This window comes from Thalassophryne amazonica, chromosome 16 (genome assembly GCF_902500255.1).
Source record: "Thalassophryne amazonica chromosome 16, fThaAma1.1, whole genome shotgun sequence".
NCBI lineage: Eukaryota > Metazoa > Chordata > Actinopteri > Batrachoidiformes > Batrachoididae > Thalassophryne > Thalassophryne amazonica.
This window is the reverse complement of record NC_047118.1, coordinates 44,081,384-44,305,064: the sequence shown is the minus strand read 5'-3', so window position 1 is coordinate 44,305,064 and position 223,681 is coordinate 44,081,384. Positions and strand designations below refer to the sequence as shown.

General features: G+C 40.5%; 8 protein-coding genes across 15 annotated transcripts; 5 read left to right on the top strand and 3 right to left on the bottom strand.

Annotated features, from left to right (window-relative positions):
- Positions 1-8,842: 8,842 nt before the first annotated feature.
- On the bottom strand, positions 8,843-23,736 carry cbx7a (chromobox homolog 7a). Of its 2 annotated transcripts, XM_034189614.1 has the most exons (7): positions 23,411-23,736; positions 17,032-17,075; positions 15,493-15,558; positions 15,285-15,351; positions 10,967-11,276; positions 9,679-9,943; positions 8,843-9,438 (listed from the first exon to the last, which is right to left on the bottom strand). In XM_034189614.1, the coding sequence occupies exons 1-7, from the start codon at positions 23,477-23,479 to the stop codon at positions 9,123-9,125; spliced, it is 1,137 nt and encodes a 378-aa protein (XP_034045505.1). In that variant the 5' UTR covers positions 23,480-23,736; the 3' UTR covers positions 8,843-9,122. The 2 variants fall into 2 exon arrangements, with proteins under 2 accessions (XP_034045505.1, XP_034045504.1); XM_034189613.1 differs by having other exon boundaries at positions 8,843-9,943.
- Positions 23,737-35,524: 11,788 nt separating this feature from the next.
- On the bottom strand, positions 35,525-61,287 carry top3a (DNA topoisomerase III alpha). Of its 3 annotated transcripts, XM_034190380.1 has the most exons (19): positions 60,805-61,287; positions 59,840-59,899; positions 59,311-59,384; positions 59,030-59,105; positions 57,195-57,303; positions 56,840-56,983; positions 56,090-56,260; positions 55,901-56,001; positions 54,547-54,621; positions 54,305-54,387; positions 53,800-54,010; positions 53,368-53,553; positions 53,152-53,281; positions 51,969-52,082; positions 50,224-50,389; positions 49,913-50,059; positions 49,381-49,503; positions 45,691-46,430; positions 35,525-36,340 (listed from the first exon to the last, which is right to left on the bottom strand). In XM_034190380.1, exons 1-19 carry the CDS (start codon positions 61,009-61,011, stop codon positions 36,168-36,170), a joined length of 3,090 nt encoding a protein of 1,029 aa, XP_034046271.1. In that variant the 5' UTR covers positions 61,012-61,287; the 3' UTR covers positions 35,525-36,167. The 3 variants fall into 3 exon arrangements, with proteins under 3 accessions (XP_034046271.1, XP_034046272.1, XP_034046273.1); XM_034190381.1 differs by lacking the exon at positions 59,840-59,899 and having other exon boundaries at positions 59,311-59,359; positions 60,805-60,860; XM_034190382.1 differs by lacking the exon at positions 60,805-61,287 and having other exon boundaries at positions 59,311-59,359; positions 59,840-59,886.
- Positions 61,288-69,912: 8,625 nt separating this feature from the next.
- On the top strand, positions 69,913-83,536 carry smcr8a (Smith-Magenis syndrome chromosome region, candidate 8a). The gene is made up of 3 exons (XM_034191304.1): positions 69,913-70,969; positions 72,162-73,952; positions 80,946-83,536. The coding sequence occupies exons 1-3, from the start codon at positions 70,368-70,370 to the stop codon at positions 81,403-81,405; spliced, it is 2,853 nt and encodes a 950-aa protein (XP_034047195.1). The 5' UTR covers positions 69,913-70,367; the 3' UTR covers positions 81,406-83,536.
- A 1,188-nt stretch (positions 83,537-84,724) lies between these two features.
- bud31 (BUD31 homolog) lies at positions 84,725-102,586 on the bottom strand. The gene is made up of 5 exons (XM_034191306.1): positions 102,368-102,586; positions 94,355-94,477; positions 91,113-91,279; positions 86,530-86,600; positions 84,725-84,893 (listed from the first exon to the last, which is right to left on the bottom strand). The coding sequence occupies exons 1-4, from the start codon at positions 102,459-102,461 to the stop codon at positions 86,550-86,552; spliced, it is 435 nt and encodes a 144-aa protein (XP_034047197.1). The 5' UTR covers positions 102,462-102,586; the 3' UTR covers positions 84,725-84,893; positions 86,530-86,549.
- A 2,092-nt stretch (positions 102,587-104,678) lies between these two features.
- Positions 104,679-119,271, top strand: pdap1b (pdgfa associated protein 1b). The gene is made up of 6 exons (XM_034191305.1): positions 104,679-104,835; positions 105,034-105,125; positions 112,703-112,804; positions 114,868-114,989; positions 115,760-115,911; positions 118,681-119,271. The coding sequence occupies exons 1-6, from the start codon at positions 104,826-104,828 to the stop codon at positions 118,734-118,736; spliced, it is 534 nt and encodes a 177-aa protein (XP_034047196.1). The 5' UTR covers positions 104,679-104,825; the 3' UTR covers positions 118,737-119,271.
- A 19,948-nt stretch (positions 119,272-139,219) lies between these two features.
- LOC117527656 (serine hydroxymethyltransferase, cytosolic-like) lies at positions 139,220-186,435 on the top strand. 3 transcript variants are annotated; one of them, XM_034190095.1, is made up of 14 exons: positions 139,221-139,278; positions 139,403-139,491; positions 139,804-139,914; positions 145,358-145,476; positions 150,852-150,967; positions 152,676-152,836; positions 163,221-163,302; positions 163,473-163,685; positions 163,768-163,881; positions 182,623-182,745; positions 183,688-183,804; positions 183,989-184,099; positions 184,879-185,066; positions 185,127-186,435. In XM_034190095.1, exons 3-13 carry the CDS (start codon positions 139,822-139,824, stop codon positions 185,046-185,048), a joined length of 1,419 nt encoding a protein of 472 aa, XP_034045986.1. In that variant the 5' UTR covers positions 139,221-139,278; positions 139,403-139,491; positions 139,804-139,821; the 3' UTR covers positions 185,049-185,066; positions 185,127-186,435. The 3 variants fall into 3 exon arrangements, with proteins under 3 accessions (XP_034045987.1, XP_034045986.1, XP_034045985.1); XM_034190094.1 differs by having other exon boundaries at positions 184,879-186,435; XM_034190096.1 differs by lacking the exon at positions 182,623-182,745 and having other exon boundaries at positions 139,220-139,278; positions 184,879-186,435.
- A 4,546-nt stretch (positions 186,436-190,981) lies between these two features.
- On the top strand, positions 190,982-211,716 carry LOC117527655 (serine hydroxymethyltransferase, cytosolic-like). Of its 3 annotated transcripts, none has more exons than XM_034190093.1 (12): positions 190,982-191,143; positions 194,564-194,666; positions 197,446-197,591; positions 198,279-198,394; positions 202,757-202,917; positions 203,791-203,872; positions 207,615-207,827; positions 207,967-208,080; positions 208,239-208,361; positions 209,823-209,939; positions 210,049-210,159; positions 210,977-211,716. In XM_034190093.1, exons 2-12 carry the CDS (start codon positions 194,574-194,576, stop codon positions 211,147-211,149), a joined length of 1,449 nt encoding a protein of 482 aa, XP_034045984.1. In that variant the 5' UTR covers positions 190,982-191,143; positions 194,564-194,573; the 3' UTR covers positions 211,150-211,716. The 3 variants fall into 3 exon arrangements, with proteins under 3 accessions (XP_034045984.1, XP_034045982.1, XP_034045983.1); XM_034190091.1 differs by having other exon boundaries at positions 190,983-191,146; XM_034190092.1 differs by lacking the exon at positions 190,982-191,143 and adding an exon at positions 191,189-191,204.
- A 1,841-nt stretch (positions 211,717-213,557) lies between these two features.
- On the top strand, positions 213,558-221,829 carry cpsf4 (cleavage and polyadenylation specific factor 4). The gene is made up of 8 exons (XM_034190426.1): positions 213,558-213,905; positions 214,068-214,118; positions 217,342-217,494; positions 217,635-217,730; positions 217,868-217,961; positions 218,145-218,217; positions 218,415-218,585; positions 221,139-221,829. The coding sequence occupies exons 1-8, from the start codon at positions 213,803-213,805 to the stop codon at positions 221,205-221,207; spliced, it is 810 nt and encodes a 269-aa protein (XP_034046317.1). The 5' UTR covers positions 213,558-213,802; the 3' UTR covers positions 221,208-221,829.
- Positions 221,830-223,681: the final 1,852 nt, after the last annotated feature.

Below are 223,681 nucleotides of genomic sequence, written 5' to 3'. Positions count from 1 at the left end.
GTTGATACAGTAGCTCAAAACGGACATACTGCATCTTTTACATTTTGCAACTTGACTGGAAAACTGAAGAACCAGTGCTTGCTCCGCCCTAAACTGTCTACTGGTTGCTAGTGCACGGAGGATCATATATATTCATTATCACGAGAAGTTAAGGGAGCGCAAGTCCTTGTCAAAAAATCATGACAGTCAGTGACATAACGCAGACTGCAACCTCACAGCTAGATGACCGTAAATCCTACACACTGTAGCTTTAAACTTAAGAAATCATTCACAAATGTATGTACCAGTAGGTGAACAGTCATGATTAATCATGATTGCCAGTGAGAGCAGCTTATCATATGGATGGATCCTGCACAGTTGGGATGGCTGATTGTATATAACAAATTATTCATGAACAGATATAAATTAACAACTGAAGTCTTGCATTCAGATTTTCATCTTGGCAGGAGAATTTACTGATACATTCTTTCTGAAAGACTTCATATGTGAAGAGCACTTGATCTTTTTTGTATCACGCCCTCTAGTGTTGATGTATACCCACACATTGAATTAACAGCATGCTACAAATTAATTTCTTAAACATTAAAATTGGAAACAATTTAGTAAATACAAAATTATCAAATTATTTGAGCATTTGCTTTCATAAATACACAAATTATTTTTCAATTGATAGTCAGTGATGTATTTATTACTTTTAAATTTTTAAAATGACAAATTTAACCATTTACATATTTAATTTTGCTATAGAGTCCCAGAGTCTGTTCCTTGCACTGGTTACAGCATCGGGTGGGGAAAGCAAAAATGTACAGTAGTGTTCAGAATAATAGTAGTGCTATGTGACTAAAAAGATTAATCCAGGTTTTGAGTATATTTCTTATTGTTACGTGGGAAACAAGGTACCAGTAGATTCAGTAGATTATCAAAAATCCAACAAGACCAAACGTGATATGCACACTCTTAAGGCTATGAAAATTGGGCTTTTAGTAAAAAAAAAAAAAAAAAAAAGTAGAAAAGGGGGTGTTCACAATAATAGTAGCATCTGCTGTTGATGCTACAAACTCAAAACTATTATGTTAAAACTGCTTTTTTTTTTAGCAATCCTGTGAATCACTAAACTAGTATTTAGTTGTATAACCACAGTTTTTCATGATTTCTTCACATCTGCGAGGCATTATTTTGTTGGTTTTGAACCAAGATTTTGCTGGTTTACTAGTGTGCTTGGGGTCATTATCTTGTTGAAACACCCATTTCAATGGCATGTCCTCTTCAGCATAAGGCAACATGACCTCTTCAAGTATTTTGACATATCCAAACTGATTCATGATACCTGGTATGCGATATATAGGCCCAACACCATAGTAGGAGAAACATGCCCATATCATGATGCTTGCACCACCATGCTTCACTGTCTTCACTGTGAATTGTGGCTTGAATTCAGAGTTTGGGGGTCGTCTCACAAACTGTCTGCGGCCCTTGGACCTAAAAAGAACAATTTTACTCTCATCAGTCCACAAAATATTCCTCCATTTCTCTTTAGGCCAGTTGATGTGTTCTTTGGCAAATTGTAACCTCTTCTGCACGTCTTTTATTTAACAGAGGGACTTTGCGGGGGATTCTTGCAAATAAATTAGCTTCACACAGGCGTCTTCTAACTGTCACAGCACTTACAGGTAACTCCAGACTGTCTTTGATCATCCTGGAGCTGACCAATGGGTGAGCCTTTGCCATTCTGGTTATTCTTCTATCCATTTTGATGATGGTTTTCCGTTTTCTTCCACGCGTCTCTGGGTTTTTGTTTTTTTTTTTGTCCATTTTAAAGCATTGGAGATCATTGTAGATGAACAGCCTATAATTTTTTGCACCTGCGTATAAGTTTTCCCCTCTCCAATCAACTTTTTAATCAAATCACGCTGTTCTTCTGAACAATGTCTTGAACATCCCATTTTCCTCAGGCTTTCAAAGAGAAAAGCATGTTCAACAGGTGCTGGCTTCATCCTTAAATAGGGGACACTTGATTCACACCTGTTTGTTCCACAAAATTGACGAACTCACTGACTGAATGCCACACTACTATTATTGTGAACACCCCCTTTTGTACTTTTCTTTACTAATAGCCCAATTTCATAGCTTTAAGAGTGTGCATATCATGAATGCTTGGTCTTGTTGGATTTGTGAGAATCTACTGAATCTACTGGTACCTTGTTTCCCATGTAACAATAAGAAATATACTCAAAACCTGGATTAATCTTTTTAGTCACATAGCACTACTATTATTCTGAACACTGCTGTAGGTGAGTGGGTTAGTCCATCCTAACCAGCTTGTGTAGACAATAACACAAAAACAAATGCTATCAGTTTGTAACTCGCCAAATGAAAAGAAATTGCAAGGACAAACCACTTTGCATCTGGTGAAGTGTGACACACCACATCCATCAGAAGACCAGCTCTGCCTGATGGTGTAGACGTGGTGCTGCTTCCTGAATGGTTGGTAGAAGACATCCCCGTGTCCCAGCACTTAACATCACTTAGTATAGTGAGGCAAATAAGTATTTGATCCATTATTGATCTTGCAGGTTTTCCCACCTACAAACAATGGAGAGGTCTGTAATTCTTTTATCGTAGGTACACTTCAACTGTGGAGATAAAAAAAAAATCAGAAAATCACATTGTATGATTTTTAAATAATTAGCATTTTATTGCATGAAATAAGTATTTGACACACGAGAAAAACAGACCTTAATATTTGGTACAGAAACCTTTGTAATTACAGAGGTCAGGCATTTCCTGTAGTTCTTGACCAAGTTTGCACACTGCAGCAGGGATTTTGCACCTACAATAAAAATTACAGACCTTTGCATTCTTTGTAGGTGGGAAAACTTGCAAAATTGACAGTGGATCAAATGCTTATTTCATGCAATAAAATTCAATTTAATGATTTAAAAATAATACAATGTGATCTTATTTATTTATTTTTTAAGATTCTGTCTCAGTTGAACTGTACCTGAGATTAAAATTACAGATCTCTCCATTCTTTGTAGGTGGGAAAACCTGACAGAGGATCAAATACTTATTTGCCTCACTGCACTACCCAACCATTATTGTAGTACATACTGGAAGTAAGTGAGCAAGTAGAAGGGACAAAATTCAGGCAAACTATGCTGCCCCCATCTTACCTGTTCTTTCACCCAGATGTTTACTGATGATGATATACACATATACGGTGCCCTCCGAATGTACTGGGCCGGTTGATATTTCATTTGCTGAATCTTAAACTTGGTCAATCACTTGGATGACAGATAGTCAAGGTCACTGGAGTTAAATGTCAAATTGTCATCACACTTTGTCTTCATGGGCAAGGTAAAGTATTACCCAGTATTTCTTAATGATTGGTGCAAATGAAGTCTTAGACTATTCAGTGAAATGTTCTATCCATTACCTGATTTCTCTCAGAAACTGGCTGTATAAGTGATGACTGGTATTATCATCGGTTATTACCCTGTGCACAAGAAAATCATGGTATTGTAATCAGTCTTGTGTGTCTGTCTACGAACAAAGTAAGTAAACTGCTGGATGGCTTTTCACCAAAGTTGGTGGTAATATTACTTGGGCAGAGTTGATTTGAGTTTTGGAGAGGTTAACAAAAACATTTTCTGCTGTACCTCCATAACCAGTACAGTTAGAGAGATGATCTGACTTATTCGCCGTTTTGCCGTTGTGAATCTTGCGCCGTCTCGCGGTACGTGACTCATGGTCATGGTCAGCAGAGTTCCAGTTTAGGGCACAGTGTAAACACACCTTGTGAACAAGGCTGGGTAGGATTACTTTGAAAGAATACATGTGGATTACATGTATGTATGTACATACATTTGTATTACTTGTAATCTGATTACTTTTGGATTACATTTCAAAGTAATCCTACCCAACCCTGCTTGTGAAGTATGGACAACAAGACAACATTAGGGTACAGCAGAAGTTCATCACAGGTGCTGGACCTCTTTTACATAATCCTCTCAACTTGGGAGAACGTGTCATCATAATTGCTTGTGAACTCGGCGCCATCCACATCCTTGCTAGCCATTGATGCCAGAACTCTGGTGGTGCCACGGTGCATTCCAGGAAGCACAGGATGATGGGAAACGTTAAAGTACCGAATATCCATCCATCCATTTTCCATATCCACTTCAATTAAGGGTTGGGGCATATCACAGCAGTCATAGGGTGTGAGGCGCACCCTGGACAGGACGCAAGGCCACATATAGACAAACACATTCACACATAGCTATGGCCAATTTAAAGTTTCCAGGCCACCGAACCTATATCTTTGAGGAAGAAAGCTGGAGCACCCGAAGGAAACCCACACAAACATGGGGAGAACATGCAAACACCACACAGAAAGGCCACAGGTGGGAATCCAACCCATGACCTTCTTGCTGTGAGGCAACAGTGCTAACCACTAAGCCACTGTGATGCCCTAAAGTTTATATCGATCAGCAAAATATTTGTGATTGATTGGTATAAGGGATGTCGTAAAGGAAGCCATGTTTGTTCTGAATGCAAAGGGTTAGCATCAGCCCTCTGACGAGTTTGTCCAAATACTTGTGGTATCTGAAAAATGAGGAACTGTATATTAAAATGCCCATAAATTTTAAGTAGTTAATGTGATATTTTTGGTAAATCCCATGGTTTAAAAACAAAAGCCTACAAACGGGGTTCAAATACTTATGGACCAAACTATAATCTCATTAATTTGTCTCAAGATGTGCTTTAATCCATATTTATTGGAAACACAGTCAAAAAAAAACTTTGACAAAAGACATTTGAAAGTTCATCTTACATCAGTTAGTTTAGCTTATACGTGTGACATGCAATAAATAATAGCTGGCTACCATGTGCACGTTGGCCTACACAGCGTTACAGCAGCAGTATAAACTCTTAAAGTCCTCGTTCCAAAAATGCACAAAACGCCAGTTAAAAGCGCAGACGATCAACTGGGAATACAAAAATAGAACCAGGTAGTATTTTGTACTTGGAAAAAGTAAAAGACAAGTCAGCAAACACAGCTGTGCACTTCTCTTTTTAGCCTTAAAAAAAATGCACGACTTCATCAACTGCAAGCGTGAATTGAATTTTCCTTCATTTTGTTCCTTTTGTGACAGAAATAAACCTGTTCAATAAAAACACACACAAGATGAGGCTTTTTGTGCATGTGCAGTACAGACCGACAGGGCATGCAGTAAGATCTGTGTGAAGATGTCATTTTTACAAAATACTAGTCGTAAGAAAATGGAGCGACTGAAACCAGCCCCGAGCACAGATCAGACTGTGAAACTGATGTTTTGCTGGAAAGCACTGAGGACAACTAGAAAAAGTGTTCGAGTGGAAGTAACAGTTCTATTTCATTCCTCCTGACCACCAGAGGGCGGTGCCTAGCACCTGGGATTATTCCGTGTGAGCATGAAATAATCCCAGGTGCTAGGCACCGCCCTCCGGTGATCATCTGGAATTCACAGAACCACAGTTACATAGGTAACTTGTTATGCTGCCTGTCTCTTTCTCTCAGCAAACCCTACGACCCCCCAAAAAATAACACCTGATTCTGATAGTCCTGAGGCCCGCTGGAAATTTGCTACCACCTTTTGGAACTAAGAGTAACTGCATCCTCTATTAAAACTGTAGGCAAGACTTGTGGAAATGGTAGCCATAGCCAGAGAGGAGTCAGTTAATTCTTACGTCCACCAAGGATGTAATAAAATCTTCAGTGTTTGTCTGTCTGTTAGCAGGTTAACGTCAAAACTACTGCATGAATTTTGACAAGATTTTCACCACAGATAAATAGGCAATGGAAGTCTCCATTAAATTTTTGGAGGTGATCCGGATCCAGATTCAGTATGCAATTATTGTGTTATATTGTGGAATTTGGATCCAGGTAAAGTCCGGGTCACAATGTCAATCACATATCTGTTATTGTGAGTCATCGTCAACCCTTGGCGGATGTCAGAAATCTCCAATTACTCTTGTTACATATAAAAAAGATCCTATCATGATGAAAAGTATGTCACATTATTTGTCTGATTATAAGGATTCCAAAACCAAAATTTTTGAGTTATGCAGTAAAAACAGCAGAAATGGAGACCAGTTTTGGTTTGTACAGGGGTCAAAAATTCTAGTTGCTCTTTTCTTTGTTTGGTTGGTAAAAAGTAATGCAAATTATTGTCTGAGGTAGTACAAGAAAAAAGTATACTTCGCACATCTGTTATGATTAATTATCACATTATGTGGCAACGTATGATACATGTCATAACTAATATGACCTTTGCTTTGAAGATAGATGAGGTCTGGGAGCACCCAATGGTGTCGCATTCCACTACACGACTGAGCCACCTCCCAGGAAGACAACTGGTCCACCCTCCATCTGTGACTGGAGGACCTATTTTTGTGGCCGGGACGGTGGTGGGATTTGGAACACCGGTCGGCTCAAACTGAAGACCAAAACTGTACCAGGTCAGCCAAAGGGGAATTCCTCACTAGCCAAGATAGCAGGAACATCTTTTCAATCTGGACTTCACCTTGCTACACATCACTTATTTTTTACCAAAATTGGACCAACATAGATTCGGAACCCTGTACAAACAAATTGACCTTTGCCCACATTTTTTGCCGTTTTTACCTCATAAATCCGTATTTGTCTGTAGACAGTACAAACTATACAATTTACAAGCTGTATAATAAGACATTACATTATACTCTTCAACATGAGTGGAGTATTTTTAAATTTTGATCCCTGTAATTCTTAATTGACTACCTGGGTATAGCTACCACTTAGAAGGTCATCATACATTTTTATGTATGTTGTAGTACACTAAGGGTGGATTGCGTTCTTTTGCCTCCTTAGGTGGTGACAATTAGGTCAAAACTGGCGACAGGATCCCATGCACTATGAGTATCAGTTATGCAGTGGTGGGCACAGCTAACCAAAAAGTTAGCTTTGATAACCGCTAATCCACTAATTGAAAAATTACCTTTTAAAACGCTAAGCCGATAAACCGATAAAAAATTTAGTGGAAGTTACCGCTAACGACTAACTTTTAGTAATGACTCAGTAAGCAGTCAGCTAAGCCACTTTCGAGTTTAAGCACCACAAGTGCTGTTGGGTAAATTCAAAGGCAATCACAAACCAAACACATACAAAAAGCTAGAGCTTCTGACATAAATTCCAGATAGTTTATCAAAATTAACAGCAACGCTGTCATTTTTACAAAGTGAAAATATGATATCCCACATATTTTTTTAAGTAATGTGCTAATTCTGAAGGTTTGAGCGTTAGACACATTGGGAAATTCCAATGATCTACTCTCACCCCCCCCCCCCCCCCCCCCCCAAGTTTAAAATGCATAGAACACTGCCATCTACTGGATGCGAATAGACCAACTGTAATTTGTGTGTGGAGGTTTCAAATCCTGCAAAATGTTGCAAAAGTTTGGAGAGTTTGAATTGAAACTGTCTGATCAGGCTACAATTTAACCGCTGCACATGAACAACAGCATTAACAACATCCCAACATAAAACTTTGTATATTGTGCCTAAAACTCTCGTGAATATATGATCTGGGATTATAGACGATGTTATTGTGTTTGTTTTACGTAAACCTGTTTCCCTGTTGTTTACAATAGGGAATCATCGTGAGCCCTGATCGCTTCATGTTCATGTCGTTCTGGAGGAAACTGGAGTTTGCTCTTTAATGTCCTGCTTATTGCCCTTTACAGCACTGTTTGTTCCGGAATAATATCTCTATGATGTCTGAAATTTGGTTTGTGTTCATGAAGTTCCATGCAGGTTAAACATAGCAGACTTGGAATATTTGTTTCAGTAAGTTTTCAGGGTCTCACGCAACAGTCTGTTATGAAAGGCATAAAAATTACATTTTGGTTGTATAATGTTCATTTGCAATTGTCGTCATGTGTTTCCTCAGTGTTATTTTGACTGCAGCAACTCTCTAGTGGGCAAGGGATTATGGGATATCTCAATGGGCGAACTGTGGTACTTTAAATGATATACTGTTGTGACACCGAAATAAACAAAAAAAAAAAGCCAATTTTGACACCCCCCTGTAAAGTTACTGTAACTTGTGTGCTGGTTTTTACAATGAGTGTGATTGGTGATCCTCTTCTATTGAGACATTCTGAGCATAAAACTGTGTTTGAGATTCACAAGTATGTTGGTCTATTCACACTCCCATTCAGTAGTGTTCTTTTTCCTTTTGACAGGGGGGGAAGTGATGTGAGCAGAGCATTTGAATTTCCCATAATGCCTTTCTGCATGTCTAACACTCAAACCTTCAGAATTTGCACATTACTTAAAAAATATGAACGATATATTTTCACTTTGTAAAAATGACAGTTGCTGTTAATTTTGTTAAACTGTCCGTAATTACTTGGTTTTAAATGAAACCATGAGTGAAAAGGTGCTTTGCGCTTCATGTCTCCTGCTCACTGTCTGACTTGATGCATGTTTAAATTGAATGACATTTTTTTTTTCCTTCTTTGTAATCACAGCTGGTAGCAGGTCTGCCTCCTTATACTGGGGGAGGACTGAGTTTTTCACAGCGGTCTGAATATTGCAAAACACACAACAGGAATTAACATGTAGGATTTTAGGTTTTACAAATATTCCTGACCGTTAAACTTTAGTCACTATGTCAGCAAAAATGTTAGCAGACTGAAAATTAACAGAATTATATTTAGAGGAAGCTAACTGGTCCGCTGATGGTTTTCAAAGTTAGCTGAAAAGCTAATCTGCTAATGAAAATGTTAGCTTTGCTAATTAGCGGTTAGCGGAACTGTGCCCACCACTACAGTTATGTTCACCGGACCGCAATGGATTAAAAGTGATTTAAGCACATTTTGGGGAAAATTCGTTTGCCAACTTGCACTTTACAGTACAAAATGAACCACAATGATAAAAGTACCACTCACTGACTATACTCAAAGGCAATAATGTCTTCACTGAACTCAGTAGGAAATGAGTGTAGATCCGTAACCGTGTTTTTATCTCACATATAACTATTTACATGGACAGAATGAGTGGCAAGTGTAATTGTGGTTATTTTCCATCCCAGGTAGCGTTCAGCAGCCCTTAAAGAAGCCTTCAGCCACAGTTGCTTCTTTAAAAGTCACTGTCAGGGAGTTAATAGTCACTTCTGTCACAATCACCTTCCCAGGAGCCTCTGCTTCAGCAGGAGCCGTCTGACTGCCAGCATGTGCCAGCATGGTGGCGACACTCTGATTGTCACCTTCTTCACTTCTTGTATCCTCAGGAGAGCAGACAGCGAACGCATCAACCGTCACCTCATTTGTCCTCTGAGTGCTGGCTGGGGCTGGGGCTGCGTCGTCGCTCCTGCTCTCACTCTGACAGACATCACTCTCTAACCTGGGACACAACCTAGACGTCTCTAACTCCTTAACCTCACAGGGACTCCCCAAATCAAACCTGCCACCTCCCGGGCCGTCCGACCGCTCAGACGTTATCGTGCTCTGATTGTCACCTTCTTCATGTGTTGCTTCTGCAGGAGAGCAGACAGTGAACGCATCACCCGTCACCTCGTTGGTCCTCTGAATGCTGGCTGGGGCTGAGGCTGGGGTGTCGCTCCTGCTCTCACTCTGACAGACATCACTCTCTAACCTAGACATCTCTAACTCCTTGACCTCACAGGGGCTCCCCAAAACAAACCTGCCACCTCCCAGGCCGTCCGACTGCTCAGACGTTATTATTTGGCTCCTTTCAGTTTCAGAAGTCCCTTCATCTGATGCGACAGCCGCAGAAATCTGCCATATTTCCACACCGGATGTCCCACCCCCTCCAATTGGGCTGGCGTCCAGCTTCTCATCCACATCAATCTCCAAGTCGTGTCGCTCGAGGGCGGGATGGGAGCTGCACTCTGACTGACCTGAGGAACAGAGCGAGAATTCATATGGTGTGAGATTTGGCTGCTGATGTGTTATACGACAGAAAATCATGTTTACACCCGCGCACAGCAGCAGCACATATGACAGCATCATTTTCCATCCTCTGTCTGAGGATCAGCCAAAGACAACGCAATATGATTTTGAGAAAAACTGATTAAAAATCAAGGTCAAAAATTGGCCCTAATCTTTATAACAGGGACGCTCAGAACGACTATTCCGAGGAACTGGTTAAAAATGTAACTATGGTTACCATTAAAAACTGATGTGAAATCCTACACTGCCTTTCTGTTGTTGACATGACCTTTGACCTTGGGTGACCTTGAAAGTACAAACTTTTATAATGGCTATTTTGAGGAACTGGTTTAAAAATACACCTACGGTTACTATGAAACACAAATATAAAGTCATGTGTCACCTTTCTCTTGGTTACATGACCTTTGACCTTGGGTGACCTTGAAAGGACAAACTTTTATAATGGCTATTTTCAGGAACTGGTTTAAAAATACACCTACAGTTACTATGAAACACAAATATAAAGTCATGTGTCACCTTTCTCTTGGTTACATGACCTTTGAACTTGGGTAATCCTGAAAGGTTTAATCCTGAAGGTTTAATCCTGGTTTAAAGGTTTAATCCTGAAACAGCTCAAACAGTTTGACCCAGTATGGATTAAACATGATGGAGGATCATGTTTTCCTCAAAGATAAAGTGGCTCAATTTTAAGTCAAATTGGTCAGATGTCAAGGACTCACAGAACCATATATTATGGTAACAGTGAATCAGGGATTTGCACAAATCTGCATTAAGCTGCAGCTGCCGCAACAGATAATGATTTAATAATAAAAAAAAAAAGAAATTCCAAATATCTGCATGAATCCTCAGCTGCCCCGAAGATCACACATCAGGAAGTGCAAGAGCCTCAAGTTGTCACAGTCAAACACGGTTTCACTCCTGCTGCAAAAATTACAACATGATAAGGATTATTTTCCACTTGTTAAACCAACCATCTAAACTGTCTTCATGTCTCTCTAAGGTGTTTTCTGACTCCTGCTTCTCTTCATCGCTGGTGCGGCCCCAATCATCCTCCATAGGCTCCTCCTTCTTCCTGGCCCTCAGATGATTGTTTGAGGGTCCTTCGGGCCCCAGTTTGGACACACTCTGCTTGCTCCTCCTCCTCACTGGCCGGCGAAACATGCTGCACCTCTCGCCGTGGTCTACATCGGTGCTCATGGAACGGGTGAGGGAGAGACGCAGCCGGGACGGGGGCTTGTCCGGGATCTTGTGTGCACTGCGGAGATCCATTGCAAAGATGTTCTGGGGCAGAGAGACAAAACGAATTAGAATGTGAAACATTCAGAAAAGTTATTACTCTGTTCATCTTATTGCTTCATTTAGTAGAATCTAATCTGCAGAAATGTACGGGATTAGAATTGTGTCAAGAGTTTTGAAGACAATTTGGTAGAGGTTTTTTTTTCTCTCCATATTTTAGCATTAAATAAGGTTTGAGTTTGATGCTTAAAAATCACCAAAGTCTCTTTGTTGGTGCACTCAGAAATAGTTACATTTAGACCAGAAACAATTCATTTTATACTTAAGTACACATAAATGTGACAGAAATCAATATCTGAACTTGTGTTTGCTTTGTGAGAAACGCACAGCTCCCTTTGACCAAATGGTTGTTGGGTTTGATCCCCAGTTGTGGCCGAGTGTTCCAAGTGTCCTTGGACAACTTGTTGGACCCAACAACGCTTCAAACCTGGGGGACACTGACCTACATATTGACCCCACATAAGTGTTAGAAAAAGATACAAAGACAGAACTGCTATAGTATCCTGTACAGGCGATACCTGAGGTAGTGGTGGTGGTAGCAGTAGTAGTAGTAGTAGTAGTTAGGTAGATACACCTTTGTAGTTAATAAAGAGAAAAGAGAGGTTACAAAAAGTAGGTCTAAAAAAATACAGAAAATATTTTATCTGCACAAATACTTAATATCAACTGTGCTTCTTGTTATCATTTGTGTTTTTTTAATGGGACACTTAGAGGTCAAAGATCAGAATTTTTACCTCAAGAATTCCACATTTCAACTTTGACTGGAACACAGCAAATTTGGACTTGTACTACCATCTGGACATCTGGTGAGCGAACCCATCATGACTGAACAAAAAATCCAAAATAATCATCAGCAGTGGGAGCCAAAAAGAAACAGCCAACTGTGGAGCTGGAAATGTTCTTCGTTTTATCTTTTATTCTTTATATCTCAGTCTTAATTTGTTTAAAATAATGATATGCTCTCCATTTATTTAATTTTGTTTCAAAGCAAATAGATGAATACTTCTGACACAAATCTAATTCCATACATTTTAACTTTTAAATTCCAAATAACTCATCAACACAATTCAATTTCAATTCAATTTCAATTTATTTTCATTTATATAGCGCCAAATCACAACAGAGTTGCCTCAAAGCGCTTCACACAGGTAAGGTCTAACCTTACCAACCCCAAGAGCAACAGTGGTAAGGAAAAAACAAACACAAAAACACAACAAAAAAGCTTTCCTATAGTAAAACTAACAAAAAGTACAGAATAAATAAATGTATGCTCCACACAGTTACACTGATGAATTTAGATAAAATTATCACTTCACAGCTATTTTTCTATGTTTCAGGCACAGAAGCCTGTAACTCCTTTAGAGTTGTCATGGGTGTCTTGATGGCTTCCCTCACTCGTCTCCTTCTTGCACACTCAGTTTGTTAAGACTGCCTACTTCATAGAGATTTACCACACAGATTTACTCTAAATTAATCAAACTGTAAATAACTGTCACACATACATTTTATATTTGTATTTTTTTAAGTTCACTATATAAAGGCTTTTAAACAAAATAACTGGAAATTTGAATAGATATTCTGAGTATACAAATATGTCCATTTGCATCCATTTCTGACAATCATGCTAGAATTTGAGAAACGGTTGTCTGTTTGCTCTCCTACTGCTCCCAAGTCTTTTAATGATTTCCTCTAAACTTGACATGTGGATGAAGTTCAACCCCAGTATTGCTCTTAAAGGGTTTGTTTTGGCAAAGACTAAGATCACTGGGGTCAAAGGTCAAAATTTTCCTTTTTCACTCTGATATCCACCAAACCTGCCACACATCTAGGTGAGTTCAAATTTACCAAAGGTCAATCACTGGGGTCAAGGTCACTGGGGTCAAAGGTAAAGAGAGTGGCCCAGGATAAATCCTCCCTGATAAACATCTCGATGGGAATACCTCAGGGCTCCATACTGGAACCACTGCTTTTTGGTCTCTTTATAAAGGACCTTCCACTATCTTGCCCAGGTGTTCGCTGCCAACTTTACGTGGACGATGCAGTTTTTTATGCACCCGCAAAGACACCAGAGCAAGCTGCAGATGTTTTATCTGCATGTATGGCTGAGGTTAGTCAGTGGCTTTTCAAAAATCAATTAGTCCCTAACCTCACTAAAACAGTGTCTATGTGCTTTTCAATCAAAAAACAAAAATTAGAACACAATTTTAAAATAGTTTTCCAAAACAGCGAAATACAACAAGTAAATGAAATGAAATATCTACGATTGGTTCTTGACCCGCAACTAAAATTTGATGAACACATAAAGAAAATATCCAAAACAATACAAAGAAATATAAATTGTTTTAGACTTATCAGGCACTTCATTCCAAACCAGGCGGCCGTGCTGTACATGCATGGGATGATATTCTCTCATATTTCCTATTGCATGACAGCATGGGCCCAGGCAGCTCCCTCAGCCACAAAGCGCATTGGTTCACTTTAAAATCAAGCAATCAAAATTATGGACAGAAAACCAATCCGTCATCATCACTGTCAAATCCTCCACAAACATAACTTATTGAGTTTTGACAGTTTTAGCAATTTCTGTTTTCTAAAATTATTTTTTAAATGCTACCACAATTTGGCTCCAGAACCACTTAGGGAATTTATGGGGAGACCAAACAGCAGCAGGACAACAAGAGGTAGCTTAAATTATAACTGTACCATCCCCAAGTGCAGAACCTCGTTTGGACAGTCAGCCTTTTCTTACAAAAGCTGTAAACTCTGGAACTCACTGCCCACAGATATTAAGGCTGTCAGTGAGTTGAAAATGTTCACCTTTAAACTTAAATCTTGGCTTAAATCAAACCAAAACTGTACCCACCAATAAACATATGAGAGTGAATGAATAAGATGAGTGAGATGAGAGTTTGAATTGCACTGTTCTATTTATTATAGATGTTCAAATGTAAATTAAGATGTTTTTAGGTCGTGTTAGAGTAGAAAAGCCTAACCAGGGACGGGAGTTGTAAATTAGCACTTGTTGCTATACTCTGTATGCATCACATCAGCTGCAAGCTTTGATTTGTAGCTATGTCTGACTGTATTGTCCCTGTCAAATAAACTAATAAATTAATTAATTAATAAAAAAAAGAAAAAAAAAATCACTCCAGTTTGCACCAAACTTGGCACACATATGTCGGTGGGTCCAAACTTACCAAAGGTCAATCATTGGGTCAAAGGTCATATCTGCCTCCCTGTTGGCCTTCTCTCAGGTCATTTTACTGATTTCTACCAAATTTGGCAAGTTAACAAAAACTGACCCTGAAACTGCCCTAAATGGACTAATTCTAGCAAAGGTCAAGGTCAAGAATTGTGATTTTCAACCCGATACTGATCGAACGTGTCACTGAAGTTTCATATCTGGCAAGGTCAGTCAGAGGTCAACCATTTGGGTGAACATCAAGGTCAAAGGTCAGGTTAGCATACCCCTTACTGTCTTCTTACCCAACAGTCTTATAAATTCTGAAGGTAAAATTCATTATTTCTCACCCAGACCATAATTAAGTCAAATAAATCTAATTCAGAAAATCGCAAAAGCTTGTTTGAATCTGTAATAGTTCTGGTTTTGCTTGTGCATTGTCTGCAGTATCAAAATACTGCGTTCCATCCCAGATGTAAACGTGTAGTGCTAATAAGACTTTGCGAAAAGAAACAACACAAGCTGAAGTGAGGCAGTGTGACTCACACACCAGAGCAAATAATTACAGATTATGAGTAACATGACACAGGAAAAGTCTGTATTATTGACATCATCCAACTCTCTGAGCGGAAACGCAAAAACAACCAACGTCACCTGCACACAGGTGAAAACCGATGATCAGGGTGAAATTGATACAACCCCCCCCCCCACACACACACACACAAAAAAAAAAAAACAAGTCATGTCATGTCACAAAAAGAAGAGGAAACACCATAAAAATGGACTGTGGGGGAAGCAGGAAGTTCAGTTACCCGCAGGACCAGCCTCCTGGGTCGGAGACCTTTCCGCCGATAGGCCAGTGCTCTGATCTTCTCCTGACTGAGAGGAAGAAACAGAGAGGCAGCAGATGGACACAGAGAAAGTGACAAAGACAAACAGATGGTAAGAGATATAAAAAAAGAAATTAATAAATAAAAAAAATTGCCAGAATTGAAAATGAAGCCGTCTGTGATTACTCACTGCTCTTCATAGGCCAGGACCAGACGAGGGTCCAAAATATTGTCCTCTGGTTCCCAAGTACTGTACCTGCCAGAGCACACAAAAACTTTAAATATTTGTTTTCATTCATACTTTTGTTTTTCTTAGTGTTGACTCTGAAGTATTAAAATGTGTGAACTGTGTGTGACCATGAAAAAAGTTCTAAGTCAATGTGGCTAAAAGCAGCCAAATTATAATGTTATTAACGTTCCATTTTGGCGGTGTTCATCCTTGACCCAAAATACATAAGCAAACCAAACGGCAAATGTCAGCTCTCCGCAGTTTCTCCGTGATTGAAGTTACATGCATGCACAGAAAGTGTTTTGTCTTTTCCACATTCCGCCACAAGCAGGTGCTTCTAATTTTAGACATAAAGAAACAGAGGCAGTGGCGGAACACATCAAACATAATACACATTTCACTCATGGTAACGGCAACATGACACTTAACTGACTAAACCAATTGAACTACAAAAACACAATAAATCACTAACACTAACAACACTGTTAAACTAACATGAACCACAATAACAACATTTAAACCCCCAAAACCCCAGACTCCCATGGTGCATTGCAGCACAACGTCCATTGTTTACTGGTTGGATAAAATTGCTAATTTCTCCAAAAATATTTGTCCTATCAACTTTCAATTTTAGCGGTGTTCTTCCTTCACCCAAAATACATAAGCATACCAAATGGCAAATGTCAGCTCTCCCCGGTTTTAACGTCATTAAAGCCATACACACGCACGCACACACACACAGAGGTCACTTGGCTATTATAATATAGACTCATGAAATATGTTGATCTTTCAGTGTGTAAGTTACACTGAAGTACAAGTCACAGGACTTCCCAAACTAGTAAAAAGAAAAACCTGTGACACGTACCCTGGAGAACACAGTATATCTCTAACTGTAAGCAACATGTGAAACTTCAGTGCAATGACTCAGTGTTGTTGCATCAGATTTTACTTTGTCTGAAATGAACTCTGAATATTCAGTGACTTCAAAAAGCTCTCATATCCATCACCTGACAGACACATCTCACACCAACTGGCTGCAAAAGTGATGCTGCACTGTTTTAAAATGGGCAGTTACTTCATCTGTCCATTGTGATGTGTTTTACATTTTGTTCTTTTGGGACACTGTTTGCTTTTTTTTTTATAATGGTTTTATAATTATTTTGTATCTGTTATAATTGATCTTATTGTATGTTGTAGTTAATTTTTGTTTTTCTGCATAGTGCTTTGTAACAATGTGTGGTAAAGTGTTGTACAAATTACTGTTGTTACTATTTTACTACTCAGCTTAAATCATGATGAAGATATTTGATTTCATGTTGAGGTTAAAGATCATAATTTAAAATTTTTGGTGAAAAAAAAAAACAACAACTCGTGTGTGTGTGTGTGTGTGTGTGTGTGTGTGGATGACATCATGGTCCTCAGGTATAAACTGTGTATATTTTGAATAAGACAGTGAGTCAGTGTATGAGATCATTGGATGATGACTCAAGGCTTACTCACTTTGGGGGCCAACCCTGCCATTTTAGAAGATACTCCACATTACCCTGGAGGAGGGAGGGAGAGAGAACATTAGAGGAGAAGCAGTGGCAGAGGAGAACACATGAAACACATCCTGCACATAGGCCTTTCTAAGGAGTGGCTTGAAGGGGCTGTAGCCCCCTACCCTCTGGGATTTCTGTATCTCCAACATAACCACAGCAGAAAATATTTATTTGATTTGTGGTACATCAGCAGGCATCAAAAACTTTAGAAATAAGATATTGACATCTGATGCCTGTGAGTGAAAACAATGAAGTAGTAACACAATTAAATTAATGTAGTTTTGATATATTTTTTGGTTAATTACTCAGGCCTCCTAGACTAGCATGCCATCCCGGGGGGGGGGGGGCAAGAGACGGATTTCCATTATCCTTCAAACTGCACAATTTGAAGTGGGGAACTGAAAATGTGCTTAACAAAAAAGTGTATTTAAGAAAAAAAAAAAGCGTTTTTGCGCTCACAGGACGAGATTTTCAGGCAATCAAAAAAAAGTCTTATTTCTTAAAACTGCAATAGAAACAATTTTGGCGGCACGGTGGATTAGTGGTTAGCAGGTCGTGGGTTCAATTCCCGTAGCCTTTCTGTATGGAGTTTGCATGTTCTCCCCATGTTTGCGTGGGTTTCCTCCGGGTGCTCCGGTTTCCTCCCACATCCAAAGACGTGCGGGTTAGGTGGATTGGAATCTTTAAATTGTCTTTAGGTGTGCGTGTAGGTGTGTCTGTGTTTGTTTGTGGCCCTGCGACAGACTGGCGTCCTGTCCTGGGTGTACCCCGCCTCACGCCCTATGACTGCTGGGATAGGCTCCAGCCCCCCGCGACCCTTAATTGGACTAAGCGGTAGAAGATGGATGGATGGAAACATTTTTTTTTTTTTTTCGTGTGGGGCCAAAGTAAGAGACAGAGAGCCTGTAGAATGTTATAAGAGATGACGTTACGACAGTATAGGACTAAACAAACAAACAAACAAAAAAAATTCCAATATTTCGTGGGACTTACTGATCCATCACCATGACTTTTCAGTTCTTGTGAGAACCTCACTAGAATGACAGTTCTATCAAACCCATCGCTCAGTGGAAACGCTGTCATTCTGCAACTGTGTTTTTTGGCAACATTATGAAAATACTGTTTTTTTTTTTTGTTGTTTTTTTTTCCAGCATTTTTATTACATTTTCTTGCAAAGATATAACAATATGAATAATTGACAATATGAACATGTCAATATACAAGAAGAACAATACATTTCACACACACATACACATCCATACTTGTGCACATATAAACCTTACATTGCGCAATTTATCACAATCCACTCAAATATCACTATTCAGCAGTAACAAAAAGGAAAATGCATAATAATAATAATGTAGAGATGACTTCTGTATTTCCTATTTCATAGATATAATATTCAAATATGGTTCCCACAATTTAACAAAATCTTTTCGTTTACCCTTGACTATATATGTCAGTCTTTCAAGACCTATACATTCTGAAAGTTCCTTAATCCACTGTCTTGGGGAAGGGGCTTCAATATTCTTCCAATTCAGAGCAATAACTCTTCTAGCTTGTAAAAGTCCAAAATCCAATAGTTTCACTTGTTTTTTTTTTTCAATAGGCCATCAGGATATATTCCCAATATACATAATTTTGCACAAAGTGGAATGTTTATATTAAATATTTCCATTAAGCATTGAATTACATTTTTCCAAAAAAGTTGAATTGTCGCGCATTCCCAAAGACAGTGTACAAGAGTTCCTTTAAAGTTACCACATTTATTACAAGTGTCGGGAATATTATTAGAGATATGGTGAAGTATTTCAGGAGTTATATATGTCCTTGTTAGCCATTTGTATTGAAGTAGTTTAAGTCTCGTATTTATTGTTTGTTTCTGTGCTCTTAAACATGCTTCGTTCCATTCAGTTTCACTTATATCTTCATGCAAGTCATTCCTCCAAGCATTCAATTTATCTAGTGTTGAATCTTTAGAATGGACCATGAGCAGGTTGTAAAATTTTGATAATAGACCTTTCCCTTTCTGGTGTTTTATAGCAATTTCTTCAATTGTTGATAGACAGGGGATATTCGTACTTTCTCTATATTTTGATGATATAAAATTTCTTATTTGTAAATATTTAAAAAAGTGCTTTTTGGGGATTTGAAATTTTTCACACAATTCATTGAATGTAAGCAGTTTTCCATCTACATATAGGTCCTTGATTGTCTGAATGCCTTTGTCTTTCCATAATTTGAATCCTCCATCCATCCTACCTGGTATGAACTGGTTATTGTTCCATATAGGTGAGAAACGAGATATTGTTATAGGGTTTTTGACAAGTTTATGGGCATTGTACCATACAGTTATTGTGTTTTTTAGAAATGGAGTTTTTGTTTGTTTTTTAAGTAGTTTTATATCAGATGAATATAGATAGTTGTTTATTGGTAAATTTGGGATTGATTGTTGCTCGATGGATACCCAAGCTGGAGGAGTGCCTGTACTGAAATAGTGCAATGCTGATGTTAATTGTGCTGCCATATAATACCACTGAAGGTTTGGAAATTGAAGGCCCCCTCTTTCATAAGGTAAATAAAGTAGCTTGAACCGAAGTCTTGCTTTCCTCTTGTTCCATATGAATTCACTGAATATTTTGTTCAATTTATCAAAAAATGATCGAGGTAGTGGCAAAGGAAGTGTTTGAAAATAATATAAAAATTTTGGTAAAATTGACATCTTTATTATATTAATGCGTCCTATCATAGAAATAGGTAAACTTGACCAGCGACCAAGTGTTTCTGTGACCTCATCTACCAAGGGATCGTAATTTATAGTGACAATTTTATCTATATCTGGGGTGATTTGGACTCCCAGATACTTGAACCCATCTGTAGTGATAGTGAATTTGGTTTTTATTGGAGGGGATTTCCTGTCCTCATCATTAAGAAACAGTAGTACTGATTTACTATTATTGATTTTATATCCGGAAAATTCGCCAAATTTCTCAAGCAGGTTCATCAGGTTAGGAATAGTGTTCTTTAAGTCTGTTAAAAAGAATATTATTTCTACCACCAATGTTGACTCCCGAGAGTCCTACCTGGGCTCTCACCGCTATAGCCAGGGGTTCCATAGCTAGTATGAAAAGAATTGGTGACAGGGGGCACCCTTGTCTAGTGGAACATTGTAAATGAAATGGTCTGGAAAGGTTATTGTTAGTTAAAACTTGGGCAGTGGGGTTTGTATATAACAATTTAATCCATTTGATGAAGTTTTCCCCCATTCCATATCTTGGGAGTAGTTTCAACAGATAGCGCCATTCTATCCTATCAAACGCTTGACGTGCATCTACTGACAATATTGCTGTATCACGAGCATTATGTTTCTCATATAATACATTTAACACACATCTGATATTATGATAGCCTTGTCTCTGTTGAACGAATCCTTGTTGATCATCCAATATCAATTTGGGTACACACCTTTCTAGTCTTTTGGAGAGCACTTTGCACAATATTTTCAAATCGCATCCCATGAGACTTATTCCCCTATATGATGCACAATCTGTTTGTGGTTTGTTAGGTTTTAAAATGAGGATGATAGTTGCTAATCTTAGGGTGTCTGGGAGGGTCCCAATTTTGTATGATTCTTTAAACATGTCTAAGAGTGGCTGGGCTACTTTATCTTTGAACATCTTATAGAATTCTACCGGTAGTCCATCTGGCCCCGGTGCTCTGCCGCTGTTCAAACTTCCTATTGCTTCTTTTATATCAGTAATTGTCAATGTCCTGTCCAATATTTCATTATCTTCCTCTGACAGTTTTGGAAATTGTAATTTATCCAGGAAGTTGTTTTGGATTTCTTCGTTCACGTTACATTCTGATTTATACAAATGTTCATAAAATGTCCTAAAGCTATCGTTTATTTCTAGAGGGTCATAAGTTAGATCATCCAAGTTTGTTTTTATACTAAGAATTGCTCTGTCTGATTGCATTTTTTTTTATCCTCCAGGCTAACAGTTTACTTGCTTTTTCTCCCTGGTCGTAATATGCTATGAAAATACTGGTTAATTAATTTGTGTACAAATCTGTTGTGGAAACCCAGCGACTGACTCTGATCCGCTTCACACAAGAGAAACCAGTGTTAAAAACTGGGCCTTGTGGTCTGGAAAGGATTTAATCCAGGGGTGGGCGACAGTTAATTAATGATTACCTTTGAATGTTTTTAAAGGCAAAATTCTCTAATTTCAGCTTCTTAAATGTGAATACTTTCTGACTTCATTACTAATTTCTCTACTCCTCTCAGTCAATAAACTATCTTTGGGTTGTGGACAAAACTAAGGCATTTGAAGACATCACCCTGGGTTTTGGGAGACACTGTTTGACATTTTTCAGCTTTTTCTGACATTTTATGGACCAACCAACTAATCAATTAATCGAGAAAATAACTGACAGATTAATAAATTATTATAATAATAATCGTTAGTTGCAGCCCTCGTCAGAGGACAGGGTGCAAGAAGCCGAAAGAAGAGGTTTGCAGCCCCAGTTCTGATCATCTGTAAAATCTCCATTTAGTTTTGGCCCATACTAAAATACGAAATGGAGCGAAATGGGGTGAAATGAGGACTGATAATCACAAAATGGGGGTAAAACATAACAAAATGGAGCAGACTGACTCCAATTAACTACATTTATTTAATTGTTTGGTGTTTGTTTTTTTTGTGAGATGCACTCAGTACATGTACTGGGGCAGGTACGCCATCTGGTGTTCAAGAGATGAAACTTCAACCAATGGGGCAGTCTGCTCCATTTCATTATTAGCAGTCCCCATTTCCCCTCATTTCCCTAAATAAATTAAAGTACTCAGTTGAATCCTATTTGGAGTCACTCTGTACCATTTCATTTTACATTTTACCCCCATTTCATTATTAGCAGTCCCCATTTTGCCCCATTTCCCTAAATAAATTAAAGTACTCAATTGAATCCTATTTGGAGTCAGTCTGTACCATTTTGTTACATTTCACCCCCATTTCATTATTATCTCTATTTCACCCCATTTCACAAAAAAGAAAGAATAGAAGTACCTAATTGAATCATATTTGGAGTCAGTCTGCTCCATTTCATTACATGTTACCCCCATTTCGTGATTATTAGCTCCCATTTCACTCCATTCTGTATTTTAGTATAGCTGTTTAGTTTTGACTAACTCCGTCAGGAGATTGATGATTTTTAAACAGTCCATATTTCTTAGTATTTTTTGTGAATATCTGCACATTAGGCTCATCCAAACTCTGCCCCCCCCCCCCCCAACCCCTAAAGAAATAAACCTCTGGAGCCGCCACTGACTGTAATCCCTTGCAATACAGGATCGAGCAGCTGTGCGCGTGTGTAAAACGGATGTGACTGTCGCTTTAATTGGTGTATTGGACGGGGGGGGGGGGCAGGGACATTTTTCTCCCTTTCAGACTCTGTTTTTGTGACAATGACGTCAATGACAGCGGAGCTGGTTGGCCTCCAAACAGCAGTTCTCTCTCTCTCTCTCTCTCTCTCTCTCTCTCTCTCTCTCACAGCACCCCCCCCCCCCCCCCCCCCGTGGGTCCGCGAACCGGTTTCCACAGCGCGCGCGCGCTCTTTCCAGAACATTACACCGGTGGCTGTGATAGGTGGAGCCACGGCAGCATGTCAACAACGTGGTGTTGCGCAAACGACTGCGCACAAAACAATTTCTGACCACCAGTCCCCACGAGTGACGCACGCACGCCCGCACGTCACTGTCACAACACGGACACGCAACATCGGACTGCATGTGGCGCTACAACACCACAGCGTCGTTACGAAACGTTTATCACCACGTCCATTTTTTTTAATTTTTTTTTTTAATGACACAACTTTTATTTCTTTCACGATTACAGATACGATCAATACAATTATCGATCAGTTTCTGATTAATTACCATCATAAAGTGCCGCCTTCTTGTTGCGATCAACAGTCAAAACACAATTTTGTTAAATGACATCAAAACAGAAACAACAACAACAACAACACTGTCACACACGGGAAGCTGACGGATGATTATTGATTATAGATCGGCTCGCGCGGATCACCGAGGCTGTTTATTTGTGCACAACAAACCGACGTGGGAACAATTACGCAGCTCCCCAAAATAAACTGCGTAGCTGGCTGCACAGGGGACGCACACCCCCCTTTAATCTACCTTATTACTACAGGAGAACGTGCACGCAGCGACAGAAGCGCACCAGCCGCTTCCAGGATGTGCAAACTTCAGTGCGTAACTGTGCGTAAAGTGCGTGAATGCCGCGTGTGACGGTAAGTTATGTAAGTTGTGATGAAGTTACCTTCCTGACTCTCTTTTTGGTGATGGACTCCACCGCGAACACCTGGTCTCCGATTGAAGACAGCTCCATCTGCACGCACTCCCAAACTGGGTCTCCCCTGTTTGTGTCGAGGTGGTGGAATTAAAAAAAAAAAAAATACGGTAAAAGCCGTTAAAAGTGTCCTGTGTGCGCGCGCTCGCGCCGTGAAGTGGCGCCGTGTGCGCTCGATCCAAACTCCTGCTGGTGCTCCTCTCTCACTTTTTAAAAATCTGCGACACATCCAACACTGGACAGCGCGCCGCTTTAAGTCGGGCGCGCCCCCTTTCCATTGCGTAGAGGCCGAGCCCCCAAGGAGCGTGCACGTGCACGCGTGGCCGCGCACGCAAAGCAGAGCAGAGTGCAGCGGGAGAGGAGGAGGAGGAGGAGGAGGGTCAAAAATACAAAGTTTGTAGTTTTTCATCCCCACTATGGAAAACTACAAAATATAAAACTTAAAAAAAAAAAAAAAAAATACAACTTTGTATTTTGTACTTTTCCACCCCACTGTGGAAAACTACAGTTTGGCTGATTTTTAAAAACAGCTCTCTTTCTTTTACCATGCTTAAAACATCTGAAAAAAATAATAAAAAACTTCTAAATAATAAATATAAATATGAATCAATAAATAGCTTTCAATCCAATATATAATATAAAATCCTTTCAGGTCTGTTTTATTATTATTATTTTTTTAAAGAAAACCAGCTTGTATTTAATCACATTTTTACAGTCATCTCTGCCAAGGATGTTATGTTTCCCACCTGTGAAGTGAGGGTGGTTATTTTTTTATTGTGTGTGTGTGTGTGTGTGTGTGTGTGTGTGTGTGTGTGTGTGTGTGTGTGTGTGTGTGTGTGTGTGTGTGTGTGCGTAGTGCTGAATCCGCTGACCAAACTGGATAAAATATGGGAAAAGTCTTGCATAAATAAAGGCTGATTGAAGTTTTTATAATGACAGCCATGATTTGTATAAAATCCACCAGGGGTGTAGCCAAAGGGGGAGCTGCTGAGTAGCACGGCCCCCACCCCACCTCATTCCCCAAACGAAATAAAGTAAAAATTCAGTTGGTATTGATTACTGTATATATTTGGACAACCATTTTATCATTGTTAATATTTTTAAATTCATGAGGGATCCTGTCTGCGCTGATATGATATCTATCTAAATAAGTTTAAATAAGTGGGTTTTTTCAGTTGCACAGAGTTAATGTTTTTAAATATTGCAGACAGCTGAGCAGGTTTCATGTTGGTTTCAGTACCACAAAGCATTTCATACAGTAGAGGGCAAAACATATGCAAACAAGTTTTCCCAATATTTTCCCAATAATTGCTCTAAAGAAATACTAATTATTTAACAGATCATAGACAAATTTATTAGTCGTAATCATAATAAAGTATATATTTTTTTATCACTTCATATTTCATTAATACTATGATTAGAGAAACCTACTAAATTAATTAGCTATTGTTATTTGGGAGATTTTAGATACTTCATTAATTTAATAAAATTGCTCAAATATGTATTCTCAGTATTTTTATTTTGGGGAATTTCAGATAGATTCGAATGGATTTATCCATGGAGATGGCGGTCGTATCTAAATATTATGCAGTGAAATAGTGATCTACATCTTGAGCAATAAACTGTTAGTTTGTGTGTTTTTATGTAACATTAAGTCAGGAAAGATCAGAATCTGCAATGGAAATGAAAGCTTTGATTCACTCTCCATCCGCCCCTCCAGCCCTGTTTGATCCAAATATGGAATTAAACGGCAAAACACTCAAGGTCTTAATTTTACACCCTGAATGCAAAGAAACATATCTGCAGAGAGGAGAAGCAGGAAGGAGGCTGAGTGCGAAGCTCATTGATGCTAATGACTGCTGATATGCTGCGGCCCACGTTTATTTTTACAGAAACCTGCCTCTTAAAATTCAAACTGTCTGTCAGCGTGTGCCACGGTGTGATCACAGTCACTGATCTGTGGGGATTAAGTACGCATGCACATGACAAAAAAAAAAAAAAAAAAGACATCAGGGAAGAACAACTTTATACCTGCAAGTTTACTCTCTGAACACGAGCCCCGGGGAGGGAGCAGGTAGTTGTCACAAAGGTGACGGGCCTGGAGCCAAAGTCCTGTTCTTTTTCACTTAGGCCAGCGTGGATCAGTTTACAGTAAAATTCTGTACCCGTCCATCTACTCTGCACCTGGAACACTTGCATCACTTACGGGCAGCGGGTGTCATGGAAACTGTTTCTACAGTGACCACTGAAAAGCTGGATGATGATGATAAGACAGGAAGAGGAGTTGATAACTATTTCAGGGCTGAACACTGATCCATACTGACCCGGATGTGACCTTTGACCTCACAGTTTTGACAGGACATTAGATGCCTAATCTCTTCCTGTGGGATTCAACAGTGTGCTTTTTAACTCTTTTTGAAGTCCACTGCAGCAGTACATATGCTGTTTTCTGCAAGTTTCAGGTATTAATTTAGCTTTTCTTTCGGACTGAATTTTTTTTTATCCTTTATCCACATCTGAATTATTGTCCCTTGAGGACAACGTGATCCAAAAAAGTTAAAGGACATGTCGCATGTGTTTTAACGTCCCAGTTAGCAACATAACATCAAAGTACTAATGACTGTAAATCTCCCTGCACACATGCACTCATAACAAGTGGTTTCTGATGTTTTTTATTCCTCTCCCGAAGCAAGGAAATAGGTGCATTTCCTAAAAATGTCTTACTCAGCAATTCTCTGCATTTTTCTGCGTGTGACGTAATTAAGAGAAAAACACAAACATCTCACACAGAGACAGACAAGGGAAACGAATGAGGTTCTGTCTGATAACGAAGCTTCAGCACTTTGCTTTGAAAGCAGTGGCCCGGATTTACAGTGGAGACGACACACTTCACCCCAAAACTTTTAACTTTTTCAGAGTCTGTCGGATTTTGGAACTTAAAAGTGTTGTGACGCTGCTGTTTGTGTCACAGCTGCATGCTGCTGGGCTCATGGACATGCCTGGACATGCAGATGTACAGTAGTGTTCAGAATAATAGTAGTGCTATGTGACTAAAAAGATTAATCCAGGTTTTGAGTATATTTCTTATTGTTACATGGGAAACAAGGTACCAGTAGATTCAGTAGATTCTCACAAATCCAATAAGACCATGCATTCATGATATGCACACTCTCAAGGCTATGAAATTGGGCTATTAGTAAAAAAAAAAAGTAGAAAAGGGGGTGTTCACAATAATAGTGTGGCATTCAGTGAGTGAGTTTGTCAATTTTGTGGAACAAACAGGTGTGAATCAGGTGTCCCCTATTTAAGGATGAAGCCAGCACCTGTTGAACATGCTTTTCTCTTTGAAAGCCTGAGGAAAATGGGATGTTCAAGACATTGTTCAGAAGAACAGCGTAGTTTGATTAAAACGTTGATTGGAGAGGGGAAAACTTATACGCAGGTGCAAAAAAATTATAGGCTGTTCATCTACAATGATCTCCAGTGCTTTAAAATGGAAAAAAAAAAAAAAAAAAAAAAACCAGACGCGTGGAAGAAAACGGAAAACAACCATCAAAATGGATAGAAGAATAACCAGAATGGCAAAAGCTCACCCACTGATCAGCTCCAGGATGATCAAAGACAGTCTGGAGTTACCTGTAAGTGTTGTGACAGTTAGATGACGCCTGTGTGAAGCTAATTTATGTGCAAGAATCCCCCGCAAAGTCCCTCTGTTAAATAAAAGACATGCAGAAGAGGTTACAATTTGCCAAAGAACACATCAACTGGCCTAAAGAGAAATGGAGGAATGTTTTGTGGACTGATGAGAGTAAAACTGTTCTTTTTGGGTCCAAGGGCCGCAGACAGTTTGTGAGATGACCCCCAAACTCTGAATTCAAACCACAATTCACAGTGAAGACAGTGAAGCATGGTGGTGCAAGCATCATGATATGGGCATGTTTCTCCTACTATGGTGTTGGGCCTATATGTCGCATACCAGGTATCATGGATCAGTTTGGATATGTCAAAATACTTGAAGAGGTCATGTTGCTTTATGCTGAAGAGGACATGCCCTTGAAATGGGTGTTTCAACAAGACAATGACCCCAAGAACACTAGTAAACAAGCAAAATCTTGGTTCCAAACCAACAAAATTAATGCCTCGCAGATGTGAAGAAATCATGAAAAACTGTGGTTATACAACTAAATACTAGTTTAGTGATTCACAGGCTTGCTAAAAAAGCAATTTGAACATAATAGTTTTGAGTTTGTAGCGTCAACAGCAGATGCTACTATTATTGTGAACACCCCCTTTTCTACTTTTTTAAACTAATAGCCCAAATTCATAGCCTTAAGAGTGTGCATATCATGAATGCATGGTCTTGTTGGATTTGTGATAATCTACTGAATCTACTGGTACCTTGTTTCCCATGTAACAATAAGAAATATACTCAAAACCTGGATTAATCTTTTTAGTCACATAGCACTACTGTTATTCTGAACACTACTGTATGTCTTGTATTGGAAAAACTCAGAAGACGCTATTTTCAGGAGATATATGGACTATCTAATGCGCTACGATCCTGACAGAATTTGAGTTGAAGGCAGAGCTGTGATCGGATATGAAGCAATCAGAAGATGAGAGCGAGTGGACCTGGACATTATTCTCTGGCCGAGTGGAACTTGAAAATGATCTTTGTCTGTGGATCCGACTGTGGATGAGTGAAACACTCCATGGCTGGTGATCACAATTGCGATTGTGCGTGTGTGACGTATGCGTGGGGGCTTGTTTTTGTTGTGGACTAATTTGGAAATCTTTACACTGGGTGAGTGGAATGTTATTTTTTGTCATCTTTAGCTTTGTGCTCTTTTCAATAGAGCTATTTACTTTGAGAGAGTCTGTGGATGTGGTGTGTGTGCGTGTGCCCCCAATTTTGACAGACTTCTAGCTGAATTTGAACAATATACGAGGTCTGTTAGAAAAGTAATGGACCTTTTCATTTTTTGCAAAAACTATATGGATTTGAATCATGTGCGCTTGAAGCCAAGCTTGAACCTTTGTGCGTATGCAGGAGTTTTTTCACGCCTGTCAGTTGCGTCATTCGCCTGTGGACAGGCTTTGAGTGAGCACTGGTCCACCCCCCTCATCGGATTTTCATTGTCAGGAAAATGTCTGAACGATTGGAGCAGCGCTGCATCAAATTTTTTCAGAAACTGTGAGAGACAGCCAGGTGGAAACCATTCAGAAAATTCAGATGGCTTTCGGTGAAAATTCTATGGGCATCACAAGGATTAAGGAGCATTACAACCGGATTAAAGACGGCCCACAGCGGCGGAGGGCGCGCCGCGCTCCGAGCGGCCATCGACAGGCTGAAATGACCAGGTCATTTCCAAAGTGAAGGCTGTGTTGATCCGGGATGTCGTGTGACCCAGAGAAATTGCGGAAGAGGTGGGCATAGCCATTTTTAGACACATTCCACTGTTAAAGGAGATTTTGTAATGAAAGACGTGCTGCGGAATTCGCGCGTCGGGATGAAGCTGCAGTGGCGGAGAACAAAAGCAAGTCTGTGTTGGAAGTCTCACGGGACATGTCGTCCACCATTCAGAAGATTCAGATGGCTTTTGGTGGCTTTTTAGTCGAGTGAGTATCCGAGAAATTGTGGAGAGCTGGGCATGTCAACATGTCCCGTGAGACTTCCAACATGGATTTGCTTTTGTTCTCCGCCATTGCGGCTTCGTCCCGACGCGCGAATTCCGCCGCACGTCTTTCATTACAAAATCTCCTTTAACAGTGGAATGTGCCTAAAAATGGCTATGCCCACCTCTTCCGCAATTTCTCTGGGTCACACGACGTCCCGGATCAACACAGCCTTCAGTTTGGAAATGATCTGGTCATTTCAGCCTGTCGATGGCCGCTCGGAGTGCGGTGCACCCTCCTCCGCTGTGGGCCGTCTTTAATCTGGTTGTAATGCTCCTTAATCCTTGTGACGCCCATAGAATCTTCACTGAAAGCCATCTGAATTTTCCGAATGGTTTCCACCTGGCTGTCTCTCAGTTTCTGAAAAAAATTTGATGCAGCGCTACTCCAATCGTTCAAACATTTTCCTGACAATGAAAATCCGACGAGGGGGTGGACCAGTGCTCACTCAAAGCCTGCCCACAGGTGAATGACGCAACCAACAGGAGTGAAAAAACTCACACATGCGCACGAAGGTTCAAGCTTGGCTGATGCAAGCGCACATGATTCAAATCCATATAGTTTTTGCAAAAAATAAAAAGGTCCGTTACTTTTCTAACAGACCTCGTATAATCAGTATTAAGCTTGTAGACTCTCAAATGTTATAAAACTGTCAATCTCTATAAGGAACTTTTAAAAAGAGAATTAATGTTGAATAATCCCTTAATAAAAAAAACAACTGACATGCAGGTTAAAATGGCTGTTACACTGTTTTAACCTGCATGTCAGCTGTTTATTGCCGCTCAATGGACGTGTGTCTCTGTCATGAAACAGATATATATTTATTAGATTTTTCACAGTTATATACAACACTTATTAGCGTTTTTACAGGCTACGTTCATGACTAATTGCCGCAGGTGCACAAAACCTTCTCACAGCTGCAGCTTTGACCATGGCTGCATCAAAATGAACAGTTATCACTTAAAAACGAGTCATCACAACACAACATCACACTTGTGTTGTTGTTGTTGTCCATTCGGCTGTTCCCATTTTGTGTTCAGGGTCGCCACAGCAGATACAGCCAGATCCACATTGATAGTTGGCACAAGTTTTACACCAGATGCCCTTCCTGAGACAACTCCAGTTTTACTAGTTTACAGATTATTAATTTATAAATAATCTGTAAAGATATTGAACACCATTTTTAAATGATTATGAAACACATTAGTTAACTCTTAATTAAAAGTTAGGTAATGCTTATTACTGTACCATGATAAACACCATTAATAAATTATTAGTAATCAAATTAACTTTTATTTAGTTTAGTTAATTCTGTTAGTTAATGTTTATTACTGCATTAACTAACTATGAATTACTGAATGAATGTTAAACATATTACTTACTGAATTGACTGCTAATTAATGCAGTAATAAGCATTAACTAACATGAACATTTATAAATGAATACTTAACACATTTGTTAAAGCTTAAATAAATGTTGATGTTTATTACTGCATTAATTGATGTCAATTAATGTTCAGTTATGGTAAAGTGTTGCCATCAAATCTCTTGAATCCATGTACACACTTTGGTAAAATAATTAACATGGCCTGGAATGCTGTTACACTTTGACAAAATGTAACAGTAGAAACAATAGATGAAGTCACTTTGTGGCAGATATTCCTTAATTTCTTTGTTCTACTATGCTTGGCCCTTTGGTGAGCCAGTGTGTAAAGGTTGCACGCACAGTTTCAGTAATCATAAGTCCTTCAGAGTTGTTGATGGCTTCCCTCACTTGTCTCCTTGCACATTCACTCAGTTTTTGAGGACAGCTTGCTCTAGTCTAGATTCTCACTCTGTACTCCTATTTTCTAATAACTGATTTAAATAAAGGATATGAAACACATTTAATTCCGGTTGTACACTCGCTGCCTACTCCCAAACACTTGCACGGATATGTCCAGTGAGTACAGGGCCCAAGGCTTGTGTTGAGGCTGTATTCTAGCGTTGTGTGCAGGCTGTACGGGAACACGATGTAGCTGTGGCCTCTGGCGTCATCCATGGTCAGAACAATGTTGACTGCATATGTTTTTTGATCGCTAAATGCTGCTTAAGTCATTTAAGCCAGAGCAACAATACAAGAACCCCCCCAGTCTGAAACAGCCACAAATATTCTCTGCAGTATGCATTTACTGACTGAATCTTCAGTCTGCACGTCTTTCACTCCAACATATAGATTGACTACAGGAGAATTCTGTCCAGTAAGTTAAAACATTTTTGGATGAATTGTGACCTGGATGAGTGGGACAGATCTGGATCTTGATTTATGCTCCCTGATATGTAAATTAGAACTGCTACTCCCAAACTTTGCTTCCAGCGCGGACTAGCCAGGACGCTGCCGTGGATCGGCCTAAAAAATTGTGGCTACACCTTGAGTCTACTGTTAGCACTAACGACAAACATGTTTAGCTTCAGAACCAGATCTTTAAAGCACAAATTAACTTTAAAACATTATCAATCAACCTTCTGGTTGCTCTACTCACCTTCACCAGCTATGGTGATTTAGATAAAGGCGTTATTGTCCAAGGACGTTTTGGCCTCATACTAATACATGCTGATATATAGTAGTGTAATATTAGGGTTTACATTCGGGAAGACTAAGTAATGTAAATGGTAAATGTACTGCATTTATATAGCGCTTTTTCATCTGCAACAGACGCTCAAAGCACCTCACATTCACCCCGATGTGAGGGTGCTGCCATACAAGATGCACCAAGGGCCCTTAGGGATTTTCCAGTCAGGCTGGGATTTGAACCGCCGATCTTCTGGTCTCAAGCCCAACGCCTTAACCACTAGACCATCACCGTCCCTATCTTTGTTTTACTATATTTTGTTGAAACTAAATTTCCAATTCTATTATAACAAAGGGTTAGGGTTAGAGCTCCTTAATGGTGTGACAGATGTCATTTCTGGCCAAAAAATCCAAATTATGGTGTATGTTTTGGCAGAAACATCCTCCATTGACACATCCTGAGCCAGACTGAGTTTGAGACATAGATAAGAGAAACATCCCACACTCAATGATTACATCATATGAGAGAAATTCAACAAAAAAAAGTGCTGAAATGCATTTGCATAAATGGAGCACCAACCACACTTTTCCCAAACTTTAATATTGAAATGTGTAGTTATTAAAGTGTTCTGTCAGTTTATGGTTACTTATAACACAAAGTTGGTGTTATTGTTAAATTTCTGTGAGGACAATTTGTGCACCACAACTACCACTTTCCTTCTTTTTGACCAGTTAATTTGGGTGAATTACTCAAAAAACCAGGCACCTTCTGTGCCCACCATTGCTCTCATCTTTACCGCAAATTGTCACGTGCTGATTTTTGCTTAAAAAACAAAAAACAGAGTGGGAAAGTCACAGTGCCCATTGGATGGCTGCATCATTGATGCTCCTTCCTAAACAAATTTTTCATAATAAATAAATTAATAATAAAAATTAACAGTGTGAATATTAGTCTGTCTGTATGTGGCCCTGGTGTCCTGTCCAGGGTATCCCCTCGACAGGACGTACGCACGTGCATGTGTGTGCTTGTACATGCAGAGTGCAATGGTACCAAACGTATGGAACCAAATTTGCACTCTAAATGGAACCAAGCCATACTCTAAATGCATGCAACACAAATGGGATTAATTAATCCATGTCATGTGACATACAAAGCACCAATCAAATGACAAGGATCCACTCAGCCGTTATGTAATTTGCAATAACGAATCGAGTCATTTTCACAAGCTTAGAATGAGCCATTCAGAGATACACGGGAGTGCGCCCCCTCATGGACACCGCCATGTTGTACCACCATGGTGATACAGTAGCCCAAAAGGTGCATCATCTGCCTCTCACAGTTTTGACTGGACTTGCTGTCTACTGGTTGCTAATACGAGCTAACAAGTTTGAAAAAAGCAAATTATTGTGAAATGGAGAATCATATATATTACTTATGACTACTTGGCCAGAATTTCCCAGTCTCCCCCACCTCCCCAAGGAATGCCCCTGGAGTTGTAACTTGTCAACTCGTATGAATCCCCCATGCTCTGAGTTCCAATCCAACATGGCTGTTTCCAGGAGCAACAGCAGGAAAAGCTGTAGTTTTAATGGGGTTTTTAAGCATTCCTGTCCTTTTTGTGTCCGGTTTAATAAATCATACACACTGTACTGCCCTGCTGCTGTGTGTGGACATGGTATTGTGGTATTTTTATGTGTGAAATACCGCATAATGTGTTGTTTATCAAGTGGCCGTTCACTTTTGCTATAAAAAAAGACTGCATGCTACAAACAAACCAGTAAATTAAAACACTAATATAACTTCTGCGCCACCCATAAAGTCTCTTTGGTGGACTGAATGTGTTTTGGAGCAAAATGCTGAAAACAGCATAAATCGCCATCACCAAAGAAGTGAAAATATGAAGGGAAACAAAATGGTGACTGGCTACAATTTAATACAATCTACAACCTCACCACTAGATTGCACCAAACTCTCCACACTGTAGCTTTAATATGACTGGTTAGCGGGTGAAGTTATCTTTAAGTGGCCGTGTTGTACCACTTTGGGAACTGGTACTCTAATAACACGTCCCTGTGGTACTCTTATAACTCTGTGTATTTCTTCACGGTGTTCTCGATCCTTCCTATGATGCTGTGATTTCTAGCAGTACTGATGTGTTTACTATGAAAATACTTTTGCATTTACAATGTTGCCCGAGTCGTATAAAAGCGCTATTCCCGTAAAAAAAAAAAAAAAAAAAAGGGGGAAGGTTATCGCTGCAGTTCTGAAGAGGCTCGCGGATCACGTGACCGTGATCTGCCCGGATACTGGTCCTGTGTCGGAGTTGTGGATCAGAGCGCGCGCTGACTCCCACACATGACGTGACTCACATCTGACTCACCAAACATGCCGGTAAAAATCAGCGCTGCTTCCCTGGAATATCAGCAGAGAAAAACATTAAGGATCATTTACAGCCTCCTGCCGGGAATCCAAGGCACTTCTCGTTACTTTCCTTGTCCCCTCCCCGATCCTAAAGCGGAACTTCAAGGAACACAGCACTACTGGGAATAGAAAAGATTCCCAAAAACTGCAACACTTTCAAGCACTTTGTAGGAGAAAAACTTCTGTCGTAAACCTCCAAGTTATCAGAAACATTTTGCTTTTACTGCACAATTTTATTCTGGAGGTGGAGCATTCACTACTTTTTCGTTTTAGTGTGTTTTCACATCTGCCATGTGCCAAAATAAGGCATGAAAAGGCTCATTTTGGACTTTTGTGACATACATCACAGAGTGAGCAGGAGTGACAACCAACTGGTTAGATGTGCTTGTTTTCAGTGCGGAAGATTCCCAGTTTCCATTCTCCATGTAATATGGATTTGTGGCAGGAAGGGCATCCGGTGTAAAATGTGTGCCAAATCAACATACAGATCCACATCGGATCTACTGTGGCACAAACAAGCTGGAGGGACTTACTGTGACCTATGTTCCGGAAGTCCATGTTTGCTCTGTTGGACACGCCCACTGAGCCAACCTATATTGATAATTCAGCAGGATGTGATACACGATGTCATGATCAGAACGTGTCTGTATCGTGTGCTTGTGACCACCGAGCACACGCACTGAAAGCACACATTTTCTTTTTTAAATAACTGATTTTAAGAGATGTGTCACCTCAAAATCTGTAGTCTTTTTCCTTCTACAAATTTTAACACCTACGCTGCCCCCAGCTGAACTGGCGCCTACTGATTTCCCTTTATAGGCCCATACAGGCCATTTTAATATTTGAGCCGAATCTATGCAATTATCATGCACACAATGCTACTGCCAACCATTTTCTATCTAAACCACATCCTTCCTGTCTGTTGGCATCAGCTTATTACGGTGCAGTATTCAAATCCACCTCATAGCTGAAACCTACTGGGGAGACACCCCCCATCAAAATCTGGCACATTCAGCTGCATTGTAATCATGTTGGAAATAAAGCAAAAACTTATCCTAACTTCCCAAAATGAGAAAGGTTAGTATTTCTGATCGATGACTGAAATCTTGTAATAAGAAGGTAAAGCCTATCTGATGAGACTCTTAAATTTTCTGGGCAACATTTTAAGAATCAGAGCTATTAACAGTGTCCTGTGTAAAAAACAATATCCAGCACTTCTGCAGGAAAGCACCATAAGAAAACAATCCTCAGCACTTTTAGCTCCATTTTTCTCAAGTATGAATCACCAATAATATAATGAAGATGAGAACTTGGCTCACTCAGTAGAAATGCGGATGGGGCATGAACCCTTCTTGCAGATAATTATAAATGTTAGTTTTTTTACATGAACAAATATAATTATGTGATCACATAACTGTGCATATATCAGCAACATGGCCAGTTATTTTGATATTTATTAGCATTTAATAACAACAATATAGATATATGTGGTATTGACAATTGTTCACACCTCTAAGGAAGAACACAAGCATTATATACAGTACAAAATGTATTTTAGTTTCTTTCAACAGCAACAAAGACTTAAACAGTCCTGATAAATCACCAATTGTAAAATGCTGGACTAAAACAAACAATAAAACATATTAACCATCATTTACGGCATTAAATGTAAGTTCTCTTTAAAATGTCTCTATTAGTTCTACTAGAACTGCTTGTGTTAGAACTCTGTCTTCCTCTAAAGGCGCTCAGCTGAGCTCTCGGGATTGTGAATAGAATCAAACAACAAGCAAGGCATTGGTTTGATCCAAGGTCAGCGGAGATACTTTCCCATTAAATGTTTCACACCTGAAGAATACTGCAGACACAAATCAGCTTCATTTCTTCGCTGCATCTCGTGTGGTCGTGTGACAGTAAAGAGTTCAGCCTTTAGTCTTTTAATCTGCAGGATGTGGACGAGCAGATCGATTGAATCCCGTCTTCCTTGCAAAAGGCACAGCAGAAGAATAATTTAATGATAACTTGCTAAGATGTCAGAGTTTGAAAGCAGTCATGTTTGGCGTCTTTAAGCACAGGCGGCGGTCACCGCTGGGGACAGGTGACTCGGGTGTGACCTGGCATGTGGCAGATGCTGCAGCTACGTGGCTTCTTGGCAGTCGGGGGTTTGTTAAAAGTGGCGTCTCCCGTTAGCTTCCTTCCCTTCTTCCCTCGGTCTCCACCACCGTTAAAGTCAGCTGACCCAGCGCCAAGCCCACCTGACAAAACAATCAAACACAAACAAGGTTTGAGGTCAGTGCATTTAAAAAAACATGCCTCACTGAGGCTCAATCCAGGAGCAGCCGGATGAGAGAACAGCTTGAGGTCTCAGTGAGAGTGGTTAAGAGTCATGACAGGTTTTTTCTGTTAAATATCAAGTAGGTGAGAATGATGTATGACGTGTGAGCAGAGCATTCATCGATATGATCGTACGCACGGGGAAGTAGCAGCCGACTAGACTGGGCATTAGACAAGAAAAACACAAATGTCCACAAACCCCAAGTTGGTCCTGTGAGCAGTTGCACGGCAGCATGCTGATATCAGTGTGTGAGTGTATGTGTAGCTCCTCTCACACAGTGCGTGTCTGTCCTTAGAGGCACGCAGAGCACTCGCCACCCAACTTGCCATTATCTGCTACAAACACGCCAGGGGCTGTTGTTCAGCTTTTGGCAGTGGAAAACTTCATTTAATTGAAGGAAAGATGAATGGAAAAATGCACCAAGACATTCTTGATAAAAATCTGCTGCCATCTACCAGGATGATGCAGATGAAATGAGGGTGGACATTTCAGCAAAATAATGATTCCAAACACACAGCCAAGGAAACTCTAAATTGTTTTCAGAGAATGAAAATAAAGCTGATAGAATGATTCAGCCAATCACTTGACTTGAATCCAATAGAAAATCTATGGAAAGAACTAAAGATCAGAGTTCATAGAAGAGGTCCACAGAACCTTCAAGATATGAAGACTGTTTGTGTGGAAGAATGGGCCAAAATCACAACTGAGCAACGCATGTGACGAGCTTCTCCATACAGAAGCCTCTTGAAGCTGTCATTACCAACAACGGCTTTTGTATGAAGTATTAATTAAATTTCAGTAAGTGCGTTCAATACTTTTTCCCTGTGTCATTTCACATCATTGCACATTTTAAAATATCAGTATAGTTAAGGAGTTACAGGAGGCAATCTTTACCGGATTAAATTCATAGAGCTCATTCATGAAGTCTGTTGACATCCAAAAAAGTTGTGAATTCCCCCCATTATATTTTTTTCAAGTACAGGTCTTTCCACATGTCCATCAACAGAACTATTATAAACATGTGTTGTATTATGGGTCCCTGAAAGGCCAAATAGAAAACTGAGCTTGTGACCAGAGGATCACAGGTTCAGTTCCCAGATCAGACCGATGATGTGGAACAAGATTCTCATCTCCAACTTACTCACAGTGTGTGTCTGTGCATGGCGACACCTTGACACTGGTGTGTGAATGTGATGCATCACAATAAAGTGGTTTGATATCATAAGGAAAAGCACTACAGAAATACAGTCCTTCAAGTTAACACAATTTTTAAAAATAGAACAGCAGCGAGAGCCTGTACCTACACCAAATTCTGCTTCTGCTTTATTATTTTCAGCACCACTTCTACAAGAGCTCTTCAGGATTAAGCTTTTAAAATGTAAGACTTTTTAATGCTTCTTAAGAGTCAAACAAACATCAGACCCATTTTCCAATGACAGCAAAAATAGCCCACATTATTCTGACGACACTAATAGCTTATGTTTAGGAGCAATTGTGCATGCAAAAGTGTAATGATTTCTGAATTAGGAAGGTAGGAAAGAAAAAAAAAAAGAAAAGATACCATACTGCTCCTCATTCACTGGTATCACACTGTTTTACGTGTAGCTGTGGAGTAGATTTTGGCTCAGAGATCTGTTGATGTGGTTGCTGATGCCTGATGATGGTAAGGACAGAAGAAAACAGTGGGCAATGTGCCTCCTAATGACAAATCTGAAGTAGTCTCAACTGTACGGCAAAGTATGGTTTTCATCCACTCTTGCTGACAATAATCAACAACTTACTGAGTAAAGTAAGTATGAGATTACAATTTTAGGTAAGGTCGTTAACTAATATGGATTTATCAAACAGATGCTGATTTTTATAGAAGAGAGCAACGTATGCCCCATACATCACGCTGATAGCGTGTTTGCTTTCTTTTATTGTACACAATACAATTTAATAATAGTAAACGAGACATAAAACAGATTTGTACAGCACAATGCTACTGACTGAAATGTATCTCTTCTGAAAGTTTTACTTTTTCTGCCAGATATTACACTCAGTATGTTTCCCACCATTTTAAAGCACTCATTCCCACTGTTTTGAGGCACCCATCTGCATGCAAACTCGCATTATTCCAAAGAAGCCACACCAACAAGCCTAATGGTCAGATGTTGAAGTTCAATTTCAAGTTTCTTCTGAACTCTGCAATAAAATAAACAAAACAAAATAAAAAACTGATTTTTCAGCCAGTCAACCCATGCAACCGAAAAAGTGTAGGTAGAATCAAAGCTTATATACACCTACCCCTTTTACAACCCAAATTCCAATGAAGTTGGGTTATGTAAAATGTAAATAAAAACAGAATACAATGATTTGCAAATCATCTTCAACCTATATTCAATTGAGTACACCACAAAGACAAGATATTTATTGTTCAAACTGATAAACTTTATTGTTTTTGTGCATATATTTGCTCATTTTGAAATGGATGCCTGCAACACATTTCAAAAAAGTTGGGACGGGGCAACAAAAGACTGGGAAAGTTGATGAATGCTCAAAGAAGACCTAATTGGAAACAGGTGAGTGTCATGATTGGGTATAAAAGGAGCATCCCCAAAAGGTTCAGCCATTCACAAGCAAAGATGGGGCGAGTCCTACAGTTTAAGAACAATGTTTCTCAACATTCAGTTGCAAGGAATTTAGGGATTCCATCATCTACAGTCCATAATATAATCAGAAGATTCAGAGAATCTGGAGAATTTTCTACACGTAAGCGGCAAGGCCAAATACAAACACTGAATGCCTGTGACCTTCGATCCCTCAGGCGGCACTGCATTAAAAACCAACATCATTGTGTAAAGGATCTTACCGCGTGGGCTCAGGAACACTTCAGAAACCCATTGTCAGTTAACACAGTTCATCGCTACATCTACAAGTGCAAGTTAAAAGTCTACCAACCAAAGCGAAAGCCATACATCAACAACATCCAGAAACGCTGCAGTCTTCTCTGGGACCGAGCTCATTTGAAATGGACAGAAGCAAAGTGGAAAAATATGCTGTGGTCTGATGAGTCCACAAATTGTTTTTGGAAATCATGGATGTCGTGTCCTCGGACAAAAGAGGAAAATGACCATCCAGATTGTTACCAGCGCAAAGTTCAAAGCCAGCATCTGTGATGGTATGGGGGTGTGTTAGTGCCCATGGCATGGGCAACTTACACATTTGTGATGGCACCATCAATGCTGAAAGGTACAACCAGGTTTTGGAGCAATACATGCTGCCATCCAAGCAATGTCTTTTTCAGGGACGTCCCTGCTTATTTCAGCAAGACAATGGCAAGGCACATTCTGCACGTGTTACAACAGCGTGGCTTCGTAGTAAAAGAGTGCGGGCACTAGACTGGCCTGCCTGCAGTCCAGACGTGTCGCCCATTGAAAATGTGTGGTGATTTATGAAGCGCAAAATACGACAACAGAGACCCCGGACTGTTGAACAACTGAAGTCGTACATCAAGCAAGAATGGGAAAGAATTCCACCTACAAAGCTTCAACAATTAGTGTCCTCAGTTCCCAAACGCTTATTGAGTGTTGTTAGAAGGAAAGGTGATGTAACACAGTGGTAAACATACCACTGTCCCAGCTTTTTTGAAACATGTTGCAGACATCCATTTCAAAATGATCAAATATTTGCACAAAAACAATAAAATTTAAATCAGTTTCAACATTAAATATCTTGTCTTTGTGGTGTTTTCAATTGAATATAGGTTGAAGAGGATTTGCAAATCATTGTATTCTGTTTTTATTTACATTTTCAGGCGGCAAAATACATTTTTAACCTACTCGCACTGGTGCTAGTAACAAAAAATTACTTGCACCAAAAAAAAAGGTTACTTGCACAATCAAAAGTCAGTCTTATATCAACCTTAAAACTCCTCTTCTGATGTGTCAGACTCTTTAGTTTGAGCAGCAGCAGCAGCAGCAGCAGCGGCGGCAGCCAGTTTTTTTTTCACTTGCTCGTGCGAACGAATCGTCCGTGAAGATTATTTTATTTATTAACTAATAATGAACAGAGTTTGAGGGGAGAGAGAGCGAGGAACCGCAGCGGCAGCCAGTTTTTTTTTTTTTTTTTTTACGTGCTCGCGCGAACTAATCGTCCATGAAGATAATTTTATTAACTACACAGATGTATAAAACAAATGGTGACTGGTTTATAACACAATGATGACAGAGTTTGAGGGGAGAGAGGGGATGTGTGCACGAACGGGACAGGAGGTCCTCAAACTGGAGCTCCTGCAGCTCCAATTATTTGCTGGAGGAGCTGCAGCAAATAATGAAATTCCCCGAATTGGGAACGTCTCATGAGGATGTTGTGAACCCAGGGACAGCGCCGCTGGCGACGTTTGTCAGCTTTTCACAACAAACAGAGCACAGCAACTCGCTCCGTGTGTGAGAGTCATAAAACGCAGGGAAGACAAAGACAACACACTGGAAATAGTTTTTTCCTTATTTATTCCTTTATTGGTTCATTCTACTGGTGCTTATAGTTGATAAAACTTGGATAAAGTTATTTGCACCAGTGCTAGTGCAGTATAAAATTACGTGCACCGCTCAAATAATACGTGCATCAACTAGCACATGCACTTACTAATTCGACCCCTGCATTTTACACAACGTCCCAACTTCATTGGAATTGGGGTTGTCCCTCAGGAACTTTGACTTGTCACAACAAAACCAAAACAAAACAAAGTGAGCAGAACAGCAAACACAGACATCTTAAAATAATCAATAAACTCAAATTCCTCTTTATATCCATGCCAATAACAGCACACATCGGATAATCCCCCCAATACAAAATTAATAACTTAATTGTCCATACTTTAACGTACAGCTATATAGTCCTTCAACCATGAATTGAATTTTCAGAGAATTTAGACAATTTTTAGATATTCAGAAAACATCATTTCCTTATATTGGCATTTAAACTGATTGACATTTGGACATTGCCTGAGTTCTTTCGCCAGATTATTCCATATTTTAGGGCCACAAGTACAAACACAAAAGCCTTTCCTGGTCGCCCGAGCGCCAGCAATTTTAAAATGATACAAGCCCCTTAAATTATATTTTCCCTCTCTCCTTAAAAAAAATCTTGAATTCTGAGGGGCAGCTGCTTATTTTTCACTTTATACATTAACTGCACAGTTTAAACATAATCATATTGTGAAGGTTTAATATTTTAGATTTAATAAACAATGAATTGGTGTGATCTCAATAACCTACATTGTGAATTATTCTTAATGCTCTTTTTTGAAGAATGAATAATGATTGCAATGTAGTTTTACAATTATTGCCCCAAACCTCAGCACAGTAAGCCAAGTAGGGAGCAACCAATGAACAATACAGAGTATGAAGTGCTTTGCAATAAAGAACATGCCTTACCTTATTTAGTACTGCAATACTTTGATACTTTCTTTTGAATATGTTGAACATGAGCTTTCCAATTAATTCTTTCATCAATAATAACACCTAAGAACTTATTTTCTTTGACACGCGCTATGATTTACCCCTTGTATATTTAACTGAATTTGTATGTCTTTATTGTAATTCCCAAATAACATTATTTTAGTTTTAGACGATGATTTAGTTTTAGATGTGAATGCAGATTTAATTTTTTAATTGGCTTCATGAGCACAGACATACACCAAAGCTGATTATCTCAAAAATGCATTTAATCAGTCCAGTTAATCAGTCAACCACTAATTCATAAGATATCTAAAAGCTAGGACATTTTACAATGATGGAAAGCCTTATTTTAATGTAAATGATTTAAATCATGTTTGAGGCTCTACTGACACACTATTCAATGCAGGTTTTTTGGTTTTAGATCATTTAATTTTTTGTCGTACAGCTGGATGAACTTCCTGATGCCAACTCTCTGATATTATTGGGTCCTGCATATCGTTACACAAAAGATATGTATGATTTAAGATTTATGACCCGTCAATCAAATGTGTAAACCCCCCCCAACAAAAAAACCCTCAGGTTTTCCTGAAACAATGAAAAGCGACAATTTCCAGAAAACATGTTATCCCTGCACAGATCACAGAAAAAATGATATTCTTAACCATAAGGCATTACAGAATTCAGGCTAATAGGGCAAATAATTTCATAGCGACATTACGCGCCCAAGTCATCATTTTAGAAAAACAACTAAAATCCTGCATCATTTCGTGAAATATATCAAATGGCACTGCCATCTGATATATTCAACTGCACATCAGGGGAACATCAGTTTTTGCCACCTAATAGCTGGTTTATGGTTTTACTGGTTTGACTAAGCCTGTGGAAATAAGTAATTCTGTAATACATTAAACTATTAAAATGGTAAGTACATGGTCAGACTAGAGTAATTTGTGGTTAATCAGGATGTGAAATGTGGGTGTGTAGGGTGTAAGTGTATCCGTCAGACACCAAGCTGAAAACAGTGTTGTATGTTGCATGTTGTGTAATAAGGATCATACAATAACAATATAAATTTTTCATATCTGATAACAAAAGTTTTCTGGAACCTTCAGTATTTGCTGATGCAAACCTAATACCTTTTACATGTCATAAAACAACCAATTTGTTAACCCTTTTGGGTGCAAGGGCTTTTTCGTGAGTTTGCCATACCATGCAAGCATACGAGTAGATATTACGCATTTTCAGTGAGTCATAACTTCACACATTCTCAAGAAATATACGTTTCTCAGAATGCAAAAGATGTAGAACCACACTCTTATTTTTTTGGGGTCAGGCACAAAACTTCTCTGCCTCTCGTAATACACTGCATACTTATGGTATTTAGTGTATGAAGCGCCTAGGTTTTAGGCAAAATTACTTTATTCTTAAATATTGCAAAGCGTAAGTCAATAATAATATCTTCGAATAATCCAATACTTCGAAAAGTATTAGAATCTGGTTAATATTATTATTATCATTATTATTATTATGTGAAAAAAGTCTTTAAAATAGCTACAAAAGTAGACCTTTAAGGAGTTTGGGGGGAGGGGGTCTTTCCCATCCCTTGCCCCTGTAGGTCCGCTCCTGCACCGAAGCCTGCACAGTGTGTGTGCAGCTGCAGAGAAAGAGGGTTTGCTGGCTGTTCTTATTGACTCTAGGCTATCAAATAACAAGACAGATGATTTTAAATAGACTTATTGTGTATGTAAAGGGAAGCATTTGTGTATTAAAAACAAAACAAAGCATGGTGCTGTGGGTTGAGCAAAAGGACGCTCACATTTTTTTTAAAGTGAAGCAATAGACTAATCAAAAAATGCCTTTATCGGACAAATTCTTGTCGGATTTGATCAGAGTTTTCATCTTTTTGTAAACAGAATGCATAGCAGATTTATCAATGCAACTTTTGCAGCAAAGCTGCATTCCGCAGCCCCACACAAGGCTGTTTTTCACAGGCTGCGGTTCGAAGGGTGATATGCAGCCCTTCCACTGAATGATTCACCATGAATGCAATGAAACAAATGCAGTTATCACTTTAAAAACAAGTCCCCATTACAAAAAAATAAAAATAAATAAATAAATAAAAATCACACTTATGTAAACTTTGCAAATAATCCGCGGTTCACCTGCATGGTAGTCCGAGGGAGCCGGTCCATATGGATCATGGATCAGTCTGGAAAGCTCTGAAACACGCAACAACGTGAAAAAAATAATTTGATCACAAAGAAAGAATTGGACTTGTCCGATTCGGGCAAGGTTATACGATCTGTGTTGTCCAATCGCATTCTTTACTTGTCTTGGACAATTGGACAACCGTTAATGTTGAAGGTTGCAAGAAATTCCCCTTTTAAGGTATTTGCATACTGTATAATTCCTATGTTTTTCATATCAAACTGTTCAGACCAATACTGGCTTTCTGAATGTGAGATATATATTTGTCTACAACACTGTGTAAAAGATATAATTTGGCTCCAAAGTTGAAAATAAGAAATGTGTTTTCAGAAAATCTTTAAATCTTTATACATTATAAAATTTGTCTTGCCTCACTGTAACTATATTCAAGTGGACAAACTGTTTTGGTGTTAGAAATGGGTTCGCCAAAAGTCTTTAGATCACACAAGTAGTGTAACATATGAAAAACATTTTAAAATAATGTTTAATAAATTCAGAAAAATAAAATATGTTCCGTGCAGTGCAGCAAGCTCCACAGCACAGATCTGAAACATTCCAAAACAGCATATTTGTAAAATAGTATCACTTATCTAATAATATCACTGTTGTTCTTTTCAAAACATTCCTGTTTGGATGGATAAAGTCCAGTGAAAACTGATCCACTGTTGCCTGGGGGGTGGGGGTCTGTGAGAGTGCAGCCTCTTGCAGGGACAGAGAGGCGACACATACCCACGGGTCCTTCTCCGGTTACTAGGATCAGATCAAAGATCATCCCACGAGAGACGGATACTAGAGCTGAGAATTTGTAAATTCTCAAAATGGTCAAATGAAGACTTTATGATGTTCTGTCACTGATCTGTTAATAGTAATAAAATGAAAAACAGACTTGGATGCGCCAGTGTATTCATGAACCTCAGAGGGTTAACAAGCAGATTTGTGTGTGTGTACTTTGCTATGACAACCATAAAACAAAACATTAACTCTGACTGTGAAAGAAATATTCTCCTCCCCAAAACAAAAACCTACATATGTCACAACATAACAGATGCGCAATAGAAGACTTGGATCAGATTTTGTTTAATTTTCCATATCTGCTCCTGTGATTTTAGCCAACATTGGACCCACATCAATCCATATCAGACTGTGTACCCTATGGGTATTCTTTCTTATTATGCAATGACATCTCTCCATTATTGAGATCAGCTTGTCCTGTTGAGGGGTGTGGGGGGCTAATGCATATCCCAGCATACACCGGGTGAGAGACTTCACACACAGCCAGCTAATATAATCTTGTTGATAAATCTAAGACTGCAATGACTTTGGTCTGACACATTAAACATCTCTGAAAATATTTGAAGATGAATTCTAAAGCTTTCTGACATCAATTTTGGTCAGAATCAAAGCAAGGACAGGAACACAACAGCACTGAATGTTGCTAAAACTAAATGATCTATTTTTAACACAGTCACACTTAAGAGTTTTGTTTTTACTTCATGTAACAGGAACTGCTAACAACAACGTTCTTGCAAAACTGTCTGATCCACTGGATCATTTCAGACTGCTAAAAAGCAGAAAAGCTGAAAGAAGGTTTGTGAACTTACAGTAGGTATATGAGACTTACCAGGAGGAACATTCTCATCGGCCCACTGGAAGAAGCCACACTGCTGATCTCTTGGTTTCCCACAGGTGTGGAAAATGCGACCCTTGTTGGGTCCGTCCTTCTGCACTGTGCGAGTCACAGCTGTTTCATTACAATTACACATTATTTGTCCGCCTGAACCTCCTTCTTGGCCTCTGCCCACACCTGTGGAGGTCCTGAAGCCCAGAGGAGGTCTGGCTGTCTGATGGTTTCTCAGTGCTGGTGGTTCAGGGAATTGACACTGGAGAGCCCCCTGCTGGCTTGGCTGATCTCCCCAGAGGAAGAAGTTACAGCTCCCAGTCTGACACTTGAAAAACTGGCGCCCCTGGTTGGGACCATCTTTGCGAACAGTCAACAGGAGGGCGTCCTGACCACAGTTGCACACAATGACATCACCACTGGTGCCACCACCAACCCCACCACTTTCGACTGGAGGCCTCCAAGAGGGGGCAGCAAGAGGAACTGAAGCTCGAGGATTTGAATCGGGAGCTCTGGGAGGCGCACTGTATGGAAGTCTGGGAGTTGGTGGACGAGGGTCCTCTCCTCCTCTTCTGCCTCCACTTCCTGATCCTTCTCCTCCCCCCACACCACTCCCTCCCCCTGTTTGGAGATATTTCAGGTCTAGCACCTCTCGCAGCGTCTCATCACAACCACCAATGCAGCCAACAAACTCCAGTGGCATCATGGGAGGGACGCTGCCCCTGCGAAACTTGAAATTTAACCTGCAGAAGATGTAACATAAAAAAAGCGTTTGTATTTACATTTCTCAAGATGTTCCCACAGTCTTTTAGTTTCGATTTTTTAAACATAAGCGTAAACATATAGTACATTTAACTACTGAACATGGAAAAAGGTATTAAAAGGAAATACTGGCACTTTCTTACACAGATCAGTGCAAATGTCACTGCTCATTTCCAACTGACATAGCTATCATTTTCACTGCAACACTGTCTATGTAGCAAATGTAAGCGCATTCAGAGGCATGTTGGTTTTGAGGCGTGGTCAGACGTGAGGCAGCAGAAAGGGACTGTGCCACAGACCAACAAAAACCTGGTCTTTTTTTTTCCATTATTTATACTGCACAACATTTAGATATGCATAAAAAAAAAAAAGCAGGTTCAGGACACACACCCGATCCTGTCAGATTTCAGAAGCTAAGTAGGGTTGGTCCAAGTTAGTACTTGAATGGGAGACCTCTGAGGAAAACCAGGGGCTGTGTCTGTTTCGCTAGGTAAAACTGGAGGGCATCCGGGATAAAACTTGTGTCAAATACCACTACAGATCTGAACCAATGAAAGCAGCTGAACGACCAATAACAACAGCACTGATATAATTCATGTCATGTCCAAAGTACAGCTGTGATTAATTCACTGAGTACCTGCAACCCCTTTACACCCAGTAGCTTAGGCTATTGTCCGCTCCTATTACATTCCATTTAGGGAATTTAGGAGAGGTGATTGTCTAGTGGTTAGGTATCCTCGGTTCAAACCCCAGCTTTACCGGAAAATCACTAAGAGCCCTTGGGCAATGTCCATAATCCCCTAGTTGCTCCTGGTGTGAGTGTGTTTGTGTGAATGGGTGAATATGAGGCATAATTGTAAAGCGCTTTAAGTGTCTGATTGCAGATGGAAAAACGCTACATGAATGCAGTTCATGTAAACAGCAAAGTGGAGTCGGACATGCTCCAAATTCATAGGCTATGCGCTGTAGACTCTGTGCTATAAATCGCGAAAATACAGCACTGTACAGTATGTGGTTTGTAAAGTCAAAAAGTGCATGAAGGAAACAAATAAAAGTACAGCTGTGATTAATTCACTGAGTACCTGCAACCCCTTTACACCCAGTAGCTTAGGCTATTGTCCGCTCCTATTACATTCCATTTAGGGAATTTAGGAGAGGTGATTGTCTAGTGGTTAGGTATCCTCGGTTCAAACCCCAGCTTTACCGGAAAATCACTAAGAGCCCTTGGGCAATGTCCTTAATCCCCTAGTTGCTCCTGGTGTGAGTGTGTTTGTGTGAATGGGTGAATATGAGGCATAATTGTAAAGCGCTTTAAGTGTCTGATTGCAGATGAAAAACGCTACATGAATGCAGTTCATGTAAACAGCAAAGTGGAGTCGGACATGCTCCAAATTCATAGGCTATGCGCTGTAGACTCTGTGCTATAAATCGCGAAAATACAGCACTGTACAGTATGTGGTTTGGTATGTGGTCAAAAAGTGCACGAAGGAAACAAATAAATTAAGGTTGCATCTGTAAAGCAGAGTCTTGTATCAGCTAACAGCGTCTAAAGTCATTCAACAAGCTTAAACCTCAGTGATTTTTTTTTTTAAAGATTGACATAGTTTTGATATAGTTTCAAATTAGTCCAACTTTGCACAATGTACCAGATTGGTTGTTATGGTAACAGATGCTGGTGTGGAACACTTGGGCTCGCTGTGAGCAAGCGTGCCCTATATTTGGACTAAGCTGAGGCACGTGCTCAAAGGGTGAACGCCCACTTGTGTAAACAAGCATTTTGACAAATTCCTTTTTCACGGGTGAAGTCATGGAGAGCTTCATCTGCATTTGCTGGAGTGAGCGGTGTGGACACATCAGCGAGGACTCACACAAACAGTTCTTCATCTGTGAGATGTGTGGCAACAGAAGCACCGAACAGCATGTTTTCATAGTTTAATATGTGCAGCTACTGACGGCATGTGTCAATGCTGCACTGACAGTCATCTGGACCAAAGGATCGCAAAATATTTGTGATATATTTATAACCAAACTGCATCAGCAGTGCCAGGAAGACGATACATTCTCTACTAACTCATCTTAATATGAAAAGAACAAGTGTGCACCAAATGCTGGAATGATGCATGCAGCAATGTGGGAGGGTGAACTTTAAGAAATAACATATGAATTTAATTGCATGAACACCAATTAAATATACATATATAGAACACAAAAGAAATCCCTTTATTGTCACTGTACCAGAAACAATGAAATTGTAAATGCTATGTCAGTGCTTTTATGAGCCTTGTTGGAAATATTGACTGCAACAAGAGGAATATTTCATTTCATCTTTTATAATGAGACATTTTGTTTCTCCAGTTGGCATAAGAACTTGTCTTACACAGTCAGATAAAAACAAAGCAAAGCTGAATGAGTGTCCATGGCATGAAGTCCACACGTTAAATTTTGTTGAATGAAGTTTGAATTAAAATATCCAAATTCTCAGTCAATATGAAAAATCTTCATGGTCTATCTAAATAATAATAAATATAATATTCTTTCCTGTTACATGTCCACAGAAATTGTGCTATGTGGCCTCCAGTTTATAAAATAATTGCATGTGTGCTATACATTATATGAGCAGTAGCTGTCAGAAGTCTATACTAAGTTTGAATACGAGGCTTTACGTAATAAAGCTTTTGGTGACACAAGTGGCTGAGACTCGCTTTGTCACTTTAATAAGGCTTCATCTTTCTATCACTACTCTGTGTTCTTCATTTCACATTGTTGCTTAATATGAAATATTTGCACCAAATTCCTTCTTCCAAGAGATGCTAGGATCACACACTCCACTGGAGGTTTTTTAAGTATGTGTCTAATAGGGATGAGCGAGTACACCACTATCTGTATAACCATCTTAAAAAATGCTCCAGTGAGCATTCAGTATGTACTCACATATGAACAGGATGTGGCTGACAGGTTGGACAAACATCTTCATTTCTGCTGACGTCCAGCACAAAGTCAGGGAACCACACTGCTGTTTTACAGGCCGGGAAGCCCACACAGGACAGGAACTTACTACAACAGGGAAGGAGACAGAGAGAAGACAGCAGGGAGTACAGAGAAACAGTCAAGAGACAATGAACAAAAATTAAATAATAATAATTCTGATAAAGCTATTCACAATTTAGAATAAATCCCACATTTTCCAGTACGAGAATCTCAAAAGCATTTTCTGATTATTTATTCCCGTTCAGGCCTTTGTTTTTTGATTAAGTTCAGTATATTATAAAAATCAATTGACACTTTTCAAATCAACTGATACAATTGAACTTAAATTTGTTTGTTGAATTTGTAATTATGACAATAATTTCTCCCAGTGACTAGTTTGCTCAGTTTTTCATGTGTGCTTAGGAGCTTTACTATTCTTTGTTAGAATGTTAAAAGGTGATTTATATATTATTTCAGCATTTTTGTCTCTTCTCACCTATTTCCTTCTCTCCTCTTCTTGAGCACCATGTCCTGCCCGCACTGAGGACACTTCCTGACCGGGAGTGGGATCTCCATGTCCTGTTGCTCTGCTTCATTTAACTCCTGAGCTGCACCCAGGTATGGTGACAGAGCTTCGTCTAACCTGAGGCATAATGGAAACATACTTCCACAACTTGACACACCCAACAACCTGCAGTGTTCACAGCAGAAATGGAACTCTACTGCCCACTATGAAATATCCACTGTTACATCTTCATTTCATTCATTTAGATATAATAGGCATATCAATAATAAAGTACGACTTACTGCTTGGCCTTCCTGACAGACTCTATGAAGACAGCTTTGTATTTCTGGATGTGATGTTGCAGCACGCTATGCTTGTCCTTTCTTCCCTCAGAAACCAACTTAAGATCCGCCTCCAATTCTGCACGCAGGTTTGGCTTTGACATCTCATAGCCCATAGCATTGTAACCTACACACACACACACACACACACACACACACACACACACACACACACACACACACGATGAGACTGTGACTGTAATAACATTATACAGAATGATGTTATTCTTAAGGATACTTTTAGGTCCACAGTACCCATGAAACTCAAGTTTGGGTCCTAAAATAAACAAATACCTTTTATTATATGGATGCGACGCTACATACACTCTGATTGGCTAATTTCCGGACTGATATTTTCACATATCAGACCGGTTATCATGACAATTGGTCCGGAATGCATATCACATTCGTTACAAACCAGAAAGCTAAAAACACCATTAGAAAGACCAAGTTGGACATGAACATTCTCTGTAAATATCTAAACAGCATCAGAAAAAAAAAAAAAACACAGATTGAAAGCTTACCAGCTAACGACCGGACCATCTGTTAGCAAATTCTTCATGGAGATGAAGAAAGTGAACAGGTCTGATAAGAAGCCATCAGCAGCTTTCATATTTGGGCAATACCGTAAGTTTTTGTGTTTTTATATACAGTGGTCCCTCGTTTATCGTGGGAGTTATGTTCTAAAAATAGCCTGCAATAGGTGAAATCCACGAAGTAGACAGCGTTATTTTTTACAATTATTATAGATGTTTTAAGGCTGTAAAACCCCTCACTACACACTTTATACACTTTTCTCAAACAGGCATTAACATTTTCTCACTTTTCTCTCGTGTGTAAACACTCTCAAAGTTCAAACCTTAGTAGAAAAATAAGACGAACCTGTTTTCAGGCCCAAACATTTGTTTGAGAAATAAAAATAGAACTTTTTTCCTATAAATAATTATGATGGCTGTTAGAACTAACAAATTTAATTTTAACGATCAACCTACGCGGTTGGACACATAAAATTTATTAACAGTGACTGACCAGTATTTCACAGTTCCTCTGATCGCGCCTCTTCGTCGTGGCGCCGCTCCGCTGTCACGTCTTTTTCCACTGACTCACACCTCGCTGCAGGTGTCTTTATCCGAGTGAAGAACACAGTTATGGGTAGTTGTTGGCGCTCTTTTTTCTTCTGGGTGAGAAGATTCTTATAAACAGACACGCAAAACACAATGCGCGTACTCTCCCTTCACGGTGCCGTGACCGGCCTGCTTGATGAGGACGCAGAACACAATGCGCTGTATAAAAAAAAAAAAAAAAAAAAAAGCATGTAAAATTGGACTAAAAAAAATCCAGTTTCGCTGATTTTTTTTTTGTCCAATTTTACATGCGAGGCCGCAAAAGGTGAACCACATTATAGTGAGAGACCACTGTATACAACAGCCGTATAATAAACAAATTATTAACCTTGCTTGCTTGGTTAATAATCCTTTATCACACGATTACAAATTATTTTGGTTTCTTGATTAGGGTCTTTTTCAAGAACCACAGCAACATTTACTGCCTGGTGTTTATTCAAGGACGTCAAGCTTTCAACAAGTTGCATAAACACTACGTTATTGGTTTTTCCGTTATCCTAACGCTTTCTTAAAGTGCATACAGTATGCAAGTGCTCAGTGTTATATATATATATTTTTTTTTATGTCTGTGAGTGTACGTACCCTCCACCAGACCCATGCCAAGTTCTCCAGGGAGAAATCTCTGGTCAGCCGTTAAGCCCACATACATGCGACTCTTAATAGTCTCAATGTGTTCTGCATGGGTTGCATCTGTGCCTGTTACAGAATACAGTGTGCGTTAATCACACTACAAACTGTATCTTCCTCAAACAGGAATTTTGTGTTACTCAAGAAACTTTTTGGAAGAAAAAGTCAGCAAGCTATTGCCAGTTTTGCTGCCAACTACAACCACTGCAAGCCTGGACTGTACCAAAGGACCCCATCAACACACACACACACACACACACACACACACACACACACACACACACACACACACACACACACACACACACACACACACACACACACACACACACACACACACACACACACACACACACACACACACACACACACACAAGAATAGACAAGAAGAAGGATCCAGATAGTGTAACACCTGCACCTTCAGTGTCTGAATCAGATTCATTAAAATTAATTCTGTATGACGCAGCAATACATTATGTGGTTTGTGTGGCCTTGACATTCAACCAGTTCTGCCCAAAAGTTAACCTCTTTATCTCTGATTAACAGAAACCCTTCCACCGCTCTATGTGACTTCATATTAAAGTTTGATTGCAACAATAAATTTATCTTTAATCAGTTCCTCAAAACAGCAATTTTAATAACTTTGACCTATTAAGTCTACCCAAGGTTAAAGACCATATGACCAACATAAAGGTAACATTTGACTTCATACGAGTGTTGCATAGTAACCATAGGTGTATCTTTAGCAAACCCCTCAAAACAGACATTCTAAGGACTACACAAAATGTTTGACCTTGGCCCGTGACATTGAATTTCACCCCAAAACTAAGTCGTTTCAGCTGCTCCCTTTTTTCACTCAGGGTCACCACAACAGATCCAACTTTTCTTAAAGTCAAATTGGTCCTTGATCAACCCTCAATCATTCCACCAAGTTTGGTGTGAAACACCTCAACTTATTTTGTGTTCACCTGGATGGACAGGTGGACACAGGACTGAAAAATATACCCCAGTATGGGTTATCACTGCATGTTGAGGTACATTTTTGGGGAAAAAAAAAAAAGTTCTTCAATGCATGGAAAATGGAACGGTATCCGACAAATTTGTGAAACACATCAGCTGAGTGAACACTTTACTCTACCGATGCCGTGCTTCTCCATCAGCGATATGAGGTCAGCTTCAGTGAGAAGCTGAGGAGGACTAGTCTGTCCGTCCATCATCTCGATAGCAGTGGGCTGAAACTGGGAGCCTTGTTCATATACTGGAATCACCTGACACACATAATCAGCGAGCTTTGATTAGAAGCAGAACACAATAAGTTGACACGTTTTATGTACCTTCATTAAGACACACCCACCTTCGCATTCCATCTGTCATACGGGTAAATGTCGAGGTAGTTTCTTGCAATGATCATGAGACCAGAAGCAGAAAACCTTTCCTGGGCAATGTCAATGTCCACTACTGTCTCTTGCCCCAAAGCATCTTGGGATACACAAGCCAGAAAGTGCCGGACAATAAACTCATACAGACGACCCTCGTTGCCCTGAAGACACCAGAAACAATATTGCTGCACTTATATTTGCTACAATTTCTCTTTTGATGCTACCAATAGGAGTCGCTAAAGTAAGACCTCTTAAAATCTGCCAAAAACTGCACAACTGTAGTAGGACAGATAGAAATGCTGACTACAGAGAGGTTACCCAAGAGTTCAGACACTGCATATATTATGGTTTGTTTATTAGGTTTTAGAAGCAAGAATGTCACATCAGGCAGAATTCTCTTGACTGACCTGCAGGGTGTTGCTATACTTTGTGGGGTGGATGGGGGGATGGGCTCCATCAGAGTTCTTGCCCTGCCGTGGATTGGGGCCCCCTGGCTGATCAAGAACCCGCTGGGCAAAAGTCCCAAAAACTGGGCTTTGTGCCTGCTGCTCCACCAGGGGAGCAAGAGCCAGGTCATTGGGGAAAATGTTTGTCTCAGTACGGGGGTAGCTTATGTACCTGTGCACAAAGAAATACAATGTGACACTTTCTTCAGCCAGACAAAACAAGATGGCAAGTTTGAGAAAAGTTTAATTTATAGCAGCTGCTACACTACCAGATGGTACCTTGTTATCATTAAAAACAAGCCATTTTCAAAAAAGGGAAAGCTGACTATTTGATGTTCACAAATCATAAAAAATTAAAAAAAAGTTGGATTTTTTTTTCCCCCCAGACTGCACAGACTGTGGGTAAGAGCAAATGGATCTCAGTAAATTTACTAACATGCTGGTTACAAATCAACAAAAAACATACCCTTGAGTATACAGTTTTTCTGCAATTTTCATGGTCTCTTTGGCATTTATTCTCAGCTTTCGAGATGCCAGTTTCTCCATTTCCTATTGGTGAGATAGAAACAACGGTTCAGAATGGGAGAAAGCAGCAGGAAGTCACTGACAATGAAACAGAACACTGAACATTATACAACCATACTCAATACACCTTAAACAGATGCAGGTCTTTTATTCATTTATTTTTGCATGTGTTTACATTCTCACCACAGTGTCCAAAGGTAGCGGTCTCCATTTGCTCTTGGGTTTGCTGGTTACCGAGGTGACTGTTGCTATCGGATCCTAGGAGTAATTAAAATATTTTCATGTATAAATTTCAAGCCATTGACTTGAGGTAGTAATATATGTGGAAGAACTTGTGATGACTCAGTGTTAGAGGGTGGAACACCGGTAACAGGGTTCTAACACCGGCAACAGCTTCTATACAGGAAAAAAGTTCCTCACAGCGTGAATGAACATTTGCATTAAAAGTGGTCTGTAATCATTTTAAAGTAAGGCCTATTCGAGCTAAACTAGTAACCCTTTCTTTTTTTAAATTATACATTACTGCATCTCTATCAGGGCAGCACGGTGGCTTCATGGTTAGCAGTGTTGCCTACATCGAGAAAGTCCAAGTTTCACTTCTGTCCTCATCCTTTCTGTGGGGAGTTTACATGTTATCCCCATGTTTGCATGGGTTCTGTCCACTGGTTCAGAAAATGGATGGACAGACGCATCTCTATCTAAATGTAATTAAAGCCATACAAATATTTGGACAGTGAAAACTTTAGTAATTATGGCTACTGCAATCTGAAATTTGACCCCAATGACACTGACCTTTGCCTTTGCCCAAATGAATGACCTTGCCAGACAGTGCTGGTATTCACCTACATGTGTGCCACATTTGGTTGAAATATGATTTAAAATAAAATTCTTTAACATCAACCTTTTACAAAATGAATTTTTTAAATGATAATTTCAGGGTCAATGTTAATAAAAAAAAAAACTATTTTGACAGAAATGTGCCAGCCCAATAACCAAGCCGGTTAATGCCATTTTTCTCATAGTCTGCATCAACCAATTAAAAGGCTCATGAGGCCAATTCAAGAAAAAAGATGTTTACACCCTGCTGAAGCATAGAAAAATACCACGCCAGAGAACAGAGAGCGACAAAATTGGAGCATCATCTTGTCTCTCACACTTTTTTTGGGGGGGGGGGGTTATAAATGGAATACTGCATGTATTCTTTTTTTCTCTAATCATGATCAACAATCGACTAATTACTTAACAATGCATTAATTAGTGTTTTGGTTTTTTCCAACAAATACTATCTATATGATTGGGGCAAACACACACACACACACACCAGGGTGTTGCCATGCAATGCACTCAACTGCACACCGGGAGCAAGCTGGGGATTAAGGACCTTGCACAAGGGTCCACAGCAATTTTTCAGTCTAACAGGAATTTGAAACACAGGATCTTCTCGTCTCAAACCCACCGTTTAAACACCAGACCATCACCTCCCCACAATAACAGGCTGCAGTCTTAGTAAAACCTACACATAAAAACAAGCACATACCTCCATGCAGATCTGGTAGAGTACTAAACAAGCTGTGTGGTTGAAGAGACGGTTTCTTTTCCAGCTGAATTCAACCATGTCCTCCTCAACTTGGTGGAGCACTGAGACAGAGACGGACTCGAATCGATTAAGAATCCTAAAACTTGTACCTCTACTGGCTTGGTGCTCTCTGAATAAAGGTCTTCATACCTTTAATCTTGTAGAAAGTCTCTGGTATGAATGCTTGGATGGCTTTGAATCTCTCCACTACAAAACCAAGAGTGGGAAACTGACAGCTGCCGTACGAAATCAGCTGATTGGTCAAAGACTCTGGGAAAATCTTTTGAAGGCGAAGAGTCTGGAATCGAGTAAATGATGCACCTAATGAAAACACAAAAGGTTACATATTAATGTGTGTAACAACAAAAACAGTAACACCTCAATCTCACTTTCATGGATGCACATCCTGGAAGCTCAGTTTGAGACCTGGTCCATATTTTGGAAAAAGGTGCAGCACTGTAAGAGAAGGTGCCTGTAGTGAACCAGGATTTTCTGTCATTGAGCCGTAGTCTTGATTTAATCTCAGTTTACAATATATACGAAAGTTCCTTTTTTACTTCACAAACTACGACATACCTGGTAATCCCTTCCCTTTTCAAGAGCCTGTAATGTTCTGGTACATGCTGTGACATCACAGAGAGGTCTTCTGGAAGCTGCACAGACACTACAGTCATGCTACAGTTGTTTCTGCACATCTCACGTGGTGCAAGTCCAGCACATTACGTCATCAAACCATGAGCTACATCACATTCGCATGCAACTAAGTTATTTGCATGCCGGTTTGTCACCGTTATAGTCCATGTCCATCCAGGATGCATAAGCGTGGAAGTGAGAATGGGGCTGAAGACAACTAAGAAATGCATTAGTGTCTGTTTGTGCAGTGGAACAGTGCTTCATTACCTATCCTCAGGTCCAGCTCCTGACGTACATCAACTGCATCACTAATGTTTACATTTGGTTGTGTAAGAGTCTCACAAGCTCTTCGAACAGAGTTTGGGGTGATCTCAGAAAACTTTGCCCGAAACACTTGTATATTTGGCTTCACTGGGGAAAAAAAAACATGCAGACATGCACTATTATCAGGTTATTGTACACGAATAGAAAAGCATGACTTCAATAGTCTTGTCATTCGCAGTAAAAAAAACAACAACAAATATTTCCTGGTGAATGCAAAATAATAAAACAAAACAAATAAAAAGAGATAATAATAAGTAGAAAACAACATCAAACACCTGCATACGTCCTGAAAGCATACCTGCTTTGCAGACATTTATGATTTCAAAGCCAATATTTTCTCCTTCTCTGTCACAATCAGTCCAGATGATTAAGGCTTGGCATTGCCTCACCTCTCTCTCTAATGTCCGCTGCAGTGAAAAAGAGAGACAAAAACAAAACAAAACTAAGAAACAGGGAAAGATGTTAAAACATTCATCAAGATATTTTGTATAATTTACATTCACCACTAAGTCTCGTGGATGATGTTGCCCTCTACTGTTGGCTTAAATAATACAATGATTCTCAAACCAGCCACTGGGGTTGAACAAACCAACGCACTCTTCATGTCAGTTAAAACCCTGGATAAATGGGAAACACTGTGTCAGGAAGGACACCCGGCGCAAAACCTGTGCTGCTAAACATGAAGTTGTGTGTCATCAGTACATACGTCCAGTAATTGTGGTGTGAGATGGAGAACAGAGATTTTCTAGAGTGAGTTAGATGACATGGTGGAGAGTGTAACCAAGGAAGAAAAAGTGGAAAATGTGGTGAACTTCAATGGTCAAATAGAAAATGTGCTAACAAGTGGAGGTTGTGTTGAGAAGGTGCAGAGAGTACTAATGAGGAGTTCACAAATTAAGGTAATTACAGAATTTAATTTGTCAGCTTCTATAACTCCATTGGGTTCTGGTTAGATTCATCTTTCTCATTTAACACCAAATTTGATAATTACCTCCCAATTTGATAATAAAAACAAAGCTAGACTTTGTTTTCTATACCGGAACAAGGCTTCTTTCACTCATGCTACTAAATATTCTCTTGTTAAAATGGCCATCTTTTGTTTGATTATGGTGGCACAATCTATAAAATGACATTAAAGGGCACCCTCACCAAACCTGATACACAATGCCACTCAGCAATCAATAATGCCAGAGGTGCACCCATTAACACTCACCACTGTGAAGGACTGGCTGTAACCATTATACTAGGCGGCTATAACGCTGACTTAAACTAATCTATAAAACACTCCTGGGAAAGACACCTTGTTACCTCTCAAGCCTACTACACATTCCTGACAGCAATTATCATTTAAGATCCAGCAGTTTCATTCAGCTCCCCATTCCAAAAGCTCGCACTGTTTTTGGTCAATTATTCCATTGCTTTTGCTGCTGCAAACAACTGGAATTCTCTACAAAACAACAGAAAAGGTTGGCTGATGTGGAGCTTGAATGAGGAAGTGTCAGGGATTTGTAAAGATGAAGTGAAGACTGCTATGAAAAGTAGGGAGAGTGCAAAGATAGTGTGTCTAGATGATGCGACGGTCGAGGAATGGAGAGATGGCACTGAAGTTTTAATAAGAGAGATAACAGTGAAATTTTAACAAGATGTTTAACAAAATCTGGAGAAGTGAGAAGAAAATCGGTGGAGTGGAGAAGTATAATGACAATAATTTGTAAAAATAACGGTGATGTTTAGTTGCAGTAATTATCAATGCATACAATTTATTAGCCACAGCATGAAGTTATGGTAAAGAGCAGTGGAAGCCATGAGATAACAGGGGGAGTATCTGTGAGCAATAATATTGTTTTATTCTGTGATAAATCATTGAACACAAGCACAAATGTTGGCAGTGCTTCTTTGTGATGGAGGAAGATGGAGAGGACATGATGTGATAGACATGGATGGTCCAGTGTACTGAACTGAACATGAAAGAAGCAGAATTGTGAAACTACAGACAAAACATCAAAACCATGAACTCAAAGACCACAATTATCCAAATCCTATGAGCCTACAAAATGACATCTGAAAATTTGACAGGTTATACGAGATTAGGTTAAAAACTAAAATTGCATAGGTGGCTATGAATAGACATACCTTGATTTGTACCATGTTATCAGAACAGTACTTCTCTACCGCAGTATCAAACAACAGCACAGGATTGCAACTGTGCCTTGGGAGCAAAAAAGTAGAAAGAATAACAGTTACAAGTAACATGTTAAGCTATGCAGAAGAACACACATACTCACAGAAAGAACAATCAATTCTTATTTATTCCTAATTTCAAGAGTAAAAACAAATGCATCCTGTACAAAGCACAGAAGCTGTTGGTCAAAAAGCCAGCATGTCTGAATACTTGCATGGATTCATCTACTAACCATTTCTGAAATGGTGCTTTAAACTCCAGGCCCAGTAGATGTCCTGAAACTGATGTCATTGTTATGGTCACATTCTATTTGTGGATGGGAAAAAAGTAATTTATCTAGATCAGAAACAATGTAAAACATACAATACCACATATATTACAGGGTTCTCGCCAGTGCAGTTGAGCATAGGTGGCCCCTATGCTGCGATATGGATCCCCTACAGTGTGATTTGGGCCCCTATGCTGTGATTTAACTAGCGGGGGGTGGGGGACACTTCTCTTGTTTTTTTTTTTGTTTTTTTTTAGCAACACAAAGTGGCCCTCAAAATGCAGGAAATCGTGTTTCAAAGGGTTATAAATTTCAAAATTTTCTGAGGGGGTCAGAGAGAGAAATGCTCCTGGATCCTCCTACAATACACGCGCCTGCAACACTTGTCGCGCAGCTACGACCCACTCCGTTCCCCACCTATGCTGTGAAAAAATCCTGGTCAGAACCCTGTATTAACAGTAATATATGATTTGCACTGATTATTTTCACTTACCTGACCAAACAGATGATATTCATACTCATAGATTTTGTTAAACTTTGACAGCCCTTCTTTCTAAAAATGAAATACATATATGTGAATACCAGGAAAAAGCAAAGAGGAACAGATAAAGTAAAACTAATAATTGAAGAGTATAAGATTTCCTGACAATAAGGACTGTTGAGGAAGGATACCAATATTATAGAGTAAAAATAACTTACAAAACCAATATATCTGCTGATATATCCATAAAAAATGGCAATGATTCCTAACATTGCATCATCAAACCCTTATGAGAAAGAAATGTAATTGAGGCTTAATGTTTAATAGTTTAAACATGAAATATAACCAACAACGAACTAACATAGGTCATGCTGCCTTCACTTACTTTGGCAGTCACAGTGTCGCATCCCACAGCATTTGCATAAAACAGACTTCTTGACTATTTTGGCCCTGTCTAGCTCATGGAATAGTGACCACTCTTCTCTTGTCGCTGTACACCCAGTCTGATTGAGAATTAATGTCAGCTGGTCACTTTGACTGTGTAACCAAAGGGTGAAGGGAGTCTCAGCCATGCTTGACAGTACTGTAAACAATGCCATGAAAGTGCCCTCTGCAGGACAAATTATATGACACATTTCCAACAGCCAGTGTTTTTATGCATTGTTTAATCGGTAAAAAATAATACAAATATGATATGCTTACGAAAGGCTCACAATACTCAATATTATCGTCTAATAAATATATACTGATGGGGCTCTACTATTTACTAAGGAACATTGGTACAAATATGCAGTGGTGTATGGTGAAGAGGTGAGAGAATCTTCTGAGCATCAATGTAAGGTGTTTAATGTCATTCTATAGAAAATATGAATGAATATGGAGGATAATTTACTCCAGATATGTGATCAGTTTATTGATTATGATTATTGCCAGCTCACTTTCTAGTGTTATCTAAAAATATATAGGTTGAGACTAACCCTACGGAACCTGCTGTTGGACATAATCTCTGAAATGCCTTTGGCTGCATCGTTCTTCTCGGCCACGCAGAGGACCCGTCTGATCTGAGCCCGGTTCCGGATCATATCTGCGTCCGGACACTGGGCGCTGGGGACCGCACAGAAAGCCTTCTGCTGGACCCGCAGGTGATGTAGTCCCGATCGAAGCGATCTTAGGTGCACTAACATGCCCAGCGGCTCGTCCAGGCAGCTGCTGTCGCCGAGTCTGTTAGCATGTTAGCTCCAGAAGCCAGCTAGCTAAAGGGTTCCTCGCTTCTATTAAAAAAAAACAAACACTACTAACCTTTTAGCAGAACGTGCTCCAGATTAATTACATCAAGAATTATAACTTTTATGCATCTAAAATGGCCGTTTACATACTTTAATTCAACCTTCCTTCTAGTTATGGCCGTTTACTTAGCTTTGTTTACAAAATCCGCGCCGCGTTGTACAACTACGCGGAATAACCCGGAAGTGGTATTACCTTCTTCTTCTTCTTCTTCTTCTTCTTCTGCTGCTGCTGCTGCTTCTTCTTCTTGTTCGTATTTAATGGCGGTTGGCAACCAGGGAGCATTACCGCCACGAACTGGACTGCAGTGTTGGTCTTTTTTTTTTTTTTTTGCATGTTTTTTTTTTCAAAATTTTATTTCAACAAATACAACAAACAAACGAACAAAACATTAGGCCAAAGAGATATAAAAACGAAAAAAGAAGGAAAATATTGTAATATTTATATATAATATATAATGTAATATTTAAAGTAAACTATACATGAACATCAGAATGCCAGGGGGAGGCAAAGGCAAAAGCAATTATATATATATATTACATACATTTTTTGGTAACACAATGAAAAAATACAAAAGAAAATGTCTATACAATATGAGATCAAGAAATGTTGAATATATTAAGTGACAAGCAGCTATTATATGTAAGGATTGCTTTTTGATTTGAGCTTTTTGCTATGGAGGACAAATACATTTCAATTTATTTTATAACAACAGGGAAAAATAAAGTTGTGTTTGAAAATTTACATTTGTGTATGTAAAATTTTGAAACAACAATTACATTTAAAACAATCTTTTTGTTTCTGAGATTTGTGTGAATATCAAAAATTACATGTTGATTTGTGGGGTAAATTCTATGCAAAAGTTTAAACGCTACATCTTTCATTTTGTTATTTATCATACGTTTTTGGAGGATGGACCAGCTCTGGTTCCAGATATTATCATTTACAAAGTTTCGCCAGTAAAAAATTACATTGGGCACAGATATTATATCCTGTTGAAATAGGGCACAAACAAGTTTTCCCAACAGCAGTGTCAGTTACACATGATACAGACATAGTTCCATTAAAGCAGTTCGACTTGAACAGTTCATAGGTTTCTTTGGAAACCGCATCAAACACAATTGCATATTCCTTCGGTGTTACAGCAAGATTATACCTTTGATTGAATTCATTGTACCTCAATAAGAGTCCATCTTTATCAAAAAGTTGACCCACCAGTTGGATATTCTTGTTAAACCAATGCGGAAAAAATAACGAAGTGTCTATTCAACGAGCCGGGATCGGCGATCAGCCTGGGCAATATTAAAGGACGAGCCCGGCTTGTTGTATAGCGGTCACCAAAAAATAATGATTTATTCTTATAAAGTATAAATTGGTTAAATGGAAGTCGGGTTTTTGAGATAAGACTTTATCCAGTTTATTTTGAAGGTATTGTTTAGAGCTGTAAAGTTAAGGACATTTAATCCACCTTTCTCATACGGGTTCATTATGATGGATTTTTTCAAATAATGAATGCGATTTTTCCAAATAAAGTTGAACAGTATCTGGTCTAATCAAATCAAATCAATTTTATTTATATAGCGCCAAATCACAACAAACAGTTGCCCCAAGGCGCTTTATATTGTAAGGCAAAAGCCATACAATAATTACAGAAAAACCCCAACGGTCAAAACGACCCCCTGTGAGCAAGCACTTGGCGACAGTGGGAAGGAAAAACTCCCTTTTAACAGGAAGAAACCTCCAGCAGAACCAGGCTCAGGGAGGGGCAGTCTTCTGCTGGGACTGGTTGGGGCTGAGGGGAGAGAATCAGCAAAAAGACATGCTGTGGAAGAGAGCAGCGATCAATCACTAATGATTAAATGCAGAGTGGTGCATACAGAGCTAAAAGAGAAAGAAACACTCAGTGCATCATGGGAACCCCCCAGCAGTCTAAGTCTATAGCAGCATAACTAAGGGATGGTTCAGGGTCACCTGATCCAGCCCTAACTATAAGCTTTAGCAAAAAGGAAAGTTTTAAGCCTAATCTTAAAAGTAGAGAGATTTAAGGTCTATAGATTTAAGGGTAGGATTGTCTAAATATAGTGATAAGGCAGAATAAGTAAGCTGAGAGATTCCTTCCGCTTTAGTAAGCAGAACTCTGCCTTTCAGACTTAGATCCCTTTGGAGCCACTGGTTGAAACGCTTCTTTGTTTTTATCAATTATGGGAGCACAATTTACAGCACATCTCTCCTTATAATTTTTACAAATAATAATGCCCAAATATGTTACTCTTTCTTTTACAGGGATGTCTCAAATTGAGTCTAAATCACAATTCTTTATTGGGAGGAGTTCACATTTTTTATATTGAGATTAAGACCTGAGACCTCAGAGAAAGATTGTATAAAATGTAATGCATATGGGATTTGGGTGTTGTCCTTTAAAAAAAGTGTAGTGTCATCAGCTAATTGACTAATTACAATTTCTTTACCAAAAACAGATATACCTTTTAACTGCTTAGTGGATATATAACTAGCAAGTATTTGCATGGCTAAAAGGAATAAATAGGGAGAAATTGGACAGCCCTGACGGATTCCTTTATTCAGGTTGAATCTGGGAGAGGTGCCCGTTTTTAATTTAACTGTACAGTTGTTATTTTTATAGAACATTTTAATAGCATCACAGAAGAGATGGCCAAAACCAAATTTAGAAAGAGAGCTAAATATAAAATTGTGATTAACAGAATCGAACGCTTTATAAAAATCCAGAAATAGGGTATAACTATCATCTGGCAATAAATGGGAATAATCTAAAATAAGACAGATGTTGTTAGAGATGTGTCAATTTTTACGTAAAACCGGATTGTGTTTCTCCTATTACAGTGTTTAACACAGATTTTAGTCTCTTGGCAAAGATAGATGCCAGGATTTTATAATCATTATGACTGCAGTGTTGGTCAGGAGTATGATATAACATTCAAGTGACATAAGCATAATAAATATGGCCGTAACTCTCGCGATTATAAAAGTGGTTTACCAATCACCATAGCTACAGTTGATGCTTGAAAATTAATGTATAAATATACAAATATCACATTTTATTCATTAATATGTATATGTCGCGGACATGAATGAGCGAAGCTCTTCAGCGTCTCACCGTCATTTAGGTCTAGGGATGGGTATTGATAACATTTTATCTATTGATGCCATTATCGATTCCGCTTATCGAAACGATTCCTTATCGATTCCCTTATCAATATCTCTTGTGAATTTTCTGTGTACTAAAGTAGGCTTTACAGGTTTTCTATATCAACAACATTTTATTGAGTCTTAAAGTGAATAAATATGAAATTAGTCACTGGATCATTGATCTCTGGACATAAATAAAATCTGTACATGGTGGATCCTTGCTCTCGGGACATAAATAGAAATAAACAAAATCTGTAGTTTTTGTCAAAAGCATTTCCTTTCAGACATTATGGCATGAATGTCATTCCATACCTCTGAGCTGAACTCAGCCGGCTGTGCTGCAAGTCATCATCAATGTAATTCATAATGAACGCAGGAAGTCTCATTTTGGGAGGAAAAAAACATTTTAGTTGATTGTAGTTTATTGTTTGTATTACAACGTTTGGAAAGGTGGCATTTGATTTAAAATGACGATTCGCTTTAACTTGACCCGGCAGAGACTGGCACAGCGTTTAGAGCTGTGCGAACGGAATGGAGGACGATTTTCGTTTCTTGCCTGCAACAAGACAAGAGCCCCAGTTAGTGACTTTAATCCGCACAAAAGTAACATCTTGATTGACATCTTTAAATGGCTTTGAGAGGGGTTAAGAAGCAGACTTGCTGCTTCTGAAAAGTATGCTTCGTTGGATCAAGCTTCAAAGTGGAGCCATTGCAGAAGCGGTTGATTACAGACCCGCTGCAGGGCCTTCAATCAACGTAGAGAAATGATCATTTTCCCAACAAACACCCTCAAAAACAACACCCGCTTTGAAGGACAGATAAGGGAATTATTAAGCAAAAAGGCTATTCATGTCGGTGGATTGAATAATTTCGTGCCATTTCTGGTTTTGGCTTCGTCTACCATCGGTTTGTGGCTTTTTACGACAGCGTTGTCCGGTTTGTGGCTTTTACCCCACTGGGCAGATTTTTTGTGCCTTTTCCGGTTTGTGCCTCTGTCTACCAAAGAATGAACTTTATGCTGCTGCACAGCACTCCACTCGTATAACATTGTAATCAAGGAACATCTTCTTCTTGTGGCTGCTCCCGTTAGGAGTCACCACAGCAGCTCAGTCATTTCCATCTCAACCTGTTCTCTGCATCTTCCTCTGTCATACCAACCACCTGCATGTCCTCCCTCACTACATCCATAAGCCTCCTCTTTGGCCTCCCTCTTCTCCATCGTCAGCATCCTGTTGGGAAAGTGTAGTGACACGGACCCACAACAGGGGGCGTAAATGAACGGACAATGGAAGGAGTTAAATTAGAACACTTTACTGTTGTGAATGCCACAACCAAACACAGCAGATTACAGAATGGACACAAGTCAATCAATAAAGGTGTCGTGTGGGCAGGCTCGACGATAGGAGACGCCCGTCTGGAGACGAACCGGAACCACACGATTTCCACCGCCACCGAACCCGAGGGATACTGGAGCCGCCAAGTCCCGAAGTCCCCAGGTGGCCACCGTCTCGGCGTGTCGGATCTGGTACTGCTGGCGGAAAACAAAGACAGTCAAGTGTGGGTGTGTGTACACCCAGTAACAATAATGGTGGGAATTCCACCTCCACCTCTCACTCAATATTCTGCAGAGTACCGCAGTGATTCCTCAGGGGAAAAGAGTGCAGTCCAGCACTCACTCAGCTTCCACAGACAGAGGGACCGGTACTCCTGCAAACACTCACAATATACAGATTATATTGTAAAACACAAACGGCTGAGTCTATTACCTCTCACTGAAGTTGATATCTCGGCGATGTGGTGGAGGTGTCTTCCTGCTTTTATTCCAGGTGTGATGTAGATGATCAGTGACAGCTGTCATGGTTGATGGGTGACAGCTGTCACCTCGGCTGTTCCTGGAGGCGGCAGCGCCCTCTTGTGCCTGAAGCCCGCACTTCAGGCAGGGCGCCCTCTGGTGGTGGGCCAGCAGTACCTCCTCTTCTGGCGGCCCACACAACACATCCTTTTCCTATCATAGCTCATCATAGCTCTGTATGTAAGCGGGGTCCGGTACACAAAAAAGCAGTCCAACACGAACAGCAGTACAACTAACATCAGGCTTAGGCGTCATCAAGTTAACAGGCAGTTGGTCATACACACGAGGAGGCTAGCAGAACAAGGAACCAGAATCGGTTCTAGAAGTGAAGGGACACGGCACAACGATCAGGCGAGGGACTAGAGCAAACAATGAACCTTATATACATCCAGGTGATGAGCTGCAGATTAGAAACAGGTGTGCCAGTGGTCAAAATTTAAAATGGTTGTAATCATGTTGAAAAGTATGGTGCATTATTTTTCTGATCACAAGTATTCCACAAAGGTATAGTTTTTACTATCTATATTCAAAAGTTGTTGTGTTACAGGGTAAAATTGGCATGCTTGCCAACATTTGAATTTATCAGTGTGGGACACCCACGTGTGGCTGCAAGTGCTACAGGGGTGGAGCATAACTAGGGGGGTCCAGGAGCATGACTGGACCCATACAAATGACTAATGGGTGTCCTGCACACACTTATGCGGGACACGGGACTTGGGGATAATGCGAGACAGTTGGCAGCACTGAAATTGTGACAGCAAGGACAATTTTGGTAAAACAATGTAGGTGCAGTTTGATTTGAATAAAAACGTGCTGTCTAAAAAAAAAAATATTATTGCACTCAAACAATATTATTTTGCATGAACAAAAAATAAATTTTAAACAACCTTTTTTACTTCAATGTTGCCACTACATTACTTTTAGTATCTCTATGTCACATAAGTAACAGATAAATAACAACAATAAGAGTTTTCTTTTAAATATTACACAGATTTTCTCTTACAGTTCAGTATATAGCAAGATACGAGGTCTGTCCATAAAGTATAGGTCCTTTTTATTTTTTTCAAAAACTATATGGATTTCATTCATATGTTTTTACGTCAGACATGCTTGAACCCTCGTGTGCATGCGTGAGTTTTTCCACGCCTGTCGGTGACGTCATTCGCCTGTGAGCACTCCTTGTGGGAGGAGTCGTCCAGCCCCTCGTCGGAATTCCTTTCTCTGAGAAGTTGCTGAGAGACTGGCGCTTTGTTTGATCAAAATTTTTTCTAAACCTGTGAGACACATCGAAGTGGACACGGGTCAAAAAATTAAGCTGGTTTTCGGTGAAAATTTTAACGGCTGATGAGAGATTTTGAGGTGATACTGTCGCTTTAAGGACTTCCCACGGTGCGAGACGTCGCGCAGTGGTCCCAGGCGCCGTCGTCAGCCTGTTTCAAGCTGAAAACCTCCACATTTCAGGCTCTATTGATCCAGGACGTCGTGAGAGAACAGAAGTTTCAGAAGAAGTCGGTTTCAGCATTTTATCGGGATATTCCACTGTTAAAGGAGATTTTTTTAATGAAAGACGTGCAGACGGATTGCAGCGTCGGCTCGCAGCCGCTGCGACGCTCCGCCACAGGAAAAACACCTCTGTTGAAAGCCTTAAGGACAAGTTGGAACATGTCCAGCTGTTAAACAATTTCTCATATACTCACTCCACTGAAAGCCATCAAAAGCCGCCTGGATTTTACAAATGGTTATCAACACGGAGGTGTTTTTCCTGTGCCGCCGCACCGCGCCAGCTGTGTCCCGACGCGCGGACCCGTCCGCACGTCTTTCATTAAAAAAATCTCCTTTAACAGTGGAATATCCCGATAAAATGCTGAAACCGACTTCTTCTGAAACTTCTCTGTTCTCTCACGACGTCCTGGATCAATAGAGCCTGAAATGTGGAGGTTTTCAGCTTGAAACAGGCTGACGACGGCGCCTGGGACCGCTGCGCGACGTCTCGCACCGTGGGAAGTCCTTAAAGCGACAGTATCACCTCAAAATCTCTCATCAGCCGTTAAACTTTTCACCGAAACCCAGCTTAATTTTTCGAACCGTGTCCACTTCGATGTGCCTCACAGGTTTAGAAAAAATTTTGATCAAACAAAGCGCCAGTCTCTCAGCAACTTCTCAGACAAAGGAATTCCGACGAGGGGCTGGACGACTCCTCCCACAAGGAGTGCTCACAGGCGAATGACGTCACCGACAGGCGTGGAAAAACTCACGCATGCGCACGAGGGTTCAAGCATGTCTGACGTAAAAACATATGAATGAAATCCATATAGTTTTTGAAAAAAATAAAAAGGACCTATACTTTATTGACAGCCCACGTATGTTAAAATGATGAACCTGTTGTGAAAGTGTAGTGACACGGACCCACAACAGGGGGCGCAAATGAACGGTCAATAGATGAGCCAAAAATTAACAATTTAATGTTGTGAAGGAGCACAACGAACATACAGACAATCTCAGAATATGATTACAGTCAATCCACAAAGGTGACGTGTGGGCAGGCTCGAGGATAGAAGACGTCTGTCCTGAGAAGAGCCGGAACCACACGATTTCCGCCGCCACCGAACCTGGTGAATACTGGAGCCGCCAAGTCCCGAATTCCCAGGTGATCACCGTCCCCGACTGTCGGATCTGGTACTGCTGGCGAGAACAAAGACAGTCAAGTGTGGGTGTGTGTACACCCAGTAACAACAACGGTGGGAATGCCACCTCCACCTCTCACTCAATATGTAGCAGAGTACCGCAGTGATTCCTCAGGGGAAAAGAGTGCCGTCCAGCACTCAATCAGCTCCCGCAGACAGAGGATAACAGGTACTCCTGCAAAGACTCACAATATACAGATTGATGTGTAAAACACAAACGGCTGAGTATATTACCTCCAATGAAGTACGATATCTCTGCAACAAGGTGGAGATGACGTCTGGTCTTTATGGAGTGAGATGATGTTGAGTAGATGGGTGACAGCTGTCAAGAGATAATGAGTGACAGCTGTCACCCCCGGCTGTGTCCGTGGCGGCAGCGCCCTCTCGTGCCTGAAGCCCGCACTTCAGGCAGGGCGCCCACTGGTGGTGGGCCAGCAGTACCTCCTCTTCTGGCGGCCCACACACAACAGAACCCGTTTATATATTTTGCAAAACTCAAAGTGAGACTGTCACATGTTTATTTTGGATGCACCTTTTATATGAAATTAACTGCTTTTATCAAATCCAAAAGTTTATAACAATTTTCCCTTAAATTGGAAAATACAGCGTTTTGTTTCATTAATCGATATAGTGATAGTGACAGTAAATTCTATATAATAACCCCCCCCCCCCCCCCCCCCAAAAAGAAATCACATCCATAAGTGTAAATGATTAAAAATCAAGACATTCTTTGCTGCTCTGGTGTAGGAAACTGAGAAACACATTTTTCCGTCTTCAGCAGTACATATACAAAAGTAATGAAGTCTTATCAGGCCTGCTGTTTTTAGAATATTTTTATTTAATGGAGCTTACATCTTAAATCTACCCCCTGTCAGTCTTGATCTCCTTTTTTAATATGCTTGATTTTATATTGTTTAATGTTAAAAATTGGTCCTTTGTATGGTGTTTTTGCAGTGTTTCAATAATCATTATGTTTTCAATAACACTTAATAATAATGAATTAAAAAATCGAATATTGCGCCATCATTCAGCATAAAATATTTTAGATTTAAACGGGAAAGCTGTAGATGTGGGTGGAGTTCCTGCGGAGTGGGCGGAGCGATCACCTGATTGACAGGACTGGCAGCAGCTACTGGATAAACATGGCGTCTGTCTCAGGCTGTGGACGGTCGAGCTAGTGATTTTTACCTCCCAAAAATCTTTTTATTTTGTGCTTCTGTCGCTTCTTAGTCATAAATGCCGCGATGGTAACGTTAGATAAACGCGTTACAGTACAAACGGGAGGACAGAAGGCGCCTTGTTCTCTGTGTTTTATGTGAGAAGAGGATAATTGATGTGATGTTTAATGTGAGAAATGTTTTTTTACTGAACAGGTGTTTATTTTGATTCAGAAATCTTCTGTGGACTAGAAGGACCCTCCTAGTGAGTCTTTATTTTTTCTTTTTCTGATGAAGTGAGCTCCGTGTGAGAGCAGGATGGTGGCTGGCCGCTCAACAACTGGGCTCTGACAGCGGGTTTTGATGGTGCTTCTCATGCCTCGCTCTGCGGCACCACTATGATCGGCTCACCTGACTTGGTGGCTTTGACCAAAGACGATGAGTATGGGCAGACAAATCCTGACCCCTGGGCTCTGCCCGAGGACTTTTCCATTCCACTCCACCCACTGGCTGACTCCAATCCCTGGGCCAAAACCTCCTATGCCAAATTCACTAAAGACTTCATCCTCATCTCTGAGTTCTCGGAGCAGGTGGGACCTCAGCCTCTCCTCACCATTCCTGATGATCCAAAAGTGTGTGGAACCTTTGATCTTAACTACTTCTCTCTGCGGATCATGTCAGTGGACTACCAAGCGTCCTTTGTGGGCCATCCACCTGGCAGTGGCTACCCACGGCTCAGCTTTGTGGAGGACTCGAGAGTGGTGTTGGGTGATTCAAAGGAGGGGGCGTTTGCCTACGTCCATCATCTGACACTTTATGACTTGGAGGCAAGGGGCTTTGTACGGCCCTTCTGCATGGCATATGTTTCAGCAGATGAGAGGAAAATCATGCTGCAGTTTCACGAACTGTCGCTCCACTTCTCCCGGGCATCTGAGTGTTTGAAGGCTGGAAACAGGCGAGCTTTTGCCAAGGAAGTCCAAAGGAAGCTCAAAGATCTGGAGTAAGCATCGCTGCTATATACCAGCTTAAAATTAGCTTTGTCAGTCAATGCCAGACCAATAGCCCTGCTATTCTTCTGCCACTTGTAGTTATCAGACTGATAGACTGCATGTGATGGAGACTCAGACTCATATTGGAACCATGTTGCAGCCACTGGTGCCAATAGGGTGCAAGCCATAAATTCGGGTCCATAACTGTTGAAACTGTCAGTTTTAATAGATTCTTCTTGTGGTAACCAGTGTTTTCTACCAAGTATCAGAAAGTTCAGTGCTGGGGTTCTGAGTAATTTTGCTAAACAAATGACTTAAAAGCCCCCCCCAAAAAAACAAACTACTTCAAGTGGCATAAACAATTTACATTCTGTATCTTTGTGGTTGTCATCGTTCTTTTTTCTCCCTTTGATAAATGTGTGAGTGCTGTGTCAGCAGTTTCAGGAACAAAATGGCAGGCCATAGAGTTGTGAAGCTGGCAAAAAAGAGCAAAAGTGGCCACTTCCTCAAAATAGAATTTGTGAGCAGACATTAAATGTATCCACGTAAGCAGTGTGCTCTCTGTAAGCCTGATCCCATCAGATCTCAGAAGGTAAGGATAGTGGGTCTTGGCTGGTACTAGGATGGGAGACCTCTTGAGAAGACCAGAGGCTGTGGGTGTGTGGGTTGCATCAGGAAGGGTTTCCAGTGTAAAGTTTGTGTCAAATCCCGTGGCGACCGTGAACGAATGGAAATAGCTGTAAGGTGAACAATATTAAATGTATCTTATATCACATTTTCATTTAGCATACCTTGAAAACCCTTTTATACCCATTTTTAAACTCTAGTTAACTCTTTCTTCACTCAAGGTCTAATGTTCTTTCAGGTTCTTTTTTGGGGGGGATATCTGTCAAACAATGACCAAACTTAGATGATCACATAAACTCCATAGTAAAGGTAATGAAATTAATCATAAATTGCAGCTCCAACACATGACATCAATATGCTGCAAGATTGCATTGACTTTTTCCTCTTAAAATTACATCAACTTTCAGCAAATGGAAAAGCTCTGATTAGCTTGATCTTGACTATTAAAGAATAATTTTCCTCATTATATTGAGTTCAAAAATCCATAACTCTAATCATCTAAGTTACATTTAGATGTTTGATGTATTATTGATGGTCTTTAAGGTCATCTGCGTTTCTTTCCTGGTTTCTCATTAGGTACACGCAGTCTGTGCTGCAGAAGGAGGAGGGCCTGCAGAGAGAGGCAGGGCCTCAGTGCATGTACTCTGCTCATGCTGTGGAGAAAGCTAATGAGCTTGCAAATGTGGAAAAGAGCATCTACGAGCATAAAGACCTGCTGAGACAGATCACTTCTTACCCATACCGTCCTCGTCGGGATCCTCACGCTATCACTTGCCAAAAGTGTATGAACGATTGCTTGACTGAATGTGACGTGCTGGTAGACAAATACAGCAAAATTGCCAACCATTTAAATCACACAGAGAAAGGGGAAAATGGAAATGAGGTGGATTGCCAAATTGGCAATGAAAGAGGTGCTGAAGAAGAGGAAGTGGAAAGTGAGGGTGTTAAACACATGCCATCTTATACACCCCAGCTGATCAAAGCCAAGTCTGCTAAATGTTTCGATAAGCGTCTGAAGACTCTCCAAGAGCTGTGTGATGAGACCTTCTATGAAGCCACAGTGGAGCTTCTGAAGGAGACTGAGAGGAGTTTTCGAGGGGACCTGTGCTACCTGCACACATGCCGCTTGGCAAGGGCACTCTGCAGGAAACAGGGAGTTACCAGCTTCTTATTTGAGGAAGACCACAGAGAAGATGATGGGTATGAAGGTGAAACATCAAGACCTTTCTGTGCTGTGAACCATGCCATAGAAAATTTCACACTCCTACATCCACCTTCCATTGTCCTAGGAACTGAACATTTGGAACTTGCAGTTTCTTTAGACCCTGTTTCAGAGACCAGTCACACTCAGGAAAGTGAACTTGGGCTTGAGAACCATCTGGATTCCTCCCTTTCAGATCATACTTTAGGAACCCAGGAGAGCTCAGAAGAGACAAAAATAAGTTTTAGCAGTGACAAGAGCAGGATGGAGAAGGTAGAGAAGCAGCAAAATCTACCATATATGAAGTCAGACCCTCCTGATCCAGATTCTGACTTAACCCCTGACCGTGACCATAATACTGACATAGAGAGGGACAGCAGCAGTGAAGAAATGGAAACCACTGCTGGGGAAGATGAGTGTGAAAATGAAGGAGACCAGACACCCATCTCTTTGTTGGACATTGTCTCTGAACTGGTCAGCAGGGAGGACGAGTGTGAGGGACAAGAGAAGACCCAGCAAGAGGAAGTAACTGAAGGGGTTTGTGAACTGGAGCCCGAGTTGTTGGTGCCAATAGACACAGCATGCTGTATGGCCCAAGAAGGTTTCCTTTATGAGGCATCATCATCAGATGCGGTGTCTGGTTTAGCCAAAAGCGCCACACAACAATCCTCGAAAGCTCTGGTCATCAACCAGGAGCCTGCAGCGCTTCTTCCACTCCAGAGTGACTATACTGTAGGTTCTCCATATTCAGAAAGCCCCAGAGCTGGGCTGGAACTGCCTGTCGGGATCCATACAGATGGAGTATCTGGGACCTCTGCAGAGGATGGATCAGACTGCACCATTAGTGCTTCTACAGGGTCTGATCGGACTGCTTCGCCCCTCGGTTATGGAGGGGTGGTGACCCTACGCCAGAAAAAGAAGGCTGGACATGGAGCTCTAAGGTTTGTGCGGCAGTACCCCTTTGCAATGCAGGCCCTGTGGTGTCTGCTGAGTGGCAGAACTCTGGTGGTCCTGGGAGCAGACGAGGGGCGAGTCCGCCGACTGGTTGGTGCTTTGGCCCTTTTTATACCTGGTCCTGGGAAATGTGGTGAAAGGATTCAAGCTTGGCTGTCCTGTCCTTTTTCTTTGACTGACTTGCAACGATGGAAACTCATTGGATTGCAAAGGTATGGATGAACTGGAGAAAGCCTACCTTGCATTTAGGTTTTAGCCCTTTAACAAGTACGCAGGCATAAAACTTACATGAAAGAAATGTAGAAAATTCAGCCAACAGTTGATAGCTAATGATTAGTATGAATTTTGTATATGATGATAGCCACTAAACCTCAATATTTCTAGACCAGCATGAAAATTCTTTTTCTTCTCTGAATGGTGGTGACTAGTTTGGATCGCACATTACTCTATTGTTATTACTCGTGGTCTGACTCGATCCCTGATGACTCAGAGAACTAACTTGTGAATGGACTGCACTAATGTCTTTCCATCTGAGAGCAGACCCTGAAAAGGCTTTACAACAATGCATCACATTCACCCACACGTGCTTTCACTCACACACTGATGCTGGAGGAATCCATGGATTGAAGCACTCTTTGGTACAGGGCTACCCAAATCTGTTCCTGGAGGGCACCTGTCCTGCATGTTTTCATGTCTGCTCTTCTCTACTCACACCTGTCGATGATGGCTATTGATTTATCTATTTGTTCACCAAATGTTTTTCTGGATTTTCAATGGAATATTCATGGTGACCAATGTGGCAGTGACCACTTCTGTATTTTTATTGACATTGTCCAACCTTTGCCAGAGGAGAGAGTCCCAAAATGGCAACTTCACAAAGCAAATTGGGATGCTTTTTTACTTCAGTGTACACACGATATTTCTGTTGAATGTTTTCAGGATGCAGAGGATCCTTTGATTTTGTTTACTCGCACATTACTTGACATAGCTACAAATACGGTACCAAAATCAGTTACGGAATGTCGTAAACATAATCCTTGGTTTAATGCCGACTGTAATGAAGCTGTCAAGTGCCGTAAAAAGGCCTTAAGAAAATTCAAAAAGTACCCAACACAGGATAATTTACGAATATATCACGAGATGCGGGCATAAGCCCCGAATGTAAATAAGAAAAATAAATTACTATCTTGAAGGAATTATGTTTCTAAGCTGACTATTAATACTCCCATGACTAAAGTGTGGGGAGATGGTGAGAAAAATAAGCAGAAAATACACATGGTCTTCTGTAACATATTTAATTAAAGCAAACGGTGTTAGGTGTAGGGCAAGACAGGACATTGTGAATTTATTGGCTGAGGAATTTGGACATAATTCATCTTCCAATCACTACTCTCCTACATTTCAGATTTATAAAACCCATGCTGAGAGCCTGGCACTCAGCTTTTTATCGACCATTTCGGAAGATTATACAACCCCTGGGAAAAATTATGGAATCACCGGCCTCGGAGGATGTTCATTCAGTCATTTAATTTTGTAGAAAAAAAGCAGATCACAGACATGACACAAAAGTAAAGTCATTTCAAATGGCAACTTTCTGGCTTTAAGAAACACTATAAGAAATCAGGAAAAAAAATTGTCAGTCAGTAACGGTTACTTTTTTAGACCAAGCAGAGGGGAAAAAATATGGAATCACTCAATTCTGAGGAAAAAATTATGGAATCATGAAAAACAAAACGCTCCAACACATCACTAGTATTTTGTTGCACCACCTCTGGCTTTTATAACAGCTTGCAGTCTCTGAGGCATGGACTTAATGAGTGACAAACAGTACTCTTCATCAATCTGGCTCCAACTTTCTCTGATTGCTGTTGCCAGATCAGCTTTGCAGGTTGGAGCCTTGTCATGGACCATTTTCTTCAACTTCCACCAAAGATTTTCAATTGGATTAAGATCCGGACTATTTGCAGGCTGTGACATTGACCCTATGTGTCTTTTTGCAAGGAATGTTTTCACAGTTTTTGCTCTATGGCAAGATGCATTATCATCTTGAAAAATGATTTCATCATCCCCAAACATCCTTTCAATTGAGGGGATAAGAAAAGTGTCCAAAATATCAACGTAAACTTGTGCAGCCCCATATCATCAATGACTGTGGAAATGTACATGTTCTCTTCAGGTAGTCATCTTTATAAATCTCACTGGAACGGCACCAAACAAAAGTTCCAGCATCATCACCTTGCCCAATGCAGGTTCGAGATTCATCACTGAATATGACTTTCATCCAGTCATCCACAGTCCACGATTGCTTTTCCTTAGCCCATTGTAACCTTGTTTTTTTCTGTTTAGGTGTTAATGATGGCTTTTGTTTAGCTTTTCTGTATGTAAGTCCCATTTCCTTTAGGCGGTTTCTTACAGTTCGGTCACAGACGTTGACTCCAGTTTCCTCCCATTCGTTCCTCATTTGTTGTGCATTTTCGATTTTTGAGACATATTGCTTTAAGTTTTCTGTCTTGACGCTTTGATGTCTTCCTTGGTCTACCAGTATGTTTGCCTTTAACAACCTTCCCATGTTGTTTGTATTTGGTCCAGAGTTTAGACACAGCTGACTGTGAACAACCAACATCTTTTGCAACATTGCGTGATGATTTACCCTCTTTTAAGAGTTTGATAATCCTCTCCTTTGTTTCAATTGACATCTCTCGTGTTGGAGCCATGATTCATGTCAGTCCACTTGGTGCAACAGCTCTCCAAGGTGTGATCACTCCTTTTTAGATGTAGACTAACGAGCAGATCTGATTTGATGCAGGTGTTAGTTTTGGGGATGAAAATTTACAGGGTGATTCCATAATTTATTCCTCAGAATTGAGTGAGTACATATTTTTTTCCCCTCTGCTTGGTCTAAAAAAGTAACCGTTACTGACTGCCACAATTATTTTTCCTGATTTCTTATAGTGTTTCTTAAAGCCAGGAAGTTGCCATTTGAAATGACTTTAGTTTTGTGTCATGTCTGTGATCTGCTTTTTTTCTACAAAATTAAATAACTGAATGAACATCCTCCGAGGCCGGTGATTCCATAATTTTTGCCAGGGGTTGTAATATTCCACTTACTATTACTGAATTGAATACTTCTCTCAGTAAATGCCAAGGCAGGATGCTGCCGCAAGGCAGCATCCTATCCGTTACCCTGTTCCTATTGAAGATAAATGGCATTGTTGATGTTGTAAATCCTGGGTTTGATAGATCTTTGTTTGTGGATGACTTTTGTATTCCTTGTTCGTCACAAAATATGTTATTTATGGAAACAGTGTTGCAAAAATGTTTAAATAGAATTAGAAGTTGGGTTGATGAGAATGGTTTTCGCTTATCTTAAACCAAGACTGTGTGTGTTCATTTTTGTGCTAAACGGTCAGTGCACCCTGATCCAGAAGTTAAACTACATGGCACTATTTTCGTCAGACTAAATATCTTGGTCTAATCTTTGATAATAAACTTACTTTTAAAGCACGTATTGATTACATAAGGCAAAAATGCCTTAAAGCCTTAGCCCTGCTAAAGGTTGTGTCAAAAATGGATTGGGGTGCTGATCGCGTTGTACTCTTCTGCCTCTATAGATCTCTAGTTAGACCTAAACTGGATTATGGTTGTGCAGTTTATGGCTCTGCCTGTAAGTCTTACCTTGATATGTTGAAGCCAGTTCAGAATCAAGGTCTCTGAATTTGTCTAGGAGCATTTCGTACCTCTCCTATGCAGAGCCTTTATGTGGAGGCAAATGAACTGCCGTTACATTTAAGATTCGAAAAGTTATCTCTTCACTATGCAATTAAATTAAAAAATAACTGTCATAATCCAATGTATGATGGTACCTTTATGCCATGATATTCTACTTTCTATACTTGTAGGCCTTCAGCTATTAAACCTTTTGGTTTATGTAATAAACGCTCTATTATGCATACTCAGTACTACTAATATAGCTTCTTTCTGCATACCTAATATTCCCCCTTGGAAGCTCGTTGACCCAGTAATTAATTTATCATTAAGAACATTTAAAAAGAGTTGTACCAATGATTTAATCTTTTTGAACGAATTCGGAGAAATGAGGTATAAATACAGGCATTATTGTGAGAGATATACAGATGGGTCAGAAGACCAGGACAAAGTTGGTGCAGTGTGTGCAAGTGGCCATCTTCAAAGGTAAATTAGATTGCCAGACAGTTCTTCTATATATACAGCCATGTTGTTTGCCATGAAAATGGCTTTGGATGTTGTTGCAGACACTGACCAAAGATGTTTTGTTGTTTATACAGACTCTCTGTCTAGTTGTTGGCTTTGCAGGGCAAAATTTATACACATCCGTATATTGTTCAGCTTTTGGAGACTTTGTATACAATCGGTACATTAGGTAAGCATGTAATATTTGCCTGGATACCTAGTCATACAGGCATTAAGGGAAATGAAAAAGCTGACAAGTTGGCAAAAGAAGCTCTTGCTATGGATGTAACAGAAATACACATACCCTACACGGATCTAAAGCCAAAGATTAACAATTATTTTAGAAACTTATGGCAAACATTATGGGATCTACATCCCAATAATAAACTTCATCAACCAGTCGTTGACTCGCTTACTCGTTTACCACTAGCTAAGCGGCGGGAAGACGTGTTGACCCGCGCTTGTATAGGTCATTCACACTTGACACGCATATTTACTTGCATTAGATGACCCACCTTTTTGTATACCGTGTAATTGCGTACTAACAGTGAAACATGTACTGCTTGAATGTGTTGGTTTTGCTCATATTCATGTGAATTTTTATGACCTTCCTGCTCTTAAGATGTTATTTAGAGATGTTTCACAATCACGCATTGTAAGTTTTCTTAAAGAGATTAATCTTTTTATTAGGTTTTAAGTTGGATACTGTTTGATTCCCATTCACACCAGTTATATCTTTGGGCAAGGTATTTTATTCCAGTTGCCTAGTTTTTCAGAGGAGACTTTCGGCCGTCAGGCCTGCGCAGGGGGAGACACACCTTTGGTACGCTAACAGACCTGCTTCATTTGTTGTAAAGGGTAGGGAATCATCCCGGTGAAGTAGTCGCATTCCTAACTACTGATAGCCTGCTGTTTAACCTATGATGATCGATATTGTGGTGTATTTTGTGTTTGATGTTCCAGGTGAATATTTTGGCAACTGTTTGACACTTATATGATACTTATGTGTTGTAGTGTCGTTAATTTCTTATCAATCAATCAATCTACTCACACCTGATTATTTGACTTTGGAGTTTCTCAGCTCCTCATTGGCTGAGCACACCTGTTAGAGTTAATTTAAATTTATATAGTGCCAAATCACAACAAATAAGGTCGAACCTTACCAGTCCCTAGAGCAAGCACACAGGCAACAGTGATAAGGAGAAACCTTTTCTGATAATTTTGAGGAAGAAACCTCAAGCAGTCCAGACTCAAAGGGGTGACCCTCTGCTAAGGTCACACTAATAAAAAACATTTTTAACAATACGAAGAACATCACGTTTTTGAGAAATATTAAGTCCACACAGATGTCCAGGACAGCACTAGTTGGTTGTGGAGGGGAGGCGAGGGGTTTGGGTCTTCAGATCCAGTCTTCGTGGAGCAGGGCGATTGGGGAAAAAAAAAAACAAAACATGCAGGGCAGCTGGACCTAAAGGAACAAATTTGGGCAGCCGTGCACTGCTATATGGGCAAACTGCTGCACTGCTATTGTTCAATCTTGGGCAAAAGGCTATCATTTTATTTAAAAACAAACAAACAAAAACTATTGTTATGCACAAGATTGAGATCTTTATGCATCATAGAATTGGCAGTTATGCATTTGGGAACATACAAGGAGAAAACCTTTTCCCATAGTGCATCACCCGCTGCATTTCAAGCATGTTTTAGGAGTGGTTGTAAAGTCTTCATTTATACCTCACCTTACTCTTGAATTGTAAAAGCTTTTCCCTTTTGCACTAGGTCACAGTAAGTTGCAAGTTCAGATTCTGTTCTCTTCAGCAGAATCATTTTACTGATCTGTTATTGAAATGCATGGAGTCATTTCATCATTGTCACAGGTCAAAACAGTTTAACGGGAGTAAATAGAAACTTGAGGTCTCTGAGGAATTTAAGATCAGGGCCTCTTCTCCAACCTGACATCTGCATCGTGGGTGAATTTTGTTGTTGAGCTGTTACCATAGTTATTCCTCAGTTTCTGACAATATGGAAATGTGTTTTTGACTCATCTTGCCAAAACTCCAACAAACCAACTGATAGAAGAAGCAGGGAATGTGATCTCAGAAGTAAAGAGAGTACTGCATCACCTACTCAGGTGTACACACAGTACTATCGTGTCTTTTCTTCCAGTTTGTGAGTTAGTCACAGCACCTTGATACATATAACAACAGTTTTATTTGGAAAACTCCTGATTTGAGTAAAATCTGTTGAGCAGTGCAGCACAGTGATTATTGAGCTCAGATTATCACCAAACTTCATTTAGTTGTAGGCGTTACATTGTTGTGTTTTACAGGGACATGAATATGTGGACAGCGACACGGTTTTTGTAATATGGCCTCTGTACACATGTTTAAATGAAACAAGATGTGATTGTGGTGTCAACTTTCATTTTTGAGTCAAAAGGTTTGACTCCATTTAGCAGTTACGGTGTTTTTATGCACAGTTCAACCATTTTCAGAGGCCATAAGTACACCCCAAATCAGAAAAATTTGGGAAAATGAACAACAAAAACTTATAGGGCTATTCCACAGAGCACCGTTCTTTCCCTTTTCATCCCAAATAGCAAATTGGGGTGTCATCACAGAAGTGTAAATTATTTTTTGCTAAGTGCACTAATACAACCCCACTCCATGACAGATCTTGGCTTTTGTTCGTGTTGTTGATAAGTCGACTGTGTATGAATGGCTGTAATTCCTAAATGATTAGTTTGATATTATTGTTAAATCCATTGAATTTAAAGCTAAAAGCAATACAAGGACCTTGTTTACTTTTTACTCCAATGCAGTGATGGATGGAAATGACAAAATACTGTCATGATACAGGTACTAGAGACTTGACTGTTGTTGTACAATGATTACAGGCTGAAAGGTTAAAGAGAAACAAATATCTTTTTAGAGGCGATAAGTGTGATAAAGGAATTCCAGAAAAATAGCACTAACATAATACCTTCTTTCTCACAGAGTGGCGTCCCCTGTTGGCTCAAACATGATTCACTCACTATCCCGCTATAGCCGCTACATCTCCATCTTGGACGCTGACCAGAAGACCTTACGCTGCCCTCCGTATCGTGGCCAACTGCTTGCCAACATAGCCGACCACCGCACCTTCATCCGCCGTGGATCCACCTACTTTCTCCATGTTCAGAGCACACTTTGTAGCCTGGCTGCTAAAGCCTTCCTGTTTACATTCACCCACCACCTCCACCTGCCAGTTGCCACCACGGAGGGGCTAGAGGGTGTGGAGAGCCGCCGGTGCAGCTTCCTGCAGGAGCAGCTGGGTCTGGGTGAGGACGACAGCAGGATCCTACTCTACCTCAGCCAGCTCATCACTCAGCACTACCTCCAGCCCGACACTGGGGGCAGCGCAGCGCCTCCTTGTTTTAGTTTTAACTACGCCAGCAGCGTTTTGTACAAAATCTAATATTACACAGTAGGAGCGATCTTTGCTCTTGCACACATTTTTTCATAGAAATCATCTTTAGTCGGACCAAACGGCAACGGACCGAGAGGTCATTTTAGCTTCAGGACAAACTGCACTATCTATTGTTTTGTGTATTTTCTGTCTGCCTCGCTGTATTTTTCTTTAGTCTTGATCTGTGTCCTTTTTGTGGCTTTTGTCCAAATGTGTTCATTCTGGAATACACTACTTGAACTGCCCTGCAAAATGTTATGTGCACTGGCTCTGGAACATTCCAGGCCTCCATCTCTCTCACATACACCTCTTTCTGAACTCCAGTGTGGAGATGTTATGAAGTAGGTAGGTAAACTGGCTGACCATCAGTCTAAATTATAGCTGTTTTCGATTACTTTCCCCCCAGCTATGCATTCTGTTGATGTTTTGTCTTCAGAAAAGTTTCTTTCATTAAAACCAGTCTTTTTTACATTCTGTATTCCTTTATGCCAGTGGTTCTCAACCTGACCTACACATTTTCCATCTCTCTCTGCTTTATACCGACAACACATGAAGGCCAAAATCTTACCTTAGCATTTGTTCGTTCTTTTTCAGTTCAATCTTTCATCCACTTTCCCTTTAAATCATTTTGCAACACATATGAGTTAATATTCCTGCCATGATGAATGAATGTTTGAGCGCACAGTCACAACTGCTGTTTTGACTTTTGAAAGCACGGAGTAAATGATATTGCCGAAAGCTGTTTGAGGTTAGGAGGCTCCTGCATGAGGAAGTGTTAAAATATATACATATATCTATGCTGTGTGACTTTTCGATTCGGGACCATGTGATTGTTGCATGTTCACCCCAAACGCTGTTGGTTATAACCACTGGCGAGCATCGGTGTGTGTAACCCAGTCAGGAAAGTTTCGAAGTTACCTAAACTAAATGTAATTAATTTCACTGTTGTCTTAAAAGTTGAGTATTGTGGTGTCAGCATGAGACTGTCTTGTGACAGGGTGAATCTGTAACTATAATCTGCTGTGTGATGGACTGATTTGGAATGCATTGTGGGCCAACGCACTGTTTGTTTTTACTTCCTGTGCCGTCAGAAACAAAGCTTTTATTGTGGAACCTTAATGAGGACAGTTTATCTTTTATCATTGTTTAACACAAACTGTATCTCGTCATTCTGGTGCCCTAGGTGAACTCGAACAAGTCCCGCACCACCCCCCCAAAAAAGGAAATGGCACTTCTCTAACTCGATAGCTGTAATGTAGTTAACTGGTGTAATCACTCAGAACTGGCCCCTCATATCCATTTATCCTCATTTCACTCATGTTTGTTTTTAGTTGTACATTATTTTTGGGGGGTAGGCACCCATTCAGCACCCTCCCTGCAGATTGTGCTCTACATGACCATCTAGGTTGCCGATTCCTAGAATCACCTCTGCTCTTGGATGACACTTTAATAGGGATAGACGTGCTGAATTTGCTTATATTTTCTGTTGTGATGATGAACAGCTGAAACTTTAAAGTTCATCATGCAGGCCAGTGTAACAATGGAGCAGCTTTGATCAGGATGTTCCTATGGTACTTTTGGCTACATGGTCAGAGAGATTATCTACGACTGACTTCCTATTTTGAACAGTAATTACATTCCAGTGCGTACTTATGTGTCACTGCAAACAGGTACTTCTAATGTATTAGATCATTGTGACATTTTTAACGTTACTGTATTATTTAAAGTCACTGCACTTTGAACTGTTTAGTTTTTTTTTACAGCTTCACTTGCACGTTGTCAGTGATTGTGCTGAATGCAAAAAAAATGTGAATGTAATCTGAATAAGCTATACCACAGTGTTGCCATGTCAAGTTTAAGTGAACCTTCTGTGTGTATCCCATCACAAGATGTCGGCTTCATCAAGATTCCCAGGATATTTAGTAATTCACACTATCTAATTTATTCTATTAAGTTACTTGAGACCAATTTTTTTTGTGTTGATACCTGGTAAAAAGTGTTGATTGTTAATATCACTGAGGTACAATGCAACCTGCAGATTATTAAAGCTGAAAGTCGAACAGACTCGTCTGTCACTTGCTGTAGCAATGACAGATGTGTTAGCATTTGAGATGTCATGAATAATAAATGCTCATCTGTGAAAATTACAGGCCATGAAAACCTCTTAATTACGCTTATGGAAAAAGCAGAAGCACTCATGACACCAGCAACAACGGTGTTTTGAGTCATAATGGTAATGTTCTGCAGGGTCTGTACAGGTGTGTGTGTGTGTAAAAGTAACTCATGGCATAGACAGGTGTATGTATTTTGTTAACTTTAATGACAGCTTGAAGGGATTTGTTGTTACATGACATACAATTGAGTATGAAAGAAAATTGTTAGAGGCTCATTATGGAACAAGATACCGCGGTAAGTAGAGAATACTCAGCCTCTGCTAAAGTTTTTAAATCTTTCCACAGTTGCATATGGCTAGTAGGGCTTCCTGCTAAACATCCTCAAAGTCCCACATTTCTTTGTCAGTCCATGTAGATAATATAATGCTTTAAGCAAAATCTGAGCGTCAACATTTGTGATGTCAGAAATACATTTTCCAGACTCCCACATCCTGTGAGGTGTGCACACATGATCTGCTAGAGCGATGCGTGGAGACCTGTTTGAATTCAGAAGGTATGGTTAAAAAAATTACTTTCCATTTAGCTACAAATTTTATTTTTAAGCCACCTGAAGACCTATATTAAGTTGATGGGGAAAAAATGTTTCAACAAAGTATAATTAATGTGAGACACACTTAAGCTTTTTTTTTTTTAATCGTCACATTTCCACATAAGAACTCAGGCTCTGTAATAGAATTTCTAATATTTAAACTCGGAAAACAAGTCTGTAGTACAACATGGCATAAATTAACAAGAAAGCCAAAATAGTGGAATGCATAAACAGAGGCACCACTTAAAAGCTGTCATTTTAAATAATGATCCTGAACCACCCCCACATCTACCTACTGTACTTCACCAAATTTAACTCCTAGTCTTGAGACTGTCCTAACCTCTGAGGTGGACAAAATGAGCAAAAACTACTTCTTGCAAGGAACAAGTTGTTGCTATATGTTTGTTGTACCTGTCAAATACTCTAATTCTGTCTGCTGATTATCATATACAGTATAATTCATCATTAATTATTGACCCAGGGGGGGGCTTCACTGAACATATTTTTATATAAGACTTTGCCATAATGCAAAATAAGCAGAAATAAATGCTTTATTTTAAAGAATACCCTCTTGTGTTCCACTCCACCACGAAGACGCAAAAGTCTCTCTCCAATTACAGCCACATTGACAGAGGCAAATAAAAATATCTTTATTTAACATTATAGCAAAATAATGACAGAAAAGCACTGAGGCTTAAACAACTGTATTTTGTACATTTTGTCCCTTTAATTAAATGAAACAGAACAGGACTTTAAATGATCTCGAGTGTGTATGAAGTACTGGAATGACAAGCCTGTAAAAAAAAAAAAAAAATTATATTTATTTATTTATATATATATATATATATATATATATATATATATATATATATATATATATATATATATGAGGTCTATTAGAAAAGTATCCGACCTTATTATTTTTTCAAAAACCATACGGATTTGAATCACGTGTGATTACATCAGACATGTTTGAACCCTCGTGGGCATGCGAGTTTTTTCACACCTGTCGGTTACGTCATTCGCCTGTGGGCAGTCTTTGAGTGAGGAGTCGCCCACCCTCTCGTCGATTTTTTCATTGTTTAGGAATGGCTCAGAGACTGCTGCTTTGTTTGATCAAAATTTTTTCAAAACTGTAAGGCACAACTGAGTGGACACCATTCGATAAATTCAGCTGGTTTTCGGTAAAAATTTTAACGGCTGATGAGAGATTTTGGTCTGGTAGTGTTGCCGTAAGGACGGCCCACGGTGCCTGACGGCGATCTGCGCTTCGAGGCGGCAGCGTCTCGCCGTTTCAAGTTGAAACTTCCACATTTCAGGCTCTGTTGACCCAGTAAGTCGTCAGAGAACAGAGAACTTTCAGAAGAAGTCGGCATGAGGAGTTTATTCGGACATTCCATTGTTAACGGTCATTTTGTAATGAAAGAACGTGCGGGCAGAGTCGCATGTCGGGCCGGACCCAACCGCGGGGGGTCGCGACAGGAAAAACACCTCAGTTGGAAACCTTAACAGGCAAGTTGGAACATGCCCAAGCTGTTAAACAATTTCTCAGTTACTCACTTGTTGAAAGCCATCAAAAGCCGCCTGAATTTTTCATTAAAAAATGTCCTTAAACAGTGGAATGTCCGCATTAAGTCCTCATGCCGGCCTCTTCTGAATCTTCTCTGTTCTCTCACGACATCCTGGGTGAATTAAGCCTTAAATTAGGATGTTTTCAGCTCGAAACAGGCCGACGACGGCTCCTGGAAGCGCTGCGCGACGTCCCGCTCCATGGGAAGTCCTTACAGCGACAAACACCCCATAATCTCTCATCAGCTGTTAAACTTTTCACCGAAAACCATCTGAATTTCTCGAATAGTATCCACTCGGATATTCCTCACAGGTCCAGAAAAAATTTTGATAAAGCAACGCACGCCGTCTCGAGCAGCGTGTGAAACAAAGGAATTCAGCCGAGAGGGCTGGACCACATCTCACTCAAGGCCTGCCCACAGGGAATTGACGTCACCGACACGCATGAAAAAACTCACGCATGCGCACGAGGGTTCAAGCATGATTGGTGTAATCGCACGTCATTCAAATCCATATAGTTAAAAAATAAAAGTGTTGGTTTCTTATCTAATAGACCTCATATATATATATATATATATATATATATATATATATATATATATATATATATATATATATATATATATATATATATATATATATATATATATATATATATATATATATATATATATATATATATATATATATATATATATATATATATATATATATATATATATATATATCTCAACGAGCCATTCTTATGTCCACCATGTTCAAAATTAAAACAAACATTTAGGACATCTGAAGATGTTCAATGAAATTGCTTGTGATGCAGAAGACAAACAAAAAACAACTCGTGTCCTACAGAAAACCGACCCAATGCCTAAAAACTTCACTCAGCCGGAGCAGCCTCTGCATCCACAGTGGGTGCATTCTATGATCCTGCCCTGTAGAGAAAACAACACAAAAGTTGATCAATCCACTGCGCTCTTCCTCTGGTTTAGGAAATATATTTTGGCTAACTGAATTGCTGCAGCCCTGTGATTGACTGGTGTCCTGTCAGGATGCATGTGTGACAGAATTAAGAAACTTCAGGGTTCTCACCAGAGCAGTTGAGCATAGGGGGCCCCTATGCTGTGATTTAACTAGCATGGGGGGGGCTTTTCTTCTTTTTTTTTTTCTTTTTTAAAAGGACATGTTACATGTTATTTAACGTCCCAGTTAGCAACACAAAGTGGGCCTCAAAATGCAGAAAATAGTGTTTCAAAGGGTTATAAATTTCAAAATTTTCTCAGGAGGATGCCCTAAACCCTTCTACAATACTCGCACCTGCAAAACTCATCATGCGGTTATGCCCTGCTAAGTTCCCCCTATGCTAACAAGCTGACCAGCTCGTTCAGTGACAGACTGAGGCACCCTCAGTGCAAGAAGGAACGATACTGCAGGTTGTTCCTCCCTGCTGCTGTCAGGCTGTACAATAACACTGTGAAATAACCACATGCAATATGTCCACATATCATGTGCAATAACAACTCATTTACAAATCCCAGCACTAATGTCACCTTACCACATCCAAACTCCATTTCACATATTGTAAAGATGCTCCTATCTCCCTTTCAATCCCAATCATGTTTATATATATGCATATGTATATGTGTATAGGTAGAGTAGTGTTCAGAATAATAGTAGTGCTATGTGACTAAAAAGATTAATCCAGGTTTTGAGTATATTTCTTATTGTTACATGGGAAACAAGGTACCAGTAGATTCAGTAGATTCTTACAAATCCAACAAGACCAAGCATTCATGATATGCACACTTTTAAGTAGGGATGGGTATTGATAAGATTTTATCAATATCTATGCCATTATCAATTCTGCTTATCGATCCGATTCCTTATCGATACCTTGTGAATTTTGTACTAAAAGTAGGCTTTACAGGTTTTCTATGTATTTCATTGAGTCTTAAAGTAAATAAATATAAAATTGGTCACTGTATCCTTGATCTCTGGACATAAATAAAAATAAACAAAAACGGTGTTTCGCTTTGAAGTTATTAATTCAGACTGGATTCTATCATTCTAAACTGACTCGTCAGAGAGCCGCACAGCGTTTGGAGCTGTGTGAACAGAACGGAGGATGATTATCGTTTCTTTCTCGCAACAAGACAGGAGTACCAGTTAGTAACTTTAATCCGCACAAAAGTGACTCACGATTGACATATTCAGGGATGAAAGTGGTAAAAAACAAAAAAAGCTGAAACCCAAAATTACCCCCCAACACCATCTGCATGAAAATGTTTCAATTCTAGAAGCTCTGAAATGCAATCTGGGACTATTCCAGACGATAAACTGGAGTGAGTGCAGCATCCATTTAGTGAGGAAAAAACCCCCAAAAAAAACCAAAACAACTTTCCTTATTCAGATTCATTCTAGTAGTATTCTGCTCTTACTAGGATGCAGCAGTGTTCTAGTTTGGCACATAGTTCTGGAGGAAATCACAGAAGAAATTAATAAATTGAAAATATGGTTTGACCGAAACAAACTGTCATTAAACTTAAATAAGACAGGGATGAAATGGAGGTGTAAGAGTCAGTAGGTGTTCACAGGAAACATTTATTTCTGTATTTATTTATTTATGTATGTTCATTGTTAGTTGCTTTTATATTTTCTGTTGTGTTTCTATTCAGGTTCTTTTTGTCTCTATCTCTAAAATTGTATATAATAATCATTAGATTATTAATATATAAACAAAAATAAATTTAAGAAATATTACAATTTGAAAAGTAAGTAAGTAAGTAAGTAAGTAAGCTTTATTTATATAGCACTTTTCACAGACCAAGGTCACAAAGTGCTTCACACGATATAAATAGACAATAAAAACAACACATACAAATATAGAACAATAAAATAAATTGACACTAAAATGCCGGTTTAAAAAATGTGTCTTTAGTTGCTGTCTAAAAACATCCACAGAATCTAGTGAGCGAAGAGAACAGGGAAGCTCATTCCAGAGGCGAGGTGCCACAGCTTTAAAAGATCTGTCCCCTCAAGTTTTAAAACAAGTTCGGGGAACCATCAGCAGGTTCTGATTGGAAGACCTCAAACTCCTGCTGGAAACATAAGGCTGGATCAGGTCCTTAATGTATTCCGGTGCCTGCCCATGTAGAGCTCTAAAGGTCAGCACGAGGATTTTGTAATTTATCCTGTAAAAAAACAGGGAGCCAATGTAAAGACTTGAGGACAGGAGTAATATGCATTCTCCTGTGGGCGCGGGTAAGAAGTCACACAAGTAAACAAATGCACCCGAACGTGATGACAGCTGCAACTGCTTAATGCTAACTTTTAACATTGAAAATGCCATAGACATGCTAACGCGTTAGCATTGCTCCCGTTTTTAAGTTATAAAATACATCTATCAACTGTTTCAGAAGACCATAACAGGTCGGTTTAACATACAAAAGGTAAATAATACTCAAAGACGTATGCTCTTTAGGGTTTTAGCGGGGGAAAATTAAGCGAAAGAAAGAATAAACGAAGCAATAGATCGAAGCATTGCTTCAATCTGCGAACCACTGCTTCCATTCGTTCAAGGTTCAAAGCAAAGCCGCGCTGCAGAAAAGTTGATTACGGACCCGCTGCAGGGTCTGTAATCAATGTAGAGAAATGATCATTTTCCTGACAAACACCCCCCAAAACAACGGCCACTCTGAAGGACCGATTAACAGAATCGTTAAGCACAAAACTTATTGATGTCGGTGGATCGAATCATTTCTTAACGATACCCGAAAGAAACCGGTTCTCGATACCCATCCCTACTCGTAAGGCTATGAAATTGGCTATTAGTAAAAAAAAAGTAGAAAAGGGGGTGTTCACAATAATAGTAGCATCTGCTGTTGACGCTACAAACTCAAAACTATTATGTTCAAACTGCTTTTTTAGCAATCCTGTGAATCACTAAACTAGTATTTAGTTGTATAACCACAGTTTTTTCATGATTTCTTCACATCTGCGAGGCATTAATTTTGTTGGTTTGGAACCAAGATTTTGCTTGTTTACTAATGTGCTTGGGGTCACTGTCTTGTTGAAACACCCATTTCAAGGGCATGTCCTCTTCAGCATAAGGCAACATGACCTCTTCAAGTATTGTGACATATCCAAACTGATCCATGATACCTGGTATGCGATATATAGGCCCAACACCATAGTAGGAGAAACATGCCCATATCATGATGCTTGCACCACCATGCTTCACTGTCTTCACTGTGAACTGTGGCTTGAAATCAGAGTTTGGGGGTCGTCTCACAAACTGTCTGTGGCCCTTGGACCCAAAAATAACAATTTTACTCTCATCAGTCCACAAAATACTCCTCCATTTCTCTTTAGGCCAGTTGATGTGTTCTTTGGCAAACTGTAACCTCTTCTGCACGTCTTTTATTTAACAGAGGGATTTTGCGGGGGATTCTTGCAAATAAATTAGCTTCACACATGTGTCTAACTGTCACAGCACTTACAGGTAACTCCAGACTGTCTTTGATGATCCTGGAGCTGATCAATGTGTGAGCCTTTGCCATTCTGGTTATTCTTCTATCCATTTTGATGGTTGTTTTCCGTTTTCTTCCACACGTCTCTGGTTTTTTGTCCATTTTAAAGCATTGGAGATCATTGTAGATGAACAGCCTATAATTTTTTGCACCTGCATACAAGTTTCCCCCTCTCCAATCAACTTTTTAATCAAACTACGCTGTTCTTCTGAACAATGTCTTGAACGTCTCATTTTCCTCAGGCTTTCAAAGAGAAAAGCATGTTCAATAGGTGCTGGCTTCATCCTTAAATAGGGGACACCTGATTCACACCTGTTCCACAAAATTGACAAACTCACTGACTGAATGCCACACTACTATTATTGTGAACACCCCCTTTTCTGCATGTTTTTACTAATAGCCCAATTTCATAGCCTTAAGAGTGTGCATATCATGAATGCTTGGTCTTGTTGGATTTGTGAGAATCTACTGGATCTACTGGTACCTTGTTTCCCCATGTAACAATAAGAAATATACTCAAAACCTGGATTAATCTTTTTAGTCACATAGCACTACTATTATTCTGAACACTACTGTATGTGTGTGCATATGGGTGTGTGTGTGTATATATATATATATATATTCATTCTATTTCTACCTCATTTCTTATGTCTTGTACTGTTACAAGTATTATTATTATTACTTATCCTTTCACACGCTGTTTGATGAAGATTTTCCTATACTTGCACCCACCTTGTGTGTTTTCTGAAGAGCTGACGTAACATGTGAATTTCTTCTCTGTGAGATCAATAAAGTTTATCTATTTATCTATGCTGTGAAAAAAATTCTGGTGAGGACCCTGAACTTTGTGTAATACAAAAAAAATTAAATTTTCTTTAAACTACTTTGGTCAGAGTTGTGAAATTCAGTGAAACTTACAACTTCCAGTTTGCTCTTGGGGACTCTACAGATGCAGTTTGTTCCAAAGTTAGTGTCTCGTGTTTGGATGCAGCGGAGGCAGCACAGGTTCTCGTAACCTTGCTTCTTCCATTTGGCGATTAAGTTCTTGTCTGCATAGCCTTCTTTTATACAGTAGTCATATAGTTCTGCCAGGACATAAGAGGTGAGAGGACAGTGGATTAACAGCCTGCAAACAGTGTATACTGCAGCGGGTTTTCAGATTTATCTACAATTAGACCGATTACAGCCTGATGTGCTTACTGCTGTAATGATGATCCCGATGTTAGAAAGTTAAATATACAAGGGTTAGCCGAGATGTTCTGCCTCCAATGCAATTATTTACGCGTGAACAATAGTCTTAAAACAGCAACATCCATAAAGTATTCACAGTGCTTCAGTTTTTCCATATTTTGCTATGTTACAGCGTGATTCCAAAATTGAGTCATTTTTTCCCCTCAAAATTCTACCAACAGCACCCCATAATGAAAACACAAAAAAAGTTTTTTTTTTTTTTTTTTTTTTGCAAATCTATTACAAATAAAACGCTAAGAGTATTCACACCCTTTGCTCAATACTTTGAGTCACCTTTGGCAGCAAACACAGCCTCAAGTATTCTGGAATGTAATGCCACAAGCTTGGTGCACCTATATTTGGGCAGTGTTGCCAATTCCTCATCAACCTCCATCAGGTTGGATGGGGAGCGTCAGTGCACAGCGATTTTCAGATCTCTACAGAGATGTTCAATCGGATTCAGGTCTGGGCTCTTACTGGGTCACTCAAGGACATTCACAGAGTTGTCCTGAAGCCACTCCTTTGATATCTTGGCTGTGTGTTTTGGGTCGTTGTCCTGCTGAAAAGTGAACCGTTGCCCCAGTCTGATGTCAGGAGCACTCTGAAGCAGGTTTTCATCCAAGATGTCTCTGTACATTGCTGCATTCATCATTTCCTCAATCCTGACTCGTCCCCCAGTTCCTGCTGCTAAAAAACATCCCTACAGCATGATGCTGCCACCACCATGCTTCACTGTAGGGATGGTGCCTGGTTTCCTCCAAACATGATGTCTGACATTCATGCCAAAGAGTTCAATCTTTGCCTCATTTGGCCAGAATTTTGTTTCTCATGGTCTGAGAGTCCTTCAGGTGCCTTTTGGCAAACTCCAGCTGGGCTGCCATGTGCCCCTTACTAAGGAGTGGCTTACATCTGGCCACTCTACCATACAGGTCTAATTGGTGGATTGCTGCAGAGATGGTTGTCCTTCTGGAAGGTTCTCCTCTTTGCACAGATGAATGCTGGAGCTCTGACAGAGGGACCATCAGGTTCTTGGTCACCTCCCTGTCTAAGGCCCTTCTCCATCGATTGCTCAGTTTAGACGGGTGGCCAGCTTTAGGAAGAGTCCTGGTGGATCCAAACTTTTTCCATTTACAGATGATGGAGGCCACTGTGCTCATTGGGACCTTTAAAGCAGCAGAAATGTTTCTGTACCCTTCCCAAGATTTGTGCCTCGAGACAATCCTGTCTCAAAGTCTACAGACAATTCCTTTGACTTCATGCTTCGTTTGTGCTCTGACATGCACTGTCAACTGTGGGACCTTATGTGTGTGCCTTTCCAAATCATATCCTATCAATTGAATTTACCCCAGGTGGACTCACATTAACCGGTACAAACGTCTCAAGGATGATCAGTGGAAATAGGAGGCACCTGAGCTCAATTTTGAACTTCATGGCAAAGGCCATGAATACTCATATACATACAGTTGAGCTCAAAAGTTTACATACCCTGGTGGAATTTTTGTTTTTTTGGCCATTTTTCAGAGAATATGAATGATAACACAACAAAACTTATTTATCACTCACGGTTAGTGGTTGGGGGAAGCCAGTTATTGTCAAACAATTGTGTTTCCTCTTTTTTAAAATCATAATGACAACACAAACTACCCAAATGACCCTGATCAAAAGTTTATATACCTCTGTTCTTAATAACATGTATTGCCCCCTTTAACATCAATGACAGCTTAGAGTCTTTTGTGGTAGTTGTGGACGAGGCTCTCTGATGGTAAAGCTGCCACTGAATATGTTTCGGACTTTATTTACATCAGTTACAAGGAAATACAAACAATATGGCACTCTATGGTAAATCTGCATCAGTAGACAGTTCTCAAAAACGGCTTGTGCAAGCTTTGCATTTTGCATCACTACTCTTAGCTTCACAGTGGAGTAGAGCAGAAAAGGATTTTCTTTCACCAAAACAGATCAAATCGAGGCTTGCATCTCAGATGTACCTTCTGGCAATTTGTAGCTAAACTTTCAGGTCTTCTTTTCAAGAAAATCCTCCTCTATACCACTTCATCATGAAGGCGTATAACTGGTGATACAAAATGCAAAACATGCACTGTGCACAATTTCTCCAATCACAGCCACATAAGCCTATAACTTCTTCTGGGTTGTTTGGGTGTCTTGGTGGCTTTCCACACTCTTCTCCTTCTTGCATAGTCACTCAGTTTTTGAGAACTGTCTCCTCCATGCAGATTTACCATAGAGCGCCATATTGTTTGTATTTCTTTGTAATTGATGTAAATAAAGTCTGAAACATATTCAGTGGCAGCTTTACCATCAGAGAGCCTCGTCCCCAACTACCACAAAAGACTCCAAGCTGTCACTGATGTTAAAGGGGGGCAGTACATGTTATTAAGAACAGGGGTATGTAAACTTTTGATCAGGGTCTTTTGGGTAGTTTGTGTTGTCATTATGATTTAAAAAGAGTAAACCTGGTTGTTTGACAATAAATGGCTTCACCCAACCACTAACTATAAGTGGAAAAAAAGTTTGTGTTATCATTCATATTCACTGAAAAATCCACCCCCACCCACCCCCCCCAAAAAAATTCTGCCAAATTCTGCCACCTTTTGAGCTCAACTGTACGATTTCTTAGGTTTTTTTTTTTTTTTTTATTAATTTGCACCCCCCCAAAAGAACTTTTTTTCACACTGTCATTATGGGGTATTGTCAGCAGAAATTTCAGGAAAAAAATGAATTTAATCCATATTGGAATAACCCTGTAACATATCAAAATGTGGAAAAAGTGAATACTTTTCCGCTGTGAATACTTTCCAGATGCATGGACATGCATTTGAAATCACGTTATTGAATTACTAATGTCAGAGTGTTGTGCACCAGTGGACATTCATTGAGGAACTCAGGATAAAGGAAGGAACACCGCCTACCTCTACTGATGGCTTTTCTTTTGTAGAAGAGGTCAAAGATGTAGCGACTCCGCTGATGGTGTAGCCTGAATATTGGCCAAAGCGACTCCACCTTTCGCTTTCCTTCATGAGGCTCTGTTTCAGCTGTGGGGACAAAAACCAATAAAAGTAAGCCAATGCTTACTTTCCAGACACTCTATCATAGATGTTATGATAACAATAACTATTCCACAATGTAAGGTTATTTCTAATATATAAAAATGTGCTTTGTTCCAATGAAATAATTAGTCTACAAAGGTCATAAATTAAGAAAGTGATGTGGCATTGATATTTGATGTGGCCATAGGGGACGCCACTGTACTTTTGTTTATGTTCTGTCAAAGTGGTTACAGGTACAGGAGTCATAGCTCAAAACATTCTACAGGCACAGTACGAGAAGTATTCAAAACCAGAGAACTACAAGAAATGTTTGTATACACGGCGGGAAGAATTTCAAGTCACGTGAGTCAGGGTTAGAAAAAACAAAAACATTAGTTTAACATCCCCGCCCGCATGTCAAAATCAGCCCGAATCAATTTATTTATTTATTGGTGAATTTCATTGACGGGGGAAGAGCTGGTGCAAGAACCCGTACATCCGGTAGGTAGCGGTATCGTGATACAGATTGCCGATAAGGCCAAGAAGCTGAAGCCATGGTACGGGATGAACATTTCCCCAAGGCGACCATAAGTGATATTTACAGCAAGTATGCATGTGGTATGCTGGACAACGGAGATAGCTTGGACGCTAAGTACAACGGTGAGTTTTTCCTCGTCTGGATCTTCTTTTTCTTCTCGGTAGTTCCGGCCACATGGTCCAGTGTCCCGTCGAGATGAGCTCCACCATGCAACTGCGCATGCATCTCTCTCTAGCCTGGACTTTAACACCTCATCCATGAAATTGAGTTACCGCTCTTTACCGCGCAACTGTGAATCTCCCCGTCGAGATGAGCTCCTCATCATCTAATGACAATATTCTGCTTTAAGACAGTGTCTACATGCAAATATTTACTTTTTTTAAATTGAAAAAAAAAGAAAAAAAAAAACCACACACACACACACACTTATTATGCAGTGGAGCTCATCTCAATGGGACATCTCACCTGTCGAGTTGAGCTCCCCCAGCAAAGAAAACTCATGTAAGTTTTGTCTTTACATAAAAATTCAATAAAAAGTGCCTTTTCAATTTCAAAATGTAAAGACTTGCATGTACACGCTGTCTTTAAAGCAGAATATTGTCGCTAGATGACAGGGAGCTCAACTCAACACACACAACTGTCGATTTGCACAACGAGTTGAGTTCCCCCAGAATATTAGCGACAGATGACGGGGAGCTCATCTCAATGGGGAGATACACATGCGCTGCTGCACGGTAAAGAGAGGTAGCTCAACTCAACAGGTGAGGTGTTAAAGCCCGGGGTAGAGAGAGATGCGCATGTGCACTGGAGCTCATCTCAATAGGTAATTCATCTTGTCTGGACACCAGCCCACCTCCTAGAGGAGAGGAATGACAATTTAATTTCAATTTATTTAATTTATATAGCTCCCAAACACAACAAAGCTGCCTCAAGATGCTTCACACAAGTAAGGTCTAAACTTTATCAACCCCTAGGGGAGGTGATGGTCTAGTTGTTAAGCGTTGGGCTTGAGACCAGAGGATCCTTGATTCAAATCTCAGCCTGACTGGAAAAATCACTAAGGGCCTTTGGGTAAGGTCCTTAATCACCTAGTTGCTCCCGGTGTGTAGTGGGCGCCTTGCATGGCAGCAGCCTGACATCGGGGTGAATGTGAGACATTGATGTGTAAAGTGCTTTGAGCATCTGATGCAGATGGAAAAGCGCTATATAAATGCAGTCCATTTACCATTTATAACAAGCACACAGGCGACAGTGGTAAGGGAAAAACTCCCTCTGATGATTTGAGGAAGAAATCTCATGCAGACCAGACTCAAAGGGGTGACCCTGTGCTTGGGCCATGACATCCCTACTTTTGTGTATTTTAATCAAATACTATTAAGAGCTGTGAGGCTGGTTTTGTCATGTTAATTAATATTACAAGGGGAAGTATCATTTTATAGCTTCAAACTTTTACTGTATTGTTTGTTCTCTGTTTCTAGAAAGGTGATAGAAAGGTGGCAGGAGTGATTAGTGACCAAAGAATATAAGCAAGAGTGAAGGGGGACAGTCTACAAGACAGTATTGAGACCAGTTATGCTGTACAGCTTAGAGATGGTGGCACTAACAAAAAGACAGGAGACAGAGCTGGAGGTGGCAGAGCTGAAGATGTTGTGATTCTGGGTTTTACGTGTTGGCATCAGAATTTTGGCTCTCTGTTGGGACTGTTTACACAGAGACTGCTACCTGCTGCTTTGGACTTGAATTAACAGTCTTTTTCAAGACTTTTTACTTTTTTTTTTTACTTTTTTACTGTGCTCCAACGCCTAAGGAAGACCTCTAACGGTCGAAACATCGCGACGGAGCACTTTTATCAGCTAACTTTCATCAGCGTTTTATTTTTTTTATTTTATTTTTTTTCTATTTTAGCACTGTTGTTGTGCGTTATCTGTGCTGCTCCACAGCGTGTTTAGTTGATTTTTATTTTATTTTAGCACCGTTGTCGTGCGTTCGCTGTTGTCGTGCGTTGCCTGTGCTGCTTCATGGCCTGTTTGGTGCCTTGATTGGGGCACTCCTTCTGCTGAATCACCTTTAAATTATTTACACATTATTCACTTTGTGTGTTTTTAGGAATCCGCTAGGTTGCGTAGCTACTAGCTCTTAGCCGATTTAGCATGGCGGCTTCTCCTGTCTCTCCCGTACTTTTCTGCTCTGGGTGTGAAATGTTTAGTTATTCCTCGGCCTCCTTTAGCAGTAACAGTACTTGTAATAAGTGCAGCTTATTCGTAGCTTTGGAGGCCAGGCTGGGCGAATTGGAGACTCGGCTCCGCACCGTGGAAAATTCTACAGCTAGCCAGGCCCCTGTAGTCGGTGCGGACCAAGGTAGCTTAGCCGCCGCTAGTTCCCCCCTGGCAGATCCCGGGCAGTCGGGAAAGCAGGCTGACTGTGAGGAGGAAGCGTAGCCCTAAACAGAAGCCCCGTGTACACCGTCAACCCGTTCACATCTCTAACCGTTTTTCCCCACTCGACGATACACTCGCCGAGGATCAAACTCTGGTTACTGGCGACTCTGTTTTGAGAAATGTGAAGTTAGCGACACCAGCAACCATTGTCAATTGTCTTCCGGGGGCCAGAGCAGGCGACATCGAAGGACATTTGAAATTGCTGGCTAAGGCTAAGCGTAAATTTGGTAAGATTGTAATTCACGTCGACAGTAATGACACTCGGTTACGCCAATCGGAGGTCACTAAAATTAACATTAAATCGGTGTGTAACTTTGCAAAAACAATGTCGGACTCTGTTGTTTTCTCTGGGCCCCTCCCCAATCAGACCGGGAGTGACATGTTTAGCCGCATGTTCTCCTTGAATTGCTGGCTGTCTGAGTGGTGTCCAAAAAATGAGGTGGGCTTCATTGATAATGGCAAAGCTTCTGGGGAAAACCTGGTCTTGTTAGGAGAGACGGCATCCATCCCACTTTAGATGGAGCAGCTCTCATTTCTAGAAATCTGGCCAATTTTCTTGGATCCTCCAAACTGTGACTGTCCAGCGTTGGGACCAGGAGGCAGAGCTGTGGTCTTATACACCTCTCTGCAGCTTCTCTCCCCCTGCCATCCCCTCGTTGCCCCATCCCCGTAGAGACGGTGCCTGCTCCCAGACCACCAATAACCAGCAAAAATCTATTTAAGCATAAAAATTCAAAAAGAAAAAATTATATAGCACCTTCAATTGCACCACAGACTAAAACAGTTAAATGTGGTCTATTAAACATTAGGTCTCTCTCTTCTAAGTCCCTGTTGGTAAATGATATAATAATTGATCAACGTATTGATTTATTCTGCCTAACAGAAACCTGGTTACAGCAGGATGAATATGTTAGTTTAAATGAGTCAACACCCCCGAGTCACACTAACTGTCGGGCCGTGGCGGAGGATTAGCAGCAATCTTCCATTCCAGCTTATTAATTAATCAAAAACCTAGACAGAGCTTTAATTCATTTGAAAGCTTGTCTCTTAGTCTTGTCCATCCAAATTGGAAGTCCCAAAAAACCAGTTTTATTTGTTATTATCTATCGTCCACCTGGCGTTACTGTGAGTTTCTCTGTGAATTTTCAGACCTTTTGTCTGACTTAGTGCTTAGCTCAGATAAGATAATTATAGTGGGCGATTTTAATATCCACACAGATGCTGAGAATGACAGCCTCAACACTGCATTTAATCTATTATTAGACTCTATCGGCTTTGCTCAAAAAGTAAATGAGTCCACCCACCACTTTAATCATATCTTAGATCTTGTTCTGACTTATGGTATGGAAATAGAAGACTTAACAGTATTCCCTGAAAACTCCCTTCTGTCTGATCATTTTTTAATAACATTTACATTTACCCTGATGGACTACCCTGCAGTGGGGAATAAGTTTCATTACACTAGAAGTCTTTCAGAAAGCGCTGTAACTAGGTTTAAGGATATGATTCCTTCGTTATGTTCTCTAATGTCATATACCAACACAGAGCAGAGTAGCTACCTAAACTCTGTAAGGGAGTTAGAGTATCTCGTCAATAGTTTTACATCCTCTTTGAAGACAACTTTGGATGCTGTAGCTCCTCTGAAAAAGAGAGCTTTAAATCAGACGTGTCTGACTCCGTGGTATAACTCACAAACTCGTAGCTTAAAGCAGATAACCCGTAAGTTGGAGAGGAAATGGCGTCTCACTAATTTAGAAGATCTTCACTTAGCCTGGAAAAAGAGTTTGTTGCTCTATAAAAAAGCCCTCCGTAAAGCTAGACATCTTTCTACTCATCACTAATTGAAGAAAATAAGAATAACCTCAGGTTTCTTTTCAGCACTGTAGCTAGGCTGACAAAGAGTCAGAGCTCTATTGAGCTGAGTATTCCATTAACTTTAACTAGTAATGACTTCATGACTTTCTTTGCTAACAAAATTTTGACTATTAGAGAAAAAATTACTCATAACCATCCCAAAGATGTATCGTTATCTTTGGCTGCTTTCAGTGATTCCGGTATTTGGTTAGACTCTTTCTCTCCGGTTGTTCTGTCTGAGTTATTTTCATTGGTTGCTTCGTCCAAACCATCGGCATGTTTATTGGACCCCATTCCTGCCAGGCTGCTCAAGGAAGTCCTACCATTATTAATGCTTCAATCTTAATATGATCAATCTATCTTTGTTAGTTGGTTATGTACCACAGGCCTTTAAGGTGGCAGTAATTAAACCATTACTTAAAAAGCCATCACTTGACCCAGCTATCTTAGCTAATTATAGGCCAATTTCCAACCTTCTTTTTCTCTCAAAGATTCTTGAGAGGGTAGTTGTAAAACAGCTAACTGATCACCTGCAGAGGAATGGTCTATTTGAAGAGTTTCAGTCAGGTTTTAGAATTCATCATAGTACAGAAACAGCATTAGTGAAGGTTACAAATGATCTTATGGCTTCGGACAGTGGACTTATCTCTGTGCTTGTTCTGTTGGACCTCAGTGCTGCTTTTGATACTGTTGACCATAAAATTTTATTACAGAGATTAGAGCATGTCATAGGTATTAAAGGCACTGCGCTGCGGTGGTTTGAATCATATTTGTCTAATAGATTACAGTTTGTTCATGTAAATGGGGAATCTTCTTCACAGACTAAAGTTAATTATGGAGTTCCACAAGGTTCTGTGCTAGGACCAATTTTATTCACTTTATACATGCTTCCCTTAGGCAGTATTATTAGACGGTATTGCTTAAATTTTCATTGTTACGCAGATGATACCCAGCTTTATCTATCCATGAAGCCAGAGGATACACACCAATTAGCTAAACTGCAGGATTGTCTTACAGACATAAAGACATGGATGACCTCTAATTTCCTGCTTTTAAACTCAGATAAAACTGAAGTTATTGTACTTGGCCCCACAAATCTTAAAAGCATGGTGTCTAACCAGATCGTTACTCTGGATGGCATTTCCCTGATCTCTAGTAATACTGTGAGAAATCTTGGAGTCATTTTTGATCAGGATATGTCATTCAAAGCGCATATTAAACAAATATGTAGGACTGCCTTTTTGCATTTACGCAATATCTCTAAATCAGAAAGGTCTTGTCTCAGAGTGATGCTGAAAAACTAATTCATGCATTTATTTCCTCTAGGCTGGACTATTGTAATTCATTATTATCAGGTTGTCCTAAAAGTTCCCTAAAAAGCCTTCAGTTGGTTCAGAATGCTGCAGCTAGAGTACTGACGGGGACTAGCAGGAGAGAGCATATCTCACCCGTGTTGGCCTCTCTTCATTGGCTTCCTGTTAATTCTAGAATAGAATTTAAAATTCTTCTTCTTACTTATAAGGTTTTGAATAATCAGGTCCCATCTTAGGGACCTCGTAGTACCATATTACCCCATTAGAGCGCTTCGCTCTCAGACTGCGGGCTTACTTGTAGTTCCTAGGGTTTGTAAGAGTAGAATGGGAGGCAGAGCCTTCAGCTTTCAGGCTCCTCTCCTGTGGAACCAGCTCCCAATTCAGATCAGGGAGACAGATACCCTCTCTACTTTTAAGATTAGGCTTAAAACTTTCCTTTTCGCTAAGGCTTATAGTTAGGGCTGGATCGGGTGACCCTGGACCATCCCTTGGTTATGCTGCTTTAGACGTAGATTGTGGGGGGGTTCCCATGATGCACTGTTTCTTTCTCTTTTTGCTCCGTATGCATCACTCTGCATTTAATCATTAGTGATCGATCTCTGCCCCCCTTCACGGCATGTCTTTTCCTGGTTTTTTCCCTCAGCCCCAACCAGTCTCAGCAGAAGACTGCCCCTCCCTGAGCCTGGTTCTGCTGGAGGTTTCTTCCTGTTAAAAGGGAGTTTTTCCTTCCCACTGTTGCCAAGTGCTTGCTCATAGGGGGTCGTTTTGACCGTTGGGGTTTTTCATAATTATTGTATGGCCTTGCCTTACAATATGGAGCGCCTTGGGGCAACTGTTTGTTGTGATTTGGCGCTATATAAGAAAAAAGTTGATTGATTGATTGATTCTCTTTGGGAGTGGCGAGAATGAATAAGAATGAACATATCAGAGGGACAACTCAGGTGGGATGGTTTGGAGACAAAGTCAGAGAGGTGAGATTGAGATGGTTTGGACATGTGCAGAGGAGGGAACCAGGGTATATAGGGAGAAGGATGCTGAGGATGGAGCCACCAGGCAGAAGTGGGGGGTGGGGGGGACAAAGAGAAGGTTTATGGATGTGGTGAGGGAGGACATGCAGGTGGTTGGTGTGACAGAGGAAGTTACAGAAGACAGGGTGAGATGGAACGATTGATCAGCTCCATGCGATTGATCTGCAGTGGCGACCCCTAACGGGAGCAACCATAAGAAGACGTTTGCTCTCTGTTTCTAATGAATAAATAAATAAATAAAAAATCCGCCCTCCGTCATCAATTTTTTTCCTGATGTCAAGGATGATAAACTAATGTTTTGTTTAAGGGGCCTTAGAAACTCGAGGAAAAAACGACACCACGTGACGACGATCAGCCAATCAGAGGCACTCCGTCTCCCGTACCAGCAGTAGCCATGTAGCCACTAGCCAGTGCCTTCTTCTACGGCAAAGAAATTTCCGCGTGAATGAGTAAAAATAACCTCCTACAAAATATGTTAAAGACATAAAAAGAGAATTAACTGCCCGTTCTACCATTTGTATTCGCTCATTGTGTTAACTGAAGCTTCAAGTAAACCCACTGTCGAAATCGCCTCGTTTCGCCATCATTAGCGGGAAAAAGATAAAACTATTAAGAAGCGTTGAACAAGCGTCTGTCAACATCTTTACAACACGCTAAGATAACGCGCGAACTAAAAAAAACAAACAAATTTAACACGATGCTTGCGAGGAGCATCGAAACAATACCTTCTCTCATTTTCTGGTCCAATTCGTCCAAAGTGGGCTCAATAAGCTCCCATCCGTCCGGGGGCGGCTTCCGACTCCTCTTCACTTTCGGCATTATGTGCTCTATAAATTTCAGAACTTACACTCGAGGCATCAACAGATGAGACGAAACGTTTTGGCTTTGACACCCGCTTCCCTTCGTATGACCGAGTTCTTCTGGTTTATTTGTTGTTTTTGTTTTTTTAATGGCGTTTGGCAAACAGCCTTTAGAGGCATTACTGCCACCTTCTGGATTGGAGAGTGGAGACGCCAATCTATATAATGCACTCAAACCAGTCTGAGGAAACCTCATTCTCGATGTGATGTGATGTGATGTGATGTGATGTGATGTTATGTTCCCCTCATTTCAGTTTCTACTGCCTCTCGTTTCCCCTCTCAATTTCCCTTATTTCTAACTCACTTATACTTTCATTCTTAGCGTTGCCGTATTTTACAACTGCAATTGTCTTGTGGGCAGCATGGTGACTTCGTGTTTAGAAGGTCTCAGGTTCACTTCCGACCTGACCCTTTCTGTATGTGTGCCAATTCCTTATTCTATTATTTCATGTTGGTTATCAAGTGTTTCCTATGCCTAAATGCTCATGTTTTTGGTGAGTTTTGGTTGTCTGCTTGAGTATGTATGTAAACTGGTCTGAACTAGTTTTATCTGATTAGAAACAAAGGAATTAAGTTTCATCATGAATCAAATAACTTGGTTGAAGATAAGGGGTGAAGCTTTCCATGTCTGTGAGAACCAGTAATATTAGAATTGTGAGAGTAAACTACACCCACTGTAACACCCACATTGTATGTCACTCCACATTCAAATTCTGGAAAATGTTCATCAAACGTTTAGGCCTACATCACTGGCTATCATATTAGCATCCTGTGTGCAGTTTCTCTGTTGTGATATAGTGTTGCTGTGTATTGTGCTTTACATTTTGAATCCTGCTATGTTCTCTGACAGACGGATCAGCTAATGAAGAGTCTACAGATGACCAACACTAATGATCTGGGATATGTACTCCAGAGAGAGGGACAGCTTTAACTCGAACCCTGGTGTCTGGACCACGAGGGCAACCATCGCCAGGATGAGTGTGGTGGACTGGCCGAGCCTTCATTGGAGATTGGTGGAACCAATAAAGACTGTGTAGGTCTGGAGCCTGCTAGCTCAATGAAGAATGCTCTGGGGACTCGGACGTTCAATAAGGTTCCAAGGATCAGAACTGTGAACTCACTAATGATTCTGTTTTGTGGTCTACTTCATGAGGCCATGATCTCTACTGCTTGATTGTTTGGACAACTGGTTAATACGTCCACTGGACTTTATGAGTAACTGGATGCAGGGGAAGAACGCAAAAAAAAAAAAAAAAAAAAAGAAATCGCTGGTGAATGCTGTTTATGAACCCTCTATTTAGCAACAAGTGACTCAGCTAGATACATTTATACCATGCCATGATTCAGCAAGGTATAGCAAAGGTTTTCACTTTTGTAGCCACAGACATTTCAAATGTTCTCTGTTACTTGTCATCATAACATCATAGCATCACATTCTAGATTGTAAATTACAAGTTCAAATGAATAAAACATAAATTATAAAGTTTCTTTTCGCTGTGGTGTAGTTTGTGGTAAAATATGCACCAAAATATAGGAAAGGGAACCTAAAAATAAAAAAAATCCCCCCCTTGACTCCTTTGCAAATCCACGCATCGCCCTCTCCCCCCTTTACAATATCCTGGATCTGCCCCTGACTGGATGGACTTGACTCACTCACTCACGGACCAATCCCTGGGGAAAAATGCAAAGACAGTTTTACACACCCAATCAATTGGTGGTGATAATGCACCAGAAAGTCTACCATCCGTAAAAAATACGGCAGAAGAAGAAAAAAAAAATGACGTAACAGATCGGGTCCTTTTCGTTTTATCGTCTCTTGAACTACGTCACCGCTTTATACATAACGGTGTTAAATGAGGTGTAAAGTTGATTATAGAGTATAAGGTTAAACATAGATTTGTAAGCATGCATTTATAGCAGTAGTATAAGGAGGGAAATTAAAATAAAATAAAGTCTCGTCGTTCATTACTTGTGGGTTGCATCAGTTTAGCACGCTAATAAATTGCCTTAAGATAAACATTGAATATTGGTTGCTTTTTAATTGTTATTATACGCACCTTTGGTGTATTATATTTGGTGACTACGAGAAAACTACATTATTTAGCATAAGGACGTAAATGTTGTTACTAAAAAAATGGAATTTTACTTATAGGAAGGCTTTATTGACAGGCAAATGTTTGGACCTCTCAATGAATTGGGCTTTTGATAGGTGCTCATCACTTCAGTTCTGTGAGTTTAGTTAGTTGTCTTAACGTTTTTGTGTTACATCAATATTTGTTTGTTAAACATTTTGTAACAGAAGCTTTTTTTTTTTTTAAATAAAATGCCGAAAGGTAAGAATGATATTCGAACACATTGCTGCGTGTTAATATCAGTTTAGCGACATGCTTGCTTCGAACCAGGCTAAGCTAAACAGTAATTTGTTCAAGCCTCTGCTTGTTTTGATTGCTTAGTTTGTGATTATTTCTGCTTCTTTTTCCAGCTGCATAGTGTCTATGAGGTTCTCCGTGTGCTGTCATGTGTCGTTGTAGGTAGGAAAGCTGCACATAAGGGCCGAATGCGGACCTACACCAGCCCCGAGGAGATAGACGCCCAGATGAAGGCAGAGAAAGAGAGAAAAAAGGTGCTTTTGAGTGGATGGCATTTGTCAGCAGTGTGAAATAAACCGAGAGAGAGAGAGAGAAAAACAAAACAAAATGAAGTTAAAACAACATGTCCTTTATTGCGTTATTTTCAAAGATCAGAAATCACATTTATCGCTGCATAGCTTTTCACATGGAAGGACATTGTTTTGGTGTGATGGTGCAGAACAATAGCCACATATGTGCAAGGTTTTGACAACAAACGCAGTTGGGGATATCCTGCTCCTAAAAGTAGGCTATCCTTCAACACAGTTAAACATCGATCACCATAATCAATAATGTCTATACACCAATGCATGCACTTTTGCGATCAACATTGAAATTGAAAATGGGGAAGGGCTGCATCATTTATGGACGTACAAGTAGGAACACAGACAATCAAAAGTTCCTGGAGCCACAGGTACAAAGACTTGTGTGGATTTCCTACTGAAACATGGCATATGTCAAAACCCAGAAACTGACATAAGCACAAAAAAAAAAATTCAGATGTATCAAAGTTTGGGTATGCATGGATCCAAGCACTTTCCTGTTGTACATCCCACCGAAGGTGGAATTGAGTGCACATGCAGAAGCACCAAACTCCTCCCTGTCCATGCCCCTATTTAAATATGCAAATGTATTTAAATAGGCCCTGGGACCTGGGGATTCTCCTCCCTGTCAGGAATGATCACTGTAAGAAAAGGAATTTTATTGCATGCAAGCTACAGATGAACTGGAGATATGCAGGGATATTTTATTTGGTACCCTGCCAACCGGAAAAAACAGGAACCGGAAGAATCTCACACACTGAATGCACCGTGGTTGACTGTGTGACATCGCAACTATAGGCGCGTTTATTGACAAATACTGAACACAGCGAGACATTTGGGGGCTTGTTAAGAAGCTCTAGTTTCACCATCAAGAAACAAACAAGAAAATAATAATAACAAAAATATATTTGAATGCACACATGCCCAAGCGTGCCCGTGCTAGTGTCATTTGGAACAGTTGTGTGAATAAACTATTCATTGCACACATGCTAGACGAGGGTCACGAAATGCAGGGTGACACGGGGGGGGGGGGGAGTCTAGGGGGATTAGGGTTAGTGGAAGGGAGACAATTATGTTAGGGTTAGAAATAGTAAAATATAAACAAAACACGTCACAGAAATGTCACATTTCGTGACAGAAGCATGGAAAAAAAAGTGTGAGAGTGGGCTGCCCCAACCGCATTGTTAGTCAGGATGAAGTCTTGCATTGAATCAGGCTCGAAGCCACGATGTTAGTTAGATGTTAGGAACAGTGGCCTTGGTAATCAAAATCAGCTAATGTGCCTTCCACGGCAGTACAATGACAGTGCAATCAATCAATCAATTTTTTTATATAGCGCCAAATCACAACAAACAGTTGCCCCAAGGCGCTTTATATTGTAAGGCAAGGCCATACAATAATTATGTAAAACCCCAACGGTCAAAACGACCCCCTGTGAGCAAGCACTTGGCTACAGTGGGAAGGAAAAACTCCCTTTTAACAGGAAGAAACCTCCAGCAGAACCAGGCTCAGGGAGGGGCAGTCTTCTGCTGGGACTGGTTGGGGCTGAGGGAGAGAACCAGGAAAAAGACATGCTGTGGAGGGGAGCAGAGATCGATCACTAATGATTAAATGCAGAGTGGTGCATACAGAGCAAAAAGAGAAAGAAACAGTGCATCATGGGAACCCCCCAGCAGTCTACGTCTATAGCAGCATAACTAAGGGATGGTTCAGGGTCACCTGATCCAGCCCTAACTATAAGCTTTAGCAAAAAGGAAAGTTTTAAGCCTAATCTTAAAAGTAGAGAGGGTGTCTGTCTCCCTGATCTGAATTGGGAGCTGGTTCCACAGGAGAGGAGCCTGAAAACTGAAGGCTCTGCCTCCCATTCTACTCTTACAAACCCTAGGAACTACAAGTAAGCCTGCAGTCTGAGAGCGAAGCGCTCTATTGGGGTGATATGGTACTACGAGGTCCCTAAGATAAGATGGGACCTGATTATTCAAAACCTTATAAGTAAGAAGAAGAATTTTAAATTCTATTCTAGAATTAACAGGAAGCCAATGAAGAGAGGCCAATATGGGTGAGATATGCTCTCTCCTTCTAGTCCCCGTCAGTACTCTAGCTGCAGCATTTTGAATTAACTGAAGGCTTTTTAGGGAACTTTTAGGACAACCTGATAATAATGAATTACAATAGTCCAGCCTAGAGGAAATAAATGCATGAATTAGTTTTTCAGCATCACTCTGAGACAAGACCTTTCTGATTTTAGAGATATTGCGTAAATGCAAAAAAGCAGTCCTACATATTTGTTTAATATGCGCTTTGAATGACATATCCTGATCAAAAATGACTCCAAGATTTCTCACAGTATTACTAGAGGTCAGGGTAATGCCATCCACAGTAAGGATCTGGTTAGACACCATGTTTCTAAGATTTGTGGGGCCAAGTACAATAACTTCAGTTTTATCTGAGTTTAAAAGCAGGAAATTAGAGGTCATCCATGTCTTTATGTCTGTAAGACAATCCTGCAGTTTAGCTAATTGGTGTGTGTCCTCTGGCTTCATGGATAGATAAAGCTGGGTATCATCTGCGTAACAATGAAAATTTAAGCAATACCGTCTAATAATACTGCCTAAGGGAAGCATGTATAAAGTGAATAAAATTGGTCCTAGCACAGAACCTTGTGGAACTCCATAATTAACTTTAGTCTGTGAAGAAGATTCCCCATTTACATGAACAAATTGTAATCTATTAGACAAATATGATTCAAACCACCGCAGCGCAGTGCCTTTAATACCTATGGCATGCTCTAATCTCTAATAAAATTTTATGGTCAACAGTATCAAAAGCAGCACTGAGGTCTAACAGAACATGCACAGAGATGAGTCCACTGTCCGAGGCCATAAGAAGATCATTTGTAACCTTCACTAATGCTGTTTCTGTACTATGATGAATTCTAAAACCTGACTGAAACTCTTCAAATAGACCATTCCTCTGCAGATGATCAGTTAGCTGTTTTACAACTACCCTTTCAAGAATTTTTGAGAAAAAAGGAAGGTTGGAGATTGGCCTATAATTAGCTAAGATAGCTGGGTCAAGTGATGGCTTTTTAAGTAATGGTTTAATTACTGCCACCTTAAAAGCCTGTGGTACATAGCCAACTAACAAAGATAGATTGATCATATTTAAGATCGAAGCATTAAATAATGGTAGGGCTTCCTTGAGCAGCCTGGTAGGAATGGGGTCTAATAAGCATGTTGATGGTTTGGATGAAGTAACTAATGAAAATAACTCAGACAGAACAATCGGAGAGAAAGAGTCTAACCAAATACAGGCATCACTGAAAGCAGCCAAAGATAACGATACGTCTTTGGGATGGTTATGAGTAATTTTTTCTCTAATAGTTAAAATTTTGTTAGCAAAGAAAGTCATGAAGTCATTACTAGTTAAAGTTAATGGAATACTCAGCTCAATAGAGCTCTGACTCTTTGTCAGCCTGGCTACAGTGCTGAAAAGAAACCTGGGGTTGTTCTTATTTTCTTCAATTAGTGATGAGTAGAAAGATGTCCTAGCTTTACGGAGGGCTTTTTTATAGAGCAACAGACTCTTTTTCCAGGCTAAGTGAAGATCTTCTAAATTAGTGAGACGCCATTTCCTCTCCAACTTACGGGTTATCTGCTTTAAGCTACGAGTTTGTGAGTTATACCACGGAGTCAGGCACTTCTGATTTAAAGCTCTCTTTTTTAGAGGAGCTACAGCATCCAAAGTTGTCTTCAATGAGGATGTAAAACTATTGACGAGATACTCTATCTCACTTACAGAGTTTAGGTAGCTACTCTGCACTGTGTTGGTATATGGCATTAGAGAACATAAAGAAGGAATCATATCCTTAAACCTAGTTACAGCGCTTTCTGAAAGACTTCTAGTGTAATGAAACTTATTCCCCACTGCTGGGTAGTCCATCAGAGTAAATGTAAATGTTATTAAGAAATGATCAGACAGAAGGGAGTTTTCAGGGAATACTGTTAAGTCTTCTATTTCCATACCATAAGTCAGAACAAGATCTAAGATATGATTAAAGTGGTGGGTGGACTCATTTACTTTTTGAGCAAAGCCAATAGAGTCTAATAATAGATTAAATGCAGTGTTGAGGCTGTCATTCTCAGCATCTGTGTGGATGTTAAAATCGCCCACTATAATTATCTTATCTGAGCTAAGCACTAAGTCAGACAAAAGGTCTGAAAATTCACAGAGAAACTCACAGTAACGACCAGGTGGACGATAGATAATAACAAATAAAACTGGTTTTTGGGACTTCCAATTTGGATGGACAAGACTAAGAGTCAAGCTTTCAAATGAATTAAAGCTCTGTCTGGGTTTTTGATTAATTAATAAGCTGGAATGGAAGATTGCTGCTAATCCTCCGCCCCGGCCCGTGCTACGAGCATTCTGACAGTTAGTGTGACTCGGGGGTGTTGACTCATTTAAACTAACATATTCATCCTGCTGTAACCAGGTTTCTGTAAGGCAGAATAAATCAATATGTTGATCAATTATTATATCATTTACCAACAGGGACTTAGAAGAGAGAGACCTAATGTTTAATAGAACACATTTAACTGTTTTAGTCTGTGGTGCAGTTGAAGGTGCTATATTATTTTTTCTTTTTGAATTTTTATGCTTAAATAGATTTTTGCTGGTTATTGGTAGTCTGGGAGCAGGCACCGTCTCTACGGGGATGGGGTAATGAGGGGATGGCAGGGGGAGAGAAGCTGCAGAGAGGTGTGTAAGACTACAACTCTGCTTCCTGGTCCCAACCCTGGATAGTCACGGTTTGGAGGATTTAAGAAAATTGGCCAGATTTCTAGAAATGAGAGCTGCTCCATCCAAAGTGGGATGGATGCCGTCTCTCCTAACAAGACCAGGTTTTCCCCAGAAGCTTTGCCAATTATCTATGAAGCCCACCTCATTTTTTTTTTGCAGGAGAAGGAAGCTACTTGCTTGCATTGATAGCTGTAAACGTTAACATTAACGATGACAGTTTCATAAGCCTTAGCACGCATATATGTTTGCTGTGCCGTTACAACAGCCTGTCATGTTTGAATAGGAAATGTGATAACGCTAATGTTTGATAATGCTATGTTGCAATACTAAAAAATACATTCCTCTTCAATGGATGACTTTGTTAGCAAACCAACAACATGCACACCTTGGCATGCAAATAACAGCTGCATGCTGGTGTGATAAGCTGCAATTTACATATGATCTGATTTCTTGACTAATCGCAAAAATAATCAGTGACTAGTTGATTATCAAAATAATAGTCTGTGGCAGACCTGGAGCCAGTTATTGTCATTTGCAAGTAAATGCTTGTGTTCCCCAAGTACACTCTCATGTTGGATTGCACCATTTGCAAGCTCCTCTAACAGTGCTAACACAGCCACTATTAATGTAATTTTCCTCATCACTTTGTGCATGCTTTTATATCTCCCCATATAATTGCAAACACATGGGTGTGTTAATTGTTCATAAGTGTGTCACTGATGTGCACATCACTCTGACTTCTTGTTTTCACACTATTAACGGTTCCCAGCATCACCTCTACGTGTCCACAGTGGACCAATAGCTGTAGAAACGTGGGTACTCCAGCCATGATTTTTGTGTGACGCACCGCGCATTTCCATGGTCATTTCACTTTTGATACAGCTGAACATTAGCATGGAGAAGGATGTATGCCAACTTTTGGTGCATATGCAGCCTTTGTACATGAGACTCCTGATGTTTCACAGAATTCCAAAAGATGTAATGAAGAGAAAGTACTGGTTAAGACCAATCCAAGTCACAGTGATGAAAGTGTGTGTGTTGTTTTTCATGTAATTAATTTAATTTGCAATGAATAATGTGCATCATTCATTAACAGGTAGGCTTTCAGCATACAGATGTATTCAAATGCATGCACCAAGAACAGAAAGAAAAGAAACCATACATACCAATTGGCCTGCAACCTTTTGTAATTTCTGAATAACCGTGACTCAAGATTAAATGTATATGTAGATTTGTTCCAATTCAAAATTTTCAATTTCTCAGGTGATAGATTTTTGATGGATGTTTATTTTTGTTGTTTTTTGTTTTGTTTTTACTTCAGTTGATACATGCAGCATTTTGTCTTGTATATCTGAGTGACACTAGGGGTGTCAGGGACCATAAAACCCACGGTTAGAATCAAAAGCATTTATTTATTTATTTTTTTAAAGCCATGAAACAGATTATTTTTGCATCAGGAAAAAAAATACTACTTTCCATCATAGAAAATAACTTGAGCAATGAAAACAAGGAACTTTTGCCTGTGATTCTGAATGAAAAATGACATAAAAAAGTAAGTCCCGTCCGCTTGTTTTTACTCGGGGTCGCCACAGAAAATCCAAGGTGGATCTGCATGTTGAATTGGCACAAGTTTTACGCCAGATGGCCTTCCTGACGCAACTCCACATGGCATGGAGAAATGTAAATATTTTAAAATAAAATACTTAATTGTTGTATTAAATTGCATTATGAACCATATTGGTGAATTAAAAAAAACTTGTCAAAATCATGAAAAGTTTTTAAAAAATTAAGCAAAAGATGATTTGAGTTTGTAACTTCAATTTTTTTTTTCTCTCTCTTTCCACAAGAGCTGAAGATGTCTGCGTTGTCTGCTGAGAGGGGGAAACATTAATCATTTTATTTATAACCCTTTCAGGATAAATTCATTAGTCCTACTCACTGAGAATTCATTCAGATCAGTGGTCCTGCAGCGCACCGACTCAGAAAAAGTCAGGAATATTCTTCATTTTCTGGTGCTGTGGACTTGCAAGCTTGGATGTGCATGCTCTTTGTGGGCCGTGCTCTGTTCACTGGGCTAACGGCTGCACAGGGAAGAGACGACACACTTTGTCCTCAACTCCTTTAATTATTGAGAGTTTCTGATGATATTTTGAATCCAGAAATGTGCTGAGCCTTCAAAAAGTCACGACACAGAATCACACATATGTAAACTTTACAATTACTGTGGTTCACAAGCGTTCTGAACTGTGGGTGAATCATATCATGTATCTGGATGGATCAGAGATTACTATCTGAGATGAATTAATGATTGAAAACATCTGCTGTGGCAAGTAAATGATCTCCAGAGATAAAAAAAAACAAAACATACTCTATCATGCTCATTTCAAACAAATATAAATGTCACTACAAAATGGCAAAATGTATCACTGAATTACACCAACAATTGATAAAATGAACATCTGTTTCCTCGTGCTGCCAACAGAGATGTTTTGCCTACCAGACATTGTGCATCAGAAAAGTGGATCAAAAACAACTATTGATCACATTTGGACACTATTAAACACTGCATACACATAACTGCAGAGCCCTGCGGTACATGTTTTGTGTGTTACTCCTTTTGTGGTATATGTTTCCATTTTTTCATCTGCTGTGTAATGATCTTTATTCATACATATTTTGTCGTGTGTTCATCCTGTCTATTATATGTATGCTTTTATTTATTTTAGCAAGAGCAGGAAGAAGATGAACAAGAGGGTGCAGCTCACAATGAAGTTACAGAGAAATCTGTAGCATCAGAATCAGATGACAGTGATGATGAAGGTTCCCAGGTACCACCACATGGTTTCCCTCGCTTTCTTTTTCTCTTACTCACACACAGCTGTCTTTTCTGCATGTGACAAGATGGGTTCTTTATGTAAATTAGATTGCAGTAAAAAAAACCCAAAACAAACGACTTTTTCTAAATACACCAGTGCCTTATTTAAACTATAGATTTCTTATAGAACTTTTCAACTCATATTCAACAGTGCTTACTGTGGAGAGCCAGGTTAATCATTGATGAGTCTTGTCTTCTGTATAATATATGATCACTTTTTTCTTTCACAGCCAGGTTCAAATGAGAGAGTATATAACTACAACTAGGTCTGTTATGATAATCAATATATCATCCTGTCGTTTGATGTATAAAGATGAATGCAGTCATTTTTCTGTCCTTGATATATGGCCCTTTACATGCATATTTGTGTCTGTAAGTCTAAGTCACCAACATTTTAGCGAGTCGCGCTGCTCATGGCCCTCTGTGCAGGAGGTGGGGTCAGCCTGCTCTTTCTGTGTGAGGCAATCAGAAGGAACAGTGAGCCAGCCACTAGAAGCAACGCAATGGCATTATTCCATCCAGAAAAGCATGAAAAGAATTGGTTAATTTACCATTTTCTTTCAAAATATGACCCTAAAAGTGAAAGCGTACTGATCTACATTTGTATTGCTTCACTGTCCCCCTGTGAGATCATCCTGCTGCATGTGAGTTCAGGTAGATGACACCACCAGTTTATGAAAAAAAAAGTTGAAATTTCAGGTGAATTAGTGTAAAATTTCATGGATGAGATGGTCACCGAATAGAGACACTTTGTACAATGATTTCACATCTGTACAAAGTGAGAATTTCTGAGATGTAGTCATTTGTGTACAAATCAAGCAAACAAAATATTGAAGGTGGTGTGGCTTGACATGTCATGCAACATAAAGACAAACGGAAAAAAAAAACAAAGCACTTGATACTGCAGAGCAAATTCATCCAACCTGAATTACAAGTAATGTAATCCAATTCATAAATGTTTAATGAAAAACAATGTGTTTATATTAACACTATGTCTCACTGTGCTAAAGTGTCTGACGTAGTTCTCTGCTGCTAACAGATTAAAGATGTTGGATGTAAGTTTTAAACATGGGCACAAATGCTACATCCATCCAATATTAATGTGTTTTTAACTGTTTAAACATTATTTATGACCTGTGCATAACATCAAATGGCATAAAATGTAACACAAAATAATGAAATATGAAATTTGTATCATATTTAGCTTTTACTTAAATTGACACATTTAAAAACAAATGTGGCAGATCTTGAATTATTTATTTTACTTTATTGTAATTTGCAGGGGTCCAGTGATGTCTGAGAAATGCCCATCATTTTGAGAAAATGGCCCCTTACTCTAGCCCAGACCACCCTTTTGAAATATGAATTAGTTGTTTAGGGTTTTTTCTTTTTCTTTTCAAATTTCAATTCCAATGCTGAGTAGACTTTAGAATTAAATGCCTCATTCTCTTTGAAAGGTTTTACTTGTATTTTTATGCTACATTATCATTATATCAGGGGCATAAAATGGCCTTAATGTTGTGATGTTATTGTTTATCATGATATTTTGAGGTAATATATCGTGCAGCAAAATTTATTGTGATAGTCCTAATTATGACAACATGTATCAAAACATGTAGGTCTGACTAATTTGTCACAAAGTTTTTTGACAACCAGTTAAAACTATGATGATGATGATGATGATGATGATAATAATAATTAAAATAGGCCTGTAATTCATCCAGACACGCACCACATCCAATTTTTGCTTTTTAAGACGGGCTGGACTACTGCATGCCTAAAATGTACAGGAACTATACCAGAGGTTAGGCTTGTGTTTATATTCGTCAGAACATCAGAGCCATTTATATCAACTATTTCCTTTGAAAGACAAAAAAAAAACAAAACATTGAAGAACATGAATTACAGAGCATTTCATATGAGAAACGATATCTGATAATTAATAAAAAAGAAATGGGTTCAAAGGTTGGAAGTATATGCTACTTCATTGATTGAACTGTTGTCCTATACTCGCAGAGGAAGAGAGCGGGTGTTGAGGGTTTGATAGAAATTGAGAACCCCAACAGAGTCGCTCAGAAATCCAAGAAGGTGACAGACATTGAGATGGATGAGCCCAGGCAGTTATCAAGGAGAGAGAGGTGTGTGTTTGAGTCAGTACACAGAAATGTCAGTTCTCTGTGGATATTTTGTACATGAAAATATGCGGACAATAAAAATATCATCTTGTGGCAATTCCTGTCAAAAATTCTTTTTTTTTTTCTTCTTTTTTTTTTAAGCATTTTTGACCAGATAAGTTTTTGTGTTTTCTGTTACCACAGTAAATAATTCTTATTGAAGCGTCATCACAGGGTGAGACTTTTAGAGTGATGCCGCAGCAGACACTTGATTTGGATTTGTTGTTGGTCACAGTTTAATTAGTTCGTCAGTCACTTTAGTCAAACATTGAGTAAAGTGTGAAAAAAACATGGGTACAGGAGGCCCAGTTATTGAGGTTCCTATGGGATAAAGCCATACATTGAATAGCAGTGACTTTTTTTGAATTATTTGTTCAGATTTGATTATTACGTTTATGTAATACAGTCCTCATATCCACAGAGATGAAAAAACTTTAAATAACTGTCACTTTCAATGAAGTGTTTTGACAGTGTGTTTTACCATGAATACTTTGATTTTGGAGCTGATTTTGGAGTTAGTATGATAGTTTTATAAAAGAGTATCATGCAACAGCTCAGTTGTTAAACTAAAAATTTCCATGCAAGTTATGGGAGCTCTTTTGCAACAATGAGCATTTTTCTATTCTGTATGGAAATTCCAAACAAAATAGAATTCCTATGATCCTAAAGAGGAATGTGTTGCAGTGACTTTGACTTTTCCTTTTCCACTTTCTTCACCTCACTGTTCTCCTCAGAGAGGAGCTCGAGAAGCAAAAAGCAAAGGAGCGCTTCCTGAAGGCGCACATGGCAGGGAAGACGGATCAGGCCAAAGCTGACCTAGCTCGCCTCGCCATTATCAGGAAACAGAGAGAGGAGGCAGCCAGGAAGAAAGAGGAAGAGAAAAAAGGTAAGCATCCTGAGCTAGGCATATTTTGAACAATAAATTTTTATTCATCTAATTGTTCACAAGAACAAACCATTAAAGACTTAACAAGAAGTGCATTTAACCAAAGAAATGACCAAAAGGTACAAAAAGAAGAAATTATTGTCACTGTGGCAGTTTACAAATATGACAATACAGAAAATAAAAACTGTGTATTGTGACAAGTGCTAAATTGTATTGTGACTATAGTAGGAGAAATTCACTGCAAATCGCCAGATTCCAGTAAATGTTTCTGACTGACATCTCTTTTTAATTGATTTATTTTTATTCAGGGAAAATATTATGCATGTACATTGACACATAATCTTTGACTATTTCTCTCTCTCTCTCTCTCTCTCTCTCTCTCTCTCTCTCTCTCTCTCTCTCTCTCTCTCTCTCTCTCTCTCTCTCTCTCTCTCTCTCTCTCTCTCTCTCTCTCTCTCTCTCTCTCTCTCTCTCTCTCTGTGTGTATTGAAGGCACATTTTCAGAGTAGGCCTCCTGCTGTCCCATTTATTTCATACTTTTACAAAATATTATTCCCAGTATATGCGATGCAAAAGTTTTGCTGTGTAGCTTCATTTGTTTTTGAGAGGTTGGGGCTTTGAAGATGGAGTGCGATGATGATTTGACTTAGCAAACGAGCGCTAAAGAAAAAAGTTCAGTAAGTCATTACTTTTGATCGATTAATGCTAGATGTTAGTAAGTGTCTGCAGTTGTTCTTTTGTAAAATATGTCTTTTAAATACTGTAAAAGAAGAACCACTGTTGCATATTTGACAGTTTGAAGGTTGCTGAAATCTGTTTTAAAAAATCACTTGTGCTTTGGAGTAATTTTGGCCCTCTGTATTTCCACATTCATTGAACAATATGAGTTTCTCCAGTCACAACACGAAAGCCCCTAGAACACCTGCAGAGTTGTCTGGCTGTTTGCTTCACTCACTCATCTCCTACTTGCTCAGTCACTCAGTTTTTAAGAACTGTCATCTTAAAGTGAAAAGTTTGCAAAGAAGCCTGAACACACCACTATCTTTCAGTTCAAACCAGTTAAGCTAACAGGCTAAACTCAGTTTGGATGTTGATTAAATCCTATTTCTGGGGACTGCACAGCAGTTCTCAAACATTTGCTTTGGTGCGGACATTAAAAGTTATGAGCCACTTATTTTCTCAGTAATCCTGTATTAATTAACAGGACCTAAAGGATGAAGCTACTGATAGCTGCTAAAAGTGCTAACAACATTGAATAAGGTGAGAATTTTAAACAGAGCAAATTCTGCCGCAGGCACATCTTTGATGATCCGTTACAACTTTTCACCACGCAACAAGCCATATTATTCCAGGTATTTGTAATAAAATGATGAAAATGACAGACGCAGTCCTCCACAACTTGTGGCTGCATCGAGCAGACAATAAGCAGCAACTCTGTGAGAGTCTAAAGGCCCTGTCACACCTTGACGATTTAGCCAGCGTATGTCGACCGTATTAAAAACGCTGGCCTAGGCTGGCGTACGTCTAATATGTTATGGGTAAGCTTTGTGTAAGTTAAGAGCACGTTGAAGCACGCAGATATACGTTGCAATACGCAGAGTACCCCCCAAAAAGTTTGGGCATGCTGTCCACACGTTGGACATAAGCTGTAGGTAAGTTATGCGATTGTTGACACACGCTTCTTGTAATTTACTCATAAATTGAAATACATCCATTAATGCTGTCCATTAATTGGCTGAAAGCTGCAGTCCTCATGGGAACAGACTGTTTCAAATATTAAACCATTCACACACAGAGTAAATATAAAGGCTTACCATTTTGTTTCAGTGATATTCATCAACACAGTCTGATGAAAACGTATCCACATAAAGCCTCTTGATTTTGGAAAACGACGACCAAGCCAGACTTAACTGTTCTGACACGTATAATACCATGCAGCACCAATCTGAACCACTCTGTGGAAATGGGGCTGTCAGTCGTCAATGTGTTTGCTGCATTCGTTTATTAGATGTACTCCCGTATATGCCAACATTTTTTTCACTTTATTGTCATTTCAAAAGACAATAACATTTACATTGTCCTGAGACTGGGCATCACACAAAGATCACAAATCAAAAACAAATCAAGACATAGGTTTATGCTATATTTAAGAAAGTCAGTGATTGGCCCCCCTCAAAGACTAGAGTCTTTAAGTGAAGTTGAGGTGTCAGCTGCTCCATTATATAGATGTTTTTTGTCCGTTGTTCAACTGTGGAAGATTCCAGTTTCATCCAATAAATTGTGATCATTTTTCTTGTGGTCATCAAAAGAAGGTGAAGCAGAAATCTTTGATCCTGAGAAAAGTTGTCTGGAAAAATGTCCAATAAGAAAATGAGAGGATCCAGAGAACACGGAGAATCTAATGAAAGTGAGCACTGTACAGTTGTCATGGAGGTGGAAATTATTTATAGAGACCAAAACAGTTTTTTGTACCAGGATGTAAACACGTTTATTTCTGCTCAAAAGTTGGACATTTTAACAAGGACCTCTATGAGACCCTGCTTGCTTTAGGAGCCAGCTTCAAACGGGCAGTCAAAGAACTGCAACTTTTTCTTCTACGGGGTGGGCTTCTTCTGAGACCATCGAAGCTTACACCATTTGGTAGAATAAGAACAGTAACGGGCTTATCCTCAGAGGCCAAACATTGATTGATTGACTTCATACTGCTGTGTTCATGTCCATCCAGTGTGGTGCTGATGTTGTGTTGATGTGTTTTTCTCTATTCTATAGCAAAAGAAGCAGCGGCGGCGGCGGCTAAAGGAATAAACTCCCTCTCATTGAAATGATGCAGAGTATTCAACAGAGGCTATTTCATGCATCCGTGGACTGGCACATCATATATCTGACTATTTTTAAAGGAAGAGCTATGAAGAATATTTCATTTTGCTGTAAAACATACAAAAACGACCATTTGGAAAATGGTTGAGGAGGCACCAGTGGACAGGGATTGTGTATATTCTGTATTGGAAATACAGCCTTGTTGATGATCCAAGGAATTTTAAGGCTATAATCAAGAATGCATCAGTATTCACATAGACTCTGGCTGAACTCCTTCTCACCAATAGCCATGTTCATGATACACATGTTATGAAACCATGGTGTACTGTTCCAGTACCAGTGTACAGTTCTACCTTTGCTGTTGGTGCTTTGCCACTTTTTTGACTCTTAAATTATATTTAACTGTCATAAAACCTGTTCAGTATGACTATCATGAAAATGTCAGGATTCCTGCACATCCTGGTAAACTAAATTTATTGTTTTCCAGTTGTGGAAATAACCTGGAACTTGATTAAAATGTCCAAATAACCTGGGAATAATCTAGATTGTCTATTATTATATTTTGGTCTCATTCTGGTGCATATTTGAAACTCAACTCAAGTTTGCAAGACAAGTTTTGCAGTATGACACACACATCCTGACCTGTCACTCAATGTCTCCACCTCTGCCTGGGAGTTTTGACCTTTTGAGGTTGGTCTGCTGAGTCAGTCAGTGTGCAGTGGACTGTCGATGCAGCATGTTTGTTTCCACAGAGCCTGGGATGCTCCTGTAAGTATCAGTACACATTGTACAGGCAAAATAACATCAAATAGTGTATATGTATGCATGTGAAGTAAAATGGATTGTTTAAAATATCAGTACAAACGTGACCATTTCTATTGGTAATTTGGCAATTTGTTAATGGACATTCCCATTATGTGCCAGCAGTATCACGTAACTGACTGACAAAGCAATATTTGAAATCTTTTGTGTTTACATAAGATTAATGTATTTGTACATGATCCCTGATGTAAATAAACTAAAACACATCTTCTGACTGACTAATCTATAATGTCAGCCGGCTAGTCAGTTCAACAAGTTAAAATGCAGCCTGTAGAGGAAAGTGTGTGTGTGTGCGTGTGTGCGCGCGTACAGACTCGGCCCGATTTACTAAAATCTCAGATATGTAACAAATTTTTATTTTTGTTTTGTTCCTGGGTACACTGTGTTTTCCTAACCTGTTATGCCTTTAATAGAAAATAGCTGTTATTCCACAGAAACTTTGCTTCTGTGATCAGGACAATATTTTGAAATTTGTTTTCAAGAATATTCTCGATTCGCCTTCACTACTACTGAGTAGTCTTCTAGAATATTCTTTAACTGCTAGAACTGTCCAGAATTTTCTAGAAGTTTCCAGAATTATCTAGAAATTTCAAGAAACTTTTAGAACTTTCTAGAACGTTAAAAAAAATTAAATCAAAGTTTGTGCTGAATGTAGTCATTTTTCCATAGACTTTAGACATAAGCAGTTGAAATATAACACTTAGAAGCCAGGAACAAAAATTGTTACATAGTGTAATTAGTGCTAAATTGTGTGGCAAACCAAACACTTGTGGGACAGTTTTACTGAGTAAATGGCGGAATTAATAGCGGGTGGTAATGTGATGTAGACGGTGTGAAAATGAGGATTTTGTGTGTGTTAGTGGCTGTAAGTGCAGAAATTAAACCAGCCACTTAAATTACTGGACGCAGATGCAAGGCACATTTTTATCTAAATTTATGGTAGACTTAAAAACACAACATTGGACATTTTTAAATATTTTATGTACTTAGGGTTAAAGAAAATGCTCATTTCAGTCAACTTACCTTTAGTGTTCAGTTTCGCACAAATTAGACATTTCTGCATTCAGATGTCCATTTGGCTCTCCGATTCATGACAACGCAGCTGAGATCGTACATCAAAAATCACGTCTCAGCATCTATGGTATTGTAACATCTCAAGACATTTTTGGGCTCATCTTCAGTGCAAAAATTGTCTGAGTATTGCTCATGTTTTTTCAAAAGTGCTACAACATACCAGGCTGGTTTGGAGCAGCAATATCTCATAAAACCATCGCGTGTCGAAACACTTTTGTGTATTTAACTCTCAGCCTACAGGATTGTGGTAACTGCTAGAATAGCCATAGCTGTTATTTTGATGGCTCATATACACTCAACAAAAATATAAATGCAACACTTGGTTTTGCTCCCATTTTGTATGAGATGAACTCAAAGATCTAAAACTTTTTCTACATACACAATATCACCATTTCCCTCAAATATTGTTCACAAACCAGTCTAAATCTGTGATAGTGAGCACTTCTCCTTTGCTGAGATAATCCATCCCACCTCACAGGTGTGCCATATCAAGATGCTGATTAGACACCATGATTAGTGCACAGGTGTGCCTTAGACTGTCCACAATAAAAGGCCACTCTGAAAGGTGCAGTTTTGTTTTATTGGGGGGGGATACCAGTCAGTATCTGGTGTGACCACCATTTGCCTCATGCAGTGCAACACATCTCCTTCGCATAGAGTTGATCAGGTTGTCAATTGTGGCCTGAGGAATGTTGGTCCACTCCTCTTCAATGGCTGTGCGAAGTTGCTGGATATTGGCAGGAACTGGTACACGCTGTCGTATACGCCGGTCCAGAGCATCCCAAACATGCTCAATGGGTGACATGTCAGGTGAGTATGCCGGCCATGCAAGAACTGGGACATTTTCAGCTTCCAAGAATTGTGTACAGATCCTTGCAACATGGGGCCGTGCATTATCCTGCTGCCACATGAGGTGATGTTCTTGGATGTATGGCACAACAATGGGCCTCAGGATCTCGTCACGGTATCTCTGCATTCAAAATGCCATCAATAAAATGCACCTGTGTTCTTCATCCATAACAGACGCCTGTCCATACCATAACCCCACCGCCACCATGGGCCACTCGATCCACAACATTGACATCAGAAAACCGCTCACCCACACGACGCCACACATGCTGTCTGCCATCTGCCCTGGACAGTGTGAACTGGGATTCATCCGTGAAGAGAACACCTCTCCAACGTGCCAAACGCCAGCGAATGTGAGCATTTGCCCACTCAAGTCGGTTACGACGACGAACTGGAGTCAGGTCGAGATCCCGATGAGGACAACGAGCATGCAGATGAGCTTCCCTGAGACGGTTTCTGACAGTTTGTGCAGAAATTCTTTGGTTATGCAAACCAATTGTTTCAGCAGCTGTCCGAGTGGCTGGTCTCAGACGATCTTGGAGGTGAACATGCTGGATGTGGAGGTCCTGGGCTGGTGTGGTTACATGTGGTCTGCGGTTGTGAGGCTGGTTGGGTGTACTGCCAAATTCTCTGAAACGCCTTTGGAGACGGCTTATGGTAGAGAAATGAACATTCAATACACGAGCAACAGCTCTGGTTGACATTCCTGCTGTCAGCATGCCAACTGCACGCTCCCTCAAATCTTGCGACATCTGTGGCATTGTGCTGTGTGATAAAACTGCACCTTTCAGAGTGGCCTTTTATTGTGGACAGTCTAAGGCACACCTGTGCACTAATCATGGTGTCTAATCAGCATCTTGGTATGGCACACCTGTGAGGTGGGATGGATTATCTCAGCAAAGGAGAAGTGCTCACTATCACAGATTTAGACTGGTTTGTGAACAATATTTGAGGGAAATGGTGATATTGTGTATGTGGAAAAAGTTTTAGATCTTTGAGTTCATCTCATACAAAATGGGAGCAAAACCAAAAGTGTTGCATTTATATTTTTGTTGAGTGTATTTGCGTATATACTTTCAATTAGCAGTACAAAATTTAATAATAAATCTGTCTGTAATGTAAAGAATAGGTAATATTAAACATCTAACGAATATGAAAATGTATTAGTTAATCCACAACCACAGAAACTGCTACTGTAGTTACAGATCCAAATTTGAATTATGTCAATTTTTTTTCCTTAATAAAGTAAAACAATTGTTTCTGGGGTTTTGGAATATAATTATAATATAAATATCACAACTATACATTTTAGTGCAGTCAGAAAAGCTTTTTATGGACACCTATGAAACATGTTCTGTTAAACAGAACAGTCTGACCATCACAAAAAATGTGAAAATGCAATAAAATTTTCAATGGAACAAAACCAAATGAGATGTTTTTCAGATATTATGATAAAATTAGAAAACTTCATACTGAATCAGAACTTCATGAGTGATTCTTTAACTACGGGCACTATTGGCCTTGTAAATGTAATTTCCACCACACCATTGCCTTACAATATAAAGCGACTTGGGGCAACTGTTTGTTGTGATTTGGCGCTATATACATGTGCTCTGATGTCACTGTTTATCTCCATAGAAACTACCCAAACAATCTTTCATACGAACTGTTTAAAGGGACATTAGTGTTGTGGAAATTACAGCAATAGTGTGGGACAACTACATTTTGTTTAAAAAAAAAAAATCACAACAGTTGTATGACATTGAATACCCCAGTTATGTTTTGATTATTTTACTGATACTTTATTCAGAGATATTTTAAAACATTAGAAAAAATGTTTCTTTACTATTCATTTTTATCATTGAAGATCAAAAGTCTGGGTGTGGGACAAGCACAAAATGGCAATATTTGCATATAATGATGCTGAAAAAAGGTGAAAAAGTCATCATAGACTACTAGAACCAATTTTTTTTAACACACTTTCATTGTAAAGATAACTATCAAAGTGTGAAATTTCCCCTTTTTTCTGTTTTTCATACAATATGATCAAAGGACATAAGTGCCCGTAGTCTAAGAATCGCCCTCATACCGAATTTATCCGGTTTGTTTGCTATATGGTGGATGAAGCTTCATCTTGCTTTTGTTGGTTAGAGCTGTTCATTAAGGGTTACATCAACGCTGGGCTTGTAAAAAGCCATGCTGTTCTGGATGAATCTGTCCCAAATCTCAACGGCCAGGGCACACTTGTCTTGCAGGCGTGTGTGTCTGGTCTACTTGTCCAAATGTAGAAACCACATGATTTCTTGGAGTCTGTATCGCAACATGGTCTCCTTGAAAAGTGCATAGCCCCAGTCCGATGGCCAAAAGCTCGCCAAGCCCATGTTTCTGCTACCATGTGTGCCACAAATGTAGATTGGTGCAGTGAAGGCCTCTTCTGTTGTAAACCATGAGCTGTCCTCATTGGCGCCATTCCAACACACAATGCTTTTGCTCCAAATCGTCCATCTCATACTTTCAACTAAGACCTGAGGGTTACTGCTTTCAACAGCAAGGCTATTTTTCCTGATTTGTAATAGTGCATTTCAGTCTGGAATCAGCATTTTATCAGGAGTTCTATGATGATGGGCTTTAATAGCTTCTAGTTCAAAATGACTGCCATAAGCAGTGGAAAAAAATGTAAAGAGAGGCTTGTTTAGGAACTGACTCACAGTCAAAGGAGCCTATATGTGTTTAAGGTACAGAAGCCAATTTACAATGCTGAAAAAAGTGTTCTTGCGGAATTTCATTGGCATTCAAGCCACAGCTAGTGCACATTTACTGGGGCAGGTCTTTTCCCCATGTTTGTGTGAAGGAAATGTGCCTTAGGTTGCTGAACAACACACCCTTCCCAAACTGGGAATGCAGTCTTCTGCTGGGACTGGTTGGGGCTGAGGGGAAAGAATGAGGAAAAAGACATGCTGTGGAAGAGAGCAGAGATCAATCACTAATGATTAAATGCAGAGTGGTGCATACAGAGCAAAAAGAGGTGAATAAAAAGAAACACTCAGTGCATCATGGGAAACCCCCCAGCAGTCTAAGTCTATAGTAGCATAACTAAGGGATGGTTCAGGGTCACCTGATCCAGCCCTAATTATAAGCTTTAGCAAAAAGGAAAGTTTTAAGCTTAATCTTAAAAGTAGAGAGGGTGTCTGTCTCCCTAATCTGAATTGGGAGCTGGTTCCACAGGAGAGGAGCCTGAAAGCTGAAGGCTCTTCCTCCCATTCTACTCTTACAAACCCTAGGAACTACAAGTAAGCCTGCAGTCTGAGAGCGAAGCGCTCTATTGGGGTGATATGGTACTATGAGGTCCCTAAGATAAGATGGGACCTGATTATTCAAAACCTTATAAGTAAGAATAAGAATTTTAAATTCTGTTCTGGAATTAACAGGGAGCCAATGAAGAGAAGCCAATATGGGTGAAATATGCTCTCTCCTTCTAGTCCCTGTCAGTACTCTAGATGCAGCATTTTGAATTAACTGAAGGCTTTTCAGGGAACTTTAGGACAACCTGATAATAATGAATTACAATAGTCCAGCCTAGAAGAAATAAATGCATGAATTAGCTTTTCAGCATCACTCTGAGACAAGACCTTTCTAATTTTAGATATATTGCGCAAATGCAAAAAAGCAGTCCTACATATTTGCCTAATATGCGCATTGAAGGACATATCCTGATCAAAAATGACTCCAAGATTTCTCACAGTATTACTGGAGGTCAGGGTAATGCCATCCAGAGTAAGGATCTGGTTAGACACCATGTTTCTAAGATTTGTGGGGCCAAGTACAATAACTTAAGTTTTACCTGAATTTAAAAGCAGGAAATTAGAGGTCATCCATGTCTTTATATCTGAAAGACATTCCTGCAGTTTAACTAATTGGTGTGTGTCCTCTGGCTTCATGGATAGATAAAGCTGGGTATCATCTGCGTAACAATGAAAATTTAAGCAATGCTTTCTAATAATACTGCCTAAGGGAAGCATGTATAAAGTGACTAAAATCGGTCCTAGCACAGAACCTTGTGGAACTCCATAATTAACCTTAGTCCGTGAAGAAGACTCCCCATTTACATGAACAAATTGTAATCTATTAGATAAATATGATTCAAACCACTGCAGCGCAGTGCCTTTAATACCTATGGCATGCTCTAATCTCTGTAATAAAATTTTATGGTCAACAGTATCAAAAGCTGCACTGAGGTCTAACAGGATGAGCACAGAGATAAGTCCACTGTCTGAGGCCATAAGAAGATCATTTGTAACCTTCACTAATGCTGTTTCTGTACTATGATGAATTCTGAGACCAGACTGAAACTCTTCAAATAGACCATTCCTCTGCAGATGATCAGTTAGCTGTTTTACAACTACCCTTTCAAGAATTTTTGAGAGAAAAGGAAGGTTGGAGATTGGCCTATAATTAGCTAAGATAGCTGGGTCAGGTGATGGCTTTTTAAGTAATGGTTTAATTACTGCCACCTTAAAAGCCTGTGGTACATAGCCAACTAATAAAGACAGATTGATCATATTTAAGATCGAAGCATTAATTAATGGTAGGGCTTCCTTGAGCAGCCTGGTAGGAATGGGGTGTAATAGACATGTTGATGGTTTGGAGGAAGTGACTAATGAAAATAACTCAGAACAATCGGAGAGAAAGAGTCTAACCAAATATCAGCATTACTGAAAGCAGTCGAACATAAACGTATGTCTTTGGGATGGTTATGAATAATTTTTTTCTCTAATAGTTAAAATTTTATTTGCAAAGAAAGTCATGAAGTCATTACTAGTTAAAGGAATACTCGGCTCAATAGAGCTCTGACTCTTTGTCAGCCTGGCTACAGTGCTGAAAAGAAACCTGGGGTTGTTCTTATTTTCTTCAATTAGTGATGAATAGTAAGCTGTCCTAGCTTTACGGAGGGCTTTTTTATAGAGCAACAGACTCTTTTTCCAGGCTAAATGAAGATCTTCTAAATTAGTGAGACGCCATTTCCTCTCCAGCTTACGGGTTATCTGCTTTAAGCTGCGAGTTTGTGGGTTATACCACGGAGTCAGGCACTTCTGATTTAAGGCTCTGTTTTTCAGAGGAGCTACAGCATCCAAAGTTGTGCTCAATGAGGATGTAAAGCTATTGACAAGATAATCTATCTCACTCACAGAGTTTAGGTAGCTACTCTGCACTGTGTTGGTATATGGCATTGAAGAACATAAAGAAGGAATCACATCCTTAAACCTAGTTACAGCGCGTTCAGAAAGACTTCTACTGTAATGAAACGTATTCCCCACTGCTGGGTAGTCCATTAAAGTAAATGTTATTAAGAAATGATCAGACAAAAAAGGGGGTTTTCAGGGAATACTGTTAAGTCTTCAGTTTCTATGCCATATGTCAGAACAAGATCTAAAGTGTGGTTAAAGTGGTGGGTGGGCTCATTTACATTTTGAGTGAAGCCAACTGTGTTGTGTGGGCCGCCAGAAGAGGAGGTACTGCTGGCCCACCACCAGAGGGCGCCCTGCCTGAAGTGCGGGCTTCAGGCACGAGAGGGCGCTGCCGCCATGGTCACAGCCGTCACCCATCTACTCAACATCATCTCACTCCATAAAGACCAGACGTCATCTCCACCTCGTTGCCGAGATATCATACTTCATAGGAGGTAATACTCTCAGCCTTTTTGTGAGATTTGTAACTCTGTTATTGTGAGAATTTGCAGGAGAACCGGTCGTTTGTGAGGAGGCTGTGCAAGACGGCGCTCCTTTTCAGCTGAGACCGCTGCAACATATTGAATGAGAGGTGGAGGTGGCATTCCCACCGTTGTTGTTACTGGGTGTACACACACCCACACTTGACTGTCTTTGTTCTTCGCCAGCAGTACCAGATCCGACAGTCGGGGACGGTGATCACCTGGGAATTCGGGACTTGGCGGCTCCAGTATTCACCAGGTTCTGGGGCGGCGGAAATCGTGTGGTTCCGGCTCTTCTCAGGACAGACGTCTTCTATCCTCGAGCCTGCCCACACGTCACCTCTGTGTATTGACTGTTATGATATTCTGTGATTGTATGTTCGTTGTGCACATTCACAACATTAAATTGTTACTTTTTGGCTCATCTATTGACCGTTCATTTGCGCCCCCTGTTGTGGGTCCGTGTCACTACACTTTCCCAACAGGATATCTCGGCCAGCGTCATGGACTCCGAGGGGCGTCACCCGGCTGTTGAACAACCAATGGGAGAGCAGGGAGCGCAGGCGTCTGCAGGAGACGTGATTGGTGAGCTGCAGCACATTCTCACCGCCTTTACGGCTCGGTTGGATCAAATGACTGAGCAAAACATCCTCCTGAACCACAGGGTGGAGGCTCTCTCCGCACAGATGGCGGCGAGCGCTCAGGGCGCTGCTGCAGCTCGTCCTCCTGCTGACCCTGTGCAGGATATAAATGTTCCAGTGGTGGTTCAACAACCCCTCCCACCATCCCCTGAAGCATACATAAGCTCTCCTGAGCCGTACAGAGGTTGTGTGGAGACGTGCGCGGACTTTCTTATGCAGTGTTCGCTCGTTTTCGCACAACGTCCCGTCATGTACGCGTCAGATGCTAGTAAAATAGCTTATGTGATTGCTCTGCTTCGGGGTAAAGCACGCGCCTGGGCTACGGCGCTCTGGGAACAGAACTCACGGTTGTTATCAGCATACACTGGGTTTGTGGGGGAGTTCAGAACAGTGTTTGATCACCCTAACAGAGGAGAGACCGCTTCAACTGTGCTGCTGTCAATGAGACAGGGACGCGAGAGCGCAGCCGCTTATGCAGTCAACTTCCGCATCGCGGCTGCGAAGTCCAGCTGGAAGAACGTTGCGCTCCGCGCCGCCTTCATAAACGGACTGTCGTTGGTTCTGAAGGAGCAGCTGGTAGCTAAGGAGGAACCGTGGGATTTAGATGGGCTTATCGATCTCGTTATACGGTTAGACAATCGGTTGGAGGAACGCCGTCGGGAGCGAGGCGAAGGACGTGACCGGATACGCGCCGCCCCTCTCCCTTCCGGGTTCGATAAGGCGCCGCCCTCCCCACGCTCCACAGCCGCAGCGCTTTGTGGGGCAACAGCTCCCCCTGCTGACGTTGTTAGGGAGACGCACAGGGCCAAAATGGGGAGGCTGATCCGTGGAGAGTGTTTTCTCTGCAGCTCAACTGAGCACACACAGAGAAACTGCCCCAAACGGCCAAAACGACAGCAACCGCCCTTAGAGACTGGGCTAAGGAGAGGTCAAACCATTCAAGTGAGACACACACAAATTGCCACACGACTCCCAGTCACAATCCTGAGCGGGGATTTAACCCTTCAAGCCCGAGCACTGGTGGACACGGGGTCAGAAGGGAATCTGCTAGGCAGCAGATGGGCAAGGGAGGTAGGGCTCCCTCTGGTGGCGCTTCCTTCGCCATTGCAGGTGCGGGCACTAGATGGCACCCTCCTCCCTTTACTCACACACAAGACACAACCAGTAACTCTGGTAGTGTCTGGAAACCATCGGGAGGAGATTGAGTTTTTTGTGACTCCTTCTACCTCCCGCGTGATTTTGGGCATCCCATGGATGTTGAAGCACAATCCCCGGATTGATTGGCCGTCTGGGGTGGTGGTTCAGTGGAGCGAAACCTGCCATCGGGGGTGTTTAGGATCCTCGGTTCCTCCCGGTTCACAGGCTAAGGAGGAGGTCAAAGTCCCTCCCAATCTGACGGCAGTGCTGGTTGAGTACCACGATCTTGCTGACGTCTTCAGCAAGGATCTGGCACTCACCCTTCCCCCGCACCATCCGTACGATTGTGCCATTGATTTGGTTCCAGGCGCTGAGTTCCCGTCCAGCAGGCTGTACAACCTCTCACGACCTGAGCGCGAATCAATGGAGACCTACATCCGGGACTCATTAGCTGCCGGGCTGATCCGGAACTCCACCTCCCCGATGGGGGCAGGTTTCTTTTTTGTGGGCAAGAAAGATGGCGGACTTCGTCCATGTATTGATTCCAGGGGGCTGAATGAGATTACGGTTCGCAACCGATACCCGTTGCCATTGTTAGATTCCGTGTTCACCCCCCTGCATGGAGCCAAAATCTTTACTAAGCTGGATCTTAGGAATGCGTATCACCTGGTTCGGATCCGGAAGGGAGACGAATGGAAGATGGCATTTAACACCCCGTTAGGTCACTTTGAGTACCTGGTCATGCCGTTCGGCCTCACCAACGCCCCCCGCGACGTTCCAAGCCTTGGTTAACGATGTCTTGCGGGACTTCCTGCACCGATTCGTCTTCGTATATCTGGACGATATTCTCATCTTTTCTCCGGATCCTGAGACCCATGTCCAGCATGTACGTCAGGTCCTTCAGCGGTTGTTAGAGAACCGACTGTTTGTGAAGGGCGAGAAGTGCGAGTTTCACCGCGCGTCTTTGTCCTTCCTGGGGTTTATAATCTCCTCCAACTCCGTCGCCCCTGATCCGGCCAAGGTTGCGGCGGTGAGAGATTGGCCCCAACCAACAAGCCGTAGGAAGCTGCAACAGTTCCTCGGCTTTGCTAATTTCTATAGGAGGTTCATTAAGGGCTACAGTCAGGTAGTTAGCCCCCTGACAGCCCTGACCTCTCCAAAAGTCCCCTTCACCTGGTCGGATCGGTGCGAAGCCGCGTTCAAGGAGTTGAAACGACGGTTCTCTACTGCGCCAGTTTTGGTGCAGCCCGACCCTAGCCGCCAGTTCATGGTTGAAGTGGACGCCTCTGACTCAGGGATAGGAGCCGTGCTGTCCCAGAGCGGAGAGACCGATACGGTTCTTCACCCGTGTGCCTACTTTTCCCGCAGGTTGACCCCGGCTGAACGGAACTATGACGTCGGCAATCGAGAACTCCTTGCGGTGAAAGAGGCTCTTGAGGAGTGGAGACACCTGTTGGAGGGAGCGTCTGTGCCATTCACGGTTTTCACTGACCATCGGAACCTGGAGTATATCAGGACCGCCAAGCGGCTGAACCCCAGGCAAGCCCGCTGGTCACTGTTCTTCGGGCGTTTCGACTTCCGGATCACCTATCGCCCCGGGACCAAGAACCAGAGATCGGATGCCTTGTCCCGGGTACACGAAGACGAAGTCAAAACAGAGCTGTCGGATCCACCGGAGCCCATCATTCCGGAGTCCACTATTGTGGCCACCCTCACCTGGGACGTGGAGAAGACCGTCCGGGAGGCCCTGGCACGGAGCCCGGACCCTGGAACCGGTCCGAAGAACCGTCAGTACATCCCACCAGAGGCCAGAGCTGCAGTCTTGGACTTCTGTCACGGTTCCAAGCTCTCCTGTCATCCAGGGGTGCGAAGGACCGTGGCAGTTGTCCGGCAGCGCTTCTGGTGGGCGTCTATGGAGTCCGACGTCCGGGAATATATCCAGGCCTGCACCACCTGTGCCAGGGGCAAGGCAGTACATAAGAAGGCCCAAGGACTCCTCCAGCCGCTGCCGGTGCCTCATCGCCCCTGGTCCCACATCGGCCTGGATTTCGTCACGGGCCTCCCGCCGTCCCAGGGCAACACCACCATCTTCACGATAGTGGACCGATTCTCCAAGGCGGCCCACTTCGTGGCCCTCCCGAAGCTCCCAACAGCCCAGGAGACAGCAGACCTCCTGGTCCACCACGTCGTCCGTCTGCATGGGATACCCTCCGACATCGTCTCTGATCGTGGTCCCCAGTTCTCCTCACACGTCTGGAGGAGCTTCTGCAGGGAACTGGGGGCCACCGTGAGCCTCTCGTCCGGGTACCATCCACAGACGAACGGACAGGCAGAGCGGGCCAACCAGGACTTGGAACAGACCCTCCGCTGCGTCACATCCGTGCACCCGACGGCCTGGAGTAACCATCTGGCCTGGATCGAGTATGCGCATAACAGCCAGGTGTCTTCTGCCACCGGCCTCTCCCCATTTGAGGTGTGTTTGGGGTATCAGCCCCCGTTGTTTCCCGTGGTGGAGGGAGAGGTCGGTGTGCCCTCGGTCCAGGCCCACCTGCGGAAGTGCCGTCGGGTGTGGCGCTCCGCCCGTTCTGCCTTGTTGAAGGCCCGGACGAGGGCGAAGACCCATGCAGACCGCCGGCGATCCCCGGCCCCTGCTTACCAGCCCAGGCAGGAGGTGTGGCTTTCCACGAAGGACATCCCCCTCCAGGTGGACTCCCCAAAACTTCAGGACAGGTACATTGGCCCCTTCAGGATCCTCAAAGTCCTCAGTCCTGCCGCAGTGAAGCTCCAACTCCCGGCTTCACTGCGGATCCATCCGGTTTTCCACGTGTCCCGCATCAAACCTCACCACACCTCACCCCTCTGTGCTCCCGGACCGGCGCCGCCTCCTGCTCGGATCATCGACGGGGAGCCGGCTTGGACGGTGCGCCAGCTCCTGGACGTCCGTCAGATGGGTCGGGGGTTCCAGTACTTGGTGGACTGGGAGGGGTATGGACCCGAAGAACGCTCCTGGGTGATGAGGAGCTTCATCCTGGATCCGGCCCTCCTGGCCGACTTCTCCGCCGACACCCCGACAAACCTGGTCAGGCGCCAGGAGGCGCCCGTTGAGGGGGGGGTCCTGTTGTGTGGGCCGCCAGAAGAGGAGGTACTGCTGGCCCACCACCAGAGGTCGCCCTGCCTGAAGTGCGGGCTTCAGGCACGAGAGGGCGCTGCCACCATGGACACAGCCGGGGGTGACAGCTGTCGCTCATTACCTCGTGACAGCTGTCACCCATCTACTCAACATCATCTCACTCCATAAAGACCAGACGTCATCTCCACTTCGTTGCCGAGATATCATACTTCATAGGAGGTAATACTCTCAGCCTTTTTGTGAGATTTGTAACTCTGTTATTGTGAGAATTTGCAGGAGAACCGGTCGTTTGTGAGGAGGCTGTGCAAGACGGCGCTCCTTTTCAGCTGAGACCGCTGCAACATATTGAATGAGAGGTGGAGGTGGCATTCCCACCGTTGTTGTTACTGGGTGTACACACACCCACACTTGACTGTCTTTGTTCTTCGCCAGCAGTACCAGATCCGACAGTCAGGGACGGTGATCACCTGGGAATTCGGGACTTGGCGGCTCCAGTATTCACCAGGTTCTGGGGCGGCGGAAATCGTGTGGTTCCGGCTCTTCTCAGGACAGACGTCTTCTATCCTCGAGCCTGCCCACACGTCACCTCTGTGTATTGACTGTTATGATATTCTGTGATTGTCTGTATGTTCATTGTGCACATTCACAACATTAAATTGTTACTTTTTGGCTCATCTATTGACCGTTCATTTGCGCCCCCTGTTGTGGGTCCGTGTCACTACACTTTCCCAACAAACTGAGTCTAATAATAGATTAAATGCAGTGTTGAGGCTGTCATTCTCAGCATCTATGTGGATGTTAAAATCACCCACTATAATTATCTTATCTGAGCTAAGCACTAAGTCAGACAAAAGGTCTGAAAAATCACAAAGAAACTCGAATCACGAAGAAAACGACCAGGTGGACGATAGATAATAACAAATAAAACTGGTTTTTGAGACTTCCAATTTGGATGGATAAGACTGAGTCAAGCTTTCAAATGAATTAAAGCTCTGTCTGGGTCTTTGATTAATTAATAAGCTGGAGTGGAAGATTGCTGCTAATCCTCCGCCCCGGCCCGTGCTTCGAGCATTCTGACAGTTAGTGTGACTCGGGGGTGTTGACTCATTTAAACTAACATATTCATTCTGCTGTAACCAGGTTTCTGTAAGGCAGAATAAATCAATATGTTGATCAGTTATTATATCATTTACTAACAGGGACTTAGAAGAGAGCGACCTAATGTTTAATAAACCACATTTAACTGTTTTAGTCTGTGGTGCAGTTGAAGGTGCTATATTATTTTTCTTTTTGAATTTTTATGCTTAAATAGATTTTTACTGGTTATTCGTGGTCTGGGAGCAGGCACCGTCTCTACGGGGATGGGGTATTGGGGGGATGGTAGAAGCTGCAGAGAGTTGTGTAAGACTACAACTCTGCTTCCTGGTCCCAACCCTGGATAGTCACGATTTGGAGGGTTAATAAAATTGGCCAGATTTCTAGAGATGAGAGCTGCTCCATCCAAAGTGGGATGGATGCCGTCTCTCCTAACAAGACCAGGTTTTCCCCAGAAGCTTTGGCAATTATCTATGAAGCCCACCTCATTTTTTGGACACCACTCAGACAGTCAGCAATTCAAGGAGAACATGCGGCTAAACATGTCACTCCCGGTCCGATTGGGGAGGGGCCCAGAGAAAACTACAGAGTCCGACATTGTTTTTGCAAAGTTACACACTGATTCAGTATTAATTTTATATAAGAGACGAGGTGTTTAACCTGTTGATTGTTGGCTAGGGTGTTTGGAACCAGCGGCTTCTTTGTTGGCAAAGAAAAGTTAACTGACCTTGACTTCCTGGACAATGTGATCTTTGGGCAATCAAATGAATACCCAGATGGTGGCACTTGTAAAGCTGAGTAAGGTATCACAGTGTATGGGTTTGCGATCGTTGTGGGTCAAGACTGAAACCCAGGCTGTCAATGTCAGCCATCAGAAGTGTATGCTTTGGACGATGTGTGAGAAGACAGAGCTCTGACATTTCCACCTTGTGCGACACCCATAACAAGGCATCAACATGATAAACATTCAGAGGTATTGTTAATACTGTAACTGCTAATAACATGGCATTGTTGATTTCACAGTTCTTGATTATTCGCTCCATCTAATCTCCAGATATCACAAGTTTATTTTGATCAGTTGGTTTCACAACACTTCTCTTCTGACTTACCATAGTGTTCAGAATAATAGTAGTGCTATGTGACTAAAAAGATTAATCCAGGTTTTGAGTATATTTCTTATTGTTACATGGGAAACAAGGTACCAGTAGATTTAGTAGATTCTCACAAATCCAACAAGACCAAGCATTCATGATATGCACATTCTTAAGGCTATGAAATTGGGCTATTAGTAAAGAAAAGTAGAAAAGGGGGTGTTCACAATAATAGTATTGTGGCATTCAGTCAGTGAGTTTGTCAATTTTGTGGAACAAACAGGTGTGAATCAGGTGTCCCCTATTTAAGGATGAAGCCAGCACCTGTTGAACATGCTTTTCTCTTTAAAAACCGGAGGAAAATGGGACGTTCAACATTGTTCAGAAGAACAGCGTAGTTTGATTTTAAAAAGTTGATTGGAGAGGGGAAAACATACGCAGGTGCAAGAAATTATAGGCTGTTCATCTACAATGATCTCCAATGCTTTAAAATGGACAAAAAAACAGATGCGTGGAAGAAAACAACCATCAAAATGGATAGAAGAATAACCAGAATGGCAAAGGCTCACCCATTGATCAGCTCCAGGATGATCAAAGACAGTCTGGAGTTACCTGTAAATGCTGTGATAGTTAGAAGACGCCTGTGTGAAGCTAATTTATTTGCAAGAATCCCTCACAAAGTCCCTCTGTTAAATAAAAGATGTGCAGAAGAGGTTACAATTTGCCAAAGAACACATCAACTGGCCTAAAGAGAAATGGAGGAATATTTTGTGGACTGATGAGAGTAAAATTGTTCTTTTTGGGTCCAAGGGCTGCAGACAGTTTGTGAGACAACCCCCAAACTCTGAATTCAAGCAACAGTTCACAGTGAAGACAGTGAAGCATGGTGGTGCAAGCATCATGATATGGGCATGTTTCTCCTACTATGGTGTTGGGCCTATATTTCGCATACCAGGTATCATGGATCAGTTTGGATATGTCCTCTAATTTCCTGCTTTTAAACTCAGATAAAACTGAAGTTATTGTACTTGGCCCCACAAATCTTAGAAGCATGGTGTCTAACCAGATCGTTACTCTGGATGGCATTTCCCTGATCTCTAGTAATACTGTGAGAAATCTTGGAGTTATTTTTGATCAGGATATGTCATTCAAAGCGCATATTAAACAAATATGTAGGACTGCCTTTTTGCATTTACGCAATATCTCTAAAATCAGAAAGGTCTTGTCTCAGAGTGATGCTGAAAAACTAATTCATGCATTTGTTTCCTCTAGGCTGGACTATTGTAATTCATTATTATCAGGTTGTCCTAAAAGTTCCCTAAAAAGCCTTCAGTTGGTTCAGAATGCTGCAGCTAGAGTACTGACGGGGACTAGCAGGAGAGAGCATATCTCACCCGTGTTGGCCTCCCTTCATTGGCTTCCTGTTAATGCTAGAATAGAATTTAAAATTCTTCTTCTTACTTATAAGGTTTTGAATAATCAGGTCCCATCTTATCTTAGGGACCTCGTAGTACCATATTACCCCATTAGAGCGCTTCGCTCTCAGACTGCGGGCTTACTTGTAGTTTCTAGGGTTTGTAAGAGTAGAATGGGAGGCAGAGCCTTCAGCTTTCAGGCTCCTCTCCTGTGGAACCAGCTCCCAATTCAGATCAGGGAGACAGATACCCTCTCTACTTTTAAGATTAGGCTTAAAACTTTCCTTTTCGCTAAGGCTTATAGTTAGGGCTGGATCGGGTGACCCTGGACCATCCCTTGGTTATGTTGCTTTAGACGTAGACTGTGTTTCATAATTATTGTATGGCCTTGCCTTGCAATGTGGAGCGCCTTGGGGCAACTGTTTGTTGTGATTTGGCGCTATACAAGAAAAAAGTTGATTGATTGATTGATTGATGTCAAAATACTTGAAGAGGTCATGTTGCCTTATGCTGAAGAGGACATGCCTTTGAAATGGGTGTTTCAACAAGACAATGACCCCAAGCACACTAGTAAACAAGCAAAATCTTGGTTCCAAACCAACAAAATTAATGCCTCGCAGATGTGAAGAAATCATGAAAAACTGTGGTTATACAACTAAATACTAGTTTAGTGATTCACAGGATTGCTAAAAAAAAGCAGTTTGAACATAATAGTTTTGAGTTTGTAGCGTCAACAGCAGATGCTACTATTATTGTGAACACCCCCTTTTTCTACTTTTTTTTTACTAATAGCCCAATTTCATAGCCTTAAGAGTGTGCATATCATGAATGCTTGGTCTTGTTGGATTTGTGAGAATCTGCTGAATCTACTGGTACCTTGTTTCCCATGTAACAATAAGAAATATACTCAAAACGTGGATTAATCTTTTTAGTCACGTAGCACTACTACAACCCCTGGCAAAAATTATGGAATCACCGGCCTCGGAGGATGTTCATTCAGTTGTTTAATTTTGTAGAAAAAAAGCAGATCACAGACATGACACAAAACTAAAGTCATTTCAAATGGCAACTTTCTGGCTTTAAGAAACACTATAAAAAATCAAGAAAAAAATATTGTGGCAGTCAGTAACGGTTACTTTTTTAGACCAAGCAGAGGAAAAAAATATGGAATCACTCAATTCTGAGGAAAAAATTATGGAATCACCCTGTAAATTTTCATCCCCAAAACTAACACCTGCATCATATCAGATCTGCTCGTTAGTCTGCATCTAAAAGGAGTGAACACACCTTGGAGAGCTGTTGCACCAAGTGGACTGACATGAATCATGGCTCCAACACGAGAGATGTCAATTGAAACAAAGGAGAGGATTATCAAACTCTTAAAAGAGGGTAAATCATCACGCAATGTTGCAAAAGATGTTGGTTGTTCACAGTCAGCTGTGTCTAAACTCTGGACCAAATACAAACAACATGGGAAGGTTGTTAAAGGCAAACATACTGGTAGACCAAGGAAGACATCAAAGCGTCAAGACAGAAAACTTAAAGCAATAAGTCTCAAAAATTGAAAAATGCACAACAAAACAAATGAGGAACGAATGGGAGGAAACTGGAGTCAACGTCTGTGACCGAACTGTAAGAAACCGCCTAAAGGAAATGGGATTTACATACAGAAAAGCTAAACAAAAGCCATCATTAACACCTAAACAGAAAAAAAACAAGGTTACAATGGGCTAAGGAAAAGCAATCGTGGACTGTGGATGACTGGATGAAAGTCATATTCAGTGATGAATCTCGAATCTGCATTGGGCAAGGTGATGATGCTGGAACTTTTGTTTGGTGCCGTTCCAATGAGATTTATAAAGATGACTGCCTGAAGAGAACGTAAATTTCCACAGTCATTGATGATATGGGGCTGCATGTCAGGTAAAGGCACTGGGGAGATGGCTGTCATTACATCATCAATAAATGCACAAGTTTACGTTGATATTTTGGACAGTTGAAAGGATGTTTGGGGATGATGAAATCATTTTTCAAGATGATAATGCATCTTGCCATAGAGCAAAAACTGTGAAAACATTCCTTGCAAAAAGACACATAGGGTCAATGTCAACGAGCAGATCTGATTTGATGCAGGTGTTAGTTTGGGGGATGAAAATTTACAGGGTGATTCCATAATTTATTCCTCAGAATTGAGTGATTCCATATTTTTTTCCTCTGCTTGGTCTAAAAAAAGTAACCGTTACTGACTGTCACAATCTTTTTTTCTTGATTTCTTATAGTGTTTCTTAAAGCCAGAAAGTTGCCATTTGAAATGACTTTAGTTTTGTGTCATGTCTGTGATCTGCTTTTTTTCTACAAAATTAAACAACTGAATGAACATCCTCTGAGGCCAGTGATTCCATAATTTTTGCCAGGGGTTGTATTATTCTGAACACTACTGTAACTCCAATAGTTTTAGCTCCTTGATTTGCTGTGGAATAATGAGGGAACAGATGACACCTGAAATTGAAAGTCCTTGTGGGATGGGGAGCGGGCACTTTGTGAAGGGTTTGGAACACCATTTGGGTTAGAACTGGGAATTATCCTGATTTCTTTGACTGATCTGGCATGGGTTGACTTGTGCCTCCAGTTTGTTGTTCTATATCCATCACTGTGAACACTTGGCTGTATGTAGTTGTTTTGCTACAACATATGTTCATTCATTTTCTATTTTCACTTATTCCAATTAAGGGTGGCAGGGGAGGTAGAGCCTATCCTAGCATTCATGGGGGGGGTTGCATCCTGACCAGGAGAGAGAAACACATTCTCTCACACCTACCATCAATTTAGAGTTTCCAATTCACCTCATTTTTGGAAGTGGGAGCTGGGAGGAAGCGAGTGCACCTGGAGGAAACCCACACAAACATCACATAGAGAGGACTATGTGGGAAGCGGTCCCAGACCCTCCATGCTGTGTCATCCAAGAAACAATGCTCAAAAAGGAGTAGATCAGATTAGATAGAACTTTACTGATCACTTTGGAAGACTCCCTCAGGGAATTTGAGGTTCCAGCAGCATTGTATAGCAGCACACAGGGTAAGAAGCACACAGAGTATCAAACGTATCAAAAGTCAGCAGGAAGAAGTATACACTTAGAAATTCTCACTCCTTTCTCACTAATCATATATTAAATTAAATAACTTAATTTCATCACCACATAAATCCAAGGTGATATTAATGTGATTTTACTAAAGTAATATTAGTATTATAATTAAGGTGATATTTTAAACCTCTTATATTACAACTGAAGGTTTATATAACAAGGGCATCATGACTGTTTTATTTCAAGTCCATTGTGATTGTGTACAGAGGAAAAAAATGTCATTCTGACTTATTGGTAATTTTACTTAGAGTTGTTTGTCATTTTTAAGTTGCAGCGTAATTAATTAATATAAATGTGTTGCAGTCTGTTTGTGTTCATTCTTTTTTCTTGTTTTCAGTAGGGGAGGGTGTGGTGCTAAACTCCATAGGTGGAGTTTAGCACCACTCTTCCTATCTCAGTATGTCTTGATCACTGCAGTTTGTCTGCTTTTTACAGTCCTGTCTCCCGGTGAGTAGACTGGGTGGACTTTTCTCAGCCTTTTCCTTCCTCTTCAGTACTTAATTTCTGTTTAGTTTTATTGTAATATTAATTATGTTCTTGACAGTCCACTGACTCGATGTGTTTTTCTAAGGTGATGCAACAAGAAATCCATTCTTGAAGACTGAATTCCTGCAGTGATCCGAAACATCATCCTCAGCTCTAACAAGTGAAAAGAGCTTGGTAAGGATGTAATACTTTGTTCAATGACCAAATGTTTTGAGTATAATTTTACTGTCACTTGTTGTCTGTATGTCATATGATACATGCTCTGCGCGTAACATTTCATTGCAGTAATGAAGAGCTGTTGCCAGGGCCACAGTACTCACTGTATACACACCATAACTGTCTATTTTTTTTCTCCTCATTTTCTTAACAAGAGGAACAAAGTGTTTTGTCCAATTTGCAGGTTTTACCTTATCATTTCTTTGTGTTTTTAAAGTTGTCTCTGAATTGTTCATGTTTAAGAATAATCTTTAAACTTTCACTTTGCAGAAGCAGGAAAGTCCAATCATGTCTTTAACTAATGGCCACATTGCAACTGAAGAAACATGGGACTTGCACAACAGGATGATGGTGGAGCCTTTGGCAATTACTGACTTAGAGGTGTGTCCATTGTTCTTTTTCTATCTATCTATCTATCTTATCCAGGCTCAGTTTTTGATGCAGGCAAAGCAGGCAGCTGCCCACGGCACATTTTTTTCATGACACACAGGGTAGCACAAACATTTAAAATCATCACCTGCGCCACAAAGCGTGATCATATCACTGTGTGGGGAATTTGCAGTTGTAGGCGTCCCCCTGCTTGCTGAGCTGCACAGAACAGAATCAGTGTAAAAGGTTCTGTGGTTGTCCTCTGGGACAGGTGCTCTGCTCCACTTTGACAGGCTGATTATCCTGTCGTGCTCCCGTCTCTCCGCTTTTCCGCTCAGCAGGATCCTGCTCTCCGGTGGCAAAGTCCACTTACGACGGCAGCACAGAACCAGAACTCTGCACCCTGAACAGGCGTTTGAAAGCGAACAGACAGAGTGTAAGAATGGGTTCAAATTTCACCACAAAACTGCCCACTCGTGGAAAAAAAAAAGTTTGCAGAAGGAGAGCCTGCTTATTTGGGGTTTAGAAATTGAGCTGCGTTCACATTTCGAGCTGAAGTGGCTTGAATCTGACCTTGTTTTTTTGTGTGCCTACGTGATGCAGTGTACACTTTAACAAATTACAACATATACAGTGAGGAAAATAAGTATTTGAACACCTTGCGATTTTGCAAGTTCTCCCACATAGAAATCATGGAGGGGTCTGAAGTTTTCATCTTAGGTGCATGTCCACTGTGAGAGACATAATCTAAAAAAAAAAAAAAAAAAAAAAAAAATCCGGAAATCACAATATATGATTTTTTTTTTTTAAATAATTTATTTGTATGTTACTGCTGCAAATAAGTATTTGAACACCTGTGAAAATCAATGTTAATATTTGGTACAGTAGCCTTTGTTTCTACAGAGGTCAAACATTTCCTGTAGTTTGTCACCAGGTTTTCACGCACTGCAGCAGGGATTTTGGTCCACTCCTCCATACAGATCTTCTCCAAATCTTTCAGGTTTGGAGTTTAAGCTCCCTCCAAAGATTTTCTATTGAGTTCAGGTCTGGAGACTGGCCAGGCCACTCCAGGACCTTGAAATGCTTCTTACAGAGCCCCTCCTTAGTTGCCCTGGCTGTGTGTTTGGGGACATTGCAGTGGTGTCAAAAGTACACACATTTGTTACTTAAGTAGAAGTATAGATACTTCAGTTTAAAAACTGAACTTGGCCACCCCTGCACTAGGTGTTCACAGGAAACACTTATTTATGTATGTATGTATGTATTTATTTATGTATGTTCATTGTTAGTTGCTTTTATATTTTCTGTTTCTGTTTCTATTCAGGTTCTTTTTGCCTCTTTCTCCAAAATTGTACATAATAATCATTAGATTATTAATATATAAACAAAAATAAATTTAAGAAATATTACAATTTGAAAACAAATGCACCCGAACATGATGAGAGCTGCAATTGCTTAATGCTAAGCTTTAACATTGAAAATGGCAGACATGCTAACGCGTTAGCGTCACTCCCGTTATTATAAAATACATCTATCAACTGTTTCAGAAGACCATAACAGGTCGGTTTAACATAGAAAAGGTAAATAATACTCACAGAAGTATGCTCTTTAGGGTTTTAGCGGGGGAAAATAAAAAAAAGAAAAAGAAAGAATAAACGAAGCAATAGGTCGAAGCATTGCTTCAATCTGCGAACCACTGCTTCGATTGGTTCACGGTTCAAAGCAAAGCCGTGCTGCAGAAAAGTTAATTACAGGTGCACATGACGTGAAATATATACAACCCCTGGCAAAAATTATGGAATCACCGGCCTCGGAGGATGTTCATTCAGTTGTTAATTTTGTAGAAAAAAAAGCAGATGACAGACATGACACAAAACTAAAGTCATTTCAAATGGCAACCTTCTGGCTTTAAGAAACACTATAAGAAATCAAGAAAAAAAATTGTGGCAGTCAGTAACGGTTACTTTTTTTTAGACCAAGCAGAGGGAAAAAAAAATATGGAATCACTCAAATCTGAGGAATAAATTATGGAATCACCATGTAAATTTTCATCCCCAAAACTAACACCTGCATCAAATCAGATCTGCTCGTTAGTCTGCATTTAAAAAGGAGTGAACACACCTTGGAGAGCTGTTGCACCAAGTGGACTGACATGAATCATGGCTCCAAATCACCACGCAATGTTGCAAAAGATGTTGGTTGTTCACAGTCAGCTGTGTCTAAACTCTGGACCAAATACAAACAACATGGGAAGGTTGTTAAAGGCAAACATACTGGTAGACCAAGGAAGACATCAAAGCGTCAAGACAGAAAACTTAAAGCAATATGTCTCAAAAATCGAAAATGCACAACAAAACAAATGAGGAACAAATGGGAGGAAACTGGAGTCAATGTCTGTGACCGAACTGTAAGAAACCGACTAAAGGAAATGGAATTTACATACAGAAAAGCTAAACGAAAGCCGTCATTAACACCTAAACAGAAAAAAACAAGGTTACAATGGGCTAAGGAAAAGCAATCGTGGACTGTGGATGACTGGATGAAAGTCATATTCAGTGATGAATCTCGAATCTGCATTGGGCAAGGTGATGATGCTGGAACTTTTGTTTGGTGCCGTTCCAATGAGATTTATAAAGATGACTGCCTGAAGAGAACATGTAAATTTCCACAGTCATTGATGATATGAGGCTGCATGTCAGGTAAATGCACTGGGGAGATGGCTGTCATTACATCATCAATAAATGCACAAGTTTATGTTGATATTTTGGACACTTTTCTTATCCCATCAATTGAAAGGATGTTTGTGGATGATGAAATCATTTTTCAAGATGATAATGCATCTTGCCATAGAGCAAAAACTGTGAAAACATTCCTTGCAAAAAGACACATAGGGTCAATGTCATGGCCTGCAAATAGTCTGGATCTTAATCCAATTGAAAATCTTTGGTGGAAGTTGAAGAAAATGGTCCATGACAAGGCTTCAACCTGCAAAGCTGATCTGGCAACAGCAATCAGAGAAAGTTGGAGCCAGATTGATGAAGAGTACTGTTTGTCACTCATTAAGTCTGCAAGCTGTTATAAAAGCCAGAGGTGGTGCAACAAAATACTAGTGATGTGTTGGAGCGTTCTTTTGTTTTTCATGATTCCATAATTTTTTCCTCAGAATTGAGTGAGTCCATATTTTTTTCCCTCTTCTTGGTCTAAAAAAGTAACCGTTACTGACTGCCACAATGTTTTTCCTGATTTCTTAGTGTTTCTTAAAGCCAGAAAGTTTGCCATTTGAAATGACTTTAGTTTTGTGTCATGTCTGTGATCTGCTTTTTTTCTACAAAATTAAACAACTGAATGAACATCCTCCAAGGCCGGTGATTCCATAATTTTTGCCAGGGGTTGTGTGTGTGTGTGTGTGTATATATATATATATATATATATATATATATATATATATATATATATATATATATATATATATAAAACATTAAACTGAAGCCAAGAGTAACGAGGCTGTTTTAAAAATGTAAGGAATAGAAAGTACAGATACTTGTGTGAAAATGTAATGAGTAGAAGTCAGAAGTAGGCAGAAAAATAAGTAATGGAGTAAAGTATAGATACATAAAAAGTGTACTTAAGTACAGTAACGAAGTATTTGTACTTCGTTACTTGACACCTCTGGGACATTGTCATGCTGGAAGACCCAGCCATGACCCATCTTCAATGCTCTTACTGAGGGAAGGAGGTTGTTTGCCAAAATCTCGCAATGCATGATCCCATCCATCCTCCCTTCAATACGGTGCAGTCGTCCTGTCCCCTTTGCAGAAGAGCACCCCCAGAGTATGATGTTTCGACCCCCATGCTTCACGGTTGGGATGGTTTTCTTGGGGTTGTTCTCATCCTCTAAACATGGTAAGTGGAGTTGATTCCAAAAAGCTCTATTCTGGTCTCATCTGACCACATGACCTTCTCCCATGCCTCCTCTGGGTCATCCAGATGGTCACTGGTGAACTTCAAACGGGCCTGGACATGTGCTGGCTTGAGCAGGGGGACCTTGCTGCCCTGCAGGATTTTAAACCATGACAGAATCATGTGTTACTAATGTAATCTTTGTGACTGTGGTCCCAGCTCTCTTCAGGTCATTGACCAGGTCCTCCTGTGTAGTTTTGAGCATTCTCAGAATCATCCTTACCCCACAAAGTGAGATCATGCATAACAGTTGTTGTCTTCTACCAAGCCTCTTGCCTGTTGTCCTGTGGTCCATCCCAGCTTTGTGCAGGTCTACAGTTTTGTCTCTGGTGTCCTTAAACAGCTCTTCGGTCTTGGCTATGGTGGACAGGTTGGAGTGTGATTGATTGAGTGTGTGAACAGGTGTCTTTTATACAGGTAACAAGTTCAAACAGGTGCAATTAATACAGGTAAAGAGTGCAGAATAAGAGCATTTCTTAAAGAAAAATGAACAGGTCTGTGTGAGCCAGAATTCTTGCTGTTTGGTAGGGGGTCAAATACTTATTTGCAGCATTAACATACAAATAAATGATTAAAAAAAATCATACATTGTGATTTCCGGATTTTTCTTTTTAGATTATGTCTCTCACAGTGGACATGCACCTAAAATGAAAATTTCAGACCCCTCCATGATTTCTAAGTGGGAGAACTTGCAAAACCTCAGGGTGTTCAAACTTATTTTCCTCACTGTATGTACTTAATCTAATTTTTTTGTTAACCCTCACTATATAACTTGGTTGTTTAACAAAATATATAGCTAATTTAACAAAAATATACAATTAATTGTATTGTATTTTACACTATATTCTGTTTAATATTTAAACAACTGAGGTATGTTGGGCTGGTTTAAAGAACTAGATTAAGGAGGGGGTCTTGTCCAGGGAGTAATTCAGTGTAGAACTGCCACTGATTTTATCTATCTAGAACAAGTGGTAAGAGCGTTCAACTGCAGTGTAGAAAGTCACTGGCTTGAATCCCAGTCAGTTCATTAACTGGAAAATGCTCTCTGTCAACCCAGCAGGGGATGAGTATCTGACTCTCTTTGAAGTTGGGGAAACTGAAGGCAGCGGCACCACCATTCATATGCCATGCCCGAGAAACAGTTGGAATTTTAAAAGCCATCACGACTACCTTATCCATACAAAAGACTGATAAGGAACGATGGATATTGTAATAATATGTATATCGTCATTGTGACAGTCCCTCAGCAGCAAGGAAGATGGTGTCTTGTTTGATCTCACTTATTCTAGCTAATCTCTTTCTTTTTATCTTTAATGCTGTATTTTGTGTTTTTGCATTTCAGATGTATTCAGTTCATGTGGCAAATGAATATATACTTATGTATATGAATACATAATGAATATGTATATATGTGTTCCAAACACCCTAGCCATCTGTGTCACCTTAAACGCATCATATCTCACTTATATCTTAATTATGTATTTTTGCATTTTAGATGTACTCAATCTTAAAAAAAGAGAAGCATAGGCAGTCTCATGTTTTGGAGCTGTCTGCCTCTGTGAACTTTGCCAGCAGAGCCGTTCTAGAGGCCATGGGTTCTTGCATGAACAACAGGTACTTGGAGTTTGGATACTAAAATTCATGTAGATACTTTTTCATGGTATGTCATAAATTCATTGCCATGTTTGTCCTGGTTTATAAATGTTTTTTATTTTTTGTTGCCAAGTAAATGTTTGTATGATGTGCTTATATTAATGTCTTTCTATAGACTGCTGTTCATAACTGCTATAACTCATGGGTTACACATTACAGCATCCAGAAGAAAGTCTACACTCGTGATAATGAGAGTTTAGTTGTCTCATTTCAACCTTCCTACTTGCTGAGTGTATTTGGTCAGATTACTATAAACTATCCTATACAATTTTAAACCTTTTGAAAAAAAAAAATAACTTGAAATGTGATTCTGGCTGTAGGAAGGATTACAACACCATCACACGTTACATATTTAGGCATAATAATTGTTACCGGAGAAAAAAAAATACAATGTTATACAGCATATACTTCACTGGGAGTGAGGAGCGGGAGGTGCACAGACATGCTCCTTTATGTTATTTGGCCTGGGTTGTCTGGGTGGGGGAGTGGGTGGAGTACAGTCACACACCACTAAAAAAAAAAGTGGTGAGAGAGAGAGATTCCAAAAATGAATCTATATCTTTTTTTTTTTTTTTTTTGGAAACAACTACTTAAAAAAGGTGTGTTTTTTTTTTAATTGCTGGTTTCTTATCAAAAACAAATCGATGAACAACACCTAGAACACAACACATCTGACATACATACACCCTATGAAAATATGCAGTCAGGTGTGGGGAATTTGGATCATTATGACACAACTTTCATGATGCAGTCCAAAGTTGAAACAGGAAAAACCAGTAACCAAGAATAGGCAATACAACGACTTGATCCAATAAGAAAAGTTAAGGTAACTTTCTGCGTAAACGTTTTTACACTGTTTCAGTGTAATTGCAATTGTACTCAGCCCATGTTTTTTTTTTTCTTTTTTCAACTAATCTTAGTTAATTTTCTCTACACAAGCATATTTTATTAGTTTCAGGCTTGCTCAATAAATTGTCACAGTGGCATGCATTTTAAAGTTGACTGTATAATTATTTATCTGAGATAAATTAGGAATTAAACATTAGGCTACCCAATTTGTTAAACTTTTAACAACTTAATTTTTTTGCTATTGCAAAAACATTTTTTAGGCTGACTTAACACAATCCATCCATCCATCCATCCATTTTCTACCGCTTTATCCGGAGTCGGGTCGCGGGGGCAGCAGCTCAAGCAAAGCCGCCCAGACCTCACGATCCACACACACCTCCCCCAGCTCCTCTGGGGGAATCCCAAGGCATTCCCATTGTCCTGGGTCTTCCCCGGGGCCTCCTCCTGATGGGACGTGCCCGGAACACCTCTCCAGCGAGGCGTCCAGGGGGCATCTGGAAAAGATGCCTGAGCCACCTCAACTGGCTCCTTTCAACATGGAGGAGCAGCAGCTCAACTCCGAGCTCCTCCCGAGTGACTGAGCTCCTCACCCTATCTCTAAGGGAGCGCCCAGCCACCCTGCGGAGGAAACTCATCTCGGCCACTTGTACTCGCAATCTCGTTCTTTCGGTCATGAGCCAAATCTCATGACCATAGGTGAGGATCGGAACACAGATTGATCGGTAAATCGAGAGCCTTGCCCCCCTACTCAGCTCTCTCTTCACCACAACAGTCCGATACAGCGACCGCATCACTGCAGACGCTGCACCGATCCGTCTATCGATCTCACACTCCATCCGTCCCTCACTCGTGAACAAGACCCCGAGATACTTAAACTCCTCCAGTTGAGGCAAGGACACTCCACCGACCTGTAGAGGGCAAAGCACCTTTTTCCTGTCGAGAACCATGGCCTCGGATTTGGAGGTGCTGACCTTCATCCCGGACGCTTCACACTCGGCTGCAAACCGCCCCAGTGCACGCTGAAGGTCCTGATTTGACGACGCCAACAGAACGACATCATCAGCAAACAGCAGAGACGAGATTCTGTGGTTCCCAAACCAGACCCCCTCTACACCCTGGCTGCGCCTAGAAATTCTGTCCATAAAGATAATGAACAGAACCAGTGACAAAGGGCAACCCTGGCGGAGGCCAACGTGCACTGGAAACAGGTTTGACTTACTACCGGCAATGCGAACCAAGCTCCTGCTGTGGTCGTACAGGGACTGGATAGCCCTTAGCAAAGGACCCCGGACCCCATACTCACGGACCACCCCCCACAGGGTGCCCCGAGGGACACAGTCGAACGCCTTCGCCAGATCCACAAAGCACATGTGGACTGGTTGGGCGAACTCCCATGAACCCTCGAGCACCCAGTGGAGCATGTAGAGCTGGTCCAGTGTGCCGCGACCAGGACGAAAACCACACTGCTCCTCCTGAATCTGAGGTTTGACTATCGGTCGAATTCTCCTCTCCAGTACTCTGGAATAGACCTTACCGGGGAGGCTGAGGAGTGTGATCCCCCTGTAGTTGGAACACATCCTCCGGTCCCCCTTCTTAAACAGAGGGACCACCAGCCCGGTCTGCCAATCCAGAGGCATTGTCCCCGACCGCCATGCGATGTTGCAGAGGCGTGTCAGCCAAGACAGTCCCACAACATCCAGAGACTTAAGGTACTCAGGACGGATTTCATCCACCCCAGGAGCCTTGCCACCGAGGAGCTTTCTAACCACCTCGGTGACTTCGGCCTGGGTAATGGATGAGTCTGCTTCTGAGTCCCCAGTCTCTGCTTCCTCTTCGGAAGACATGACGATGGGATTGAGGAGATCCTCGAAGCATTCCTTCCACTGCCCGACAACATCCCCAGTCAGGGTCAGCAGCTCCCCACCCACACCGTAGACAGTGCTGGTGGAGAGCTGCTTCCGCCTCCTGAGGCGTCGGATGGTTTGCCAGAATTTCTTCGAGGCCAACCGATAGTCCTCCTCCATGGTCTCCCCGAACTCCTCCCATACCCGAGTTTTTGCCTCTGTGACCGCACGGGCTGCAGCACGCTTGGCCTGCCGGTACCTCTCAGCTGCCTCGGGGGTCCCATCTACCAACAAGGACAAGTAGGACTCCTTCTTCAGCTTGACGGCATCCCTTACTTCCGGCGTCCACCACCGGGTTCGGGGATTGCCGCCGCGACAGGCACCAGAGACCTTGTGACCACAGCTACGAGTGGCTGCATCGACAATGGAGGTGGAGAACATGGTCCACTCGGACTCCATGTCTCCAACCTCCCCCGGGATCTGGGAGAAGCTCTCCCGGAGGTGGGAGTTGAAGACCTCGCTGACAGAGGGTTCCACCAGTCGTTCCCAGCAGACCCTCACGATATGTTTGGGCCTGCCAGGTCTGACCGGCTTCCTCCCTTCCCAGCGGATCTAACTCACCACCAGGTGGTGATCGGTCGACAGCTCAGCCCCTCTCTTCACTCGAGTGTCCAAGACACGTGGCCAGAGGTCAGATGATACAACTACAAAGTCGATCATCGACCTCCGGCTCAGGGTGTCCTGGTGCCACTCTGGTTCAGATCGGGGAGGCCATGCTTCCCGATCACCCCCCTCCAGGTTTCACTGTCTTTGCCCACATGGGCGTTGTGTTTTTTATTATTACTATTATTATTTTTTGGGTGTGTGCAGCACTTTGGCAGTTTTTCTGTATTAAATGTGCTATATAAATAAATTTGACATTGACATAGAGTGAAATTATGAGGGTAGGCTGAAAAGTTCTAAGGTTCCCCATGAAGGAGTAATGCATTAACTGCATTATAGTGAGCCTTAGAACTTTTCAGCCTACCCTCGTATGTCTTTACTCAGTGATGTAGACAAACATATGTCTCAGTCAGAAAGCTGAGATTGTTCTGAACAGTTTGATATGCAACACGTGCATTCTCCTATATGCAAGTACCTCAAAATGGGAATAAGTGAAGGTATGGTAAAATCCAGAAAATGTCTTTGGATCCCAGGGGTTAAACTTCGAGAGGAGGAACAAGCTGCACAAAACGGTGAATACAGTTTCCAAAGTCTTAGATAAGACACAAAATCATTTCTGTTATATATGTAATGAAGTCCAGACCTAAAGCTGACAGAAATAGAAATGGTCTATCACATCCACTCTACAGAGAACTTCGACTTTTGCTTTTTGGGATAAGTTATATAGTACCAAAGGCAAATACAAAAATCTACAAGAAATGATTTGTACCAAGTGCTGTTAAGAGTTTTAAAGGAAGGGAAGATCTTGTAGACTCAGGACCCAGAAGTATTCTGTAGGCTTTGGAGTGGGTCAGTGTGATATAATTTCTCAAGAATGTGTAAAGTTTTGACTCACTGGGTGCAATGTTGAAAAAGGTTGGTTTCTCAGAATGCAAAAGACTGAGAATCACACCCGACTGTTTCTGGGGCAAGCTCAATACTTCTCAATCACCCCCCGTATGTGTATAGGATGCATTAACTGTTACTTAGTTTTTATTTTTATGGTTGTTTGCTGTGATAATGTAAGACATTTTATAACATGATTTAATAATGCCAAATTTCCACATTGTTGACAATAAGATTTTTGTATCATATCGCATACAAAATGTATAGAATGCTTCAGAATACACCAGATGCAAATAGACGAGAAGAATAAAGTCATTTTTGCGGTGGACTTATGGTGTTTCATATGGAGTTTCATGATCCACAAACTGAGATAAAGAACTTGTTCACAGAGATCTGACAGTATACAAGTACTGTGAACTGGCAACTATATATATATATATATGTATATATATATATATATATATATATATATATATATATATATATATATATATATATATATATATATATATTGGTTGAACTACTAGGATTAATAAATGGAATAATTTTGACTGTGTTGAATCCTTGGTTTGCAAAGGAAATGTTATCCTGTAACGTGGCAGCTAAGCATGACACATGGTGCAAACTATTCCTTTTTAAAACCCTATTAACTCAACCAATAATTTGCATCACTTTTTTTTTTTTTTTTTACAAAAGTTGGGGCAACTTTAACTTTTGACCCCTGTACAAACTGAAACTGACTTTAGTCACCATTCTTGCTGTTTTTACCTCATAACTCCATAACATTCAGCCATAGATAGCCCAAACTATACCTTTTTGGAATATTTATGATCAGAGCAATGCTGTGTTATACTTTTTTTTAACATAATTGGAGTATTTCTAAATTTTGAGCTTTGTGTAATTTTTCATTGACCCCTACCTGGCCACCATATTGGATCTTCAAGTGACCAGCACTTTTTTCTCAAACACTGATTTATGAAGAAAATTCATGCCAAATCTGATGCTTGTATCACCAAGTTGAACAATTCCGGCAGAACGTCATACTTATCTGCTCCACTATACACAGCTGCACTAATCAGTGTGATCTGCTTTCAGATACCCCACAGTCCGTGAGAAGAATGGTGAGTTTGAGAGAGTCTGCAAGACAAGAGCATTGGAGGCCTTTGGTCTTGACTCCGACACATGGGGTGTTGACCTGAGACCATATTCAGGTATTCATTCATTCTCAAAACCTGCTTATTCTTGTCCAGGGTGCTGTAATCTCTCACAGTGGTCTTTGAGAGAGGTGGGATACACCCTGGACAGGCCACCAGTCTATTGCAGGGCAGATAATCAGGTATGCAGTAGTGGTTTGTCATCCATTTATAATGCAAATGCACAAACACAAATCTGAAAAAGTTGGGACTGCATGGAAAATACAATTAAAATAATAAATAAATAAATACGTAAATAAATAAAAAACCCTGCAGTGATTCTTACATTTACTTTGACCTATTTCATTGTACATAGTATCTACCCGAACATATTATGTTTTGTGTGGTCCACTTTGTTCCATTTGTTAACATACAGCCATTCCTGCATGTTAGGCTTGCTACAAATTCCAAAATAAGTTGGGACAGGGCAATTTAGGGATGATAATAATGATTTTTTTTTTTAAGAGCTTATTTCAAACAGGTGATGTCAACAGGTGGTTGTAATCATGATTTGGTGCAAAAACAGTATCCACAAAAGGCTGCATCTTTGAAGAGCAAAGCTAGGAGTGGATCTCCAGTTTGACATCCAGTGCATGAGAAGATTATTGAAATGTTTAAAAACAATGTTTTTAAAATGTGTTCCTGTATTTTAAAACCATTGTTTTAAAATACAGAACAGTTCATAACACTGAAATTGCTGTATGTAATTAATTCTGACTTTAGTGAAATAAATTAGTAATCCCCAAAAATTAAGTTAAGAATTTGTATTGACATTTCTGAGTAAAATGGAATTTATAATAATTTAAATGAAATAAATTTACTACTTAATAATCTCATATAACATTTAAATTAAGTTGGTTCAACTTAATTAACATTGTATAGGACAAAGTAATTCAAGTATTGTAAACTACTTAATTAAATGCTTTACTGAACTTGTGTTAGTTTCTCCATGTAATGTGGAGTTGTAATGAGGAAGGGCATCTAGTGTAAAACTTGTGCCAATTCAACATGCAGATCCACCTCGGATTGTGAGCCCGAGTGCAATAACAAAACGTCCCTTGTCTGGGGAATAATGTGAGCAGATCCACTGAACTCACTGAGACAAGGGATGTTTTGTTTTTATACCTTTATAAAATTATTGTATTTTTTGAAAATATGTTAAACAAGATTATTCGTCTTTAAAATGTTTTATTTTCACAATCACATGGAATAAACACCAGAGAAAAGGTAAACATGGCCTTTGACACTGTCACATGACCCGAAAATAGTGCACACAGCCAGCACAGATGGCCGAAGGAAATTAGTTCCACGCAACATGGATCCGCAACATCGGAAACAGGGGTGCTGGATCAATTACAAATCTAGTCAATCTACACAACACTGAGGTATAAAAACAAGGGAGCAGCTGAAGGAACTTACTTACTGAACTTTAGTTAGTGTTACTATAAAAGTCTCATGACATTTACTCAGTAATGCCTGAGTTGAAATTACACCAAAAGAGCCATACAAATTGCTACCTTAATGTTTTTAAGTTGAATCAGTGTATTCGTTTTTAGAGTGCATAGACATAGGACTATTGAACCTCACCTGAGGTATGTGTTCCCTGAATACCTTAATAGTTCATAGTAAGAATAAACAATTGGTCACAGACCTGATTGAAAATCTTGTGCTTCCAAATTCTTCACCACTGTTAATCATCTAATCACAATTTTTGAATCTCTGAAAGGTTCGCCTGCCAATTTTTCGATCTACTTGGCCATTGTGGGACCCCATGGTAGGATCATGGGACTGGATGTTCCTGATGGAGGTCACATATCACATGGCTACATGCGGAAGGACAAGAAAATCTCAGCCACGTCATTGTTGTTTGAATCAATGCCTTATAAGGTATCGCACCTTTAATCAACACACTCATCAGTGGCACATGATCAGAATATATCCAAATAACATCATTTGTTCACATTTTTTTATTTTAATTTTCAAATGTTTCTAAATGTTATAAATGTACATATGTATGTAGGTAAGGATACAGGGCTGATCTACTGTTCTGTAGCTACATATACAGTAAAATCACTAGTGTTAAATTAGTGTTAGTTTTAACTGGTGATTTTACTGTGTACTAAATAATATGCCCCCATCACACATGGTAAAAATGCGCAGGAACTAGGTAGACATGGCAAAAATGGCCATAATCCGGATGCCGTCGGGAGGGAAAGAGGCGTGTAGACTGTGGGCGGATCCCGTCCAGACTACCTCGTCCACACCTGCACGATCGCACCCAAAGTGTATTTAGACAACAGTTAGACAACACAGACTGCTTTCAGGTGGCCATAAAAGGCGCTGAAGACTGCCCGATGTCCAAATGTGTGGAAAAATATGAGCACCTGTTTGCGGCAGAATGCATAAAAGACAAAAAGCTCTGCGTGCGTGTGTATAACTTCGATCACGGACAAGCTGGGGAGAGCTGTCATTTGCTGTTTGGTATGCTTATGTATTTTGGGACAAGGATGAACGCTGCCAAAACAGAATGTTGATAGGACTAATATTTTTTGGAGACACTAGATATTAGGTAACAACACTGAGCACTCAACATTGATAATTATGTTCTAGACTCACACGCCATTCCAGCAGGGGGGCGGTAAATCATCTATATATTAAAAGCATTGCATGCATGAGTGCGCAAGAGCGGTCAAGAACCGGTAAAAATCGCATATTTCTCTTTACAGCCTGCAGAGGGCAATGCTGCACAATATTTCTATTTCTTAATTTTTTTTCTCTCTAGCTAGGTTGACTCCTCCCCTCCCCCGTCGTTATTTTTATAGCTGCTGTTTTTTTTTACCTGTTTAATACTTCTGTTAGTTTTTCAGTGTAACTGCTGTGAATTTTAATTCATTTATTTGCGTCTGTGTGAGCCTTAGGAGTGGTTAGCTTATCCATTATTGGTTAACTCGTGTTTGCTTGGCTACATTCTTAAATTTCTTAGTGCACAAGTACACTACAAATCCTACTTTACACCCTCCGTAAAATCCTGCGTGATGTTGGAAGATAGGGTGGCTCTCTTAGAGAGCCGTGTCCATAAGTTAGAGCAGCTTCTTAGCTCATTGGAGTTAGATGTTATGGGCACTCCAGATGAGGTTAGTGTTGGGCCGGCTAGCGAGTCCATTAGCATCAGCTTAGAAACGCTGGCTGTGGAGGACGGCTTTTGGACTGTGGCTAGGCGGAGGAAGCCCCGTAGGGCTTGGTGCCCGGTTGTGGCACCCCGATCACACTCACCAGTGCAAACTGTGAATCGGTTCTCCTCCTTGGATTTGCCTGATGTGAATTCTCTGAGCCCGCAAGTGACTTCCACAACTGTCTCCAGGCTGAAACACCGGACTTTAGTGACAAGGGATTCTATCACCCGCAAAGTCAGGTTGCAGACGCCGGCTGACGTTAAATGTATTCCTGGGGCCAGAGCTCCCGACATTGCATCTTATCTTAGGGTGCTGACGCTGCAGAAGGGAAGACAGACGAAAGAACATGACATGAGATATAGTCACATAGTTATTCACGTTGGCACCAATGATATCAGGATGAAGCACTCAGAGGTCACAAAAATGGACATAGAGAGGACTTGTGACCTTGCCAGAAAGATGTGTCGGCATCGATTAATAGTCTCTGGTCCCCTCCCCTCCCGGGGTACTGATGAGGCGCTTAGCAGGCTGACATCGTTAAATAGGTGGCTGGCACAGTATTGTAGACAGCAAGGCTTTAGCTTTATTGATAACTGGCTTTCGTTCTGGGGCCTCCGTGGCTTGCTGATGCCGGATGGCCTCCACCCTACTGGGGAAGGTGCCGTCATCTTGTCTGCGAACTTAGATAGAGCTCTACAGGGAGGGTAACATTAGGAATCTACAGCAGGCCACGGAGCAGGTGATTAGAGACCCTGCAAGGCTTATGACAAATGTGGGTGTGGAATCCATTAGCTTAGCGGGGAAATTAGTGCAGAATATCCACTATGGTGATAATGCAGTTTATTTGCCAGGGAGGGAATTTCAACAATTTGAGACTGTGGCCTGCTTCCGTAGTCGTGTCCATAAAAATGACAGAGGGATATGCTTTCCAAACTTAATACCCATTACTATATTGGATGATGTTGAAATTAAGGATGGCCCAGTGGTTGTTCCAGCAATAGCAAAGATTTCGTGTCTGCTACCTACAACGCTCGTGGAATGTCTCAAACCTAAACCTACTTCTAGGCATCTTATATATGCTACTCTGGAACCACCCCTAAACCCAAACAGTTCAACTGTCAACCCCACTGAGGTCCTTAGACTGGGTCTCATTAACATAAAATCACTGTCCTCAAAATCATTGTTGATTAATGATCTAATTATTGATCATCACTTAGATATGATTGGGCTATGTGAAACCTGGCTTAAACCTACAGCTGTCCTCCCCTTAAATGAGGCCTGCCCACCAGCATATACATTTAGTTATGTCCCTCGTGATACGAAGCAAGGCGGGGGTGTTGCTCTTATTTATAAATTTAGGTTTAGCTTATTAGCTGTTGAGGGTTACAAATATAACTCGTTTGAGCATCTGATTCTCCGCTCTGCTCAGGATATTACACATTGCCAAGGTCAGAAGAATAAAAATCAGTCATATTACTTTGTCACCGTATATAGGCCTCCTGGCCCATATTCTGAATTCTTAGATGAATTTGGTGCGTTCATCTCTAACTTGTCAACTAGTGTAGATAACATTCTGATCATTGGTGACTTAACATTCATATAAATAAGCCTTCTGATCCCCTCTGCAAATCATTTATGGAAATTGTGGATGCATTAGGATTTCGGCAATGCATTTGGGATTCGACGCACATTAGTGGAAATACCCTGGATCTGGTTCTCGCACGTGGTATTGCTGTCACGAATATTGACATCATGCCTCTTACATCAGTGGTGTCTGATCACTCACTTATTAAGTTTACAGTTTCGCTGCCGTGTTTAGTGGAACAACAACCTTATATATCATTACGGCGATGCATCATCTCCTCAACTAAGACTGAACTCGAAGCTAGACTGCCTGATGTCTTAGCTTCACATTTGACAAATACCCAGTCAGTAGACAGACTTGTGGATAGTTTAAACTCAGTGCTCAAAACTACACTCGACATGATTGCACCACCTGTGTCAAAACCGCGCTCCCCCAAATCACAGTCACCTTGGTTCAATGATTATCTGCGTGACCTCAAGCATAAAGCAAGAGGTCTAGAACGGAAATGGCGTCGTTCAAAATTAGAAGTATTTCACCTTGCGTGGCGTGATGCTATCTTAGACTATAAGAATGCATTATTGGCTACAAAGCGGACCTACTACTTTGATTTGATCAACAAAAACAAGCATAACTCAAAGTTCTTGTTCGACACGGTGGCAACACTTATGCATGGACAACCACCTGTAGTTCGCTCTCCTTTTACAGCACAAGATTTCCTGGATTACTTTGGGAAGAAAATAGAAGACATCAGGTTAAACATATCCCGGCATGCCTTAACCCAGACACTACACCCTGCTATTGAGGTGGGCGCCACTACTGAGGTATTACCTAGATTTACAGAATTTGATAGTATCTCACTAGGCATGCTGACAATACTTGTAATGTCAACAAAAAGCACAACCTGTTTATTTGATCTTACCAACAAAACTGTTTAAGGACCTGTGGCCCACTCTTGGGCCGACTGTGCTGGAAATGATTAATCTCTCATTAACTTCTGGATCTGTTCCTAAATGTTTCAAATCTGCAGTGATTAAATCATTACTTAAGAAACCTAATCTTGACCCTAGTGTATTGAAAAACTATCGGCCGATATCAAATCTATAATTTTTCTCTCAAATTCTGGAAAAAGTGGTGTCACTGCAGCTCGTAGACTATCTTACTGAGAATAATCTCTTTGAGCCACTGCAGTCTGCTTTTAGAAAATATCATTCCACAGAGACGGCTCTCACTAAAGTGGTGAATGATCTTCTGCTTACAATGGATTCGGACACCACTACGGTTCTGTTGCTGTTAGATCTCAGTGCTGCATTTGATACAGTGGATCATCATATTCTACTTGATAGGCTGGAAAATCATTTTGGGATTACTGGGAGTGCCCTTGCATGGCTGACGTCATACTTGACCAGTCGTTCTCACTGTGTTTTGTACAGTAACACTACCTCTAACCTTAGTGACATGAAATTTGCGGTTCCACAGGGGTCTGTCTTAGGCCCCCTGCTTTTCTCCCTTTATATAGCACCCCTTGGGCACATGTTGCGGCGTTTTGGGATTACCTTTCACTGCTATGCAGATGATACTCAGTTATATATGCCGATAACTGCTGGTAATCTCGTTCACATAAAATCCTTAGAAGATTGCCTTGCAGCAGTGAGAAGTTGGATGTCTAGAAACTTCCTACTTTTAAACTCTGATAAGACTGAAATGATGGTTCTTGGTCCAGTGAGACATCGGCATCAATTTAACCAGTTAACGCTCAGCCTCGGCTTGAGTGTCATACATCACACTGACAAAGTGAGGAACCTTGGGGTAATTTTTGATCCTTCGTTATCCTTTGGCCTCCACATTAGAAATATTACTAGGACTGCTTTCTTCCACCTGCGAAATATAGCGAAGATTCATCCCATCCTGTCTATGGCTGATGCTGAGACCCTGATCCATACATTTATCTCTTCTGGATTGGACTACTGCAATGTTCTATTTTCTGGTTTACCACAGGCTAGCATTAGGGGTCTCCAATTGGTGTAAAATGCTGCAGCCAGACTTTTGACATGAAGCAGAAAGTACAACCACATTACACCCATTTTGGCATCCCTTCACTGGCTTCCTGTCCCAGTGAGATCAGATTTTAAGGTTCTGCTACTAACCTACAAAATTATTCATGGACTGACACCTCCCTACCTAGCTGACCTAATTAAACCATATGTACCGCCCGGGCTTTACGTTCTCAGGGTGCAGGACTACTTTGTGTCCCTAAGGTGAATAAGAAGTCTGCGGGTCACAGAGCTTTCTCTTATCGTGCCCCTGTTCTGTGGAATGATCTCCCTGCGTCAATAAAACAGTCAGATTCTGTGGAGATTTTCAAGTCCAGACTTAAGACTCACTTATTTTCAGATTTGTTTTACACTTTTTACTCTTTTAATTCATTTTATTAGTAATTAGAGCGGGCTGCTGCCTCAACTTTACCTAAATTCTGGGTCTTTTAGTGAAGTTTAGGGTTAGTGGCCGGTGATCACCTTAGTATGTCTTCTGTTTTTCTTGTTGTTTAATGCTGGCAAATTATACAGTATTTTTTGTCTTTCTGATGCCTGATTCAGTTTTTTCTCTGTTTAAGGTGCAGCTCCATCCAGAGATGGGAGTTATATTCGTGTTGGTGATCCTCCTGTCCTGTGCGCCAATAGCATTTCTTGTATATTCGCCCATAATTGTTCTGTGAATTGTTCTGTAATTTATGTTTGTAGCATGGCCCAAGCAGGGTCACCCCTTTGAGTCTGGTCTGCTTGAGGTTTCTTCCTCAGAGGGAGTTTTTCCTTACCACTGTTGTTCTGGAGGTTTGTAAGGTTAGACCTTACCTGTGTGAAGCACTTTGAGGCAACTCTGTTGTGATTTGGCGCTATATAAATGAAATTGAAATTTCAAAGCCTGCTCGCAGGTCTGGCTGGACACCACCCCTTCAGCTTGACAGAATAGAAGGCAGGCAAAGCCTCACAAATACGTTTTATGCAACAATTGCGACACATAGATTTTATGACCGGTTCAAGATGGTGGCCCCATTTCTTGTGCCTCAGCAATCAATGCGGCGTCTACTCTTTATAATGTCGATGTTTGTCTACCATCGGTTTGTGGCTTTTTACGGCTTTTTACAACAATGTTGTCCAGTTTGTGGCTTTTTCTCCACTGGGTAGATTTTTTTTTTTGTGCCATTTCCAGATTCTGCCTTCATCTACCATAAGAGCAAGCTTGTAATATGTATATGTCACGGACATGAACAAGCGAAGCTCTTCAGCATCTCAACATTGCACTTCCATTAGTTTGTGGTTTTTTTTATGTTTTTTTATGACAATGTTGTCCAGTTTGTGGCTTCTTCTCCACTAGGCAGATTTTTTGTGTTATTTCCGGATTGTTTTGTGCCATTTCCGGATTGTGTCTTCATGTTTTGGGCCATATCCGGTTTGTGCCTTTGCCTACCATAAGAGCGTAATTTCACAAAGAAAGGCCAGAAAAGATACCCGCAGCTGTGATTCTCAATTATTCTCAGTTATGCCAAAAAATGTATGTGGGACTAATCTCTAATTCGAAAGACAAATATGCCTGCTACAATTTCAGTTTCACAATTTATATTTCATCGCTACAAAAAAAATAATCGTAAGCACTGTGATAAACTATTGAACACAGTGTTTCTTCAATAATTTGTCCTTTATTTCTAAGTTTCAACTATAATTTCAATCTCAAGCAACATGGAGAGTATAGCATAGAGGGTGAACGGCTAAAAACCTATTTCTTTACATTATTACAATACTGTAATAATGTAAAAAAAAAAAGAATTGTAACGACAACTGTGAAGTAAGTACCCTATCATTACTTTGAGGTTCTGCAACCATTATTCAATAATGATCCACGGGCTCTAGATTGGGTAGAGTTTATAAAATATGTAGCTGAAATTTTTCAAGGGCATTAATAAATTATGCAAACTTTCTATAATGAGTTGGAATGGCTGCGAGTCCAGAATGTTTTTAGAATCTTAGACCTCAACAGTTTTTCAAAGAAGAACTCAACCCTTTTATTTCCTGTTAATTACCTAATCTTTTAATGTTAATTTACTGTCTTAATGTATTTATAAATTGATTAGGTTCTTGTTATCACATACACATTATCATTATTATTATATTATTTTATAATTACTTCTGTTTTGGCACTTGATTTTTAAATGGACCACAATGGAAGTGTTTTCACTTTCTTGTGTCATCCATGTATTTTAGGATTTTAATCCTGTGAAATTTACGTTTTTCAAATATTTTGTACTTGATATACTCAGGTAAGCTAATCACAATGCTAGGAGTTCTCACAAATAGGGATGGGTATTGATAAGCGACGTGAAGCATGTATTAAAATGACAAAAAAACAAGAGTTCTGAGAGTTTCTATCTAGAATGGTCATAGCTGTCATTGTGATGGCCTGCAGAATAGACTGTGTATTATTTCTTTGTTTGCTACTTTTTCCCGGTCTTGATGAGTAGTGCCATGGTTGCCTAGCAACAGTCTATTCTCTTGCTTTGCATCCTATTACGAAGCAAAAACTCAGCCTTAGCTTCAAGGTAAAAAAATCAGAGAATAAATAAAAGTTTTCAGAACGAAAAAAGCAGAATGTCAGGATGATATTTGTCAACAAAAGGACAATGCAAGCAGAAGAGGCTTTAGTATGAAAGTGAAAACACTTCCATTGTGGCCCATCTTAAAAAATCAAATGACAAAATAAAAGTAAAATTTAATGTAAGTAAGTAAGTCCCTTCGGCTGCTCCCTTGTTTGCACTCGGGGTCGCCACAGCAAATCCAAGGTGGATCTGCATGTTGAATTGGCACAGGTTTTACTCCGGATGCCCTTCCTGACGCAACTCCACATTACATGGAGAAATGTGGCAGGGGTGGGATTTGAACCCGGAACCTTCTGCACTGAAACCAAGTGCATTAACCACTTGGCCACCACACCTGCTAATATTGATAATAATAGTGTCTATATGATAACAAGAACCTAAATATTCTGTCGTAATGCATTTACTGTCTTAAATGCATTAAGACAGTAAATTAACATAACAAATTACACAATTAACATGAAATAAAAGGGTTCAGTTCTTCTTCTAAAAACTGTTGAGGTTTAAGGTTCTAAAAACATTCTGGACTCACACACCATTCCAACTCATTATAGAAACTTTGCATAATTTATTACTACCCTTGAAAAATATCAGCTACCTAATTTATAAACACTACACAGTCTAGAGCCAATGGATCCCCACTGGCAACACGCTAATAAATTTATTATTATTATTATTATTATTATTATAGGAAGAAAGCTCAAGCAGACCGGGCTCAGAGGGGTGACCATCTGCTTTGGTCATACTAACAAAAACAAAACAATGGAGGAAAAAAAGCATAACAAGGAACTGTCAGACATTCAGCATACACAAAAAGAAGGGCAGAAATGCAGAAGTGCAGAAAGAAGTGCAAACTAAGTAAACATGTACAGTTATGCTCAAAAGTTTACTGCTGTGGCAGAATTTCTGCTTTTTTTGGCCCATTTTTCAGAGAATATGAATACAAGTATAACACAAAACCTTTTTGTTTTCACTTATGGTTAGTAGTTGTGTGAAGCCATTTATTGTCAAACAACTGTGTTTACTCTTTTTAAATCACAATGACAACAGAAACTAACCAAGTGACCCTGATCAAAATTTTACATACTCCAGTTCATAATACAGTGTATTGCCCCCTTTAACATCAAGGACAGCTTGGAGTCTGATGTGGTAGTTGTGGATGAGGCTATTTATTTTCTCTGATGGTAAAGCTGCCCATTCTTCTTAGCAAAAAGTCTTCAGTTCCTGTAAATATCTGGGCTTTCTTGCATGAACTGCACATCTGAGATCTCCCCAGAGTGGCTCAATGATATTGAGGTCAGGAGACTGAGATGGCCAGTCCAGAACCTTCACTTTATTCTGCTATAGCCAATGCCAGGTCAACTTGGCCTTGTGTTTGGATCATTGTCATGTTGGAACGTCCATGTGTGTCCCATGCACAGCTTCCAGGCTGATGAGTGCAGATTTTCCTCTAGTATTTTTTGATAACATGCTGTTTTCAATTCTGACCAGGTTTCCTGTGCCTTTGTATCTCACACATCCCCAAAACATCAGCGCTCCATCTCCGTGCTTCACAGTAGGAAGTGTGTACCTTTCATCATAGGCCTTGTTGAATCCTCTCGAAATGTAACATTCATGGCTGTGGCCAAAAAGTTCAAATATGGTCTCATCCCTCCAAATTACTTTGTTCTCAGTGCAGTTTGGTGTATTGTAAGCAGGATGCTTTGTGGCATTTGCGTAGTAATGGCTTTCTTCTGGCGACTCGACCATGCAGCCCATTTTTTTTCAAGTGCGTCCTTATTGTGCATCTTGAAACAGCCACATCACTTTTTTTCAGAGACTCCCATATTTCAGCTGAAGTTATTTGGGTTTTTTTCTTTGCATCCCGAACAATTTTCCTGGCAGTTGTTGATTAAATTTTTGTAGGCCTACCTGACCATGGTTTGGTCCCGACAGAATCCCTCATTTTCCACTTCATAATTATAGTTTGAACACTGCTGACTGGTATTCTCAGTCCCTTGGATAACTTTTTATATTCCTTTCCTGTTCAGTTACCTTTTCTTTGACAATTCATTTGCTTCCTCTGTGACTCAGAAAGAAACCAGAAATGTCAGTGCAGCACTGGATGAAAGATGCAAGAGTCTGTCAGGAGCCCAGGAACTCACTGACCTTTTATACGCAAACACTGATTACAAGCAAACAGATCACAGGTGAGGATGGTTACCTTTAGTAGCCATTCAAACCAACTTGCGTGCATGTTATTAGGCTAAAATCACCAGGGTATATAAACCTTTGATCAGGGATATTTGGTTGGTTTCTGTTGTCATTATGATTTAAAGAGTCAACACAGTTATTTGACCATAAATGGCTTCTCCCAACCACTAACCATGAGTTGGAGAAAAAAAGTTTTTGTGTTGTTATTCATATTGTCTGAAAAATGGCCAAGAAATCAAAAATTCTTCCAGAGTATGTAAACTTTTGAGCACAACTGTACATACTGAGTCCAGTGATTGCATAGACCACTCCAAAGGCAAACGAGGTGAAAAGCAGAGACCCATTAAAATGGGTATAATGGCATAGTCTGGATTTCAGCTCCCACAGATTCATGCAGGACATGTTCCTTTCCTGCATGAATCGTGGATGGATGGATCACCTCTGCATACATCAATCACAGCCTGAAAAGAGAGTTTCCCAGATTTGGAGTCCATGATGACTTCTAGATGAGTAAACAGACCCCAGTTTGCTCATTCATACTTTCAGAAAGTAATAAGGTCAAGTCAAGTCTAGGAACTTGCACTGGCACATGTACATCACTGCGTCCACAATAGCAATCACATCCACTTCGTGCCCAGAGAACTTAACTGTGATGACTTGGTCTGTTCCTTTCAGGTGGATCCAGAAACTGGCTACATTGACTATGATAAACTGGAGGAGAATGCACGGTTGTTCTGCCCCAAACTCATCATAGCAGGTCATTTAACGTCATTGTTAATTCTAGCATCTAACTTTTTAGGACCCAGTCTACGTAAGATTTTTATATATAATCTCAAGATGAGTACATGAAGTCAACATGCTTTTTCCAGGCAGAAATGAGGAGGAATCTGAAAATATATTAATTTGTTGTTAAATTATCTTTTCCAGGGGCAAGCGCTTATTCCCGCAATTTTGACTACCCTCGTATGAAACAGATCACTGATGAGATTGGTGCGTACCTACTGGCTGATATTGCTCATATCAGTGGTTTAGTAGCAGCTGGACTTGTGCCCTCACCCTTTGAGTTCTGTGACATTGTTTCCACGACAACATACAAGACACTGCGAGGTTGCCGTTCTGGAATTATATACTATAGGAAAGGTAGAGGTACACTACGGACATTCTGTACAAATATGCAATTTGCCCAAAGTGTTTTGAGTACATTTTTTCCCTATACTTCTAGGTGTGCAACGTATTGAGGCTGATGGGAAAAAGACTCTATACAAGTTTGAGCCTCTGATCAATCAAGTGATGCGTTCTGGGCTGCAGGGAGGACAACACAGCCACTCCATTGCCGGTACCACTTGTGCTCATACTGCTTGTGTTCTCTGTTCCATATTTACAGTTGTGGAGGTATACTCACACCAAGGTTGTTGCCTGGCTTTGGTCAAGTCAGGAGACAGATTCAATAAAATCTCCAAGTATTTGTTTATATCTGTCACTATAGGATAATATTAATGTGTCTAGAGCGGGCCGTTCTGAAAAAACAGTGGTGGGCATAGCTCAGCCGGTCAGGTAACAGCTAATTAATGAAGATACAGTTGTATGCAAATGTTTGGGCACCCCTGATAGTTTTTCTGATTTTCCTTTATAAATCATTAGTTGTCTGGATCAGAAATTTCAGTTAAATATATCATATAGCAGACGAACACACTGATATTTGACATGTGAAATGAAGATTCTAGTATTTACAGAATGTGTGCAATAATTGTTTAACTAAATTGGGCAGGTGCATAAATTTGGGCACCCTTGTCATTTTATTGATTTGAATACATTTAGCCCTAATTATTGGAGCACAAAATTGGTTTGGTAAGCTCATTGACCATTGACCTCTTTACACAGGTGAATCCAGTCATGAGAAAGGGTATTTAAGGTGGCCATTTGCAAATGTTTCCCCTCTTTGCATCTCTTCTAATGAGTGTCAACATGGGAGCCTCTAAACAACTCTCAAATGACCTGAAAACAAAGATTGTTCAACATCATGGTTTAGGGGAAGGATACAAAAAGCTATCTCAGAGATTTCAGCTGTCAGTTTCCACTGTGAGGAACATAGTGAGGAAATGGAAGACAGCAGGCACAGTACTAGTTAAGGCCCGAAGTGGCAGGGCAAGAAAAATCTCAGATAAGCTGAAGTGAAGGATGGTGAAAACAGTCATAGTCAACCCACAGACCTGCTCCAAAGATCTACAACATAATCTTGCTGCAAATAGTATCTCTGTCCATCGTTCAACTACATAGTGCACTTTGCACAAGGAAATACTGTAATGTAGAGGAAGCCTTTTCTGCGTACACGCCACAAACAAGTCACTTGAGGTCTGCTAAAGCACATTTGGACAAGCCAGGTTCATTTTGGAATAAGGTTCTGTGGACTGATGAAACTAAAATTTAGTTATTTGGACATCACAAGGGGAGGTACAGTAGTGTTCAGAATAATAGTAGTGCTATGTGACTAAAAAGATTAATCCAGGTTTTGAGTATATTTCTTACTGTTACATGGGAAACAAGGTACCAGTAGATTCAGTAGATTCTCACAAATCCAAAAAGACCAAGCATTCATGATATGCACACTCTTAAGGCTATGAAATTGGGCTATTAGTAAAAAAAAAAAAAGTAGAAAAGGGGTGTTCACAATAATATTAGTGTGGCATTCAGTCAGTGAGTTAGTCAATTTTGTGGAACAAACAGGTGTGAATCAGGTGTCCCCTATTTAAGGATGAAGCCAGCACCTGTTGAACATGCTTTTCTCTTTTAAAGCCTGAGGAAAATGGGACGTTCAAAACATTGTTCAGAAGAACAGCGTAGTTTGATTAAAAACTTGATTGGAGAGGGGAAAACTTATACGCAGGTGCAAAAAATTATAGGCTGTTCATCTACAATGATCTCCAATGCTTTAAAATGGACAAAAAAAACCAGAGACATGTAGAAGAAAATGGAAAACAACCATCAAAATGGATAGAAGAATAACCAGAATGGCAAAGGCTCACCCATTGATCAGCTCCAAGATGATCAAAGACAGTCTGGAGTTACCTGTAAGTGCTGTGACAGTTAGAAGACGCTTATGTGAAGCTAATTTATTTGCAAGAATCCCCCGCAAAGTCCCTCTGTTAAATAAAAGACATGTGCAGAAGAGGTTATAATTTGCCAAAGAACACATCAACTGGCCTAAAGAGAAATGGAGGAATATTTTGTGGACTGATGAGTAAAATTGTTCTTTTTGGGTCCAAGGGCCGCAGACAGTTTGTGAGACGACCCCCAAACTCTGATTTCAAGCCACAGTTCACAGTGAAGACAGTGAAGCATGGTGGTGCAAGCATCATGATATGGGCATGTTTCTCCTACTATGGTGTTGGGCCTATATATCGCATACCAGGTATCATGGATCAGTTTGGATATGTCAAAATACTTGAAGAGGTCATGTTGCCTTATGCTGAAGAGGACATGCCCTTGGTTCCAAACCAACAAAATTAATGCCTCGCAGATGTGAAGAAATCATGAAAAACCGTGGTTATACAACTAAATACTAGTTTAGTGATTCACAGGATTGCTAAAAAAGCAGTTTGAACATAATAGTTTTGAGTTTGTAGCGTCAACAGCAGATGCTACTATTATTGTGAACACCTACTAATAGCCTACTAACCTACTAACATCTACTAATAGCCCAATTTCATAGCCTTAAGAGTGTGCATATCATGAATGCTTGGTCTTGTTGGATTTGTGAGAAACTACTGAATCCACTGGTACCTTGTTTCCCATGTAACAATAAGAAATATACTCAAAACCTGGATTAATCTTTTTAGTTACATAGTACTACTGTTATTCTGAACACTACTGTATGCATGGCAGAAAAAGAACACAGCATTCCAAGAAACACACTTGCTATCTACAGTAAAATTTAGAGGTGGTTCAATCGTGCTGTGGGGCTGTGTGGCCAGTGCAGGTACAGGGAATCTTGTTAAAGTTGAGTGTCACATGGATTCCAGTCAATATCAGCAGATTCTTGAGAACAATGTTCAAGAATCAGTGACAAAGTGGAAGTTTCCCTGGGGCTGGATCTTTAAACAAGACAATGACCCTAAACACTGCTCAAAATGTACTAAGGCATTCATGCAGAGGAACAAATACAACATTCTGGAATGGCCATCTCAATCCCCAGACCTGAATATTATTGAAAATCTGTGGTGTGATTTTAAGCGGGCTGTCCATGCTTGGAAACCAACAAACCTGAATGAACTGGAGATGTTTTGTAAAGAAGAATGGTCCAAAACACCTTCAACCAGAATCCAGACTCACACTGGAAGCTATAGGAACCGTTTAGAGGCTGTTATTTCTGCAAAAGGAGGATCTACTAAAATATTGATGTATTTTTCTGTTGGGGTGCCCAAATGTATGCACCTGCCTAATTTTGTTTAACTGAAATTGCTGATCCAAACAACCAATGATTTATAAAGGAAAATCATGGAAATCATCAGCGGTGCCCAAACTTTTGCATACAACTGTAACTTTTTGTTTGTGATTGAGCTTTTCAGCCAACTTTGAAAACCATTAGCAGACCAATTAACTTCCACAAAATTTAGCTCCGCTATTTTAAGTCAGCAAAAAAACAAACAAAAAAACAAACAAACAAAAAAAAACAATCTGACTTACATTTAACAGTCACAACATTTGTAAATAATAATATATTACATGTTTGTTCCTGTTGGAGCGTATATCCAGTAAGCAAAATGGACACATTGTACAAACACAACAAGAATCACCTCAAGGGGATGAAGGAGCAGGAGGTCAAGCCAGAATAAATGTATTAATTAGATTTTTTTTTTTAAATATTTTACATATGCATTTTTATTTCTTACTATTTCTTATTCACACTTTCTCTCAGTGAACTATGTTGAATGTACTCTACGGTTTAATTTCAAATTTTCATTTAATTATTTATGTACATCTTGGTCATCATCTAATCTTGGCATGTGAAACCTTTTTGGGATCCTCAGTGTTTAGTCTTCAAAATGTCAAAAAAAATTTCAGCTATTTGAAAGTTTTAGATAAAAGTTGTTTTTAAAAAAGGCTAAAACTAAATTCATATAGTGAAGCTGTTAAGAATTGTGCACAAAATGAAAGAAGCATGAAACTTTCAGAATTTGCTCTTGATGACATAAGCTTTGATTTAAGATTTGGAGGTGTTCACAGTTTGACTCCTGGGGTCAGCCTGAGGTCATTGACCTGTAGGATATGAAATTTCTATGTATTAAATTACAAATTGATGTGTCTTAGGATCTAAATGTGATGGAAATGTGAACAAATTGTGTATTTCCATGTTTCTGAACACGGGAAACCCATTTCTGATGAGTTCAATTGCCACAGAGGTCAAAACGGTCACTCTTTGGGGTCTAAGGTCAAGGTCGCTTGAAAAGATCCCACATTTTGGTCAATCTAAATATATATAATGTACAGCTTCTTTGTATTTTAGTAAACAATGTCAAGTTATGCATCACCCAAACTTGAAATAAATAAATATATATATATATATATATATATATATATATATGAGGTTTGTTAGAAAAGTATCCGACCTTTTTATTTTTTTAAAAACCATATGGATTTGAATCACGTGTGATTGCATCAGCCAAGCTTGAACCTTCGTGCGCATGCGTGAGTTTTTTCACGCCTGTCGGTTGCGTCATTCGCCTGTGAGCAGGCTTTGTGTGAGCACTGGTCCACCCCTCTCGTCGGATTTTTATTGCGAATAAATGTCTGAATGATTTGGAGCTTTGCTGCATCAATTTTTTTTCCAGAAACTGTGAGACCTCCAGGTGGACACCGTTCGGAAAATTAATATGGCTTTCGGACAATTTTATGGGGATTACACAGATTAAGGAGTGCTCCAGCCGGTTTAAAGACCGCCCACAGTGTCTGAGAGCGCGGCGCGCTCCGAGCGCCGATGGACAGGCTCAGACCCCACTGAAACAATCAGATCATTTCCAACGTGAAGGCTTTGTTGATCCAGGACGTCGTCTGACTTTCACAAAAAGGCAGAAGGCGTGGACATCAGCACTTTTTCGGGACATTCCACTGTTACAGGAGTTTTTTTCATGGAAAGATGGCTGTCAGTTGCTTTTCAGTCGTGTGATTATCCGAGAAATTGAGCATGAGCTGGACATGCCCAAACATGTCCTGTGAGGCTTCATCACGGCGTTGCTTTGCGCCATGCGGCTCCACCACGACGCGTGGAATTCCGCTCCTCTTTCCATGACAAAAACTCCTGTAACAGTGGAATGTGCTGTTCATTTCTAAACTGGACGCTGTCTTGATCCGGTATGTCGTCTGACTAGCACAGGAATTGTGAAAAGACGTGGACATCAGCACTTTTTCGGCACATTGAGACAGACGTGCGGAGGACTTCCGCGCGTCGCGGTGGAGCCGCATGGCACAAAGCAACGCCGTGATGAAGCCTCACAGGACATGTTTGGGCATGTCCAGCTCATGCTCAATTTCTCGGATAATCACACGACTGAAAAGCAACTGACAGCCATCTGAAATCCACCTGAAAGCCGTCCTGTGAGACCAACATGGAGGTGGTTTTGTGCCGCGTAATGAACGGCTCCGTGGCGCGTCCCTCTGCTTTTCTTTCCATGAAAAAAACTCCTGTAACGGTGGAATGTGCCGAAAAAGTGCTGATGTCCACATCTTCTGCTTTTTTGTGAAAGTCAGACGACGTCCCGGATCAACAAAGCCTTCACGTTGGAAATGATCTGGTTGTTCCAGCAGGGCTTGAGCCTGTCGATTGGCGCTCGGAGCGCGCTGCGCTCTCAGACGCTGTGGGCGGTCTTTAAACCGGCTGGAGCACTCCTTAATTTGTGTAATCCCCGTACAGTCGTCCCTGAAAGCCATATTAATTTTCCCAACGGTGTCCACCTGGAGGTCTCTCACAGTTTCTGGAAAAAAATTGATGCAGCAAAGCTCCAAATCGTTCAGACATTTATTCGCAATAAAAAGCGATGAGAGGGGTGGACCAGTGCTCACACAAAGCCTGCTCACAGGCGAATGACACAACCGACAGGCGTGAAAAAAATCACGCATGCGCACGAAGGTTCAAGCTTGGCTGATGCAATCACACGTGATTCAAATCCATATGGTTTTTGAAAAAAATAAAAATAAAAAGGTCAGATACTTTTCTAACAGACCTTGTGTGTGTGTGTGTGTGTGTGTGTGTGTGTGTGTGTGTGTGTGTGTGTGTGTGTGTGTGTGTGTGTGTATATATATATGTATATATATATGTATATATATATATATATATACGAGGTCTCTTAGATAATAAACCGACCCTTTTATTTTTTTTTTAACTATATGGATTTGAATGACATGCGATTACACCAATCATGCTTGAACCCTCGTGCGCATGCATGAGTTTTTTCACACGTGTCGGTGACGACATTTCCCTGTGGGCAGGCCTTGAGTGAGATGTAGCCCCGCCCTCTCGGCTGAATTCCTTTGTTTCACACACTGCTCGAGACGGCGCGCGTTGCTTTATCAAAATTTTTTCTGGACCTGTGAGGAATATCCGAGTGGACACTATTCGAGAAATTAAGCTGGTTTTCTGTGAAACGTTTAACGGCTGATGAGAGATTATGGGGTGTTTCTGTCGGTGTAAGGACTTCCCACGGAGCGGGACGTCCTGCAGCGCTTCCAGGCGCTGTCGTCGGCCTGTTTCGAGCTGAAAACATCCTAATTTAAGGCTTAATTCACCCAGGACATCGTGAGAGAACAGAGAAGATTCAGAAGAGGCCGGCATGAGGAATTTATGCGGACATTCCACTGTTTAAGGACATTTTTTTAATGAAAGACGTACACGCAAATTCGCCGAGTCGTTTCCGTGACGACTCGGCAAATCTGTGTGCGCCGCGACAGGAAAAACACCTCCGTGTTGAAAACCATTTGTAGAATTCAGGCGGCTTTTAATGGCTTTCAACAAGTGAGTAACTGAGAAATTGTTTAACAGCTTGGGCATGTTCCAACTTGCCCGTTAAGATTTCCAACGGAGGTGTTTTTCCTGCCGCGACCCCCCGCGGTCGGGTCCAGCCCGACATGCGACTCTGCCTGCACGTTCTTTCATTACAAAATGACCGTTAACAATGGAATGTCCGAATAAACTCCTCATGCCGACTTCTTCTGAAAGTTCTCTGTTCTCTGATGACTTACTGCGTCAACAGAGCCTGAAATGTGGAAGTTTTCAACTTGAAACGACGAGACGCTGCCGCCTCGAAGCGCAGATCGCCGTCAGGCGCCGTGGACCGTCCTTAAAGCGACACTACCAGACCAAAATCTCTCATCAGCCGTTAAAATTTTTACCGAAAACCAGCTGAATTTATTGAATAGTGTCCACTCAGTTGTGCCTTAGTTTTGAAAAAATTTTTTATCAAACAAAGCAACAGTCTCTGAGCCATTCCTAAACAATGAAAAAAATCGACGAGCGGGTGGACGACTCCTCACTCAAAGACTGCCCACAGGCGAATGACGTAACCGACAGGCGTGAAAAAACTCTCGCATGCCCACGAGGGTTCAAGCATGTCTGATGTAATCACACGTGATTCAAATCCATATGGTTTTTGAAAAAAATAATAAGGTCGGATACTTTTCTAATAGACCTCGTATATATGTGTATATATATATATATGTGTATATATATATATATATATATATATATATGTATATGTGTGTATATATATATGTATATGTGTATGTATATATATATGTGTATGTATATATCAATCAATCAATCAATTTTTTTATATAGCGCCAAATCACAACAAACAGTTGCCCCAAGGCGCTTTATATTGTAAGGCAAGGCCATACAATAATTATGTAAAACCCCAACGGTCAAAACGACCCCCTGTGAGCAAGCACTTGGCTACAGTGGGAAGGAAAAACTCCCTTTTAACAGGAAGAAACCTCCAGCAGAACCAGGCTCAGGGAGGGGCAATCTTCTGCTGGGACTGGTTGGGGCTGAGGGAGAGAACCAGGAAAAAGACATGCTGTGGAGGGGAGCAGAGATCGATCACTAATGATTAAATGCAGAGTGGTGCATACAGAGCAAAAAGAGAAAGAAACAGTGCATCATGGGAACCCCCAGGCAGTCTACATCTATAGCAGCATAACTAAGGGATGGTTCAGGGTCACCTGATCCAGCCCTAACTATAAGCTTTAGCAAAAAGGAAAGTTTTAAGCCTAATCTTAAAAGTAGAGAGGGTGTCTGTCTCCCTGATCTGAATTGGGAGCTGGTTCCACAGGAGAGGAGCCTGAAAGCTGAAGGCTCTGCCTCCCATTCTACTCTTACAAACCCTAGGAACTACAAGTAAGCCTGCAGTCTGAGAGCGAAGCGCTCTATTGGGGTGATATGGTACTACGAGGTCCCTAAGATAAGATGGGACCTGATTATTCAAAACCTTATAAGTAAGAAGAAGAATTTTAAATTCTATTCTAGAATTAACAGGAAGCCAATGAAGAGAGGCCAATATGGGTGAGATATGCTCTCTCCTTCTAGTCCCCGTCAGTACTCTAGCTGCAGCATTTTGAATTAACTGAAGGCTTTTTAGGGAACTTTTAGGACAACCTGATAATAATGAATTACAATAGTCCAGCCTAGAGGAAATAAATGCATGAATTAGTTTTTCAGCATCACTCTGAGACAAGTCCTTTCTGATTTTAGAGATATTGCGTAAATGCAAAAAAGCAGTCCTACATATTTGTTTAATATGCGCTTTGAATGACATATCCTGATCAAAAATGACTCCAAGATTTCTCACAGTATTACTAGAGGTCAGGGTAATGCCATCCAGAGTAAGGATCTGGTTAGACACCATGTTTCTAAGATTTGTGGGGCCAAGTACAATAACTTCAGTTTTATCTGAGTTTAAAAGCAGGAAATTAGAGGTCATCCATGTCTTTATGTCTGTAAGACAATCCTGCAGTTTAGCTAATTGGTGTGTGTCCTCTGGCTTCATGGATAGATAAAGCTGGGTATCATCTGCGTAACAATGAAAATTTAAGCAATACCATCTAATAATACTGCCTAAGGGAAGCATGTATAAAGTGAATAAAATTGGTCCTAGCACAGAACCTTGTGGAACTCCATAATTAACTTTAGTCTGTGAAGAAGATTCCCCATTTACATGAACAAATTGTAATCTATTAGACAAATGTGATTCAAACCACCACAGCGCAGTGCCTTTAATACCTATGGCATGCTCTAATCTCTGTAATAAAATTTTATGGTCAACAGTATCAAAAGCAGCACTGAGGTATAACAGAACAAGCACAGAGATGAGTCCACTGTCCGAGGCCATAAGAAGATCATTTGTAACCTTCACTAATGCTGTTTCTGTACTATCATGAATTCTAAAACCTGACTGAAACTCTTCAAATAGACCATTCCTCTGCAGATGATCAGTTAGCTGTTTTACAACTACCCTTTCAAGAATTTTTGAGAGAAAAGGAAGGTTGGAGATTGGCCTATAATTAGCTAAGATAGCTGGGTCAAGTGATGGCTTTTTAAGTAATGGTTTAATTACTGCCACCTTAAAAGCCTGTGGTACATGCCAACTAACAAACATAGATTGATCATATTTAAGATCGAAGCATTAAATAATGGTAGGGCTTCCTTGAGCAGCCTGGTAGGAATGGGGTCTAATAAACATGTTGATGGTTTGGATGAAGTAACTAATGAAAATAACTCAGAACAATCGGAGAGAAAGAGTCTAACCAAATACCGGCATCACTGAAAGCAGCCAAAGATAACGATACGTCTTTGGGATGGTTATGAGTAATTTTTTCTCTAATAGTTAAAGTTAATGGAATACTCAGCTCAATAGAGCTCTGACTCTTTGTCAGCCTGGCTACAGTGCTGAAAAGAAACCTGGGGTTGTTCTTATTTTCTTCAATTAGTGATGAGTAGAAAGATGTCCTAGCTTTACGGAGGGCTTTTTTATAGAGCAACAGACTCTTTTTCCAGGCTAAGTGAAGATCTTCTAAATTAGTGAGACGCCATTTCCTCTCCAACTTACGGGTTATCTGCTTTAAGCTACGAGTTTGTGAGTTATACCACGGAGTCAGGCACTTCTGATTTAAAGCTCTCTTTTTTAGAGGAGCTACAGCATCCAAAGTTGTCTTCAATGAGGATGTAAAACTATTGACGAGATACTCTATCTCACTTACAGAGTTTAGGTAGCTACTCTGCACTGTGTTGGTATATGGCATTAGAGAACATAAAGAAGGAATCATATCCTTAAACCTAGTTACAGCGCTTTCTGAAAGACTTCTAGTGTAATGAAACTTATTCCCCACTGCTGGGTAGTCCATCAGAGTAAATGTAAATGTTATTAAGAAATGATCAGACAGAAGGGAGTTTTCAGGGAATACTGTTAAGTCTTCTATTTCCATACCATAAGTCAGAACAAGATCTAAGATATGATTAAAGTGGTGGGTGGACTCATTTACTTTTTGAGCAAAGCCAATAGAGTCTAATAATAGATTAAATGCAGTGTTGAGGCTGTCATTCTCAGCATCTGTGTGGATGTTAAAATCGCCCACTATAATTATCTTATCTGAGCTAAGCACCAAGTCAGACAAAAGGTCTGAAAATTCACAGAGAAACTCACAGTAACGACCAGGTGGACGATAGATAATAACAAATAAAACTGGTTTTTGGGACTTCCAATTTGGATGGACAAGACTAAGAGTCAAGCTTTCAAATGAATTAAAGCTCTGTCTGGGTTTTTGATTAATTAATAAGCTGGAATGGAAGATTGCTGCTAATCCTCCGCCTCGGCCCGTGCTACGAGCATTCTGACAGTTAGTGTGACTCGGGGGTGTTGACTCATTTAAACTAACATATTCATCCTGCTGTAACCAGGTTTCTGTAAGGCAGAATAAATCAATATGTTGATCAATTATTATATCATTTACCAACAGGGACTTAGAAGAGAGAGACCTAATGTTTAATAGACCACATTTAACTGTTTTAGTCTGTGGTGCAGTTGAAGGTGCTATATTATTTTTTCTTTTTGAATTTTTATGCTTAAATAGATTTTTGCTGGTTATTGGTGGTCTGGGAGCAGGCACCGTCTCTACGGGGATGGGGTAATGAGGGGATGGCAGGGGGAGAGAAGCTGCAGAGAGGTGTGTAAGACTACAACTCTGCTTCCTGGTCCCAACCCTGGATAGTCACGGTTTGGAGGATTTAAGAAAATTGGCCAGATTTCTAGAAATGAGAGCTGCTCCATCCAAAGTGGGATGGATGCCGTCTCTCCTAACAAGACCAGGTTTTCCCCAGAAGCTTTGCCAATTATCTATGAAGCCCACCTCATTTTTTGGACACCACTCAGACAGCCAGCAATTCAAGGAGAACATGCGGCTAAACATGTCACTCCCGGTCTGATTGGGGAGGGGCCCAGAGAAAACTACAGAGTCCGACATTGTTTTTGCAAAGTTACACACCGATTTAATGTTAATTTTAGTGACCTCCGATTGGCGTAACCGGGTGTCATTACTGCCGACGTGAATTACAATCTTACCAAATTTACGCTTAGCCTTAGCCAGCAGTTTCAAATTTCCTTCAATGTCGCCTGCTCTGGCCCCCAGAAGACAATTGACTATGGTTGCTGGTGTCGCTAACTTCACATTTCGCAAAACAGAGTCGCCAATAACCAGAGTTTGATCCTCGGCGGGTGTGTCGTCGAGTGGGGAAAAACGGTTAGAGATGTGAACGGGTTGGCGGTGTACACGTGGCTTCTGTTTAGGGCTATGCTTCCTCCTCGCAGTCACCCAGTCGGCCTGCTTTCCCGGCTGCTCGGGATCTGCCAGGGGGTAACTAACGGCGGCTAAGCTACCTTGGTCCGCACCGACTACAGGGGCCTGGCTAGCTGTAGAATTTTCCACGGTGCGGAGCCGAGTCTCCAATTCGCCCAGCCTGGCCTCCAAAGCTACGAATAAGCTACACTTATTACAAGTACCGTTACTGCTAAAGGAGGCCGAGGAATAACTAAACATTTCACACCCAGAGCAGAAAAGTGCGGGAGAGACAGGAGAAGCCGCCATGCTAAATCGGCTAAGAGCTAGTAGCTACGCTAAGCTAGCGGATTCCTAAAAACACGCAAAGTGAATAATGTGTAAATAATTTAGAGGTGATTCAGCAGAAGGAGTGCTTTAGTTAAGGCACGTAAAGATTACACTGGGAAACAAATCGTAATCTAGATAACTAGATCAATCTAACTGCGCAGATTAAACAGCTAACAGATACAGAAAAACACCGCTGTGCTCCGGAACAGGAAGTGATACAATACCGCAGTGAGAGCCAACCACCAGTAGAGGCAAGCAAGATATATATATATATATATATATATATATATATATATATATATATATATATATATATATATATATATATATATATATATATATATATATATATATATATATATATATATATATATATATATATATATATATATATATATATATATGTATGTATATATGTATGAGTGATCTTTCCTTTTCTCAGTTTGAACGTTTTGTTGTGCTGATTTATGATAGAACGAGTGCATGCTCAGAAGTCAATGAGGCAAGAAATCATCTTTTTTTTTTCACCCAGCGGTCAAGATCACTGGAAAACATCCCCCCTACACAAGATGCTTTGAGACAATACATCAAAAGAGCAATGTACCAAGCTAACATATGGAACCTTGCCTTGGTTCCTCAACCACATTTGTCCAGTCCCTCAGACTAGGGATGGATTGACACCGATGTTGCTTGGCAGCCACTTTGGACAACCCTCCCTGAAGCATCACAGGCTTGCTATGAACTTGTGCACTGTGGTTGCAAAAAGGGCTGTGTTGGGCATCGTAAATGTAAAAAGGCAGCATTAAAATGCACAACACTGTGCACATGTTCTGGTGACTGCAGTGACTAACACATTGTTCACCAGTTCTACTGGTTCGTCCTTATGACTGTTTGATGTGATGTAAGTGCACGTGTTTGACTTGGCAGCTGGCCTCGGTCCTGGAATGATTGAAGAGGCGATCATAGAGAACGGTGTCCGCTTCCATCCCCTATGGATATAAGAGTAGAGCCACTAGTGAGATTGGGGGGGGATTTGCGGCGCCAGGGCGCATGAGGTGAGGATGAGCTGGCGGGTTTATATCTCCTGGAAGATGGGAGACGGGTGAGTTGGTGGCTGTCAATCATCCTATGGGCTCTTCCCGAACTATGTTTAGAAAACAACATTTATGATGATGCATGTTGTGGACAAACCAAGTTGTAAACCCTTCTTATGAGTTCAAGTCTGTTGTTTCTGATGTGTTGAGGTTAGGACTATATTTTTGTACATTTTTGTTGTATCCATGTTCATAAGTCTGTTCTGTTGCCTGGTTCATATTTACATGTAATTGATAAAACACAAAGGAGCTGTACATTTTATATTTAGATTGATCAAAATGTGGGATCTTTTCAAGCGACCTTGACTTTTGATCCCTGAGAGTGATTGTTATTGACCTCTGGGGGTACCGGACATATCATGCTCAGAAACATGGAAATATACATTTAGTTTACATTTCCATCACATTTAGATCCTAAGACACATCAATTTCTAATTTAATACATAGAGATTTCATATCCTACAGGTCCATGACCTCTAGCTGACCCCAGGAGTTAAACTGCGAACGCTTCCACATCTTAAATCAAAGTTTGTGCCATCAAGAGCAAACCCTGAAAGTTTCATGCTTCTTTCATTTTGTGCACAATTCTTATGATAATCAGAGCTTAACAAGCTCCACTAATATGAATGTTATCGATTACCTCAGCTAAATGTTTTAGTGGCTTATCAATTTAGCTATCAAAGCTAACTTTTAGGTTCGCTGTGTTCAACACTGTCAAACATGGGTGAAAAGGAGTAATTAGGAAGACATCCACACAATGATGTAGGAGACTCAAGATTGTGTCACTGTGATTGGGCATGTACTACCTAGTTGCTTTGTTACAGAGACAACCATTGTTACAAAGCAGATTTAAAATCTAGGTGTGATATTCCACATGCCTTCTCACACAGTCCTGCTTTTCAACCACCTTTTCACAGAGTTGACCCAGAGGGCTTTGCCACAATACAAAAAAACATGTTGGCTAATCTTCATTTCAATAATTGTGTGTTTACAAAACAAACTGGCTGTAAAAGTGATGATTTAGATTTAACTGTTATATTAAAGGAGGTGAGTTATTATGCAATCCATTGCATAGTCTTTTTATAATGAGCTTTTTTTTTTCGATGATGTTGTAGATGTTGTTCAGTTTTGAGAGTAATCAACATACTGTAGTTTAAAAATGATAACATCAAGAAGCTTCGATTTTCCGTTCAAATTTTGTTTCAGTAAATAAATGGATGGTTTCCATTGGAGATGCTCCAAAGTACTTTATAGTGATCGGTCTCTCTCTCTCTCTCTCTCTCTCTCTCTCTCTCTCTCTCTCTCTCTCTCTCTCTCTCTCTCTCTCTCTCTCTCTCTCTCACACACACACACACACACACACACACACACACACACACACACACACACACACACACACACACACACCAAGATACTCAACTGCACATCAGGACCAGTTTGAGGATTAGGGACCTCGTTCTTTATTTTCTGGTCTAATGGGGAATACCTCAAACAAAAATACAGCAATTAATCCACAATTATTACTAGCTGAGCGTAATAATGGCAGACATCAGAATTAAAACAACCACACATCCGAGGTCTGTCCATAAAGTATCGTACCTTTTTTTTTTATTTTTTAAACTATATGGATTTGATTCATATGTTTTCACGTCAGACAAGCTTGAACCCTTGTGCGCATGCGTGAGTTTTTCCACGCCTGTCGGTGACGTCATTCGCCTGTGAGCACGCCTTGTGGAAGGAGTGGTCCCGCCCCGCCGTCGGATTTTCATTGTCTGGAAATGGCGGAATGATTTGTGGTTTTTTTCCATCACAATTTTTTTCAGAAGCTGTTAGAGACTGGCACCTGGAAACTATTCGAAAAATTTATCTGGCTTTCGATGAAACTTTTACGGGCTTCACAGAGAATAAGGTCTGGTAGTACAGCTTTAAGGATGCTCAGCGCGCCGCGCTCCGAGCTGCGACGACGCGGCACAAGCCACCGGACCATTTCTGAGCTGATGGCTCTGTGGATACGAGACTATCGTGTGCTCTTTCTCTGGTTATCACAAGAGCTTGACATCAGCCATTTTCCGGCAGATTTCACTTTTAACGAGATTTTGTCATGGAAAGCCGCGCGGAGGCATTGCGCATCACGACCGATTCGCTTTGGAAGCGAGACAAAGGAACACCTCCGTTTCGGCGTGTCAGAGGACAATTTTTGTTCATTCCTCAGCGAGTCGGTCGTGACGCGCGAAGCCTCCGTGCGGCTTTCCATGACAAAATTTCTTGTTAAAAGTGAAATCTGCCAGAAAATGGCTGATGTCCAGGTCTTGTGATAACCAGAGAAAGAGCACACGATGGTCTCGTATCCACAGAGCCATCAGCTCAGAAATGGTCCGGTGGCTTGTGCCACGTCGTCGCAGCTCGTAGCGCGGCGCACTGAGCGTCCTTAAAGGGGTCCTTAAAGGGGTCCTTAAAGGGGTACTACCAGACCTTATTCTCTGTGAATCCCGTAAAATTTTCACCGAAAGCCAGATAAATTTTTCGAATAGTTTCCAGGTGCCAGTCTCTAACAGCTTCTGAAAAAATTGTGATGGAAAAAAACCCCAAATCATTCCGCCATTTCCAGACAATGAAAATCCGACGGCGGGGCGGGACCACTCCTTCCACAAGGCGTGCTCACAGGCGAATGACGTCACCGACAGGCGTGGAAAAACCCACGCATGCGCACAAGGGTTCAAGCTTGTCTGACGTGAAAACATATGAATCAAATCCATATAGTTAAAAAAAAAAAAAAAAAAAGGTACGATACTTTATGGACAGACCTCGTATGTGTGGTTGTTTTAATTCTGATGTCTGCCATTATTACGCTCAGCTAGTAATAATTGTGGATTAATTGCTGTATTTTTGTTTGAGGTATTCCCCATTAGACCAGAAAATAAAGAACGAGGTCCCTAATCCTCAAACTGGTCCTGATGTGCAGTTGAGTATCTTGGTGTGTGTGTGTGTGTGTGTGTGTGTGTGTGTGTGTGTGTGTGTGTGTGTGTGTGTGTGTGTGTGTGTGTGTGTGTGTGTGTGTGTGTGTGTGTGTGTGTGTGTGTGTGTGTGAGAGAGAGTGAGTGAGTGAGTAAGAGTGAAAGAGAGAGAGAGACCGATCACTATAAAGTACTTTGGAGCATCTCCAATGGAAACCGTCCATTTATTTACTGAAACAAAATTTGAACGGAAAATCGAAGCTTCTTGATGTTATCATTTTTAAATTACAGTATGTTGATTACTCTCAAAACTGAACAACATCTACAACATCATCATCAAAAAAAGCTCATTATAAAAAGACTATGCAAGGGTTCAAGCTTGTCTGATGTGAAAACATATGAATCAAATCCATATAGTTAAAAAAAAAAATAATAAAAAGGTACGATACTTTATGGACAGACCTCGTATGCAACCCCTGGCAAAAATTATGGAATCACCGGCCTCAGAGGATGTTCATTCAGTTGTTTAATTTTGTAGAAAAAAAGCAGATCACAGACATGACACAAAACTAAAGTCAAATGACGACAACTTTCTGGCTTTAAGAAACACTATAAGAAATCAAGAAAAAAAGATTGTGGCAGTCAGTAACCGTTACTTTTTTAGACCAAGCAGAGGAAAAAAAATATGGAATCACTCAATTCTGAGGAAAAAATTATGGAATCACCCTGTAAATTTTCATCCCCCAAATTAACACCTGCATCAAATCAGATCTGCTCATTGACATTGACCCTATGCCATGACACTGACCCTATGTGTCTTTTTGCAAGGAATGTTTTTGCAGTTTTTGCTCTATGGCAAGATGCATTATCATCTTGAAAAATGATTTCATCATCCCCAAACATCCTTTCAATTGTCCAAAATATCAACATAAACTTGTGCATTTATTGATGATGTAATGACAGCCATCTCCCCAGTGCCTTTACCTGACATGCAGCCCCATAGCATCATCACCTTGCCCAATGCAGATTCGAGATTCATCACTGAATATGACTTTCATCCAGTCATCCACAGTCCACAATTGCTTTTCTTTAGCCCATTGTAACCTTGTTTTTTTCTGTTTAGGTGTTAATGATGCCTTTCGTTTAGCTTTTCTGTATATAAATCCCATTTCCTTTAGGCGGTTTCTTACAGTTCGGTCACAGACGTTGACTCCAGTCTCCTCCCATTCGTTCCTCATTTGTTTTGTTGTACATTTTTCGATTTTTGAGACATATTGCTTTAAGTTTTCTGTCTTGACGCTTTGATGTCTTCCTTGGTCTACCAGTATGTTTGCCTTTAACAATCTTCTTATGTTGTTTGTATTTGGTCCAGAGTTTAGACACAGCTGACTGTGAACAACCAACATCTTTTGCAACATTGCGTGATGATTTACTCTCTTTTAAGAGTTTGATAATCCTCTCCTTTGTTTCAATTGACATCTCTCGTGTTGGAGCCATGATTCATGTCATTCCACTTGGTGCAACAGCTCTCCAAGGTGTGATCACTCCTTTTTAGATGCAGACTAACGAGCAGATGTGATATGATGCAGGTGTTAATTTGGGGGATGAAAATTTACAGGGTGATTCCATAATTTTTTCCTCATAATTGAGTGATTCCATATTTTTTTCCTCTGCTTGGTCTAAAAAAGTACCCGTTACTGACTGCCACAATCTTTTTTTCTTGATTTCTTATAGTGTTTCTTAAAGCCAGAAAGTTGCCATTTGAAATGACTTTAGTTTTGTGTCATATCTGTGATCTGCTTTTTTTCTACAAAATTAAACAACTGAATGAACATCCTCTGAGGCCGGTGATTCCATAATTTTTGCCAGGGGTTGTACAATTGATTTGTCTATGTACGCTAAGCTTTGAAACAGTCCATCATTTGAATTGAGGTAATGAGTGTGTAGGGCTGCAGCAGCATTTCCGCTGCACGGCTGATCTCGGGGGAGTGGCAGAGCGGAGGCCCAGAGTGGTGGGGTGGGGGTGTGCGGCATGTGAGCAGATGAGTTCATATCAGTCTCTGTCCGTGTATGCATAGAGTCTGGAGTGGCCTTGACAACCACAGACTGTGGGGGGGGGAGGCAAATGAAAAGGAGCCAGATGTTTCACCAAGTCTGTTGAAATCCCTCTGGAGGAAAACAAACGGGGCATTTTAACCTTCGGTAGCTGATAAGACTGCCATGTTTGGGTTAGGCAGAGAAGCATGGATATTCACTGGTCTCCAACATTAATTCCTTTGCAAGGCAGACATTTGCGCCGAGATGATTTGCAATTTGCATTTACGTTCCACAGTTAACGCCGTCTGAGATTGTACAGCCTTGCCCACCTCATTAATCATGACGAACAGGTGTGGGGTTGTGGTTTTGGTAGCAGCCATCTTGCCAATTTTCTGGTAGGTCAGGGCAGCGCCTAATCCAAGCAGCAAAAGCCCCCTGCCTAAAAGCAAATAAGAATAAATCCTCAACGTCTTCCATGGAGAGTGGTGCCAAGCACGCGATGCGCCACTTCTCCCAGGCGTCGAGAACATAGCCCATAGGATAGGTTCCATCTGGGCATGCAGGGTCCCCCAGCTCTGGTTTTCTTGTTGAAAAGATGGTGTCAATAGCGTTGGGAGACCAGCTGATCAGTTCCATGGTTATTCCAAATATAGTTCGAAGAATTCACAGTCTGGTGAAATTGGGACTTTTGAAGGTTGGGGCACAGATAGAGACAAACAGAAAGAGAGGAGGAGATGCGACTGCCCTTGCCGGAGTCCCAACCGAGTACTGAGTACTGTCTAGGCACTGTATGATGACTGCGTGAATGTTTTTAGATCATGATTTTTACTTTCTGTTTGCTCTCAGGTGTTGCTGTGGCCTTAAAGCAGACCATGACTCCACAGTTCAAAGCTTACCAGAAGCAGGTTCTTGCAAACTGCAAAGCATTATCAAGTGCCCTCACTGCCCGAGGCTACAAGATTGTCACAGGGAAGGATCACAGTACAAATATAAATTAATCATTAATAATGTAAGATATTCCTTTGTTTTGTGAAAGCCCACACATGTACCCTGTAAAATGCAGTGAGTGAAGTCCATGGATAGAGGAGAAGTTGGTCAATTCAAACTTGGGCCAAAGTGTGAACTGGGCCCGGGGTTAACCCTACCCTAACCTGAGCCAAGATCTTAATCCAGACTGAGTTCTCGTTACCAAGGCCATTTCCCCAGTTTGTTGACATGATAATTCAAAAACATAAATGCTATAATATTTTCCATATTTAAAGGGTGTATATAATTAGAACAAACGTAAAAAAATGGTTTGTTTCAACTAAACAGATCAACCGAAAAAACAACTGTTTCCTTATGTAAATATCCTGTAGACCACCTGCTGAGTGGTTTGTGGATGATGGATGATGGAAATTGCTTGTGGTTTAACTTCTATGCAACTAAAAATTGTCTGCCAGCAGGTGGCAGACAATTTTATCATTATATGCATGATGCAAATTATAAATACAGATGAAGTTGCATGGAATTTGAAATAATAGTTTGTCAGCTTCTTTAATTTCCAAAGCTTTGGTTTGGTGGGCCACCAAGACCAAGTTACTTGTTTACAAATTAAAAATCATGTGATTTTAACATGCATTTCTTATAATTCCCTCATCTCCACTTATAATTATCATCCAGTCATGAGAAATTATGATTAACAATTTTTTTAACTCACTTTGTATATAAAGAAACTTAACTTGATAAAAATACTTATGTACTGAATTGTTTCTAAATTCCAATAATTATACATTTTCTAACAGACGGTGCAAAAAACATCTTGCTGGTGTTCATTTAGAATGAATGAAATGATTATTAATATATAAACAAACATTTCAGGAACTTCATAGCCACCCTTTCTTATAATGTTCTCTCTGTTTAATTTTACAGGTGGAACTGACACCCATCTAATTGTGGTTGACCTGCGCAATAAAGAAACTGATGGAATGCATGCTGCAAAGGTTCTGGAAGCCTGTGCTATCATGGCTACGAAGAACAGCTGTCCAGGTTTGTCTAATTGTTGACATGCCATGCATAGTTTAGTTTGTAAGCAGGTGCAAATTATTCTTTTCTTTTATCTTTGTGGATCTAGTTGTTTCAGGCATAGCCACTCATTTTAAATACCAAACACCCTTACACCCTTCTTAAAACACTTTGGAACACATTGTAGTTGTACCCTATGTGTATATAGGTGATAAGAATCCTCTTCGCCCTAGTGGTCTGAGGTTGGGAACGCCAGCTCTGACCTCCAGAGCTCTGGTAGAGGAGGACTTCAGAAAGGTGGCGGAATTCCTTGATAAAGGTAACATTTTCAAGATCCTATATCGCAGACCACTATAATAATCACTATAGTAAATTTGCCATATAATTTGAATTTAAGAAAGGAAAAACATCTTAAAGTCTACAATTTAAAGCGGCAGTGTGCCAGATTTATTGCCATCTAGTGGGGAGGTTGCAGATTGCATAAAGTTTTCATTCTCATTTTTGCTCCTTTCGTGACAAGTATTTATGCTCTCTTGCAATAAGCAATTTTTGGGATCATCGATATCACAAATATGAGGGTTCTCAAACTTGATAACCTGTACTAACAACCGGTAGACAGAGTATAGGGAGCAACCACTGATTCCTCTTGTTTTTTCTTCAGTCCTCCAACCAAGCTGCAAAATGTCAAAGGCAGAGTAAAAATGTCTCTTTAGGGTTACTGTATCAACATGATGGTGCAACATAGCGACCTCTATTAGGGGGTCCACTCCCAGCTAGATATGAAGGGCCCATTTTAAAATTATGAAAACACATTTATTCATTGTTGCAGATATTTATACACTAATAAACAGAGGGTTATGAATGAACACCCATAAATCATACACACTGTAGCTTTACAGTACAAGTTGTGTATAGTAGCAATAAAATTCTACTGTTTAAAGTTTAAAAAGACATTTTTCAAAATGTTCTAGATAAATAAATCTGGTTCTCTTGCACTAATTTCTGATAATATTCTGAATTATGTAATTGAAAATCGAGGGTCCCAGTAACTTTGATGAAGTCAACTTTGAAATCTTGCCTCTCTCCTTTCTCTTCCAGGTATTGAGCTGACAGTGGAGCTCCAGAGAAGCTTGGATCCTAACGTGACTCTAGAGGAGTTCATGAAAGCTTTGAGCCAGGACAAGTTCCAGCAGCGGGTAGATGAGCTGAGGGTGAAGGTGGAGAATTTTGTCAAACAATTCCCCATGCCTGGTTTCTCTGATATTTAAAGTGTGGCTGATCAAACACTGATGGCTGCCATCATATTATTTTGTTGTATGTGCTGGTTTTGTCTTCATAGATTAGTTGACAGATCATCTGTGAAATACCACGGGACAAATCAAGGCGTTGTATGAATTCACGGTCTGTTTTGTGGAATGTAATTCTGCATCCTGGTTGCTACTTCAATTCGAAATTCATGTCAAATTCATGTCAGTCATTGTCAATTCAATTCTGAATTTAGAAAAAAAAATCTGCCAAAACAAACAAACAAACAAACAAACAAAAAAAAAACAAATAAAATCAGTGAGTGAGCTTAATTCTGATCACAATGTATACCAACCTCCAACTCACAGAACATGAACATGTAACAAACATATCATTAGGGGAACAGCAATGAGTAAAAATAGAAAAGACTCCATCAAGGATGGAATGTTTTCCACCTGCATTTCTTTTGTTAGCATAACTCAAATACTAATCAACAGATTTCAGTGACATTTGGTAAGCAGATAGATAATGTTCTGGATAAGTGATTCAGTATTGGATGTGATTGGGAATACATGCTAGAACTGAGATCCAGAAACATGTTTGGTGCAGAGCAACATTTAACTTATAAAGTTGTGATGTTGATAAAGTGTGAGAAAATTAGGGGTTTTATTTTGAATTTGATCTGGGACATATCATGGAGTCAGGATCCAGAAGAGGTTTAAGGCATTCAGGGTGATTTAGTTCAAGAATTTATTAATATTAAACATCAATAACATTTTGTGAAAAGATAAATGGTAAATGGACTGCATTTATATAGCACTTTTCCATCTGCATCAGATGCTCAAAGCGCTTTACACATCAGTGCCTCACATTCACCCCGATGTGAGGCTGCTGCCATGCAAGGTGCCCACTACACACCGGAAGCAACTTTAAGGACCTTGCCCAAGGGCCCTTAGTGATTTTCCGGTCAGGCTTGGATTTGAACTGAGGATCCTCTCGTCTCAAGCCCATCGCTTAATCACTAAACCATCACCTCCCCTATGTATAATGTAGGCAGATGTACAATGTCCAAGGAAATAATTTATGTAATTTTGGAATCAGTTCAGAACATGATGTTAATCTGGAATCTAGAAGAATGTCATTACTATAGTGGCACTCAGCTCAGGATGGATCTTGATGAAATTTTATGAACAAATTCTTAACAAACGAGGCTTGATGCTAAATGCAAGTGAAAGTGGGTATTTTGGTGGCGGAAAACATGTGGCCTTGGTGGAGGTGTGTGCTGTCTGAGTGTCTTTATTTGTATATTAATTGCACATTGTTTTAAAATGCATAATCATGGAGCACACAGTGGTGTTGGGTGTCACATTAATTTCCTCAGCACAACAGTTCAATAAAATGTTTTTTTTTAATTTGCAGATTATATGTCATTTTTTTCTGTGCTGCTTTCCTTGTCAGTGAATAAATGAATAATAAATATTTAAGAATCATAATCCTCTTTAGTGTTCCAGCTAGAGGGAGTCAATTTATAGTCTTATCCTCACCTATGGTCATGAACTTTGGTAATGACCAAAAGAATAAAATATTGGATGCAAGAGGCAGAAATAAGATTCCTCCATTGGATATCTGGGCAAACACGCTGGATGAGAGGTGTGAGTCAGGGGCGGTCCTGGAGGCGGGTCGACCGCTCGCAGGGGGGGACGGCACGACCGTGCGGAAAAAAAAACGGGGTGGGGGGCGTTGTCCTGACGGGGGGGTTCATGGTTTCGTTACGTTACGGCAGAGCGGCGCCCCCACCTTCCCGTCCCATGGCGGCTTTCCTCTCACTCATTCCCGCAGCTTCACAGTGCTATAAACAGTAGCGAAGACTGCAGCGAAACGAGACGAGTCATTGGATAAATGCTGGGCTTTGTCCCGCCCTTCGGGCGCTCAGCGTGTCTGGGGGGTCTATGGGGCAGATGGCTGGCCTCGGCTGGCCCGGACGCTCAGCTTCTGCATGATGATTGGATGATCTGTCTGAGGCTGAATCCCTTTTTGATTGACAGCGAAATGAGCGAATCAGCGATCTTTTGGTGTAAACATCCGTGGGAGCATTTTTTAATTTTCATTCTTTTCTAAGTTGACTTTCCTAATCCTCTTAGTGGCATTTTCTTTGTTAAAAACGACTAGCGACAAATCGAGCTTCTATTTCTGGTGTTTTTTCTTGTAGCTGCTTGTGTTTGGAGACTGACTTCTATCGCAGTTTCTGTCCCTACCGAGCAGCGGGTGCTGCTGAGCTCCTCCACCGTCACAAAGCACTCACAGGCGGACACACTTCACACTAGCCTCGCGCCAGTCCCAGCTAGCGAGCTAGCTAGGTAGCAAGCTGCACATAATGGCAGACAATTTGAATGTTGTGGACCGGATTTTGGCGAAGGCTGCTCAAGGTTGCCCAGAAATGCTCCTACTCGATGGAATTTCACATCACGGATAGTGAGCACTGTGGCAAACAATTATGATGCCCTCCTGCTAACTTTTGAGATGATCATTGCAGATAAGTCCATGGATGATGACACATTAGACTGTGCCAATTTCTTTGTGTTTGTTATTGCAGTAGTCATTAAAACTGGAAATTTGTTCTTGAAAATAGCTGTTGGGAGTTAATTTGTGGGATTGTGGGTGTTCTGGACGAAGTTAGTGTTTTCATGGGTAGTGTGGCGGAGGTGGTGGCCATGTTAGTGTGCGCGGGGGGGCGCACGCAAGGGGTTTCGCCCGGGGAGTAAATCACTCTAGGACCGCCACTGGTGTGAGCATCTGGGAGGGACGCAGAGTAGAAATGCTGTTTCTTCACATTGAACGTAGCCAGCAGAGGTGGTTTGGGCATCTGGTGAGGATGTCCCTCTGGTTGTCTCCCTAGGCCTAGAGAGATCTTCCAGGTATGTCCAACTGGGAGGAGGTCTCAGGGAAGACCCAGGACACACTGGAGGGGTCTGGCTTGGAAACAACTCAGGATCCCCCGGGAAGAGTTACATGACTTAGCCGAGGTAGTGCGGCAGATAACTGCAACAATCCTTCACATTGTGATACAAGCATCAGATTTGGCATGAATGTTCTTCAAAAATCAGTGTTTGAGAAAAAAAAAAAGTGCTGTCCACTTGAAAATCCAATATCGTGGCCAGGTAGGGGTCAATGAAGAATTGCACAGGGGTCACAATTTAAAAATGCTCCAATCATATTGAAAGCTATACCACATTATGTGTCTGATCACAGAGATTCCAAAAAGGTATAGTTTGGACTATCTGTGAATGAATGTTATGGGGCAAAAACATTAAGAATGGTGAGAAAGGTCAATGTCAGTTTGTACAGGAGTCAAAAGTTAAAGTTGCCCCAGTTCTGGTGGTGCAAATTATAACTATATGATTTTAAAATAAAATGACTATATTTTTGGAATCATAATGATAAAAATAATAAACAATACAAACACTAAATTTTCTACATGATTGGATTTGATTTGTTTTTTTTATCACTTTGTATTCCTTAATACAACACCTGGCAAAAATTATGGAATCACCGGCCTTGGAGGATGTTCATTCAGTATTTTAATTTTGTAGAAAAAAAGCAGATCGCAGACATGACACAAAACTCAAGTTATTTCAAATAGCAACTATCTGGCTTTAAGAAACACTATAAGAAATCAGGAAAAAAAAATTGTGGCAGTCAGTAACGGTTACTTTTTTAGACCAAGCAGAGGGAAAAAAAAAATATGGAATCACCCTGTAAATTTTCATCCCCAAAACTAACACCTGCATCAAATCAGATCTGCTCGTCTGCATCTAAAAAGGAGTGATCACACCTTGGAGAGCTGTTGCAGCAAGTGGACTGACATGAATCATGGCTCCAACAAGAGAGATGTCAATTGAAACAAAGGAGAGGATTATCAAACTCTTAAAAGAGGGTAAATCATCACGCAATGTTGCAAAAGATGTTGGTTGTTCACAGTCAGCTGTGTCTAAACTCTGGACCAAATACAAACAACATGGGAAGGTTGTTAAAGGCAAACATACTGGTAGACCAAGGAAGACATCAAAGCGTCAAGACAGAAAACTTAAAGCAATATGTCTCAAAAATCGAAAATGCACAACAAAACAAATGAGGAACGAATGGGAAGAAACTGGAGTCAACGTCTGTGACCGAACTGTAAGAAACCGCCTAAAGGAAATGGGATTTACATACAGAAAAGCTAAACAAAAGCCATCATTAACGCCTAAACAGAAAAACACAAGGTTACAATGGGCTAAGGAAAAGCAAACGTGGACTGTGAATGACTGGATGAAAGTCATATTCAGTGATGAATCTCGAATCTGCATTGGGCAAGGTGATGATGCTGGAACTTTTGTTTGGTACCGTTCCAATGAGATTTATAAAGATGACTGCCTGAAGAGAACATGTAAATTTCCACAGTCATTGATGATATGGGGCTGCATGTCAGGTAAAGGCACTGGGGAGATGGCTGTCATTACATCATCAATAAATGCACAAGTTTACGTTGATGTCTTGGACACTTTTCTTATCCCATCAATTGACAGGATGTTTGGGGATGATGAAATCATTTCTCAAGATGGTAATGCATCTTGCCATAGAGCAAAAACTGTGAAAACATTCCTTGCAAAAAGACACATAGGGTCAATGTCATGGCCTGCAAATAGTCCGGATCTTAATCCAATTGAAAATCTTTGGTGGAAGTTGAAGAAAATGGTCCATGACAAGGCTCCAACCTGCAAAGCTGATCTGGCAACAGCAATCAGAGAAAGTTGGAGCCAGATTGATGAAGAGTACTGTTTGTCACTCATTAAGTCCATGCCTCAGAGACTGCAAGCTGTTATAAAAGCCAGAGGTGGTGCAACAAAATACTAGTGATGTGTTGGAGCGTTCTTTTGTTTTTCATGATTCCATAATTTTTTCCTCAGAATTGAGTGATTCCATATTTTTTTCCTCTGCTTGGTCTAAAAAAGTAACTGTTACTGACTGCCACAATTTTTTTTTCCTGATTTCTTATAGTGTTTCTTAAAGCCAGAAAGTTGCCATTTGAAATGACTTTAGTTTTGTGTCATGTCTGTGATCTGCCTTTTTTCTACAAAATTAAACAACTGAATGAACATCTTCCGAGGCCGGTAATTCCATAATTTTTGCCAGGGGTTGTACAATCTTTAGTGCTACCTGGCTATATGTACCACACACAAAAGGTTGTACATGCTGTGATATACTGACACTGGATCATATTGTATCATTTTTGACCGTTTTCGCAAATCTGGCAACTCTGCCCTCCAGTCGGACGTCGTCATGACAACGGCTGAGACACGCCTCTGTCACACTCACGAGCATGGAAATATAGGCTATATAGGTAAATATATAGGTCTATATTTCCATGCTCACGAGCGCCACTAACTTAGCTTATGACAAGCTAAAAGTAGCCGCTCTCGTTTTGGCCGAACTTCTAGCCAGTTTCTGGGTATTCTGTGTTATTACGCGCCCGCAGCCGACGTGCTTGATGAGTTTCTGCGCAAAAAGTAGTTCCCAGATGACTATATCTCATCTAAATTCATTCTAAAATTTACCGGAAATAAAATTAGAAAGATAACTGAAGTTTTAAGAGTGGCCGTAATAAATATTTAAGAAACGTAAAGCTTATGAGCACCTTCACATGTTATTTATTACTCAAGCACATTGTAAACATTGACACGATGGAGTTTGATGCGGAAGAGTTCAGAAAGATACGATTGGAATGTTCTGATTATCATTTACAGTTGGCGATGAAAGACTTGGCTGTTAACTTCGTGTTAGTCAGAACACGAAGCTGCACTGAAAGCGGCACGCTGAGCAGGGTGGAGAAAGTAGTCCGGCGAAGTCAATCTGTGGGCACGAGCTAGCCTACAGTTCCATAATAGCAGAGATGTCGGTGCAATGAGAGCGGCGCTCTGCGCAGGGTGACGCCTCCCTGTCCGCAGATTGGTTGAAAGTTTGGCGGACTTTATCCTTCATAGAATCTGCTGACTTCACTTTACTTTTACTCATATATTTACACAGTTTGTGCTTCTAACGCACGTTTGAAAGAGAAAGATCTTGGCAATCCAATTAAGTGGTGGTGAGTTAATGTTTTCCGCAAAAATTACAATAATAATTAATAGCAGTCCAGTTAAGTGGTGAGTTAAGGTTAAAAAATATTTACTTATATTGTTGTTGCCATCTTGAAATAAATTTAAAAATAATCGAAGTAATGAGTTTAAAAGCACGAATTGGCAACACGTTGACTTTGACAGGGTATTTAGCATATGACAGCTAGCACTGGAAATGCTGCCCGTCAAACGTGGGCTAATTTGTTCAACCTTTCGATGTGAACAAGTGACTTCGCAGGTCTAATTATCCTGCATATCAAACGTGTCGTCTTTACATCATGTTTATTATTCCTCAGTTTACGCTGTGTGCCAGCCGCCCTGAGTATAAAGGGAATAATAAACGTCATGTGCTCGGTTAGCTAGCTGCACGGTTGGCCTACGGCACGAACTTCACATTTGGCTGACCCGACTTTTACAGACACACTCTGTTAATTTGACCACTCTTGTGTTACTCAGTAAGAGTTTTCGCTTATCAGTTGAGGTAATGCAAGTTCAAAGTAGAAGATGAGTTGCAACATGTCCAGTTTTTACTTTCACCATAAACTCTTTGTTGTCCCTTACCAAAAAATAGTACTGGTAAGTATATAAAAAGTAAACTAGAAGTATACTTGAAACATACTTGCATATACTACTTTTTGGTAAGGGGTCCCATAGCACTCATAAAACCACGGCGCTCAAATGATTATGTGATTCAAAGACAAAGTCTCAAAATACATTGTCTCAAGTCAAGAATTTAGTCTTTTCAAAGATGAGGATTCACACCTTTATTCAAGTGAGAATTTTTTTTCGTATCAAATTTTTCATACAAATACAGTGATTACTTTCCCCTCCTTAATCAGTGGATTTACAGAAAATCTAATTTGAAAATCAAATCCTGTCAGTTGCCATCAAGTGGCGTTTGTGCATGAGAAGTTGTTACAGTTCTGTTGTGATGAGTTTTTCAATAGTACATGTGTTTTTTCTTGGTCATAACACTAAGAACTGCCTACTTAATCCATACATATACATGTAAATAAAAACAATACAATGATTTGCAAAATCCTATTCAACTTATATTCAGTTGAATGCACCACAAAGACAAGATATTTAATGTTCAAACTGATAAACTTTATTGTTTTTGTGCAAAGATTTGCTCATTTTGAAATGGATGCCTTCAACACGTTTCAAAAAAGCTGGGACAGTGGTATGTTTACCATTGTGTGTATTACATCACCTTTCTTTCTAACACTCAATAAGCGTTTGGGAACGAGGACACTAATTGTTGAAGCTTTGTAGGTGGAATTCTTTCCCATTCTTGCTTGATGTATGACTTCAGTTGTTCAACACTCCGGGGTCTCCGTTGTCGTATTTTGCGCTTCATAATGCGCCACACATTTTCAATGGGCGCCAGGTCTGGACTGCAGGCAGGCCAGTCTAGTACACGCACTCTTTTACTACAAAGCCACGCTGTTGTAATACATGCAGAATGTGGCTTGGCATTGTCTTGCTGAAATAAGCAGGGACATCCCTGAAAAAGACGTTGCTTGGATGGCAGCATGTGTTGCTCCAAAACCTGGATGTACGTTTCAGCATTGATGTGCCATCACAGATGTGTAAAGTTGTCCATGCCATGGGCACTAACACACCCCCATACCATCACAGATGCTGGCTTTTGAACTTTGCGCTGGTAACAATCTGGATGGTCTTTTTTTGTCCGGAGGACACGACGTCCATGATTTCCGAAAATAATTTGAAATGTGGACTCACCAGACCACAGCACACTGTTCCACTTTGTGTCTGTCCATTTCAAATGAGGTCGGGCCCAGAGAAGGCGCCGGCATTCCTGGATGTTGCTAATGTACGGCTTTCGCTTTGCATGGTAGAGTTTTAACTTGCACTTGTAGATGTGGAGGCGAACTGTGTTAACTGACGATGGTCTTCTGAAGTGTTCCTGAGCCCACACGGTAAGATCTTTTACACAATGATGTTGGTTTTTAATGCAATGCCGCCTGAGGGATCGAAGGTCACAGGCATTCAATATTGTTTTTTGACCTTGCCGCTTACGTGTAGAAAGTTCTCCAGATTCTCTGAATCTTCTGATTATATTATGGACTGTAGATGATGGAATCCCTAAATTCCTTGTAATTGAATGTTGAGAAACATTGTTCTTAAACTGTTGGACAATTTTTTTTTTCACACAGTTGTTCCCAAAGTGGTGATCCTCGCCCCATCTTTGCTTGTGAATGGCTGAGACTTTTGGGGATGCTTCTTTTATACCCAATCATGTCACTCACCTGTTTCCAATTAGGTGTTCTTTGAGCATTCATCAACTTTTCCCAGTCTTTTGTTGCCCTGTCCCAACTTTTTTGAAATGTGTTGCAGGCATCCATTTCAAAATGAGCAAATATTTGCACAAAAACAACAAAGTCTATCAGTTTGAACATTAAATATCTTGTCTTTGTGGTGTATTCAATTGAATATAGGTTGAAGAGGATTTTTAAATCATTGTATTCCGTTTTTATTTACATTTTACATAACGTCCCAACTTCATTATTGGGGTTGTACATTACTTGATACATGCATTATGATTGTAAATTGAGTGTCTTTCACGTGTGGGACAAATCAAGACTATTAATTGAAGCATAGTTGTTAAATGGCAGCACAGTGGATCAGCGGTTAGCACTCTTGCCTCACAAAAAGAAGGTCTGGGGTTCGATTCCACCCATACACAGGTCCTTTTTGTGTGGAGTTTGCATGCTCTCCCAGTGTCTGTGTGGGTTTCCTCCAGGCTCTCCCGTTTTCTCTCACCATCTAAACATGCATAGTAGGGTCCTACTCCTTTCTCTGGCCTTGAGCGAGGGAACATCTCTATATCTGGAGTTGGTGTCGGACTGTGGATTACATCCAATTATTAGGATGGGTTAAATGCAGAGAACAAATTTTGTTTTGTATGTATGTACATACAGTAAAAGCCCTTCTTGTATTACTTAAAAATAAAGTGTTATTGCTGGCATACTTAGGCAGTTTTTATTTTTGTAAATTGCCTCCACTGTTCAGTTTGTCTGGAACATTGACTTCATTCTTCAAGGTCTGCAGATATGCACATATAGTTTCATGTGATTATCTGACAGATATTAATACAGTATAAAGTGTCACTGTACTGCATCTAAATGTTGAAACATCCTCAGTGTTCCTCTCATTTCTTCAGAACAGGACTGTTTGCTGCAGTTTGACATATTGCACTGCAGAGTGCTGCTCTCTCTTTTTTTTTTTCTTTCTTTTTTATGCAACATTTCATTAAAGCAGTTTTGTATTTGGGCTTTTGATGTATTTTATTTTGCTTATTCACCTTGTCTCTGGTTATTGAGCATTTAAAGAATGATCTGATATAGACTTTCGTTTTGCAGAGACATAACCATGTCTTTGACTGATGACAACACTGTGAGCAAAGAAACATGGAACTCGCACAATAAGATGATGTTGGAGCCTCTGGCCATCAACGACTCAGAGGTTTGTGATTTGTGGATTTTACAAATTCAATATCATGCAGCACTATTGACACATGACAGTAAGGTCATGGGCCAGCACGGTCCCAAGTGCACCCCCCACAAAAAGGATGTGACCGAGCCGATCTAATATGGGTATTGGCTTCTGATACCGACATAATTCAAGTATCGGAAAATACTGATACAACAGGCAATGTTTTCCAATATTGGATAGGAGCCACTGTGAAACCTCTTAATTACTGCTGCATGCTCTCTGCTTTGTTTGCTGCCGAGCGTGAGGAGATGAGGGGGGAGGTTTCTGAAGCTGAGCTGTTTCAGAGAGCTCTCTTCTGCAGTGTTGTAAGCCACGGGTAGCAGCAAATCTCCGCCTGGCTCTCGGGTTCAAATTGTCTGAGCTGCTGAGCACAGATTTTCTGAAAAATGAACTGAATTGTTGCTGAAAAGTTAGCCGCGTCAACGTCCCAAGGCTGTGAAACGCTACGAAACGCCAGCTCAGCCAAAGTTTCTTGCGTGAGTGTCGCTGGTGATACATTTAGAAATTTATGGTTTATTTTACAGTTGAAAGGACTCATGTTTCCATTAATTTCAAAGTTTGCTCAGCAGGAAAACGGCGAGGGAGAGAGTGAATGAGAGAAAGAGACAGAGGGAGAGAGGACTTAATTTTTACTCTTAACGTTTGCTGAGAGAGATTTAATTTTTACTCTTAACACTTGCTTACTTGCTTTGACAATGTAAACATATGTCTCCCATGTCAATAAAGCTCCATTGAAATTGAGAAGGAGAGGCAGACAGAGTGTTTTTTTTTTTTTTTTTTTTCTCTTTAAGTCTATAAAAATAAGGCTATAAAAGTCTATAAAAACTAAACATACTTAATTCTTTCACCAAAACATTAAAGCTAGGCTTGCATCTTAGATACACATTCTGGCAAATTGTAGCTGAACTTTCAGGTCTTCTTTGTAAGGAAATCCTCATAAAATGAACAATAATGATAATAATAATATTAAAGCAAACTGAGCTCTGGTATCAGAAAAGTATCAATATTGGCAGATATCCATATTCAGGTGTCTGCATTGGATCGGAAGTGAAAAATTGCGGATCAGTGCATCCCTACCCCACAACCCTATAAATTTGGTGTCATTGGAAAGCCTAAAATGTCTAGATTAGAAAAAATAACTAGTAACTGGGATTAACTATGACATATGACAACATTGGGTTATTACCCTGTCATTAACCACCCTATTAGGGAATACAAAACTCTGAGAATGCCTGCAAGTAGCAGAAGTGGCCACACATGAAGTAAGTCAAGAGTATGTCATTACATTCTTTGACATGGGGGTTTGTATGAAGGCATACCCTCTGATCTGAACAAGAAAGCTGTGTACATAATTCAAAATGTAGTCAATTCTATATAAAGACAGCTTTCATTTTATGTCTTATATGTCCCATTTGGTTAAAAGATGACGATTTGGTAACTCTTTATGCAGACAAAATATCAGATTTCATAATCTGACATTTTCTTTTGGCCAGGGCAGGTTATTAAAAGTACTCGTATGTCATAGTGAGCCCCAGTAATTTAATTGTTACCAGCTATTTTTGTAATCTAGACATCATAAGCTTTCTAATGATGCCAAATTTATAGGGTTGTTGGGGGTAGGGATGGGAATTAAGATTTTATCAATATCAATGCCAATGTCGATTTTGCTTATCGATCCGATTCTTTATGGAATCCCTTATCAATACCTCTTGTGAATTTTCTGTGTACAAAAAGTAGGCTTTACAGGACTTCTATGTCAGCAACATTTTATTGAGTCTTAAAGTAAATAAATATGAAATTGGCCACTGGATCCTTGCTCTCTGGACATAAATAAAAAATAAATAAACATAAAAATAGTAAATGAATAAAATCTGTACATGGCCACTGGATCCTAGATCACTGGAACAGGAGTTGGCAAGACTTTTATTTAGGACATTGATTTGGTGACTAGTGATGTGTTCATGTATTGTAATAAATATTCTAGAGAAAGGCAAGATGATCTCTCAGAATTTAGAAGAGTAGGCCTGAAAGACATTTCCGTTGGAAGTATTTTAGACATAGGATCAGCAGGTTAGGTGAATTGTAAACTTTATCATTGTCCAGGTTTCCCTTGTAAAAGAGAGCCTAGTCTTAGTGGAACTAACCTGATTAAATAAAAATTAAATTAAAGTGGGAGGGGGAAGTGTTGGCTTAATACTTAATTTACTCATATTTGTTGTCAGTCTGGGTAAGTCGTCGGACTCGGACCTATTGATTGTGCCACTAATGTAGTTTCCTCAGCAGCGCATGCGCAAGACAAAAACAAATGTGTTTGTGTCATAGCGAGTGGTTGGAGCCTATCTCCAACCACCAGCTAGGTCCGGCATAATGTGAACTGAAGAACTGATAAGGGAATCGTTAAGCAAAAAGGCTATTGATGTTGGTTGATTGAATAATTTCTTATCAATTCTTAACAGGAACCGGTTTTCGATACCCATCCTTAATTGGGGGGGGGGGGGTGCACATGGGACCATGCTGGCCATGGCCTACTGGACTGGTGATTCACCCCTTTTCTGTTGGAGCTTTTTGGTTTTTATTAGAATTTTGCTGAAAGGATGCAACAGTTCTTTTTCCTTGATGAGACTGAAATAGTTTGGTACATTATAACAGAGTTATAAAGTGACACTGTGGAAATTATTTTAGCCACATACCTGTAAATGGAGTACATGGATTATTTGACTATACTGTGTTGTGTATTTTCATGCTTCAGGTGTTCTCTATAATAAAAAAAGAGAAGCACAGACAGATGTATGGGTTGGAACTCATTGCCTCTGAGAACTTTGCAAGCAGAGCTGTTCTGGAAGCTCTGGGTTCCTGTATGAACAATAAGTATTCTGAAGGCTATCCCGGACAGAGGTACAAGGAAATGGTGTTACACATGCATACTGAGAATCCTGCTGTAAATAGGGCAGCACAGTCTCGTTTGAACCGTGCATGATATCACAGGATTTGACCACTTATGGGGACAGCCGCTCCCGTTGCACAATATATATACAGCATAACTTTACATGGAAAAATTGTGTACTGTTTTGTTTTTGGCTGCAGTCAATGAAGCAGTCGCAAAAAGTGCAGGTGTTTTTTTTTTTTTTTTTTTTTTTTTTCCCTAGTGAAGAAGGGAAGACGAGGCAAATGGGAGAGGTTATGTTGGTTCTCTCGCCTGCACAACCGCCTCAACACGTTTGAGCTCCAGGTCCTAAACAAACCGCAACACATGTCCACTTCCTACTGCATCGTCACTTTTTTCCATTTTCACTTTGTCTGTAATTTGCCCAAAAACTCAGAGAAAGTGCCACGTTTCTGTCCTTCGAAGTAGAGAAATTACGTCATATGCGTCATATTTTACCCCTGTTGAGCCCGCCCTCAAATGAGACTGCGCTGCCCAATATTGTTGTTTAGCAAGTTGTAATAAGTACTTTGAGTATTTTCCAGAAAGATACTGCATAGATTTTACAGCATATGTTGACCCAAACTCTCATCGGTGCTTTCAGTTTTTAATTGACAAGAATATACAGCTTTATCCATTTGTGTGATCCATATGTTCAGGTACTATGGTGGTACAGAGCACATTGATGAGATGGAAATCCTTTGCCAGAAGAGGGCACTGAAGGTGTTTGGGCTGGACTCTGAGAAGTGGGGCGTCAACGTGCAGCCATACTCTGGTATGAAGTGATTTATGTCCAAGCTCGGGGTCAGGTCTGGGAGCAGGTGTGAGCACGGTGTGTCATGGTATCAACTGCACTACAGAACCACCTTGGGTCCTTGATGGCAACCACCCAGGCAGTAATTCAGTTCAGGCTGCCTACAAGAAAAAGACAGAGGACCACTTCGCTGTAAATGACCCCAGAAGATTGTGGCAGGGAATAAATCATATAACCAACTACAGAAGCAGCAACCGAGGAAATGCTAGGTCTGACACCTCGCTGTCAGAGGAGCTGAACTGCTTCTTTGCCCGCTTCGAAGCAGACAGACCAGCAGCAACTCCACACCCACCACCCTCTAGCACTAGCATGCTAACACTTCAGGAACATGAAGTGAGACGTGTGCTGAAGGCGGTGAACCCCAGGAAGGCGGCCGGCCCTGATGGTGTACCTGGAAAGGTACTCAAAGCGTGTGCTGACCAACTGGCTGGAGTTTTCACCTGCATCTTCAATCTGTCCCTGTCACAGGCCATCATTCCACTCTGCCTCAAATACTTCACCATCATTCCAGTCCCAAAGAAGTCAGCATTGGAGAGCATAAATGACTACAGGCCTGTTGCACTTACGCTTATGGTCATGAAGTGCTTTGAAAGACTGGTCTCTCAGCACATCAGAGCCTGTCTGCCTCCCACTCTGGACCCCCACGAGTTTGCCTACAGGGCAAACTGCTCCACAGAGGACGCTATCACCACAGCTCTCCACGCCGCGCTGAGCTACCTGGAGCACCAGGGGAGCGATGTGAGGATGTTCTTCCTGGACTTCAGCTCAGCCTTCAGCCACATCATCCCGGAAATCCTGGTCCAGAAACTGACACATCTGCGCATCTCCACCCCCATCTGCCAGTGGATCAAGGACTTCCTCACAAACCGCCCACAGTCCGTGAAACTTGGCCCCCACCTTTCCTCCACCATCACACTCAGGTTCCCCTCAAGGCTGTGTACTGACCCCCTTCTGTTCACCCTTTACACACATGACTGCTGTCCGACCCATCTCACAAACGCCATCATAAAGTTTGGGGATGACGCCACCATGATTGGGCTCATCTCAGGGTGGATGAGACTGACTACAGAGACGAGGTCAGTCGACTGACAGCGTGGTGTTCAGCTAACAACCTGCCACTGAACACCACAAAAACAAAAGAAATAATCCTGGACTTCAGGAAGAACAGGGCTGACCCAGCCCCGCTCTACATCCAAGGGGACTGTGTGGAAAGGGTCAGCTCCATCAGGTTCCTGGGAGTGCAGCTCTCTGACAGCCTCTCCTGGACTGCCAACACCACAGTGGTGGTGAAGAAAGCCCAGCAGCGACTCCACTTCCTGAGGGTGCTCAGGAGAAACAATCTGGAGGAGAAGCTGCTGGTGTTGTTTTACAGAGCCACCATCGAGAGCATCCTGACGTACTGCATCACAACGTGGTACGGGGGGGTGCTCAACAGCAGACAGGAGAGCGCTGCAGAGGGTGATCAAAACGGCCCAAGGGATCACTGGTTGCTCTCTGCCCAGCCTGGAAGACATTGCCAGCTCTCGCTACCTCAGCAGAGCTGCCAGCATCAACAAAGACACATTCCACCCCGGCAACCACCTGTTTGACCTACTACCCTCCGGCCGACAGTATAGGTCAATCAAAACTAGGACAAACAGACTCGGACAGCTTTCTCCCCAGAGCGATCACTGCACTGAACAATAACAAATTATGTTAATCTGCACCGTTCAAGTTTCTTGTGCAATATCTGTAAACCATGTGCTATTTTCCCGTGCAATGTGATTCCACAGTTGTATATAATTCTCATTTTACTTGGTCCACATTTTATTTTATTTCATTTTACCTTATGTTTATATTAGTTGTACATATACTCTAAATAATTTACCATTAAATTTTATTATCTTTTATTTGGCTAAAAATTACTCGCACCACGGAAAGCACCTTTTTGGAGTTGCACTCAGATCTTGTTGTAATGCAAATTACAATGACAATAAAGGCGATTGTGATCCTTATTGCCATTATAGTGCATGGAGAATGTACAACAAACATGTGCGCCTAAAACAAGTGCAATCCTAACAAATACAGTGCTTCCAGAAAATTTTCACAGAACTCCACTTTTTCCGCATTCCATGGTACAGCCTTATTACAACAGGGATGAAATTTTTTTTCCTGAAAACGTCTACACACAATACCCCATAATGACAATGTGAAAAAAGGTTTTTTGAGATTTTTGCAAATTTATTAATAAAAATAAAAAACTAACATATCACTCGTCCATAAGTATTCACAGCCTTTGCCATGAACCTGAAAATTGAGCTCAGGTGTATCCTGTATCCTGTTTCCACCGATCATCATTGAGATGTTTCTGCAGCTTAATTGGATTCCACCAGGGTAAATTCAGTTGACTGGACGTGATTTGGAAAGGCACACACCTGTTTACATATAAAGTCCCACAGTTGTCAGAGAACAAACCAAACATGAAGTCAAAGGAATTGTCTGTAGACCGCCGAGACAGGATTGTCTCGGCTCACAAATCTGGGAAGGATACAGAAACATTTCTGCTCCTTTGAAGGTCCCAATTAGCACAGTGGCCTCCATCATCCATTAATGGAAGAACTTCAGATCCACTAGGACTCTTCGAGTGCTGGCTGCCCATTTAAACTGAGCTATCGGGGGAGAAGGGCCTTAGTCAGGAGGTGATCAAGAATCTGATGGTCACTCTATCAGAGCTCCAGCATTCCTCTGTGGTGAGAGGAGAACCTTCCAGAAGGACAGCCATAAATGCAGCAATCCACCAATCAGGCCTGTATGGTAGATGGCCAGATGGAAGCCACTCCTTAAGAAAAGGCACATGACAGCCCACCTGGAGTTTGTCAAAAGGCACTTGAAGGACTCTCAGACCATGAGAAACAAAATTCTCTGGTCTGATGAGACAAAGATTGAACTCTGACGTGAATGCCAGGCGTCATGTTTGGAGGAACCCAGGCACCATCCCTACAGTGAAGCATGGTGGTGGCAGCATCATGCTGTGGGGAGACTGGTCAGGATTGAGAGAAAGATCAGCAATGTACAGAGACATCCTGGATGAAAACCTGCTCCAGAGTGCTCTTGATCTCAGACTGGGGCCACAGTTTATCTTTCAGCAGGACAATGACCCTAAACACACAGCCAAGATATCAAAGGAGTGGCTTCAGAACAACTCTGTGAATGTCCTTGAGTGGCCCAGCCGGAGCCTAATATATATATTTATTTACATAGCACTTACACAACACTTACAGTTCTCTCTCTGTCATTCACGCATTATGAATCTCATCTGTTGGATGACTGTTAATCAGTGATGATCGGTGTATAGCTGCTAAAAGCTCTTCAGGGTGCCCTTCAGTATGTTTTTATTACTATGTTAGGCTAATGGAGGAGGTGATGGTCTAGTGGTTAAGGTGTTGGGCTTGAGTCCAGAAGATCATGGGTTCAAATCCCCACATGACTGGAAAATCACTAAGGCCTTGGGCAAGGCCTTTAATCCCCTATTGCTCCCGGTGTGTAGTGAGCGCCTTGTATGACATCGGGGTGAATGTAAGGCATAATTGTAAAGCGCTTTGAGCGTCTGATGCAGATGGAAAAGTGCTATATAATTGCCGTCCATTTAATGTAGCTGAACAATGGAAATGCTTTAAAACTCAGTGTTTGATGAAGTTGTCCAGCCGTATCAACAGATGTCTGCCTGTTAGCAGCACCGTTGAAAGCACAGATGTCTGCTAACACAATGGATTACCTTGATATCATGTTATCAATTCATAACTAGGTGTCTTAGCTTCTTTGGTCCGTAAAGCTTCGCTTCAAAGTGTGCTTTGAAGATTCAAGTCTGCTTTGTGTGACAACCTTTGCCTCGAACTGTGTGATGTGACGTTTTACAAAAGTACACAGACAAAATGAGGCAAAGGTAGCTACAGCACAGGTGTACAGTAATTTTCCAGGGCATTTTGGCCAGAGGGGCACTGAAATTCCTACACTGGCCTACAGGCACAGAGTCGCACAGAGAGGGAGGCTGCTGCGTGCACACACGGGATAAAATCACAGTGGATTTCTGCCATTTTGCAATACACTGATAGTGCATCTGTATGCAGTCAGTGTTGAACTCATAGAGACGTCCGTGGTGTGAAGCAATGCAGGAGACCTTTGCAGGAGAATGAAGGTCCAAATATTTTCAGGTGTAACGTAAATCATATCTGATATTTTGTTTAACACCTGACCTATTGTGTATTTTTTTCCCCACCCCATTCAAGTCCCTGTTAAAGTATATTTGTGCTTTATGACATCACTCTTGTTTTATACTCTTTTAAGGCTCACCTGCCAATTTTGCTGTGTACACGGCCCTCGTGGAGCCGCATGGAAGGATTATGGGACTGGACCTTCCTGATGGTGGTCACCTGACACATGGCTTCATGACTGAGAAGAAAAAAGTCTCAGCCACATCTCTCTTTTTTGAGTCCATGCCTTATAAGGTAGAAAATAGTCACACGAATCTTGCAAACATGCACTCATCCACAAATCTATAGAGACTGGGAAAGCAGGCAAAATTATCTGAAGAATGAATCATATATATCTATCTTGCAACAATATCTATAAAAGTATGGCTTGTTTAAAGTGTTAAAGAACTGTGGTGTGAACTGCTGAAAGGAAAAGTGGTAAAATAGGTGATGGAATATCATGTTCTCTTCTTATCTTAAGACTAGGTGCTGCTCAAACTAAATGCGTACTGGCTGAAGCCATTAAAATGCTTGAAGTTGCTGTCATAACATTCAAAGTCACTCCCTGTGTGGCTAAGAAGGGCTTTTAAATTGTTTTTGAGTAGGTGAGGGTCAGCCTAAAGTAGTAGGGCACATTAAAACCAACCAAGGAACATTCCCTGAGGTAATTCCACATCCTGGTGAAGATGACACTTTATTTGTTCCCTTGGTCACCGTTATTTTCTGACTGTCTCAAATCAGTGCAATTACCTTCAGCTTTTTAATGTTTGATTTTAATCACTAATAATCTATAAGCTTTTAATACAAAAACATCAACATGAAAAATTACTCTAGCACAAAGTTGAGCCAAAATGTATTTGTTGCACCTGATTGGTTAACTGCCTCATCTGTGCAAGTTGGTGACGTGTGCTCAAAGTGTAAATTCACATACTTCTGTGCATGCACATGTGGCCTTAATCAATAGATCACTTGATTTTTAAAGTCAGTGGCTGATCAGAATGGGTGTGGGTCGTGTAATGATGATGATACACCACCAGGTATTATCCAAGGATGTATCTTAATGTATCTCTGTTATCAGTCAAACTGTGGTTGGTGTACCTTGAATTTGACCTTGTTTGTTATGTGTAGGTGAATCCTGAAACTGGCTACATTAACTATAATCAACTGCAGGAGAATGCACGGCTGTTCCACCCCAAACTCATCATTGCAGGTAAAGTAACACACGTGCACAGAGTGAATTCTGACCTCACCTGCTGCTTGTGTAACCTTTGATGATGATTTATTCCCTGCATCACGAGAGGCAGAATTGCATGACTGGTGCTTTGAGTCCAGTTACTATTAGGGATGGGTATCAAGAACCGGTTCCTTTCGGGTATCGTTAAGAAATGATTTGATCCACCGACATCAGTAAGCTTTTTGCTTAACGATTCCGTTATCGGTCCTTCAGAGTGGCCGTTGTTTTTGGGGGTGTTTGTCAGGAAAATGATCATTTCTCTACATTGATTACAGACCCTGCAGCGGGTCCGTAATCAACTTTTCAGCAGCGCGGCTTTGCTTTGAACCTTGAACCAATCGAAGCAGGGGTTCGAACTATTGCTTCGTTTATTCATTTTTTTTCCTTTCGCTTTATCTTAATTTTCCCCCCGCTAAAACCCTAAAGAGCATACGTCTGTGAGTATTATTTCCCTTTTTTATGTTAAACCGACCTGTTATGGTCTTCTGAAACAGTTGATCTATTTTATAACTTAAAACCGGGAGCGATGCTAACATGTTAGCATGTCTATGGCATTTTCAATGTTAAAGTTCGTATTACACAGTCACAGCTGTCATCACGTTCGGGTGCATTTGTTTTCTGTATAATAAGCATTTGTTGTCGTAAAAGAGTCAAATGTATTACAAATTGTAATATTTTTTAAATTTATTTTTGTTTATCTATTAATAATCTAATGATTAGTTATTATATACAATTTTAGAGAAAGAGACAAAAAGAACCTGAATAGAAACACAACAGAAAATATAAAACCAACTAACAGTGAACATAAATAAATACATACAGAAATAAATAAGTGTTTCCTGTGAACACCTAGTGACTCTTACACCTGCATTTCATCCCTGTTTTATTTAAGTTTAATGACAGTTTGTTTCGGTCAAACCATATTTTCAATGTGTTAATTTCTTCAGTGATTTCCTCCAGAACTATCTGCCAAGCTAGAAAACTGCTGCATCCTAGTAAGAGCAGAATACTACTGGAATGAATTTGAATAAGGAAAGTTGTGTTGTTGTTTTTTTTGTTTTTTTTCCCCCCCCTCACCAAAATAGACGCTGCACTCACTGCAGTTTATTGTCTGGAATATCCTCAGATTGCATTTCAGAGCTTCTAGAATTCAAACATTTTCGTGCACATGGTGTTGGGGGGTAATTTTGGGTTTCAGCCTTTTTTGTTTTTCACAGCTTTCATCCCTGGATATGTGAAATCGTGAGTCACTTTTGTGCGGATTAAAGTTACTAACTGTGACTCCTGTCTTGTTGCGAGAAAGAAACGAGAATCGTCCTCCGTTCTGTTCACAGAGCTCTAAACGCTGCGCGGCTCTCTGCCGAGTCAAGTTAGAACGATAGAATCCAGTCTGAATTAATAACTTCAAAGCGAAACACTGTTTTGTTTATTCTTATTTATGTCCAGAGATCAAGGATACAGTGACCAATTTCATATTTATTTACTTTAAGACTCAATTAAATACATAGAAAACCTGTAAAGCCTCCTTTTAGTACAAAATTCATGGGGAATCGATAAGGAATCGGATCGATAAGCAGAATCGATAATGGCATCGATATCAATAAAATCTTATCAATACCCATCCCTAGTTACTATTATTATTTTGTGCGTGTGCAAACGTCATGAGCTAAAAATATAACATCCATGGGGCACCATTAATTGATATGCACAAGCTTAAATCAAAGACAGATTCTGTGTGATCACTGTATACATGACAACTTGACAAAATTTGTTGCGTATCAAGGTGAAACTTGGTACAGATGACCAGCTCAACAAGATGTTGGGCATGTGTTGATTGTAACTGTGACTACCGGGGGCAGAATCTCCACAGCTATGTGTACACAATAGTACACATAGTACACAAGTTCAGTGTTCAGCACATCTTGATTCCACTTGTGGCCACCAGCTGACCGAGTCTCTGAAATGTAGTCAGGGAATTCCAAAGTTGCAAAACACCACCTATAAATCGCAATAACTTAAACATTGTTTTTTAAACATCTTGTCTGTATATATCACTGTAATATGAGTCACAGCCAACTCATAGCATTAAGAATATATTAAATTTTTAATGATGTATCAATTTGTTTCCCCATAAATTCAAGTGTTTATACACAAAACCATCATTAAAGAAACAGTGACAACGATAATTGCCAATATCCTAAACATTACTTAACATTATTTTGTGCCTTTTGATGAGTGTAAACCGGTTCATGGGAATTCATTACTCACTTTTGTGGACTTTTCTATGCTCATTTGCAGTTTGTTTTGTTTCAAAGTGATTCCACAGCGCGGCAATCGGCTGACAGCAGTGCAATGTTAAAAACCAGCCTGCTGTCTGCATCAGATAATGATAAGAGTCAGAGTTTTCAGGAGAAGATGTCAGACATCAGAATCTGAAATATGTGCCACAAATTTTGACTCTGATCAACAAAGGTGGACATCAACCCTCTATCTCTGAATGTATTTTTGCCCTGAAGCTCTTATTTCATGAAATGCTGTTTGACCATTTGTATGATCCATCTGTGCTGCTAAATCTCCTCTTCCACACCAAATATCTACATGGTAGAAGGGAAGTCTCATTTAAAAAGGAACTTATAAATTTAGTGTTTCTTAATGTGATCTGTGGGATGGGTTTGTTGGACAATGTTTCGCTAATTTTGCTTTTGCCTTTCTCAGTGGCTCACATTTTTTCATGCTTTGCACCTCATGATTTGATGTATTCTTTTTGCGGTGAGCATCAGTGGGACTAATACTGTATGTCTTTGTGATATTTTACTTTTCTTTATGTGCAAGTGTAAAAGGAAAAAAAAAAGTCAGTATTCCACAGTGCAAGTACTACTCACCATAACCAGTGTCGAAAGCCACACACACGTAAACAAAAACTATGCTCATCATGCAGATATGTTATGAAGTTGACAGAATTCTGCACAGGATTACAAAGAAGCCACATGCCCGTATATCTTGGGAAGGGATATGTTCTATAAACTATGTAACTGTGCTTGCTCAGGGGGGTTGGTAAGGTTACCTTAGTGTGTTGTAGCAGCTTAAGTTGTTTGGCACTATTTGTACTGTTTTAAGGTTCATTATAAGCACGCCCTCAGTAAATGTCACACAGTTTTAGATACTATGTGCAACTAAAAAAACTTCTTATAAGCATATAAAACTCAAAATATGATACCCAGCATGCACCAGAAGCCACAACAGAGCACTCTGTTTTTCAAAACTTTTCTGCTGATTTTTTTTTTTTCTTTTCAAGGGGGAGCATTGCCTGTGGACACCACACGCACACACACACCCACATTGGAGCAGCTTTGGGTGGCCACCTGTGTGTGTGTGTGTGTGTGTGTGTGTGTGTGTGTGTGTGTGTGTGTGTGTGTGTGTGTGTGTGTGTGTTTTTTTTTTTTTGGACTTATTTTAACTGTGAATACTCTGCCTAATACACATGATAATACCACCAGGACTTCATGTATTGTGATGAAACTTGCTACTGCAGGTTATCCTGTGTAGTTTTGAGGTTGGGCTTGACAGTGCAGCTTCCGTATTGCCCTTGTTTATTTTGTTTATTTATTTTTAATGGTCTTAAAATATCTTTGGGCCAAACCTGTGGGGGAGGCTGGAAAGTTAGTTATTGAAATATTTGGAAAATTTATTAATTGCCTTTTCTCATTTTCTTCTCCAGGAACAAGCTGTTATTCCCGCAACATTGACTACGCCCGTATGAGGCAGATTGCTGATGAGAATAGTGCGTACTTGTTGGCTGATATGGCTCACATCAGCGGTTTGGTGGCTGCCGGCGTTGTGCCCTCACCCTTTGAGTTCTGTGACATTGTTTCCACAACAACACACAAGACGCTGCGAGGTTGCCGTGCTGGAGTTATCTTCTTCAGGAAAGGTAGAAATAGAACATGGAATGTGCGCCTGCCTGGTGTATTTATAAGAGTACTTATTTATTTGATCATCAGTGTTTTCTGTATCAGTGTTCTTTGACTTCACCTTCACTTTCTTCACTCTTTTATCATTTCATCCTCGAGGTGTGCGTAACGTGGATGCCAAAGGGAAGGAGATTATGTACAACTTGGAGTCTCTGATCAATCAAGCTGTGTTTCCTGGTCTGCAGGGAGGACCACATAACCACGCTATTGCAGGTATGGCTCCAGCCCAAATTATCTTCTCACTTTGGCTTTTTCCCCTTTATTACTTTGTTTTTGTTGAGTCTGTGTGCCAAATAAATTCATTCATTCATTCATACCTGTGTTATCTTTGTTTGTTTGTTTTCCTCACCAGTTGTGTGATTTATCCTCAGGTGTTGCAGTAGCTTTGAAGCAAGCCATGACTCCAGAGTTCAAGGCCTACCAGATGCAAGTTCTTGCAAACTGCAAGACTTTGTCCAATGCCCTTATTGATCGTGGCTTTAAGGTTGTTACTGGTAAGGAAAACTCTGGACAGAATGAGTCAGTGCTGTTTTTCTTTAGATATTTGAAGCTGACACCATCAGCGTGATGTTCTCACAGGCACATATTGATTAGTTTGACGTTGTTAGCGAACTGCTCATGTCACAGATCATGGCACATCAATCAGGAAATACTGATATGTGATGTTGAGGAGCATGTGCAGTAGTTGGTGTGACACTTTGGGGTATTTTCTACATGCCTGTTAAAATACCTGTCTTCTATAACAAATATCCATCTGTGCAAATATTGTGTTTTTTCCTTTCATAAGCAAATATACTGTGTTTTATGGAGTACAAGTTGCTCTGGATGTGTTATAAATCTATATGTTCTGGGTGGGATAAAAGTTATATTCACTCTTTTTATTGCAGAGTGTAGTTTTTCAATTTGAGAGCATGATTTCTTAAATTTGCTTGTTCTCTAAGACAAAGATTACTTTTTATCCACCCAGTATGAAATACTGGGGGTATAGTGATCAGCGTGTCAATCTGTCCGTTTTAGCTTGTTGGCATGATATCTTAAGAACCAGTTGACCAATTTCATTCATATTTAGCATAAGGGTGTACTTGGTTGATCCCTCGACATCAGTCAGTTACAGTGACCTTGAGGTCAATTTCAAGGTCACAGTGAGATATTCAAAATATTGTCATTGCCAACCTTGTTGGCGCAATATCTCAAGAACCACTTGACCAAATTTATTCATATTTAGCATAAGGTTTACTTGGGTGATCTGCCAACAATTTGTATTACTGATTTGTGGAGAACGGGGAGATATGTCACCTCCTGATAATTCTTGTCTCATTCAGTTCTTCTTTTTGTGTTTTGGGGTAGCGTTCAGCTTAATGGTGCATTACCACTGCCTTTTGCTCTGCAGTGTGAATTACAGTACCTCATTCAATATACCCTGTTGAGACCCAGCAATGCATTTTTGTCCTCTGTAAGAGACGAGTTTCACAGCTTTATTTCAAAAGAATTATTCAGTTAGCATTAGATCCTGTTATCCACTGCAAAGGACAGTCCATAAAGAATAATAAAAAGTTTCTAAGAAAAAAACTGTTGTGGCATGTTTTCACCCAAGACATTTATTTAAAGAGGGAAGCAACAATTACAACACTTGTGCCATAGATGTCAGTGCAATATTCTATTTCATATACAAGTTGTCTTCTGAATATAAGATGGACAAAAAAGAGGCAACATATAGTAGACAAAATACAGTATTCTACGGATTATTTTTGCAAAGGGTACTTTAAATGATATCTAAAAAGTTTAAGTAAGTTTTAAAGATTTTTTTTTTTCCCCCACATAGAATAAGCCTTAAAATGTTCATCTTTTTTTTCCCGACACTTCCACTGTATTTATAGAAACATGCCAAAACTGTACTACCTCAATGAAGGCAGCGTGATTTTGTTTGCTGATGCTCTCTGCATCTCATTATACAGGCGGCTCTGACAACCACATGATCCTGGTTGATCTCCGTAGTAAAGGAACCGATGGAGGACGCGCTGAAAAAGTTTTGGAAGCTTGTGGGATTGCTTGTAATAAGAATGCCTGTCCAGGTAACCTTGTTTAAAAAAAAATATTACTTACCTGTGCAGTAAAACAAAGTCTCTGTACATCAGTGTACTTCTTGGTAAATATTTTCTCTTATTTTTTGTGAATGTGTAGGTGATAAGAGTGTGCTGCGTCCCAGTGGGCTGAGGTTGGGCTCTCCTGCTCTGACCTCCAGAGGTCTGCTGGAGGATGATTTCAGGAAGGTGGCAGAGTTTATTCACAGAGGTACTTAACCATTTCAAGGCTCCAGGATATGCTCTTGAAAATGTTGAACATAGGTTAAAGATAATTTACTGGCTAGATCCCCGCATACTTCAGTAGAGAGCCCTGTCCACAATATATACATGGTGACAAAACAGGTAAATGTTATTCCTTCTTTAAGCGTGTAAAAACTACAAAATTGACAACACCACATTTAAAGACCTGCTTGTGACCTTTGCATACAGTAGGTAATAGTGCCTATGGGTATGAAGCCTAATTGCTATGGCAATCTGACATTTGACCCCAGTGATCTTGATCTTCATCCAATTGATTGACCTCTGGTTGACCTTGCTAGGCCAATACTGGAATTCAATGTAGTGTGTGCCACATTTAGTCCAAATCAGGTTGAAAATCAAATTCCTTGGCCTTTGCCAAAATGAATTATTTTGGGATAATTTTTTTATTATTAGGGGTTTTTTTTTGGAAATCTGCAAAAGGACCTGGGATGAGTATGTCAACAGGCAGACAGACATGATCTTGACCCCAGTGATTGACTTTAGGTAAATTTGATCTTGCCCCTGTAATTCCAGAAACCACCTACATATGGATGCCACGTTTAGTGGACATCGGAATGGGGGTGGGGGTGGAGGGGATCACAACCCTTGACATGCCAGGGTTGTTGGAAATCCTCCCCAGGACCTGGGAGGAGTTGAGGAACAAATGTGGCTCAAATTATAGTATGATTCATGATGTAGTCCATCTTTGATCAACTGTTTGTCTGTGCACTAAATAAACTGTGTGATGGTAATGGGCATGTCATTGTAAATTCCGTCTCTTCCAGGTGTTGATCTTACAGTTGAGGTGCAGAGCAGTCAGGCTCCTAAAGCCACTCTGAAGGAGTTTGTTCAGGCGCTGGCTGAGGGAGAGAAGTTCCAGCAGCGGGTCGCTGAGCTCAGGGCTGAGGTGGAGGCTTTTGCTGGACAGTTCCCCATGCCTGGTCTACCTGAGCTGTAGGCAAAAGTTGCTTTGACATTGATGACTACTGTAATGATGTAGAACCTTTTTACCAGTTTTGGCCATGTGTGGGTTTTATGTGCAGATTGTCTCACTGCTAAAAGTTCAGAACAGATTTATGAAGTGGCATTTGTGTTGGATCTTATCAGAATTATTGACGTTATAGATAATCACTATTTAATGTCTTTGCAGTTTTACATGATTTTTCAACTGTAATGTAAGGCTATGTTCTTGTAATCATATGTCAACTTGAATTTTGACAAATGTCTGTATGTGGTCTCAAGATGACCATTCAGAACACAATGACCAAAAATCCTGTTTTTTTTTTTTTTACAGCTTCTTTTCCACCTCATATATACAGCATCTGATAATGACAAATGCCAATGAATAGACTGTGGATGATTTAGACTTGAAATAAAATTTACTGTTGACAGTCTGTTGAGATTCCATGTAGAGGCACACTAGTGTGTGTGCCTTAAATGAAATAGTTTAACATTTTAAGATTAGACTTTGTTAAAAATGTCATTGAATCTGTGTGTGTGGATTACAACCATGTGACTTGATCTACAGGTGGTTCCTTTTTTTAATTTTCAGACCATAAACAATAATTATGCTCTAGTAATTGTAGAATAATGTGGTTGCATCATATGTCTGTCAAATTGCTCATTCTTGTAATTTTTATTTTGTGATTGTTGTTCCAGTCTACATGAAAAGTCAAAAGTATGGGATGGATTTTTTACAAACCCTAGTAGATAAGCTAAGAGATAAGGTAAGATAAGACTTTATTGATCTCACGGTGGAGAAATTCACGTTACGTCAGCTCTTAAAGCTTAGTAGAGAGGGTAGTTGGGTCAGTGGAGTGGAGTGTTAAATTGGACTGTGTTGTACAGCTGAGAGGTGGTGGTACTAATAAAAGGTTATAGCTGAAGATGCTGTTTTTTGTTTTTTTTTTTTCTTTTCTTGAGTGATTAGGATGGATAAGGTTAGGAGTGAGCACATCAGAGAGACAGCGCAAGTAGGATGGGTTAAGACAAAGTGGTGGAGGAGAGATGTGGGGTATATCAAGAGAAGCATGCTGAAGATGGAGTTGCAGGAGGAGAAGAGAAAGACCAAAGAGGAGGCTGAGGATGTAATAAAGGATATGCAGATGGTAGGTGTGACAGAAGACAATGCAGAGAACAGGGTGAGATAGAGACATGATCTGCTGTGGTGATCCCTAAAGGGACCAAGTGACAAAAGCTGAAATAGACCCAAGTTAAAACTGCTCATGACTGGTGGACACAATGCTATTTGGCTACACCTGCAGATGTATCCAAACACTGTGTAGAAGGACTATTTTCTTTTATGGTAAGTTACCTTGTAAAGAGACCATAACAATACAATATTCTGGAGCCATTTTTGGCTTAAGAAAAGTGTACCAAAATGCGAACTTAATTTTTGAGTTTTACATCCAACAATTTTTGTTTTGTTTTTATAAATTTGAAAACCCCACATCTTAACATAAGACATTATTAACCCTTACAGCTCTAAGGGTACCTTGATTTCACTGTAACTTAAATTCCCATTTGAAGGTCCTTTCTTTTAGTATAATGACCATATTTTGCATATCAAAATGTAAAGAACAATCTCAACGTTCTGAATGTGACACACATTTGTCTAAAAAAACTACACGATCTATATGATAAGTCAATCAGGGCACGTTAGATAATGCTGTGTAAATTTTGGATGTGACAGTTTTTAGTATTTTTGCCTGTGTAGAAACAGTGCAATTAATTTGAAACGACATGATCGTAGTATTCATTTTCAGCTTTAAATCAAGGGGTTTGATAATATTTTGCATTACGGTTTACAGCCATTTTTATGCACAGCTCCTCCATTTCCAGAGACCATTAGTAATTGGACAAATGAAAAATAAGGATATTGTTAATTGAAATAATTTTACACTCAGTTTTCTTTAGACAAGTCCGAGGACGGATATGTGAACATTTCATCATCACTTTAAGTGGCATGTGTTGGTATGTGTTTCATGAGGAAACATGCCAACTGAAAGTTACAGGCTTCTGTGGCTGTGATTGGATAAATTATGCAACTTTTATTTGTTGCATTGAAGCGTTATGAGAAAAAAAAAAAAAAACCTTGTTTGTGCCACTTCACCATGAAGACCAAAATAATTTAAAACTGTCTTTAAGTATTTCTTGCTGCAAGATTTGTTTTAGTTCTATCAAATAAATATTCAGTTAAGGGCTTGGGGTCGGTGAAATTATAGAAGGTGTAAGAACTGCATTATGTTTGAGGAACATTTTTAATTCTCTGCTTTATGTTAAATATTTTTAGAGTTTCAAAAGTCGAGATCGACTTGACTACAATCAGATCAGTTCGATCATGATTGTTTAGTCATGCCTTTACGTCAGGTCAAAGGTCAGATCACGCTCCTCGCGAGCAGCTTATTGAAACTGAATCGTTATCGACTTAATTTTAGTTGTTTTCTTTGAAATAGAGCCCAACAAACTACACGCATACATTTGTTTTTCTTTGTTTATCCTCCACTTCTGGAGCTCTTTGGTGAATTTACGGGTTAGCCTGGCTAGCGTCGCTAGCTGCTTTAGCTAGCAGACAAGTTAAGCTAACAAGCGGATCGTAAAAAAACGCAAACATGCAGGAGATTCTGGCTAGCGTGGACCACATCAAGTTCGACCTGGAGCTCGCTGTGCAGCAGCAGCTGGGTGCTCAGCCTCTGCCTTTCCCTGGCATGGACAGTAAGCAAACTTATATCTGAACGTTACTTGGGTAGCTAATGGTTAGCATTTGCACATGAGCACTTGTTGGCAAGTTTGTAGATCACCGAACCTGGTTGGTTTTTTGGGGGGGGGTTTTGTCTTTTCTTTTTGTTTTAATAATGTTTTAATGTGTTTCTGTAGAGTCCGGATCTGCTGTATGTGAGTTCTTCATGAGAGCAGCTTGTTCGAAAGGTAAGGTGGGGAAACACAACATGACGTCTTCAGTTGCTGTCATTTCTTAGGGAGCCACAATGAGTTCAAAACTCATTCATTCATTCCCTTTCAGACATGATATATACGACAATGGTATTGATTATTCTTGTTTTGTGTTTTTTGCATACCTTAATAAAGGATAAATAAAACGTACTTGAGGAAAGGAATTTTTAAACAATGGAAAAACATGAGGAGCTGATGAATGAATAAAATTAGAAAAGGTTGGACGATGTGGAGAGAATAAATTAGGAAGTGCAAGAGATTAGTAAGGATGAAGTGAGAACAGCTATGAAGAGCGAGTGGAAAGGTAGTTGGTACAGATGACATTGATGACAGTGAAGGCATGGAAATGCCAAGGAGAGATGGCAGTGGAGTTTCTAACCAGATTATATCATAAAATCTGAGATGGATAGAATGAGGGGATGCCTGAGGAGTGGAGATGAAGTGTACTGGTTCCTACATTTAAGAACAAGGGTGATGTGCAAAGCTGCAGTAACTACAGAGGCATAAAGTTAATCAGCCACAGCATGAAGTTATAGGAAAGAGTAGTAGAAGCTAGCCTTAGAAAACAGGTAATGAACTATGAGCAGCAGTATTGTTTCATGCCGAGAAAGAGCACTACAGATGCAATGTTTGCTCTGAGAATACTGATGAAGTATAGAGAAGGCCAGAAGCAGTTACATTGTGTGTTTGTGGTTTTAGAGAAAGCTTATGACAGGGTGCCAAGAGAAGAGTTGTGGTATTGTATTAAGAAGTTTGCAGCGGCAGAGAAGTATATGAGGGTAGTGCAGGATATATACAGGGATAGTGTGACAGCGGTGAAATACACAGTAGGAATGACACTCATTCAAGGTGAAGGTGGGATTACACCAAGGATCAGCTCTGAGTCCTTTCTTGTTCGCAATGGTGATAGACAGGTTGATGGATGAGATCAGACAGGAGTTTCCACGGACTATGATGTTTGCAGATGACTTTATCTGTAGTGAGAGTAGAGAGCAGGTTGAGTCAAGCCTGGAGATGTGGAGATATGCTTTGGACAGAAGGCAAGAAGAGAGTGCAGGCAGGGTGGAGTGGGTGGAGAAAGGTGGCAGGAATAATTTGTGACTGAAGAATATCTGCAAGAGTGAAGGGTAAAGTTTACAAGACAGTAGTCAGACCAGCTATGTTGTACGGCTTAGAGACGGTGGCGCTAATAAAAAGACAGGTGGCATAGCTGGAGATGTTGTGATTCTCTTTGGGAATGATGAGAATGGACAGGATTAGTAATGAACATATCAGAGGGACAACTCAGGTGGGATGGTTTAGAGAGAAAGTCAGAGAGGCAAGATTGAGATGGTTTGGACATGTGCAGAGGAGGGACCCAGAGTATACAGGGAGAAGGATGCTGAGGATGGAGCCACCAGGCAGGAGGAGAAGAGGGAGGCCAAAGAGGAGGTTTATGGATGTGGTGAGGAGAACATGCAGGAGGTTGGTGTGACAGAGAAAGATGCAGAGAAGGAGGATATGGAAACAATTGATCTGCTGTGGAGACCATAATAATAATAATGATAAGGAAAAATGTGAAACAGGCCTCAAAAGCAGTTAAAAAACTTTATCAAGGACCTTGCCCAGGGTCCCTTAGTGGTTATACATTCTGATGGGGATTTGAACCAAGGATTCTCTGGTCACATCCTCACTGCTTTAACCTGTTGACCATGACCTCACAAAAATAATGTGATGCTGTGCAGCTTACACAACTGCAAACAACCGTTCTTAAAATAATGTGAAATATTTATTTGTAAATTTGTCCTGATCTAAAATAACGTGATGTAATGTATGTCACATCCCAGTACAACACAAATGACTGATATACCGCAGTTTAAATTAGGGTGAAATGACAATGAGATGTCCAGCTTCCAGATAAAATATAGCAGCAAGATGCCGTGACCCACTTTGTATCTGTGGTGACATCATAGAAGACCTGGAGCCTTTTCTGACTCTCAAACGGCAAACTTCATCGGTATTTCCATGTCTGCTTATAATACAAGAACATTTTTTTAATTTAATTCATTATTATAATATTTCTTTATTTTAAATTGCTTGCAGACAGGTGTGGGTTGCAGCTTTTGGTGTTTGATTTTATTAAAATATAAAATAATATGGTTTAAAAAATAATATAAAATAATAAAAAATTAAATAATATGGTTTCGTAATAGGAATATCTGAGAAGTGACATCGGTTTGTCTGTTTAGTTTTTGCAAGTGTGGTTCTTGTTCTCCTCAATACATCGATTAACACTGTCTGCTTACAGCCTTACTTTAATCTCATCGGTGCTAAAGTGTAATTCACCCTCCCACAAACCTCCACAGTTTCAGATTAATATGTTCTTAGCATGCTACCATTGAGGTCGTAACAAGTTATAATAATATTGGGGTTGTTTTAGGTTTGTTTTGGAAGCTGTGGTTGCTTATTTGTCTTGAGAGCTGCTAACACTGGACAGTATTAGCATCATGGAATCAAAGAAAGACTGTAGACCTTCAACTGCAACTGAAAATGGCAAATGGATGACATAAGGAGAAAGAAAGCTACTGGCACAGCTAGTCAACATAGGTCCTCAGAGATTCTGTTGGGAAGAATTTGGGATAAAATCTCTATCTGTGAACCTTATTTAGTTACAATTACAATGTTTTTTTTACTTGCTTTGCCAACATGTCAGTGGGGAGGCTGTTTTATCACTTTATATTTTATGTATGTATTTTTCATGCTTGGAAGTCAAATTCTGAGTTCCAAGTTCACAACAGATACAGAGTGAACTTTGAATGTTGCTCATTCTGCACATCTGCTTCCATTTTTAATGTCATCTGCATGATCTAATGGAACAAATTCATTATAATTGCCATGGAATCCCCCCAAAATAAGAACCAGCAATAAAATTAGCTGTAATTCTGTGATACTCCACAGAACTATAGCTACTTTATAATAATTAGATTTCAGTATGAGCTAAATTTAGTTGATTTTTGCTAAAAATAAAATAAAGTGGAAAAGGTCTACAGCTTTAATATGTTGGTTTCTGTAATAGATAGCTGTAACATTTTTCAGATTTAGTCTTTGCTGATATGTGGGGTGAAGGCAGGAAGCACTCATACAGAAATGCAGGGGGTGCTTAAAATTTGGAGCATTACTGTGTGTCACTCTGTCTAAAATTTACTGGTGCCCATACCAGGTGGGATGTGCCCGTTCCGTCACATCAGTGGGGAGAAGACTGTGGTGTGCAAGCACTGGCTCAGAGGACTGTGTAAGAAGGGAGATCAGTGCGAGTTCCTGCATGAGTACGACATGACCAAGATGCCAGAATGCTACTTCTACTCCAAATTTGGTTTGTTGCTTTCATGTTCATCAGAATAACTCAGATGGATTCAGTGGACGTGTGTCATGCATCCATGCCCCTTCCTGTGTTCTGCTGGTCAGCAGTTTGATTCTTTGCAGTGTTGGTAAACTCTGTGTTCACTCTTCTAGCTGAGTGTAGCAACAAAGAGTGTCCGTTCCTGCACATTGATCCAGAGTCCAAGATGAAAGACTGTCCCTGGTATGACAGAGGTTTTTGTAAACATGGTAAGTCTTGCTCACAAGGCTACCTAAAAATTCTGGCAGTGAAATTTAAACATGCTGTTGTATCTTGACCAGCAGGAGAAGAGCGCACCAACTTTTTAAAAATTCATCTAACTTTTTCATCCATCTTCCCATTTCAGGCCCTGACTGCAGACACCGACATACAAGAAGGGTGATCTGCGTTAATTACCTCGTGGGCTTCTGTCCAGAAGGAAGATTGTGTAAATTCATGCAGTATGTTGTATAATCTTATTTTTATGTAATAACACAAAATGGCCCTACTGTAGAAATTTGCACCACCTTACTCATTCAGTTTCTGATAATTCTGTTTTTATTTTATTTTGGGTTGTCAACAGGTAAATTAAGTTTTAAAGACTGAGCCAGCAATAAAACCAGTATAACTGTGTCCCTTTGCAGCCCCCGATTTGAGTTGCCAATGGGAGCACCCGACCAGCCTCCTCTGCAACAGCAGATGCAGAACCAGTTGAAGGTATGGCGTGTGTGAATTAACAGTCTGCCCGTGGTGTTACTATTTATATGAATTTCATCTCTAAGACATTTTTGCATCATATGTGTGAGAGGACTGCTTCACTTTGAACTTGAGTGCAAATGTGCATCTTTTCTGTCACTTAATATTCTTGTGTACCTTTTATGAATCCAGAACATTTGCTCTCTGTTGGTTTGTAGCCACAACCTGTGCCGACCATCGGTCGCATGCCTCTGTCGGTGGTCCCTCTGACCACCTCCACTCCGGGCCATCGGCTGCAGAACAACAACATAGGAACTTCAGCTATCCATCAAAACAACATGACAATGAACCGAGGGCCCCGGCCCCTGGACCAGGTCACCTGCTACAAGGTAAGCTACTTGTTAATGTGAAAAAATCATATCGTTGTCAGTCTCACACTGTAGTTGTAATTGCCATGTTTGGTTTGTAGACAAATTACATTTTTTTTTCTGTAGGTATGGTATCTGTTCCCGTCAATGGTGTTGGGGTCATTACTCAAAAAGTAAAAAAAAAAGTAATGCCTTTGCTGTTTGTCAGAAACAGTGTATGGCTGAAACCCATATCAGCCATTCCAAGGTGACTTCTGTGACAAAACCTCCTCAAATTTGATTGAAATTCTGCTATGGGTCTCAAACTCCAGAACAAATTAAAAGTGTTATGCAGTTATTTTGTGGACATTATATAGTTCCTTAGTCTAGTCAACAATTTTTTCAGTTCTGACTACATTTTCATAGAAAAGTATGCAGGAAGAAAACGTGACTTAACGTGATGGCTGCATCCTCAAAAATATTCACTGAAGAAATGTTTTATCCAATTTGTAGCCTCTTGGGAGAGACCTACCATTTGTCTCACACAGCACACCAAAGGGAAGTCAGGGGATACTTAATTTAAACAAGCTCTCATAAATTAGTAAATTACTGTCCTTGGAGAGTACTAGAAGTGTGTGCCTTCCGTGATAAGGAAGTATGAAACCGAGTGTATTGTATCAACTTATTATTATTATTATGTATTAACACACATTTACTGTACGAGGGTAGGCTGACTATGATGCAGTTGTCGAATTGAACAAATTCAGGGTTATTTTTCTACATAGTCTCCCTGTAACTCCACACACTTCTTCCAGCGGTGCTTGAGTGCTTCGATTCCCTTGGCATAGAAGCTTTCATCTTGAGAGTCAAAATAGTCCTCAACGGCAGCCATCATTGCTCCGATAGTGCTTCCCAGCCAAGTTTTTTTTTCAGGTTTGGGAACAGATGAAAGTCCGAGGGTGCCAAGTCAGGGGAGTATGGTGGGTGATCTACCAGTTCGAATCCACACTCGTGGATAGTGGCTGTGGCCACTGTTGACTTGTGAGCTGGTGCATTGTCTTGATGGAACAGCACCCCTTTCGTCAGCTTTCCTGGTCGCTTCTTTTTGATAGCCTCGCGTAACTGTCTCAGTAGGTTAGAATAGTACTGTCCATTTATGGTTTGTCCCTTTTCAAGATAGTCCACGAACACAATGCCCTTGGCATCCCAGAAAACTGAAACCATGACCTTCCCCGCAGACGAAACGACCTTGGCCTTCTTTGGAGGTGGTGACCTTGGGTGTTTCCACGGCATTGATTGTTTTTTTGTCTCTGGTTCAAAGTGGTGAACCCAACACTCATCCTGGGTAAGAAAACGTTCCATGTAATTGGCTGGATCCTCTTCAAATTGCGCCAAGTTTGCCTTCGACATGACTAGCCTGGTGCGTTTCATCGAGCTGACACCTTTGACATTCCAAGTTCTTCATGCAGAATGTGTTCAATTCTCTCACGGGATATTCCCACATCATCTGCTAGCTGGTTGATCGTCTGTCGTCCATCACCATTTCATGAACAAGGTCAATGTTTTTCTGGGTTGTGGCTGTTGCAGGCTGCCCAGACGTTGGGTCGTCTTCAAGGCTCTCTCTGCCCCTCTTAAATTCAGCTGCCCACTTCTGCACTGTAGATATGGAGGGAGCTTCATCCCCTAATGTAGCAACCATATCCGCATGAATGTCCTTGGGCTTTAACTCCTTCTTATGCAGGTACTTAATCACACCGCAATGCCAGATTTTGTCCATTTTTGCCGTTTCCCTCTACCACGAACTTTCAAACTTGGCTATGAACCACAAACTACCTCATAACCTGGAAGAAAATAACACAGTTAGTCATCAGAAGAGCTGAACTTAATGCATGCCAAGTTTTATTGAAATGGCATTTCTCCTTCTTGGTGAGCCTTAGAACTTTTCAGCCTACCCTCGTATTTCTGACCATGTTAAAGTAGGGTACTTAACAAAAACTCATTAACAAGCACTTGATTTACTAGAACAATGTGGGACAACATGGGAATGAACAAAGATCTTTTACTGTCCACATCCTGTCTTTCTATAGTTGGTGCAGCAGTCCAGGTTTACTTTTACACCGTTTTATTTTCCCATGGTTATGCATTACTGGCTTTTAAATGATACATATATATGAATGTGGATTGCTAGTTACATGTGTTAAACAGAAAAATGTTCACTGGTAAGTCAGTCATGAGGACCAGGTGGTGTGTAGACTTGGTCCTGGGAGCTGTGACGAGCAGGATGTGTGTAGACATGCTCCTTTGTTAATTGTCTCTTTGGCCTTGAGGGAAAAAAAAAATCTAATATATACCGACCACCCATTTATGTATTTATGTATCCTTCAAAGGACCAAACATGAACTATGACTAAATATATACATCTTCAACCACTTATTCGGGATCGGGTCGCAGGAACTAAGACTAAATAGATGCATGCATTATAAATAAATGTTAAAATGTGAATTGATTTATTTAGGCTTAATTCATATTTGACCCTCTCTACATCTTTGCTCTGCTGCTTCCAGCTGCTTAATGTTTTTTTCTTTTTGTCTGTAGTGTGGCGAGAAGGGTCACTATGCCAACAAGTGCACTAAAGGACATCTTGCCTTCTTGAGTGGTCAGTAGTCGTTTGATGATCCACATGCCACAGCACTCTAGCTCCGCCTCCCCTGACATGAGGCTGGATGAAATGAAGCAGCTCTTTGAAAATCCACAACTGAAGAAAAAAAAAAAAAAATCTACCTGCAAAGTCCAACTAATGTCACGTGTGATTATCTGGAGGCATTACAAAAGACAAAAATGGTTGCCTTTTTGCCTCTTGGATTCCTGAAAATGATCCTGATGTTACCAGCAACCCAGCTGTGGTTATGGACCTGTATGATGTGTGGTTTCTGGGGTGACGTCCTTTCACACAGAGTCCAGGGTGCACCAGAAGAATTCTGAAGAGTTGCTGCCTCAGCCCAGTTCTGCTAGAACACTGGATCTCTTCCAATAATTCTAGTCAATGGGAAACTGTCAGATGCCAGTTGAAATTCAAAGGACAGTTTGTATTCGAACATGTTTCCTGCAAACTAAGGTTCATATTCCTGAGTTGTCACACGGTGGAGTCGAATGGTGACTCCTGAAAGGAAAAAAAAAAACAAAAACCTTTAATTAGCTCTCTGTTGTTAATCATTGACTAATTTAACTGCCAGACTTAATGCAGCGGGCACAAATAAAGTCTTTTTAGATTTTTCTTAAATCTGTACATCTCGCTGTAAAATTGCCATCTGAACACATTTGATGCAACATATCTGTCCTGAAGGACCAGTAACTCCCAACAAACTGGTACTATAGGATGGAAGGCCAATCAGTCACATTTGAATTCTACCTCATTCTCTCCAAGAAAAAAAAAATAGTATTTTTCAGTGTAAGCCAGATGTGTGTGTGTGTGTGTATATATATATATGTATGTATATATAATATATATATATATATATAAAAGCTTATTGATGAGGTAAAACCCTCAGTTGTTCAAAATAAGTGTTTAAAGAGTAAAGCTCAAATTCCCTGTAATAGTGTTTATTTCCATACACGCAAATGGATTGGGAACACTGCACATTCTATTCCAAATCAAAATGGGAAAAAAAAAATCAGCAAATTTATTACTTTACAGAAAGTGAAGAAAGAGGAATATTGGGCTTTTTTTTTTTAGTGTACAGAAAGATATGGAAGAAAATGGAAAACTGCCACTTGAATGGATTGAAAAATAGCGAGAAGGATAAAGACTCTGCCAGTAATTAGCTCCAGGGTGATCAAAGAAGGTCTAAAGTGGTTGTGTTCAAAGACATTCCAGTAAGGGCCAAGAGGGTGCATCATTTTGAGATGTGACGAGTTCATTAGCAAAATTACCTGCTGTAGTCAGTGGCTGCAAAGAAAACCAGCACCCTCTTGGCCCTTTCTGCTATATCTTTGGACACCACTGGTCTAAAGTTACCTGTGAGTACTGTGAAGAATTAGAAGATCCCTATGTGAAGCCAAGCTATGGGCAAAGAAGCCCCTGCAAAGTACCATTGTTGATATAAAAAAAAAAAACACGCTGAAGGGGTTACAATTTACAAAAAAAAAAAACACATTGTTCTTAAGATAAGTGGTGCAACATTTTGTGGACTGATGAAAGCAAGATTGTTCATTTTGGGTCTAGGGACTGCAGAGTCTGTCAGATGACCCTCTAAAAACTGAACTCAAGCCCCAGTACTGTGAAGACAGTGACGCATGGTGGAGCAACGGTCATTTTATGGGGATGTTTCTCCTATGGTGTCCGGATTATAGTGGTCATCAAAATACTTGAAGAGGTCATGTTGCCTTACGCTGAAGAGGAAATTCCCTTAAAATGGCTGTTTGAACAAGACAATGACCCCAAACACACCAGCAAGTGAGCAGCACATTGGTTCCAGACCAAATAAGGTTATGGAGTGGCCAACCCAATCCCTGGATCTTAGTCCAATAGAAAACGTGGGGTGACATTAAAACTGCTGTTTTTGAGGCAAAAATCAAGAAATGCAAAGGAATTGTGGCATGTAGTCCAATCGTTCTGGGTTGGAAACCTGTTCACAGGTGCCAGAAGTTGGTCGACTCTATGCAACACAGATGTGAAGCAGTTCTCAGAATTAGTGATTCACAGGAAAAATAGATAAATGCAGACACTATTTTTTGAAAAGCCTGATCTTCCTTTTTCTTCACTTTCTGTAAAGTAATAAATGTTCATGTTTCAATTCGGAATAGACTGTACAGTGTTCCCAATTTGTATGTATGGAAATAAAAGCCCATTAAGGAATTTGAGCTTTACTCACTTTTTAAAACATTTATTTTGAATACAACTGTATAAGTCACATTGGAGTACAAGTTGGCCTGATTTTCTGTATTATCAGCTCTTTAATTTGGGATTTTTGTGCATTGTTGTAGTGTATTTCTTATAATTGGCATTGATTCTTTTATTATTGGGGTTCATATAGCTATACGTATGATATACTTAAAAACATTTGTAACGAATACATTTTTTTTGGCGTTCAAGTCGTGCCAGAGTACAAGTTGTATGGCCTTTCAAACTAATGTACACA

What these genes read in the sequence shown, in the direction of transcription:
- LOC117527655 (XM_034190093.1), top strand. Translation starts at nt 194,574, where the DNA reads ATGTCTTTGACTGATGACAACACTGTGAGCAAAGAAACATGGAACTCG. An exon ending in TGGCTTTAAGGTTGTTACTG is followed by an intron (nt 208,362 to 209,822) that starts GTAAGGAAAACT and finishes CTCATTATACAG; the next exon opens with GCGGCTCTGACAACCACATG. An exon ending in GGCAGAGTTTATTCACAGAG is followed by an intron (nt 210,160 to 210,976) that starts GTACTTAACCAT and finishes CGTCTCTTCCAG; the next exon opens with GTGTTGATCTTACAGTTGAG.
- top3a (XM_034190380.1), bottom strand. Translation starts at nt 61,011, where the DNA reads ATGTTAGTGCACCTAAGATCGCTTCGATCGGGACTACATCACCTGCGG. An exon ending in ATAACATGGTACAAATCAAG is followed by an intron (nt 57,304 to 59,029) that starts GTATGTCTATTC and finishes TTTTCACTGCAG; the next exon opens with CGGACATTAGAGAGAGAGGT. An exon ending in CATAAATGTCTGCAAAGCAG is followed by an intron (nt 56,984 to 57,194) that starts GTATGCTTTCAG and finishes TTTTTTCCCCAG; the next exon opens with TGAAGCCAAATATACAAGTG.
- cpsf4 (XM_034190426.1), top strand. Translation starts at nt 213,803, where the DNA reads ATGCAGGAGATTCTGGCTAGCGTGGACCACATCAAGTTCGACCTGGAG. An exon ending in AGATGCAGAACCAGTTGAAG is followed by an intron (nt 218,218 to 218,414) that starts GTATGGCGTGTG and finishes GTTGGTTTGTAG; the next exon opens with CCACAACCTGTGCCGACCAT. An exon ending in ACCAGGTCACCTGCTACAAG is followed by an intron (nt 218,586 to 221,138) that starts GTAAGCTACTTG and finishes TTTTGTCTGTAG; the next exon opens with TGTGGCGAGAAGGGTCACTA.
- pdap1b (XM_034191305.1), top strand. An exon ending in CAGTTATCAAGGAGAGAGAG is followed by an intron (nt 114,990 to 115,759) that starts GTGTGTGTTTGA and finishes TGTTCTCCTCAG; the next exon opens with AGAGGAGCTCGAGAAGCAAA. An exon ending in GAAAGAGGAAGAGAAAAAAG is followed by an intron (nt 115,912 to 118,680) that starts GTAAGCATCCTG and finishes TCTATTCTATAG; the next exon opens with CAAAAGAAGCAGCGGCGGCG.
- smcr8a (XM_034191304.1), top strand. Translation starts at nt 70,368, where the DNA reads ATGATCGGCTCACCTGACTTGGTGGCTTTGACCAAAGACGATGAGTAT. An exon ending in AGGAAGCTCAAAGATCTGGA is followed by an intron (nt 70,970 to 72,161) that starts GTAAGCATCGCT and finishes GTTTCTCATTAG; the next exon opens with GTACACGCAGTCTGTGCTGC. An exon ending in AAACTCATTGGATTGCAAAG is followed by an intron (nt 73,953 to 80,945) that starts GTATGGATGAAC and finishes TCTTTCTCACAG; the next exon opens with AGTGGCGTCCCCTGTTGGCT.
- cbx7a (XM_034189613.1), bottom strand. Translation starts at nt 23,479, where the DNA reads ATGGAGCTGTCTTCAATCGGAGACCAGGTGTTCGCGGTGGAGTCCATC. An exon ending in CCAGGAGGCTGGTCCTGCGG is followed by an intron (nt 11,277 to 15,284) that starts GTAACTGAACTT and finishes TCTCTGCCCCAG; the next exon opens with AACATCTTTGCAATGGATCT. An exon ending in ACATGAAGACAGTTTAGATG is followed by an intron (nt 9,944 to 10,966) that starts GTTGGTTTAACA and finishes TCTGTTCCTCAG; the next exon opens with GTCAGTCAGAGTGCAGCTCC.
- LOC117527656 (XM_034190095.1), top strand. Translation starts at nt 139,822, where the DNA reads ATGTCTTTAACTAATGGCCACATTGCAACTGAAGAAACATGGGACTTG. An exon ending in TGACCTGAGACCATATTCAG is followed by an intron (nt 150,968 to 152,675) that starts GTATTCATTCAT and finishes AATCTCTGAAAG; the next exon opens with GTTCGCCTGCCAATTTTTCG. An exon ending in GGCGGAATTCCTTGATAAAG is followed by an intron (nt 184,100 to 184,878) that starts GTAACATTTTCA and finishes TTTCTCTTCCAG; the next exon opens with GTATTGAGCTGACAGTGGAG.
- bud31 (XM_034191306.1), bottom strand. Translation starts at nt 102,461, where the DNA reads ATGCCGAAAGTGAAGAGGAGTCGGAAGCCGCCCCCGGACGGATGGGAG. An exon ending in GGACCAGAAAATGAGAGAAG is followed by an intron (nt 94,478 to 102,367) that starts GTATTGTTTCGA and finishes TTGTCCCCACAG; the next exon opens with CTGAAACAGAGCCTCATGAA. An exon ending in AAGAAAAGCCATCAGTAGAG is followed by an intron (nt 91,280 to 94,354) that starts GTAGGCGGTGTT and finishes ATGTCCTGGCAG; the next exon opens with AACTATATGACTACTGTATA.